Genomic DNA, 227,178 nt, shown 5'->3' with positions numbered 1-227,178 from the left:
CTTTCTTACACAGGTGATAAATTCTTTTTTCTTTCCTGAGTTCAAGCAATAGCTCCCTGTTCAGCCAGGCTTTCCAGATCCAGAGACTTCCTACCCTCAAGCAGATCAACTCTCCTGCCTAATTTTGTCTCATCTGCAAACTGAGTATGCACTTGATCCCCTCATCCAGCTCATTGATAAAGATATTAAAACTGGCCCCAATACTGAGCCCTGGGGAATGCCACTTATGATGGGACACCAACTGGGTTTAACACCATTCACCACAACTCTCTGGGCCTGGCCATCCAGCCAGTTTTATATCCAGTGAAGAGTGCACCCATCCAAGCCATGAGCAACCAGTTTCTCAAGAGAATGCTATGGGAAACAGCGTCAAAGGCTTTACTAAAGAGCAGGCGAACAACATCCACAGACTCCCTCATCTACTAAACAGGTCAGCTTGTCACAGAAGGAGATAGGGTTAGTCAAATGGGACCTGCCCTTCATAAACCAATGTTGACTAGACCTGATTGCCTGGTTGTTCTGTATGTGCCATACGATGGCACTCAAGATCTGCTCCATGAGCTTCCCTAGCACCGAGGTCAGACCGGCAGCCCTGTAGTTCCCTCGTCCTTCTTCCAGCTCTTCTTTCAGATGAGCATCAGGTATACTAACCTCCAGTGTGCTGGGACCTTCCCAGTTAGTCAGGACTTCTAATAAATGATTGAAAGTGGCTCTGTGAGCACATCTGCCAGCTCCCTCAGTACCCTTGGGTGGATCCTATCCAGCCCCATAGACTTGTGTGTGTTTAAGTTGTGTAGCAGGTCACTAACCCCTTCCTATTGGATTATAAGGGTATCATTCTGTTCCCCATCTCTCTCTTCCAGCTCACTGGATGTACTTACAGAAACGTGTTTTACTGGCTTTTACTGCAGTAGCCAAATTTAGTTCTAGTTGGATTTTGGCCCTTCTGTTTTTCTCCCTGTATAACACCAAAACATCTTTGCAGTCCTGCATTATGGAACCCTTCATCCAAAGGTCATAAACTCCCCCTTTTTTTTTTTTTTAATTCTAATTTCTCTCAATTCAACTTTGAGCAAATGGTAGTGGAATCATATCTTGGTTATTTTAAAAATGTGAGACTGAACTGAAATCAAGCAAATTAAGGTCAACAGCTTCTTGATTTGCTTCTTCTGAGTTCTTTTTATTTAATTGTTGCTGCTTCCAGAATATGTAGTACTGACAGCGTTTTCAGAGAGCTAGGATACACGGAACAACCAACACAGCATCAATCACCATCTCAGCTGCAGGACAGAGCCCTACCCCACATTGTTAGATATGCTGCCGGCTGGTCGTGAATTTCTTAGGCACAGGTTTAGTCATTCCTTACCATTCTGCAAAGCCCAAAGCCTTCCTGAAAACACACACTATTCTGGGATCACTAAAGCTGCGAGCTTTTGTGTTATTTCAGCGTGGTGCTACTAATGTGTTGTGCATCCATCCTTCCTTCACGGCTTCCATTTCTTCAATTTATAGCCGTGTGCCACCCAGCGGCTATAGGAAGAAGCTGCTTCATGTGCAAAACGGAGTTTTCCTGCTTTTAAATGAACGCATTAACCAAACCCAGAGGAAGTATAGCAGGAACTATTGTGATTTTTTTTCTTTTTTTTTTAATTGAAGCTTAATGTTAACTTAATGTTCATCATTCGAGCTTTTTCTTGTTACTGAGTTCTAGCATTCTGGTTATTTCAACAAGAGAAACAGGGAAAACAGAAATAGTTTTGCCTGCTTGTGGTCATTTCAGTTTTTCTATTTGGCTTTCCAGTTTCACATCTCCTTTCCTTCCTTTATCTTAATGTCCCATTCCTCCTCCACCAATTGGAATAGCTTAGATCCAAATGTCAAATAATTTGGATTCAGTTTTGGAAAATTAAAAAAATATATAGGGAGAGAGAGATATGTTTTGATGCAAGAATGAAAATGTTGTATTTTAATTTATTTTATCTTCTTTCAGCCCTTTTGGTCTTGATGGGCCAGTCAGACAGTGCAGTCCCCAGGACTGTGGAGGGGCTGACGTGGGTATGGTTGCATGCTCTGCCCAGAACTGCTGACACTCTCTAAGCTGTCATAGGATTGCATGGGAAGCGACACGGGAGACAGAGCTGAACATGAGCCAGCTTGTGCCCAGGCAGCCAAGAAGGCCAGCAGTATCCTGGCCTGTATCAGCAACAGTGTGGCCAGCAGGGCCAGGGCAGTGATCATCCCCCTGTACTGGGCACTGGTGAGGCTGCACCTCGAATCCTGTGTTCAGTTCTGGGCCCCTCACTACAAGAGAGACATTGAGGTGCTGGAGCAGGTCCAGAGAAGGGCAACAGAGCTGGAGAAGGGCCTGGAGCACAAGTGTGATGAGGAACAGCTGAGGGAACTTCGGGGGGGTTTAGTCTGGAGAAGAGAAGGCTCAGGGGGGACCTTATTGCTCTCTACAACTACCTGAAAGGAGGATGGAGCCAGGAGGTGGCTGGTCTCTACTCCCAAGGAACAAGGGATAGGACAAGAGCAAATGGCCTCAAGCTGTGCCAGGGGAGGTTTAGACTGGATATTAGGAACAATTTCTTCCCCAGAAGGGTGTTCAGGCATTGGAACAGGCTGCCCAGGGCAGTGGTGGAATCACCATCCCTGGAAGTGTTCACAAACCATGTAGATGGGCCCTCAGTGAGATGAGTTAGCGGTGGCCTTGGCAGTGCTGGGGAATGGTTGGGCTCGATGATCTTAAAGGTCTTTTCCAACCCAGCTGATTCTGTGATTCTGATTCTATGACTGAAGTTCCCCGGCTTGGCCACGCAGGGGCGGGGCATGAGGAAACTCCTCCAGAAGCGGGCCTCCTCCCACAAGCAGTGATGTTCGTTCCCCTGTTGTCATGTCCTCCTGTCCTGTCCTCCACAGCCCTAAATTCTCATGTTTCCTGCCCCTATGTCTCTATGTGGCACAACTGGGGGCTGTGTAGAGACACGCCCTGGGCAGGGAGTACAGGAGGCGGCAAGGGAGATTTTCCCCCACACCCATTCTAGGTCTCTAGGGCTGACATACTGGGAGATTGACCCTGCTCAGAATCCCTTTGTCCTGGGGACACAGCTCCCCCATGGGGCAGAGTTCAGCAGGGAAATTTGAGGCTTCAGGTTCAGCTAAGTGATAGATGCAGATGATAAAACACCTGCAATACCAGGAAAGCAGACATAACCCTCGGCCATCAGCACAGGTATGACGCAGAGGAGATCCCCATCTCATAAAAGGGGAGGCTGGGAGAGAGGAGCACTAGATCCTGCTGTTCTCCAGGAAGCCCAGCAGATGTCCTGCCGCTCGCTATCCCTGCTTTGTTCTAATTGCTGACTCTCGTCGTTTTCTCAACACTGAAAGAACACAGATGTCTTGGTTTCCTCACCATCTGCTGGACACCCTGCTACTCAATTCCTCAGACATCAAATTCCAAACTCCCACCCCAAGACCCTGCTGCCCCCTAGCACTGCTTTGCTGCCCCACATGATGATTTCATTGATGTGTGGTAGATGTTCAAGGTGACCACCCTGTTCCAGTGCAGCTTGGATTAGTCCATGACAAATGGTAGGACTGTGCTTCCACCTATGGGGCAGTCGGTTCTAGATGTATTGAACAGCCCTTCACATGAAAGCAAGCTGTTGCACTCTGCTGTCAAAGAAATTGAGAAAACCACATTGACAATACCTGTTGTTTCTTCTTGACCCCAGTTTGTACTGGAGTTCTAATACATCAAGTACTCCAATAGACTAGGACAGTTTTATTTTTAAAGTGCATGCCATTGTCATGAAGGCATAGGAGTATGAGAAAACCAGTGACTAAGCTCAGCCAGCAAGACTATCTGCTCAGTCAGCAAGACTATCTACTCTTCAGCAGTGGTAAGCCTCCCAAAGTCCAAAACCATTTCAAATCCAGAATGGATATCGTGTCACCCCTCGGGTGTTGGAGGGAGAGGCCTACATAATCAGTTTGCCACATGAACCAGGGAATTTTAACACCTCTGAGGTTAGCAAAGATTTGGCCTTCCTTGCAAAGCTTTCTGATTTCTGCACATATTTCACATCTGGATATCAAGGCACATGTTTGTCAAGTGGTAAGTGGCCACCCCCTGATATGTGCTTAAGTAAATCACCTGAATCCTAACGATGCATGCAGCCAGTAGGCTAACCAGTTCCATTTAATGGAGTCAGGGTCCACAGCATATTAATTCAAGCTAGCCAGTCAGCTCTGGCACTGTTCGTTCAGCTTCCTTAGTATTAGCTTTTTGCTGGGTGGATACATGTACTACTTGAAGGGAAGAGGATAAAGCTATTTTTTATATTTTTTCCTAATATGGGCATCCTGAAATGTCTCTTTTTCCTACCTTCTCTACTAGTCATGTCATTGCCAGTTTTCCATGTCACTGCATGGCTTTAGCCAACACAGCACAGCAGTCAGTATCAACTGTGTTGGCTCCAGCTTAAATATTGTCACTGCAAATTATACCACCCTTACCCCCCAACACTTGGCCACATATTACAGTAAAAATGAGTCTTTTTATTGTTCTCAACTTGTTATTTTAGTAGGGAAATCATGTTACTATCTAGCTGCTAATTTCTCTAGAATTGCTTGTTGTTTATATTGCTTCCTGTTTGCTTACACGTAACTTGGGTTTCCATGGCAAGGTTTTGGTAATGGCAGGGGCTATACGGGTGGCTTCTATAAGAAGCTGCTAGAAGCTTGCCCTATGTCTGATGGAGCAAATGCCAGCCATGACCAAGACAGACCAAGACAGACCCACCGCTGGCCAAAGCTGAGCCAATCAGCGATGGTGGTAGCACCTCTGTGATAAACAGTTAAGGAAAGATAATAGCTGCTGCACAACAGCAACTAAGAAGGAGAGAAGTGTCTGGGTACCAGAGTAGATAATCCCTGCACTGAAGCCTGCAGTGCAGACCATGGTGAGGCAGGATGTCCCCTGCAGCCGATGAAAGTCCACGATGGAGCACATATCCACCGGAAGCCCGTAGAGGTCAATGGTGGAGCAGATCATAGAATCATAGAATGATAGAATGGTTTGGGTTGGAAAAGATCATAAGATCATCTAGTTTCAAGCCCCCTGCCACAGGCAGTCACCCAAGGCTCTGTCCAATCTGGCCTTGAACACTGACAGGGATGGAGCATTTACCACTTCTTTGGGCAACCTGTTCCAGTGCCTCACCACCCTCACAGTAAAGAACTTCTTCCTTATATCTAACCTGATCTTCACCTGTTTAAGTTTGAACCCATTACCCCTTGTCCTATCACTACAGTCCCTGATGAAGAGTCCCTCCCCGGCATCCTTATAAGCCCCTTTCAGACACTGGAAGGCTGCTATGAGGTCTCCACGCAGCCTTCTCTTCTCCAGGCTGAACAGCCCCAACTTTCTCAGCCTGTCTTCATGTGGAAGGTGCTCCAGCCCCCTGATCATCTGCCTGCAGCCCATGGAGGTCCATGGTGGAGGAGATCTCCACCTGCAGCCCATGGAGGACCCCACACCGGAACAGGGGGATGTGCCTGAAGCAGGCTGTGATGCCCTAGGAAGCCCATGCTGGAGCATGCTCCTGGCAGGATCTGTGGCCCTGTGGAGAGAGGAGCCCACGCTGGAGCAGGTTTGCTGCAGGACTTGTGACCCCATGGGGAACCCATGGGAGACCCATTCTGGAGCAGCCTTTTCCTGAAGGGCTGCACTCTGGAAGGGTCCTACGCTGGAGCAGTTCATGAAGAACAGCAGCCCATGGGAACAGCTTATGTCGAAGAAGTTAATGGGCCCATGGGAGGGAACCCATGCTGGAGCAGGGGAAGAGTGAGGAGTCCTCCCCTGAGGAAGGAGAGGCAGAGGCAACGTGATGAACTGAACCCAGCCCCCATTCCCTGTCTGTAGTCTGACAAACTGCTCCAAGAGTATCTCCAAAGTATCTCTTTTCTATGGCTGGTTATGGAATAACAGTACTACATTACCAAGCAGCCTATTGCTTTTTACAAGTGGGAGGAAGATGCCGATTTAGACTGCAAATAGGTCTGGAAAACGACATGATGGTGGCTCTTATGACATTCAAGGTGAAAGGAGAAAGGTGGAGGAATGTGTGAGAAGTAAGATCATACTCCAGCAGTACATTTTTACTGTCAGTTCCCTTTAATAGCATCAAAAGATCTCTCAAATTTGTTTTCCCTCAAAGTGTGAACCTCTGTGTTCTGTGAAATTGGTGATTCCTGTCAAAATCCTGTTTGGATGGAGAAGCTTTGGTCAGGACAGTAAGTTTACTATATGAACTTCTATTTAATAAGACTGAAGTAAGCCAGAGCGATATAGTCACCTGCAAATAGTCTCATGCAAATAATTTCTCATTGATGTTAACGGATTTTGAAACAGTCCCTAATGGCACATTTAGGGAATGAGGACTACCTTCCATGAAATTCCATGGCAGGCTTATCAAGGCTTGATACACTGAAGGCACCACCAGCTCTTTGTCACTTCTAAACCAGAATCTCTCTAGCAAGACACCTGGGATTCTCTTCAAAAAGTTAGCCTTTACTGCACCACACTCCACTCTGGCATTAAAATCTGAGATTCTGTGTGGTGTTGAATGAATATTAGTCTATCTATCTGGGGGATTCAGGTCAGGCAGAAATGGTTTATTTCTACATCTGTCGGGGAGAACAGAGTGGCAGAAGTTCAGCCTTCTATTAATACTAACTCAGATTTAAGACAATAATACTAGGATTTACATACAGTTATAGCAGATATGAGCTTTATTATGATTACTATTAATGTTAATAATTTATATTTATATATCATTAATATATATAATATTAATATTATATTAGTTTATCTAGGGATAGACTAGATAGACACACTAGGTACCCAGGAAGTAGAGTATCAGACATCTAGAAATAAACTGTCTCAATAAGAAATCCTTTCTAGGTGTCCTGTCCTGGTTTTGCAGCTGAATCACAGACTGAATTGTTATTTCACCAGTCAAGACAGGACCAATTGATCCACAAGCAATTGCATGACTTCTTACAACAATTGAGCTCAGATTCTAAGATATCTGAGATCTTTCATCTAATTGGAGAGCTTTCCAAGTTTGCAAGAAGTCATATAGAAGTAAACCAAGGTGGAAACATTAGTTCTCATAAGATTCACCAATGGAAACACTTCCCACCAAAATGAACTCCAGGGATGTGCAAGAATATCTCTTGGGATGTGGGAAGCAAGAATTTCTATTTATATGTAGTTTATATTGAAAAAGCAAGCAACAGAGATATTAAGCTTTACTGACATTTAACATACAAATTGAGGACAGAGTCCCCAATTGCTGGGGAGCAGCTGGGGTCAGACATCTCACGAAGGGCTCCTGCCCCAAGAGAGGGTGTCCATAGAACAGAAGGGTTCACAGGGGTGCCCACCCTCATCTGTGCTTTCAGCATATTTCCACTGTGACTGACCAACAAACTCCTGCCCCTGGAAGGAGATGGGATAGGGCAATGTGCCCACGAAGCTTAGGGAACATCTAAAGTAACCTGGTCAGAGAATACTGCATTATTGCAGTAATTGGCATCATGGACATGTTAGTCCTGAGGATGAATGTTATCTGTTGTGCTGGTAACATTTCAGCAATTCTGGGATTTCTGAATTAAGGTTCTATTTGCAAAGAAGAGCCTAATAGAGATGACTTGTGCTCTGCGGGAGGGGCAGTGATAAGACCAGCTGCAGATAGTATGACTGCCATTAAAGAGGGTATACATCATTATGAATAGCAACAAAGGTTGGAAAAAGGTGATAAATTTGAAAAAGTGGTATGGGAAAAATCCTGTGTGGAATTTTTCATGGATAGAAAAACACTGCACTGACACCACTGATACTTGGGATGAACCCAAAAAATTGAAATGTTCTCAAAAGTTGAAGAAAGGAAAGGGAAGGGAAAAGCAGGCTTGTATTGACTGTTAGGAAGTTGTTTGCAAGCAGTAGTGGAGAATGTAGAAGGAGACATGTAAGAATAAAACGTGAAAGGGAGAAAAAAACAATTATAAAAGATAAAAAGTTGTATAAAACACAATGTACACAGCTAGAAAATCAGAATAAGCTCTTAGAATCAAAATTGCAGGCCCATACCACAGCCAATGCTCACATTTGTAGAGATCACTTAGTATAGTCTACTGTTGTGGTTTAAACCCAGCCAGTAACTCAGCACCACGCAGCCACTCGCTCACCCTCCCCCTTTCTCCCTTCCCAGGCGGGATGGGGAGGAGAATCAAGGAATGTAAACCCACAGGTTGAGATAAGAACAGTCCAACAACTAAAGTACAATATAATAATAATGATAATAATAATAACAATGATAAGGGAAATAACAAGGGGAGAGAATACAATTGCTCACCACCCACCGACTGATACCCAGCCCGACCCAAGCAGCGATCTGGGCCTACCAGGTAACTCCCCCCCAGTTTATATATAGGGCATGACATACTGTGGTATGGAATACCCCCTTGGCCAGTTTGGGTCAGGTGTCCCATCTTTGCTCCTTGTGCCCCTCCCTCCTCACTGGCAGAGCATGAGAGACTGAACAGCCCTGATTATGGTAAGTGCTACTGAGCAACAACTAAAACATTGGTGTTTTATCAGCATTATTCTCAGATTAAATCCATAACACAGCACTGTGCCAGCTACTAGGAAGAAATTAACTCTTTGCGAGCTGAAACCAGGACATCTACCCAAATAAACCGTGTTAACACCTCTAGAACTGATGGCCTCTATGTGGGAAAAAAGACCAAACCTTATTCTCATCATGAACAAGACTCAAAGTTTAGTATTAGCAACACGGGTACTTGTACACACCCTACAACACAGCGAGGTGACTCTGTGGGGCTGTGCTGTGTGCTGGGACAGGCAGCTCCCCAGCAGCGAGAGGGGTGGAAAAAGTGAAAAAAAGAGGAGGTACAAATTGCCATGCTAAAATCTGCTCTCTCAAACATGCTGGACAGACCAGAGCCTGTAGGTCAGAGTGGGCAATATCAGCCACCAAACATTAACTCTTGGCAAGCCTATGCTTCTAAGGGTGTGTATGTGTCCTGCAGCTGAAGGAGTACCTCCAGTGCAAATGCTGTCTGCTTTACCCTTAGATGAAACATCATGCTCTGAGGCAGAAATTGGGACAATACAGTTAACCATTGTTAACCTAGTCACAATGACAGTCACCCTCAATTCCAATCAGGAAATGCTAAGGGCAAAATTTCTACAGGCAGTGCATTTGAGGAACATAGTCATGTTTGGTAAAAATGTTTAGATAAAGGGCTAACAAGGTAGCATCTGCATGGCTTTCCAACTTCAGTGCTAAAACAATTAGCAGGAGAAAGTGAGGAACAGCTAACAGGACCCACACCAGCTCCCTGCACATATCTGATGTTAGAAAATATCACTCAGCACTTTGAACACAATGATTCAGATCAAGAGGGGAGCTCGGCTGTGTGGGTTGCAGCCACCAAGGCAGAAACAAGAGTCTGGAAACGTTGTCACTGTAAATGATAAGTAGACTGCAATGTTTTTGACCAATACAGGAGATAAATGATTGATGCAGACAGATAAAAATACCTGTGAAGGCAGAGCACCTTTAAAAAAGAACCAGCTTCTGCAGTAGGTGTTAATGGTTGCTATGGCATCATAGGAGATTCCAAGTTCTGATACTCCAGTAAACTGAAACTTCAGCTGAAACAAGCCCCAGATTACCTTTCCAAGGAGTAAGATTTTCATTCATTTGGTACATATGATATGTGATTCAGTTGTAGACATCTTTTTCTTTTCCCTTTGGAAAGTAAAGATTTCCTTGTCCAAAAAGTTCCTTTGACGTTACTTACATATGAGTTATTAATTCATTGTGGAGGACAATAGAGCTATGAGAGTGTCTTTCTCATAGTTAGGTGACCTAAATCAGAAAAATTATTGTAAATGGAATTTCTCAGGTCAGACTTCAGACACGGGGATCAGTGACAAGCTCATAGAAAAGGAAAGAATTTGGTTTGGTCACAATATTCACAAAAAGATAAATTCATATTTCAAATGGGAGGTGTATGCTTTCAAACTTACTGAGTTCGCAGTCTGGCTTGTTCACTGTGACAACTTTCCATCATCGCAAAACAACATAGTAACAGAGGCAACTTGCACGTATAGTGCTGATGTTAGCACACAAGAGAAAATACTAACAGGCTCCTTTACAGTTTAGTCTTGTGGAAGCAGGAAAATGTAGACACTGATGTGATTCCACAAACTTTGGTTAGGACCACCTACACTACAGCCTAGCATCAGGAAATGGTGAGATTCCATGGCCTGCTGAAGACAAAGCAGGTCCTGGCCAGCGCGTCTTTGGGAAACGGGGCATCCATCTGCCATGGGGTCCATGCACTGACACAGAAGCTGGGAACCTCTGCCCCATGCAGAGGCAGTGTCAGTCCAGTTCTCAGAGCACTCTGAAAGCTTTCCTGCGAAGTCACAAACTCCCCACTCCCTGTGAGCGACAGCATCTGCCCCAGCACTGTGAGCAGTGTCTGCTCAGATGTGTTCCTGATGAATGTTGGGCATATGCCTGGTTTTAAACCCATGGTTTCCATGCCTTTATTGCCTCCCACTTACGGAGCACAGTGCAATTGCTGCCAGAAGAAGGTGTTTTGCATCTCCTCCCCTCTACAGAAAGAATATGGTCTAGCAAGGTGCTCCGTCCCTAATGTGAGAACAAAAAATGTCACAATGCTATTCTCTCGAAGCACACAACAGTCATGGGAGACCATTTTAACTGCGAACTTCCAAGTTATTACAGATGGCAGATGGCTCACCCAGGTCTATAATGTCCGTACGGATGCTGCAGCACTCTTTTTAAAAAAGGACTAGACCTTCAGCCATGTCTAGCTGACTGCTGTGCACACATCTAGTGTTAAACAGCGTAACAGCAGTGGGAACATAAGAACAATGGGGATTAGTTCATAAAGATAACTACCAGTTTTACTTCATTTTGCACCCAGAATCTCAGGAGACAGAGAAACATACTGTGCTGGACCTGCATTTTAAGTGAGCTAGAAGTGTTGCTGCATGTCTAATTTGTACATGCACTTGCTGCAATTGTTCTTTTATGCTGAGACATTTTCTGTAAAAATATTGCCATATAGCTATTGGCAGAGAAATATTTTAATATACTTCTGAAGTTCATCAAGTGTTTAAAATCTGAGCCAAAATACCCATTTTTTTACTGAATACTGACTGTAGAACAAATGTAACCATTAATGAAGCAAAGAAGCATTCCAGAATGCTATCTTGTGGCTCATGTTAGGCTCATGTAGAACACTGCTCCAACCAGTAAGCTCTCTTTGCAGCTTGCTGTTGCATCCTGTGGTACTACATCTCATACACAGACCAGCTTTGGCAACATATATTCTAAGAACTGATTTACTGTATAACACTGGCAAATCACAACTATTTGTTGCTCAAGGCAAACCTTCAGCTTACCAAACACACTGTGTTAAACAAGTTTGTGGTTTAGTCCAGACTTTGATGTGCTGATTGGCTGCATTCATCATGAACCACAAGTGGTTGCGAATTGCCATGCACTGAACATCCTTGTTTCTATTACTACAGCACACAGACAAATAATGGTGAGGCTTCAAAAGAGTCATGTAAGGTATAATTCACAGGCTAATGTATTCTATTGATGAAGAAAATGTAGCCATAAAGGGTTAAAATGGTTCAGGTAAAGTCTGACCACAGTAGAGGAAAGTATATGATGGCTTTACATACTCCTAGCTATAGGAGTATGTATATGCTTGATAATATTTCAAATTCAGCCTCCCATTTAGTAACATTTCATTTACTGAACTCTAAACTCCCATGCAAGGAGATGCACAGCTCCACCAAGGCACCCACAATAGTTTTTTGTGTGTTGGGAAGGGGAAGCCCACACAGTGTCCTTGTATAACCACCATCAGGTATTTAAAACATGGCAGACGCCAGAAAAAGAAATAAATGGGGAATGGGATGCACCTAGTGCCAAGGGAAACTCTATCAGTGCAGTCAAAGCTGATCCTTAGTAACGAGTGTGTAGGTGAGGGACAGGGAGTGCAGAATGCTTTGCACAGCTTCCTCAGCCAGTTGAGTAGCTGAATGCCAAAAAGATATCCTGTGTTCACTGAAGTTGTAAAGTATCTGGGCTGGTTAAGAAGATGCAAATATTTTGCACCAAATACTTAATATTTTTAACAAGTGAGATTTTATGTAACTGTGATAAAAACTGACAAACATGCTCTCATAAGCATTTTTAAAAGGGCAGGGGGGGCTGGGGAAACCACTGTTCACAGCCAGAGCAGGTCCATCATGTGAGATGGATAAGGTCTACAGGAGAAAAGCTCATCTGCAATCTCATGATGACAGAGAGTATTGCAATGTACTTCTGTACATTGCCAAAGGAATGTACAGGGTCATTGCACAGTCCAAGGTACTTCTGCGCAGGGCCAGAGGAAAGGTCACTAGTGGGCTGACTGCACTTTTAATGAAAATGCTGAGCTAAAGACCTGTTCCCAAAGTTTAGCACTGTTTATTTTGAAGACTTTTGTTATTAACAGTTTAATCATGCCTTGACATTTCAATTTGTTTAAAAACATTAAATATGTTAATTAACATTATTAGTTCTATTTGTTAGAGTTCATTAAAGCATGATTTAGTGATGGTAAACATTTAACTATATTTTTGCTGAAATGGGTATACAGTTTTTCAAAATACTGAAAACTAATAGATAACTGTGGAAAAGAGGAGTAGGACATTACTTTCCTAGTTTGAAAATGGCATTTCACAAAGTCCTGTGGGGTTCCTAAAGGCCAAATTTTAATGCTGTGCATTCATCTTTTGAAATCCTAGCCAGCACGCCTAACTCCTGCTCAAACCTATGACAGCTTGGCACACATCTACCTCTGAAGATCTGGGCCTTAACTTTTCTGGAACAGAACTTTGGTGCCTGAGTCATGCAGGCATTAAGCATTTCCAGCTAAATCTTTTACTTTTGAACGAATGTAATAAGAGGCTACAAAGACCCCTCAGTCAGTCTTGAGTAGACAGTCCCATTAGGTGCATGAAGCTACTTGTGGAATTTTCTTTAACTCTCATACTGAGCCTCAAGTTCAGCAGATCATTGTGCCACACATGCTAGGCTTCAGGGTCCCCTGCACAGGCAAAGGAATCAAACTAGTAAGACTGGATGAAGCAGATGTCAAATGTGTGTGCCACTCTCCACCAGGAGAAGCAAGGGAAGATGCTGCTTTGGAGTTTGGACCTGTGTTTTTACCCAGGAAAACACCTTTGAAGTTGCTTGAAGAGCCAGGGACCAGTGCTTTGCCAGACCGTCACTGCGGTTCCACAACTGGCAGCAGACAACAGCCACAGTATCTGCTTCGAAATCATAGGGCTGCCTTAAAAGCTAAAATCAGCAACATAAGGAAAAAAGCATATGTCCATGTCTAACAGCTTTTAACTTCTGTTTTATTTGAAAGACACACACACCCACACCCCCAGATACAATGGCCAGAGCTTGCTGTTGGTAGATTGTCATGGGTTAACCCCATCAGGCAGCTAAAACCTACATAGCCCCTTGTTCACTCCCACCCAGAGGGATGTGGGAGAGAATCAGAAGGGTTAAAGTGAGAAAACTCATGGGTTGAGATAAAGACTGTTAAACACGTAAAGGCAAAGCAAAACCCATGCTCAAGAGCAAAGCAAAACAAGGAATTCATTCACCACTTCCCATGGTCAGGCAGGTGTTCAGCCATCCCCAGGAAAGCAGGGCTCCATTACACACAATGGTTACTTGGGAAGACAAACACCATAATTCCAAATGTTCCCTCTTCCTTCTTCCCCCAGCTTTCAGTTCTGAGCATGAAGCTGTATGGTATGGAATATCCCTTTCGTCAGCTGGGGTCATCTATCCCAGTTCTGACCACTCCCAGCTTCTTGCTTGTGCACCCCCAACCTGCTTGCTGGTGGAAAAATGTGAGAAACAGAATAGTGCTGTTTGGTGCTGCTCAGCAGTGGAAGTGCTGCTCAGCAGTTACTAAACCAATTATCAACACCTTTGTTCACAAATATAAAACATAGCAACATACAAGCTGCTATGAAGAAAATCAACTTCATCCCAGCCAAAGCCAGTAACCTGAAGGGTTCCAGATGCAGAGCCAGAGGAAGAGGGAGTATCCACATAGCACCTTCAAGTCAGACAAGGACGGCTTGCAGGCAAGTTGGGATATTCATAATCCTACTATCAATTGCAAAGCATAGGAAGGGCTGAAAAATCAATTTAACTGATGTGCCCACATTCAAAACCTGAGAACTAAATAATCAGACATATTTTGGTGCTCATGCTTGTGACGGAGACTATCCTCCTCTGCCCTCCCACTGAGGGGCACTGAGGGTAAATTCTGTAAGCAAACACTTCAGATTTGGGCTCATCACTATTTATAGGAAATAGCAATGTTCATGTATACAGCTCAGCTATCTTTCTGATAGTAACTGAATTTACCTGTTTCTCTGCATTTTCCTCTTCATTAACTTTGATGATGCCAGGAAGAACTACCATGCAGCCACCCTTTGGCCTGATAATTTTACTCATGCATTTCATTTTCTATTGAGATTTCTACTTGCATATGCTTGTAATTTTATTCTTGTATTCAAAGTTGTTTGCTGTCAAATTTGAAGATAAGCTGTGTCTAGATGATCATTCCATCACAGGGCAAATATTCACCTACCTGGTAACTTAACAAATTAGCAAGATCTGTTTATCTAGATTAAATTTTACTGCATTTTCCTGGAATAAGCACAATTTTTTTATTACTGCCTGTCCTGTGGTGTATTACTTTAGCTGCAGCTATGATGACTTTATAAATGGAACAGCTGTTTGCTAAGCAGGGTTCTAATATCTGTGGACCTTTCTGGAAAGGAACAAGTCAAAACAGAATAAACCACATGAGGTCATTTTGTATTGTTTTAAAAGTATAGCTACTATTTATTTTCCTCCTTTCACTTATTTTACGAGGAAAGTGTAAGTCTGAATTTATATATAGATATATATACACATACATATGTAGTTTATTAAGCACTCTTTGACCTTAATTTTACTTATAGAATACTTACGCTTAATGCATGAAACAAGTTTTCATCTTAGTAAGTGATACTCTGCCTGTGCAATTTCTTCCTTTCCATGGATGACAACCTGATTGACAACAAAAATTTTGTACTATGCCCCTACATTACTGATCACTGTAAATCACTGTGATGCTGTTGGTGCCATTTCTAGTTTGCTGCTGTGAGAATGTCTTTTAAGCTTAATTCAAAAACAAGCACATGCAGCCCACCATCCACTGCACAGAAACTCACAGAAATATTTTAGAGATGAAATGGAGGTGGTTTATAGCATTAGTAACTTAGTTCTAAATCATGTTCTAAATACATTACTCTGAAATCATTATTTTCTAGTGATTATTTGTGACTTTTTAACTCCAACTGCACTTAGACTTTCCTTTGGTTACACAAAGGAGTTTCTTCTGCTCTCAGAAGGGTCAGGAGAGGCTGGGATTTTAATCAGGCTGGGGTTTTAATTGTGCTATCTGTATGTTTTATACAGTAAGTGTTAATGATTGCAAGATTTATTGTAAACTTTTTGCTGGGCTTTAAGTGATGATATGCCATTATATAAATTTAACCTAATTTAAACAAAAGGCAATGTATTTTCATCATCTTTCATCTATAATCATCACGAATGAACAAAACATAAATTAAAACTTTCTTCATAAAGCTTTTCCTATTATTTGGACTTCTTCACTCCTCTAATGTTCTAACAGCTAAAATGCAGTCCTGCTTCTGACACTTGGAATACTTACAGACATGTCACGTGAGGACTGTTGTTCAATGACTTCCAGTTTCTCATTAGTAAATCAGAATCTTATGCTGCTTGGCCTGAATGGAGGAAAGGAGAAGGTGGGGGAGTAAGCAGCCTTCACTGCATGAATCAGCCACATCTTCAAAGCGAAACCTCTAACAGCAGTCACTCACATGATGATTGATGTTCTTCTATGTGCTGAAAGGATGAAAAACATTAGGGTTCTTAGGATTAAGACAGCCAGCAGTGCAGACTTGGAATCTGCATTTTTGCAGGGAATAGTACAAGGCTGCTCAGGCCATCCTTAATGAGGAGCTAGAAAGCAGCAATAAGCAAAGTCGAATTTGTGATCAATTAGCAGTGAATATGACAGCTCATAGTCAAAAGCAGTTTTTAAGGAAAAAGGACTGCCATCTTATTTACAGAGTTTTCAGAGTTCATGAAGTTTCTGTATATCCAGAATTTGTTTTCTCCAAATATGGCCGTGTGTGTATTGGTATGTGCATACATGCATGTGTATGTGCGTAAGTTTATGCATATGTACATGTATACACATAGTGACCATATACCCTATTATTGCCAGGTTTGCTGTGCAGTTCCTCCAAGAAAAGGGACAGGACTGCATATGCTCTTGTGCATAACTCCAGTAAGCTCTACAGGTTTGATCGGAGGAGCAGACATAGAAGTAGAATTTAGTTGGCTTGCTAGGGTCATACAGGAGAGAGATTTGGTCTTTGCAAGAATGCTTGTCAAGTACTACAGTACCATAGGCTCCATCCTGCTCCAAGTCATAAATCATTCTGAACGGCAGGAGAGAGGAGCTGGGGTAGGGGGGGAAGACTGTGACTGGAAACTTCCGGAAACCCAGCACAAAGTCTCATATTTGCCTGACTTTCAGGCCAGCAACACAGCAGGAGCTCTAGGCTGTGGCTTACTCAATCCAGCCCTAGAGGATTTCCTAAAATTTCCCTTCTTGCAGCACTCACTGACTGGATTCATTCTAGGTATTTTCCCAGTATCAAGCTCATTACATTCACACCTTCCCTACACGCAGTCAGGTACACTGAGGCTTGTAGAATGGAAGACATTATCAAGCATACACTAGATGGGACTTAGAGAACTTGGCTCTTCCTTCTACTTTGGCTACATAGTTCTTATATCATCTTGGGCACATCATCCTGACTTTCCAGCCAGTATCCTTCCACATACCCATGGTTGCTGTGAGTTTTGGGGCCTTCCTCTTTCCTGGGTTCAGGCAAGATCTTGCTATTGTATGGCAGACACAAGGAATGAAATGCAGGTGCTGCTGGTCACTTTTAGGCTGATGTTAGGTTTTCACCCAAGTTCCCAAATAGGGAACCGCAGTTGTGATCCTGTCCCACGCAAGTTGTGGCTCAGGAATTCACCAGTCCTTGCGCTTCCCTCTTGCTTGCTAATGCCTTAGTTGAAAGGTTAAACACCAGCTGAGTTCTCCTCCCCCTCTCCAATCCTCACAGACAACTCTCAACCTCTCCTTGTTTTCATCAATGCTCCTTCATCTCTATGAAAAATCTTCCACCCATTGCCATCCTTCTGGACTCTCTTTTGATATCTTATGCATCACTGGAACAGGCAATCTGCCTTCAGACTTCCCAAAGATATATATGCTAACTGATGCTTATTTGTTCCTCGCTGCCTGGATATACTATGCATTCAGACACAAAACCCCTCCCACAATCGCACATCCTCCCCAGTTCTACAGAGCTGTAGTCATAAAGTTATAACAATACCTAGCCCTGCACTATCACTCACCCTAGGCTGGTGCAAACCAAGACTTCCAACAATCATTTGAGCGGTGGGAACTGTTTAATGTCTTTCCACACCAGCGACTATCAAATAATGCTGTTCACAAGAACTGCTGGTAAAATCTCAAATGACATTTTGGTTTACTTACTAACTGAATAGCTGGAGTCCTCCAATGTGTCTCATTCATCTGCCCAGCTGAGTGGCTTTGAAAGGGCTCAGTGGAAAAGCAGACCAATAACTTGGTCAACATGTTGACAGTAATTCCAACTGCCCCAAAGAGGCATTGGTTTAACATAATTCATCCAGAAAATCTACTGTTCTGAGATAGATATAGCAGGGCTGTGCTGGCTAGGAGGGAAACGCACCTCAGTGAAAGAGAAATTACCATACACATTATACCTGAAGCACGGCAGCCAGTGAGGGAATCCCTGATTTAGCATCCTGTCCTACCTTCTTTAATCAAGCTGTAAGAAGTATCTTACTTTGGGGACAATTTTACAAAACAGAAAGGGCTTTTCACAGAGATAACTGCTGAGAAGTTAGGTAAGGCACAGGACACTTAAACTATTGCATACTTGGCTGCATAATGGTCTCCTCATGTTGACAGAATACAGCTGAGGGGTCTTTAGGTCTAATACACCTGGAAGTTATAGCAGACAGCATAGGCTTGTGTTCAAAGTACTGCGCAGGGCATGTTCTGTGAAGTTCCTAAAAGCAATGGGTGCTTAAATTATAATTTCACAATTAGGTTCTTTAGAAGAGATGTAAGACTCACCATAAACACCCTTAATACAGTTAGCCCTACAATCCTCATCTTGAGAGGCAATCAAGCGACACCTATCCCTGCACTGGTTAGCAAGATCTATCCCCCAGGGGGAAGCAATGGTGTGAGCATTGGCACGCTGGACACCCTCGCTCCCCCCCACCCCAAGTCCTCCAGTTTAAAGCCCATCTCACCAAATTGGCCAGCCTGCTGCCAAAGATTCTTCTGCCCCTATGAGATAGATGGATCCCATCTCTCCGTAACAGTCTATAATCACAGAAGCAGGTATTGACATGCTGCCTTCTGCATTTCTCATTCTTCAATGAGGTTCACAATCATAGTATCATAGAATCATAGAATAGTTTGGGTTGGAAGGGACCTTCAAAGGTCACCTAGTCCAACCCCCTTGCAATGCGCAGGGACATCTTCAACTAGATCAGGTTGCCCAGAACCACATCCAGCCTGATCTTGAGTGTCTCCAGGGATGCTGCAACCACCACCCTTCTGGGCAACCCACACCTGCATTTTACCACCCTCACTGTAAAGATGTCCCATCACTTGATGTCCCAGTAGCAGCCTCAACAACAGACTTGCTCTAGTCCCTGCAGATCTGTCCTTAGTCAGATGCTAAGCCAGCGACTCCTACAGCAGAAACTCAGCATCTGGTAGGACTGGCCTCCAACTCACAAATGGCAACTTAGGCTATGCCTGCAGTAAGCAACAGACAGCTGCAGACACGGAAAATGCAGCAGTCGTGACGTTAGTGCCAGTGGAAATACCTCATACTCCACCCGTACTGCACTCAAGAAGGAGGGGTTTATGCACTGTTGATTTCATAGGTGCTTCTCAGCTACTTAAAAAACAGATTATTGTCTGCAGGAAGCTGGATATGTATTTTTTCTGTACAAGAAATCTGCAGTTTATTTGCCTTCTGAAAGACGTATATCTGCTTTCTGATGAGAGAGGCATCTTTTTAAAAAGTCTGACACAACTCCCTCCTGAATTATTTTTTCCAACTAACTGCCATCTCATCAGTCTTGCTTGCAGTAGATCTCTTCTATATGTCCCTCTCATAATCAGGCACTTCAGCAGCACTGAGGGGTACAAAACAAGAGATAATGGAGGATTAAGGGTTAAAATCATCCCATTGCGAAGTCTGGCTTGCAAAACACAAAGCATTAAACACTTCAGCTGCTACCAGCTTTTAAGAGGTGTCTTGGGCACACTGGGAGTTTAACTTACTCTATTTTTAATGGAACAATATACCTAATATCACTGTTTTCAACACTGGACTATGGTAAGAACCAAGAATCTGGTTCTTGTGACTGATTCTTGCAGACCATTTGGAGATATGGAAATCTAGACTCAAACTCTGTGTTGTTTTTTATGCAGAATTAGTTATGAGGTTTGAAGAAACAAGCAGTCCTGGTCTGCAAAAGAGCTTACATCAGTGTCAGATGTTCTTGTAGTGATCATTCTGACTCAAAACAGTGAGGTCTGAATTCACCTGAAAAGAAAAAAGCTCCACAATTCTGAGTGCAGTAGCTTTCCGACCATTGCAGTATTACAAATTCATGAAGTTTAAAACAAAATAGAAGTCACAATAGATAAAAAAGAAAAAACAAGGAAATGAAAAAAAAAAAAAAGAGAGAGAGAAGGGAAGAGAGGAGAGAGAAGAGAAAAAGAAAAGCCCCACTGATTATAACTTTTCCCTGGATCTGTTTCATGTAAACCATCAATGAATTTAAATCTCAACATCCATATGTTTCTGGTTAGGAAAATGAATTAAAATACCAGTTGTTTTAAACCTTAAAAAGAGAAAACCTTGTCTTTAAGTACCTGAAGACTTCAAGCAGACCTGAAGAAGGCTTTCTGTATACGGCCAAAAGCTTGATGGTTTGCCAAAGTGGTAATTACCCTAATAAGGTATTAGGCTAAAGGCATTACCTTTTCTTGTCCTATTAGAATTAAAACATACTTGGATCTAATTCTTGTAATGATATTATCTGGAAAAGGCTTGATTTAAATTTAGAACCAACAGGAAGATGGAACTCCTCAGCTTCAGAAGTAAATGAAGAGCAGTGCACCAGAACTGTCAAGGTAAGTTGTCTGCACAGCTGCAGACAGACAGCCTATAGTATGGAGTGCATGCTGGATCAAGAGTTGAAGTAGCTTCATACTGCAGAAACATATTTTCTTTGCTTATTTCTGGAAGACAATCAAGGTGCAGAAAAATCAAAATGTTGTCTTAGTTGAAGGACTGATGCCATTTTCACACCTTTCCCTGTAGTATAAAATACTCTATGCAAAGTTTTGGATGGTTCACAAAGAAAAGGAAGTCTGTGCCACAGCGCAGTCTCATGTAGTAACTTCAGTACGGGAGTAGTTTTAAAGCAATTTCCCTCCAGGAAGTAAGTGAAAAATGAATCATCACAAAGCAACAGTGACTCTGTTCATCTCTTTCTGCCATCTGTGTATTGCCAGGAGCTTCATGCAGCTGCATGTGCTTGCATGTGCTTACTCTACAGCAGTAATCGAAAAGACCTGCAGATGCGTTGGAAAGGTGATACAGAATACATGACAAGAAAGAACTTCAGACCTTTGTGTTCCACAGGATCATAATAGAATCACAGACTGGTCTGCATTGGAAGCAACCTTTAAAGCTCATCTAGTTTCAACTAGAGCCCCTCTCTAGCTTTCTTGTAGCCCCTTTTAGGCACTGGAAGCTGCCCTAAGGTCTCCCCGGAGCCTTCTCTTCTCCAGGCTGAACCAGCCCAGCTCTCTCAGCCTGTCTCCAGAGCAGAGCTGCTCCAGCCCTCACAGCACCTCCGTGGCCTCCTCTGGACTTGCTCCAACAGCTCCACATCCCTCTTGTGTTGTTGCCCCAGAGCTGGACCAGGACTGCAGGGGGGGTCTCCCCAGAGCGCAGCAGAGGGAGAGAATCCCCTCCCTCTACCTGCTGCTCACGCTCTGGGGGTGCAGCCCAGCACACGGGGGCAGTTCTGGGCTCAAGTGCACACTGTGGCTCATGGGAAGCTTCTGTCACCCAACATCCACGCAACACATTACAAGACAGGAGCTGTTGTAGTTGTTTCCTGGTTTGGGGCTGGAGCCATGAGGGGTTGGCTCTGTGGGCTTTAAGCAAACACATCGAGAAAGGCTTTGAGTGGCCTCATGTAATTGCTGGGACACATGAACCATGTCAGCAGTGAGCCACAAGTCCCCAGGGTGCTGGCCTCTGTGGGGTCATGATCATCTTGTCCCACCGTAGGTGAAAGCCTCCATCAGTGACATGAAGGAGTGAGGGGAAAGGGTGGCACAGCGGGGTAATGCTGGCGAAGGTAGGCTTTGAAGAAACCTTTCCCACTCACAGCGTTGCATAGGAGGTGGTGATGTGCGATACGGAAAGAATTCTCCAAGCGCACATTTCGATCTCGCAGGATTGTTGTTCTATCGATGCCAGCAAGCACATCCCCCCAACTATCAGATCTTGCCAAGCAGCGTTTTTTGTTTGCTGATGCATGTATGGATTTTCCCGCTTTTTGCTCTTCCCGAAAGCCAAACCCCGCCGGCCCAGCTGGGTAAGTGCAGCTTTCATCCCAACAGAGCCGCTAGCTCGCACAGCGGCATTCCCACTGCTTTCGGAGAAACCCTCAGCCGCGTTCCCGGCACCTCCTCACGCCAATGGATTCGCTTGAACGGCGCTTACCTGACACCAACGCCATAAACCGCAATTCCCGTGACAACTTCAGGCGTTTATCGACAGCTCCGACTTTCTGCTCGCACCGGCAGCCGCAGCCTACCCCGCACGGTGACCGGCCTGTCCCAGCGAGCCCGGCGGACACCTCCCGACCTGCCAGGGCCCGTCCCGGTCCCCGCCACTTCCACAGCCCCGGCCCCGCCCCGGTGCAGCCCCTGCAGCCGCCCGCCCGCCCAATCGATCGCGGCCTTTGCCCGCTCCTGCGGGCGGTCAGTCCGTCGGTGCCACCGGAGCACGGCGGCGCTCGGCGCGGTGCGGTGGAGGGGGGGCGGGCGGTGAGGCCCCAGCGGCCGAAGGCCCGCAGCATACCCCGCAGCAGCGCAACGCGAGGATGATTCCGGGCTCGGCGCGCAGGGTCTGGGTCTGCTCGGGGCGGGCTGAGGCGCCCTGGGCCCCGGGGTCTCGGCTGACCGCGGCGTGAGCCCCAGCTGACCTTGTCCCGGTATCGCTGCTTCCGTGCGGCAGCGCTGTGCGGGGGGCGAGCGGCCTCGGGGAGGCTTTGCGCTGAGCGCTCCCGCCCGCCGGGCCCGGGCGGAGGAAGCAGGCGGGGCAGGACTTCCTCCTGGGCGGCAAGCCGGGCGGCTGCGGTCGCGTCTCCCTCCCTGGACGGCTCAGCGCCCGCTCCCACTGCTGGTCCAGGCGCTGTTGATATCTCCCCGCGGGCTGTAACCGGTCCCGCCGTGCCCTGGCGCCGCAGCGGGGAGCAATGCAGGTGGCTGCCCGCCCGGCGCCCCGCAGGGCTCCGTCCGACGCCTGCTGCCTGCCCCCCGCCCGCCGGCGAGATCGCGGCCCCGCTCCGCGCGGCGAGGAGAGCGGCGGCGAGCGGCCGCAGCCCCTCCAGCAGCCCGGTGAGGCGGGCTGGCACCGCCGATGCGCGGCTTCTTCCACCGCCCCCTTCCTGCCTGCCTTCTCCTCCTCCCTGCCGCCGCCCCCCGCCTCCTCCGCCGCCTCCTCCCCTGCTGCTGAGGTCGCTGCCGCCGCCTCCCCCTCGGCCGCCTGCCTCCTCCTGCCGCCCCCCCGGACCCGCGCTCGCTCCGACTTCCACGGGCTCGCCATGAGCGGCGGCTCCGGTCGCTTACAGCCGCCCCCCGCCCTCTGCCCGCCGCCGCTCCCCCACGGGCCGAGCCTGCCAGAGCCGGGAGCGCGCAGCCAGGGCCGGGGCAGCCCCGCCGGACACGGCACACCCCGCGCCGCCCCGGGAGCCAGGGGCCCACCACCAGGTGAGCGCGAAGGGCCCGAGAGGGTGGTTCAACCCCGGGTGTCCGCCGCCGCCGGGCTGAGGGGCCTTCGAGTTGGCCTCGGCAGCGCCCGGAGCCGCGGCCGTGCCGGAGGGTGACCCGTACCCGGGTGGGGTCCGGTAGCGGCGGGACGGAGCTGGGCAGGTCGCAGGGCGGCAGCCCACGGGCCGCGTGTCGCCCGTCAGCCGCGGGGTGCCGAGGCCTCCGGTCGGCCGGGTGCGGCGTTGTGAAGCGCGGGGCTGCGGGTGTCGCCTCAGGTCCCCGCCCCGCCGCCAGCGCTGCCCCACCGCCGGTGCCGCCGCGCCTCGGGCCTGGCCGTGGTGCGCCCTCGGCAGCGCCGGGGCCTGTCCGGCCTCGCCCGGCCTCCTCCTCCTCCTGCAGCGGCCGCCGGCCTGCAGCCAGCCCGCGGGGCCGCGCTCCCGAAAGGGATTCTTCGGGTCCGTGTCCCTGAGGCAGGCGCTGCCCCTCGCTGCGGGCAGCGGTACCTGCGGGAATCCCGTGCACAGCGGCAGGTCACCTCCGGTACCTGCGCGGAACTCCGACGTGCCTTGGAGGTTGGGGTGCCTCCGTGGGAACCCCGGTGGATGCCTTTGGGGCCCACGTGTTCCTGAGTTCCCTATCAGATATAGCCCGCGGCGGGGTCTCCCTGAGCCGGAGTCTGTCTGAACCAGGGTCTTTTTGGTTTTCCTGTCGTGGAGCTTCGATGTTTTAAGGACCGAGGTCCCGATGCCTGGGCTGATGTGCTCGTTGTCAGACACCAGAACTGCTTTGGGACTTCTTGAGAGGTTCCCACATGCTCAAATTTAAACGAGAGCCTTTGGTGTTTCGGGACTGGGGCCTTTAGATGTTTTCCTAAACATCATTTTGTGAATGGCAGCCAGAAGGAAACTGATCATGTGTGTGTGAAGTCAGTAATTACGAAGTGGTGTGGGAGAATGACAGAAAACCAGACATTCTCTGGACCTAGAGGGTGGAGAAATAAGATATCTAATTATTCTTCCCTTAGAACATAATTTTAGTGGTGTTCATGACTTGGGGACTGACTGGGATGATTTACAGGAGTTTGTAGTATTGGTGTTTATACTGATGGAAATCTTGCTCTGAAATTAAGTAGGCTTTATAGACAAGTCCCTCTTGAAATCTGTGGTCGGCAGCATATTAAGGCTCTGATTACCATGTAGGAAGTTGAGGAAGAACTTGAATTTTTACCTTTGAATTGTATTACATGGCTCAAAAATAGCTTTTGCTGTGTGCTGAGACCATGCAGCACATGGAGAATATCAGTCTCACCCATCCTGCTATTTGGGCCTTCTAAGTAAAATATATAGGAGAAAAATATTCTTCCAATATATGTCATCTAGACATGGAGGTTTTACCTGATAAAACTGTATTTCTTTTTTTTTTTTTTTTTTTTTTTTAACCCTTTTTTAATTGCTAGGAGTGTAGGTGAGAACCTTTTCCTAAAGCCTGGTCTCAAAACTTCTCCTAACTGTCCCAGGGTCTTAATTATCTGATAGACAAATTGACCCGGTGTGCTACTGCTGGGAGATAAAACCTTTTGTATCTCCCATGATTTGGAAAATCTTGCTGAAAAAAGGAACTCTTCATATACGGTTATCATACAGTGAATTCACCACAGGCCTAGTATGCAAGGACCTTACTGTTGGATTAGGAAATGCTGAGCTTTTTATTATTCAAAAAGGGAAAGGGTTTCTCCTGAAATTTTGGTATTCTCTAGAACAGATCCCATGCTTAGAAGTTCTGTGCTTTTACCATTAACATTGTAGTGTTAATGGTAAAAGCAGAACCAGTTTGCTCAAAACATGCCTTGCAGATGCCCGAGTTAACTGATGAAGTTGTAGGATACAGTTAAGTCACAGTAGCAGATTTGTAGTAGATTAGTAGTAGTTTGTTGTCAGCCATAATCTCAAGAATACATAAAGTATCTTCAGGAAGTATGATCTCTGATTCTTTTAATTTTGAGAAAATGTCATAATTTACAGACAAATGCAGGAGATTTCTAGATTGGAGATGAGAAATGTATTTGTTTTTCTCCAAAGATGGTTATTCTGATTTTGTGAAAGTCTGCCTGTTTCATTCAAGTATTTGCCACCAGGATAAGAAATGATGCACCGGAGTCTGGCATCAGGGCTGAACTTGGGCGCTTTTGCTGAGCATCCTCTTGGTCGTGCTCTTGAAAGTGGTACTCTCCTATTGGTGGTCCTAATATATTATTTTTTGATACAAATCTGCACTGTGTCTGGTCTTGAAACATATGGGGTTAGTGAAATTACTGTAGTTTATATGCAGAGTTTACTTTTGCATATAGGAGAATGTTTACTACTTTCCTCCCAGCAGAAAAATATTTAGGGATGGCTGGTTTGCCTTTTTTTTTTTTTTCCTTTTTTTGCTGTTACCGTTTCTTTTGCATTTTTCTCTAATGGACTAGAAAGCGCTGGACTGAAGAGCTGTGATTCTTTGTTTCATTCAGGAAATTGATCCTGATCTTAAGAGGCAATTCACCTTCCATAATGTACTTTGCTTTCACTGGGGTATATGCATCTGCTCTGTGAAAAAGAGAAACCCACCTAGAGGCAAGGTTGGCAGCTAGGAAAAGAGAAGTGTGTCCATAGTGGAAACTGTTAGACCTTTTCAGCTTCACCTTTTTGATAAGGTCTGTATTAACATTCTCAGGTTTTGCAGCATTTGGAAAGGGAAGATGGCTTTTGAAAGCTGTGTGTACTCAACAATACTGGTGTGATGCGTATAGCTGATGGGAGCAACTTTTCTCCTATGCGTATCAGCTTTTTGGATGTCGTCCAGTTAACTTTGCTAAATTTAGTCAATACTGCATGCCCTCCTTAGGTGGCAGAATCTTTAGTTGGAGTGACTTGAAAACTAAGATTATTGTGTAAGATGTGCATGAGGCTGAGTCCCATCAGAAAACATTGTGGGGAAGAGTAATGGGAGGTGCTTAGTGAGTCAGATAACTGTAGGCATCTGCTAAGTCGTTCAGTTTGGAGAGGCTGCTGATGAAAAGGGTCACTGCCAGTTTTCAAGCATGCACAACTGCAAACTGTGAGGGGATGGACTTTCTTGTGAAGACAGTACAAGTGTGTTGATTAAGCGCAGTAAAAACCTGTTTGAATCCATAGTGATGCTGCCTAATACTGTATAGGCTAAGCAACTGAAATAAAGTAGTAAAACTCCCTGTATGCTCGTATGAGCAGGTGTAAGCTTTTGTGCCTTTAGCAGCTGTGCATAGTTATACCACCTATGCATGGTATGTCTGGTTTGTTCTCAAACTGGAAAGCACGTACCATAGCTTTACAGTGAGTGTCATACTTAATTCTGGCATGCCTGGAGGTAGATGCAAGGTCTCTGATTTATGTCATGGTGATGCCTTCACAGCTTTATAACCATGTAAAATAAAGCAAGGTGGAAAGATAACTTCTTAGTCAGAACAAGTGAAGCACATGCAGCATGTGGATGATTTTTAAGAGTTGCACTTGGTTTTGATACAAGAAAAACAAACAAACAAAAATAACCCAAAATGGAAACTAGTTGTAGCACCTTGATTTGAATTGGTTAAAGTACAATATTCCTAAGTAAAGAAGTGGCTTGGTGGTACTTTTTGGTTAGAGTTACCACAGTATTTTAAACCTGTTACTGTGTGTGTTTGTTGGGTAGAACTAATCCGTCTCGGAAGACTGTAACTACCTTTAGTATCTCAGAATCATTTGCTATGTTAGTGTGCTGGTTTTGCTAGTGTTGAATTATAAAGGAAGATAGAAGGCTTAGTTTCCTACCTAAATTAGTTGTAGTCTGAATAGATTGTAGTAATGGAATTAATGTTAGCACACATATGTTCAAGAAGTTAGTTAGAAAAGATATGAGTTGCATGTTTATGGGATTAATTTGGGAAATACATGCAAATGTGCTTCCATAACAATTACTTTCAGATAAGGTACATTCACTTTAAGTCATTCTCAGTGACTAATCTATCACAGTTTTCTTTTATTTCACTTTGACTTTTTTTTCTAAATTAACTTGTGCTTATATGAACTGGAAACAATAGTAGTATGGCCTGAAATTGTTCTATGCCATAAATGTACTGTATGAAGTTACTTTGGAAGTATCCTTTTGGGGTGCGACCACCAACTGTCTGAAGTGAATACTAGCAAACGTTGGTATTTCCCCACACTGACGGAAATGTTTATAGGTAATGTGAGGCTGAGATAAATGTATTTTTAGGAAAATTCATAAAATGAAACTGATACGCAGATCTTTTAATTGTAGTTCTTTCAGCGTGAGCAACTTTGTCCTTGCATATACTGGCATATTTCAAATGTAGAATGTGTCAGAGCACAGGAATGAAAAAGTCTAAATTGTCTCTACAGTACAAATTTCAGTTTAATAATAGGAAAAAGAGCAGAGATAAGCATATACTTTTGAAACATATGCTCTGCTTTGCAACATTTGCTTTTGAAATAATCTAAACTATCCTTTTGGTCTTTATCCATCAAGACACTGAGTATTGTCAGTATCTGTTGATTCAAAGTGGATAACCTGCGGGAACTGACCCTTCAGCTGTCAGAAGGACTCTGAGTTTGTGGGGGGGCTACACAGAAGAACATAATACAGAGCTGTAACATAGCTGGCAATTGATTTGGTTGGAAAACTCACACATCCTTTGTTAGCTACTGCCTTGCTCAAAGTTGTTAATTGCCTAGAAAGTGGGATAGAGATTAATTTTCATTAAGAGGAAAGGCGTTAGACGTGAGTGTGTGTTGACATTTTTCTACCGGTGTCACTCCATAGGCATTGCAGCTGAAAAGCAATTTTGGTCTGACATCTGGTACGGTTTTTGGTTAGAGTTTGTCTGGTTTTGAAACTGATGGTCTCAGTTAAAGTAACTAGTAACAGGTGATTGGTGATTCAATATGCAGTACAGCCTCAGTTCAAAGAAAAGGAATGTCACATAAAATTACAGGAATACATCTATATGTGTATGCGTGTGTAATTAGCTTTGTTCATGTCCTAACAGTTTCCTCTTACGCCTGCATGATTTTCTGTGTTTGATGGCAGTGCTACAACATTTGCATTTTCATATCCATCCGAAGTTGGCATCTCAGCCACGTGTGCTATTTGAGCCTTAAGGTATTTCTGTCCAAGATGAAATTACTACAGGAAAAAGTTAGGCAGCACAGCAGATTTTATGCTCTTGCTGTTTCACCTGTGCTTTCAGGTGGGTGTAGAAACTGAAGTGTCAACACCCTTCTCAATACATTTTGAGAAGTATGTTTGCAAAAAGGTTAAAATGAGAAATTGCTTTAAAGAATACTAGTAAATATGGTTGTAAATATTGCAAATTCCTGGGAAAAGCTGTACTCAATTAGAAAAAAAAGTGGTTTTTGTTACTTCACTTTTTACATTCAGTTTTGCTGCTTATACAGTGGGGTTTTTTCACCCCCAAATTATCTTGGCAAAATGAAACCTGCAGGTGCACAGGATCTCTTTGACCTGTGGGTTTTTTTCCTGAGAAAGATTGGCTTTGAATCTTTTCCAGCCAATAGCATTGCAGCTTTTTTGCTTAGTCCTTGCACCTCAGGTATTCTGAGTGGTCTCTCACATGGCATCAGCTGCATAGCTGAAGTTCAGATGGAGATGTGTCATCTAAACATCAGAGTTGTCCATGTTAATGTGATGCAAGATGTGGGTGGGTTAACAAGAAGGTAGAGTACCAAAATGTCATAGAGCATGGCGTGAAGTTTGCAGTGGGAGCTCCCTTTGCGTGAGTATTCTAGTACGATGGTGCTGCTTTCTCCCACCTTTGTTTTTCTGGGGTTTGTTTGGTTTATTGTGGGAGTTTTTTGGTGCTGTTTGTGGTTTTTAACACCTGGTTGCATTCGTGTATACTTGTTCTAAGCTGTTTTTTTCTTTGTGTATGCGAAGTACAGTAAATGCTCAGTGGTTGGAATTCTCCATTCTTGAGGGGAAAAATGCTGCTGTTCTCTGATGATTTAAAGCTTCCTTCTGGAAGTTACTTGATGTGTAATGTAGAGTGGAGAATACATACTTTGCTTTATTTAGGGAAAGATGCAGGAAGTAGTTTTTTAAATAGTAAGTCATTAGTGTTTTCAGAAGTGTTTAAAGGAAGGACAGTGTACAAGGTTTTTGTTTCCTGAGTTTCTCAATTGCACACATGTGCTTCAAATGTTCGTTCTTAAAACACTCTTCCCTAGTGCTTTCTCAGTTGGGAGCCTGGCATCCCAGCTCTCAGCTCCAGGGGTTGCTTTTCCCATTATCCCTGACATCGTGTTTAGGTTGAGCCTCTACGTGCGCCCTCTCATGCCAAGCCCTTTGCAGCCATGCTATATGAAAAACTAACATCTGTAATCAGTCTGTTGGTGGTAAAGTGTGTCAAAATCTTTCTGTCGTTTCTGTTGTAATGACCAGGGTTCTGCATCCACACCGATACTCTGTTGCTTGCTGCATTGTTGAGCAGCTGGTGTGGTTTTCTTGGGCGTGGGCTGTCAAAATAACCAGCCTTCAATGAAACACTGTAGAATTTCAGAGCTCAAAGCTCTTGCCACTCGGGCTTGGTCACCAGCTTCTGGGAAAATCATAAATGGCAAATGGTAGTCTAAAAAGGAGACATACTGCATCACTTTAATTGAAAAACAACAACAAAACCAAAAAACCCGCAACCAAACACACCCCCCTTCCTCTCCCCAAAACCCCAAACCCTTAAAAATCAACCGACCAGAAAAACTTACCAGAAAAAGTCGTTCACTGAATTGTTGTTCTTCTGTATAATGTACACAAGTGTAGCACCAGGGTATGCAGCCAGTATCAAAAGAACATTACTTACACTGTTAAAGGATTTTTATGATTGTTTTCTCTGTCCCTTATGAATGAGGGAATTGGGCTTTTCCCCGCAATGGTACTGATTTGTGCTCCAGGGCACATTTTTTTGGAAGGAGAGCAGGAGGAATGTTGTTAGTTATCTGATATGTTTTCTGCCAGTCTGTATGTTGAGGAGTAAAGTATGAATTCTGTGGATCTTATTAAAATGCTTTGTAATCTGCATACCTGGAAAGCTGCCTGTTAGGAGGACTACCCTGAAATCGTTTACAAATTGCTAAAAGCCATACACAGTGTTTGTTTGCATGGCTTCTATTTGTATGAGAGCCTGAGGAGTGGCAATTAAACCACAAAGGATGGCTGGTATATAGAACAGTTGGGTCTGTTGGAGAATAGGTGGAACAGTGCTGTATGATTGAACCTGCACTAAGAAACTGCAGCATAACAGTTTGGAAACATTTGCTGCATGTTTTTTTCAGCACAGCTCTTCATCTTTCTCTGCTTTGCACCTGGTGTTTGTTCAGGTTCCAAAGTAAAAACACTAGAGATTTATATTCATTATCTGCTCGGGCCCTCGCTCTGCAAAGATTTGGTTTTTAGGCATAGATACTTCTGCTTTCATTAGGCATGTGTGCCAGTGTCTGTAGGATCTGAACTGTGGTGGGCTTTTCTTCCCTGCCTACAGGTTGCCATTTTAAAGTGATGTTTTCATTCCCCTTAAAAACATGCTATATGCCTATTTTTAGTATGTGCAGACTTTCTGTACGAATCTTCTGCACAGCATCACTTTTTCCCTGTTTGTAAGTTGACATGGCACCAGGAGCAAGCAACAACTTTTAGAGAGAATTTTTGTGCAGAAGTAGTATTTATTGAGCGTTTTGGCTCAGAAACCCTGGGAGACTGTGATCCTTCTGGTTTGTGTGCATTTTTGAGCAGGATCGCTGCTTGTGTGATACAATCTGAAAACTGTGTTTGTGATATGATCTGAAAACTGCTTTTGCAATTGATTTAGGAGGTTGGATGCAGGTTAGACTTGTGAGCAGTTTCAGACATCCCTTATGATTTTTGGAGACTTGGGAGAGAAATGTGTTCAAACTACAGAAATCTGTGATCGTGCTTGTGAAGAAGGGAAGCAGCAAACGGTGGTATGTGCTGCAGCAGCCTATTTCAAGAAAGTGGAATCCAAGATACATTTGATGTTGTTCTTCATAGCTGTGTGTTGAGCTGGACTGAAAAAATTGAGGGAGACACACCCAGAATTCTTTTATTTTATTTTATTTTCTTTTTTCCCCCCCATTAAAACTAAAATTCATTTTTAAAACTCTGTCAGTCTCCTGTGCCTGTAGCATCTTCCGCTTGCTGGCTGTAACTAATTGGCCACCCATGATGCTAAGCCATAGAAGTTGTGTCTATAAATCCTTCTTTAAACCAATAATCTGCAGCAGTTTTGGGTTGATGAAATATTAAATGGATTTATTTTTCTCTTCATAATTTGAAATCAGTGTAAGGGTGGGAAAACTTGGTCATCCTGAGTGAGAATGGTTGAGTGGTCAAGTCAGTTACATCCTGAAACCTGCACTGGAGTTCTCAGGAGAAAATGTTTATCCAGTCTGTAAATTCATAATATGCTGGTTAACTCCTAGTCTGGAAAAATGGGTATTCTCTTTGGTGGGGGGGGAGAACAGAGGGGGTAGGATTTAAATCTTATTGATCCTGCTTTTGTGCTGTGAGGTACAGAAAGTACCAATACTAAAAAATTTGAATATTGAGGAAAAACAACTTCAATGATTTGTTGCATTTTGGCTGCTTCTTTAAAAAGGACATAGTGAACATGAAGAACTGGGGAAGAGCTGTGAAAGTGGTAAAAATGGTGTGATGATGGTGGCTGGGATGGTGTCACCAGCAAAACCCCCTCCTGTTACTGAACATGTCTCTCTGGTGGAATAGTGATCCTCCAGTTAGTTTGCGGGTACCATTGTGCTGTGGGCACTAGTTGGTGTGCTGGGTGCAGCTCTACTGTTAGAGCGACCTTGACAGCCCAGAGAACTGGGGACCTGATGGCATCCGACCCAGGCAGATTTGTGCTGGGGCAGGATGACTGAGTGTGGAAGGTCAGGCTGGGGAGTGGATGGGTGGGTGCAGCACTGCTGGAAAGGCAGGTACCGAGTGGACTGAGCTCCCTTGAGGACACCAGAAAGATGTGGGGGCTGGAGCACATCACCTGTGAGAAGAAGTGAAGGGAACTGGGGTTGCAGAGCCTGGTGAAGAGAGGGCTCAGGAGGGATCTCAGTAGTCTCTACCCTTCTCTTGTGGAAGGATGCAGAAAACATAGAGCTGGACTCCTGTGTGCAGTTACAGCAAGAGGCTGGGAATATGGCTCAGGCTGGAACGCATGAGGAAGAAGTTTTTTTCACTCTTGAGGTGGTCAAGCACTGAAGCAGAAAACTGGAGACAATATGGAATCTATAGCTTTGGAAAGACTCAAATCTTAGCCAGTCAAGGTGCTGTATATTGGCCTGGTCTGAGCAGGGAGATTGGATTACCTAGCTCCAGCAGTCTCTCTCCACCTGAATAGTTCTCTATGACGCTGTCATGGGCACATTACCCTTGGGGTTGCCTGCTGCAGGCAGGGTAAATGGAGAAGTAACAGTAATTTGGGACTGTGTTAGTTGTAGATGGTCAAAAGTGGTGATAAGAACTCAGTTTGCTTAGGCATACCAGTGTCAGTGTGTCTTGGGAGATTTTTTTTTTCCAATCTTGATTTTTTAACATGATCATCTTAACATGCTTCCTCCCCACATATCCAGAAAAACTTTTTGTGATGGGTGTTTTGTGTATAGATGCTTTTGGGTAAAGCATCAATAGCTATATTTAAAGGTGTGCTGAATGCAAAGCCACATTTTTGCCTCTCAGTCTTTTTTCCTAGTTTATTTGCTTGCTGGTTGATGTGCAAGCTGTCTGTTTTCTTCTGGCAGACAAAAGCATGCATTTCAATTTTAATTTTTATTTTTTCATTCTTAGAGGTGTAGGGGGTGTTGAGTCTTGTCTTTGCTGTCATACTTGGTACACTTTCTCAGAAGGTGCCAGATAAATTAATTGAGAGATGCAATGTTCAGTCATGGGCGGGTTTTTTCTAGGCTTGTAGGGTATGTGAGTAAAATATGTACAAATAAAAAAATACAAAAGAGATTCACTGATGTATTTTGTCCTGGGTTCAGTTACCCGGAAGTACCTGGGAGGTACCCGGGAGGCCCAGATCGCTGCTCGGGCTAGGCTGGGTACCGGTCGGCAGGTGGTGAGCAATTGTATCCTCTCCCCTTGTTATTTCCCTTATCATCATTATTATTGGTGGTAGCAGTAGTGGTTTTGTATCGTACCTTAGTTACGGGACTGCTCTTATCTCAACCCGTGGGAGTTACATTCTTCCGATTCTCCTCCCCATCCTGCTGGGAGTAGGGGGAGGAAGAAGGGGGGGAGTGAGCGAGCGGCTGCGTGGTTCTGAGTTACCGGCTGGGCTCAAACCATGACAGTCCTTTGTGGTGCCCAATGTGGGGCACGAAGGGTTGAGATAACGACAGATCTGACCAGAGTGTGTCTAATCATATTTGTGATAAGCATTCATTGTTTCGGATTAATAGTCACTCGTTACAATGTTGATTTATTTTCTCTGGGAGTTGTTGCGCTTGATCTCAGAGTATCAGCATGTTTGCTGTTTTAATGTTTATCGGCTGGGGGGCCTGGGCTAAGGTTATTGTTTCGCTGTGCTTCATGATAATGACTTGTAATACAATAGACTCATTGATCATGAAACTGGGCTGGTATGCATCCTCACTGTGGTCATCACCTCTATGTAACGGGAATTTTTAACAATTACACATCTTTCTTTTTCCTTCCCTCGGAGGGTCAACCTATGGAGGAGATATTTCCTCACACCCTCTGCTCCCCCACCAGGCCATTTACAGTAGCAGTAGATTTTGGAAAATTTAAAGATCTTGAGTATCCTTTCAATGCCCTTGAAAGCATCCTGCTCCTTTTGCTGGGAACCAGCTTGTTGCTGCATATGCTTTCTATGTTTTGCCTACGGCGTGACCACCCTGAGAATGCCCGATCATGTCCAATCTTGGAAGCTAAGCAGGCTCCAGCTCGGGTCTTGTCTAGGATTAGAGGACGATATAGGAGGACCACCAAGAGATTTTCCCCGAGGCTGGACAGTCATGAGTGGCAGGGTGTGTGGGATAGTATGGGCAAGTATCTAGGTCAGTGAGCCCCTCCAGTGCTTTGGAAGCGTCGGAGATGGAAGGCAGCTGTATGGAGTCCCCTATGACAAGTTGCAGAAACTGCTGAAGGAGAGGGTGAATCGAGTCAGTTTGCAGAGGTGAAAGCCATCCAGCTGGCCTTGGACATTGCTGAACGAGAAAAATGGCCAGTACTTTATCTCTATACTGACTCATGGATGGTGGCAAATGCCCTGTGGGGGTGGTTGCAGCAATGGAAGCAGAGCAACTGGCAAGGCAGAAGTAAACCCATCTGGGCTGCTGCATTGTGGCAAGATATCGCTGCTCGGGTGCAGAACCTGGTGGTGAAGGTACGCCACGTAGATGCTCATGTACCCAAGAGTCGGGCCACTGAGGAACACCAGAACAACCAGCAAGTGGATAAAGCTGCTAAGATTGAAGGGGCTCAGATGGACTTAGATTGGCAACATAAGGGTGAATTATTTTTAGCCCGGTGGGCCCATGACACCTCAGGCCATTAAGGCAGAGATGCAACATATAGATGGGCTCATGATTGAGGGGTGGACTTAACAATGGGCACTATTGCCCGGGTTATTCAAAAATGTGAAACATGTGCTGCAGTTAAACAAGCCAAGAGGTTAAAGCCTCTCTGGTATGGAGGACGATGGCTGAAGTACAAGTATGGGGAGGCCTGGCAGATTGACTATATCACACTCCCACCAACCCGCCAAGGCAAGCGCTATGTGCTTACCATGGTGGAAGCAACCACTGGCTGGCTGGAAACATACGCTGTGCCCCACGCCACTGCCCGGAACACTATCCTGGGCCTTGAGAAACAAGTCTTGTGGAGACACAGCACCCCAGAGAGAATTGAGTCAGACAATGGGACTCATTTCCGGAACAACCTCATAGACACTTGGGCCAAAGAGCATGGCATTGAGTGGGTATATCACATCCCCTACCATGCACCAGCCTCTGGGAAAATCGAACGGTACAATGGGCTGTTAAAAACTACACTGAGAGCAATGGGTGGTGGGACTTTCAAACACTGGGATACACATTTACCAAAAGCCACCTGGTTGGTCAACACCAGGGGATCTGCCAACAGGGCTGGCCCAGCCCAATCAGAACTTTTACGTACTGGAGAGGGGGATAAAGTTCCTGTGGTGCACATAAAGAATTTGTTGGGGAAGACAGTCTGGGTTATTCCTGCTTCGGGTAAAGGCAAACGCACTTGTGGGGTTGCTTTTGCTCAGGGACCTGGATATACTTGGTGGGCAATGCGGAAAGATGGGGAAGTCCGATGTGTACCTCAAGGGGATTTGATTTTGGGGGAAAACAGCCAATGAACTCAATTGTATGCTGTTGCCTGCTATGTAACACTTGTAGCTAGATCAGCTAGATGCCCATCTCCACCACTTTGGGCTTTGAAAAGAAGATATGTGCTGTCATGATCATCAATGGAGAATAAAGTCATGGGAAAAGCCAGCAGCAGCAGCAGAACTGTCCTCAGGTCACCATCGACTGACCCTGACTTTCCTCCAATCATCACCGCAACAAAGAATGAACTTTGATGAAACCAGACAAGCTCAGCAGTGACCACACCAGTGCAGTGGTGTCATCAGCAGGCAACAATCCAACACTACACACCGTCCCTCCAGCTCTGAAAGACTGTTACAAGAGATGCAGCCCAACATCATGGACTGAATGAGTTCAGCAACTTTATAGGGATCGGTCTATGGACTAAGGAATGATATCTCTCTTTTTGTGTGTGTGTGTATATGTATGTGTGTATATGTATTCACACATATATGAGACAAAAACCAATAGTGTATTTTAAAATATGGGATCTGAGCATGATGTGAATGGTATGGAATACCATTCCATACCATCGTTCCAGGGGTGGATACTGTCCTGATTTCAGGTGTAGCAGTCATTTTTCTCCTTCTTAGTAGCTGGTGCAGTGCTCTGTTTTTGACTTTCAGCCTGGGAACAACACTGATAACACATCAGGTTTTTTTTAGCTTTTGCTAAGTAATGTTTACTCCAATCAAGGGCTGATCAGTCTCTCACGCTCTGCCAGTGAGGAGGGGCACAAGAAGCTGGGAGGAAGCAGAGACAGGACACCTGACCCAAACTAGCCAAAGGGGTATTCCATACCACAGCACGTCATGCCCAGTATAGAAACTGGGAGGAGTTACCCGGAAGGCCCGGATCGCTGCTCGGGTCGGGCTGGGTATCAGTCGGTGGGTGGTGAGCAATTGTATCCTCTCCCCTTGTTATTTCCCTTATCATTATTACTATTGGTGGTAGCAGTAGTGGTTTTGTATTATACCTTAGTTGCGGGACTGCTCTTACCTCAACCCATGGGAGTCACATTCTTTTGATTCTCCTCCCCATCTCTCCGGGAGCAGGGGGAGGAAGAAGGGGGGGAGTGAGCGAGCAGCTGCGTGGTTCTGAGTTACTGGGTGGGCTTAAACCGCGACATGTTTTCATCTTTTTCTGTTCATCTCTGCCTAACTAGTATTTATGATGTGATGAGTCTACTAGAGCGTAAATCTTCTATAGTATTTTTGAGGGAAAAGGGTACAACTAAGTATCCAGTCAGTAACATAGAATTTAAGCATAGCAGAAAGTAGGCAAAGCGCGAATGCCTGTGGTGTATGACCTCCTCAAGTCATACAGTTCTCACCCAAATGTGAAGTTGGCATTCTGTGTAAAGCTGTCATGCTTGTACTTCTAGCCGTGTTTCTGTGTAAATAGCTTCTGACTGGCAGAAGGTTTTTTAATTTCTTAAGGAGAATCGTAAGAAATTGGTGGTTAAGTAGCAGATAAATTAGCCTGCCCCTGAGCAGACACTGTGAAGGGAGCTGATGCTGTTCTGTTAGTAATCTATTTTTGTAGTCTTTAAGGGGCTGTTAGGCCAAACAGGTTAAATCTCAGGCAGACCCGCACAGTAAACAAGTGCTTTGTAGAAGTAAATAAACAGTGATGGCATTGATTTATTTATATTTTTGGCTGTTTAAAAAACCAAACATGTGGAGATAATGATAAAGAGAGCATCAACAATGAAGGAATACGTACCTGAGAAAGTGGAAGGGGGAGAAAAGGAGAAATGATTTAGTATTTCAGGAATAAAAGGTTTTATTTTCTGTTGCGTGCAGCTCTACAGTGATGCAAAGTGAATGAAAAAATGCCCAGCTGCAGTGGCTTCAATGTGCAGATACTTCTTTGAACTTTACTTTCATTTATGTGATTTGGTTTGTTCATGAATCAAAGAACAGCTTCATTTCCGTACCTGCACTTTTGATAGTCATCACTGATCAGGAGACTGAAGCGAGAGGCCTCTCTCTGTGAGGGAGGTGATCCTCCCTGCCTAATCCTTTCGTCTTGTGCTTACAGTTTTAGTAACTTGTTTGGTGCTTTTTGCCTTGTGTTTGATAAGAAACAGGCAAATATAATAGGAGCAGTATTCGAGGCACACGATGAACACGAGGTAGCTTCTCTTTCTTATCAAGTAAAAAGCAGAAAAGCTGAATTACCCAAAGGCATATTATCATTTCACAGAATTGTGTTAACCCTCTCCTACAGAACTAAACATCTGACCATTCTTTTGCTTTGTTTCCCCAACTGGACTGTTCATTAAAAACATTTTACCATTGCAGTTATTTTTGACTTAAAAGTTCATTCTCATAAGCTTTCTAGTACGATTGCCAGTATCGGAGAGAAACAATTTCCTGTAAAAACCGGGAGAGTTTCCCATCATAAGATGCTGCATTGGTTAAGAAAATAATGTAGAAAACACTGGCAGCTAGACAAGTGAGGATCTGTGTCTAGAAATCCAGAGCATAGCCTAGTCATTTGGCTCTCAGAGAACTAACGTTAAATGGCTTTTTGAAGCAGGCTGCTGATAGTACTTGAGTTATAAAATCCGGATTGTGCTTTTCTCTCTCAACGTAGCTCTTGAAAGGAGGCCTAGGCATAGGACTATTAGGAGCATGAAGCAGGGTCTTCCAGTCTTTGATGGCTTCTGAGAGACTGCCTGCACTGAGAACACTTACTTTAGTTGCTGCTTTGTGTTGGGTCCTTGTTAAAGGATGCTTTGAACTCCTAAGATCTCAATATTAGCAGAAGTGGGAATCTTTATGAATATTAGACAGTCCCCAAATTGAGCTTGTGACTGGGAGGTGTTCTCTCCAGTTCCTTTTCTCCTAATGTTTAGTCTCAGATGTACATACCCTTGTTTCTTACCTTGGTATTCAGATCCGAACTGCTAATAATCATCACCTGCATTCCAACTTGTCTTACCATTCATCACCTCTGGGTATCTTGAGGAAGAAGAGAAACAAAGATAACATTTCCAGGGGATGTATACAATATTTTATTTGCTATTTTCTTCTCTCCGAACTTCTCCAGGCCTAACCTTACATTATGTTCCTTCCTGTAGTTTAAGTTTCCAGGTACCGGAGCACAGAATGGTCCATCATCTGCTAAGTGTTAAGCAATCTAAAGAAGGGTCAGACTCTCCTCAGTCCTCCTATCCTGCAGAAATGAACAAGTGACCCTTGGTCATGTTCATAGGCTTAGTACCTGGCTTCTGAACTGGCAAGTAACGTGCCATGCTTTATGGGGCAGAATCTTTTTACTTGCATTGCTGTTGTGCTTGGGGAGGCTGTATTTTGCAAGTGCTGCAAGTGGATAGTACAAAATGAAAACTGATAATGAAGCAGACTGCTTTCAGCTTGGGGGGAAAGTATCATACAGATCATATGTCATATAGTTATAGAAAGTATCCAACCTCGTGCCAGGATGTTTCTTTTGCCCCGTTCAGGCACTTGCCAGTTTGTGATAGAACTGCTAGGGCTATGGGAGACTACTTGGGCCCAGTGAGACACGCAAGGACTGTTGATGGGTTTCTTACACTGAGAGAGGGTCTGCTGTTCGTCCTGCAGGTGATGTCCTGTTCGGCCTTGCAGCTTACTGAGGCCACACAAAAGTACTGAAGTGCTTTCCAAAACCTAGTCTAATACAGCTGGACTTAAAAGCCTGGAGGGATGTTTGTGGAAGCTGAAGGGCGATCTTTGGGACAAACTGTTCTCGTATTGTTAGACATAGGTGAGTCCTAGGTCAGTCTAGATTGTACCCATTGCTCCTCTTGAATGGGGTTTGAGTGGGACACAAATCAAGTAATTCTTCCCATTGTATTACCTAGGCTTCAGGAAGTCATGGTCAGGGAGTTTCTGAGCTGGAAGCTGTATCAGGCACATGGTGTTTAGTGGACTGGACTTTTTTTGAGGCACAGTGAGTAATGTTTCTTTGTGCACCTTCTCTGTGGCACTCATGATATTCACTCAGTCACTTAATTTCCACGCTGAAGAGTCCAGGTCTATATATTGTCTGCCCCTGCCCCTGCTCTGCTTTATCACAGTTCTGTGACTCTACAGGCTCTTAAGATTGCAGTTTTAAGGTACTAGCAAACCCCGAGTGTATGGAGTTTTCAGTCTCGTTCTATAGCCCTTTTCTGCTAATTCTGTCACAAGATTTACAGAGACCATTTCCATTTAAAGGTGGGGAAGCAAGAGGAAGCTCTTGGTCCACAAGCATAGCTGGGATTATTTTTCTCCTTGTCTGGGATCTTTTGTAGTTACTGGCACTGACTTTCACCTCTCACTTTATTTGCCACTCACTTGCTGTTGTTAAACATGTCATAATTCTGTTTTATTTATCTTTCATTCGACCCCAGGTCATGTCTTTTGCTGATCTAAAATTACGATTTCTTTGTCTAATTCTGCAGAGCTGTGCTAGACAGATGAGGATGAACACTCCTTAGTCGAACACTTCTGCCTACACTTCGTCCAGCACGTTGCACATCTCCACGGAGCTAGCTGGGTCATGTCTCCCTCATTTGCTCTGCTGGCAGTATGCTGCATCTCCCGGAGATGTTCCAGGCATGCCCTGGCGAGGGGGACAGAGGTCTGCAGCAGAGGGAGCTCCCTCTGACTTCACTCATGATTCTCTCTTCTTGCTCCCCTTTTTATCTCCTTGAAGGTATACTTTGTCCCTCTTCCTGCTTTTATTTATAGAATCACAGAATCAAGTCAGGTTGGAAAAGACCTTCATGATCATCAGTCCAACCATTCCCCAGTGCTGTCAAGGCCACCACTAAACCATGTCACTAAGGGCTCATCTACAGGGTTTGTGAGCACTTCCGGGGATGGTGTTTCCACCACTGCCCTGGGCAGCCTGTTCCAATGCCCGACCACCCTTTCAGGGAAGAAATTGTTCCTAATATCCAGACTGAACCTCCCCTAGCGCAGCTTGAGGCCATTTCCTCTTGTCCTGTCCCTTGTTCCTTGGGAGCAGAGACCAGCCACCTCCTGGCTCCATCCTCCTTTCAGGTAGTTGTAGAGAGCGATAAGGTCCCCCCGAGCCTTCTCTTCTCCAGACTGAACCCCCCAGTTCCCTCAGCCGTTCCTCATCACACTTGTGCCCCAGGCCCTTCTGCAGCTCCGTTGCCCTTCTCTGGACCCTTATGAAATTACTTAAACCATTTTCCCTCTTTAAAATGGTAATTAATTTCTTGTCAATAGCCTGGATTTTAATTGCTGTGAATAATTAGGAAGCTTTTATAGTAACGCTCTCTGCTTCTTCAGGATGACTTATGAATCTACTGATCCCTCCTTCCCCTGCTTTCTGGGAATGTCTGCTCCGTTCCGCTGCTGGGATCATCTCTTGTCCATATCATTCTTGGAGAGATCCTAGTAGATAATCTTGTTTTCAAGGCAGAGTGTACAAAGCTGTAATTCACTAGAGTTGGAAGGAGATGAAAAGATCTTAAACTGCCTGCATAAACCTATTGTTCTGCTGAAAGGAGTGCTTCCAGCTGTTTGCTGTATTCCTGTTTTAGCTTGTGTTCTTGCATGTGCTTGACAAGTTTGGGTTCTGGCCACTAACTAAATCAACTTGCTGCTTCCTTGAAATTAGCAATACCAAAAAGTATGTCTCACATCTGTTTTGTTTGTCTTTTAAACAGAGAACAAAAGAATCCTCTCCATGCCTTAATTATCGTGAGAGCTGTGCACATTTCTTGGATAAGGTTTAAACAGTGCTATTGAGGAAAATCACCTGAATGCAACTGAAGGTGGTAGTGGCACACTGTGGTCAGTGTCCCTGCTCCAAGAACTTTGTTTTTCAGTGGCAGAGTAAACCATGCTCTTCTGACAATGTTCCTCTGAATATAGTGGCTTCTCGCTGGGGCAGTCTCATAGAAGAACGTTGATGGGCTGAGCCCTTGTGAGCTTTTGCAGTAGTGAAAGTGCTGGAGACCAGAATTCATATCTTGCGTTTGCAGTTGAGCTGGTGGGAAGAGCAAAGGCAAAAGGATGGACCCCGGGGCGTTGCTGTACTTAAATCAGTGTGGTAACCACGTTCCCGTTTCCCAAATAAGCTTTCACTGGAGTTCCAAGCTTCTGATACATGGCACCTGCTTGTTGTCCAACCCAAGAAATGAGTGTTTGCATCTTCTGCTTGATGAGGTAGCTGAAGTGTCCTGACTGGACAGCATTAATATTTTCTAGTGAGACAAAGTTTTCAGTGAGATGTAGATTACCGTTACTGTGCTTGTTGGCCTAGATTAGTGGCTGGATGTTTAACTTCGTGTTATTGATCTTGTATTATTTGGCCATATGCCTCTGGTAGTCAGTAGTCCTCAAGCTGAAAGGAGGATGAGTGAAAGAAATAATTTTAAAAGCACTGCAGTGAGAGAAATGGACGTTTTGCTACTTTTTTGAGGTGGGATAGCAGATCTAGTCGTAGTAGCAAAGAATTCTGGCACATTTGGAGTTAAGAAAGGAAACTGAACAGCTAAAGCAGTATGTGTGGTGTGGAGGCACTGCATGTTCAAAGGGCAAGCTTCCAGGAATGCTCCAGAAACTGTGGTGTGGTTTAATTTTTGCTATAGCCATACAGACACTGGACAGCTTTTCTGTTGCTTGTTTCTGGGTAAGAAAAGACTCTTTAATGAACACTCCTCAGTGTTAAGGCAGTTACCTGACCTTTTCTGCTGTTTTTCTCCTGTGAGCAACACCAGCGGCTGCTTGTCCCTGTAAAGGCTTAACTTTCAAACCACCTTGTATAACTTAGGAAATTGCAGGTTAAATACCATGGTGTGTGATTATCCCATAAATTGTTATAATTTGTTACAATTTTTGTTAATAATAGAATTGTCATCATCTTTATTTCATGGCAGATACGCTGTGATTTTTCCAATGCCTCTGTATCAGTGATGCTCCTCCTGGGTAATTTCTTTTAGAACTTCTGCAAAGTTGCCTTCCTTAACTTATGTTATGGCCCTCAACCTTTTGCTTTTTCTGCTCATTTGTCTTCCCTAAATCTTCAGAGACGTTGTTCCCTGTCTAATCACTGACTTTCAAACTGTTGTCTAAACTTACTACTCTGCGACGTTTCCATCATAAATTTCTGCAGCAGACTAAATTGATTTATGTCTCTGCCTTTCATGTAACTAAACTCTGTCCTGATTTTTGAGTCTTCAAATTTTCTGTTTGAAACTTCTCTATTCCTCCTGTCCAAGGGGCATATAGGATGTCATACAAGGTACAAGTGAAGTCAGCATTGTTAGTATTTGTACAGACCACAAACCTTCCATGCAGTTAGGTTATTTGTGCTGCCTCTTGCGTTAATGCTATTCAAAACCACCTTAAAAACTAGAAAAGCTTTAACTGCTGTCTTGGTTTCAGTTTTAGTGTAGTACTTTGGTAACGGCAGCTCATGTGTGTGTGAATTCTTGTTTCAGTACTGGAGTATAACACTATGACAAGTGCTCGGTATTAAAAACTTGATTGCAAGGTTGTCTTTTAAGGAGTGTGAGCAGAAATGTGACAGCAGAGGGAAACCTTGGAGGGGCTGGGGGCAGTGGTGGGGGGGAGGCGCAGAGGTGGTCTCCTTAGATTGGCAGCACTTCCCACTGCCTTCCTAGAGCCTTTGAGAGGTGCTGAGTGATTAACCTGTCCTTGCACAGGAGTGGATGAGGCAAAAACCTGTGCCTGGCTGCTTGTCTGTCAGAGCTGCCAGGCTGTGGCTGGCGACGTGTCAGCTGTGACTGCAGAGCCTGCCTGGCAGTGATGTTGGGATGATGATTTAGGGGTGGTGAGTGACATGGTAGCACCACTACAGCTGGCACCCTGTGCTGCAAGAATGGAGCTAGTCCTCAGTATACAGGCTCCTTGACCCTTTTTGTGTGGCTTAGCTGACTGTGGTGTGCATCTTTATAGGTATTGCTGACTTCAAAGTGCCCAGCTTGGGGGGGGGAGGGGGGAAGGGTCCACTTGTAATTCTTAATTTCAAACCATGTTTCTGCTGTCTCAGGGAAGCATCGTAAATCAATGCCAGGGGTGTAGTTAAACCCCTGTTATACATCCATAGAAAATTAACTGGAAGTACCTACTGTAGTTTTATTTTAATTTCATAATTGCCACTTAAAGAAATAGGCAAATGCCTTATTATTTCTGTTTTTCCTTAAAATATTGCTGTTATTTTTCTATATTGTCCATACAAGTAGGTCTTTATCATATGCCAGTTTTTCTGTCTTCTGTGAACGTTGCTTAAGAATTTATTTTAATTGTTTATCTTTTAATTATTCACCATTGAAGGGAAACTACAAAAACTGCAGCTGTCTAGGTAGTCAGTCTTTTCTTTCACCCACAGGTGCAGGTATGCTTGTGAGGTCCTGTATTAACTTTTTTACTGCTGACTAGCAGTAGAGTGAGGACTGCAGGAGCAAATGTTGACTGTTGACAGTCACCTGAGTTGTTACCTTCCAAGTGGAAGTTGGATGATTGTGAATTTGCTCTCCTTTGCCCATACAGACTGTGCTGCTGACTTGCCTGCTGGCCATGGGGCATGCAGTCCATACAGCTTGTAAACTTGACTGGATAAGAAAAAGTGAAGCAGCATTAATTGTTTTAATTTACTGGGTTGAAGGAGATCTTTCATTCATACTGTCTGGCCCTTCAGGGCATTATGGTCAGAAAGATGCTCAGGTTTTGGCAGAAAGACAAGACCTTGCAATAGCCAGTAGGTACAATTCTCTTGCCAAAGTTGGGGTTAGGAACACAATTAGCTGCCTAGCAGGTACTCATGAAGGTTTTACTCTTCTGCTCTATTAGCTGGTCGTTGCAGATCCTGGCTGTCTCCGAGATCAATGGAAACAGCACTGTCCAAGCTGGGAAGCAAACAGCTTGCACAGAGTGTAACATCAGGTTGTGCTTTGAAACGTGAAACACAAATTATCCTTCTGTGTGCAGAGTGTCCTGTGTGACAGTTAGGAGCGCAGGAGAAAACGTGAATGCCATAATATACAGAGAAGTTGAAATTAATGTTGTGCACACTATAGTAATTCAACCATTTATTGAAGTTCAGTTCTCGTTTGTAATGTGGTTCTGTTTTAGAGCCATTTAAGATTTGAAACTTTGAAATTTCAAAGCATTTACAGTATTTTCAAAAATTTCCGCTTACTCTCAGCTGAGATACATTTTCATCCCCGTTAAAGGTGAAACCAGTAAGATCATGCTGTAGACAGCTGTTTAAAGTGTATTGCTGACTTCAGTTGGACATAGAATTGTCTATATTTGATTTTTCTTATTGTGTCCCGATGAATACCATGCTCTTCCCCCTTTTTGTTCTTGTCAAACAAGGAGGTTCTGTTCTGACACATTGGTTGTGTTCAGTGAGGCTGTTAGAGTCAGGTTGAACAGGATCCTTTCTAGGGCTTCTGATTTATCAAATCTCTGTCCCTGGCAGACCTCTCGAGCTGGAATGTGTATGTGTGAGGATGACCTCTGAATGAAGTGAAGCACTAGAAGCTTTCAGGTGTTATTCAGAAGTTCATGTGTTTAAAATTGTATCCCCTTGGGAATGGACAAACCAGAAAATCTAGCAAGACCCTTGCTAGAAAATAGAGTTTGATTTGTCAGTCTTCTGTACACACACACACACACACACACACACACACACACACACACGCTTCGGCATAGATGCGCTTGGTTCCCGTCCTTGCCCTAGAGGAGTCGGTGTCACACAGGTTTGTCATTTGGCCTCAACTTGCTTATCCAAGCTTTTAAATCAGTTTGCAAATTAGCAGGTCTGAAAAATGTTCAGAAAACATGGAATTTCCCACGTGCCTGTTAAATGTGCAGTGTAGAGGGATATAGGCTGTTGCAAATAGTTCCCCGCAGCTACGAAGCAGAGCTGTTCCGGAAGTAACACACCTCACAGTCGCTTTGTTCACTGGAGTCCAGGCAGAGGACCAGGCTTTGCTGTGCACAGAAACATCTTTGAATGCTCTTAACTAAATTTCTGCGTTACTTTGTGCTTCCAAAACAAGGTAGTCCAAAAACTCCAGCCTTCTACATAAAGCTGATTAAATGACCAAGCATCTGAATACTTGTGCTGTAACAACAAGCAGGAACAAAGAAATCCTGATGCAACTGATCTCATTTCTCAGTCTTCATGCTGGCAAACAGATGATGTGAGTTAAAAAGTGATTTAACTGGAAAAAAAAAAGTTATTGCTTTTGGTGGTGTTACTGTGCAAAGAGACAAGTGGAAAGCATGATACCCTGCATCCATTCACGCTAGCTACCTTCTGCCTTTTGCATCCACTGATACCTCCCTTCCCAAAATTTTGCTATGTTGTTTTAGTTTTTTGGGTTGGTTTGTTGTTTTTGGTGTTTAGAGGTGGGGTTTTTTTGACTGTTCAAGAAAAGGAGGAGAGGAAAAATGTTTAGTTACTAAACTCAAAATGGAATTAATAGTTTCATGAAACCCGTTTAAAGCTGTTCCCATTACTAGCACTATAGTTAAAAATTTCTGCTTCCACTATAACCTGATCCATGGCAGAATTTATTACTTTGTGGTGAAAATACACTGCAGGCAATAGATTTTGGCATTCCTGGCCAGAGTCCAGGAAAATATTACTGTTTGGTTTCTTTGTTTCTGTTTTAATTTAAAAACATGATTTCATTTTGATGTGAACGAGCCCAGGTAGTGGAGGTTGTGTGGATTTGGCTAGTGTTTGTGGTTCCTACAGGTATGTTTTTGTTTGTATAATAACTGCTGGGTTATTAATTCAGTAATGTGATCTAATTTGTTTCCATTGTATGTACACAGCATTAAAGTTCTACTTGCATGCTTACTGTTAACTGACAGGGGAACTGACGTCAAGAGAGTATCTTGGGAATTTACTTTATACCCATTTTAATACACTTTAACGCTTCCCTATAAACACGCAGACACAGAGCATGCACACAGAGCTCGTCATAGCTGGAAAAGATGGAGCTGTAGCTTTGGCAGCTCCCTCTGCAGACACTGCACAATGACCCTAGTGATCCAGGCAGGTGATTGACAGGAAGTCCCTATTTGTTATTTACTTTGGAACAGGGTATTTTGGAGAGAGGCCCATTCAGCAGGCATTTACTAGGCAATTGTAGGTGGCTCTGTGTCTAATTCTGGTTTTGCTTCCTGGCTTCTGCAGTTTCATAGCAGTGCAGGTGGACCTCGTGTGAAGCTTATAGTCAAGGTTGTGGACAAATAGCTGGAGCAGGACTATCAACAAGACCTTTCTGTAGGGAGTTGTAGGGGTGTTCTCTGACAGAGTGTAGCTAGTGTAAACTCACTGGTGGGACCAGGAAAAGAAGTCCTCAGCACTGAGTCAATTTATGTTGGCAAAAGTATGTTCTGCCAGTAAAACGCCTTCAGTCTCATATATAAAAGTTATCTTTAACCCAGATTTGCTTTTGAAACAAAGTATTGTGTATGATTTTTTTTTTTTTTTTTAAAGATGCTTATGTTTATATACATTGTCTTGTCCTTTCAAAGCTGATGGTAAAGTAATAGAGTTATAATTAGTGTCACACTGTGCTTTGTGCCCAGGTGGGTCCCTAGGTTTTACAAACTATCAGACAGGTGGGTATAGTTACACACAAATGTTTAAAAAGAGAAAAAAAGTGATCTTGCTGTGGTACAATTAGGATTTTAGTTCAGTTGTTTGGTAGCAGCCTAATGTGTAATAAATCTGTCCAGTATAAACCTTAATAATCCTAATTTTACTACACGTTTTGGTTGGTTTGTAGTGCCAAGGGGAACAGCCCTTGGACTGTTCACAGACAAACCCTGTGCTACACGTGTTTTGTGAAGCATTTGCACCTGCTTCATTTTCTGTCCGTTTGGTTTTTTTCCTAAGAATAATGAAGTGGCAAGACTGTTTTAATTATATCAAGGGACAGTTTAGCATTGGGAGACCTATGTTAGTCAATTCCTCTGTTACAGAGTTTAAATCAAAGTGGATGTAGTCTGTAGGACAGAGATAAAAATCTGCCTTATACCAAATGTATTTTGGGTTTAAAAAATAAACAATATTTTAAGTTGTTATTCTCATAATACATCTCTGTATAGTAGGTTGCTTGGGGTGGTGTGGGAGAATGCACTTTTGCCCATACCAGAGAGTTTTCTCATCTGGAACAACTTTGACCAATCTCATTTACAGCTGAGCTGGACAGTGTTAAGCCAGCTTTTGAGGTGATGTCCCTGTTGGTCAGCTTGCAACTGCTGAGCACAGAGTTAAACCATGTCTGGGAAGACCGTGGATGCTCAGGGAGTGATACTTCTGCTGTAGCAAGAGGAAAGCTACCAGGGATGGGTCAACCACAGCTTCTCTGGGCAACCTGTGCCGGGGCCTCACCACCCTCACAGGGAAGAACTTCTGCCTAAGAGCTCATCTCAATCTCCCCTCTGTCAGGTTAAAGCCATTCCCCTTGTCCTGTCAATACAGGCCCTTGTCAAAAGCCCCTCTCCAGCTTTCTTGTCAGCCCCTTTAGGCACTGGAGCTGCTCTAAGGTGTCCCCTTAAGGAGCCTGCTCTTCTCCAGGCTGAAGCAGCCCAGCTCTCTCAGCCTGTCTCCAGAGCAGAGCTGCTCCAGCCCTCGCAGCATCTCCGTGGCCTCCTCTGGACTCGCTCCAGCAGCTCCATGTCCCTCTTGTGTTGGAGGCAATGATTTCCTAGAGATGGCTTGATCGTACGCCTTTAACCATGCTTTCAGAATTGATCCTGTTTCAAATAGGCATCTGCAGGGTTAGTTCCATAGACAGTGCCCCATGGTTACCTTTTGCTTTACGGCTAGATTGAACATGCAGTGAAAATAAAAAATAAAATAAAATTGAGGTGTATTTAAAATTCTGGTTCCAAGATTTCACTGTTTCTTGATAAAAGTACAAAAGTGGAAAAAGTTGATAATTAGTGATTGTTGTTTCCTATCCGTGTTAAAGGCTGCGTGAGTCAGACAGCACCAGCAGCATTTTTACCACTGAAGCTTTCTCTTTTCCAGGCTGGGCTGTGTGGGAGCTTTAATGCTTTTATTTAAAACAAACAAAAAAAGTCTTTGTGCAAATTAGTGCTGGGTTTGGTGGTTTGGTGGGTGATGCTATACAGGAACAGGGGGCAGTCAGCAAGCCATGGTTTAAAGTTTAACATTTTAAAGTTGTGCTTCTGTGCCTGTTTTTTGTTGTAATGATGACAAGTTTGTATTGTAATGGTGACGGTCAATTTAAGCCATTGCATCCAAAAAGAAGTCTCTAGACAGTTTGCATAAGCCATCATTTGTTTTTCAGAGTCTGAATATGATTCTCAGGAGAAGATGAATTTCAAGAAAAATCAGTTTGGTAGTCTGGTTTCTAATAAAAACAAATGGCTTGAAATTTCAGGTAGCTTTTGAAAGATAACTTACATTCAGGAGGCTCAGAAACTCAAGACAGCCAAGTCTTCAAAACCATTACTACAAAGTCCAGTAAGGATGGAAACAGAGCAGCATTAAGGGTATCTGTGAACTCTGATCTGCTCATACCTGGATTTTGATGTAGTTGTCCTGGGTATTTGTCTGCATCTCTTGCTTCAGCTCGCAGAGAGCTGATGATAAAAACTGAATTCTATTAAGATTGAAAGATTAAAAAAAAAAAAAAAATGCTTTGTGGCTTGCCAGTTTTATTTTTTTCTAGGATTGAAGAATAGATTTTTCTAGGCAAAAGTCAGCCTTGAGTTATTGAAATGCTTTTCTTTGCTCCTATAACTATTTGCATATGCTATTAAGTAACTGTATTTGGGTATCTTTTGGGCTTATGGTTTTGCTGTTACCCTCCTTTTGTAAGATGACAAGAACAGGAAAAAAGTTTCCTTCTTTCTAGTAGATACTGAACTTCCTGGAGGAGACTGTGCAGCTGACCCCAAGCAGAGCTGCCGCCAGAGCCAGACACCATGAACTGGAGATGCTCTTCAGAGTGTGTTTGCAGTAATGTCAGTCTCTTGCAGTTTTAATGCAAAAAATTAGGATCCTGTTAGTTTGTTAATATATTATTAATTCCTTTTGATACATATCAGAGATAATTCCAGTAGGACTCTGAATCTTACTGCATGGCACAGGAGAGGAGAACAGAAAATAAAACATTTCTCTTTAATCTGCGTCTTACAGTATCAACCTTTGTCTCTGTGTAGCTGAGTCTCGTAAGATTCCTGTAGTACAGCAAAGAGGAAGAAAGGTTTTGTTGTCTAGCAGCAGAGGTAGCATGTTTCAAGCAGCAATTTAAGTTGATGTCAATTCTTCAGAAAATAACCTCAGAATGATTTTGTTATGAGAGAAGATCTCAGGAGAATGACTGCTCAGACAGGAGGAACTGATTCTTGTTCTGTTCATTTGGTTCAAGTACCTAACTGCCAAGACCGGTGGGAATCAGCTCTCCTGAATCTGTTGAGCTTGTCCCCAGCAACATTGAAGTTGTCTGCAAAGTGTAGGAAGCTATATCGGATCATATGGAAGACAGGAAGGTGATTAGAGACAGCCAGCATGGCTTCACCGAGGGCAAATCGTGCCTGACTAATCTTGTGGCCTTCTACAATGGAGCGGTTCTGTTGATGGATAAGGGAGGAGCAACTGATGTCATTTGTCTTGACTGTAAGGCCTTTGATATGGTCCCACAGAACATCCTGGCCTCTAAATTGGAGACATATGGGCTTGATGACTATTCAATGGATAAGGAGTTGGCTGAATGGCCACATCCAAAGAGTTGCAGTCAATGGCTTGATGTCCAAACAGAGATCACACAACATAGGGTCCCACAAAACATTCTTGCTTCTAAATTGGTGAGATGCAGATATGGTGGATAGCCTGTTAGATGGATAAGGAGTTGGCTGGGTGGCCATGTCGAAAGAGGTCAATGCCCACATGGAAACCAATAAAGAGTGGTGTCCCTCCAGGGTCCATACTGGGACCAATATTATTTAATATCTTCATCAGTGACATAGGAGGATTGAGTGCACCCTGAGCAAGTTTGTGGATGACACCTAGCTGAGTGGTGCAGTTGATTGATAAGCTTGTGGGAATGGATGCCATTACAGAGGGACCTTAACAGGGGTGTTGGGTGAGGAGAAGCTCCCCATGACCCACAGTGTGCACTTGAGCCCAGAACCCTGCCGTGTGCTGGGGTGCACCCCCAGAGCGTGAGCAGCAGGTCGAGGGAGGGGATTCTCCCCCTCTGCTGTGCTCTGTGGAGACCCCCCCTGCAGTCCTGATCCAGCTCTGGGGCAACAACACAAGAGGGACGTGAAGCTGTTGGAGTGAGTCCAGAGGAGGCCACGGAGATGCTGCGAGGGCTGGAGCAGCTCTGCTCTGGAGACAGGCTGAGAGAGCTGGGCTGCTTCAGCCGGGAGAAGAGAAGGCTCCAGGAGACGTTGTGCTCTTTCAATACTCAGAGGGGGTTTTTAAGACAGACCAAGAGAGGCTCTTTACCAAGGCCTGTAATGACAGGACAAGAGGCAATGGTTTAAACTGAAACAGGGTAGATTTAGGAATATAAGGAAGAAAATTTTTAAGATGAGGGTGGAGAACACTGGAACAAGTTGCTCTGTTGTGGATGTTGTGGAGAAGCTGTGGCTGCCCCATCCCTGGCAGTGCTCAAGGCCAGGTTGGACAAGGCTCGGAGCAACCTGGTCTAGTGGAAGATGTCCCTGCCCATGGCAGGGGGTTGGAACTGGGTGAGCTTTAATATCCCTTCCAACCCCAACCAGTTTGGGATTCTCTGAAATCGGCTTCTGTCCTATTGAATGTAAACCACATGAATTTCCCTGGGGACTGTTTGAGCAGTCTTCCGACACAGGGCTTGTAGTTGCAAAATTCCTAAATGGTCTCTAGTGTCTCTTTACTGGTTGTCTTCCATGTTTCACACTTACATGAGATACCCAGGAACAGTGTGATTTTTATGAACTCAGTTCATCAGAGGCAGAAGGACATGAAAATAACAGAGGGGAAATATTCTAGCTCTATCCTTTAATCAAACCTATCTTTGAACAACTTCTAAACAGTGTATCTTGATGTATATTAATTAGTGTATATTAATGTGTATTAAACACTTAATGATAGAAGATTTACTCTGGAGTGGCAAAGTGAGCGGGAATGATGTTATAAACAGTGTCATATTGTATCCAAATTGAAGAAATGGCTTTTAAATTTCTCTTTTAAAGTAGGCCTTGATTGAAATCTAAGATGCTGTGGTGGGAAACGGGATAGTAAATACCTGTTACTGCATGCATCATTATGGCAGCATTTTCTTAGAATGGCCTTATAATAACAGATTAGAACTTCTATTTGGTATCGCTTCAGGAAGATAGCTGCTTAGTCTCACATCATAGTGGTTGTCCTCAGGATAAAAAGTGACTTCTCCATGATTAAATATTTGGCACAGTGTTTTTTACCTTACTGCTTTATGTAGTTGGTTTTTCTCTGATTGTGTCTTACTACTATGAACCAGACTTCACAACCTGCTAGCAGATTTTGCTGTGCAGTCACATCGGTGACTCTTCATCTCTTTAACATTTTGAATGCTGGGAGTTCCAGTAAAACAATGGTACTGTGTTTATCGGTGTAATAGCATTTCTGTGTTAATCTGATGTCTTGACAGTTTATTGCTACTGTAAAGTTTTTGCCTGGATTACTTCTTGCTGAACTGCTCCTTGAATGAGCAGGAGAAACTGATCCCCTGTGAGCGAAGCACACAGCTGTCAGTAAGCTTATGGAAAACATCCCTTACTTTTATATGTGCACTGTAAAGATACGAAAATACAAACTTTAAAATACTAGTTTTGCACTTGCGTGGAATCCGAAATAGAATCTGAGTGATGTTTGAGATGAAAAGAGCTAATAGTAATGACTGACTTCTGGTGTGTTTCAATATTATTTTTTTAAAGCAGCAAAGTTTAATGTTGAAGAATGTTCCAAAAGTGTTTCTCATGCAGTGATTTTTTACACAGCATATAGACAGAACTTGTGAAAGCCAACATGAATTCTGTAACACCTTTAATTTCAAGAATTCTTTAAATGTTGGAAGGGATGTTCATTTTATTTGAAGTCTGACCGAATTTGATTATTTGCCCTAGGCGTGCTGGTTAGTATAGCTTATGCATATCAATCTTGGCATGGAAATTATATAATAATTTGGCAATAAAACTTCATAAGTTCATTGAAAGCCTTTGCTTATCCAGTAATAGTGCATTGTTAGTTGAGGAAAAAACTCCAGAAATTTTACTTGATTCCTGACTTTAGCTGCAAATCTGGGGTATATGGGAAAGAATGTTGCTGATGGACATTCAGATGGATCCATCAGCACTTCAGTGTTGGACATGACTCAGATATCCACACAGATAAATGCTTGACTTAAAAATTTGGAAACCCTGTCAGAATCTGGACCTTGCAGGGTGAAGCTGGTTAACCAAATTTTTATGCACTCCCTACAGTCAGGGCAGTGTAAATTGGCTTATAGTTCTACTTCCTTTCAGTCTTCCAGCATCGTTTTCCTGGTAAACCACAGTTGAAAACTGGTGATTGAATCTCTGGTTTGAATCTTTGGGATTCTCTCTGTTGATCTTCCTTGCAGGTGGGTGAAAGGTGATTTACCTTTCTTCATGTTTGTCTCAGTGTAACCTGTTTGTAAAGGAAATGCTTTAAAAACATGGTAACTCAATTACTGAAAAGTGCACTTTTAAAAAATAAAATAAAATTTAAAAACTCAGGTAAATGCTACAAGATTTCATGGCTGCACAGCTCAGTGTTGCAGATTGCACCGCTGTGGAGCAGAGCCTTTAGCTGGTAATAGTCTGTGTCGGTGTCCCCGGATCTCATACCTCTGCTGGCCCCATTCAAGGGCTATCTTTGAAAGAAACCCTTTTCCAAGACTGCTTTTGGTGAGGTTGCTGGTGAGGTCAGCCAGGCAACTGCTTCAGGGTAGTCAGGATGTGTGTAGTAAAATCTTTATTTTTGACAGTTAAAGGATTATGTCTTATATCTTGCCATTGTGCTGTAGGGTATTAGTAAGTAGCTGACCAGAAGTTAAATGAAAATGGTGCGAAGACCATGCAAGACCCCGTTTAAAAAGATAAATCAAATCAAAAGAAAGTATTGAGATATCTTCTGCTAACTGCATTTGATTGTCTGTGGCTCTGTTTATATAACAGTCAAGTATGATTGAAACATGCAGATAAAATCCAAGCTATATTTTTCTCTTGGTAATGTGGATATTGTTGGAATTGAAGCTATGGCAACATGAAACCTCATGGTTTGCCCAGGGGCCCTACTTTGTGTTTATGAACTGAAAGGTGTACTATTGCAGCTGGGTATTCATTATAGCTAGATCAAAGCCAACTTATCATTGTGATTGTGTGTGTGATTGCTGTTCTTGAAAAGCCTGTCTGTAGAGCCTACGATGTAGCCTGTAATATAAGTTCCACATTCATGGTTTAATTTGGTGGAGGAAAATGTTTTAGGTAATGTTGGGGTTAGGTATAGGTTCTGTACCACCTCTGGAAATTTCTTTTGTTGTCTAAATACACAGATGCCCTGAACAAGTTTATATTAATTTGTTGTAATTTGGCAGAATTTTATTATTTTCATTATTTGCTGTCTATCTTTTTTATCTTGGACTAATCCAAGAGGTCATATTTTAGAGTAGTGCTGCCTCTGGAGTAATGGGCAGGAAGCTGTCAAGCCTTAACCTTAACATTGTGTTCTCTTTGGGTTTTTTTAGCTTGCCTTGAGTTTGAATCGATTCCAAATTTCCAGAAAGCACATGGAGTGTTCGTGTTCCGAGTGAAAACACTTGTGTTTTGCATAAGTCTAAATTAAATGGGAAGGGAACTTTGCATGTTTTGAACAATTTTAAACTGGTCCTTTTTTTCCTTTTCGTCTTCAAACTTTTCAACTTGAAACTCCAACTGTGTAGTGATTACCTCTTTGCTCTCCCTTCCTACAAAAATACACAGTACAAGAAGTTCTGCTGCTGTTCAAGCCAATAGAGCCACAGTCAGTGACTCATGTCAATTTTTTTTTCTGTAGGGGTAAGTCAGAATCAAATTTATGGAGCACATTTCAAAATTGTGACAGAAGGACCACAAGAAACTGTGGAGAGAAGTTCTAGGCAGATCTTCTGTAAGGAAAATCATGAAATGGTGTAGCTTTACAAATGAGAGTCGTCTTTTCGCCTTGCTTTTTAAAAGTTGTTTTGCTTGGTATTTGCAAGAAGAAGTCATCTTAGGGAAGCACAAATTCAACCATAGCAGTTATCCCACTCCTATACTTCAAGCAAGGAAACAGCATATCAAAACTTTACAGTAGGAGTGAGAATTCTGTAAATGTGTTTGGGAATCTGCATGGATACTATCAAACTTTAGTTGGTCTTCCTCCTTCGACACAAGTCTCAAGCCTTTGTAGAAGTGTGCTCTTTTTTTTTCCCTGGGCAAAAAAAAAACAAAACCCCAAAACTGTGGAAAGGCCTTAAGCAGGCAGAAATTATACTACAGACAAACCAGATATAATTAAAACTTCTATGCATTGGCCTTGGATTTTTCCACTCACTCTTAACGTATCACTGGAAAGAGACTGTTGTTTTGTGGCTACCCAGGGCTACAGGGATCTGGTACAGGACTATACCACCTAAACATGATGTGTGCAGTTTCTCCTTTTTTATATGTATGCATATGTACTTCACTGCATATATTTGTTTTGGATTGATGAACTGGTTCTAATTTTATTCTGTTTAAATGTTTAGAAAAAATACATGTGAAAACATTGGCACACTGTGCAACATGTCTCTCTGATCTTAGTCTGTTACCCGAATACAACGCATGACTTGTCAGGCATAGCTGTTTGGCAACTAAATCTCTCTTCTGTGTGGGGAAAAAACAGAATGTTTGCCAAATTGGTCTGTATTTTTTTGTGTGTTCACGGGAATTGGGGTTATTTTAATGATATTTTTTTTTTTTTTCCCCTCCCCCCCTCTTTTGTAGGTAGCATTGGTACATCGTTTCAGTGCCACTCAATCCATCAAGATCACATTTGTAATGATGACAGTGACAAGGTGAGGATTACATGTATGTTTCCTTCACAAGATGCATATCCATTAGGGGTTTTTTATGTATTGCTTTTACTATACAAAGACTGTTTTGTAGATGTAGCAGTCAGTTTTCAGAGTTACCATTTGAACTGTCTCTAACCTATTAAGAAATATATTTTACCCAGGACAGTCTTGCAGTCAGCTAAGGAGACATTTTTCTTCTAGTACTGTATTGTTCTTTCTGCTTGTATTCTTTGCTGTTCTAAACATTGTGATGTGCCATATTGACACCCTTAGTTAATAAAGAACAGTCTTTTTTTTTTTTTTTTTTTTTTGCTAATTTTTAAGTAAGGCAGGGATGTCTTGTGGCTTCTGGCTTCAGAGATAGAGGCTAGCTAAGTGTTCAAAGCCTCTTTGCAGTAGCTGTATTTTCCTGTTTCAGAGTTGGGAACGCAAGGTTTTACAGCGAGGAAGCTTCTGTTCAGTGCTGCAGCCCTAAAACACCAACCTGTGTAGTGGTGTGCAAGTGTTCTCGTAACCTTTTCTTTGACACGTTCTCAGACTAGCTTGCGTTGGGTCAGTAGAGTGCTGGATAGTGAATGTTCAGTGATACTTAGATCAGTGGCGTTAAGTGTGGCATACAGAAAGGAAAAGGTTTGATGCTGAACTGCGTGAGAGACATGCTGTCATGTTCCTGTTATTGTTGATGGTTTTACCTTAAGCTTTACTGTCCATAAATAATGCAAATTGATTAACGTTAATTCAACATGTATTACATTGTTACAAGTATGACACTTTTTGGCTTGACATGCTTGGAAAAAGGCATGTATGAGTCAAATTTTAAATGACCTTTCTTGGGAGCACAACCTGCATGGCAGCACCTTGATAAATGCACAAATCCTTGTGTTTTGAAATTCTGGAGTAAGTTAGTTTTATAGTTGTTCCAGTCTATCCTAGAGCTAGATTTGTTTTCAGTGCAAGTTTCTTTTACTGCTTTATTGCTTTATGTTCTTTGTCCCCTCACACTCTTTTTTACCCCCCCCCCTTATTTTTTTTTTTTTTTAAATTTTTATTTTTATTTTTAGGTGCCATGCTAGATTTGAGGCCTAGTTTAACCTACAGATATTGGTCAAACAGGCTGTATAGAACATGTCAAAACTATTTTAAGTTTCCAGCTGATTAACTGGTTAACAATTTTCAATGGTATTCACCACTTTGGTTTTTGCTCCTTGTGCACTCTGTTCCTGGAATATTCTTGGGTGAGGAGCAGGTGGGGGAAATTCCCTTTCAGAGCCGTCCTGTGCACCAGCTTTGCACTGGCACTCCCTTGTGATGCTCTTCCTCTCCTGTCGTTACATGGAAGGTCACCTCTGTGTTAGGTTGATCATATTCCTTTAGCTTTATTTCATATCAGGGCAATTAAAACTGTTTTAACTTTGGAAATTCTGGTTTTTTAGGTGCTTCATAGGTTTGGGGGGAGGGATTAAGAAGAGGTGGCTTAAATTACTTGACTTAAATTTCAGAAGAGAAAACAATTTTTCTGATTGGTATTGCTGATTTTGGTAGGAATATCACTTAAAATGCAGGATTTAATTTATGTTAAAATTCTTATTAAGTGGACTTTTTTGTATTCATTCTAGAAACATATGAAAAGCATGCCTTCTGAATAGTTTGACACATCTTTGATTGGTAAATGCGCATGTTTCAGTGAAATAATTCTGTGCTTGAACATGTGTAACCAGTTCTTGCATTACAGAGAAATGTAAAGGATAATAATTTCTACATCCTAGAAAAACGATAGTATTTGACTGGCAATCTGCATGTATTTTACAGTAATCTCTCCACAAGCCCAGTCTTCATTTCCTGGGCAGCAGCACAAGAAGTTCTACGTCACACATGCTAAAGGAATGCTGCAATCTGAATGAAAACAATTCCCAGGCTTCCTCCTCAATTACTTGATTTTGTTGACTTGGCACATGAGAATCTTGAATTCATGTCCAGTGACACCAGCAGGAAATGAAATTGTAAGGTTTTTCATGTGCAGCCTCACTGCAATAAGAAACGTGTGTCATTGTTGAGAGCTACGTTGGTACTACTAAGAACCTGTTTCATTTCGTAGCACCAAAACCAGTGCTTTGCCTCTTGTTTCATAGGAAGATCTAGTTTAGCACAGATGCAGGGTACATTTCCCATTTTACTCTCTGTTGCAAAGTGACTGTAACTGACATACATCTTTAAATAACTGTTGCTTTGGAGGTGGCAACCTTTAAGCCTCAGTGCATTACTCTGGGGACCCTTTTTTTCACATTTGCAATTTTTTTGATTTTTCTTTAAAGTATGAACATGTATATGTTTAATACCTACAATTTTTAAATTAATTAAATACTTAAAGCTGGAATTGTCATTCTTAAAATATTAAATAACTGAATAAATTTCTTTATGGAGCACAGCATTTAGGAGAAAGGTATTTGTAACAAGGAAGTATCACTCCTTGGAATATTACTTTGCTTTAATGCCTGAGCGGTGGTTTCGTACTAATCTTAAATAGAGAAATAGGTACAGGTATATTACGCTGCAGAGCCTTTCAATCTTACTTGGTTTATTTAGCTTTAAAAATGTTTTTTGTCCTCTGGATGATCGTTTCACCAGTGTTGTACTTCCATTAAAGGACGCTAGCTCAATTTGAAAAGAAACTCCAAAGGTGCAACTCCTAACTAGTCTTGGGACATCTCTTTTCAGAGGTCTCATCAAGCTATCTATTGCTTAGTTCTCACGCAGTTAAAAAACAGTTTGATAACCCAGCAGTAATGAAAAAATAAAAGCATCATGGAAGCAATCCACTGGATTTTTTTTGTTGTAATTATTACTATTATTTCCAAATAATTGTCTTGCTTTACTCCTTTTCAACTTATTTTCATTCATGTGACTTTTCTAGTATTACTCCTATTAGATTCACTTTCTCATAATATGTAGGGATTTTCATTTTACTTGCTACTTAAGACCCGGATACAGAACTACATGTTTTGATTCACTGTTTCTAACCTTTAAGTTTCCCAGTCATCTTCCATCTCTTCAGTAACATCTTTGTTTTAAGCTTATGTTCTTCTCCCTGTCTGGATGGACATCCAGTCTTCAGTCTATAATGCAGAGGGCTGCCAACCTTTAAAAAGATCGTCAGGGGTTTTTTTGGCTTTTTTGTGGGTTTTTTTTTTTTTCACAAGAGCGGAAATATTTTACAAGTTTAATCCTAAAAAGAAAAAAAAAAAAAGAAGAAATCCACTTTGTTTTCCTGTTCGGATGGTGCAGGGTCAGGTGGGATAAGTCTAGCAGACTCACCCACAGCTGAACTCAAAATGATTCAGGAATTCAGGTATTTTAAGGTCCATTGTACTTATTTGTGTGTGAAGACTAAAGGAACCTTGTATGATACACACCACATTGAAAAATTGGAATATTAGTAGTTTATTTTTCCCCCTCCAGTTTCAAAACTGGAAAAAAAATCTTCCTGTCCAATTAGGACAGCACTAATTCCTCTTGGTATGCCTCATCTTCCCACCCCTTAGTTTCAGTTAATTCTGCCCATTCTTTCAGAGCAGCTTTATATATGCTTTTTTCATTTTCATTTCACAGCTGGCAGATACAAGGATATATTTTAGTGATTTTACACTACTTTCATGCCTGGTGAATTGTCTCTTTTAGAGCACAAATTCTTTCTATCATGGAATCACAGACTGGTTTGGGTTTAAGGGACCTTAAAGCTCATCCAGTTCCAGTGCCCTGCCACGGGCAGGGACACCTTCCACTAGACGAGGTTGCTCCAAGCCCTGTCCAGCCCGCATGACCACTGATCAACAGCAGGTGGTTTATTTTGTTTTCCTGGATCAGATTTGGGGAACATTAATTAGACTGAAGGAATGGGGATGGGTTCAAAAGATGAAAATAGTTGGGGCGGTGATACCTCCAGTGCACTGCATGGCACTGGTGAGGCTGCACCTCGAATCCTGTGTTCAGTTCTGGGCCCCTCACTACAAGAGAGACATTGAGGTGCTGGAGTGGGTCCAGAGAAGGGCAATGGAGCTGGTGAAGGGCCTGGAGCACAAGTGTGATGAGGAACGGCTGAGGGAACTGCTGGGAACGCTTGGAAAAGAGAAGGCTCAAGGGCGACCTTATCGCTCTCTACAACTACCTGAAAGGAGGATGGAGCCAGGAGGTGGCTGGTCTCTGCTCCTAAGGAACAAGTGATAGGACAAGAGGAAACGGCCTCAAGCTGTGCCAGGGGAGGTTTAGACTGGATATTAGGGACAATTTCTTCCCCAAAAGGGTGTTCAGGCATTGGAACAGGCTGCCCAGGGCAGTGATGGAATCACTGTCCCTGGATGTGTTCACACACCGTGTGGATGGGCCTTTAGTGACACGGCTCAGTGGTGACCTTGGCAGTGCTGCAGAACGGTTGCACTGATGATCTTGAAGGTCTTTTCCAACTCGGTTGATTCTGTGATTCTGTCTTATTTAAGGAGTAGCTCGAGCGAACCGGTTCCGTGGTATCTCCCGTGTTCGCTGAGCTCCTCCGTCGCCAGCCTCCCGGTGGCACTCGCAGCAGGGGCCCGTCACGTTTCGCCGCTGGACGCTGCTCCTGTGGGTTCAGCTGATCGTTTCTTGTCGTTGTCGCCTCTTGTGCTCCTTGTCAGGAGCGCCCGGAGCCGGGACGCGGCCGCTGTTGGTTCGCTTCGGGTCCCCTCCTCCACCCGCACTACCCCCTGCTGAGACGAGGCCACCCCGCGGACCGTGTGTGTGCTGCGGACCGTGTGTGTGCTGCGCCCCGCGGCCTGCCGCCATTCGCTCCGCTCCGCCTGGCGCTGGCGGAACCCGCCCGGCGCCCGACACAGCAAACCGAAACCAAAAGAGGGCCGGACCCACGCCTGCGCAGTGGCCGTCGACGCGGCGGCGCACGGCTTCCGGAAACTTGACGTTTCCGGGTCGCCCCGCCGCGGCGGGTTGGCCGCCTCGCCCCGCTTCCGGGCGTCGCGATGACGTAGGCGGGCTGTAGCTCCCCCCCCCCCTTCTGATGCGAGCAAAGGCCACGCCGCGCCGTGGGGAGGGCGGGGCTGGGCCAGCGGGGGGTGACGTCAGCGCGGCCCCGGTACGTTCGGCACGTGCGGGGCCGCCACCGCCCCCCTCGTGGGACGGGACATGGCGGGCGGCGGCGGCGCGCGGGTAGCGCGCAATGTGATTGGCCGCCGCGGCGGTGCTTCCGGCAGCGGTCGGGGGCGGGGCAGGCCCGGCCCGGGCGGCAGCGGCGGGGCCCGGCCCGCTCGGCGGGGCCGTAGCGGGGACTGCGGGGACAGCGGAGGAGGCGGCGGGAGCGCGGCCCCCCCTGCACTCCGCGGCCGCAGGTACCGGCGGGGGGAGGCGGGCGGCTGGACCTTCGCGCTGGGCTTCCCGCCGTAAGCGGCTCTGCCGGGCCGCCATTGGTGAAGCTGGGGGGCGAGAGGACCGTGCGCCCGGGGGCGGCCTGGTGGGGGGTGAGGCCCAGAGGACGGGAGCGTTCGGTCCTGTGAAAATCGGTTAATGGGTTTTGGGCAGAGGTAGACCTGAAGCCTGAAGCAGACTGTAGTGATCGGACAAGGGGTGGTGGGTTCAAACTGAAACAGGTTTGGTTTAAGGAAGTTCTTCCCTGTGAGGGTGGTGAGGCCCTGGCACAGGTTGCCCAGAGAAGCTGTGGCTGCCCCATCCCTGGCAGTGCTCAAGGCCAGGTTGGACGGGGCTTGGAGCAACCTGGTCTAGTGGAAGGTGTCCCTGCCCATGGCAGGGGGTTGGATCTGGATGAGCTTTAAGGTCCCTTCCAGCCAAAACCAGTCTGTTATGCTGTTCTACGAAACAAGCTTGTGTTCAGGGTAGTCTGTTAGTGTGTTTCACTATATATGAGTTAGTTCCTATTCCTGTATAACTATTCCAATTCCTGGGTACTGATGCGTAAGGGAAACGAGGGTGCAATTGTTAAAGAATTGGGTATGAGACAGGAGAACAAATAGGTACCATGACAGATTTAATGACTAGTGAGGATTGATAATGTTACTGATCTTCCTTAAATACCAGATCTCTAGGGGAAAAAAATCCTATGCATACATAGAATAGCAATGCGAGGAAGATTTCCAGGGAATTGCTGGCAGGAGAGAGTCCATGTTGAGTCGCAATTGCAAGACGTGGTATATAAATAAAAAGGGCTTATAAACTGGGGATCTCAAAATCCTCCTGCGTGAAACTTACTTTGTCATCACCCTGAATTGCAGAGCAGGTTAAAAGTTATTTGATTTGCATCTGGTTCACAAATGAAAATATGATAAATGCTAAATTAATGTTGCAGGTTGATCAGCCCTTGGTTTGCACCGCAAGTCACACTGTGTAATTGTCTTTTTCTGAAAACACAGTTTTGGCTTGGAAGCTGGCATCAGTGGCAGTGACATCAGTGCTGTTGTAGTTTGTGATGTGTGTGCATCAAGTTAACTAAATATAGAATCACAGAATCACAGACTGGTTTGGGTTGGAAAGGACCTTAAAGCTCATCTAGTTCCAACCCCCCTGCCATGGGCAGGGACACCTCACACTAAACCATGTCACTCAAGACTCTGTCCAACCTGGCCTTGAACACCGCCAGGGATGGAGCATCCACAACCTCCCTGGGCAACCTATTCCAGCGCCTCACCACCCTCACTGTAAAGAACTTCTTCCTTATATCTAATCTAAACTTCCCCTGTTTAAGTTTGAACCCATTACCCCTTGTCCTGTCGCTACAGTCACTGATCCCCAGCATCCTTGTAGGCCCCCTTCAGATACTGGAAGGCTGCTATGAGGTCTCCACGCAGCCTTCTCTTCTCCAGGCTGAACAGCCCCAACTCTCTCAGCCTGTCTTCATATGGGAAGTGTTCAAAAATACTTTTTTTCAATGTGGTTTGTTGACAAGAGGAGTTATGATTTGAAGTGATATTTTTGATGAAGTCAAACTATTTTTGAACTGTTTAGTAAGAATGTCTGTAAGAATTACATGATTTCCATGCAAATTCTTATTAGAATATAAAAAAAATGGTGCAGTTAGGAAGACAGGTTGGTTCTTCAGGGCTTCTGTTGAGTTGAAACTTAAATATTCCTGTTGAATTTTCAAGCTGTTGTACTTGTTTGTCTGTGGAAGCTTACATGGGTTAAGTTGTTGTGAATCTAATGAGAATTTGTACAGAGCGAGTCTTAGACTTCTGAAGGTTTTCTTACTTCATCTTTGTACGTGGCTTCACCACCCCATGCCCCAGAGGGGTTTGGAAGGTGGTAATAAGGCTGCAAATAGGATGTGAAATTTCTTTCTTCCTATTTTTAGTCAGAGAGATTTTTGACTGTGGAGGTTTGATTATTGAGACTTCTGGAAAGATACACATTTGACTTAACCATTTCAAATGGAGATACGGCTCTTGGATTTCTTTTCTATGTATCAGCTATATCAAGTTAAATAATCTAATACAGCATATTTAAATTCTCTTGTGGGCAAAGCCTGTCTAGATCTTTGATTTGACAGGGTAGCTTTCATGGGTTTTACTCTTTAGCTACACTTGAGTGAAGTGTGCAGGCTCCTCGTTTACTCAGCTCTCGAAAGATCAAGGAAACTTCCTTTCCTTTTTGGTGCTGTCTACTGGTTTCTGTTTGTTAAAATATTTAAAGTCAGGGCTGTTTTGTCATTAGCAGCAGTAAAATGCTAACAGCAGCAGCTCTATAAAAACATTGGAAAGGGAAAAGATGAAAAGGAAACCTTTTTGCACCATGAGTATTTTGCCAGTTGCTGACCCACCAGCTTGATTGCAGTGGAGCTGTTCCTCACCTGGTAGAAAAATAGTTAAACAGCATAAAGCTGCCTCACCTAGTGTCGTCTGTAGGCACTCCAACTATAAATGACTTGTGTCTTTGTTCTTCCCCTCTCAGGAAAATAGAGTATTTCTTTCTTTAATGTCCGTGGTTCCTGGTTCTCTGTAAGTACATTTCAAATTTGCAGTCCTAGAACTCCTTACCTCCTGGTTCATTTGCAGTAACATTACTCTGTGTAATTCCCACAACCTCAGAAGTGTCGTGCTTCGTGTGAATGGCACTACATACGCTGTCTGTTGCTTGCTTTCTGTTTAGGAAGCCTTTTCATCAGTCTTGCAATTTTGTTTCTACTTCCAAAATCTGTGAAATCCTCTCTCCTGGGCAAATTCAGCAACTGCATGAACTCAACCCTATTCTCTCTGCAGGGTCTCTGCAGGGCCTCTTACCTTTGCCTTGTGCTCTGCTCTCGCCAGGTCTGTTGGTTCCTGACAGAAGTGGCCAAATTGTTATTTCACATTGCAGTAAGAGTTAAATCATTGTGTGAGCCAGGATGAGAGCATGCGTGGTATATCTTAGGGTGCTTTTGAGCAGATGTTCTGTCTGGCAGTTTTTGTAGGAGCTTTAGGAGGTGGCTTTCTCTCAGAAGTTTCTTTAGGAGATGAACTTTCCTTCCTTATTTAGGGTATTGTTCTAGATTATCGGGGGAGGGGGGGGTGTTTTAAAAAGTTGTGATGTGCTGAATGTTTCTGGTGAACTACATTTTCAAAATCTTGTTCTTAGAAATCAGTCTTTTGAGAAGATATTTAAAACTATTTTGTTGTTAAGTACTGAGGGCAAAGTGGTTTTGTTCTCATGTCCTTGTATGTGTAAGTCTGTTGGGAAAACACTGGAACTGAATATAGAACAAGAGAGGAAATGAAAAGAAAGGGGACATAGCAGAGTAGGAACAAGTATTCACTTTAAGTAAGCGGAAAGAACTGGTGAAGACAAATAGTAAAGTTCCAAGGGATGAGCGTGAATTTGGGAAAAATGTTCAGAGATGAACACAAAGAGCCTGGCAAGACCAAAATGCATTTGGTCACTTTGCATGTGAGTCTCTACTAAGCATAGATTACAGATCATATGTGAAGCTTTCTTCCTCTTTATTCTCAGGTTCCTTACTGTATTAGAGAGCAGCCAGAACATTCTTCCTCAAATTCAAATACAGAGATCCAGAATACTGTATGTATTTGCTGGGTCTGCTTTCAATATGTGGATGTTTACATATATCTGTGGTTGAAATGTGACTTAAAAGTGCATAGCTGTGATGGTGACTTTGTTCCGGATAGGCCACAGCTTGAGACATATTAAACCAGTGCCCAACTGACTGAATTTCTCGCATGCTTTAAATTCTCATATCTTTTTTCTCCTTAGTAAAAATGTGGGATGAGGTTTGAGAAGTAACTCAGCAAAACTATTCTTTTTTGAGTGCATCTGGGGGAGTGAGGGTTTTTTCCCTTTCATGTATGATCTGATGTATATCATGTGGTTTGGTTTCGAGTTTCGTTGGGATTTTTTTAACAAAATTTACTCTGATCTTGTGCGAGAATAATCCTATTTTGTGAAGTAAATGAAAATACTGTGCATACATAAGCTGTTTCCTGAAGCTGAGGGCCTGTAGTGTTTTCTCCTATTCCTCTTTTAAGTTAACTTAGCAGAAAATACCAGGTTTTTTCTTGGTTTTGTTGTCTCCCATAATCTGTCGCTTACATTAAGAGGACTGAGTTCTCAACTCATTACATCCCATTATAAATATTACATATATGTCTACATGATCTCTGTTAGATAACATCCTCTCAGTATGTGTATTTGGTAGGGGCAGAGAAACCAGATACTGTTGCAGCAGTTAACATGTTCACAGGGCCTGTGGTGAATCTGACACATACGAAAGTTCTGCAAGCTACTGGGGGCAAAAGGTGTGTTCAAATACCAACTGATAGAGAACAGTTCTTTTTTTCCAAAGCTTTTAAAAACAACTCTTAACTTCATATGAGCTGTTAGTAAAAATGAAATGGCCCACATAGATTTAAAACAATTACTCTGCAATATGTAGTGCATAGTCTAAATATAATGAGCTTTAAAAAGAAATCTTTTAGGTTGGAAAAGACCATTAAAATCATGGAGTCCAACCATTACCCCAGCACTGCCAAGGCCACCACTAAACCATGACACTAAGGACCTTGTCTGCACAGTTTGTGAATACTTGCAGGGATGGTGATCCCACCACTGCCCTGGGCAGCCTGTTCCAATGCCTGACCACCCTTTTGGAGAAGAAATTGTCCCTAACATCCGGTCTAAACCTCCCTTGGCACAGCTTGAGGCCATTTCTTCTTGTCCTACCCCTTGTTCCTTAGGAGCAGAGACCAGCCACCTCCTGTCTCCATCCTCCTCTCAGGTAGCTGTAGAGAGCGATAAGGTCCTCCCCTGAGCCTTCTCTTCTCCAGACTAAACCCCCAGTTCCCTCAGCTGTTCCTCATCACACTTGTGCTCCAGGCCCTTCACCAGCTCCGTTGCCCATCTCTGGACCCGCTCCAGCACCTCAATGTCTCTCTTGTAGTGAGGGGCCCAGAACTGAACACAGGATTCGAGGTGCAGCCTCACCAGTGCCCAGGACAGGGGGATGATCACTGCCCTGGCCCTGCTGGCCACACTGTTGCTGATACAGGCCAGGATGCTGTTGGCCTTCTTAGCTGCCTGGGCACAAGCTGGCTCATGTTCAGCTCCATCAATCAGCACCCCCAGGTCATTTTCCACTGAGCAGCTTTCCAGCCACTCTGCCCTAAGCCTGTGTACATGCTTGTATACATACATATATAGTTTAATATGGGGAAAAAATTCTTTAAGTGGAGTGTGATTTGTTTTATAATTGTCTTAATTACCCTGTCTGTGTCAATGTACCTATATTTTAGTTTCACATACCTAAAGGAAAAAATCAATAGTGGATACAAACTGTACATTGAAACTATACATAGAGAATACTTTGGCATGAAGACAGCTTTGGGCTGGACTTTTCTTGAGACTCCTTGCCCATCAGCTAAAAGAACAAAATTGAAAACTTGATTTCTTTGAAGTCTGGATTTATGTGAATACCTTGTCTTGATGTCACCTGTTTCCTCTTGCCCTGGCATCATTTTAAGTATGTCAGTATTTCAGTATATTTTATGACATTTGAGGTAATTTCTTCATAGTGATGAACATATTTTGATGGTACACATGCAAAGTTCAGTGTGTTTGAGCCTTGTATATAGGGCAATTAGCCCCCTTTCTATAGATAGAAAAGCATGATTTTAATTTAAAACTTAAGCTTCGGTTTTATTTACATACTAAAATAGGAATTCAGGACTCTATATGCTAAGAAGTTGCTGTTGGCACCATAACCTGAAATGGTGCTTTCTGTATTGTGTTAGGGGGTGTCGGTGTCAAAACCCGGACACTTAAACTCAGATCTTGGTAGGCAACTTGAAGTGGTAGAAAATGATAAACTGAGAATAGAAAAAAAAAAAAAAAATCTTACTGGATACTAGTACTATTTGTTGCATAACTTTTAACCTTTCCTGTTTTAAGTAAGAAGGGTTAAAAATCCACTAAATATACATGACAGGTTTTGCTTACTGCCATAGTACATGTTAACTGCAGGAAACAGCTGCAGGAGCAGCACTATTTCCGTTTACTATCACCCACACCATAAGCAAAGTTCAGTTCAAAATTGAGTCCATAAATTGGGATTTTAAAGTAAAATTGATAGTTTTACAGCAACTTTGTTCTTTAACAGAGAGGAAGGTATAGCGGAGGGGTTTTTCCCTTATTGAAGTTTGTCTGGTGTTTGGATTATGAGAGGTAATGATCCCTATCTGGAAAAAACACCTGGATGTGGTATAAAAATAAATACTTTTTTTTTTTTTTTTTTTAATAATTCAGCAGCATTGAAATGGCTTTGATTCATTTTTATGAAAAATTATTTTAAAATCTTTTCACATTTCAATGGGTTCTTGTTTGCATGCAGCAAATGCTGCAAGCAGTAACAAGTAGTGCTCAAATTCCATTTGAAGAACTTTAAGGTGGCAGGGTGTTTCCTTGATTCTTAAACTCACTTCAGTTTTGGGAAGGGAGATGCTTCAGATGTGATATATGCACTGTGGCTTGCACCGTCCTTTTTGCATGGGCAGTAGAACTTGAGGATAAGGAAGGTGTAGTCCTACTAAACGCAGTTTGCTTGTCTTCTTTTTGCTGCTGAGAGTGCTGCAATGTGCCAGATAGGATGCTGAGATTTTTACACCTTTTTGATGTCCTTCTGTGTTTTAAATTCACGTGCAGCAAAGGAATATTCCAACATTTGTTGTGAGAAATTGTTGCCTAAGAATCATTCTTGAGATTCTGGAAAATACTTACTGTGGGAAACTTGAACAGTTTAGGTTTAGCTATCTCTTAATGTTGTTTCTTGCGTATCCTAAACACCAGATTAAATGAGAGTTGCGTGTCAGAGAAGGAACTAACACAGAGAAAACCCTGGGAATGGCTTGTCAGCCTGATGTCAAATAAATAGCAAATTCAATATTCAGGTTATTAGTGTGTTCTGATAATAAATAAAATGAAGAGGTGCTTTTGGTGGTGTATGGCCTATGCTATTGGTATGCAATTTACAATCACATGCCCCAAGTCTTTTGCAAAAACATGTTGTCTGGAAGATTCATTGTCAGTTCTGGTTGCTGAAGAACAACGTTGTCCATTGTGCTTGCCATCAGTAAATAATGAATTAATTCCATTAAATGTTAGCGAATTAGGGATGGCTCAGAAAGGGTACTCGTGAGTGGGTTTGGTACAGTAGTTAGAAGCAGTCTAATTGATACATACCATTATATCTCTGAAACACAAAAAATTAAAGGGACTTGCATCCTCTTTATGCCATGGGTAGTGCTGTTCTTATTTTACAAATTGTGTTCCTTTTACCAAATTCTGTGTAAATTTTCTCTCTTTCATAGAGTTATTTAGGTTAGAAGAGACCCTTGAGGTCATCAAGTCCAACCATTAACCACTACTAAGTTTTATGTAGAGGACTTTAACAGGAGCATTCATGTACACTAAGTGTGGAAATACCCTGCTGCCAGTCTTGCAGCAGAAATAAAACGTGTTTGGAAACCAGGCTTCAGTGTTCTCTGCAGCTTGACTGTGCTCCCATTTCTCTGATAACAGATTACAGTAGAGACCAGAGCTCTGTCTGGGATAGCCATCCTGCATTAATGTATAATTGCATGTGCATTTTTGTCACTGCTCAGTGAGGGTGTGTTTATTACAGTGTATAACAGTGGAGGTTTGTGTTCGTTTTCCTCAGTGGGAATAACTGCTTCTCTCTTCCTCTGTTAGCAGACACTTTTTTCTCATAAATGGTGTCAGAATAGATTTTTTTTTTTTTTTTTTTTTTTTTACATTGACTGATTTCTGTTGGAGCTAGTTGATGGGTTCTTGAGGTTTTGCGAGGGACAGACTGGTGAAGAGATAACATCTTTCATACTTCTTCGTTGTCAAGAGTAATGACAGGTTAGGTGGATGGTTGGACGTTGGAAGAACCACATTGCCCAGGACACGCTGTGATGTGGAGACACCTCATGACAGAGAATCTCAATTACACTGCAGTTCCAGGAGCAACAGGTCAGTTAAATGCAGGTCTGCAGTGAACTAGCCTGTAAACTCTACCTTGTAATGCCAGACCTAAGTTACACTTCTGCCTCTGCTGCTTTCTCGTATGAGGTGGAATAAGACTTAGAAGGCGCTCTGGGCCTTGATAACACCATCCAGTCACATAGTGACTTCTGTCTTGGTTCTAGTGTCCTGGGGCACAGCTCTTCCAGACCTTACTAGGCCTGAGCTATATTATGTACTTTAACTGAGCTTAGTCCTGGCCTGTGAATAAGCCACTGCATTTGGACGCAACAGACGCTGTTCAGCCCAAGAATGTGCTATTATTGTAGGTATGATCAGAGATTTAATGGAGTGGAATTCAGATAGCTGTTGTTGGAACTGCATAGATCGTTTGCAGGTGGGATGCACAAAACGCTCTATTTACTAGTCCATTAGATACCTACAGTAACATTTTAAAATGCTTATTAATTTCATGTTTACCAGTTCATATCATGGGAAAAATCATTGCCTTTTCATGCAGTTATATGCATTCATGAAGAGGAAACATGCAGCTGCAGATTTCCAGTCACTGTGGCAGGGTTATATGAGGTATACCCATCAGACTGTACTTACTGTGTAAAAACATCTAAAGAAAAGGCTATGCTTGAAAATTCTCTTTGAGTATGAGTTTACTTATATTATAAAGGTCTTTGTGGACTGCGGGTAGATGTAGTTTGTTCCCTACATTTGAGAATGAGGGTATGTTCTGGGTTCAGCTGTAACAGTTATTTTTCTCCTTCCTAGTAGTTGGTGCAGTGCTGTGTTACGGATTTAGTCTGAGAACAGTGCTCATAACACACCGATGGTTTAGTTCTTGCTCAGTAGCGCTTACCCTGATCAAGGACTCTTCAGTCTCTCATGCTCTGCCAGCGAGGAGGGGCACGAGATGCTGGTAGGAAGCAGAGACAGGACGCCTGACCCCAACTAGCCAAAGGGGTATTCCCTACCACAGCACGTCATGCCCAGTACATAAACTGGGGGGAGTCAACCAGAAGGCCCAGATCGCTGCTCGGGTCGGGCTGGGTATCAGTCAGCAGGTGGTGAGCAATTGTATTCTGCAGCACTCGTGTTTATTGTTGGTTTTTCCTCTCCCTTTTTAGTTTTATATTCTCTCCCCTTGCTATTTCCTTCATTAGTAGTAGTAGTTTTGTATTATACTTTAGTTATTGGACTGTTCTCATTTCAACCTGTGGGGTTCACATTCTTCCAGTTCTCCTCTTTATCCCGGCCTGGGGAGCGGGTAGAAGAAGCTGAGCAAGCAGCTGCATGGTGCTGAGCTACCGGCTGCCCTTAGACCATGACAGGGTATGGAGCAGTTTCTTCTTGTACTTCCCAGGACAATTAAATGAGAATATGCAGAGGGTTGGAGAGAAGAGTGATTTTCAAATACGGCCAGCAATTGTTTTGGTAATAATTCCCTTCTGTGATGGTTGATCATCTCTGTGTGTGTGTGTGTATGCAATCTTTGTAATTTGACTGGAAAAAGAGAATGGAAAAGAAACACCTCAAAGGGTGTTGTGTTAGTGAAAATATTTAGTCTTTCCCAAATGAAGTGGAACAGCATTTAGATAAAACATACAAGAATCTACTGCAAGAATCATATACAGAAGTATAGCAAACCATTTTCTAATTATTTCTTTTATTAGTATGTTTCCTGTAAAGGGTATTTTACAAGTAGGCGTATACTGTTTAATCACCTTTGTTACCATCACACTGTGAGAGTTTATAGGGCACACAGATGAAAACGGGGCAGAATACGGGGGATGCATGGGGCATGATGACTTTTTTGGGATGAAATTACAGATTTTAGTATCCTGGTGTAAGTTGCTTCTTTTACTAGTAGCAATCCGATACCTTTGTTCTGACATAGTTGCCTTTAAAGATAAGTGATCTATGTTTCTGCTCATCATGCTGGTTTTGTTGAATTAATACCTAAAATAAGGCAGTGCTTTTACCTTATTCATTAAAAGCCCCATACAATATTTTTGATAGCTGCCAGACATTCTACTCTTGTTGCCTGCAGAGCAGGAGAAAAATACATAGCACAATAGCTGTAATAAGCAGCAGTGATCCCAGAGTATGTTTTGAATATTAGCAAGATGCAAATAGAGTGGTTTGGGGATTTGTGGAGCTGCTGTCATTGCTGGAAGTATCATACTCCACAAATAAACTATTGAACTTAATGACCAATATAATGTAGATTGCAAAATGATACTGGCAATACTAGATACTCCACATGCTTGTTGAAAACGGCATGAAAACAAATCTTAAATTCTAAAGGATGTGTCTGTCATTAGCTCCCTCTGCTTTCCCACATGCTAGTATTACCTTGCTACAATCATCCTCATGAGAATTGGTTTCTTAACAAAAACTAAGATAAAACACCAAATCTTACTTGAGTTCAGGTTTGTGTTGGGTTTTTTTCACATTTTTTGCAGATAAATCTGGCTTAGTTTCAGGTTACTTCTTTTTCAGTACAAAAAAAGACATAATTACATTTTAAATCTATACTTACATGCATTTCCAAAATCTATTTTATCTTTATTTGCTTTCTAATGGGAAACAATTTTGGGCAAAACTGGTGTTGCTTACTGCAGAGGGCAGTTACCACTTATTACGGGGTTTGCAATAGCTGTGTGTGTGAGGGATTTGGAGTGATGATGTAGGCTAACTGCTTAGCAGTTTGCATCTCCACTGTCTTTGAAGTGGTGCGCTCCCTGAACAAAATGAAAAATCATTCAAGAACTGCTTCTCCAAAGTAGACTGCTTTCTGCGGGGCAGGGTGTATTAGGGCAGGGAGGGAAAGGTGCCAGATTTAAATTGGGGCAGTAGCAGTGGAAGATCCCCAGTCCAAGACAAGTATGGAATGTGGCAGGACAGCAGTGGTCCTTTTATTATTTTGGTGTTTCATTTAATGCCAGCTTCACTAAACCTGGTATTTCCTTTCTCTGACATTTCTTTTTGCAGTTCCAAGACCCCAGCATGCCTTATTTAGCTGTGGGTTTATGACTTGTGTTTCTCTTTGAATGGACTTAAATCATCAGGATATAAAAACTCCCATCCTGAAAGCTCCAACTTGTGCCACAAATCATCCTTCTCTCTGACTTGTTCTGTCACAACAGTGAAACAGATTAAATAAGCAGCTCTGAATGGCAGAACAAATATAGCACAGTTTCCTTATGATTTGTCCATTGGTGACATTCTCTGAAATCTCACAAACTTACTTTCACAGTAGTTTTGCTCTCAAGGCACCTGTCAGAGATCTCTTCCAGTTTTGTGGTGTTGAGCACCTGAGGGAAAAGTCACCCTTTGCCTGGATATGTGCTTTGCTGAACCATTGTGTGTACACATTTGTTTTGAACTATTTTTCTCTAAAAAGTTTGAGTGCAATTGGTCAAGGAGTTCAAAAGAGGTTGAGCCACAAGCAGATGCATCCACTGTCAGCCTCTTTCCTTAAAACTATGCTGATATTTCTACATCTAAGAGATGTAGAATTAAAAATGGACACCCCTGTTTACTTTATTTTTATGCTTTTGTTGGGATTGTTTCTTCTTTTTTGACCCTTTTCTGTTCCATACTTATATTATAAAGGTCTTTGTGGGCTTCAGGGTAGATGTAACAGTTATTTTTCTCCTTCCTAGTAGCTGGTGCAGTGCTGCATTATGGATTTAGTCTGAGAACAGAGCTGATAACACACCGATGGTTTAATTGTTGCTAAGTAATGCTTACCCTGATCAAGGACTGTTCAGTCTTTCATGCTCTGCCAGTGAGGAGGTGCACAGGAAGTCGGGGGGAAGCTTTGCTAGTGATTGCTTGAGATCAGGTATAGTAGGGGGAAACTACAGTTTGTGTTAAAGTATTTGGAAAGGACTGGAATTTAGTTAAAATGGCCACAGGTCAAAAGAGAGGAAAAGTACCCTTTTCTCTTAAACACCTGGACAAAACTTTCAGGTGGTAAAGAAGAGCGTGCTTGCACTGGGAAGAACCTTGACAATTATATGTATGTCAGTGGTAACCTATCAAGAAGCAACTGAGAGTGTTCAGAAGACGATCAGCCCCTGTAGAGCCAACAACCAGAAGATGTCCCTAGACTGGTCTACAAGTAAATCTGAAATGAGATCTCTAGCATCCTGTGGGTTACCAGGCTCTGAGGGGTCTGGTTAGGAATATAAAGCCATTGCAGACAAGTTCAGTTTTCTCTGCTTCAGCTATCCGGGGTCATTTTGGTTAATTGAAATAATGCTGTGGTGGGATGAAATGGAAGTGGTGGGTTGAGTGGACATGTTGGAGGGCAGGAGAATACCACAATTTGTCTTGCAGAGGGAGTGTTTTGTCAGAGAAGTCTGTGTGATGTTTGGACTCGAGGATGGATCCACTGTGGAAGTTCCTGTGTTGCTTTTAGTTCTTGTGTGTTCAGTTGGTGAGCTCCTGGGTAGAACTTGTGTTTTTCTGTATTTTCATTTATGCTTGTTAACAGCATGGTATGTGATAATTTTGTCAGAATAGTGGGTTGAAGGGCAGAGACATTTATTCCATTTGCTGCTGGATTCAGAGACATCTTTGGGATCTTTTGAGACGAATGACAGCTCTATTTGATGATTCAGTAGTGAAAGGGAGAGGTGGTTGTGTTCAGAACCAACTGTGAGAATATGACATGGAGGAGAATGGTCTTCATATTACTAGCACTGGAAACTTCAGACACTGTGCAGTGCCTGCAGAATTCTAGTGAGGTACACATACTTAGGTCATTATTAGATCATTATTTTATTTTCAGGTTATGTGTGAGTACTTTTAATGAATAAGTGGAAGCATGAAACACCGCTGTACTGAGGTAGCAGAGTTAAAATAGGCTGCAGTACAGAGCAAATGTCTGATGAACTCTCTGAGTACAGACTTGAAAGGAGAGGGAAGCGATACAGAGTGCAAGATCTGCATGACATCCGCTCACTGACAAGTATGGATTACACTGTTTTGAAGTTTTTTTTGTGTATTTTTTTCATGCTTCTGTAGCCTATAAATGCAATGTCAGAAGGGGATGTAAAATAGGGTATGCCTTATTTTCTTCACATTACTCTCTTCTCTTACATAGTTTTGCATGGATGTTAGAATTTTTATCTTTTAATGCTGCTAAAATATGGTTTAGTAGTAATCCTTTTAGAGGTTGGGGAGCCATCACCGATTTGTGTTACAAAGATAATACATAGGCAACTACTTGTGAGTGTTTAATTTCATCGTGGTTTAGTGCAGTCTTCAGTAAGTCACTCCTAATGCTAGCTGCAAAGCAGTACTGAAGTGTGGACTGTAATTCACTCATCCAGAGGTGGGTTTTGGTTTTGTTTTGTTTGTTTTTAACCGGCATAGAGTGAAGACAGTCCTAGTCCCAAGCGACAACGCCTTTCCCATTCAGTCTTTGACTATTCAGCAGCATCACCAGCTCCATCACCACCAATGCGACCATGGGAGATGACACCAAACAGGCAGCCTCCTTTGGCTCGGCCCAGCCAACACCACTTCTCAGGGGAACGATGCAACACACCGGCACGAAACAGGAGGAGGTAAGCAAGCTGTGTAGATCGGGGAACAATTTCTTACTCTTCCTCATTTCAGCTCAAGGGAGGTGTATTTCAGGCAGCACTGACTAAATCACACATGGTAAACACATTAACACTTCCTTTGAGCTGTAAGTTGTTAGTTGTAGCTGAAAAGTTACTGGGAGTGTGATTGGTGTGAATAGTCAACTCCAGGAAGGGAGTGGTCATTAACATTTTTAATCATGAGCCTGATTCACTCTGCATTTTAGAAAAGTGCAAGAAAAAAACCTTTCTAATCATGTACTTCTAAAGATATTCAGAGTTGTTGATGCAGTACCATGATTTTCACTGCACTCACAATTGTTTCCATACATATGAACAATCTAAACAAAAATGAGGGATGCTGGCTGGGGAGGGTGGGGAGGTTAACGTGTCGTTTCTGAGGTAGGTGATTCACATATATATAATAGGAGTTAGATTTTCATGTTAGTTTTAGCTTGTGGCTCTCAATAACCTCTCAAAGCAGAGGTTATCGAAGAAGTTCTGGTGGTCATGGAAGAGTAGGGATGTGGATGACTAGGTTGAACTGGTGCCTGGATGGCTGATAGTATAGGAAAGCTTAAAACAACAGACTTCTTTATTATTTTAGTTAAACTAGTAATCCAAAACACAAGCTTTCATTGTCTCACATTCTGCCTCAAAAATGCTGGGTCATCTAATCAAGGTTAAAAAACACCATCCCTCTGTTTTGCTTCTGAGAAATGTTGTAGCTTGGTTTGTATAAAATTGAAGTGTCTGTGCTGCTTCATGAATATGAAATATTAGACCTAAGAAATATATAACTGGTTTTCTTCTGATTCTCCAAATCAGATTTGTCAACCATGATCAGTCAGGGATAGTTTTGAGGCAGGAGACCTTAAAACTTGCTGTTTTTTTATCTTTGCTTCAAGTCCATGAATCTGAAAGCTTTCAGTGAATGACATTCAAAATACACAGCTCTTGAAGCAGCTTGTCAGACATTAGAAAGAGGTTAAATTGTGAACTTGCAGGGTTATTGTGAAGACAGCAGATCAGACCTTCTGTACGATTTAGTATAGGGATGCTCTGCAGGGGCATTTGATCCACAGTGGTTTTTACCTAAAAATGGTTTGAACTGAGATGCCTAGAACATGCTGTGTTTGGCCTTTTTTGATTTCCAGCCAGCCTACATAAATTTCTTTGCAATGTTCATTAATGTCTCCTGCAGAGTAAATAGAGTGCGTAACAAGCTGAATGCCAAACAGCTGAATATAGACAGTTTGGATGTACTGTGGGATGGAGGAGAAGAATGAGGTGTGTAGGAGATAAGTGTTCCTCTGTGCTTTATCAGGGTGTGTTTTAGCTTGGTTGCACTATTGCATCTGAGTTGGCTCTAGGTCAATTCCAGGTTAGTACCACAACCATTCTCCTCTTCTGGAACAGGATTGATAGGGAAAACAGCATATACATGTCTCTTGTTTTCCAGGAGTCTTTTTGATTCTTAGAATACTCTGGGGCCATATAAGAACTAATAACCATTCTCATGGAGCAAAGCTTGTTTCCTTGAGATCATTGTGAGTGCATCTGTTGTTAATGCTTTAGATGAAGTTATGCAGGTGCTTTCGAAGCCAGTTTCCCCTTTTCCCTGCTTTGTTTTCTCTCCTTCCATCACAGACTGGTCTTAGAGTTAGAGTTTCTCAGCTGAAGATAAGATGAAAGGTGCACTCCAGTTGTAAATGGTCGTTCGGCTCAAGGGAACAGACTAGGGCAAGTGCAAAATAAAACTCTGCAGTGTATGTGGTGTGGACATCACTCTGACCCACTATCACCAGCATTACCTCTTGTCCTACCAGTTCACTCCTGTTGGTCATCACAGGCTGTGCTGGTTTTTATCATCTGGATTTTTTTCATTGTCTGAGTTACTACTTGGACATTATCTCTTTGTATTAGGGGTTTTGTACTGTGTCTGGCACAAGAGTGCACAAATTCATTGTGGTTTTTTTTCAGATTCGTTGTAAGCAAATAAATACTGCATTTAGAAAAGTAGGCTTCTGGTATGAATTTGCAGAAATACTGTTATTTTTGTCCAACTACTTATGATACAGATAAATTCTGAATGTAAAAGCATAATGCATGCCTGTATGAAACAGAGGAGGCCCTTCCCACTTACCTTTGTTAGTCACTGTGAAATGGGGAGATCTGTGCCATTGCTGTGCCTCACCTTTTATCTGTGCTTCCGTTCCTCCTTGTCTTGACTGTAATTCTGAACTAGCAGAGTTTTAAAACTGTGTTGCTGCAAAGAAATGACCCTTGTTAGGAAATACTAAGATCTGCAAACACCAACTCTGCAGTTCTGGGTACCTTTAGATGGCTCTTCCTACCTCAGGGTAGGAATGCCTGCAGTTTTCCACCTCTTCCATCCTGTCTCTTTGTTTTAACTGAGCATTTACCATGTTTGTACTGTGCATGTAAAATCAGAGGCTAAGTTTTTTGTGGGTATTAAGGACTTCGAGCACAAGTTCATTACTGATGTTAAGTAATATTTTAGACCCATGTCTTGACAATTTTTCTGGAATAGTTTCCAATAATTCAGGAAGCATGTAGAGCTATGTATCTGGGTGCTCTGAATTTTGCTGAATTAAAAGTATAGTTTCTTTGTAATTCTGCACAGGGGAAGAAAAAAAAAAAAAAGAACCAAAACAAATACTCTTGCTTTTTTTGAGAAGATACTTCTCACTTTTCTCACTCCAGAAGTAGTCCCAGGTTTTGCTGGCTGCTTCCTCATCGTTCTGGGTTCATAGAAAAGTAAAGCCAGACTTTGTAGGAAAGACAGCGGTAGGAATAGTTTTATGAGAAGCTACGTGGTCTAAGTGCTGGGGGCAGTTAGAGAACTTCTGTTCTCCTCCTTACAAAGGATTGGATCTGTTTTTTGTAACTTCCCTCTATCCCTGCAGCTTTTCCAAACAAAAGTCCTTGCATAGACATTTTATGTTACAGTATTCAGAGCATTTCTGTTTCATAGCAGGAAATAGCAACTTTAAAGCAACCTTAATACTCAAAAAAAGTAGAACATCTTTTTTCATTAATAGCTGTATGGTTAGAAATCTTAAATACCAGTTTCATCTAATGAGAATGTAGCAGGTGTATCATACTAGTAGTATAGACATGGATAGCATAACAAAAAGCGTGGGAAAGGAGACTGGGATTAAAACAAATATATTAGTAAGATTAAATTTGTCTTCTTGGTGCTTAGAAGAAAGCACAGCTTGTATGCTCATGGTAATTCATAAAGACAAAAAGGCTATGCATTTGTTGTTTTTTTATTTTAAGAATGGTCTGTGTCAATCGGGTGTTATGCTTTCTGTCTGACCTGCTGTGAATGAGCATTTGTGTCAGTTCTCAGAAAGGCAATAATGCATAACATACCTGTGAAATAGGGCAGAAGAACAGTGGCTTGAGACATCTTATCATATAGTCAGAGTATCATCTGAATAGCTGGTAACATGCTCCTCCTTCCACAGAGTGTATCTGTTCCATGCAGCATGAAAGTTGGACTTGAGTTGAGGAATGTCTGGAATTTGCCAGCAGGTTTCAGGGGTTTGTTTTGTTCTGTTTTTTGCAACAGCAGTGGGAATAGTGAGAGTGAAAACTGTTGATTTCTCTTTCACGTACTGTTGAAGAAGACAAGATCACATCCCCAAAGACCTCTCCTCCTTCCTTGTTTCTTCTTCCTCCCTCCTTCTTTCTTCTGTGCAGTGTGGTTCCTTCAGCCTGTTACACAAGTGGAAAACCATTTGTCTCGTGTAGCTTTCTTTAATTGGCTCCTGCCTCTGGGACTTGTATTTTATGTGTTGTGGAGATGGGAAGGCATGTATTGAAAGTAATGGGAGATGGGTTTTGTGCTTTCAGTTCTTCCCCTTTCCAGATAACTGAGAAGTGACTTGATCAGACCTTTTCATAGTGAGTTTGATACTTTTGTGTGCATCATTATTCTGAGTGTTGAACCTGAGCTGCTGGTTGACAGGAGTCTCAGTTCAAGATAGCAGCAGCTCTGCTCAGAAGAGACACACAATTATATACATCATTCTATATTCTATTCTATTGAATATATAATTAAATCCTATGCCTGTAGATCAGTTGCTCAGGAGAGGTGGATGCTCTGGTCTAAATCCATCTATGTGACTGTTCTCCACTCTGAAAAAGAAAGATTACTACAGTCACAATTTCCCGGGATCTTCTGGAGAGAATTGTATGAGGCACTCAATTGTGTAGTGACCAGTGAGAGGTGTAAAATGTATTTGTTTCTTCAATCTGCTGCTTTGTCTGCCATCACTAAATGAGCAACCATTCTGTGCCCTACGTGGAGCAAAGACCCTCTGGAATTCTGTGATTATGTAATGAAGGCTTTTCACCTAGAATGAAAGCACAGAAATGTCTTGAAATTTTGTTGTCTTGACTTTTGAGCACATGTTTTGGCAATCCAAGTGCCTTTTTTTTTTTTAACAGGTTAATATTTGCATAAAAGTTCTCCTGCTAGTTTCATTTACAGCATTAAGCTATGCTCCATTAAGCACTTTTATGCTAAAAAAAGTGTCATCTCTAAGGCTTTTAGTAGTTTTGTCATTAAGAATTTTTATTCCAATCTAATAAACCTGTTTAGTAAAATCTTTCAGTGTAAAAAAAAAAAAAAAAGTCTTTATTCTCTTGTGGTTTTAGTTATTAAGAAGGATTTGTGTCACTTATATAATCTCTAATTTTTTTAATGCATTTCCAGTCCTCCTGTTCGACGTCAGAGAACAAGGAGAGATCGTTTATCTAGACATAATTCCATTAGCCAGGATGAAAACTATCACCATCTCTCCTATGGACAGCAGCAAGCAATAGAAGAGCCTCGAGCCTTTCGCCCACCGAATGTATCTCCTCGTCTGTTGCACCCAGCGGCTCATCCACCACAGCAGAATGCAGTGATGGTTGACATTCATGATCAGGTGAGAGTTTCAGAGTACAAACAAAGGGTTTTGATGTTAAGTTAATGCAATGAAGATGCGATATGATAATTAAGAATATATTCTGTTTCACGTGAAATACCTTTCCTTAGCTTAGTAGTGTTTAAATAGCTAAAATACAATATTTAGAAGTAAAATTTATGATGCCTGTAGTGGGTTGCCTACACAATAGCAAAGCTCATGATACTATTGTTGCGTAACTAAATTAGCCATCCAAGCCTAATCAACTCCTTCTTAAATGCCAAGAAAAATGAGATATGTGATTGGTCCAGAACATAATTAATCCCTCTCAGCAACAGCAGTTGGCATAGAATTCTGTAATGGAGAACCTGTAATAGAAGTTTTGGGCCCCTTACTACAAGAGGTGGTGGAGCGGGTCCAGAGAAGGGCAGTGGAGCTGGTGAAGGGCCTGGAGCACAAGTCTAATGAGGAACAGCTGAGGGAACTGGGGGGTTTAGTCTGGAGAAGAGAAAGCTCAGGGGGAACCTTATCGCTCTCTACAACTACCTGGAGGGAGGATGGAGCCAGAAGGTGGCTGGTGTCTTCTCCCAGGGAACAAGTGACAGGACAAGAGGAAATGGCCTCAAGCTGTGCCAGGGGAGGTTTAGACTGGATATTAGGAAGATGTTAGTGATTTCTTCATTTTCCTTACTGAAGGGCTGTCAACCGTTGGAGCGGGCTGCCTCGGAAGTGGTGGAATCATCATCCCTGGAGGAATTTCAGACGTGTAGATGTGGCGCTAGTGTCATGATTTAGCGGTGGACTTGGCAGTGTTAGGTTAGTGGTTGGACTCGGTGATCTTAAAGGTCTTTTCCAACCTAGTTCATTCCATGAGTCTGTTGAGGTAACCTTTGTTGTTTGTTAAATCATCAGCAGCAAAAGTACGTTAATTGCTACACAGTCATGGTCTGGGAACTAGAACTGGTTATCTGGACATCCACTTCCCAAACTGTGCATGCTTGGAATGTGACTTCAACAGCCCTGCCTAAAAGCTGGTTTGCGTTCACTGCAGGTGTGTTTGATTATGTATGCAGAGCATATCTCAGTAGGGAAGCATTTGTGTTTGGGACCAAGTGCAAGGGTGGAAGCTGACGCCATCTCACAGCCTTACATGTTGATGAACGATTTTACTGGTGCAGCATCTCAAAAATTCAAATTGTGTTCTTCCTTTATGCAGCAAGAGCACATCATGATCAGCCTGGATAAACTGTTATTCCGTCCCACCTCCTCTAACTTCCAAGCACCATCCATGATCAGATAGTGTTTCCAGACTAACTGAGGTCTTCCATAGTGATGTTTTATACCTCAGGGACAGAACCATTTTGAGAGGTCATTTTTTATTACTACGTTTCAGAATGACACCCCGCACTGCACTGTATGCCCAACTTTAGTACTTGAGCCAGAACTGGGTCAAATTCACTGTATCTCCTTGAGACTGGTTTCTCTCATTAGTGATACACAGGTTGAGATTTTAAGCTCTTGTTCAGTCATCCCTGTTCTGCTCTCTGTGTCTGACTATGCACTACCAGTTCCATAGATTAGTTGTCCTTACTCATTCTCACTTCTTAATGAGATGTCCTTGTTCAGCTTCAAGCAAGCTGGTTGCATTTTAGCAGATCATGAAGGAAGGAAAGTTTCCTTGAAATAATTACTTTTTTATTAATCCGTGCGCTCTGACACTTCAGCCTCTTCAGCTTTGTTAGAGTGTCATAAATATGTTTAATGTTCAAACAAAAAACCCAAACAAAACAAAATCAACCAACAAAACAAAGCCATCACAAGTGATTTGTATGTCCAGAATATCTTTTTATCTTAGTTTGATGATTCATTGTAGGTAATATCATTAGCTAGAAAATGAGGTTACATGGGTCTGTTTCCTTATATAAATATGGATACTTGGGGTCTGCTGCCTCATAGTCATGTTTACTTTACATTTTCAGCTTTCTGGTTACCTGATCTCTTATGTTTAGGCTAGGAGACTCGGCTTAGTCTGAGAGTGAGTCAAGAGCTTGGGCTCTTTAGAAGAAAGAAAATCTGCACAATTTTCTTGGTCTTTAAGGATACAATTTTCTGAATTATTGTTGAATCAGTGCCTTCAGAGTTGAGAAGATTCTTCAGCTACTTTTAGGTTAGCTTTTATGGAGGAGTTACTGCTGCCTTATTTTTTAAGAACTAAGTGTAGTAGTGGGGGGCAGGCTTAATAGAGTCCAAGATGCCTCTGAACGACTCTAAGATGCCTTTGACGTTTAAATATTTTAAACTGAGATATCCTGCTGGGCCTTGCCCAGCAACTGCTTATCAGTAAGAATTGTTCCATTGAAAAGAATATTTTCATGAACAGGAATTACAAGCATATGCCTCCTTTTACACCTGTTGTGAGTATTTATTGTTCTGATATGTAGATGAAAGCTTACTCATCATGCTGTACAACACTGTTAAGAGTTTACAGTAAGTGATTAAACACTTTCTCTCCTGTTGCTGCAGATCCATCAGGGCACAGTTCCTGTCTCGTATACGGTGACCACAGTGGCTCCACATGGGATACCGCTTTGCACAGGCCAGCACATCCCAGCCTGCAGCGCGCAGCAGGTCCCAGGCTGCTCAGTGGTTTTCAGTGGGCAGCACCTTCCAGTTTGCAGTGTGCCTCCCCCAGTAAGTGGGTCTCTGTAATTACCTTTAATCCTAGACCTTTGTGTGGCTTTAATTGTGTTGGAAATAGCCATTTTGTCCCCCTGTGGTAAATTGCAGTGGCCTTAGAGCTGGGAAGCATATGGTACTTGCCCACTGTCTTTATACATGATGCCTGTTTATAGGATACAGTTCTGAGGTTTTTAATTCAAACTAAATGCTAGTTTATAAAATCACTTCGTAGCAGCAGCTATTCTGCATGCTTTCAAATAGTAAGAGGAAGGATTCTAAGGCTTATATTAGGCAGCTTACCTAGAAAAATAATCTTACCTCAGAGACGTTGTTCAGGAATTGGTTATGTACAGAAAGGTCTGATATTCGAAAGTCAGTTTTCTCCTGAGAAGTAGTAAGATCCTGAAAGATCTGACTTAAAAGCTGAGAAGGGCTCTTATGTTACTCAAAATGCTCCCATAAAATGAATTAAAATTAATATGTTCTTTAATAATGATGTCTCTCTCTGCTTCTCTGGGAATAAAATGAAGTGCCTTAACTGGCCAACTTGCCAGCTTTAAATTTGAGATAATTTGAAGTGTTTTCTTGGATTTTTTATGTGTCAGCTCGGAGATAACCAATTTCCAGGTCATAGCATTCTGATGCTACCATTCTGTGGAAATGTCATCATTAAGTATTAACAGGCACAGAGCTGAAGAACGTAGCTTGAGAAGTTTCAGCAGTACAAATGAAGGTTGCAGAACCTGCTGGAAGACTTGCTTCCCTTCTCCCCCTCCTTTTTCTAACATAAATCTGTAATATGATACATAAATACTATATATAGTGTCCAGTCACTGTTTACAGTGTTGGTATAAACTCTCATCTCTGCCAGCTGTGCATTTGCCAGCAGTGTGTAACTGAACTTTTCCTGTTGTATGTTTTGTGACCTGAGGGCATGGACAAGCCTGTGACGTTGACACAAAACTATTGATGGGACCACCTATTTCTGTAAGCTCCTCATTGAAGAGTGAGTGTAATGTGCATTCATCTTGACTGGGTGGCATTTATCCCTGTGAGAGACAACAATGTCTGCAGCATACTGCCGGCCAGTCTGGAGTATTTGTGGGTAATATTTCCCCTTACTTTTCAATTTGGAGAGAATCTCTTATATGAGTCAGCGTGTACCCCTGAGGCAGAATGAGAGACAACAGTTTTCTTCTGTTCAGTGATGATCTTAGTGGAGCAAAGCAATCTCAGACTGGGTACACAGAGATTAGAACGGTACTTGCATAGTAAATTCAGAAAGGCAAGAAAGCCACATGTTTTAAAAAACAACAGCAGAGAAAAAGCTAAAATTATTCTGGGGCTTAGAGAAATCCCAACAACAGACACTTACTCCTTGCTTTGGACAGGTATATTACCTGTGTGATTCATAAAATGCTTTATAATTCAACAATGCAGCTGTCCTTTAAATATATACGTAGGAGTAAAGCTCTAACCAGGTTGTTTGGACTGAATGTACAACAGTTAATCAAGTGTGTTGAGAGAATGGATATAATATGTAAATAAAATATTGTGAATATAAAGAATTAAGGTTGAGTATGTGTAAGATCAGCAGGCAGAATCTATGCTTTCTTCTATTATGTCACAGAATTGATGAATAATGTAAGTTAGGAAGGGCTCTGAAGGTCACCTGTTGAGGGCAGAACCAATTTCCAAGGATGGAGGATTCACAACTCCTCTAAAGCCTCATCTCCAGTGTTGAAGATTTTCTTTTGTGTATCTGATTGAATTTTCTTTGCTGCAACTTAGTTGCACTGGTCCTTGTTCCCCCCTCTGAGGAAGAGTCAGTTTATGCCTGTCTGCTCCCATGAAGTAGCTGAAGGCAATGGTAAGGTCGTTGCTTATTTTTCTTTTTCTAAGGCAGAACAAATGTGTGCTGCAGCCTCTTCTTTTATGCAGTGTGCTCCAAGTTCGTGGTCATCATGCTTCTATTTCAGTGGGCTTATTTCAGTATGTCAGTGTCTTTCTTTGACACTGAGGAGGCCAAAACTGAACTCAGGACTTAAGATACGGTTTCACAAGGTCTCAGTGGAGGGGTGGAATCACTTCACTGGACCCACCAGTTGCTGGTAATGCCCCCCAGCATGCAGCAGGCCTGCAGGAGTACACTGTGGCTCTTGTGTTCTCGTGCTGACATGTCCACCAGAACTCAATCTTTATTCCTGCAAATCTGCTCACCAACCAGTCTCAAAACCAGTTTCTCCAGCCTGTAGAAGTCCATCTGAAAGGCAGCCCTGTCCTCCAGCATGTCAGCTTCATCTGTGAACTTCCCAGTATCTGTTTGTTACTTCAGCAATATTTGTCTCTCTCACTGCGTATATAACTGTAAAATAAACAAATGTCTTTCATGATATACCTTCATCAGTTTTAACACTTCTTGGAAGCCTGTGTTCAAACAGCACAAGTTTTACAAAAGCCTGAATGAATAAATAAGGAGTTTTCATCTTTTTACACTTCAAAGATAACGTAGTCTCATTTGCTCGAACTTAAAAAGTGCCATGGGCATGGCATAGATCATTCCAAACATACATTTGAGCTATGGTGGTGATCTTCACCATGCAGAATCGTGGGATGCAACGTATTTTAATATGTTCCTCAAAGTGCCTCCTGTTTTAAAGAATGCTATGTGGAGTTCTACCTGCAACTTTATCCTCAACTGTTTCAGAGAAAAGTTTTCAGTTTAGTAAAATACAATAAAAAATGTATTTTAATAACAGAAACACTTGCCTGTTGTGTTTCTTTTTTAGAAAAATGACTTAGTAGCTGAGGGTGAAGAACAGTCAGTATCTAAGAAACAACAGTAGTCAGATCAAATTAATCTGCAACTGTTTCAGTGCATGTATGGATTTATATTTGATCACAGTCACAGTAAATTGAGGTGATAGTTCCACCTCCACTACTTTAATCTGATTTTAAACTATATCTCTACCATTCTATGCCATTATAGTCAGTATGCACAGTATATTTTGTGTGACATGACTAAAAACAAAAAATGACAGATCAGAGCTGGGTCCTCTTTCTTCATAAGATTTGATAACAGGTGTCTTATTAATTGCTCTTTTAATTGTCAGAAATGTAACATAAATGCCAGACATGCTGATGGTGGATCAAAAAGCAAGAAAAAGAGAATGCTGGTTTTCTTGCTCCTCCATATCTAGAGTTGGAAGTAAGACCAAACACTTCCACAAGGCACAATTCTGCTCCCCTGCAGTGCCTTCATCACTTTAGTGTTCAGACTTCAGTGCCCAAAGTTGCTTTTGTGTGAGGAATGTCAAAGAGGAGAGGAAAAGGGCTATTTCCTACAGTAGCTGTCACTTAGGGAGCTGCCTTCAGGTCATGGGGCTCACCTCAGAGTGCAGAACTGGGCAGATCTCAGGAATTATTCTTAGGGTATGAGGCAACAGTGCTTTCAAAGCACAGTCTTGGCAGCTGGGAGCCTCAGCTCTATAAAGAGCTTAACATGGTTGCAAGGCCATTGCTTTGGCGTGTCATCTTGAAGGTAATACATGGGGAAAATAAAATTAGGTAGGACAAATGTATCTGCTCATCACTTACAAGTCTCTTTAATCTTGGAGTATTGAAAACCTTAACTCCCACCGTACCTTGTGAGAAGGGACGGCTACTTTGCACCTAGCAGGTGTCACACTCTGGTATTTCCAGAGTCTATTCTGCACTAGTCACTGGGTATTTGAATGAGTTACTACGTGAGTGTGCTGTGGAGGCTTTTCGAAGGAGGCAAGAGAACTGCTTTGTTTTAATGATGTCTTTCCAGAATAGAGAATGGTCTATAGGGGATATTTGTGCTAGAGACAAAAATATGTTGTTTTCGTTTTATTTCAGATGCTTCAGGCGTGCTCAGTCCAGCACCTACCTGTACCATACGCAGCATTTCCACCCCTCATTTCTAGCGACCCATTCCTTTTGCATCCTCCTCACATCTCTCCGCACCACCCTCCTCACTTGCCTCCTCCAGGACAGTTTGTTCCTTTCCAAGCACAACAGTCACGGTCGGTAAGTAAAGCTTTTTACCCACCTCTCTGTACAACTGGTAGGACTGGTTGGGCAAATAATGCCAATACCTGGTCAAGGAAACACAATTTTGTTTAAAGTAATGGGGTTTTGTACTTACGCATCCTTAGGAAGTCTGTAACCACTTGGTGTGAAGATGGAAAAACAGTTTTAAACTTCACGGTGTTTCTGTCCAAATTTCATCAGCTGTTTCTCCATAGGCCTTTACTTCTACTAAAAGGATGTATATTTGTTTCACCAACTATTCCTTTGAGTATTTCTTTCCCAGGAAGCAGAAGAGAGCCTGGAGGAGGTCATGTAGTGCAGTAGTGGTCTCGGAGAAAAGCTTAGCAGAGAGAGAGAAGAAAGCACAGAATGTTGCTTTCATTACATGCTTTTTCTGTATTCTCAGTTAATTTTTAAATGATCAATGCTTTTCCTAGGACATGATGACCTTAGGTTGTCCAGACATTAAAAAGCCTCCAGTATCCCTTTCCCTTTCTGGTTTGTTTTTTGGGGTTTTTTTCCCCTCTTTTTCCACTTACAAGAGTTAGTGACGCCTTTGCTTAAGCAGACTTGGCTTAGTGATAAAGACTATATACAAACATGGAAAATGTGGCTATGTTTTGGATTTGGGGGTGATTAGACTTTCAGTTCTGGCCTACAGCTCTTGCTGTGAGGTTGTCTGTATACTCATGTCTATTTGTTTGCTCCTCTTGAGTAGAAGATGCCAGTATTTCACTAAGGCAGAAATAGAAAATAGCTTCTTTGTCATTTACAAACACTGCTAAGACTTCTCCATGCCATGTCTCAGGTGTGGTTAGGGTGGTAATCACTGTGTTGTGATGATGGGAGAACAGCTGGAAAAATATGGTTTTCAGTGGTAATCTTTATAAGACTTTCCTTTAGAAAAAGCGTGGGGTTTAGCTCAGGTTTTTAGCTCGGGTTGCTTACTTAGGTTACTGACTAGGCTTGCCTATCAACTTTCAGCTCTGGCAAAAAACTTGTGTCTTAATGGTTTAAGAGTACCTTGTGTTTAAAGCTTGCTTTGCATAGCAGGGAAACAGAATATTCCTTTGGTTTGGCTTTCTTAGCTGAATTTCTTGAAATGGTGGAATTCAGTGTCGAGAACAGAAAGGTGTATTAATGAAACATGGACAATTCCTGGTTATTTCTTGAGCACTTTTCGGCCTGACTGATGTACTATAGTTGACTAGATTACAATACTGAACTGGAATCTCACACTTCTGAAACCTCGGGACTGCATGTTCTTGGTAGGACTGCTTGCATGACCCTTCTAGGAAAGCCTTTGCTTGATTGCTCAATATCATTAGCAGTTTTATCCACTGGACCTGCCATGTTTCCTCTCCACTTTTCAGATTCTGTGGCACATTTTCAGTTCTTGTCTATGGTTGTTTATTTTTTTCTCTCGCATAGTTGTACAGTGAGAGCAGCCTGGCAAGAAGGAGAGCAAATATTTGTCCTGAAAAATGCAAGACACAGGAAATTACAGCCACTCCTATATTTGCTAGCTCGCATAAATTCCTGATCTATAAGCATGGCTAGCTCGAAAAGGTGAATTTATATCAAATGTGTAGTGTTGTCTTTGCTTTTTGGTAGTGTTAATGACACAGGAATTGTTCACAGAGTTACTATGTGAAACTGAGTACAATTATACCTGTAAATTTTTTTTATTTATTTATTTATTACCTTGTAATGTTGACCGCAGCAGCTCAGAATATACATCTAGGACTGCAGTTTTTTACTGGGGAAAATACATCTCTCTTATTGCAAGAAAGCCTCTCTCTGTTTTTTTTTTCCTTTTAGCCACTTCAAAGGATAGAAAATGAAGTAGAGCTGCTTGGAGAACATCTTCCTGTGGGAGGTTTTACATACCCTCCTTCAGCCCATCCACCAACATTGCCTCCTTCAGCTCCTCTCCAATTCCTAACCCATGATCCCTTACACCAGGAGGTGTCATTTGGTGTTGTAAGTATTGTTTTCTGTGTTGTATTATCATTGATGTTTCATTGACATGCTTGATCTTTATTCTATGGTACATTTTGTTCAAAAGTGGTGCTTCTTGCAGTGGATTCCATTATTGGCTATAGCTGCAGAACATGGTATTTACTTTAAGCTGTTTTAATCAAGTAAAGGGTAACTTAATGACACCAGCACTGATTACTGGCAATATTATCTGCAGAGTGTCATAGCAGTTACTTAGAAAACATTCCATGTTGCCACACAGATTGGGAATTCTACTGCAGAAACTAATTAGTACAGTTTAGAAAGGCTGCTGTCACTTCTACCTTATTCTTCATTGCATGTTGAGTTTCCACAAGTCAGGGAAGCTAGAATGCTTTAGAAATAGTTCTTCTTCAGAGTGTATGGTACAAAGCGCTTCCATAATGTAGACTGCATTAAGTTGACCAGTGCATGAAGTTGACACAAGGTTTTACAGCATATTGTGATTTAAAATTTTAAGTGAGAATGAATTTTTGGGCCCCGCGGCTACAGGATATACAGATAGTTTCTCTTTATTTGAGTGTTTTTGAAATCACTCAACCTGTTTAAATGCTTGCTGCAGTCCTCATAAAGTTTCAAATAAGTCTCCACCATTAAATACTTAGCTCACTGTTAAATTGAAGGTGTACAGATTTTCAGTGAAGTTTTCAGTCATTGTGAGCCGCTCTGGAGACAAAAGCACTTAAGAACTTTCATAAACTGCTTGTATTTTATTCAACATTTTTTCTGGATGAATTACAGTCTAATCACAAACGTTTTGGTTGGTGTGAGGCTTTCTTGATTTCCAAGTTCAGTCTTTAAAGTAGATAAATAACACAATACCATTTTTTGCAGATTATATAGCATTTGTCCTCCCTGATGCTTCAGTTGTGGTTTGTATATCACTAGGGAGTAGAATAGAGGTGTATTACAAGTAATCATATGGTCCTTTATTAAGCAATCCTGAATCTTTATGAAATTGTATTTTTTAAAAAATTATGATAGGATGGCTGCATTTCTGATTCCTTTTCACTCAGTGAACACAACAGGTTCTATTTTTGGATTGCAGAATCCATAAAAGTGGTAAAATTGATACTTGCTATGTCTAGTTTGAGATCTTGCTTTCAAGAAGACAACCTGTGCTTTTTTGCAGTGCATTTATAGTCATATGTAAATTTTATGTATGACATGGGCTACCTATTACTAATATTTCCATTATAATGTTAAGGGGAAGGTTAGGCTAGTCATTGGTGGTGTTGGGCTTTTGCATTTTCTTAACTTTCAAATGTGGAAGAAGAAGAGCATGTTAGTAAAGACTTTTAGTGTCCTTTATTTCAAAAAAGTCTGAAAGCCTTCAAATATGAGTTCAATATGAGCGGTACATGAATTTCAGTTTTAAAAATTATTACAAAAAAATTAGTACTTTGGATATTCCTGGGGAAATACAGTAAAATTTAAGTGTAAATTTTTTAACCATGCGTGTCCCCATGTTAGTAAGTAAGGAATTTTGAACACTTGTAATGAAAACTTCAATATACAAGTAAAGAGCTTAGCATGCAAATAAAAAAAAGGTATGACAAAAGAGCATTGATTTATCCATAGAAGTAATACATTGAAGCTTTAGGCTTGACTGTCTCTTTAGGTGTTGTCCAGCTGCAGAAATTGTCCTGATTGAACTCTTGTTGTATACTTGAAAGGCTTCAGTCCTTCCTTAACAAAAACGTAAATATACACCACTGCATAACAGTTCAGGGGTTTGTTTGGGTTTTTTTAAGAGGTTTTTTGAAAATCTTTGTAAAAGGCTTATTTACTCAGCCACTCATGCGTAAGTCTGCGGAACAGCACCAGATCTAAAACCTGGGCTTTTATATTTACAAGGGAGTCAGCAGTTCAAGCCCTGTTTCCCAAACCAGCCTGCATGTGGACTATCACACAAGAGCTTACAAAGATTTGTGAATTACCTCTTTTTCATATGGAATGGCATGATTGTGTGTTACTGATGGGCATTGTTTCAAACTGAGGCTGAGGTTCTTTTCTATTTGAGCAGAGGCTGGATCTTTTTAATAATGCTTTATTGAAAGTGGGTTTCAATATTCAGGTTTCATTCATGATTAAGAAAACAAAGTGTTGAAGCACAGACTCAAAGACTGGATGAGGTTGGAAGGGACCTCTGGAGGTCGTCTGGTCCAACCTCCCTGCTCAAGCAGGGTCACATAAAGCTGATTGCCCAAGACCATGTCCAGGCAGCTTTTGAAGGTCTCCAAGGAAGGAGACTCCACCACCTCTGTGGGCAACAAGTGTTTCCTGATGTTCAGACTGAGCCTCCTGTGTTTCAGTTTGTGCCCATTGCCTCTGGTCTTGCCACTGGGCACCACTGAAAAGAGCCTGGCTCCGTCTTCTTTGCACCCTCCCTTCAGGTATTCATACACATTGATGAGGTCCCCTTGAACCTTGTCTTCTCCAGCCTGAACAGTCCCAGCTCTCATACATGAGGTGCTCCGGTCCCATCTTAGTCACCCTTTGTTGGACTCTCCCTTGTATGTCCATGTCTGTTGTGTGCTGGGGAGCCCAGAACTGGACACAAGTTCCAGTTGAAGCTTATTGTCTTCTTTCTTACAGCCTTACCCACCGTTCATGCCTCGAAGACTCACAGGACGCAGCAGATACCGGTCACAGCAGCCGCTACCACCACACCCTTACCATCCCAGCCTATTACCTTACGTGCTGTAAGTTCAAAGTATATTTGCTTCCATGGAGGCTATTAAGAAGTCACTTGACTTTCAGCAAGTCTTGGCATGTTATATGGTTGGACTCTACCAGAAGCAGGCAAAGTTCAGTTGTCCCAGAGGGGAGGAGAACTTCTGTTTCTGTGTAGTTCTTCAGTCTGTTTCAAATAACATACACCCTTTTTTGAGGCACAGGAGCCTCTTTGTTTCTGAACTCTTTGTAGAATCTTCAGCACATTTCAAAACTTCGTTCTTCAATACTCCAACAGAGGCGTGTTTACGCTGTAGGATAAAGTCCTAGGAGCCTTCACTTATGAAATAAATCTTTTTCGTTTGGTTCTGAATTATGAAATACAAGGCTGAGAGCTTTCTGTGATGTGTTACTTTTAATTGTCTAAACTGCTGATCTTTTAGAGCTATTGAATTTCTGCTCTGCCTCTGATTAGCTGTTCCTGGAAAAATTGCAGGACAATTAACATTTAAGAATTAATCGTAGTGTGTTATGGTAGACTCTCGGGGGGGGAGGGGGCAGGAGGGATTTGGGTATATAGCATATTTATTACTCTGTTCTGTTTTGGAAATAAGTATGAAATGTTGTGGCACAGTAATTCCTGATGAGTTCAGTGGGATTTTAGTGATTTATGTGTTTGTGCATGAAATTTTGACCCACAGTACTATCTTGAGCGGTAGAAATGCTTGTTGAATGAAAATAAGATTAAAATAAAATAACACAGGAAAACATCTCTCTAGCCTCTCTCTCTGAAGAAATTCTGCTTTAACCAGAAGTATGTGAGAATGTGAATTTGTGCTTGCCTTCAGTATGGAAGTTGGTCCAGTAGTGTATCCTGTTTATCTTCATTGTGTGTTTTCAGGCTTACGGAAGTTTCAGGGCTTTTGTATTGGAGAGCTAAGTCAACTTAGAGATCCTTTTCTTTGTTGGTATTTTATCCACTTAAAGAAATAAAATGTATTTAAAGCCAGAATGTCAATTAATTGTCAGTTTTAGCTCTCCGTAATGTGTTATAATCAAGAGATTAGTGTTCTGTAATAATTCTGAGCCTGATTGGAAGTACCAGCTGAAACATGTATGCAATTAAAAAGGCAGCACTCCCAGTCTCAATGAGTGGCAGAATTAGGTTTTTCCTTCGGCTCTCGCTTGTCTATTTTTGACTTCAAACTTAATATTTTTACCAGTTCTAAGAACTTGCTGATTTGAGAGGGATCAGTAAGGTAACTTTACCTCTGCCAAATGTTTCTGTGCTTTCCTTCAGCAAGATGCTGAATCTTTTCATTGTTTGCTCTCATCGTAGATCAATGCTTCCAGTGCCACCTGCAGTTGGACCAGCTTTCAGCTTTGAGTTGGATGTGGAAGATGGAGAGGTAGAAAACTATGAGGTTGGTGTCCGAACTACAACTACCTTTAATGAAACAATATCAACTCAAGCAATAAATAAAATTGTATTATATTTTGCTTTTAATCCTGCTTTTGTCTATCAAATAAGTACAGTGACAGTGAAGACAGAATCAAAAAACCATCCTTTCAGGGTTTTTTTTTTGCAATACTGGGTATTAGAAGTGCTTAGCTATATTTTTTGCCTATTGCTCTTTCCCAGAATTTACCCTTCCAGGCTAGCAATCCTCAAATTGTTCAGCTTTTATGTACTACATGCTACTCTTCTCCTTTTAAGTCTTAGTTGATTTTAAATACCAAATAGAAGTGAAGCACTTTCAGAAGAACAGGGTAAGTTACCAGTTTCAAGTGTGTAACTTTGCAGAATAGTATTAATACAGAATGGTGTTGATGTCATGGATTAATTAATCTAAATGCAATGTTTACGAAACTGCCTTAATGCCTTTCTTTCATGTCCCTCAAAAGGGTATACTAATTCACATCTATAGACGTAGAACCCTCTTTAGTATCCTCCACAATTATGGGGCAGTCGCAGCTGTTGTGTCTTTGCTGGTTCTGAGGCTGTTGGGTTCCATTCGATTTCTCTTCAAACAGTTATCACCAACCCTTACTTTTGCATCTCTTTGTTCCCCCTAAGAGCTCTCTGTAGTTGCACATTTTCAGTTTAATGATGAGCACTTCTGTAACAACTTCTATGCTAGCTCAGAAGAAGCAGCATCTTATTTCTAAGGATTGGGACCTTACGTTTGTCAGTATTAGAAATTTCTTTATGATCACTACCATCTACAGTTTTCACCAAATCTTTTGACTTTTCTATGCCTTGTTCTCCATCACATTGATAATGATATTTTTCCTAGGTCCCTTGTGAAGCAGCGCAAGTTACATACATGACAGAGTGCAAATTATTTACACGAGAGGCTTTTGGTAGCAATGATTGGCTTGTAGACAATGAACATAAAGTTAAGTAAAAAAAATTGCTTAAAGTTTGATGGTATGTATCTCTTTTCCAGATTCAGGATAAAATCTCCCTCTTTCATTTCATCCCAAGAGACAAAGTGGGAATCAGAACCTGTCCCATTAAATTCTTGGTTTCTCTCACAAGACCAGGCTCACATATTCTTAGGAAGAAAGTGTGCTCATTTTTTCTGGTTATCAGCACTATGAATTTCATAGCAGGGTGAGGGGTCCTTCAGAACCAAAGCATTTCCCAAGCTGTGCTTGCAGCCACAGGGTTAATTGGAATTTGGGTCCTGGAGGTTTTGAAATCCCAAAGAGAACATCTTACATAGTTTAGATGGCTCAAAGACTTTCCATGGGGCTTGTGTTGTAGGGGAGAAGTAAGGTTCTAAACACTTCTTGATAGAAGGCTGTTCTTTGCTACCAGCTGAGGTCGTGATGCAGCCCCGGCTGGAGTGGAACCAGAGCCTGTCTGAGCAGCAGATGTTTAAATGTCCACTTTGTGTGTTTTGCAGGCACTGCTGAATTTGGCAGAACGTCTGGGAGAAGCCAAACCACGGGGATTGACAAAGGCAGATATTGAACAGCTTCCATCCTACAGATTCAATCCAAACAACCACCAGTCAGAACAGACGTTGTAAGTACATTTGTCTCTTTCAAAGGTCCCTAATTCAGGTAACTATGTTTTCTTTAATTTGCAGCCTCAGCTAAGCCAGAAGGGCTTTAAAAGCAGCCTTCCTGTATCTGAAGGGGCCCTACAGGGATGCTGGAGAGGGCCTCTTCATCAGGAACTGTAGTGGTAGGACAAGGGGTAATGGGTTCAAACTTAAGGGAAGTTCAGGTTAGGTATAAGGAAGAAGTTCTTCCCTGTGAGGGTGGTGAGGCACTGGCACAGGTTGCCCAGGGAAGCTGTGGCTGCCCCATCCCTGGCAGTGTTCAAGGCCAGGTTAGACGGGGCTTGGAGCAACCTGCTCTAGTGGAAGGTGTCCCTGCCTGTGGCAAGGGGTTGGAACTGGGTGATCTTAAGATCCTTTCCAGCCCAAACCAGTCTGTGATTCTATGATTCTGTGTTAGTAAGCAGTTTTTGTGGTGGTGGTTTTTTTTTTGTTGGATTGTTTTCCAGATCAAATACTATTTATCCTTACTTTAAAACCTCTATATAGTCTCACATCATTAGCTGTGTTTCAATTTAGTTCCTTGGGATTTAAAATAAAATACAAGTGTTTTAGTTTCTGTTCAGCATACTAGACATTAAAGTGATACTGTCACGTAGGAATTAGCCTATGTTAAAATAGAATCATAGAATTGTTTAGGTTGGAAAAGACCATTAAAGTCATGGAGTCCAACCATTACCCCAGCACTGCCAAGGCCACCACTGAGCCATGTCACTGAGGGCCCATCTATGCAGTTTGTGAACACTTCCAGGGACGGTGATTCCACCCCTGCCCTGGGCAGCCTATTCCAATGCCTGAGTGCCCTTCTGGGAAAGAAATTGTTCCTAATAGCCAGTCTAAACCTCCCTTGGCACTGCTTGAGGCCATTTCTTCTTGTCCTACCCCTTGTTCCTAAGGAGCAGAGACCAGCCGCCTCCTGGCTCCATCCTCCTTCCAGGTAGCTGTAGAGAGCGATAAGGTCCCCCCTGAGCCTTCTCTTCTCCAGACTGAACCCCCCAGTTCCCTCAACCGTTCCTCATCACACTTGTGCTCCAGGCCCTTCACCAGCTCCATTGCCCTTCTCTCGACCCGCTTCAGCACCTCAATGTCTCTCTTGTAGTGAGGGGCCCAGAACTGAACAGTTTGAGTTTCCAGTTTCAGTGACTCTCAGTGTGACTTATTAGTATCAGTAGGGAGTGAACTTTATACATCATTATCTCTGCCATTTGAATTTTGATTACATGTCTGTTCTGTTGGTTGTTGTGAGCTCTTAGGAGCAGGAGTATTTGATTTCTGATTCGAAAGTACAGGGGAAGGAAGGGAAATATAATAAAGCAATTCTCAGTTTACATTGTCACTACACATCTTTAACCACAGATGTAGGTAACTAGCTACCCATGTTGCAGTACCTGTAAGATTTTGTGGAGCATGTATTTGTTGTTCTCATAAGATACATTTGAACTTTATTGTCTTTTTTAGGTGTGTGGTGTGCATGTGTGATTTTGAGTCAAGGCAGCTACTTCGAGTCTTACCCTGTAACCATGAATTCCATGCCAAGTGTGTTGATAAATGGCTAAAGGTAAGGAAAAAATAAATAAATAAATACCTATTGGACCGGAATTTTATGTTCGAGGGAGGATATTTTGCTGTTACACTTTATCTTGATTCATTTTTCTAATGCTTAGGCTAGAAATGCCAACAGAGTGGAAGCACTGTATGCTTATGATTTTTTTAATAACAATTGATGAAGAATGATTCTTTATAATCTTTGACTCAAGGAAGAATGAATATGAAGAGAATTATTTTCTTTGATCTGTTTTCTATTTGCGCAAAGCAGTAACTGAATTCAAGTAATATTTGAAATTAAGGAAGACTTGAAAACAGAACAGTAACATAGTACAGGAATTATGAATTAGAGCCACCATCATCACAGAAACTGTTTTACGTGTTCTGCATAGCAAGAAGCATAAAATGAACACTTAATACCTTCCTCCTCCATATTGTTATTAATGTTACGTTGTGGGGCAAATGTGTTATGTGTGTATGTATATATGTTATGCATATATACATATATATAGAAATGTAATTTATGCAAATAGAAATTACAGTATTACAAAACTATGGCATAACCTTCCAAGAGAATTTGAGTGGAAAAGATCTAGAACCAGGACAGCCAAGCAGGAGGAGAGAGAAAATAGCAGCAGCCCAGAAGGTGCGAAGAACAGGAAATACAAATAAGTTCATGGTGATAGATGGACATCTCTACAAGCTGCATTAGCCAGATCTACTCTCAGCAAGGTATTGATTCCCATCTTGCATCAGCTTTTTTAGGTATTTTGCCCTGTTCAGCTTTAGTTTAATCTGTGTGTAGTCTGTTGTGTAGAACATTTGAAACTGCAATGACCTTATGTTAATACAGGATACAGTCCCTAGAGAATGACAAATGGTGTCTGTTGTTTTAGAAAAACCCTTGCCTTTATGGCTTCATAAAAGCCAGAAAACACATATCTTGGGCATACACTAAAATGTGCAGGGAATGAAAAAAAAACAAGTTGGTATTGACAGCATTCTTTTGACTAACAAGATACCTAGAAAAATTAGAAGGATTTTGAAGACTGGGATATGAAATGGAAGAGAAGCCCAAGAAAGTGGGTCAGTATTCAAGAACCACCTCCTCCAAGCTCAGGAGCAATGTGTCCTGACAAAGAGGAAGTCAGGCAAGAACACTAGGAGGCCTGTGTGGAGGAACAAGGCGCTCCTGAAGAAAATGCAGTTTTATACTTCTTACAGTATAAAAAAAGAGGCCTACAGAGGACAGAAGGAAGTTCAACAAGGTCAAGTGAAAGGTCCTGCCCCTGGGTCAGGGCAGTCCCAAGCACAAACGCAGACTGGATGGAGCAGCCCTGAGGAGGAGGATTTGGGGGTGTTGGGTGACAAGAAGCTCCCCATGACCTGGGCTCAGTGTGCACTTGAGCCCAGAACCACCCCCGTGTGCTGGGCTGCACCCCCAGAGCGTGAGCAGCAGGTCGAGGGAGGGGATTCTCCCCCTCTGCTGTGCTCTGGGGAGACCCCCGCTGCAGTCCTGATCCAGCTCTGGGGCAACAACGCAAGAGGGACGTCGAGCTGTTGGAGCAAGTCCAGAGGAGGCCACGGAGATGCTGCGAGGGCTGGAGCAGCTCTGCTCTGGAGACAGGCTGAGAGAGCTGGGCTGCTTCAGCCTGGAGAAGAGAAAGCTCCAGGGACACCTTAGAGCTGCTGCCAGTGCCTAAAGAGGCCAGAAGTAAAGCTGGAGAGGGGCTTTTGACAAGGGCCTGTAGGGACAGGACAAGGGGCAATGGCTGTAACCTGACAGAGGGGAGACTGAGATGAGCTCTTAGGCAGAAGTTCTTCCCTGTGAGGGTGGTGAGGCCCTGGCACAGGGTGCCCAGAGAAGCTGTGGCTGCCCCATCCCTGGCAGTGCTCAAGGCCAGGTTGGACGGGGCTTGGAGCAACCTGCTCTAGTGGAAGGTGTCCCTGCCCATGGCCAGGGGCTGGAACTGGATGAGCTTTAAGGTTCCTTCCAGCCCAAACCAGTCTGTGATTCTATGACAAACTGTTAGTATTAGAGTGTCAGCTAGGTGAAGCAATGAATTGAACAATGCACAATCTAAACCTAAAGGGGTGCAGTTATACCCATCTAAAACTGCCTGTCTTGGCAACATGTGTACCAGAGCTGGATGCAAGGTAAGCTAGACAAGGTTGAAGCATTGTAGTGTAGGATTGCTGAAGCAATATATTTAAAATATGTGGTTTAGGTACATTGGTACGAAGATGGTGTATAGAAATAAATATTATTTTGCTTTGCAGACTATAACAAATTACTTGTAACACCAGCCTATTTTAGTTACAGCCTCTGTCTAAACTTGCTTACAGTTAAGCAAGTACGTGGCTTGTTGATGCATGAAAGGTTTGATTTGCCCTATGAACCACCTTCTTAGGTAATGTGAGCAAGTGAAAGGAGGTGTTCTTTCACAATGCATTAGGTTTGCTCACTTTAATTTATGCTTTCCTAAAGCAAGGCTAAAGACTTGTGAGAGAAGATGTAATACAGTGGAGGAAACAGAATGAACAAGAGAGAGGTTGTCCTTTTGCCTTTCATAGTACCGTCAGCTGTTAAATTTCACAGCCTTTGGTTATTTGTTAATATCCTAGATCCTTTAATTAACTGTAAATACACCAGAAATCTGTTCTTTTGTAAAGTAAGGGTTAGTCATCATTTCAAAGGACAGCTTAGTAACTTGACCTGTCGTCACCCTGAGGGTTTAAAACCAGAGAACAAGACAACTTGCCTTTGTATTTCACATTCTTAAGGAAATGCTGTACATAATATATGGGAAAAAGACGCTAACACCAAAATAGAGCAATGGTTTTTAGAGCATTCTAGTAGCCCTACAGATTCATTATTCTAAATGTGGTTCACTTTAGTCATGTTTCCATAATTAATTGGGTTAATTCATTGTGCAGCTCTCTTCTTACAGTATAAAATGTAAGTTGCCTGACAGAGTGGCTAGTTAGAATATAACTAGTCAATGTAATAGTCAATATAACAGTATTATGTCCATCTTACTCCTCTTTTTGCACCAAAGAGTCATGTTAAATGCCAGGAAGGAGCAATAAATTCCATGAAAGGCACCAGAATGCAACTGTATTTAAAACTGGTGTTCATGTAGGATCTTGAGTAGTTACTCAAAAGGCAGTGCTGCAGTGTCTATAGTTTTATCCTGACACAGTGGATTAATTTCTATCAGTTCTTGTCAAGAAATTACTCCCACTGAATGCTCTGTTTCATGCTACAAGTGGTAGATACTTCATTATTTATCTAAGCAAATACCTCTTGATTCATTATTCTATTGAATTTTGAAGAACATGCCTTTCTATTTGAAAAATTATATTAGCTGCATTATATAGGGGATAATGTGAACACAAAGTAGTGACCAAGTAATGGCATCATCCTGAAGTAATTTCAGAACTGCTAGTGAAAGAGCCAGAAAAGAATTTTGAATTGATTCTCCAGTTCATGCTTTACAGAAAATATGAAGTAATAACTACAATATAAACTATACAACAATAACAGTAGTAACTGACAGCAAAAATACACCCTCATTTTAACTTGCATCACTAAATAATGGTTTTCAGTAATAACATGTTACTTTTATTGGAATTTATTGTTTGGGTTTGAGGTTTGTGGCAGTGGTTTCTGAAGTCTGGCCTGCAGAGCCATATTTCTGATGCTCTCACTTGTATCTTCTTTGAAAACTTTGGCCACGTTAGAAAAAACTGGAGTTGACAGTGGTTAGTCCTGCAGTTCCGGGGACTGTAAAAATACGGGATTTGGGGCAGGGAACAGTTCTCTTCTCTCAGCCCTCCATTAAGGAAATGTTTTATCAAAGGTGTTACATATTTGTTTGGGTCTTTTTCTCACCATTTGGTAAAATGAAATTAGCCTGTATTTGAAAAGGGAGATGAAAAGGCAGAAATACTTTCCCTGTAGCTTAAGGAATGCTACTTCTCATCTGCCTTATCTTTTTAAGGAAGCTATAAAAGTAAAGGGGTCACAGGACATATTTTCAGTGAGTGCTTTGCTCAGTTTAGCCCTGATGGTGTGTGTCACCAGAATACCTGTTCCGTCAGGTCGTCTTCTCCCTCCTCCTCCTTCCCCTGCCCTTTCTCTTCACCAAAACCTTTTCACTTTTCCCCTGGTCTGCTTTCAGCTTTGACCAAGTCTATATGGTAAGTTTCTGTGAGAATAACTGAGTGAGCAGGGTACAAAGAGACGTGATCTTTGATCAGTAGAGCTTGTGACAGCGTGACACCCTCATATAGGACATTGATTTGCACCCCACATCTGGTTTTGGTGGGTTTCTCTGCAGCACATAGTAATCTTCTAAGTTGCATCCACCTGATTGCAATATACTGTAGCTATGAATCTGCATTAATATACCCACCATCACTTACGTGAAGCCTCATTTGCTCTTTTGCTTTAACTTTAAAGATAAAAGGCATCTTTTTTTTGTATACAGAATTTTGAATTGGCAAACTTAATCATACCTTAATCATGTTTTTGTTTTGAGTACTCTTGAGTAGCTTTTCAGTGCTCACAGATGTCAGTGTCATGTATAGATCACCTCAACAGTGTGTGCCACTGCAGTAAACCCTCTTCTGTTTCTGCATTCACAGGCAAATCGGACCTGCCCAATTTGTAGAGCTGATGCTTCGGAAGTGCACCGTGATTCAGAATGACCGATCTAAGAGCACAAACCTGGTTTGGGTGTTTCTGTCACGTGTATATACGAACTATCTATTGAACTTACCCATATGGCTTCCAGCCTACCCTTTACATGAAAGGGTCAATGGACCTTACTTTGCACTGTGTGACTTAATCAATTATAAAGCTTATAACTAGTCTTCACAGTTATGGGATTGTTATACTAACAGAGTGAGTGGAACTCCAAAGATTTTTATTTTTGGGTTGGTTTGGTTGGTTGGGTTTTTTTAGCTTAATTTTGTGTGTGCACTAACATTCCCTGGTTTTTGTGTGATCATTCCGAGTGTTGCTGCGAGATTACTGTGGACGTGATCTTTTAGCATGTGCTTTTATACAAAAAAAAAAAGAACAAAAAAAAAAAAGTGGTAGCTCCAGACCATATAGCAATCTACCTTATATAGAGCCTTCAGATACTGTGAGTGGGAATGGATGGTGTGAGTGTGCATTTGCTTATGAGAGGGTCTGCGGTGCGTGCTTGTGACTGAGTGTGCACGTGTGTCTGAGAACCTATATACCAGCATGTACTGAGAACGTATGTGTGTAGTAATAATTATGCTGCAATGTATAATCTTGTGTGTTATTTAAACAGTACTAGTACTGTACACTGGTTCCTTTCCTTGTGTTTGCAGTTGCACACTGAATGCAATGGGTGCAGCAATTACAGACATTTAGTATTTCCTCTCCAATGTACTTACAGGTATAAAGACCTTTCTACCTACTACTCCAACAGCTGTTATGCTTCCCCTTCATTGGAGGCTTTAAATGTGTACCACTAAAGAGCGCAGTGATTGTTCATACATGAGTGACCTTGGGGTTATTAGCGTACGTTTAAAAGTCTGGATTTTTAAACGGCTGATTTACAAGTTATTTTATCAATATAAAGTTGCAATATCGCACAAATCATTTAGCAATATTAATATTTTCAGTTGCTAATATGACTATCAATGCTTTTATCTTCTCCTTTTAAATTTTTCCAGCTGGGTTGCCAGTTATGTGCTTCCTTCATGAAAGGAAGCAGAAAGGACTGAGGGTCTTACGCAACAGCTCTTCACTTTTGGCCATTGTACTTGCTAAGAACGTAATCTTTTAGCTTATAAACATTGGCTTTAATCACATACATTCTTTGTCATTTACAAGGGAGTTTGTATATGACTAAAATAACTTGTAAAAGGTTACAGTTTTATTTCTGCAACTTTGTGAATAAAATAAAACTTTTTTAGCATTTTCTCAGAGAAGTAGAAATTCTTATTTCCTTCATTGTACCACAGGAGAAGGTGGGTTTTGGTCACTAACTGCAGAATTCAGTTGCTATGATGCTGCTTCTTGCTCTTCCTTATTTCATGATGAGTGTACTGTGAAGAGGGAACTCCCTTAGTTTTTGCAATGAAGTTTCCAAAGCACTCCACTGTAGGAGAAAATTGGAACAGCACCTTCTAGGACAGTGCTGTGAAACAGGAGGTGATAACTTCTGTTCGGGTGCTCTGAATGATCTTTCATTTGGGGTATTGCAAAAAAATATAATAGCTTCCTTTATAACATTCAGACTGTGAACATCATCAGTATGTTCTAGCAAAATATTTAGGTCTGCCTATACCATAGTTACTCAAAGGATGCACTTTTTGTGACAAAATTCCTAAATACAGTGTCATTGCTTGGGTTGCAGCACTACAAGTGGCACAGTCAGCAATATTGCTGCATCTTGCTGCCAGACTCAGCTTTATGTCCATTCTTGATAATTTCTGATGCTTTTTTATGCTGCTATGCTTTAGTATTAGGTATAATTCAAACAGCATTGGATTTTCTCCATGCTGATTTCCCTCTTTGAAGATTCTACAGACCAGCCACAGCTCTTGGTGCAGATAAAGTGAAAGCACAATTTTGCCCTATTTCAGATGCTCTTCCTTCTGTTTAGTTATGCAGGTAGTTCTCAGATCCGGTGAGTCTTTCCATACCTGTCCATACTTAAAAACACTAAATAAATAAAAACACTGTTACTTCAGAGTATTACAATTTCTCCCATATTCCAGTGGTGTTAAAGAACAGGCTTTTCACAGTAACACCTAGCAGGTTAAATTACATGTAATAGAATTTATTTTTTTAACAAATATAAAATCATGTTGTTTAAGAAGCATAAGCCACATGTCTTACAAAACTCGGGCTCTTTTATAGTACTGCAAAAGAGAAAGTTCCGTGTGTATAACATACACACATAACAGCATAACACGACTGTGCTCGGTAGTCAGTTCAAAGCATGGAAAGAGGCCACTTGTTCTAAGCTAAATACAGGTGAACAAGACACATTTTTCTGAGGCCAAGGGAAAGTGGTCCTCTCTCTGGAATTGGAGAAATCCTGATGTGTGATGTCCCTTGTTCCCCAGTAAAACCCTGTGAGGTGGTGGGAGATGGAGGGTCCAAGCTGGTAAAGCCCTGAAATAAATCATTGCACTCTCATGGCTCATCTCTCCTGGAAGGGTCCTGTGGTTTGTGTGGGACTCCTGCAGGTGCTCGTGGACTTGGTTCCTGTGGCTGGTGTGTGCGAGCGGCAGCACGTGGGGATGTTCAGGACAGCGCAGGAAGTGACGGCCGCGTCCTCCTGCTGCGGAGGGAGGGGGGTGCGCGTCCAGCTGCTGCGCGCATCTGTGTGCGGTGCCGCAGCCTGACACCGTGCCTGGCAGCCCCCAAACTCAGCAACGCTGTTCTGGTGTTTGTTGCCTTTCTGCCATCAGCTGGCTCCTTCTTCCCAATGAAAACAAGAAAAACTGTAACATGTTTGCTTTATCATATTGTCACTGCTGTGGAGTTGTTTTTGTTTCATAAACTGTCAGTTTGACATTCTGGTGGATATCAAGGCCTACAGATAATTCCAATGTCTCATTTTGTGGCTTTACAAAAAAAAAAAAAAAAGCCTTTTTGTTGTATGCCATTTTGTACAGGCTCCTGAATGTGATTTCACAGCTGTTATTACATTATGTAATGCTTGGGATGAGATTTACCAACTTTTTTATTGTAGACAACACATTTTTGACTGAGTTATCTTTGGGCCTTTGTAAAAGCTGTGTTGTTTTCCTTTGGTACATCGTTACCTCATTTTCCTACGTGTGTTTCAGATTTGCTAATGATTATGATCGCTTATGGGTTTTGTTGGAATTGTATTTTGTCAAGTGTTTTCTTTAAATCATATGCTATTGTATCATTTAACATGTAGTATTAAATGTATTATAAATATCTGTAACCAAATCATTTGAAGGCTTGATAAATTTTTAACAAAATTTGTACATTTTTTATGAGAGTTACTAGTAATGCTTTACTAGGTAGTGCAATGAATTTTTATTTTTAATCCCTGTGCCCAATTTTGGAGTTGAGAGAGTTGTTCAGTAATAAATGTATGATGTACACTTACACAGCTCTGTCCTGTTCTTTCTCTTAGGAAGAGCTGCACTCTCATGGTGCAGTGAGAGGTGTTTCCTCTCGTTGCTCTCATTGTCTGTGCATGATCAGACAACTCTAGGTATTGGCCACAGACACATGTGGCAGGGAGAAGTTTTGCCACCTTAACCATAGTGCACGACAGATCTTTTTAATCCTCTTTGGGAGATCATAAGAAAACTATATGAAACATTGTGTCATATTGTTGAAAGTGTGAAATAACTAATTCATAGAACTCAAAGCCTTGCCTAAAACATCAGCTTTCTGAAGATGTTACAAGTCAAAAGTAAACGTGCAGGAACAGAGGCACTCCTTAGACTTACTGTTTGCACTGTCTCTCTGCTGAAGATGCGTGTGTTACACTTTGCAATGCCCTAACGATGGTGAAAAAGGCATCCTGAGTAGAGGATGAAGCTGAATTCTAAATGAAATTGAGTTTCATTAGCCAGGGCCACACGAATCTGGTGGTGAAACAACAAGTTGGTTGGTTTTGGTTTTAATGAGATAATGTAAATTATGTTGTCGAAGTAGTTATTTAAAAGGTTTTCATTTGCACAGCTTCCTCAATAGCTGGTGTTGGTGGTGCTCAGACCCATTTTAAGACCCATTGGTGTTGGTGATGCTTGTAGAGCCTCAGTGACAATGGTGGAACATGACAGTCCCGGTGACTGGTTAGAGCCGATGCCAGCAAGGCCCTGAGAGCAGAGCAGGGCTTCCTCGTGAATAGCTTACAATAGCTCAAGTTGGAAGTGGCCTGTAAGGTTCATTGAGTCCTACTCCCTGCTCCTCTCAGGACTACCTAAAACTAAACTATAAGGCTAAGAATCTTGCTCAGATGCTCCTTGAACTCTGAAGGGCTTGGTGCTGGGACCACTTCCCTGGGGAGCCTGTTCCAGTGACAAACCTGTTCTCAGTGAAGAACCTTTTCCTTATGCCCAGTCTGAACTTCCCCTGATGCAGCTTCATTCCATTTCCTTGTGTCCTGTCGCTGGTCACCAGAGAGAGCAGATCAGCACCTCCTCCTCTGCTGCCCCTCTTGAGAAAGCTGTAGACTGTCATGAGGTGACCCCTCAACCTTCCCTTCTCTAAGCTGAACAGACCAAGTGACCTCAGCTGCTTCTTGGAAGTCTTGCCCTTGGTATCGTTCACCATCAGGGTCGCCCTCCTCTGGACACTAATAGTTTGATGTCCTTATATTGAGGCACGCAGAACTGCACCCAGGACTTGAGACGAGGCCACGCCAGTGCCATGCAGGGTGGCCAGTCACCTCCGTCAACCAGCTAGCTGTGCTGTGCTTGATGCAGCCCAGGGTACAGCTGCCCTTTTGGCTGCCAGGGCACACTGCTGGCTCACATTCAACTTGCCATCAACCCAAACCCCAGATCTCTTTCCACGGAGCTGCTTCCCAGGCTCACACTTCCCAGTTTCTGTGTATAACCAGGATTACTCCATCCCAGGGGGAGAACTGGGCACTTTCTCTCACTAAATTGCCTATGGTTAGCGATTGCCCAGCTCTCTGGTCTACCCAGGTCAATTTGTAAGGCCTCTCTACCCACGAGGGATACCACAGCTCTTGGTTAGCAGAGAACTTAATGTGTATTCGACATATCCTGGTGATTCTTACAGGGTAAACATGACAAGGTGAAAACAAATTAAACATGCAAATAGACTGAATATTGATGATCTGCAGATGTCTCATAAATTCTATGTCTATTTTCTGTGTATTTTCATGGTCTGTTAGTCATGGTATGTATTCAATATTACACGTATAGTTCGGGCCATCTGCAGCCAAGTAATGTAAATTGAAACTGGGAGGAAGCTTGTGTGATATGAGCAGTAGGGAACCTAACATACATGTAGCCAAAGCTACAACCTTGTTCTTCAGTTCAACAGAATAAATACTGACAGAGAAAAGTAATTATGTATTAATTATTGATACTGAACACTAGAGAGGGAGAAGTGCTGTAGGCTAAGGAACAGTGTCTGTCCAAAAGCTAATGGATGCAAGTTATGTGCCTGTGTGTGTATGTTTTGGAGACAAATTAGAAAGAAGTGTCCCAAACAGCTTTCCAACTACACTAGTGAGATTAAGAAACTCTTTTAATAACTTAAATTTATGAAAGGGTTTATGTGACATTGTTTCTTGTGATTACAAAGAGTTGACCTTAGTGAGGTCTCAGGAAAATGATGTTCAGATTTTGGAACAATAATAAAGTCTTCAAAGAAGTCCTCCTCCTCTTTCCCCTGAACAGAGCAGTGGAATTTTATATTGAGAGCTGCTTTCTGTAATGATGTCAGATATGGGCAGTCAAAATACAGTGCTGCCAATTTTCAGGAAATGCAAGTAGGAATAAGATACTTAGACTGCTGAAAAGGGCTGGCTTTTCATGTTACTATTTTCTCCACCACAACAACCCATCCATTGGACCAGATGCGCTGCATCTGAGGGTGCCTAGAGAGCTGGCCTTTATGAAACTGCTCTCTATCAAATTAGAAATCTCACAGGCTGGGAGAGGTCCCAAGCAACTGGAGAATGTCAAACCTTCCACCAGCCTTCAGAAAACACTGGATTGATGCTCAAAGAAACTACAGGTCGGTCACGCTCACTTTGATTTTTGGGAATGTTATAGAGCAACTCCTCTCAAGGCATATTACTTTGCACATCAAAGAGGAGGTGGTGGCTGGGAGCTGTTGGCGTGGATTTACCAAATGTAAATCACGCAGATCATGTCTGCCTCTACCATGCTTTTTGTGATAAAGCAGCTGGATTTGTGCCTGAAGGGAGAGTGGAGATGCCCTTTTTCCGGACTGTGGCAAGGCTTTCAGCACTGTTTGCTACAGTATTACATCCAGGTCGTGTGGGTGGAGAATAAGATGGATAGAAAACTGGTTGGATGGTCTCTTCTCCCAAGTAATAATGGCTAGGAGAAGAGGAAACGGCCTCAAGCTGTGCCAGGGGAGGTTTAGGCTGGATATTAGGGACAATTTCTTCCCCAGAAGGGTGTTCAGGCATTGGAACAGGCTGCCCAGGGCAGTGGTGGAATCACCGTCCCTGGAAGCCTTCACAAACTGCATAGATGGGCCCTTAGAGACATGGGCTAGTGGTGGCCTTGGTAGTGCTGCAGAATGGTTGGACTTGATGATCTTAAAGGTCTTTTCCAACCTGATTGATTCTGTGATTCTATGACTCTTGCATCCAGATAATATATACAAACATTAAAGAGGACCGGCTATAAAACTGAGCCCTGTAGAACTAGTGACAAGATGAACGCAAGCAAAGCTGACATCAGCTTAGCTGCTGCCTCTGTACCAGGATTTTGTCCCTTTCCCTCTGAATGCTATTCCCTGGCAGCTCCAGCAAATGTGTATATGCTGCAAACAACTTCTGAGGTGCAACACTGGCCTGTGCGAGATTCTGGGCACCAGGTTAATCACAGGCAGCAGCCAAATCCAATTCCTGTGAGCTCTGCTGGGTTAGGCAGTGTTCCCAGCAACAGAAAACTGATCTTTCTGGCAACAGGATTCATCTAAACTGGCCATGTACTGTGCATACAAACTACACGGTTTGTACTGTGTAAGGAGCATGTTTTGTGGTCTGCCACAGTGTTTATCGCCTGTCTTCATACGGGAGGAGCTCTAGCCTCTGGTCATCCTCTTGGTCTCCTCTTGACTTTCTCAAACAGCTCCATGTTCTTCTTACATTGGGGACACCAGAACTGCACACAGTGCTCATTCTGGGGCAGCAGGCAGAAGTTATTTTTGCAAGAACTCCATGCCTGAAGCAAGACATATTATCTGTCCTAACCCGTTAAGAAAAGAACTCATGATATGCTTTGGTAAATGTTTCCCAGGGTATCAGAAACCTGGAGCACACACAGGATTTGCTAAAGCTGATTAAGGAGGATATTTCTTGGGAATCCATGTGTACCAAAGCCTGCCTTCCTGGAGATTGCCTCAGAAGTGGGTTTTGGCAGTTAATCTCTCCAAAGTGAGCACATAACTTTGCTTCTGATGGGTTTTGCATCCCTCTTAATGACAACGGGAATCTCAGCAAGAGCTTCAGAAACACAGCTGGGTCTGTTGCTGACGTATGACAGCTTGGTTGCTTGAATTTCTGCTCTCAGTTCATGGACTGTTAAGTAGGTGGCTCTATAGAAAGGAGAAATGGGAAGATATGGAAAGGAGAAATGGAAAGATATCAAAACGGAAAGAAACATTTTGATCTTGTTTTAGGACCACAGCACAAAATCTTCAGCAGCACAGTAAGTTCTACATACCCCTGTCCCTTCTCCCCTTTGCCTTCCCCCATCCCAGCACAGTGCTGCTCCTTAGCAGTGGCAGAGTCACTGGTTATTGCTGAGCTGAACCAGTTTCCTGGCAGTTGTGGCAATGAGAGCACAGCACAGACACAGCTAAGGACAGTGCTGCTGCCAAGTTATCTCCTTGTGACTCTACAGCGTGCAGACAGCTCTGCCTTTCTGCCACATGGTTCACCTCGTCCAACTCTCTGACCAATTCAGGGCTGACCAAAAGTTAAAGCATGTTGTTAAGGCCATTGTCCAAATGCCTCTTCAACACTGACAGGTTTGGGGCATCCACCACCTCTCTAGGGAGCCTGTTCCAGTGTTTGACAATCCTCTCTGTAAAGAAATGTTTCCTAATGTTTCCTGAATCTCCTCTGATGCAGTTTGAACCATTCCCACAATTTAGACTTGTGTCCGGTGCTCCTCTGTCCTCTGGTGCAGAATCCAGAATTTGGACCTGTTAAATTTCATCCCATTCATTCATTCCCAAATGCTCCAACTTATCTAGATTCCCCCTCAAGGCCTCTTATACCTTGAGAGAGTCAACAGCATCTCTGTTCAGTATCATCAGCAAACTTGCTAATGGTGCATTCAACTCCAGGCTGTTGATTCAAACACTGGACAGCCCTGGCCCTAGAACTGAGCCCTGAGGAACACCACTGGTGACTAGTGGCCAGCCAAATGTAGCCCCATTTACTACAACCCTTTGAGTCCTGCCCTTCAGCCAGTCCACCACCCAGTGCACCATGAATCTGCTGATCTCACAGTTGGACAACTTGTCCAGGATGCTCTGAGGGACGGTATCAAAAGCCTTACTGAAATCTAGAACAACTACATCCACCACCTTCCCTTCATCCCCTACATGGCTGACCTTATCCTAGAGGGATATCAAATTAATTAAGAAGGACTTTCCCTTTGTGAGCCCATGCTGACTGTGCCTGGGGATTGCATTGTCCTTTAAATGCCAGTATAACCTCTTCCATAATTTTTCCAAGTACTGAGGTCAGACTAACAGGTCTGTTGTTTTCTATGCCTTTCTTCACACCCTTGCTGTAAATTGGAATAACACTGGCCAGCTTCAAGTCAGCAGAGACCTCCCCAGACTCCCAAGACCTCTGGCGGATGATGGAGAAGGGTTCTGCTGTAACATCCACCAGTTCCTTCAGTGCTCTGGGATGAATCCCATCAGGCCACATGGACTTGCGAACGTTCAACTGATATAAACTGGTTCTGTGCAGCGTCCACAAATGGAAAGTCACTGTTCCTGCAGTCATGGTCCTCCAGCTCAGAGGACTGGGCAGCCCAAGGTCTATCATCAGTATTAAAGACTGTGGCACAAAAAGAATGGATTGCCTTTGCCTTTCTTCATCTCTATTTGTCAGAGATACTTTGCTTTTCAGTGTTTTAAAACATGTGTGTTGAAGGAGTTTGCCAGTACACAACCAACTCAAAAACACTACAAGAAAAGATAAAGTTTTCATAATGTCCTAATTCTGAGACTTTTTTAATGCATGCTATCTTTCCACAATGTTGCAGAAAGCGTAGTTTGAAAAGTATATGTTTGAGAGTATACCTTGCTAAAGATTAGCAAGAAATGTATGCATCAATACATTTCTGATAGCCTAGAATGATTTCCCATATTTTTAGATGAAATAGTGAGCAATTAAGCCACAGAAGAATTCCTGCTTTCATTTACTCAATGAAAACACTAGAACACAAAGTATATCCACTGCCAGCACAATGAGGACCATCAAAATGATATTGTTTTTCAGGAAAATAAAACTTGAACATGAAAACTGAACTGATGTAGCAGTAGTAAGACATTTTTCTAATCTACAGTAAAAACAGATTACTGGAAATATGCGGACACATACAAAAGATTCCTGAAAGTTTGCTTGACTCAGCATAATGTAGGGCTTCCCTGCATGATCCCTCTGCAAAGGGTTAATGCTGATTGCTTAGGCGGGCTGCTGACGCAGGGGAGCAGATTCTGCTGACTTGTCTCTGTGCCAAAATCGGAAGCGAGCAGGGTTTAGTAACCTGGGTCCGCTTTGACACTGTCTGTAAAAGATCTGCTGACATCTGCTGGCTTAGTGCTGCAGAGATTTCAGCACAAGCTACCAAAAGTAGTTGTAGCCCAAGAGGTGATATTTTGACTAGTGATTCTGTTTGCTGTGAGCAGTTACTCTGTGTCGCCCTTGTGACGTGACATCAACCAGGCAGTATGTGAGAATCTTCCTTGGTGCTTTCAGCAAATCCTAGCTGTGGATGCTAAAGGAGATGAGAACCGTTGGGCAAGGTCCATCAGCCTGTTCATGCCTGGATCCAAGAGTGTGCAAAATCAACTGGAAGGACACCCCCTGTGCTCCTGAATGCAGGACATGGGGTCAGCATGCTGTGCACTGGGTATGCGTCCTGTGAGCCTGATTGGAGCTAGGAGTCTCATCTCTTACAGATCCTTGCCTTTACAGCATTTTTGCTTGAGGGAGTTGGGGCATGCAGGCAATCCCTAAGGGCATGTTTTAAGAGTTGGTTCCTCAGGGTGAATGACATGGGTGACTTGACAGTGCTGCAGACACAGTGTCTCCACTGCTCGGAAGCAGCTCTTTCATTTACCTGTGTAAGGAAAGTAATGCTTAGCCAGAAATGCTTGGGATTGGCGTAAGTATTTGCATATGATCAGTGTCATGAGGGAGTGAGTGCTTGACATGAGGTGTTTTACAAGCAAAGAAGAAAGATTTGGTTTTGCTTTGTGGTCTTGCCAGTCTTTGCTGCAGTAAGCTGGTACCTGTGTGAGCAGATGCTCTGGACTGGTTCCCAGCTACAGATCTGGACACTGGTAACAGCTACAGCTCTGGAGCTGGCTTGTCTGGTATTCACCGAGAGGCTCTGTTGCAACACTAATGCACGGAGAGCACGGTGCAGCATTGCCTGGGTCTTTGACCGTACTAATGACAAAAATGCATCCCCAAGTGCACCAGGACTGTTCAAGCTGCTGGACAGAGGACAGCCCATTTCAGAGGGCTGTGAGGGAGAAGCTGTGGGGCTACACACAGCAGAACATTAACTGTGCTGCTCAGTGCATCTCAGTGCACACGACAAGTATCACAGGTAATGTGCTTACCAGCCAAGCCGACAGTGTTTGTTGTTGCAGGCATTCAGACTACAGCATCACTGTGGTGACGGTGAGGTATTTCTGACTGGTCTCTTGTACAGTGGGAAGCATCCTGAACATCCACTGGGTTTTGACTCTAGGCAGAGCCTCCCACTGGTTCTCTGAATAAAACTACTTGGTTAGCTGCCCTTCAGCTGCTCAGTCCATGAGTATGTAGTCTTGAAGTGCACAGTGCCACACATTTAAGGATGAAAATGCTGTTTTCACAATAGGGTTCTCTGTTCCTTATGAAGGTGGTACTAATATGCACAGCTTTCCAAATCTTATCAGTTTAACCACCAGGAGCAGGTGAAGTGTGAAAATCCTTGTGTTCATCACTACTGACCTTAATAATCCTCATAAACTGAACGTTTCAGTGACATACTTCTTTGTATGGAAAGCCAGATGGACACTGATGTCTGTTTTTTACAGATGTTGTCATGAAAGTGCTTTATTTTGTTTCGTTGCTGTGCAGGAGCTCATGACATTGCGCTTGGAGGATCTAAAGGAGACAATAGAGAAGCTGGTAACAGAAGGAGCATAGAACAGGCTGATGTGAAGGTGAACTGTGGTTTGCTTCTCCACTGGATGGTCATTTTCCAAGGAGGCACATTTTGCTTTCTCTGTAGCTATTCAAAGACCCAGGGAGCTACTGCTTCTCAGGAAAAGAGTGTATTCCCTTTATCCATCACAACATATTGCTATCAAAAGGAGAGAAGACGGAAAGAGTCTCCAAAGGCCTGGCTCTCACTCCCTGATCAGCCAAACACCTCTGGAAGAACAATGTTGGAATTTTTTGTGCAGATGAATAGTAAATAGCCCCAGCTACAGATGTTGTTACAGCTTCTCTGATGTAAGCTGCATTGCACTGAACTGCATTAGTGAATAGTCTGACTTCAGAGTTGAGTAAACACAACAGCTCTGTTGGTTCTGTCTCAAGAACAGGAATGTATGCTAAGCTCCACCTCATTTATAGATCATGAAATGGCTTTTGCTTTAAGCAGGATCTCTAAGTACATCTGTTACAGAAAATCAGTAAGAACTGGTGGGAACTCTGTAGAAGTTTGGGACATTGTGGTTTGATGTCCTCTTGTTTTGGAGGTTTTCTTTTCCTAGCCCCTCCCTGTAAATAGCTTGCTTTAAAAGAAGGCAAATTGTTGCTACTGAAGGACCAGGCCTGCTGCTTTTAGCAGTTAGTACCTGACCCTGTCACATTCTGGCTGAAAACAGCATTTTCTGCATAACTAAGAGTCTTGGAACCTGCCCTCAAGCTTTTCCATCCAGGACATCAGCAGGTAAAACCTGGATGCACTCCCTTAAAGGGCAAGCACCTGTTTCTCAAGAGATCCTTCAAATCAGTAAAATTCAACCAAAACATGACCTTGAAAGCCTGGGAGATAAATGCCTGAAATGCTTATAGTCTGTTGAGTATGGGGGGGTGCTCTTCTGCTTCATCTATAGGCACATGCCATTATGAGCAAAAGGCAGCTGTCAGTAACTGAGCTCCAGTTACTTCTTCGGAAAGAAGGGAGTCTGGCACAAAACTTCATTGATGGAAAGACTCAGCAAGCCCTGGAAGCACATGACCAGTAGCTGGATGCCTGTCGAGAGAAGCTTGCAGCCCTGGAGGCCTTCTCACGTCAGACCAGACAAATACAGCAGCACACTGATCCTGTTCAGTTGCTGGAGGTGGTATTGTATGGTCTCTTTCTACCTCTTACCCTCACAGTACCTGGGAAATTGCTGTAGTCTGTAGATCCTTCTGCATGTAAGTAGCATCTTTCTCACTGCTTTTTAATCTTCTTTCTGTTGGTATTTTGGTGAACCAGTTTGGTTCCTGATTTTTGAGCTGTTAGGTGTTCCTGCTGTGGCATTGATTTCAGGTCTGTATGAAATTCATAATAATTTTAAACATATATGGAAGATAGTTATATGAGTCTCTTAATCTTGAAGACAAATGCTGTATTAGGTCTTCCTTTGTGCAGTGTAATATGAAGGTCTGGGGAAGGGCAGTCCTCTTGGAAGCCTTAGGAGGAAGCTTAAATTGTCTCATTTCTTTAATAGAAAGAGATCCTGATCAGCCTGAGCAATAGCCATGATTTTACTGGAGGGGGCAGTGCTTTTCTTTTTGCCTACAGATAAATTTCATTTTCTCTTTCCTAATGACATTGACCTCTTTGGGAAGGTCATGTGCTTATGCCCTGACAGAAGCCAAAGGATTCCATTCTTCATGTGAAGGCCTGTGGTGCGTTTTTACATCCTCGCACTGTAGCAGACTTGGGAGTTTCCATTGTTGTGAGTGGCCTTGGCATTCCGCTGTGTGTGCTAGCAACATATCTCCATACAGGAAACAGCTCTTCGTGGTTTTGGAGAGATTTTGTGTGTGGGAGGTTGGATTTTATTCTTTAGATTGCTTTTAAAACATAGTGATTTAATTTTTCCACTGTTGTGATTTCTCACAAAGGGTCCTAGTCAAGGGGTTAAACTCATTTCCGTCCTGGAGGGCCCTGCTCTAACCACAACTACTGGGTTCTTGTCTGCCACAGCCCCTGCTCTGCCGGCAGGAGGAGCTAACGGGCAGGCTCACGAGCTAATCGGCCGACTGGACACAGCGAGACTTTTCTGTTGCGGTCTTTACCTAGTGGTGGAGCTGTCCTTGCTCTGTGGGGTGTGGGATCTGGGCGAGATCCTCTCTGTCCTGCCCTGTGTATTTCACCTACGAGAAAAAACAGATGTGCCTATTAAACCTATGTCCTTTAGGTACCCGACACTGGTTTCGTCAGGCTTGACAGAAAGAGTGAAGGAGGTTGTTTAAGGATGCCAGATCGTATTTTCAAAGGGAGCATTGGGGTTATTTCTAGAAAATGAAAACAGAAAGCACACACCATCACAGTAAATTATTGAGGTATAGGAAAGGAAAACCTTTGTGAAACATGTAGCAATTCAATATTGAAGTTGTAGGACAGTGTTTTCAGAGAAAAATCTCCTCTTCAAAGTCCTGTAGCTTTTTGACCTGCCCTGTGTGACTATGTCATTTCAAACTTGTTCAGTTTCATGAGAGATTTCTTTTTCTCCTGGCTTTGTGCAGCTCTCACTGCTCATTTCTTACCCAGCTGTACTCCTCTTCTCATTTGTGCACCACGCAGTGCTGACATACATTTTTGTCTTTTACTGGCCTGCTTTAAAGCATATGAACTTCAAAGCATTGGTGCACACAAATAGTGCAGTGCTTTCTAATAAAAATGTCAGGTTTTCCCTCGCAAAATTGCAGGTTCCAAGACACTGCAGGCTGTGGGGTCGTTTGCAGGTTTTTTTATACCTTGGACTTCTTTCAACAATCATGGTAAATGTAGTGAGTGTGTCTGGTTTTTGACTGCAGATGCAGGATCACCAACCTGGGAGTATGACAGCCTTCACCTGAGGCTGAAACTGTCTGATGACTGACTCGCAGTAAGCTGTAGGAGGATGTTCTACGCTTGTGGTCCCCAGAGATTCAATAAGTTACGGCAAGTGCTAAGGAGGGATGCCTTCCTCTCTGGGAGCCATTACTGGGAAGTGGAACTGCTCCACACTGGAGCAGGATGGTGGGTTGTTGCAGCCTACCCTTCCACCAGCAGGAAAGGAGACTCCGAAACCTGCCAATGGGGCTGGACAGAGCATCCTGGTGCTTTAACAAGTTTGAGTTCAAATACTGGGCATTTCACCAGGGAGAGAGAATTCCCATCCCCATAGAAGATGATCCCAATCACATTGGCGTTTTTCTGGATTATGAAGCAGGAATCCTTTCATTCTCCATCAGCGATGGCATGGCTCACCTGAACACCTTCCACTGCAGGTTCATGGAACTCGTGTATCCAGCCCTGAGGCTCTGAGAAGGATCCATCAGGATATGCAAACTAATGTAAGGAACCCAGCAAAGTAATGCCTACTGTTACATGCTGCTTCTATGAAAGCCACTTCAGCGGTGATGGGCATGGACAGATCTCTGACATATGAAAGTCCTGTGATGCAGTTAAGTTCAAAACCAACTAATTTTTAATATATATGCATTTTTCAATGGGGGAAGGTGATCCAGCTTTATAAATTATGCCAATGTACCACCTAAAGTGCCATATACAGTATGTTTTATATGTTTTTAAACTTGCAAAATGGAAAAGTCTGGTTGAAAGAAGCAAATTACAACTCGGATTTGAACATAGAATCATAGAATCATAGAATCGTAAGGGTTGGAAAGGACCTTAAGATCATCTAGTTCCAACCCCCCTGCCATGGGCAGGGACACCTTGCCCTAAACCACATGGTCCAAGGCTCTGTCCAACCTGGCCTTGAACACTGCCAGGGATGGAGCATCCACAACCTCCCTGGGCAACCCATTCCAGTGCTTCACCACCCTCACTGTAAAGAACTTCTTCCTTATATCTAGTCTAAACTTCCCGTTTAAGTTTGAAGCCATTACCCCTTGTCCTACCACTACAGTCCCTAAGGAAGAGTCCTTCCTCAGCATCCTTATAGACCCCCTTCAGATACTGGAAGGCTGCTATGAGGTCTCCAAGCAGCTTCTGTTCTTCAGGCTGAACAGCCCCTACTCTCTCAGCCTGCCTTCATACGGGAGGTGCTCCAGCCCTCTTATCATCCTCGTGGCCCTCCTCTGGACTCGCCCCAACAGCTCCATGTCCTTTTTACGTTGAGGACACCAGAACTGCACACAGTACTCTAAGTGAGGTCTCAAAAGAGCAGAGTAGAGGGGCAGGATCACCTCCTTCGACCTGCTGGTCACGGTTCTTTTGATGCAGCTCAGGATACGTTTGGCTTTCTGGGCTGTGAGCGCACACTGAAGCCGGGTCATGTTAAGTTTCTCATCGACCAACACCCCCAAGTCCTTCTCCGCAGGGCTGCTCTGAATCTCTTCTCCACCCAACCTGTAGCAGTGCCTGGGGTTGCCCCGACCCAGGTGTAGGACCTTGCACTTGGCTTGGTTAAACTTCATAACATTGGCATCGGCCCACCTTACAAGCGTGTCAAGGTCCCTCTGGATGGCATCCCTTCCCTCCAGCGTGTCAACCGAACCACACAGCTTGGTGTCATCGGCAATCTTGCTGAGGGCGCACTCAATCCCACTGTCCATGTCGCTGACAAAGATGTTGAACAGGACCGGTCCCAACACCAATCCCTGAGGGACACCACTCGTTACAGGTTTCCAACTGGACATCGAGCCATTTACCACAACTCTTTGCATGTGGCCATCGAGCCAGTTCTTTATCCACCAAGTGGTCCATCCATCAAATTGGTATCTCTCCAATTTAGAGACAAGGATGTCATGCGGGACAGTGTCGAACACTTTGCACAAGTCCAGGTAGATGACATCAACTGCTCTGCCCCTGTCCATCAGTTCTGTAGCCCCATCATAGAAGGCCACCAAATTGGTCAGGCAGGATTTCCCCTTAGTGAAGCCATGTTGGCTGTCACCAACCACCTCGTTGTTTTTCATGTGCCTTAGCATGCTTTCCAGGAGAACCTGCTCCAAGATTTTGCCAGGCACAGAGGTGAGGCTGACTGGTCTGTAGTTCTCCGGGTCTTCCACCTTCCCCTTCTTGAAAATGGGGGTTATATTACCCTTCTTCCAGTCATCGGGAACTTCACCTGACTGCCAGGATTTTTCGATACATGGGACATGGGTATTGCCATCTTTTTTTATGAAATCTCCCCACCCCATCTGCCCAGAGAGGCTGCAATTAGGTCGGCTCACGCTTCGAGTTCATATATAGTAAAATACTGCATATGTAATATAACAATATATTGCATATTGTTATAGTTGACAAGGTCAGATTTGGATAATAAGTGCACTGAGCGAATTAGCTCATAATTAAGTATCATCTTGAAAAATCAAAGACTGGCACCAATTGTTGGAATGGTCCCTTCACGTAAAGCTGAAGTGGGACCTTCTGCAGCCCCACTCAGTACCCATTAGCTGGTCTTGTGACAGAGACCCTGAACTGGGCTTCTGGGTAGCCCTGAGCTTCCTGCACAGAGCAGAAGCATGAGGAAATCATGTACCACACCCAAGAGATGAGATGGCTGGAGGACCCACAGGGGCAATAAAAACACTAGGTCAGTGATTCATTTATTTGCACGTCCTATTTGCAAAGGCTCTTTACCTGCAACTGCACAAGGTTATGCTCACATAAAAAGAGACAGCTCCAATTTTCTGTACAGGGGTAGTTTATTTTTTTCCCAATACGCTGTTAAAGTTCCTGGACATTTCTGTCTTTGTTTACAGCAGGCTCTAGGACCAGCCCTGCTGGAGTGAAGAACCACTGCTGCTTGAAGCAGGCCAGGTAATCCTGATAGTATTCAAACATTAAAGGCCTTGGAACTATGGCACTGGTGCTCGCAAAGGCAAGGTCTGACCATAGGCTGAAATGCAGAAACACTACCTTTTTTTATAAGCTAAATTTATTTCTCAAATTTGAAACAAACAAAAAAATCATTCAACAATTGAGCAGTTTTCTTAATGTAAGGCAAGCATACTGCGTCAAAGCTCACATATGGCCAAGCACATGACTCAAAAGGATCTCTGCTTCCCAGTTTAAAGACAAACACAGCTTCCTCAGAATTGCAGAAGGGTAAACATCTTGAAAGCCAACAGCTTACAGGCACAGAAACACCACCACCAAACTCAAGACACTTCATCAACTCATGACCAAGAGGTAGCAAGTTCCAAATAACCAACACTAGGTAAATGATTCCACTACAAAAAAATGGAGATGAATTATACCAAAGAAGCTCTGTACTAACCGTGCTGAGAGATTCAACTGCTGCCACAGGGCTCCTTCCTGGACAAAGAGGAGAGCAGCAAGCTGACAGGAGTAGGATTGCACTTCATACTTGAGAAGTGAGCAGCTCTGCTGCAGGCACAGAGAACACAAGAGCAGCACTGAGCACGGGCTGAAGCTCAGTTATGTGATCTGGTCAAGCATCCAGCTTCAGCTGCCTCCAACTGTCAGGCTCAGGGGAAAGAACCCAACCAAGGTATTGGCTTAGTCGAGGAAGGAGCTGCTGAATCTTCACCAGCCTTTGGCTTCCTACAAGAGAAGCTGCCCCGACATCATATCCCCAGAGGTATCCAAAATTCAAGGCTTCACTCAGTTCACAACAGATGCTTCTGACATGTTTCTGAAGCATAGGTTATTTCCACTGATCCATCTTGGATCTATGTTTCCCTCCTTAATCTGCCTGCTTGCCCTCATGCCTTTTAGTTCATGAAAAGTATAAAAAGGCTCTTTCCTTGCCCCTTAATTTCAACCTTTCTACATATCCTATTTGCCTCCTTTCTGGGTACTGTCTCCTATGAACACACCTCTCTCAAGGAGCTCATTGTCCCTAGTGTGCAGTTTCCTGCAACCCACTACTTTATCTCAAGACTTTTTTATCTTAAGGCTTTCAACTTAAGAAAAATCCATCAGGCTGCACTGTCCCAGCATATGTAAACTTTCATTTATCTCCATTCAACTCCAACTGGCATGCTGTTATCACAGGGTGAGGAAGAAAAAGAGAGGAACACCAAAAGGTACAGAGTTAGAACAATTCAAACTGTAGACAAAATTACCATGATTTACTGTGTTCTTACCAGAAAGGGGAGCTAGAAAGTAGCAGACTATGGTCTTACATGTGGCAAACCTCCAAATTAACCTAGGTTAAGAGGAATGGAGAAAGGAAGAGCACAGAATTTTCTAGATGCAATGCTATACGATTTCTAATAAAATTGCTCTTCATAATTTATCTCCACTTGCTTCAGAAACTCCTGCTAATGAGAACCTGAAAATTCTAACCTGCTTGGATCCTCATAATTACACCCTTTCCTTCTAATCTACCATGCTGCTATACTTAAATATATATGATGAAATACAGAATAGAGTGCTCTGATTTAGCACTTTACTTTTTTGACGTGATTTTCCACTGCTTGCTCAGTGATGGTTTCGTCTTCTTCGATATCTCTTTCTACCTTCTGGCCCACCAGATCAAAGATTGCTTCTGGGGGAAATCCCTTGGGCTCTCCCACCTTCACTGTCAGCATGTCAAGTGTCAGTACTGCACCTTCAGGAATTGCTACTTTCGCCACAACAGATTTTCCCAGCTACAGGGGAGGAAAACAGAAAATTCAAAAATAAGTAAAACACATCCCCAGGCTTAGTACAGCAAAAAAGGCTAAGGAATATTCAGCAGTTACTTGGGAAAAGGTTGCGAAGAACTGCCCTCCTCATTAATTCTTATCTGAAATGAAGGTTGAGTGGAAACCTCACTGTAACTAGGCTCTCTTTCTGAAATCAGATAATGGATCACTGGAATTTTTCAGAATCAGAGTGGAGGGAATCTCATTAGATTAACCAGTATTCTAGCTTAGCGTAACAGCAGCTCATATACAGTCACAGAGACCTAATATTACTATTACCAAGTACTTTGTACTGGGTACTGGTGTGGGTGCACCTCGAACCCTGTGTACAGTTCTGGGCCCCTCACTACAGAGAGACATTGAGGTGCTGGAGCGGGTCCAGAGAAGGGCAATGGAGCTGGTGAAGGGCCTGGAGCACAAGTGTGATGAGGAACGGCTGAGGGAACTTCGGGGGGGTTTAGTCTGGAGAAGAGAAGGCTCAGGGGGGACCTTATCGCTCTGTACAACTACCTGAAAGGAGGATGGAGCTAGGAGGTGGCTCGTCTCTGCTCCCAAGGAACAAGTGATAGGACAAGAGGAAACGGCCTCAAGCTGCACCAGGGGTGCTTTATACTGGATATTAGGACCAATTTCTTCCCTGAAGGGGTGGTCAGGCATTGGAACAGGCTGCCCAGGGCAGTGGTGGGATCATCATCCCTGGAGGTATTTAGAAGATGTAAAGATGAGGCCCTTAGTGACATGGTTTAGTAGTGGTCTTAGCAGTGCTGGGGCAATGGTTGGACTCAATGATCTTAAAGGTCTCTTCCAGCCTAAATGACTCCATTATTCTACTTAACTTAGTTAACCACTGGATGATAGTCACAGAACTCCATTACACTGAAAACTGACAACATTATGCTTTGATTAAAATAGTTCCTGAGTGCCAGAAATAGGAACTCATTAGAAAATGACAGCTCTGCACCAACTTCAGTGGCTCAATGTAAGCACTGTGCATGCTGCTGCTGCAGAGCAGAGATTTCCGATTGCAGAGGCAGAAACACTGCTGCAATAAACAATTAGCAAGCTGCTTTTCTGAATACAGACTTATTAACTGTAGGTCTAAGTAAGTTCCAGCTATACATGAATCAAATCAAAACTTACCTTTTCATTGCAAGCCATTTCACAGGGCAGTAGCTGTTTGACTGGAGATCCCATTGCTTTTTCCACAGTACGGATGGCTTTCACCAGCTCTGCCAGTTCGTTTGGCTCCAAGGATGCCTGGTGGTCACTTCCTTTCCATGTTTTGTCCAGAGTCACATGGCGTTCCACCACTTTAGCTCCTAATGCCACCGCTGCCACCGAAATGGCGATGCCAGTTTCATGCCCCGAGTAGCCAATGGGGATATCAGGAAAAGCTGACTGATAGGCCTTGAATCATGACAGAGTTGATCTGAATTACGAAGGTAGCAATTTCAAAGACAAAGCAAATTTAACAGTGATGACTGCAATAAAAACCATAGGAAATTACTGTGCCACAAAACAAGCAGTTGATTATGCTTTAAATTGATCTTTCTTGCATTCAACATGTCACACTGCATTACTGACCATCATGTTCTAAGAATTTCACTAAGAATTCAGTGCTGACGAGGAAAAGGTGGTACGTTTTGTTCTACAACTTCTCTTATGTTTTTCCTTTTAATTCAGTTGTACTCCTCAAGGTCCTGAAAGGCTCAAAATGGAACTTACATCACTGTCAGCTACACTGACAAAGTAGTGCTCTATCTTCATCCACAAACCCAATGGACTGGTTAAACTTAACCTGTAGCCAAAGCAGACTCCACCAACCACATTTTTAAAATCTGAAGCAATCCTTTCACCCATCCATAGGGGACAGTCACTCAATCATAAAGTCAATTAAATGCAGCCATGTCATGTTCTACTAAAAATTCTACTAAAAAATAAGAGACTACATGTGCATAAAGCTAGGCAAGTGCTTGAACACTGGGCAATTTGGGAAAATTTCCTTGCATTTTTACTGGGCATATCCAAGTAATATTTTCAGACAAGGAAGCTACACAGGGGCCTAATCCATTTTCTTCATTACTCTGATACTCACATGAAGCATTTTTAACACAGTTTTCTAGTCTAGCCCCCTGTTTAAAATTATGTTCTCAATTCCATACACCTTCTTAATGGTAACAGTCTACGTAATTTTTCTTTGCACTAGCAGTTGTTGACCTATCATATTTATATGATATAACCATATGTCATATTTTCCTGTTTAGTTGTGAATACTCGAGTAATACCCTTTATAATGTTCCTCAAAGCTGAGTTCTGCTTAAAAAGGATCCAGTGGGTATCTTTACTTCAGCACTTGCGTGAATTACAAGAACATGACACATCTTTCTAACTTCTCAGAGGCAAATTCCAGGATGCCTAAGATCTGGATCTCAGTAAAAGTGGTACCCTAAACAGGGCACACTCTGGGTTACTCACTGACCGATATAACGCGGAGGTTGACATCCTCTGGCTGAAGCGGGTATGCACTGGTGCACTGCAGGAAGCAGAAGTTTGGATTGAGGGGCTTCACAATCTGATAAACCTGGTGCATTGTGTCCATTGACTGCATCCCGCTGGAAATCACCATGGGGCGACCTACCCATTAGAAAATACATACATGATTTGTCCTAGGTCTGTCAGAAAGCTACACAAGATTAAATTAAATTTTTGGAGTAAAATAATTCAGTTAGACTAGAAAAGGAAGCTGGGTGAACCTTCCCCCCCACACCCCGAGTATGAGGGTGATTTTCTTCTAGAGGTGATTTTTTCCCCAAATCAGCTGGAGGAAGGATCTAATAACAGATCTACTGGGGCAGCTCAAGAAAAAATGCATACCTTTCTTTGCAGTCTTCTCCAAATAGGGAAAATTGTTTGTATCTCCTGATCCTACTTTGAAAAATGGAACATTCAGTTCATGTAAAAATTCCACGGCCATCTGCAAGGAAAAAACATCACTACTTTTCAACTCACCACTTCAGCTGGATCAAAGACAAAGAACTACCATGCTGGGATACAAACAACCCTTCAAAACAGCAAAACCAAACTTAGTTTTGACCAAATTTATACGACCAAATTGAGTAGGATATATATATATATTGTGTGTATATATATATACACACATATATATCCCAAAAAGCTCCTGAAATAATATTTACTATTCCAAGGAGATTAGTTTCTCACTTCCCTCCAGGTGAAGTATTTCTGAAGTGCTTTCCTTTATACCTCTACTCAAAAAGCAGATGTCGCACAGGTTTTTGACTAGGATCCCTGCCTCCAGGCAGGCTCTTTGGTCTCCCAACTATAGCTGGTCAAGCTGCAGATACAGCTGCTTAGTGCAGGTGAGCTCCATTGCTCCTCTAGCTTCAAAATGAGCTTGTGGGCCACAGCATTTTCTTTCTGTCACTACCAGAGACAGCAACTACCTGCACAGGGGAGCTTTCCTGCTCAATAAAAAACATACTGCAGGCACACAAGCAGTCTTCTTGCCACGTACTTCCTGCAGAACAGAATTACTATACCACAAACAGAAGTCTTCCTGAATAGTTCTGTCACTCTGAAAAATTGTGTGAGTATACTGAATAAGCACCTGGAAAAAAATGCCCCAAAAAGAGAAATCCAAAATTATTTGCTTTTAGGAGACGTACTAGAAAATAAAAATAAAATATGTCCAAGAAAAGACTACAAAACAGTTTATTCAAATGTTAATTATAGTCTGCCTTCTTCCAAGAATGCATGTGCTATATTGAAGACAATTCATGAATCAGTGGAGGTTCCCTGAAAGTCAGTATTGTATCATTTAGTGGCCTTTTAAAAATTGGTACTTTTAAGGAAGAAAATCCCAAACCTACCAATCACAGGCAAGATACAAAAATCCTCTATTCACATCTAGGGGAAAGAATGTAATAGTCACCTAACTTTGTCCCCCTTCAACAACCCACAAACATTTTTAATTTCCTCATTGTGGCAGCCAAATTTACTTGGTGCCAGAGAAAGAGTGGCAATGTCCAGAAGAGAATCACATCTTCTTCAGCCTGATTTTTCCATCACCGCTATGATGCAGATTCAACTTCTTGTACCCAGGATGCATAACATCAATTCAGTTTATTCACTAAGACGCATTGTGCGTGAAGACAATGAATTCACTCTATTAAAAAGCCGCAGATATAATCTGATGAAGACCGCACAAAATGAAGCATAACTGACAGACCTCCTATCAAAAGTCACTTCATTAGGTAAACATCTCTTGAAAATTGGCAGCTTTTCTGCAAGAGATTCAAGGATCCGGAAGTAATCTCAAACAAGGACATTAAAGGGAGTGGTTCAACAGGATCCTATTCTGTCTCCAGTACACACAGAACAGGGTAGATAAAGGAGTTACTCATAGCCTTTATATTTACTTCACACATCACTTCACCGATTTGCTCATATAGTTAAACACACAATTTAACCTCTTCAACATAGCTCGAGTTCTAGAGATTATGTTCAATTTACAGAAGTCAATGTATTCTCAGGGACTCATTACATCAATTTGTGCGACGTCTAACGTAAGTTCCAAGCTCATGTCTTGCAGAACTGCCACCACAAAAAAGAGAAGGCACAAACATGTATCAGTACTGTTAATTAGCTGATGAGGCCACACACAAAGGAGCACAGCATCTTGAAAAAAAAGAGGGATCCCAAAGGTGGAAAGTGATCTTAGCTGTTGCACATAAAAGGTGTTCTGCACTGCACAATAGCCTTTATAAGGTGGAGGCTTTAACATCAAGGAGAGTGATTTTCCCCCTGCTAAAGGCATATGGGTGTTTAAGGTTCCAGATACAGAAGTCCAAGACTCTTGGACTTAACTACTCTTTTCTTAAAGGAGTATGTGTTGTTCAGCAGGTCCTCTGGACATGAAGAGTACAACAAAAGAAGCATCACAACACCCCCTTTTCACAGATCTGTTTCTCAGCCCATGGCATCAGGCTATGGCAATTCATGCAAAACATCACTTTGTCTGTCAGACCTCTGAAGTAATTTTTTTATGGTGTTTGGTGCTCCTATCATCTCAGTTGGGGCACAGCAATTCAGTGATTTTTGTCAACAGACAGTAAGTTGATAGAAGCAGTGAGAATGGCCAGAGGACTAGAAAAGACAGCATAAAAAGGCTGAAAGAATTGAAGTTGCTTAGTCCAGAAAAAAAATACAAAACAAAAAGAAGAGATGTGACAATGGTGTTCAAATACACAGGGAAGAGGTACAAGGTAAGAAAGATCTTTTATGTCAGTCATGAGAAAGGAGCTTGAGCTGATACATCAGGGAGGAGAAAGAGACACTGAATAGATCACCTTAAAACATTAAATAAATCCCACCATGAATAAGGCTACTTGCAGAAAGACAGGGACATTGCTGTGCCCGCCTGATGCAAGAGCGGCTAGCCTACTTCTTTCTTTGGTTGGTTCTCTGTATTTTCTAGGCCACAAAGAAAAGTAAACCAATCTGTAACTTCTGATCTATACTGAGGTTTAACTGCTCCTGATCTTTCCAGTTTACACATTTCAATTGTGCACTGCATTTCTGGCAGTATGATGTAAAATTAGTTGCAAAACAATGTAACTAACATAATTCTGAGACAGGCAACGTGCAAGAATTGAAGTGTTCATCCCCTAAGGGTGAAGAGCTCCATGGACTTCACAAGCTGGTGACTGACTGTTCAGTGGCCCACTGACAAAAAGCAGTAAATGCTTCAGGAGTTACAGGGCAAAGTGGAGACGCTCCCCGTGAGATAAGTAAAAGAAAAGGAATAGAAGCATTTCTGCTGCTTAGAAATACCAACTGGGGCCCAGCAGACAGCAGAAAGGGAAAAGAAAAAGGAAAAAAAAAAAAAAAGGAGGGAAATAATAGGGGTTATGTTGAGAATAACTTGAGAAAGGAATCTGATCTAAATACAGAGGGGGTTTGAAATGCTTGAAGCCAATATACCAGCCAGCACTGGAGAGCAGTCAGGTTGCAGTCTTGAGCTAAACTCTCAAAGCTTTTGATTGTTTATGAACTTCAACAGAGGCCTTTTTGCTAATATAATTTACTGTGCATAAACATCTCAGCATATATGGCACATCTTCCAAGATGTTCAGTCATCTACTCAGTAGATACAAGTGACCTGGCAGAAGTACAATTACTCTGTTTTCCTGATTTATAAATTCAACGTATTTTATATTCCTTTTATGTAAGAATACCTAACAACCAACAGGACACAACAACTGGACTCTGCCTGTCATTCCGGCACAGCTTACGTACCTCATCCATGCCAGACGCCGTGAAGAAAATGCCAACCTCCTCTGCGTATTTCTGTAGCTCTCTGTACTGGTCGTGGCTAAACTCCAGGTGGCGCTTGTGCTCCCCGTAGGTCTTTCCCCAGGAGTGTTTAGACGTGTAGGGCCTTTCTAAGGCTTTCTTGTTGAACTTGTGCTCCAGTTCGCTCTTCTGGAACTTGGCACAGTCTGCTCCACAGTCCTGCAAAACAAGCGGGTACACACTGAGCACTCACCCCGAGCCTGAGCACAAGGACCGTGCAGCTGATGTGCTCATGTGCAGTGGAGTTTTCACACAGAATCAACCAGGTTGGAAAAGACCTTTAAGATAAGTCCAACATCATCATCACATCAATCACAGAAATGGTACGAACAGGAATGAGTGACGGACAACCCGCCAACACGTAAGCCTTTCTATTTCAAAATGCACCATATGTAGCAGTCTAGAAAGAAAACACACCAAGACTACAAAACTGAACTGCCTCTTTCTATGCATGCCCCTTATTTCAAGTGGACTTCTTTGGCACTGGTTCCAAGCACAGCTGCCACAAGGTAACTTTACATGAAAACAAGCAACAGGATTCTGCAAAGAGAAGTGTGAACCTGAAATTTGTCTGAAGCAACACAAATGGTGCAGGTAAACTCTCACAACATTATTTTGTACATATACCCCAGTCACAAGTCTGAATGCATCGTGCCTTGACTTCTTCCGTGATGACATGCTGTTTTCTAACAGAGGTATATCTAACAGTTACAATAGCAGACTTCAAAGCAGCTTGGCTGTCTTACAGGCTGACATGGCCTAAAAGAACCCTAATGCAACTGAATCAAACTGGAGGCTCATCAGAGACAGTTACTTGATTCTTCCAATGTTCACAGTTACCTTGTGACACAACTGAAAGGCTGCTGGTAGCCTCTCAAAGGCTGTGTAATCTACCCGTGTGTGCAGAGGTATATGTATTGTGAATGAGGTGGGGGCTTCCTGAGAAGGGCCACAGGCTGCAAGATACAGACCAAGAGCTACAAAGTCATCACCCACTCTGCTGCCCCTCACCACCACCACCTCCTATCAGCCACTGTGTTTTACAAATTCCTCCTGTAAATCACTGAGTCACAGACTGGTTTGGGTTCGAAGGGACCTCAAAGCTCATCCAGTTCCAAACCCCTGCCATGGGCAGGGACGCCTTCCACTAGACCAGGTTGCTCCAAGCCCCGTCCAACCTGGCCTTGAGCAACTGCCAGGGATGGGGCAGCCACAGCTTCTCTGGGAAACCTGTGCCAGGGCCTCACCACCCTCACAGGGAAGAACTTCTGCCTAAGAGCTCATCTCAGTCTCCCCTCTGTCAGGTTAAAGCCATTCCCCTTGTCCCGTCCCTACAGGCCCTTGTCCAAAGCCCCTCTCCAGCTTTCTTGTAGCCCCTTTAGGCACTGGAGCTGCTCTAAGGTGTCCCCTTAAAGGAGCCTTCTCTTCTGCAGGCTGAAGCAGCCCAGCTCTCTCAGCCTGTCTCCAGAGCAGAGCTGCTCCAGCCCTCACAGCATCTCCGTGGCCTCCTCTGGGCTCGCTCCAACATCTCCACATCCCTCTTGTGTTGTTGCCCCAGAGCTGGATCAGGACTGCAGGAGGGGTCTCACAGAGCGCAGCAGAGGGGCAGAACTCGCCCCCCCTCCCAGCTATCCCATCCCACCGACCCCAGAGGACACTTCCCGCCCTCCCCCGGCTTCCCCGCCCGTCGACGGTGCCACAGCGCTCCCGCTGCCCCGCACCTCTGCCTCAGCACCCGGCGGGGAAGGCAGCGTCGAGGTCCGCGGGGCAGCCCCGCGCCCGCCCGCCCGCCCGGCGGCGGCAGAGCAGCGCTGCGCACCTTGGCCATGCGGATCATGCGCTTGGCGATGTCCAGATCGCCCTGGTGGTTCTGCCCGATCTCGGCGATGATGAAGCATGGGTGATCGCCGCCGACGCGCCGCCCGGGGCACAGCTCGAACTCCCGCGACATGATGGCGACCGCCCGCGCTCCCGTCGCCCGCTGCCGCCAGCGCCACGGCCGCGGCCTGCGGCGGGACAGCCAATCCGCGCGGCGCAAGGCGGGGACGGGCGGCACCACCGCCCTTCCCATTGGCCAACTCCCGGGAGGAGGGCGGGGGCTGCCGGGGATCATGCGGGCGGGGCCGCCAGGCGGCGGTGTGCTGGCGGGAAGCGGTGAGGGAGTGGCACGGGGCGGGACGCGGCTGGCGGAGTCTGGCCGTCGCGGCGGGGCCCCGGGTCGCAGGGCCCGGGGGTGGCGGAGGTGTCCAGCGCCGCGCCAGTGGCACGTAGCGGGTCGGCCACGTACCCGCCCCGGGCAGCGCCTGCAGCGGTCGGTCCGAAGCCCCTGCACGGACAGCTCCAGCCTCGTCAAAGACGCGTTTTGTGTGGTGGCAGAACACCGGCTTCCCAGAAAACACGCACTGAGAGACCCGTTGTGGTGGTTGATAAAGAGAGTTTGCAGGAAGGGCTTGTTTTAGCTAAAGCTGCCAGTGATACACCAAAATAAGTCAAAGACACGGTGGCGAACCTTACACATAGTCTTGCAAAGCCCCTCTCAACTCAGCATGTACATAGCATCATGGAATTGTTTAGGTTGGAAGAGAAGTTTAAGATCCTTGAGTCCAACTGTTAACCCAGCACTGAAAGGCATTTAGACCTACAACCGATAAGTCTGTATTCAGAAAAGCAGCTTGCTGATCGTTTATTGCAGCAGTGTTTCTGCTCTGCAGCAGCAGCATGCACAGTGCTTATGCTGAGCCATTAATGTTGGTGCAGACCTGTCATTTTCTAATAAGTTGTTATTTCTGGCAGTCAGGAACTATTTTAATCAAAGCATAATGTCGTCACTTTTCAGTGTAATGGAGTTCTATGTATATCACCCAGTGGTTAACTAAGTTGAGTAGAATCACAGAATCTGCTGGGTTGGGAAAGACCTTTAAGATCATCAAGTCCAGCTGTTCCCCAGCTCTGCCAAGGCCACCACTAACCCGTGTCACCGAGGGCCTTGTCTACACGGTTTGTGAACACTTCCAGGGACGGTGATTCCACCACTGCCCTGGGCAGCCTGTTCCTTCTCTTTTCCAGACTAAACACCCACAGTTCCCTCAGCCGTTCCTCATCAGACTTGTGCTCCAGACCCTTCACCAGCCAGGAAAGTTTCATGATAACTGTATCCCTATTATCAATATTCACTGGTTAATTACACTGACTACAGTCATGGTGGATACAAATGCAGGAAAAGCTTATTTAAGAATGCTAGACCACAGCCACAGAAAGAGGTCTGAGTGAAATACAGTACCTACAAAAATTACTACCTTTTGTGTGATGGGTACATACACGCTTTATATGTTCATGAACAGTTTCTAGAGAGAGCATAAAAAGTTTAAAGTACGTTGCAGGTATTACTAATATACCCCATAATTGGTCATCATAGTAATAATATAATTTCAGGAATTATATAGGGTTGAAAGCCACACCATAGTCTGTTGGATGTTAAGACTGTAAACATAAACCAACCATTTATTAAAACACCCGTGCTTATTATTGTCCGTGCAGAACAACTTGTGAGTGTAACCTTAATGCAGAATGCACATAAATGCTGAGGAAAAAATATGAAGAAGTGTCTCATGAAAAGGTAGCTGGTTGAAAGAGCTGTTCATTAAGAAAATATTTCTTAATTGCAATATTTGAAGCAAGTCTCTAATGTGCTATGTCTCACTGACTTTTAGCTTACACTCTACTACAGTACACTTGCTATGAGACCTTCCTCTAACCAAACAATATGGCTTGCAGCCCCAAGCCCCAGCTTGCTCCTCAAGTTCATTGGTTTCTTCCCACGCAAAGCTTACCACCGGCCCCACAGAACAGAAACACCCTTCTTTCTTGGGCAAGTCCCTTGTTCAACCATCAGGTAAAGCAGCAGGAAAAAGATGCCTCCAGAACACACATAATTAACTTCTCGAATGGTTTTACAATGGCAGAGTACCATTTTGCTTATCACAAGCTAAAATAACAGAAGATTGAGCCCCTGTGCTTTTCTTTATCCTATATTGAAGCAGTAGAATTGGAGGTAAAAGGTTATGCAGCTATATATACATACACACATATATAATTCTAATGTAAAGCATGAAAGCACCAAAATTGTATTCTGTGAAACTCTGTGATATCTAAACCCCTGGTTCCGTTGGAGATTTGTCTTCTATTTCAGTGGGAGAGCCATCCCACACTGAAGATTTTATGGATGTATTTGTGCACAATAGTAAGTATACTAAGAATAAAATAAAATAGAATAGAACAGAACAGAGCAGAACAGTTCCAGTTGTAAGGGACCTAGAAGAATCATCTAAAGTCCAACTGCCTGACCACTTCAGAGTGATAGTTGTCACACTGACAGTTATCACACTAGCCAAACAGAATTTACATGCTTTAGTCATGAATTGGAAAGCTTGAGACAAGTACATGTAGTTTATGCACTCAGACACAAACAGACTTTTATACAGCCCTGGAGCTTGGCTGGTGTGATAAAAAACCTATGAAGAGTCGTGGTCCTTGAAGCACGTAATGTACTTGCAGCAGTTTATAGGAAATTAATTCCGTGATGATCCAGCGATGATGACCATTTGCCAGCTGCAATCTCTTTCAACTACCACGATCTAGTGCATTTATAAAGTGCTTTGAGTTTCTCAGTGGATTTTAAGTCTTTGCCTCCTTTTCCTTGGACTATATACTGTACAATGCTGGTGGGAGTTAACTTCCCCTGGCCACACCATTTGCCTTATCCTATTTTTTGACTGGTTTGTCTTCTTGTTATAGCTACAGCAGCGTTCCCAGCTCTTGAAGTTATAATTCTTCAATAAACAGAAGCTGACTGCCCTTGAGATGTTTACAGTCTTGTGGCCTCTGTTTTCAGCCTGTGCGCATATCTTCAAGGTCTCTGGTATTATCCCACACTTAAACTCCACATTATAACAAAAGACATCTGGTACCAAGCTTAAGTTTGCACTGCAAATTCTCACAGGCTGCAAACAAGCCTGAAAAAACACCAGTTCTGTGTCCTCACAAGGGGTGGCTTCAAATTTCTGAGTAGCAATGGCAGCATCATTTGCACTGCGCCACCCAGGCAACAGGCACAGGCAGAATACTGTCATCTCTGCCTTCAGCTAAGTGTGAGAAGACGCATTTCATAGAAGAGAAACAACATATTACATCAATATGGAGGATCTGCTGAAGATGGGAATGTAGCACAATGTGATTCCCTGAATACTCACAGCTCTGGTTTCATCATCAGGTCCCTTGCGGAGAAAAATTGCCTGTTCTACATGCTTATAGCCTGCGTGTGTGAGCTTGACCAAGTGCCTGTGCGCTCTGGAGAGGCCTTTGTCAAGTGCCTGTAGGGACAGGACAAGGGGCAATGGCTTTAGCCTGACAGAGAGGAGATCTGAGGGAGAAGTTCTTCCCTGTGAGGGTGGTGAGGCCCTGGCACAGGTTGCCCAGAGAAGCTGTGGCTGCCCCATCCCTGGCAGTGCTCAAGGCCAGGTTGGACGGGGCTTGGAGCAAACATCTTTTTAAACTCCTTTTAAAACAGATCTCAGTACATTTAGAAATTGGATTTACATGTCACCCTCTTTTAAAGAATGGAGAGAAACAGACCCATCCTGAAACGCTTTTGTAGTCTGATTGCCTTTTTGTTGTTCCATGAAGATTTTATTCATGTAATACTCCTGCAATACACTCTTCACCTCAGTGTGACACATCAACAAACCACTGTGGGTGAATGACAAGGGTACTACTCTGATGTTCTGTAATGGTCTCTAAGCAGTGACACCTGCCTTTAGAGGTGGTACCTTCAGTCCTTTTGCAGGGTGAGAAAGCAGGAAAAAAAAAGGCTTTAGTAGTGCAAAAGTATTTGATGGTGTATCCGAGTTATAGATAGCATACAGTTTTTGGAATTCATCATTAAAACAGATCTAATGAATCAGTGTATTTTATCTTTGCATCTAAAGCTAGTAACATTAAGTTTCCCATTCTGATGGAACACGGGTAGCGCTTTTCCTGGGCCATCTGCAAACTTGTAATATTGCTTATATTTCACATGCCTTCCTCCCTCTTCTGCAAGCTTACGAGAAGCAAGTAACCAGATTTGCTTTTCATTTAAAATCATAATATTCCATTTGTGTTTGTGGCACTAAGTGATCAGAAGTCCCCCATGGGGCTTGAGAGCCATTGGGAGGGCAGAAGAAGAGGTTGTTATCCAAAATCCAATGTTCACGGTTAGAGGGAAGCTGTGAGATACTCCAACTTTGTTTAGATATGAGAACAGAAGAGTGAGTTTGTTAGACGAGGTGATGGGACAAGGCCAGCGGGTTTCTGTGAGTGTGACACATGCCTTGTGATGGTGTTTCGTGTTTCCTGTTGTTAGTTACAGATCGGGCCCTTCTGCTGCTACTGCTCTTACTCTGAATCCTTCGTTTTTCCTGTGCTGTGAGAGATCACTTAATATAAATGACCTTACTACGCTCCTCCTGGAAGGCAAACCTGAGGGAAACCCGCCCTCCTGCCTGCCAGAAAACGAGCCGGGCCGAGCCGCTCCCCGCGCCCAACGGAGCTGCTGGCGCTGATTGGCTCGAGCCCAAGGCATAGACCGGAGAGTACCGTTATCCCCGCCTCCGCCGCTCGCTGATTGGCTGTGCCTCCGGCGGTGCTCGGCTCTGATAGGCGATGGGCGGGACGCCCGCCCCTTCCGCGCTGGTTTGTGGCGCCGCAGGGGTGCGGGAGATGACGTTCTTGCCCAGTGTCGCCGCCATGGCCGACCTGGAGCTCCTGGGCAGCCAGCAGCAGCCCGCGGCCGCCGGTAACGGGATGCTGGAAGGCATCGAGGAGGATCCTGCCGCCGCCTTCCTGGCGCAGCAGGAGAACGAGATCGCGGGCATCGAGAACGACGAGGGCTACAACATCCTGGAGAACGGCGAGGTGCCTGCGGAGCTGCAGATCCCAGAAGGCCTGGACCCGGGTACGGCGGGCGGCTGGGAGGGGAGCGGTGCCAGCCGTGGCACCACAGCTCCGCAGCGCCTCTGCTCCCGCGGACGCGCCGTGGCCGGCGGGGCCCTCGCCCCGAGCCCACGCCGCAGGCGGGCGGGGGATGCCCCGGGGTTGGGCTGGACCGTGCAGGGGTGTGCTATGCCCCGGGTAGGTCATCTCCCAGCGTCCGCGGGTGGGGGGATCACGGCTTCTAACAGGCGCTTCTGAAAGATCTTAAAAGAGCGCCCCAGGGCGCAGGCTCGCCCAAGAACGGAGAGCGCTGCTGGATAACTGATCCACGGGTGCCTGAAACGAAGCAGGATAAGCCGCTGATGTTGTGTTCTGCCACTTATGTTTCTGTCTTCAAAGGCAGTGATCTTAGTCTTAAAGTATGCTAGCAGTGGAGGTAATGTTTGATTTTACTAAGCCTCTAGCCTTTGTTCCTGGGTAACCTTTGTACTGCGTGTGAGAAGACTGACACTGTTGCATTCGGAGGAGGGTATGTTTGGAGCTGGAGGCTAGTCTAGCAGACTAGGTACAGTATCCCTGTCTGAATGCTTGTGATTACAAAGGGTTTAGTGTTTTTAACTGAAGTAGAAAAGAACTGTGAATGTAGGATGGTGCTGCACTTAACTGATATTTCAACACTCTTGGAAGACTGCTTGGTCACTGGGTCCATAAGAATGTATCTGCTCTTGTGACATTCCTTTGTCACTTTGGAAAGATGCCACTCTTCTTCAGACTAAGTTGATTAGCTTTGCTTCCCAGCTCACCGTTGGAACATCTTTGGAATTAAGTCTTCATTATGCAACCTGATTTCTGATATTACTCTCATATCTTTATGTATGAGGGTGCTGGTTCATAGTATCTCTTGGAATAAAGCCCAACTAGATAAACTGACAAACTGCTGCTTCCAGTGCTTATTCAGTGGTAGCACAGCCCTTAGTCAGCTCCTTCATGGAGTTCAAATATACAGAGTACATGCTTACCGTAAAAAGGGTGTTTGCAGGGGAGTAACTTGGTCATGCACTGGAACATGAGGACAATTGTTATCAGAACACATCCTGATTTGGCATCAGACATGACTTCTGTATTCTGTGTATACTGCAGAAACAGGCACAGTGGACGCTTCCCCTCCTACTTTCAGAGGTGTCAGACAAACATTATGCATTGGATAGTCTTTAGATTCTAAACAGACTCTGGAATATTAAAGCAGCTGCTTGAGGACTAATTTCTTTGGGGAAGGTTCTGTCATTGGCGTTTTTTACAAGTTGCTAGAACCAACTAGGTCCATCTCTTCTCTATGTGCATGCAACGTGGCTGTTGCAGAATGATTCCTTGTAAAAAAAAAAAAAAAAAAAAAAAACCCCAAAAAAAAAACAAACCAACAAAAAACCACCAACCAAAAAACAAACAAAAACCAACAACAACAACAAAAAAACCACCCCGTTGTTAGATTCTTCTAGATCGTCTTAATATGTAGAAGTAGTTCTTAAGCTGCTTCTCCAGATCTTTTACTCAAGTCACATAAGTTCAGTTGTCATGGAGTGCAAACCTGTTATTGGAGAACTTTCTAGAGAAAGAGGGCCATAAAACCATATAATATGATCTCAGGATCTGGGAAGTCAAAATGTGATCTATATGTCATCTTGCTTTCTTGTATGCAGTGGGCTTGCATTTATGCTCTGGGCTGTTCCATAGTGTCCTGGGTTCAGCTATAGCAGTCATTTTTCTCCTTCTTAGTAGCTGATGCAGTGCTGTGTTTTTTAACTTTCAGCCTGGGAACAACGCTGATAACACTGATGTTTTTAGTTGTTGCTAAGTAATGTTTACTCCGACGAAGGACTTTCTCAGTCTTATGCTCTGCCAGGGAGGAGGGGAAGCTGGGAGGAAGCAGAGACAGGACACCTGACCCAAACTGGCCAAAGGGGTATTCCATACCACAGCATGTCATGCCCAATATATAAACCGGGGGGAGTTACCCAGAAGGCCCAGATCACTGCTCGGGTCGGGCTGGGTATCGGTCGGCGGGTGGTGAGCAACTGTATCCTCTCCCCTTGTTATTTCCCTTATCGTTATTATCACTGGTGGTAGCAGTAGTGGTTTTGTATTATACCTTAGTTGCGGGACTTCTCTTATCTCAACCCGCAGGAGTTACATTCTTCTGATTCTCCTCCCCATCCCTCCGGGAGCGGGGGGAGGAAGAAGTGGGGGAGTGAGCGAGCGGCTGTGTGGTTCCAAGTTACCGGCTGGGCTCAAACCATGACAGTTCTTTGTGGCGCCCAACGTGGGGCTCGAAGGGTTGATATAACGACAGATCTGACCAGAGTGTGTCTAATCATATTTGTGATAAGCATTCATTGTTACTACTTGTCACAATGGTGATTATTTGGCTCTCATACTGGTTGTGCTTGATCTCAGAGTTTCAGCATGTTGTACCTTACTTACAGACAGTATTTGCTGTTTTAGTGTTTATCGGCTGGGGGGCCTGGGCTAAGGTTCTTGTTTCACTGTACGTCATGGTAATGACTTGTAATACAATAGACTCACTGATCATGAAACTGCTTCGGTTTGTGCTTCCAGCGTGGCCATCACCTCTGTACTTTGGGAGGTAGATAATGAAATATTTTAGCAATTGCATATCTTTTTTTTTCTCCTCGGGGGGTCAACTTATGAAGGAGGCATTCTCTTTCAGCCCCCGTTCCCCCACCAGCCTATCTGCAACAGCAGTTGAGAGTTCTGAAGGTTTTAGATGGCCTTTGAATACCCTTGAAACCTGCCTGCTGATTGTGCTGGGGATCAGCATGTTGGCAAACATACGGAGTGTGTTTTACCCACGGCCATCCCGCCCTGGAAACACGCTATTTCGTCTGATCTCGAAAGTTAAGCAGTATCGGGTTCAAATCTGGTCTAGGGTTAGACGACGATATAGGAGGACCACCAAGAGATTTTCCCTGAGGCTGGACAGTCATGAGTGGCAGGGTGTGAGGGATAGTACGGGCAAGTATCTAGGCCAGTGGGCCCCTCCAGTGCTTTGGAACTTCACCACTGAACAAGTGCAACATCCAGAAAAACTAGTAAAACACTTAAACGAGGTGTGCTGTCGTCCTGGTTATACCAGAGAGGGACAAATCATGGCAACGTGCTGGGGCTTGGCCTACGTCTACAGAGCCCTGCTCAACACTATCCAGCACCTTCAAAGGGAAAAAAATGTCTCTGGATCTGATGGCAAAGCAACAGACAATGCAGCTATGCCAACTGCAAGCACAGCAGCTACTCAGACCCTGACCACAACAGACAACGCAGCTATACCAACTACAAGCACAGCAGCTACATCAACCCCAGTGACAAGCACAACAGCTACTCAAACTCTGACCACAACAGACAACGCAACTACTACAACTTCAAATACAGCAGCTACACCAACCCCAGTGACAAGCACAACAGCTACTCAAACCCCGACAGCAACAGACAATGCAGCTGTTGGTGTTACTCAACTCCCAAGCACAACAGCTGCACCAACCCCAGCAATAGACATTGCAACCACTCCAATCCTAGTGGCAGACACTGCAGCCACTCCAACCACCGTGACAAACACTGCAGCTAAACCAAATGTCCAGTTTGTGACAATGTCTGTTGCCCCTGTAAGCAAAAGCAAACGAGAGGCACAAAGAGCAACCTGTGAAGCGAAGAAAGATGAAGACCCAATGCCATTACTACACGGAACAGCATCTGAACAAGAGTTACTACTACGTGGATCAGAGGAAGAGGAAGAAGAAGAAGAGGTCACTTCTCGACCTCGGACCTCAACCGAGCTGCAGAGTATGCGAAAAGATTTCAGCCGTCTTCCAAGGGAGCACATTGTCACCTGGTTGCTCCGATGCTGGGACAATGGGGCCGATGGTCACGAACTAGAAGGTAGGGAAGCCAAGCAGCTGGGATCACTTGCTAGGGAAGGAGGAATTGGCAAAGCGATTGCAAGAGAGAAGCGAGCCCTCAGCCTTTGGAGGCGGCTCCTGGCAGCTGTGAAGGAAAGGTTTCCCTGCAAAGACGATATTACGAGTCGCTCAGCCAACTGGACCACGATAGAGAAAGGCATCCAGTCCCTGAGGGAATCAGCCATTCTAGAGATGATCTATCGTAGGCCGGATGCCAGGAACACATCCGTAGATCCAGATGAAGTCGAATGTACACGACCCATGTGGCGGAAACTTACACAGAGTGCGCCATCATCATATGCCCACACATTGGCGTCAATGACCTGGAATGACGGAATATCACCAACAGTGGATTGCCTGATTCGTCAACTCCGAGAGTTCGAAGACAATCTCATCCCTTCCATCATTTCAGCTGTGGAAAAGCTGTCCCAGGAGTTCAAACAATTGAGAGACGATTTATCCGATCTATCCAGCTCCCCACACGTACCAACCCATGTCTCAGCTATTAACAGAAGGCGCCCTACTGCTCGAGAAAGAAAATATAGGAGGTACACGCCACGGGCCACCCTATGGTTTTACCTGCGGGATCATGGAGAAGACATGAGAAAGTGGGATGGAAAACCTACTTCAGCTCTGGAGCAACGGGTGCGTGAACTGAAGAGGAGAACAATGGTCAAGGATGATCCTCCCAGGAAAGCCGCTGCTCCAGTCTCTGGTGAGCAGTTTCCCAGATGGAGCGGAAGAGCTGATTTTACTCCAGCTCCTGTGATAAGGAATACTAATCCCTTTCTACAAGACAGAAGTGGAGAATTTTGTGATCACTATTAGAGGGGCCCTGCCTCCAGCCAGGTGGAGGAGAGGGATAATCGGGTTTACTGGACTGTGTGGATCAGATGGCCTGGCACATCAGCCCCACAGAAGTATAAGGCTCTAGTAGATACCGGTGCACAGTGTACTCTGATGCCATCAAGGTATCAAGGGCTGGAACCCATTTATATTTCTGGAGTGACAGGAGGATCCCAAGCATTAACTGTACTGGAAGCTGAAATCAGCCTGACTGGGAGGAAGTGGCAAAAGCACCCCATTGTGACTGGTCCAGGGGCTCCATGCATCCTTGGCATAGACTATCTCAGGAGAGGGTACTTCAGAGACCCAAAAGGGTATAGATGGGCTTTTGGTATCGCTGCCTTGGAGACAGAGGAAATTAAGCAGCTGTCCACCTTACCCGGTCTCTCAGAGGATCCTTCTGTTGTGGGGTTGCTGAAGGTCGAAGAACAAGTGCCAATTGCAACCACAACAGTGCACCGGCGGCAATATCGCACCAACCGAGACTCCTTGATTCCCATCCATAAGCTGATCCGCAGACTGGAGAGCCAAGGAGTGATCAGCAGGACCCGCTCACCCTTTAATAGCCCCCTATGGCCAGTGCAAAAGTCTAATGGAGAGTGGAGACTAACAGTAGACTATCGTGGCCTGAACGAAGTCACACCACCATTGAGTGCTGCTGTACCGGACATGCTAGAACTTCAATGTGAACTGGAGTCAAAGGCAGCCAAGTGGTATGCCACAATTGACATTGCCAATGCATTTTTCTCAATCCCTTTGGCAGCAGAATGCAGGCCACAGTTTGCTTTCACTTGGAGGGGCATCCAGTACACTTGGAACCAACTGCCCCAGGGGTGGAAACACAGCCCTACCATCTGCCATGGATTGATCCAGACTGCACTGGAACAGGGGCAAGCTCCAGAACACCTGCAATACATTGATGACATCATCGTGTGGGGTGATACAGCGGAAGAAGTTTTTGAGAAAGGGAGGAAGATAATCCAAATCCTGCTGAAGGCCGGTTTTGCCATAAAACGGAATAAGGTCGAGGGACCTGCACAGGAGATTCAGTTTTTGGGAATAAAATGGCAAGATGGACGCTGCCAGATCCCCACAGACGTGATCAACAAGATGACAGCAATGTCTCCACCAACTAACAAGAAAGAAACACAAGCTTTCTTAGGTGTTGTGGGGTTCTGGAGAATGCACATCCCAAATTACAGTCTGATTGTAAGCCCTCTCTACCACGTGACCCGGAAGAAGAATGATTTCAAATGGGGCCCTGAGCAACAACAAGCCTTTGAACAAATTAAACGAGAAATAGTTCATGCAGTAGCCCTTGGACCAGTCCGGGCCGGGCCAGATGTGAAAAATGTGCTCTATACCGCAGCCGGGGAGAATGGTCCTACCTGGAGCCTCTGGCAGAAAGCTCCAGGGGAGACTCGAGGTCGACCCCTCGGCTTTTGGAGTCAGGGATATAAAGGATCCAAGGCCAGCTACACTCCCACTGAAAAAGAGATACTGGCAGCCTATGAAGTGGTTCGAGCTGCCTCAGAAGTGATTGGAACTGAAGCGCAGCTCCTCCTGGCACCCCGGTTGCCTGTGCTGGGCTGGATGTTCAAAGGCAGGGTCTCCTCTACACATCATGCAACCAATGCTACATGGAGTAAGTGGGCCGCACTAATTACACAACGAGCTCGAATAGGAAATCCCAGTTTTCCAGGAATTCTAGAAGTCACCATGGACTGGCCAGAGGGCAAAGATTTTGGGATGTCACCAGAAGAGGAGGTGATGCGTGCTGAAGAGGCCCCACCATATAATGAGCTGTCAGAGAGTGAAAAGCAATATGCCTTGTTTACTGATGGGTCCTGCCGTATTGTGGGAAAGCATCGGAGATGGAAGGCAGCTGTGTGGAGTCCTCTAAGACAAGTTGCAGAAACTGCTGAAGGAGAGGGTGAATCGAGTCAGTTTGCAGAGGTGAAAGCCATCCAGCTGGCCTTGGACATTGCTGAACGAGAAAAATGGCCAGTACTTTATACTGACTCATGGATGGCGGCAAATGCCCTGTGGGGGTGGTTGCAGCAGTGGAAGCAGAGCAACTGGCAAGGCAGAAGTAAACCCATCTGGGCTGCTGCATTGTGGCAAGATATCGCTGCTCGGGTGCAGAACCTGGTGGTGAAGGTACGCCACGTAGATGCTCATGTACCCAAGAGTCCGGCCACTGAGGAACACCAGAACAACCAGCAAGCGGATAAAGCTGCTAAGATTGAAGGGGCTCAGATGGACTTAGATTGGCAACATAAGGGTGAATTATTTTTAGCCCGGTGGGCCCATGACACCTCAGGCCATCAAGGCAGAGATGCAACACATAGATGGGCTCGTGATCGAGGGGTGGACTTAACAATGGACACTATTGCCCAGGTTATTCACGAATGTGAAATGTGCTGCAGTTAAGCAAGATAAACGATTAAAGCCTCTCTGGTATGGAGGACGATGGCTGAAGTACAAATATGGGGAGGCCTGGCAGATTGACTATATCACACCCCCACTGACCCGCCAAGGCAAGCGCTATGTGCTTACCATGGTGGAAGCAACCACCGGCTGGCTGGAAACATACGCTGTGTCCCACGCCACTGCCCAGAACACTATCCTGGGCCTTGAGAAACAAGTCTTGTGGCGACACGGCACCCCAGAGAGAATTGAGTCAGACAATGGGACACATTTCCAGAACAACCTTATAGACACTTGGGCCAAAGAGCATGGCGTTGAGTGGGTATATCACATCCCCTACCATGCACCAGCCTCTGGGAAAATCGAACGGTACAATGGGCTGTTAAAAACTACACTGAGAGCAATGGGTGGTGGGACTTTCAAACACTGGGATACACATTTGCCAAAAGCCACCTGGTTGGTCAACAGTAGGGGATCTGCCAACAGGGCTGGCCCAGCCCAATCAGAACTTTTACGTACTGGAGAGGGGGATAAAGTTCCTGTGGTGCACAGAAAGAATTTGTTGGGGAAGACAGTCTGGGTTATTCCTGCTTCGGGTAAAGGCAAACCCACTCGTGGGGTTGCTTTTGCTCAGGGACCTGGATATACTTGGTGGGTAATGTGGGAAGATGGGGAAGTCCGATGTGTACCTCAAGGGGATTTGATTTTGGGGGAAAACAGCCAATGAACTCAATTGTACGCTGTTGCCTGCTCTATAACACTTTTATAGCCCACTAGCTAGATATCTTCAGGTTGCCAGCAATTGACCCTGACTTCCCTCCGATCACCACCTCAACAAAGAATGAATTTTGAGGAAACCAGACGAGCTCAGCAGTGACCAGACAAGTTTGGCAGTACCATCAGCAGGCAACAACCCAACACTACATACCGTCCCTCCTGCCCTGGAAGACTATTACAAGAGCTGGAGCCTGACATCATGGACTGGATGAGTTCAGCAATTTTACAGGGATTGGTCCATGGACTAGGGAATGATATCCTTCTCTGTGTGTGGGTGTGGGTATATATATGTGTATATATGGGACAGGGGCGATGGTGTGTTGAGAGATGTGGGATCTGAGCATGACGTGAATGGTATGGAATAAGGGGTGGATACTGTCCTGGGTTCAGCTATAGCAGTCATTTTTCTCCTTCTTAGTAGCTGGTGCAGTGCTGTGTTTTTTAACTTTCAGCCTGGGAACAACGCTGATAACACCGATGTTTTTAGTTGTTGCTAAGTAATGTTTATTCCGACGAAGGACTTTCTCAGTCTCATGCTTTGCCAGGGAGGAGGGGAAGCCGGGCGGAAACAGAGACAGGACACCTGACGCAAACTAGCCAAAGGGGTATTCCATAGCATGGCACGTCATGCCCAGTATATAAACCGGGGGGAGTTACCCGGAAGGCCCAGATCACTGCTCGGGTCGGGCTGGGTATCGGTCGGCGGGTGGTGAGCAATTGTATCCTCTCCCCTTGTTATTTCCCTTATCATTATTGTTATTGGTGGTAGCAGTAGTGGTTTTGTATTATACCTTAGTTGCGGGACTGCTCTTATCCCAACCCGTGGGAGTTAAATTCTTCCGATTCTCCTCCCCATCCCTCCGGGAGCAGGGGGAGGAAGAAGGGGGGGGAGTGAGCGAGCGGCTGCGTGGTTCCGAGTTACCGGCTGGGCTCAAACCACGACACATAGGCATAGCAGATTGTGCCGGGGGTTTTGATGGTCCCATTTGTTGACAGAACAACCACTTGTTGACTGTTGGAGCCTGTTCTCGCGCCCTCCTTGTTAGTGTGGACTGCAGCAGTGCAAAATGTACTGGTTCAGGCATGGTGACATGATCTAAAGACTTCTGTTGTCATTTGTGTTTGAGATTTCTTATCATCTGATCAACATCTGAACAAACAGCCCAGACAGCTCTAGTGTCTAGTGCATATTAGTTTGTTAAACTGTACTGTAATTGCGTTAATCTTTAAGCATCATGATCAGGGATTTGTGGATTTACTTTTTTTAACCGTAACCTTTTTTAACTCCTTATTCACAGGTCTGTTGGATGAATACTTTCTTTCTAAATACTAGCCCAGAAGTCCTAACTCAGGCAACTCTTAACTGAAGTTTGAAAATCTTAACTTCAAATATTGTGAGAAGCAGTCACGAACTTCCTGAAATACACTTGTAAGAAACATGGTGCCTCATACAATGCATGGTTTTTAAATTGCAGCCTCTTAAAGAATAGACATGTACATGGACAGTAGTGAACTCTATGAACTGTTGATATCAATATCAGGAAACTGATGTATATTTCTGTTAATGGCAGTAGTGGTGGACACTGGGTGAGTGTGGGGTGAATGGTAGAATATTGCCATGCTCATGTGTCTCGCCATCACTTCATACCGCTGTGGTCAGGATTGGAATACTGGCCTGAACAAGTTGGCCATTTATGATAATGTAAATAGCCATCCTGTTCACGTGAAAACTAATCTAATTTCCTTTGAAAGATGAACCAGAATCACTGCTTCAGAAAAGAGGAAGTACTATATAAATCAAGTAATACAGTACTGTTGCCTACTGATTAGTAACTTGGTCTTTTATGAGGTTTCTTTTTTGGTGATAAATCAATGCATGCATTTATTTACAGTGAAATTCCTCAAGTCTCCCAGTCTGACAGTACTACATCTTCATGTTATAGCAGTTCACTTGCTGTGTCCTCTGAGCAGGAGAGAATGAGTTCAGGTTGAAGTGTGTTGCTTCTAGAACCAGTATGTCAATACAAAAACCTTGTGACAGCTTGTCAGGTAGCATCGTAAGGAGAATAACATTCAAAGACAAGCAGTTTTATGTGTTAACAGTCGTGGAAGTACACACAACTTTAATCTAGGCAGCCTAGTCTCAAACATTGCCTTCACAGTTTGAAGCTCTGTAATTTTTATATGAATATGAATGAATGATGTTTGCTCATCTTCTGAAGAGGTTCATGAGTCTCTGTAGCAAATAAGGAACTTAATTGCATTCAGTGGTTTATCCATAAACCACATGTAATAGCATTTCCAGGACTGAGTATCAGTTTACTTGAAAATGGTTTAGGAAATAACTGTTTCCTCTGTCTCTCTAGTTAGCACTATAGTCAGGAAGTTACTTGCTGGTGACTATTGGTATTTTTTTCTTATTTATTTGAGCAGCCGTTGTTTTAAGTTTTGCTATGCAGTCCGTATCTCGAGGCTTCAGAGCACCATGAGGTAGCACTGAGAAAGTTATAATGAAGGAAAGGTGTCTGTTTAATTCTATTTGCTGTCTTGTGGAGATACTGCATTATTATGAAGCTCCTGGCAGAAAACCTTGGTTTTCTGTTTACAAGAGAATACAACATCTGTTGGGAAATTGCAGAAGCTCTTACGGCACAGCATTATAGCAGGAGAGGAAGATGTGGTTAGGTACTAGTCTGTGGATTATATTGGAAATGAGGGAACTCTAGTGGGTTATGGTATCACGGCATGTTAGAACTAAAACGGAAGAAGCATTCTTCCTGACCTGCTTGGCTGCATTTTGCACAAAGGCATGAGAATGAATTAGAATGGCTAGAAAAACTATTTCTTCCTCAGTTTCTTGCATGACTATCTAAACAAAATCTTTGGGTAAGATTCTTCTTTCTCATCCTCTTATAGATGAGAGGTAGGTGAAGGGGAAGAATGTGCCCAAAAGAAAGAGGATAGCAAACTAGGCTTTGAGTGGTGAAGTTACTCAACCTTATGCTGGAATATATGAAACTTGGTTATGTTGTTCTGTTGTTTCTATTACAGCTACTAGTTCACTCAAAGTAGCAATGAAGGAGTACTTATTGTTTAAAAGAAATACTGGAAGTAGCTCATAAAAATACTTTTATTTTAAAATAACATAAGAAAAATGTGTCAATCCTCTAGCTATGAGGACTTGTGGTCATACTGAAGCTCATTTCTCCTGCATAAGGATATTGTCCAAAGTACAACTGGATAGGAAGACCTCAGGAGGATCTAATCTATGTGTTAGGAAGTGGCTGGAGTCATGTTAGAAGAGCTACCTTTACAAAGTCTTGCCTCTGTTCTGATAGCTGTCACTTGCATTAGGAGTAAGGCTTCAGAGGGTCTAGTGAACAAGGTTAAGCAAAAGTCCTTTTATGCCAAGTAGTACCGACTCAGGTATTAATGCAAGTAGTTGCCTTCAGAGCAGTTGATCATTGTTGTGATAAGCCTCTGAAGCCATACATCGATTTGTAGTACTGAAGTGACCAAACTCTTATATTTCTTCAGCCTACCCAGCCCTTCCTTTGGTAAGCTATGGTATGTGTGGAGGGCAGTGACTCTCCCTGTCTGTTTCTGACAAGCTGTGCTGTTGTTTCTCTGCTGTGAATGCAAGGTCGCTGATACAGTTTATCCTCGCCAAACCTTTCCAGACTCTAAACTAGCTGGGTCGCTGTGTGGAAGTTCGTTATTATCCTATTGTCAGCATGTGTTACAGAGCTGTAGATGTTTGGACATGTTCTTTGAATCAGTAACCTTAGAAATAAAGCTTTATCTTAAGTTCAGAAGTGAACACCAAGGAACATGGATCATTACTAACTGCAGTGTCCAATGTTAACTTCAGGAGCGTCAAGGTGCAATGCTGTGGTAAACTGGGATGGACTCTGAAGCCAGTGGAGAGTGCACATTATTTATGGCTGATGAAAATATGAGGATAGCAGCAACAGTATTAGGCTTTTTTTTGGGGGAGGTCAGATGTGAAATGACATATTTCTTTGGACAAAGAAATTTGACATGCACCCAGCATTGAAGGCTGGGAAGCAGATAGATTTTCTAGACTTCATCCTGAATTATACAAGCACTGAGACTGGAGAGCTGAAATGAGAGAAGGTGTGGCTGTTGGTCTTGTTCTAGTTAGCATGCTTGTGACTCCATTTCCTCTTCTGCTGGTGTTACGCTCAGTCAACATGCTGACTCTGCGTCTTAATCACTAGTTCTAGGGAGCTCAGAACACATGGGAAGCGTGTTTTAATAATCATTTTAATGCTCCTAACCCAGGTGCTCTCTGGAAACACTTTGTGCCACTTAGCAGCTGTTTCTATGCAAAAGAAAAGCACCCCCAAGGCAAACACGTGTTTTATCTCAGTTACAGTCCTCAGCAGACAACCAGCCAGAGTGCTGAGACCTTAATGCATGGGTTTTGGTGTAACAAGAAAATTTGATTATATTCTCACAGGTATTAGAAGAATCTTCAACGCTTATCGCTCTCACCTATCTGGTGAGTCAGTGCTTATGAAGGAGTCCGTCTCATGAAACAACTGCCTTCCCTCTGGAGATGAGAACTCGATGTATTTAAAAGCTAGCATCTGTTGGGAGTTGTAGCAGTGATTTCATGTTGTCCAGTCTGATGGTCTGAACGTGTGAACTGCTTTCTGCTCTTCCAAGGCAGGCAGAGTGGGCAGCTGGCTTATCCAAGCTGTTAATGTCAGTCTGAGTTACAGACCCTGGCTTAGCTTTTAATTGCAACCCTGTCAAGACAAGGTGAACAGCCACAGTGTGCATCTGTAGTGCAGATGGGATTAAATTGAAGGACAGTGAAGTGTGAGCATGTTTTCTCTGTGGGTTTTAGACTTCATAAGCCTGTTCGGCAGAACTGTAACTGCCCAGGTCAGAGTTTGTGCGGTGATCTCTACAAACCTGCTTTGAGAGAGCCTACATACCAACATGAAGTGATGCTCAGGATGGCTGCTGTGAAGCAGACAGATGCTGTTAGCTTTGTGTGCTTCTCAAGCCAGTTCTTGCTGGCTCCTGCAACTTGCAGAGGAGGAGCAATCAAACAAAGCAGCTACCCCCTTTTGGATATAGGAGTCCAGTTAGAAGTGGACTCCACTTATGTAAGTCCAGTTTCAGATATAGGAGTCCAGGTTATCATAACTGAACAGTTTGGTGGGGGTTTTTTTGGTTTTTTTTTTCCTTTTTGTGTTACCTGGAGTCTTCCCCTACTGAAGTTAGTAACTATGCTCTTGGAGGCTAGTGTCTTCCAACTTAGCTGCCATGTTTGAACTGATGACTTTACAGTCCTCTACCAAATACAGTTAATGACTGCTATCCAGGGCTCAGGGATAAGGACTTCATAATACCTGCCTAGTTCCCTTATAAATGAGCATGAAAAGCTTCCAGTGTGCCATTAACACTACTAATGTGAAACTAGGGCATACATAGCCACAGAGAAATAAAGAATACAGCAGCATAATGCTGTTAGGTAAATTAGCTGTCTTATTTAAGATGGTGGAGCAAAATAACTTGATTTTCTGTTTACTATTGGGTGACTTTGGTGCTATCTCTTCTTTTACTGAAGAGTGTATTAACAGGGCAGAGACACTTCTGTGTGGTAAGTTTATCTATGGTGGCTTTATGGGTGAGACAAATGTAGTAACAGACTTGTATCATGCAGGCAGATGTTGGGTAGCACTGTTCCAGAGAGATGCTTTGCTGAGATTTAGCAGTTCTTGAAAATCTTGGTGTGTTTTGCATAGTCTGGAGATCTAAATAGTTTCACAAACTCAAATGTTTGTCTCATAACTGAGATGTGTTCCCTATGGCTGTGTTTTAATAACACAAGATTTTAGGGTTCTGTGGCAAGGATTCCTAGCTGCTGCTGTTCATGAGGCTCTGCTGCTAGTGTCACTTCAGAGGGAATAATGCTGCAGCAGGAAGCTATCAAACATGTCATCACAGAAAGTGACTTTGCTAGGAGTGATATCTTTTGAGCTGATTACGAATTAGGAGGTAACCAGACTAGGATGAAAATTAGCAGGTGTTGGCTGCAGGATTGTTAATCTTCCAGGTGGAGACTAAAGCAGTGAGTTGCACTTATTGCGTCCTGAACACTTGTCTAGGAGTCAGCTTCTGAGACAGGGAGGAGAAGGTGGGAGTAACAGTATGCTGTCCTTGGCAGCTTCTCAGCAGTATCAACGGTGCTGTTTTTATGTAGTCTGAAGCATGATCTCATGATGAAGAAATGACATTGTGTTACTGGTTCTGCAGAATAATGGCTCACTTGGTTTCTTGTGCCAGAAAAGTGCAGAGATAAGGAAGTGTCCCTGCAGGGTATCAAGTAACACCCATTTGCAAACTCCCATGTTAGATACTTCAGTAAAGCTTTCCATACAAGTTACTGAAATCAGTAAATCTGGCTGTTCTGTCTTTTCTCAAATGGCTAAACTACAGTAACTTCTTTACAGGTGCTGTTGATAGAGTGGTTAATGGAGAAGTCTATCAGGTAAGATAGAAGTATTATCTGCTGTTCTACTCTGAGAACTTTACCTTAATCTAGACTAATACTTCCAATTTCTTGTCTCTATTGTAGTTTTATCTCATGTCTGAAGAGGAACTTCTGTCCTGATAGCTCATTTCTTAAAGCTGTTAACATGCCTCTCCTCTGAACTTAGAAGCAACTTAAAGCAGCAGTCCATTTTTAATTATGGTTTAATAGGACGTAGCCATAAGCAGACTGACAGGCTCTGCAGTATGACTTAACACTGACTTGCCACTGGCTAGTAAGCTGAGAGCATGCTCTGACTTCCTAGTTTAAAGCAGAGTTTTCTCAATTACTTGTTCTTTAAAGATAATTCATTTGTCAAGATTGGTATTATAAGGAGCTGACTGAAAACATTGTACACTTCTTAGTGACATGAAGTTTCATGACATTAAGCTGCTGGCTAAATAGCTCAACCATAGTATGTTAGTCAGCCACACTAATGACAAAGGGAGGAGGTCATGGAATCATAGAATGGTTAGGGTTGGAAGGGATGCAATCCAAATTATGTCATGTCTTTAAAGGACATGAATGTCTCTGAAGCAGACAAATAAGTTAAAGGGAACATTTTAAACTCCTATGTACAAAACAGTAGCAAAATAAAAAACTACTTTCACAGCAAATATTTAAGGTGAAACAAACTGGGAGGTCTCTAGGCGCTGCATGGCACAGTGTGGTGCTCGGCGTTGTCTTCTGCTTTCTTCAGATGTAGAGCACTGGCACAGTTTGGCTTCCCTGTCAGCTTGAACTTGTGTTTGATCCCTGATTGCTAGAGGCTGTCTGGTATTAACTTGGTTCAGTCCTGCTGTAATCTGGTCAGACCTTTTTCATCTTAGTGGTGAAAATGTGGTATCACATCAGATGCACATGTTATGTGCTCAGTTTAAGTAGAGTCCTGTTTTATGTAGCTTCCAGGCAGGTATCTGAAATATTCAGTTGTCATGTATTAATGACATTGCTATTCCTTCTCTTTAAGGAGAGTAACGGTACAAATGACTCCTGTGCTGCCACGTGCCAGGTAGATCGACTGCAGTCAGAGCCAGAGAGTATTCGTAAGTGGAGAGATGAGCAAAAGGAGCGCCTGGAGCAACTTGGTAAGGAGGGAGTTTGTTGCAGTAGCATTCTTGCTTGTGAATAACTTAATGGCAGCTTTTTCAGCAGCAGAATTCTCAACCATGTCTTCCAGCTCTTGGGAGCCTAACACAGTTCTTGAGGTTGAGCAGCAGGTCTGGATAAGTCTTCTAGGGAGCAGACTTAGTACTAGTGTAGGAGTCAGCAAGCAAGTGGCTCCCTGAACCTTAAGAGTGTTCTTGTGGCCTGCCCTTTACTTAGAAATAAGCTGACAAAAAATGAACAGCTTTTATCAGCAGAAGAGAGTGAATAAATACTGCAGCCACTTTTTTCCAAATGATGAAGATTGCTCATTTTGTAATACTGAGGCTGTCACTTGTCACACAGATCTTAATCTAACAGCTAAGCAATGGACTGCTAACTAAACAGCTGTCAAATGCAGTGATACCTGCCTGTTGGCAGCTTCTAAGAGCCTACAAACTGGTATGCTTTCCACTTAGATTAGCGAGGAGGCAGTGTGATTCTGTACAGAGCTGACCCTGTTGCTCCTCTTCTGAGCTAGTTATGGCAGAAGAGCTTGTCCTGACCTATGGGCTGGGTGCAAGAGCATGCTGAGTGCTAGGCTCATTTGCTTTGTTTAAGCATAGAGTCTTTACCAAGCTTTGTCCTAGCACTAGCATAGCGAGGTGACTGTTTCTGGTTATGAATGGTTTGCAGGCCAATAGATCCACTGGACCTGAATTAGTCTATAAATGCATATCCTAAACTGAAGTGGACTGTCCCGGTTAAGCAGTGCAGGCATTCTGTTTAGCTAATTCTCTGAATTCATGGTATTTGGAGTCCTCATGGCCTGCATCAGGGCTTACATCAGGAAATCTCCTAACCCTTATCTGTGTAGATCAAGCAACTGTCTGTGCTAGAGTGCATGGTGAGCCATCAGCTGAGATGTTAGCAAGACACAGTGGGAACAAACAGGACTGACGAAGTAATTCTTAAACTTTCAGATGCAAACTCACGAAAGCAGGAAGCCGAATGGAAAGAGAAAGCAATAAAGGAGTTGGAGGAGTGGTATGCAAGACAAGATGAAAAGCTCCAGAAAACAAAAGCCAGCAACAGGTAAGATTGCTTCAGTCATCTGAAGAATTATGGTACTGGGCATGAGAGCAGTGGGTGGTGAGAATAGTTCTAGTATGTCCCATGGCACTAGTCCTTCAGACCATTACAGTAACCTCTCCTACTAAGAAATGGGTCTCCAGTGGTAGACCATCTTTTTAGGTTTTCTTATCTAGATTACATGTCCCAAGAATACCAAGAGAAAGCATTAAGATAATGAACCAGAATTACTGAAGATTCTTTAAGACACGAAGTTTGAATGTGGCCAGAAAAAGTTTTAATCTACCCACTTGTTTGCACGCTTCTAGCTGCACAGTGACTGTAATTACCTGTCTTGAGACTAGCAATCTTACTTGCTGTCTGTAGAATACATGGAAGTGGCCTTCTAGTTAGTCTTTGGTACAAATTATTTCATTAGATGTCTTAAAACCTTTGGCTGCTCCTTTTGGAAACATTTGAGAAATAACCTGGCTCACTTCTGCTAGTGAAGAACTAAATGCTGACTCTGCCTAGGTTGGGTTTGAATTGTGCAATTATGGGCCCTGGGGCAGAAACTAATGGCTGCTCGTGTGGTAAGCACTTCTACTTTCTTAGAAGGTTCCCTGTGGAATTTAGACTTCAAGCTATATAAAGGTAAATGTGATGGTACTGACTTAATACCATTTAAGTCTCTACTTCTGAGCTACGGTTACTAGTGTCACTCTATCCAGATAGTCATCAGGGCTGCTTTATACTTCGGGAACCCACAGACTTCAAGATTAACTGTTTTATCGAACCGCTATTTTTATTATCAAAATGAACAGCAGGTAAGTAGAGCCCTGAGTGGACTCTGCTTCCAGAGTCTGGATTTGGCACATCCACTCGCTGAGGTGCAGTCTGTTGGCTGGGCCAAGAAAGGGAACAGGATTGGCACTCCTCTGGCTGGTGGCCTGAGCTTATGATGCCCCCATGGCTTTATTATGGCCGGTATTTGAGTGCAGATATGCCTTCTGGAGCAGGGTCCACAAGTGTCACACAGGAATGTTTGGCATTCACATCTCTCTCATAATGTAGGTTCCATCCACTGGAAGCAGCCTAACGCTGACCCTGGGACTCTAGTCCTAAACTAGCTGGTCCCAACTTGCAGGATGTAGCAGAGCTTTTGTGTGCCCCTCTGAGCCAGGGGCTTAATGGAGACATTCCCTGTAGTAGCTGCTTTCTTGTAGTAAGTCTTGGTGAAACAAGGTTAAAGTGATTGTTAAAACTGACTTCAGCTCTGTTCTTTGCTTCTCATCCTTATCTCTTTTCTCCTGCCTGCTTGCCTGCCTGTTGGACTACTTGCTACCTAGGGTGGCAGATGAAGCTTTCTACAAACAACCCTTCGCTGACGTGATTGGTTATGTGTATGTTGCTTAACTACTAATTCTGTTTTGCTTGTCAACTAGGCAGTGAGGATGATCGGAAATATGCTGACTGTCTGGGGGTGACTGCTGTATGCTTCAGGGCAGTATAAGCCATTAAAGTAAACAGCCTTTGCTTTTTGCACTGACTCTGATCTGCAGTTTTCCTGTCTATGCACTGCACAGCACTTTCAGATCAAGTCATGTAGTGTACATACTACTGGAATTTTGGTGATGACTTCAGTAGTCTTCAGGTGTAGGGGTTTACAGTTGTTTACAGGCCAGTGAACACTGCTTACAAGATGCTTTGCTGGGTGTGTGGGTTAGCGTCTACAGTCTCCCACAGGTTCTTTGTTTAGCCCTAGTAACTTCCACGAAGAAACACAATGTTTAATTGTATTCTTTGTAAGAGCCACTGAGCTCCATCTGTGCTCATTTGCCTACATAATCAGGAAAACATTCAAGCCATGCTTGCACATAAAGCTCCACAAGCCAAGGAAGGTAGAAAGGAATCACCTGCCATAAATCAGAGTAAAAGAGGTATGCGCATATAGGAATAGGATGCTGTGAGAGAGCAGATGAAAAGTACAAGCAGGTGCTGTTTGAAAATCAGCGTTAGGTGCTAGGAAAATGTTTAGGAGCAGCTCTGTAGGCATTTTGCCAGCCTAATGTATCAATGGGAATGCAGCTGTGACTGTGCTAGGTTCTGTGAGATGGAAGGATAGCAGTGTTCATTGGCTTGTTTTAATTTCTTCTCTCAGTTTATAGACTTGAATTAAAAGATAGCCATGTCACAGATTCTAAGGTGGCACCTTTAAAAGGTGTATTGGCGAACCATGGTGTGGCTTTGAATGCACCAATATTGATGGTTCAGTGTGGAATTCATTACCTAACTGTTGCTGGATGTAAACCAAGACTTGTGAAATGATGGATTTACAGGTGGTGTTTGACTTTTCTGAATTCTCCTGGAGTTGATTTTGATAGATGTTTTTCCCAATAAACCCCTTATTTTCATATATCCAATGCAATTGTGCAGTGAGAGTGCTGCATAATAAATCAGGCAGCCTGTTTCCTGAATGTAGGCTAAGCTACTGGTGCATGTTCAGCCAGCTGATCATCTGCATTAAACTCATTCTCATTTTCTATATCTGACTTAAACTTTCTCTCGTTTCTTTTCTTCTCTTCACCTTTAAGCACAAACATAAATCATCCTTGCTACAGCCTAGAACAGTTAAGTAAAAAAAATCTTCGCTGCCCCCTAAAAGTGTCATGTCACATAAAATAGCAGTGTCGTAGTGACCCTTGTCTTCAGTGGTGTTTGTAACCTCCTCATCCCTGTCAATAGTGCTCATGGGAGCGTCATCTTCACTGCTTTCTCTGTACTGCTTGTTGGAGTAGATGGATTTGGTTTGATCTCTTAATGCTTTACTGCTCTTGCACTTAGACAACTGACAGGGCCCTGGAGTTCATGTGAACTCGATGCTGGAGTGATATCCCTGCATTGAAGCAATGCTGTTGGCAGCATAGGAATGACAAAAGGTTACAGCTGGGAAGCCACTGGCACTAACCTGGATGTAATGTACAAAGCCTCCTTAGAGTCTCCTTAGGGTGAGAACTCCTGTGGGCTGACCTCAACGAGTCATGCCCTTTGCTAAGATATGCATTAGTCTATAGCATCCACAAGCATGGGACTTAATTCATAAGTTCCTTTTAATTAATGCTGCTTTGCTACAGTACTGGGAGTCATCAGCAGATAGTTTTATGATAGCCTGTAGGTCTTGGGGCTGATGTAAACCCTCAGATGGAATCTATTTTTGCTTGCAGGGAGTTGTAAATGTCCATTTGACAAGTGTCCAATGTAAGCTGTCAGATGGCAAAGGCTTAACTAGCTAAGACTTGGGTGTTGCTCCATAAATAAAATGCCTACGTAAGGGTACCTTACTGCCTGGCAGATTGCGTGGTGACTCAGTAACGATTCTTAGAACCAAACACCTGTATTCCAACATTTTACACAGCAATCTCTGCTTGTGCATAGCACACTACTGCAGCATACTTTCATCTCCAGGGTTGGGGCAGTGGGAGCTTAAGTGGCCATAATGTCCACCAGCAGCTGCCAGGTCACATTTCTTATGAAACATGCTGAAAGAAACTGCATCCTGTAAGAGAGAAGGAGTGCCTTCTGTGCTGGGCATTAACACAAGGTGCATTGCATTGCTTTTAGGGCAGCTGAAGAAGCCTTTGTGAATGATGCAGAAGACATTTTTCCAGGCACTGAGTGGGAACGTGTGGCTCAGCTCTGTGACTTTAATCCCAAGTCTAGTAAGCAGGCAAAAGATGTGTCCCGCATGCGTTCAGTCCTCATCTCACTCAAGCAGGCTCCGCTGGTTCGCTGAAGGAGAGCGTGGTGGAAACACTACAAATGCAATATCCTAACCCTACTCAGAGAAGCTATGTTTGCAGTAATTGGATTAATTGTTTCAATTTTTTATTTTTTTTTCTTTTTTGGACCAAACATCATGATGTATCTAGAGCTGATCATTGTTTGATTGCATGTTCTTCCTCGTGTTTCCTTTCTGTGTCTGAAATAGGAGAATCTCCAAAACTCTAGTCTCTGTGCTGTTGTGCACAGAGATGTCATTTCCCACATTACTGATATTAAAGATCTGTTAAACATCAAAATGTGTCGACTTTGGATGAATTAAGATCTGCTCCCTTTTGATGGGGTGTTTGAATTGAGCGTGTGTAGACATTTCTTTCAGTTGGTGCTGATTTCACCTTGCTGCTGACTGTCCAGCCAGCGACGTTCCTCGTCTCTGGGAGGCTGTCCTGCTTGTCTCGATAAGCTTTCCTAAAGCTCTTGAGAGCTTTAGTTTAAAAACTGCTTCTCCATCCAATTTATCACCTAAGATGTAAGCTGTAAGAAACTGGAGCAGCAGGCTGGTTAAGGACCTTATCTCACTTGTAGTGGAACTGAGGATACTGTCTTCTTGAGGTAAGCAGTCCTGTGTAGTTTCCTGCTGTCATTCCAGCTGCACATCTTAAGTTGGAAATACAGTACAGGGCACTGAGCAGTGAAAGCCTTTGACATTCTACTGCATGTTCTGTTCTGTCATGTGCCCAGTGCTGGCTTCGTACGCAAAGTCCCGCCGTGCAGAGGCTGTCTGGGTGTTTCTGAACTGTGTCCTTGTCCTTACTGACTCTTGCAGACACTTTCTCCCACTAAGGTGGTGGACTGGAGATTTGGAGAGTGAGAGAAGGGAAGACTTGACCTTACTACTCCTCATCTACTAGCTTGGAGCTCTGCCTGCCAAGGTGGTTAAATTTTGAAACAAACTGATCCAGAAAATCTGTTCTGCTGCTTCCTTGGCTCTCTGATATCACCCAGCATTCACAGGGGCTCTCTTCTAGCCTTGCTCTGGTAAGACTTGCCTTAGCTGCTTATCTTGTAAGATTGGTGTGTTCAGTCTCGTACATTGTATTAGTGGTGGCAAACGGCATGACATCTAGTCACCGACCGGTAACTAGTGGTGTCCCTCAGGGCTCAGTACTGGGGCCGGTGTTGTTCAGTACCTTCACTGATGGTCTGGATGAGGAGATCGAGTGCACCCTTGGTATATTTGCGGATGACACCAAATTGTGCAGGAGTGTTGATCAGCTGGAGCATAGGAAGGCTCTGCAGAGGGATCTGGACAGGCTGGATCACACAAAGATGTGAGGTTCAACAAGGCAAAGTGCCAGGTTCTGCATTTGGTCCACAACAACCCTAAGCAATGCCCCAGTGTTGGGACAGAGTGGCTGAAAAGCTGCTCTGCAGAAAAGGCCCTGGGGGTGCTGATTAATGGAGCTGAACATGAGCCAGCTTGTGCCCAGGCAGCCAAGAAGGCCAACAGCATCCTGGCCTGTATCAGCAACAGCGTGGCCAGCAGGGCCAGGGCAGTGATCATCCCCCTGTCCTGGGCACTGGTGAGGCTGCACCTCGAATCCTGTGCTCAGTTCTGGGCCCCTCACTACAGAGAGACATTGAGGTGCTGGAGCGGGTCCAGAGAAGGGCAGCAGAGCTGGTGAAGGGCCTGGAGCAGAAGTGTGATGAGGAACAGCTGAGGGAACTGGCGGTGTTTAGTCTTGAGAAGAGAAGGCTCAGGGGGACCTTATCGCTCTGTACAACTACCTGAAAGGAGGATGGAGCCAGGAGGTGGCTGGTCTCTGCTCCCAAGGAACAAGTGATAGGACAAGAGGAAATGGCCTCAAGCTGCGCCAGGGGAGGTTTAGACTGGATATTAGGGACAATTTCTTCCCTGAAAGGGTGGTCGGGCATTGGAACAGGCTGCCCAGGGCAGTGGTGGAATCACTGTCCCTGCAGGTATTTAGAAGATGTGTAGACATGATGCTCAGTGGCATGTTTTAATGGACTTGGCAGTGTTAGATTCATGGTTGGACTTGATCTTAAAGGTCTTTTCCAACCTGAGTGATTCTATGATTATTTCACCATTTTAATCAAAGACATGGTAGCTTCACTGGTGTGTAACAGAATTGCTGTAATACGCTTTGTGAAGGTTAGTCCAGGCAGTCTGAAGAGGGCTGCAGATGCAGATTAAAACTTGCAAACATTCAGGGAGGTGCCACACAGCAGCCCTGTCCCATTGGTGAGTAAGATGATACTGAATAAATGTTTGCCACTTGGGCTTCAATGGTGAAGTTGTGCCTTGCTGTTGTTCATGCCTATGAGTGACGAGCTTGTGTTTGCATGTGTATTCACAACCTATTGATGAGTGGTGATGAAAATGACAGTAGACCACAGGCCTGGAAGCTGAATTCCGTGGAAGATTAAAGGAGGAAATTTTTTTCTGAACTTCACAGGGATACCACAGGTAAGTTTAACAGGACTGAAGCACAGAGCAAGTAGGTGGAATACTGGTACTTGCTGCTAGCCTTCAGCTGGACTGAAAACGTCCTTTTTTCTGCTCACCCCAAAATTCTGCAAAGGCTTCCAAAATGAATTGGTGATTAAATAAAGTCCACTGCATTACACATACAGTGTTTAAACTGTTAATTTGAGTTTACTGGAATTTGAAAGATCACCACTTGAGTGGTTCCTGCACACTGAGTTGTGGAACTTATAATTACCACACTGTCCTATCTCAAGGACATTTTATCTTGCCGAAGGCACGGTTTTGAGCCACAATACAGGAGAATGGGCAGGCTCTCAAGCTTGAGGGCAAAGCAATGTTACAGAAGTTAAAGTAGCTGGGTTTGCAGGAGCTAACTTTGCAAGTTGTTTTGTGTACACCATCTAGCTGGAACACTTCACAAGCAGCTCTGTGGGTTTTGGTTACCTCCTCTAGCTCTTGTGCTGAGATTTTGTAGATTTTCTCTTCTGCCTTAATTTTATATTCATGTGTGCTAGCTCACTGTCTTCTTACCTCCTGTATTGGTGCTGTTGCATAATCACAGACAAGCTGAGGTTGGAAGGGCCTTGTGGGTCATCTGGTCCAACCCCTTCTGCTCAAGCAGGGCCACCACCTAGAGCTGTGTTACCAGGACCATGTCCAGGCAGCTTTTGAAGGTCTCTGAGGGGGGAGACTCCACCACCTCTGTGGGCAACCTGTGCCAGTGCTCAGTCACCCTCACACTGTGAAGAAGTGTTTGCTCATGTTGAAGTGGAGCCTCCTGTGTTTCAGTCTGTGCCCATTGCCTCTGGTGCTGTCACTTGGCACCACTGAAGAGAGTCCAGCTCTGTCCTTCAAAGAAACCCCTGCTGCACGTGCACCATGATCTCATGCAACACTTGAGAGAGAAGCTGTGACTCCTGAATACGTCCTGGTATAGAACTCGCTTTGTTTAGCTTGTGATGGGATGGCAGCCAGCAGCAAGCCAGTATGAAGTCATAATGTAGAGAACAGGGGTGATGAGAAGGTCATGGAGCCTGAAGATGGTCGTGCTGCATCTTCATCCTCTGAGCCTGAGGAACATGGGCAATGCTTTTAAGTATCCATAACACAGCATGCTACGGCTTGCCCGTTTCTTGCTGATGCTTTTTTCTGAGCAGCTGGTACAGAGGGAAATGTACAGTTCGCTTGCTTGTATTTTAGAATGGAGCGAGTGGGTGTCTGCTGCCTTTGACAAGAGGATTCCTCCGTTAGTCACTGACCTGTGGACGAGCCTGTTCTGTACAGGAGGGTTGTGCTGCAGCAGCACACTGTGGCACTGGCTGGCACCGCGCCTGGGGCTGCGGGATCCTCACATGTTGCTGACATCCCAGCCCCTAGTGGTATGACTGGTAGGGAATGGTCCGTTTGAATGCTTGGCATGTTGTACGAGAAAGGAAGTTGTACACTCAGCACTGTTCAAAAGGAGCGCTGCTTTGGACCTTGCATCAGTAATGCAAGTTTCACTGACAGTGACGGGCGATTCCTGTGCTGCAATGGCTTTCGCTGCAGTTACAAGCACACATTTAACCTCTTGATTCATGTGGCTCTCTACTGGCCACAGCCTGTCACCACGTGCAGAAAATTTACCTGGCTTGAGCTGTGAGCTATGGATGAGGTAAAATCTTACCAGCTTTTTAAAAAGTGCTGTATCCATATTTATCACGGGGCTGTGAAATTCAAATTAAAAATATAGGGACTTTTGGTAAAAAAAAAAAAAAAAAAAAATCAGGATATTTCTTCAAAAATTTATCTTAAATGCAGTCTATGCACACTTCTTAATTAATTTGTCACTTACTGCAGAAATTTTAAATGTACATTCTGTGCTTCATGGAAGAGAAATCTGGAAGGCCCAGTATTCAGAACACTTACAGGTACAGATTTAACAGCAGTAGTGGTCTAATACTAACAGCAAGACAAAAATGGTGCAGAAACAAGCTACCTCTTTTTAGACTTAACACAGAAAAATGTGTGCTTTCCAGTATGCAAAGCTTTGTTCAGTGAGTGACAACAGCCTAACAGTGGTTTGTGATTAGTTAAGGGTTCAACTGATACCTGTGTGAACCCAAAAGCTTCCCTCAGTTACGAGAGCAGCAGAAAGAACTGTTGGTATTACTTGTCTCATTGCCTTGCTCACTCTGAAACAGCAGGCACCTTCATCTGATTTTGTACCAAACTGCAGTATATGAGCAGCGGTTGCTTTTGGCACTGCAGCTAAGTACATGATTTGATCCTGTGTTGTGTGAATTTGCCAAATGAACCAGCCCAGAAATGCTGCAATTATATGTGCAAACTTCAGCAAGGCTTAAGAAAAAACTTAAGCAAGGCCTAAGAAAAACTTTTTTGTATATTCTTCAGAATCTCATGAGCATGTTTAGTTGTTACTGAACACGATGTGCCCACAGTGCAAAGCATCTGCTTTCAGGTTATGAAGCTAACATAGTTTGGTGCCTGAGTAAACTAACTGTGCTAAAGAACTGACTCCAGCATGTCAGCTGCCAAAGCACTAGTTCTGATGTGCTTCCGAGAAACCATTTTCCAAACAGCTATCTGGAATACTCTGAGGGGTGTACATACAGTCCAGGTGGCTGACCTTTACTAATGCCTGTGAGCTCTCCACAGCATTTCAGAGGGACACAGTGACTAGATTTCACTGATGCAGATTGGAGCATAAACTCCATCTTTACCTTACTTGTGTGATGTGTTTTTGTGATACAAACTTGACGTTGCCTCCATTGGTAATATGTCTGCGTTTGATACACTCAAATGGAGGAAGGGCAGTGCTTTACGACCACCAGAAGGCTGGTGGCATTTGTTAATTCTGCATGTCTAGATGGCAGATCTGAGACCCAGAATATTGAATAACTAATCTTGCTGCTCAGACCAAAAAGATGATGGGGTACTGATTTGCTATGTGGCTTGCAAAGCATCAGCAATGATCTGTAAAAAGACAACTAACAAAATTCAAGTGGGCTCCTTACGGTCCCAAGTCCATGCTGTTTGCGTTTCTGTGCTTGGGCAGAGCTGTCTTGAGTAGAGCAGTTGCGTTCCACCAGATACAAGGATAAGGAGCAATCAGGTCTATACCGGTTACTTGGATTACAAGCTACAGCACAATTTCAAGTCCCTTTGTAACCTTTTGGCACTCTGCTGGTGCTTGCTCATGCAATGCCGATTAACATGCATGTCCATGAGAAGACTCCCTCTGCCCAAGCTCTTGAGTGTCCTACACAATTCTGTTTTAAGGGCTGGACAGTGGCACTCTCACCAAGGCTTCACCAGTTAGGATACTGCCTGCAAAAACTAACATTCTCCTACAACAGATGATAGGATCAGCAGATGCTGCCAAGGCAGGTAATGAGAACACACTGCAGCCTTAGGCTCTGAAATGCTGGTAACAGCTGGGAAAGAGATTTTGGCTGTTGTCTTCTGTTTTTACTCCCCTTCTTCCCTCCTAGAAATAGATGTAAAGATTTGTCCTCACTGGAGTCATGACTTCCATGGTATGGGCTGTTCCTAAGGAGACAGTGCCAGCAACAAGTGAACAGAGATCACACAGTGCTACAGATGTTCTGTGAGCATCTGATGTTCACTCCCCCTGGGGTTGGATGGATACTGTTAGGACCTCATGTCCCTAAAACCTCTGGTCCACAATAAATCCCCTGAAGTGTAGAGGAGGTTTCTGAACAAGGAAGGAAGGAAAACCAAGTAAAAGCACTATTATGCTATTAAATATGATTTTTTAATTATTTCTGATTTTATAAACTCAGAAACTTCTCAGGGAAAACTGCAAGGACTTCTGCACCACGTGCACTTATGCAGCAGCTTCTTGTCCAGTTGACAAACCCCAACATTTTCAAATGCATTTGAAGAATCATTTTCTTAACAACACAAAACATTAAAGGTGTTTACAGAAAAACTTTTCCAATGTGTTTTAGTCTCTTTGTGCCTGCACCCTCCCTTCAGCTTCTAAGGAAAAACGTATCTGAAGTCGAGATACCAAAAATAAAGAATTTCAGGAGGTCTGGAAAGCAAAAGCCTTGTCCCACTTTTATTCAGGATTACTTGTGATGCTAGATACTATTTCTCCTTGACCCACTTGAGGAGCTACCACTCTGGTACTGAAGTCAGTGGGAATCACCAAGTAAACCAAGACAGAGAGGGAAAGGAAGTAAGAACCCCTGGTGGCACAAAGCCTACTACAACTTTGCAAATGGTTAAGAGCCAGTATATGCTGATTCTGAGAAGAACTATGGTATAGAGGCTGCACTGTTATTCCTGGAAACATCAAGGAGATCTGGTGGTTCTAAAATCTGCTGTGAAGATGTGAGTTCTCAGTAAGCATTCCTTGTGTAAGAGAGGATGAAATGAAGGCAACTTGTGTAGACTATATCCCAGAATTAGCAAGTGGAGTCGTCTACTACACTAACAGCTATTCAGGCCAAGATTATTGTGCAGAGGGCAACAGTTACAGAAAACTGGTTCATTATGGTTGAAGTAGTCGTCTGAGTGTGGAAATAGCCCCTTCTAATTCCCCTAAAGTACTAGTACTAGCTTCTGAGAGTATTGTTGGTGGCTGAGTCCGATGTCAAAACAGGCCATTAAATGCAGGACAGAGGATGGTCTTGTGACTGTTCCTCCACAGGTACCTTCTTTCTGGGATGGCTGATTAGCTAGATGGGTCTGTTTTTCAATTTCTCCTTGTGTCGATTATTATTTATTACTACAGTATCTTAGAAGTGTGCTGAGAAGCAGCTGAATAAAGACAGCCATGTATCAAGAGGGACTGTGGTTTACCTAGGCAAACCTTCATTGGCATTTCAGAAACTTTGCTCCCAGGCTTCCCAGTGTCTTGAAGGTGAGGATGAGGCTCAGATTTGACTTTCCATCCTGTGAGCTGATGGTGAATGCAGGACAAGAACGGTGTACCTGCAGTCACTGGGGCTGCTGAGGAGAGGCACTGTGTAACTCTGCAGTGGAACAGTTTTCTTGAAAGATAGAGTCTTTATGGACAGATGTGCGACATAGCTGAAATCCAGCTAACAGGCTGCCAAAGAGTAAAATGTACCCTCTCTGCTTATTCGGCAAAGTAGTAGACTGAGTCCCTTGAGGAAATCCTAAACAATAAAATTCAAGGAATTTACTGCTGGCCATAGCCAGAGGACAAAGATGCTCACTGCTACACTGGTCAGTGTGGTTGGACTGCTCTGCAGGCTGTAAGCTCACTAGACCACGATCTTCTTCCTTCATGTGCAAAGCCTCCAAAACAGGACTCAGCCCTCTAAAAACGATGTAATAAAAATAAATAACTGCCTCCACCAAGTCCTTAATGACCCACAATTTCTGGATGCAGCTTTTCTGATTGTAGAGGAAGCTTTCCTTCTTTCCACCCGCTGCTGAAATTATTACCTGCTATTGGTTATTACAATGTGTTTACTTTGTGGGTGGAAACCTGGAAACTAAAAAGCTAGTCACATTGTAGACTTCTCATTTCACATAGGTGGAAAATGAGATATGGATCCCCAAGTGTCAGCTACAGTTAGACACACCATACCGACATTCCCCACCATACATCAAGATACTCTCATAAATAATTCAGCTACACTTAAAAGCAACATAAGGGCTTACCCCCAGAGAGGGTTTAAGATTAAAAACAACAGAATTGCACCAGTTCCTATGAAGTCAGATAAACTTTAGGCAAAATACAAAAAGGTAATACCTTAAATAGGAAATGCTGAAGTGGTCACTAACTATTCAGAACACTACTCTGAGTCAGTAGCTGCTCTCGTCAAAGGAAAAATTGGGGCAAAGTATTCCCTCCACCCATTAGGAATCTGAATAGACCATTTCTATCATTCTTCCAGGTACCTAGTATATTCTACGTGTAGTATAATCCAGTACCAGGCTAGCAGCTCCAAGAAGAGCAGGATCTGCTAGATTTGAGACCACCACATCCACAGTTTTGACAGAGGACAGAGCCTGTTGATTTATCACGTCTTTGACAGCATTAACATAGTGGCTAGCCAGAACTCCAGAAAGGATCACAAGAGATGGGTTCATGGTGTGCAGAATGTTCACAACTCCAAGGCCTAATGCTGTCCCAGCTGAAAAGATGAAAATAAAAGAGAAATTGAGTAGAATACTCAAAGCAGTCCAGGCATCAGTAGTTGAAACAGGTCTGTTAGCACCAAATGACACTGTCAGGGAAGCGTTCTATTTCATATGGCAGTTAGTTTTGAGCTTACATTATCAGGCAATATGAGTTTGTCATTAATTTTTCTTTCAAAACTAAAAGATAAAGAAGGCAATCTTATTGGACAATAATGCATTATCCAATGATATGGATGTGAAAGGCAAAGCAAATCATTACCACACTTGTAAGCTAAGAGAAAAAAGGAAAGCATTACCATCTTAGTGCAATCAGCTATGTATGACAAAGAGGCTTGTGTTTAAACCTAGTAAAACACTAAACTATCCCATGCAAAGTAGTATGTAAATTGCCTTTGCTTGCTCAGACTAGCCATTCACTTCCCTACAAAGAAATGTCCTCAGATTTTCCAGTGAGTATGTTGATCTTTGCAGAAACTTTTCATCTTCTATTTGAACAGAGACTTTTAATACACACTTCTGCTCACAATTTCTTCAATATTTATATTTAACATTTCACTGCCATTAGTAATTTTTACATAGCAAGGTCCTCAACATGTAGAGTTGTGTTTTTAGTGTTACAGTTCATTACCATTTCCATATTCCTGAAAATTCAGTCATGAGAAGGTTCCACCCTTTGGGCTGTGTTCTCACCTGTTCTGAGAATGCTGTCTGCTTTTGAGTTCCCCAGTTTAGCTGCTTGAATGAGATGTGCAGCACTAACAACCTCCTCCTTCTTCATTGACATTCCTTCTACTAAAAGCAGATCCTCTGTTTGAAGAGAAGAGAAAGCCAAGAGCAAAACATGGTGATGTGTTAAGTCAAGCAGTGGAGGGTGACAAACAAGCACTTAAGATCTTTACATCTCTTTTACTTGCATACTGAAGTCTGAATCCCCACCAATCTGTCCAACTCTGAGTTTAGCTGAAGTGGTCATAGCCGTATTAGTCAAGGAACTACTTGCAGAAGCAGGGCATCAAACTCAAACAGTTACAGTATGGTATTTCGCTAGTCCTGTCATCCCCAAAACTTAATAAAATAAAATATAAATGTTCTCAAACTTAAAGACTGAGAAGCCATTGCTGAACGACAATCACTGTGAAACCAAACCTCACAGAACGCCTGTCAGATTACCTTACAGCATGCTTAAAAAGGAGAGACTAAAGTCTACTACTTGCTTCTGTTAACTTTGAGACAGTGGTTCTAAATGTGGCTTGCCTGGGTATTGCCATCACTGAAAAAGAACTGCATTGTGCTATGCAGGTTGTGGTGGCTCCTGAGTGGCGATACAGAGGAACCCTGTCTGGTTGACTGTACTCCTCCTAGAAAAAGATGGCAAGTCTTTTTTCTTAATCTTTACAAATGTCTTCCTATGCTGAAATTTAGCAATCATGTTTTCAAAAATAAAGTACATAGATACCATCGTGCAGTTTCTTAGCTTCTCTCTGTAATGCTATTCCAGAGGCATATGCTTCTATACATCCTTGGCTACCACACAGGCACTCTGGTCCATCTAAAGATACAACAATATGCCCAAGCTCAGCAGCACAGAAAGAACTGCCATGGATCAATTCGTGTTGATGAATGATTCCACCTCCAATTCCTGCAAAGATTATGAAAAAAAAACAAAAACCCAAACAAAAAAAAATACAAAAATCAAACAGGTTTTAAAGTTCCCAATTCTGCAATACATTGACATTTGCTTATTCTAATACAAGACAAGATAAAATATGTGTGCATCAGTGGTCTTCTGCACTGGAAACTGAAAATTATGGTTATTGAAGAACTCTTCTCTGTTTGACACATCTAATAACCATGCTCACAGCTCCCTCCTATTCACATGGATATCAGAATGGTTATATAAAGCTGCTCCTTTCTTAAGAAACATATGGATGGTACTGACAGCTCTTTTAAGGTTACGAGTCGTGCTTTTTATGCACAAAACTAACCTTTCAAGTGGCCTTACAATTTTGCATTTCAGAAGAGATGTTTTAATGCTGTATTTAGACAGCTAAACCTGTGTGCTTAAAAGCCAGGACACTTAAATCTCCAATTCTGTACTGCCCCTTCCCAAACCGTGTGTGGGGATTCATATGCTTAACAAATAAGAAAAGTTACCCCACATTTGCATTTGAGCTATAATAAGCACATCTCATATTCAGTTCCTCATCTTCTAGATATACATCCTGAGCTGGCTTTTGTACCTGCAGCTGGAAGAGAACTAAGCTATAAAGCTGAAAAAAAGCAAAGTTATTCCAGCTAAAGTTGCTCAGATTTCCCTGAGTTTGAAAAAATGGTTAGCCTGCATAGCTGTATCAGCAGAACTTCTTTTATCAAGAAGCTTATACTATGCAAAAGGTTTCACTTGCCTGAATCTATTAAAAAGTAGCCTAAAAGAAACAAATAGATATAGTGGCAAAAGGATTTTTGGTTTAAGAACCTAATATTAACAACCTAATATTTTCCTGGCACAGTGGTGGTGGTTGTGCTTTTAAGATCAGCTGAGCCTCTGAGTGACTATAATAACATACCCACCTGTACCAGTAATGAGTGTTACAAAATTTTCTATTCCTTTTCCATGACCAAATTTCCTCTCTGCTAGAGCAGCACAGTTTCCATCATTGTCCACCCAGACTGGCAGGTGCAGAGCATCAGATATTGGAGTTCTGAGATCCACAGAGCTCCACTCCTGAATGAGTTTTGTAGAGTGGAGCACAATTCCTTCTCGGGGGTTTACCCGTCCACCTGTGGAAATACCTAAGTCCCAGAAATACCAGATACAAAAATTAAGTCTGTTAGACTTAAATAAGTATTTGTTTTTCTCTTTGCAATGACAATTATTTGTTTTTCTAATACTTGGCTTTGAAGCAGATTGTGAAAATAAAGATTTCTAAGTCAGTGCAATATCTGACACATAATTTGTAGAACTCCATTGCTCTAATCACAACGCACCCATTATCTTAAGACTAACTAGATGGGTAATGGTTAGTGTTAGTCAGAGAGTTAATGTTCCTACTTCAGGCGAGATTGCAGGAAATCACTTAATATTTGTGTTTCTTTTTAGTCATGTATGAAAGACATACAAAAACAAACTACAAAATAAATTGTTCAAACCCTGGAACAGTAGAGTTGTCCTGAAATTTCCTGTAAATCTCAAGATTTAGAATGACTAAAAATAATCGCTGGACTTGGAGTAGTGATTTCTGCTTAAAAAATACACTGCTTTCCAGTACTGTACTGAACAGAATAATGGTTAATAATAGGCATTATTAGCCAAACCAACTATCTCTAGCTGGAGATGCTTCCAAAGTTAATGTACTCTGTCAGGACTTTTGAAAAAGCCACTCTATTACAGAGGTATTTAGCTCTGGACAACAAAGTTTGAACATTTTATGTATTATTCTTGTACAGAGATTATATAATTGTGTCCCTTATCTAAAGATGTTCAGAAAAAAAGAGTCCCAGGGTTAATACTGTAATAGAAAGCAGCCACAAAAGCAACAGGACAAGCAGCTGAACTGAGTATTAAAGCTTTGGGGGGGGGGTCTTACCCTCCCAAAAAATCTCACTTCGTAAAGAACAAACCATCTGAGAACCTGTCAGCAAGTACCTAAAAGAAATGACATTCCCAATATCAATCTGTGAAGGTCTCCCTAGGATCTTAAGAACCAAATGTTTATTACACCACCACATTTAATACTTAGTTGCTAACTCAGCAATAGCTTAGTAGAACATGTCTAAATGCCATGATTCTGTAATTGATGTAAACAATTGATGTAAACAGCTATAGGAATTAGCAGAAGTTCTCTCTTCATCCTCTTTTCTCTACTGTCACCTCCAGAAAGCTAACTTAAATACTGCCTAATATAGCAGATATAGCTATATTAGACATATATAAAGATATAGCTCTCCTAAGTACTTGTATCATTTGTGTATACATCTGGGTCTCCTTTGGTTTATAAAAGTAAAAAAAAAAAAAAAAAACAAAAACAAAAAACAAAAAAAACCCCAAAATATCAGTAACAGCTGCTAGTTTCTTTCACCTGATAGTCTTTAATTTCCCCCCATTTTCGGAAAGCTGTTTTTAATATACATGATTTGAATGGAAAAAAAACCAACCCAACAAATAAAACAAAATTAGAACTAACTGCAGAGCTGTCACAATCTAAACTTATTTGATGATGATGACAAAAAGATGTTGAAAATTAAGTTTTTTCCAGAGTCCTACTTCTTAATCACTCTGCAAACCTGTTTTGTATTAGTGGGAGTTCTTCAATCAAAGTTATGCTCATGTAGACAGTATTTTGAGTGCAGACAGCAGTTTATAGGACTAAAAGGAGGAAAACACTTTTTTTTTTCATTGCTTTCTGCTAGTAGCTCTTCCTCCTTATTCATTCCCGGTGGTTATTACTTCTACCCTTACCTATGACAGCTGGAAGAAATCCAGTGTTACTGATAAAGTCCATGATTAAGCCCAGCCCTTCTGCTCGGTCTTGCAAAAATTTCTCCAAAGTTAAAGGAACTCTCCTTTCTATGATTATTAACCTTAAGGAAATGACTAGAATCTAATATATTAATTATTCCCATAGGAATTATATGTCATTCTTTACAGAGAACTTTCAAATTCAGCTAGTATTCTAGTTCAAACTATGAGTCTGAATGTGGCAAAGAACAGCTAATAGAAATAGTCAGGTAAGAAATTTCTTATTCTGTGGCACAACTTTTCCCCTCATAACTCAGTAATTGAACTGTAAGCAATGAGTTGCAGACGGAAGGGCACTGCAGAATAAACAGGACTGTAATTTCTGTAAAATGACAAACAAAAGGCAAGTTTTTTTCCCAACATATAAACCTCTGTAAACCAGTTTACTGTTTCATTACCCTAGTAAGTGTAGCTGATTGATTGTAAAATTTTCTTTGGTATCTCCAATAGCAGAGCACTGCAGAGATCATCATCCTTTCCACAGGGACTGTGAGGTTTTAGATTTAGCAGTAGGACACAACAAAATAATCAGGGTGGTTAAGTCATGTGTATAACCCACTGGGTAACCTGGAGGATTTGATTTGAAGGGCTGACATATTTCTTCTTATGGCTTTGTGTACTTAACATTGTTTTGAAAAAATACTTTTAATAGAAGTTCAAATTAACCTTTCTTTATACTGTGTGATTCAGGCAAGTTTTTGTCTGGAGCAAACTACTCTTCTTTTGGAGCATTCCTTAGCTAAAATGAGGCTTTTATGTCCTTTTTAAAAATCATGGTCACATTAATACACTGTAGTATCTATATCTAAGACCAAAGCTCCCATCATCATTAAACTGAGGAATTCCTGCCTGGTATAAAAACACAGTTTAACTTGGAACTCTACTACAGTGTAAGAAAACCTGAAATCAACAGAAAACCTGCTTTTGTCTTTATTAGCTGCAGATTTAATCTAAGGTTTCAGCCTTTTTAGTCTGCCCTCGTGCAACTGAGACTTCTGCTGCAGCTGATCCTGGCCGTGAGGAAAGGCTCACAGACAGAGGATTCAGCTGCAATTGTTTCAATAGCTTTTCAATATACACTAAATCTCTGATTCACAATTCTGAGACTGCAGGGAAAATCTACAAGAAGTCTATACATCACATCACACATTTTAGATATAGTTTAGATACAACTTAGCAGATTGCTTTCATGGCTGTTACAGACTGGAACAACTTCAGTCTTCGCAGTCAGCCTCTCATTTTCACAGACATTTAAAAAAGTTTTTGTGTGAAGAATATAATTCAAGAGCTTAAAATAGATAAAATCTCTTTCAGAAAGGTGTTTTAAATTAATCAGTAGCAATTTCGTGTTGAAAAACTTGGATGAAAAGATAAAGTTAGTGTTTGTTAACTTACCTACTCCCAGAATTCTGCAGTTTACATTTACTGCCTCTGACGCAGCCTCCACACACATCTTTAGAATCAATTCTAGTCTGTCTTCATAAGTTTTAGGGTTGAGCTGAGTATACTTCTTAACTATTTCACCCTAGAAATTAAAAACAACAAAACGTACCCCACAGAAACACACTTCATGATGAAATTTCACTTTAAACTAGAGGTCAACTTGAAAATGAAGAGTCGTAACTTGTCTCTTTGAAAAAATAATACAGCTGCATGCCTTAGATCTTGGTCTTACAGGCTGTTCTGTGCAAGATTCCTGACAACTCTGGCAGCCAAGTTTGCAAGATCAAGCATTACATTCCGCTACTGACCCCCCTGTCTGAAATAAAATAGGTATTGGAAGTAACCCATGGATTGTGTAAGGAAACACATTACAGGAGCTACCGAAACTGTTGTTAGGAGTAAACCATGATACAGCAATGCAATTAAGATCAACATTAAAGTGTTTAAAAAAAAGAGAGTAGCAATTGCTAAGAAGGACAGAAATCCCATAGTGCTTGAAAAATAAAATGTTTCCGATCTGACTACGTGAAGCTTTTGCATGTGTCACAGACACTGGTATTTTACCAGCAGGAGAGAGTCAGACGGACGGAAATGCTAGACATTTCAATGCAACATTTCCTATCTGTTCAGAAATAACTTTTCTTCCCAGCAATTACACTTCTGAGTCACTTGAAGTATTTCTGGAGTTGCCTCTCCTGTGATGTATGTTGTATGGGGGAGGGAGGGTCCAGGAGGAAAGGATTATTTTCAATCTCTGGAGTCATGCAGTGGTAATGAAAGCATTCATTATGATGCCTGAATACATGGGTAGTAAGGAACTTATCTTTACATAATGTGAACGTTACAGGATTAGGCCAGGTAACTGCAGAAAACATGCTGCTTAGCAGTGATATTCTCCCTATTATATCCCTTGTACTTTACAATAGATCTAAGTGAATAGCAGTGTATTAATACAACTAAGCAAAAAGGAGTAACAAAGACAGTTTATGTGCAACATGGCTGAGTCATTGTTGACAAAACAACACAGAAAATTCCAAGATGTCAATGGTTTGAGAATTAGATCCCACCATCTCAGCATCATAACAGCTAATGGTTTGGATTGGGTACTTTTATGTTTAGTTTCCTCTTCACTTTTATTTTGGAGGGTGAGAGGAATCAGAGGAAGTTATTCTGGAAGACAAGGCTGCAGCAAACATTATCAGAAGACAACAGGAGGAGAAAACTAATTTTTTTAATAAAATAAGAATAATAAAAGGAGAAACTAATTTTTTTCTTCATGAAAAGAAATACACCTTCAACTTTGCCATTTCCTGTTAAATGCTTACATCTGTTGTGTGAATTTTTTATGAAAGTCTGACCCTTCTCACTTGATTTGCTAACCTTTCAACTTTCATAAACGCCACCTCAAGCTACACTCTGCAAAATGAACACGAATTTTTCACGTTAATTTTTTTTTTTCTGGGCTGTGTTGCCAAAACAAGTGGTGTCAGTTTTACTTCTAAAGAAATCACACTTTAAAAAGTAGTCATTAAGACCTTAATGATCTGCCAGACATTTCCTGTTAAACGAATGCAAGAATTCTGGGCCATGTCAGGTCAATTTACATAGCACTTCACCTTTCTGCAGGCAACTTGTTTTCTTTCTGATAACTGTGACTGACTGATCTACTTATCTGGAAGTATGCAGTGTAATGGTAGGAGTAACTGTCCAATACTACTGAGAATAAAAGCCAAAGACTTCTCAACATGAGTTTTATTCACACCTTCGAAGTGCTGCAGAGTTCAGCATTTTAATGGGGTTTTTTATGTCTGTCAAACACCTGTAATATGTTGTCTATGACTGGCAGAGCTATGCAAGCAAAGCACACTTTAATGTTAATGCAATGACATAGGCAAAAGAAAGCTTCCTTATGGTGCCATCACCAGAGAAATGGGTTGAGGAGCTTTTATGCATGAAGACCATTAAATCATACACTATACCTAAACCTGAACATACAGCCTTCACAAGGCTGTAACTTCAAGCCTATTTCAAATGGGTTATTTTTACAGGAAGAGAAGCACTTCAGACTCAAAACTCAGTCTTTAAAGTCTCTATGAATTCTGGTGTATGTATCAAATCCTACTTACTCTGACAATGGTATTAAACCATAAAGCACCTTTTTTTTAAAGAACACAAGTCAACACAACTTAAAAAAAAACAACCAACCAACCCTGATAGGATTTTTAGAAGAGCCTCAAACAGCTCAAATCCACCACCCTTTTCCAATGCAAGATCAAGAAACTAAAATTCAGCTGGTTTTAAGAGACCTTTTACATTTAGTTTTCTTACCATTTCAGCAATGAGAACATCATACCCTTCCAGACTATCTGCTCCCGCCTTTTCTTGCATTGACAGGTAGGCTGGATAGCAAGAAAAACTTTAAAATAATTTTTCATTCCACTGTTTTTATACTTTACTGCTTGTTCATGCACATGTGAATCTGATTTTTCTCTTAATGGAAGAGGCTTTTAAATTCTGAAGGGTATTTTTTTTTCCCTGTCAGTTTTCTCTGAACAATTCTAGTTTCTTCAACTTCTCCCTGTTTTCCATGTCTGTAATAATTATTGCTGGTTTTCCTCCTTATTCTCTCTCCAAGTGATCCTACCTCTCTGTGGTGTAGTGCATTATAGTGACCACTGTTCAGCTGAGGCTGTGTACTGTTACTATGTTTCTATGCAGGAACATAGTGAGAATTTTTGACCTCTGGGTGTTCTTCTCTTGGCAGAAGAGAGGCAAAGCTCTGATAATCCTGAACCCACCCACTTTCCCTCAGCTTTGCTAAATGCTGGCTGTTGCTCAGATTGGTTCTGTGTGCCCATTACATAGCTATGTAAAGCAATGGGGAAGTAAAAAGACTGCTCTTGGAGCCCTTCCCTTTTTCACTTGACATATAAAAAGGTACAAGGTGACTAAGTCACCTTTTATGGGGAACCAACATATGTGAAAGTGGCCCTATCCTTCAAGGTCTATATGACTCCCAGCAGAGGGAGAGCTTTGTTATTTTAACAGCAGTCTTACAAGAGTAAACCAGCAGGCAACTTGTATTGAGACTGTACGAAAGGTGCAACCAATCACACAGCAGAGGGGAAAATCCACATTATCCTTCAACAGCAAAAGCCAATAGGGCTGCTTTGTTTTGGAGCTCTTTTGCATCGTAAACCTGTATACCCACTGCAGGACAGAACACAAAGAGTTTGCAGAATGTCTAAAAGCACAACAGAACATTTACCTTCATACTGACAATTGCTACTCGAAGATTTGTTCCACCTAGATCCACAGCCAAAGCACTCTGTGTCTCTAGAATATGGTCAATATCTTGAGAGATATTATCTTTGACAGGAGGAAAACAGAATTTCTTTTGCAATGGCTCTTTGAGATTGATAGATTTAAGGAACTTCAAAATCCTTGGAACAGCATTACCATCTCCATATATTTTTGAGCTATAAGAAGAAAAAAAATCAATTAAATTTGAATTAACACTGCAATTTATAAAGTTCTTGATCTGACAGAAGGCTGCAACACTGTATCATTACAAAAGTATGATATGGCTACTATAACAATAGTGCAGTTCACACTACTTGTGTCTGCCATGGAATATGGTAGACAGTGTCAGTTTGAATATCATACGACAGATAGTGCAAATTTGGCATTAGCTCCATTTTGGAATACAACACATAGAATGTAGAAAACTGGAAAGTTAATGATGCTAAAAGAATAATATTGAGAGTTTAATTAAAGGACCCATATAGTAAAGCTCTAAAATTACAGGAAGTTTACATTTGAGCTACAAGTCCAAACAAGAGGTACTTATGACACAGGTGATAACTACATAATAATACACTGTACAGTCATGTCAGTTTTCAACATGTAAGTCTGGTTTTAACATATCATACATGGTGTCAAACATTTGGTATTACAGAATTGAGTTTTATCACTCTACCGAGATTCTTAAGAAATATACTTTTTGAATCTTGTCCTTAACTAGACCAATATTATGTCCTGAAGTTTATATGCACTTCTGTGCTAAAGAACTGAGGGTCAGTATTGTATGGCTGAAGAATAGTGGAAAGCATCTTGCTACAATCCTACAGCTCCCCTGGAAGCTTGCACTCAGGACTCTCTATGTAGCATGCCTGAGGTCAACCCAGCTATAAAGCCATGTGTCCCTCAGGCACAAGACACAGGTAGGCAGACAAGATGTTCTCCCTGTGCTTCTCCGATGGAATGAGGTCTCTTAACCATCCTAGTCTAAGCTAACACATGAATTTTGTTCTCTTTTCTGTTGGATGTTAAATTACTAGTTTTATCAAAACATTACTAGTTATATTTTGCTCTACAAATACTAATCTGTATACCAGAAATTGCATTGTGATTCTGAATGAGGCATGTGAAATGAAAAATTATAAGATCAGATTAGTGCATTAAAGCACTCTGACCAAATACAATGAACCACCTCAGGACTAAACGCCTTCTACCCTCCTGCTTTAACATGCCCTCCAATGAAGCAAGATGAATGTACTTACCATGGGTACTGTTTACCAAACTGGAGCTGCAGAGCATGCAGAATCTTATCCTGTGTGTCAGCGTCACGAACATGAAGAACATTTTCACCTAGGTGACAAAAGTAGACATAATAGGACAGATCAGATCCTCAAAATACAGTATGGGATAAGGACCACTTTAGAAATTAAGAACTATTTTTATTTCTGCTGAGCAGGGAAGACTGCAGCTAGATCAACATGGCTCTTCATCAGTTACATGCCTCCCCTAGCTCCCAGTGAAGCAATGGTGACATCTAAGACACAACACACTAGAATATTAGCCTTCAACAGAATTCTATTATTAAATTAAAAAATACGCAAATAAAAGCAGGGTAAATGGCTATTTGTGTCATATCTCTGAAATACCACAATACACAGTTATTTCCTGAAGTGGTGAAGAATTGCTATTTTAATACACGTCACACATCAAACTAGCTGTAAGGCAAAACAATTAGTTGCCTATTCTGCTAAATGGAATCCAATGCAGATGGGTATGTATTTTAACTTGTCTGTAGATAAAAGCCTCATTATCTTAGGTAAAACACACAAGCAGCACTAACATACAGGAATAGCCAGTGGAGTTTTAAAATAGGTCAAAAATTATGCTGCACTGACACTGCAAGATGGCCTCTGTCAAGCATTCACTTGACTTTATCCTGTGAAAAGAAAAAACCTCAGAACCATGAGGAAATTAAAGTCATCAAGCAAACAGGTACCTGTTTCTCTCCCTGTCTGACGTGTCCCCAAGTTGATGACAGGTGTACCAAACGCTCCCACCTCTCTGACACCACAGCTGCTGTTACCAATCATACAACCAGCGTGAGCAACCAGCTGAATGAACTGGTCAAATGGGACATGCTTCACTGCCCGAAAATTGGGATGATGTTCAATCCCCTTCTTCCTCATCACGCGAACCATCTCTTTGCTTCCTACAGAAGAACAACAGGTAGAATGAACGATTCAAGTTCTACCTTTCACTGAAAGTCTAAATGTGCAAAGGAGCTCACAGCAGTTCATGGAGTTACCAGCTCTTATTTGGTTTTGTTCTCTTTTTATCCTCACAGTGTAAGTTGCAGAGTTGGGCATGTAAGCCCAGGTTTGATCCCAAAATACACTGCAAAAATCTTTTTGTAGTTTTTAGTTAAGAGGCACTAATATTGCTCCTACGTGGTTCCCGTTCATCTTCTTACCCACACTGAAAAGGTGCAACATGCTCCAGCAATGTGAAGATGGAGTTGCAGCAGATGCATACGTGATGCTGAGACCATCAGCTATTTCCATCTGGCTGGAAATTCTGGGATAAAGGCACTCCATAAGAACCAACGCGTGCTTTAAAGACAGTCTGTTATGTGTCCCTCTGTCATGAAGGTGTTTTACTCACCCGCATCCACATTAGGGAATAGAATAAGAGTTCTCTTGTTGAAGGAGATGAGTGCATCTAGTGTCAGCTCAAACATCTTTAAGGAATGTTTAATATCGGTGGTTACAGGATGTTGCAGAGCAACTATATAATCTCTGGTTTTGACATCTTCACCTGTCCAAATGGAGCCCAAGAAAAGTTTAATTGGCACAGAATAGTAACAGGAACTGAGGACATACTTTTGAAACTACTGCTGTGAAAGCTTGATCAGTCAAGGCACTGAACAGAATATCTAGCAAAAACTTCAATCCTACAGTAAAACTCAACAGGGTAACGAGAGGATCTAGCTTGGTATTTGCCTCTCTAAGCAAGTCTCATAACGTCAGAGACCACTACCTGAACCCCAACAAACTGTTAACTTGCAGGCTGACATCTAAAGCTCTGCAAGACTATAACAGGATCAACAGCCTGTTCTCACACCAGTGAAAACCCGCAATAACATGAAAGCCCTGAAGCTGCTCTGTTTTCTGTCTGTTGTCCATCCTCAATCAAAGACTCCATCTCCATCGCTTTAAAAAAGTCAGTCATACTTGATTTAGTACATTTGATAAAAAAGTTTATTTGAAAAATCTTCACCTACAGATCGAAGAACATTCCAGCTTCCAACTACACAGGTTAATGTGCCATATAGGCGACTGCTTTGTTAAAGATAAAACAAAACACAAAACCCCGCTGTCCACTGTAATTATTTAAAGTCAATGAATATGAAGCATGAAAAGCCTTTGGCACGTGTTGCCCTGTTGCACTGCATTCCTCAAAAGAATCCTCATAATATAAATTCCCCTTCATTTTTTTTTTAATTAGCCCTTAACAGCTTTGATTCTACTTAAATACATCCTTACATCAAAATAACGGTTCATACAAGACTATTCTGGTTTTAAATTGTTTGGCTCAGAGAAATAACCCATTTAAGGAATTTTTTTTTTGATGTGGCAGAAAGACCAGATGCATTTACTAGGACAGATTTGTAGCTTTCCAGGCATCAGGTTGGTGTTTGATACTCAACTCCAACTAAGTGAACTGAAATTTCCTAGCAAGAGGTCTGTTTCTTTTTTCCTGTACTTTTCTTAGAGCCACTGGTCAACAAGCTCATAACCTCATTACTGAGTTTGTCTAGTGTTGAAAGTCATATGAAAAACATTAGAAGTGGTATGCTCACCTAGCCACATGCGTATAACACTCATGTAGTCCTTGTTTTTGGCAGAGAGAAGCTTATCATACGAGGGACAGCCTGCTAAAAGGATGCGGTCATGGTCTTCACACATGGCTATCAAATGCTGCTCTGCACTCCTTGTGCAGCACACGTGGTAGTGGGCCAGTTTGGTTATAGCATGTCTGATCGAGTCATCAATAGTCCCACTGACTTCCCCACCTTCAATGTGAAGAATGCGAATATTCATCAGGGCTGCAGATGTGGCCAGGGCCAGAGCATCAAATCTGTCCCCATGAACGATCATGATGTCAGGCTTCAGGCGGTTCAGGACATCTGGTAACTTGACTAACGCAAGCCCCACTGACTCTACCATAGCTGCCTCGTCCTCCCCTCTCACAATGGTGTGCAGTCTTGTATGGATATCGAAGTCATCTTGTTCAATCATACGATAGGTATTACTGAAGGGAAGAGGAAAAAGGTTAGAGTAAATACAATTTGGTTTTACAGCAACAAAGCTTGACAAAGTAAGTGTGTATTATAGTCGTACTGGGTTTGAACAAGGGTCCACTTATCACGTCTCCTTCACTGAGGAAACTGTTTTTTAAGATTTTAACAGAATGTTAAAATATGAACATGTATGAGAACGGTCCCATATGTTCCAATCATCAGGTTTTTCTAGATACCCTTAAGGAGGAGCTTTGATGAATGTGTTCATAAATCAAACTCTTTGTTCATGTGTTTGCAGAGCCTTTCAGATAACAGATATGGCATGATTTCATCTTCAGTTAAAGACATGCTTTCGACTTTCCAATGAGAAATTTTGGCACTTCATAAGATTTCCTTTTGAGAAAGGAGTGTTTACTCCTCGCCAATATATCGACTTTGCTGGACAAACGTATAAATCTCAAGAGATACGATGCAAAGCTGAGGCCTGTATGTTCGAGGAAGACATCCTGCAGCAAGGATCCATTTTGCAGATTCTGTATTTGAGATATATGAAGACTTGTATACTCATAGACTTAAGCAATCACTGCACAGAGGCCTTAAGTTCAAAGGAAACAGACTTTAACACGAAAGGAAAAAGATTTTCCACACATACTACCAGCTTCATTCCATAAGGAGAAATACTACCCTTTCCTTCCTCCACAATACTGGAAGTAAGAACTAAAAGTATCCCCCTGGGATATGGAATATGTAAGTACTTTCTCTAATGCAAAGAAGAAGAGCTGCAACTTAAAATGACTGAAGGTTATCTTTTCCCTGTGAAAATTAAGAACTGTAGCACATTGTCATTTGATAATCACCAGATTCTCAGGGATATCTGCGTAAGCAGCGTTTCTCACTTCAAATAGTCTGTGATCCTGTTGAAGATCTCAATTACAGCATTTACACAAAACTTTCTAAAATACCAAGATTGGCTAAAAAAACCCCAAACCATAAATATGGTATCTCAGAAGGAGCTGCAAAATGAAATAAAATCGGGGTGGAGGAATTAATTTTGCTATTGCTGACACCCCAGAAACAGATTGGCAGAGATACAAAAATGCACCTTACCCATAATCATCAATCAGGTGGGAACCAAGCACCACAACATCGAGCTCAAAGAACTGTGGTTCTGCCTTAATACCAAACATAATGGGAGCCAACTTGGAATAATCTGCACGGTTGCAAGTTGCAACACAAACACGAAGTTTGTGGTTGTTTCCATTCTTCTCCATGACTTCCTTTTGTTTCTGCTTTGAAAGGTTCTTGAAGTACACTTCCTGAAATGATAGGGACAAAAAACCAACAAACAAACAGAAAACAAGAATTAATAATAATCCTTATAGTAAGTAAATGGTGTACTTCAGGAACAGCATACACAAGTGCAGACAAGAATTGTGGGCACACACTAACTCATTCACTGATAATAGGCAGCTGATACCTTATAGCACCTACCATTAGAAGATTTTAGAAAAGGACAGATTTATTTATTTTAATTGAAACTCACTTAATTTGAACACCTCTCTTTCTATAAATAATATATAAAAATTTTATACAAACCATACTTAAGTATTGTGAAAGTTCAACTGCAATTAAACAGTAAAATGACTTTTCCCTGTCCAGATGGAAACTTCTATATAAATGGAAAAATTCTTGATACCTTAGTAAATGAAAGAAAAAAAAGAAAAATCTAATATTCCAAAACCACAGAATACGACAAACTGCTAAAAGAGACATCCACTGACAGGCTGTGTGAATAGAAAGCTTTTTCCTGAGTCAGTTTATGTTAAACACACTTTGGTGACGTGAAGCGAGTTAAACATTGACTTCTGAATCCTTCCATACTGTTTTGGAGGCTGAAGTATGTCAAGATATTCAGTAACACAGTAACAGGTCACATTAAGGAAATGACTTTTGCAGACAAGTAGACAAAGATGATGATTAGCATCAGGCAATTTGGAGGCTACTAAACAAAACCAAAAAGGCTTCTGACAATTGAAATGCCACACAAACTCAGCATTTTCACAAGCAACACCAACAGGTACTGTAACAAGGTATTTTCTCAAATACAATTTTACAACTTGCTTAGTATCTGATCAAACTATGTAATGATTTTAAATGCTTACCTATCCTCCATTTACAATTTTGCCTTGTTCTTATTGTATGGGTTTTTTTTTTTTTTTTTGTTTGTTTTCATTTATCAATTGGAAAAAAAAACACAGAGAAAAAGAAAAGCCTATTTAAAAAGGATACAGCAATTAACTCCCCAAAATAACAGGAATTTCCCTGCAAAATAGAAACTACTGAGGTGGTAGCAGAGGTTGCCAATCCAACTACTTATAAGGTGTTTGCTGTTCTCCTTCTGAAAATAACTGTATTTTAAGTAAGCACCATCCTTTCAGTATGAAATCTAACGTTACATCAGATTTTTACTCCAGATCAATGCACAAGGATTGCTCATCTCTGACTCAGAGCAGTATCACTCTCTGTGCTGATTTTGACTGCTAAGGGAGCTCCTTCTGAGCAGCTGCTGCACAGGTGTGACAACACTGACATCCAATTTCATGCTCTTTTTACATTACATTTATTTTTTTTCCTTTTTTTTTTTTTTAGAAAGGCTATTGTGACACTCCATTCTTAACGAAACTTATAAAATCCAACAACTTTTCAAAGATTTCCCTATTTTTAACACACATTAGTTTAGGTTTTATCACACATAACTAAACAATGTTTTGGTAGAAAGTAATGCTAGGGTGGTCAGGAATCTATGCCAACTTGTCAGAGGTTTGCTTCTGATTCTGGCCAGCTCATACACCTGTGAAGCATCTCCACGTCTACCTCCAAAATTGCCACTAGCAGCAGTAATTAGACGCGATCTGTGCGGCCAGGAAGATGTGTGATCCAGCAGTTCAGTTCTGGTAGATCTCTAGTTGTGGTGAACCATGGTTTTTTTTTTGTTTTGTTTTGTTTGTTTTTTGTTTTGTTTTTTTTTTTTTTTTTTTTTTTTTTGTTTTGCTTTGTTTTGTTTTTTTATTTTATTTTAACCTACTATTTTAGGAGATGGTGTTTTTTCTGGATTTGGAATGAAGGGTTCTAGATAGGTAGACACTGCTTGAAGATCAAGGAGGACAGAAAACTTGTGCTTCGTAAAAACCTGCTTTGCATGAATTAAAAGGTAACTGCTTTGTCAGACGAGAAGTGATGGTTCTAGCTCAGGCAAGTAACTTGGAGTGAGCAGACTCTGGGTAAGTTCACTTTGCCACTTCCTTATCCTGTGCCCAACTGGCAGTTGCGTGCCAGTTTCTATGTGTTTGATGACACACTGAGTTTGATCTACACAGCCTTCTCTCGTTTGGGATCATCCTGTTCCCAGGTCTACCTCTTCACCTTGCTGGGACTGGTACTCTTCAGCAGAAAGGAGAAGAAATAAGACAGGTCTCCACAAAGGACTACTTGAGATAATTAATCTCTACTTGTTTTGGTCTAGTGCTCTTGCATATTCCATCTTTAGGCTTTTAGACTACTAGAGGTTTAAGGACGTTTTAAGGCTGGGGAATTATGAAGACAGGCTGAGAGAGCTGGGGCTGTTCAGCCTGGAGAAGAGAAGGCTGCGTGGAGACCTCATAGCAGCCTTCCAGTATCTGAAGGGGGTCTATAAGGATGCTGGGGAAGGACTCTTCCTTAGGGACTGTAGTGGTAGGACAAGGGGTAATGAGTTCAAACTTAAACAGGGGAAGTTTAGATTAGATATAAGGAAGAAGTTCTTTACAGTGAGGGTGGTGAAGCACTGGAATGGGTTGCCCAGGGAGGTTGTGGATGCTCCATCCCTGGCAGTGTTCAAGGCCAGGTTGGACAGAGCCTTGGACCATGTGGTTTAGGGCAAGGTGTCCCTGCCCATGGCAGGGGGGGTTGGAACTAGCTGATCTTAAGGTCCTTTCCAACCCTTGCTATTCTATGATTCTATGAATTCTGCATCAGATTTTACAGCAACCAAGTAGCTACTATTTTTACTGGCAGTCTCAAATGCATGGAACACCTCTTCATCAGTGTTTCACCAACAAAGGATACCACCTGTGTATTCCATGCTGACATTTCCAAAGTGCTGATTTTCAAAACCAAAGAGCCTGGAATACTCCTCTTTTACAGTCTGTACACTCTGCACATGCCTGTTCGTCTGTGGTGTCATTCGAGCTTATCATATGCTTTGCTGTGTGGTTTGCATGTAGATGATTCTGCCTAAAACTCTTCCCACATCAGTACTAAGGGGAACTACTAGTGTATGTATTCATGCCACCCTTGGAGCCATTGCTTCTGTACCATCTTTGTGCACACACATTGGGGCCTGTTCCGGCAAGTGACCATATACGTGACCATATACAAAACCAAGTCTTTCAACACGTCTGTATAAGCGCAAAAAGGACTCCCACCATCACCCTGTATAGCTGTTTCTGTATCACCCTGTGCACGTTACTCAGTGCACGTATGATCCCATGCTGAGGCAAGAAACCCTTCCCACCATTTCCCCTCAGGAACAGGATCAGACTCTTCACTGCCCATTCCTCATGTGGTATGTGGGATCACCCCTTCTATATAGAGACGTTTACTACCCAAGTGTAGCATCTGGGTAGTTCACCTTGTGAACCTCCTTTCTCACACAACTGCAACATACCATTCCTGCTCCACGCCCACAATACATACTAGAGACACCTCTGCATGGAAAACACTCCCATCACACACACAACATACCTCTGTGTGTCTGTATCCATGTGCAGAGTCATTTCCTGTACAGGCCTCTTAAATCACAGGATCACAGAGTGGTTTGTGTTGGAAGGAACCTTAAAGCTCATCCAGTTCCAACCCCCTGCCACGGGCAGGGACACCTTCCACTGGACCAGGTTGCTCCAAGCCCCGTCCAACCTGGCCTTGAGCACTGCCAGGGATGGGGCAGCCACAGCTTCTCTGGGCACCCTGTGCCAGGGCCTCACCACCCTCACAGGGAAGAACTTCTGCCTAAGAGCTCATCTCAGTCTCCCCTCTGTCAGGTTAAAGTCATTCCCCTTGTCCTGTCAATACAGGCCCTTGCCAAAAGCCCCTCTCCAGGTTTGCTGTAGCCCCTTTAGGCACTGGAGCTGCTCTAAGGTGTCTCCTTAAGGAGCCTTCTCTTCTGCAGGCTGAAGCAGCCCAGCTCTCTCAGCCTGTCTCCAGAGCAGAGCTGCTCCAGCCCTCGCAGCATCTCCGTGGCCTCCTCTGAACTCGCTCCAACAGCTCCACATCCCTCTTATGTTGTTGCCCCAGAGCTGGATCAGGACTGCCGGGGGGGTCTCTCTGGGCTTCTGGGCTCAAGTGCACACTGTGGGTCACGGGGAGCTTCTTGTCACCCAACACCCCCAAGTCCTTCTCCCCAGGGCTGCTCCATCCAGTCTCTCCACCAGCCTGTGTTTGTGCTTGGGACTGCTCCGGCCCAGGGGCAGGACCTTGCACTTGGCCTTGTTGAACTCCATGGAGCTTGCATGGTCCCACCTCTCCACCTGCGCAGGTCCCTCTGGCTCCCATCCCTCGGCCTGCCCAGGCCGGTCTGAATGCCACATGTGCTTATGTGGCACCGCACACAGCCCACGCACGAAAACCCTGTCCCTCAGCGGATTTGCCAGGCGCAGAGCAGCAGGGCGCCGGGCCGCGGACACGCTTCCGTCCCCCGCCCTGCCCTCACCACCCCCCAGCACGACGCGGCCCCTCAGCTGCGCACTCTCGCCGCGCTCCCCTCACCCCTCGGCGCCGCCGCTCCCCGGCTCAGGCCCACCCCACCACAGCGCCGCTGCCGGCGCATGCGCCCCTCCTGCCCGCTCCCCCTCTCCTCCTCCTGCCCCCCCCCGGCTTTCCGCTCGGAGACGCGGCACCGGTGGCTCCGGAGCGCTCCTGCCCCGCCCCGGGCCGTTACCCTCTGGCCGCCCGCAAGCCCCGTGCGGCCCGGTCCGCTCCGGTCCGGTCCCGCTCCGCGGCCGCCGGCCCCTGCGCTGAGTCCCAGCGGCGGTGCTGGGTCCTGGCGCATCAAAGGGCGAGCTGGCGCGCAGGCCCCGTCCCGCCCCCCCGCCGCCGAGGGCCGGGCGAACCGCGGGCCTGCGGGCGGCCCCGAGCTTTAGAGCGGGGAAGCGCATCTCAGAGTCGGGACAGGCTATCGGTGCCGGCTTAAATATGGAATAATCATAATGCCCCTGTACTGGGCACTGGTGAGGCTGCACCTCACTACAAGAGAGACATTGAGGTGCTGGAGCGGGTCCAGAGAAGGGCAACGGAGCTGGTGAAGGGCCTGGAGCACAAGTGTGATGAGGAACAGCTGAGGGAACTGGGGGGTTCAGTCTGGAGAAGAGAAGGCTCAGGGGGTACCTTATCGCTCTCTACAGCAACCTGAGAGGAGGATGGAGCCAAGAGGTGGCTGGCCTCTTCCGAGGAACAAGGGATAGGACAAGAGGAAATGGCCTCAAGCTGCACCAGGGGAGGTTTAGACTGGATATTAGGGACAATTTCTTCCCCAGAAGGGTGGTCAGGCATTGGAACAGGCTGCCCAGGGTAGTGGTGGGATCACCATCCCTGGAAGCGTTCACAAACCATGTAGATGGGTCCTCAGTGACATGGTTTAGTAGTGGCCTTGGCAGTGCTGGCATAACTGGATTTGATGATCTTGAAGGTCTTTTCCAACCTAGCTGATTCTGTGATTCAATACCATACCCAAGGCACCGTGTGTAACAACAGCAACCCATGCCCACTATATTTTGCTAGGGAAGCACCTAAATAAAGGTGGCTGGTGCACACAATCCCAGCAAAATTATATCTATTCACCCGTTTTCCACCCTCTCGTTGATCTCATCTTTGTGCGGCTGAAACCTGACAGTCCAATGTGTAGGGCCATCTGTCCGATCAAGCCTGCACCACATTCAGATGTTTGGTACCTGACATAGCTTTTCAGTCCAAATCGTATCTTTGTTCATCCATAAAACAATGAGGTGTCTCAAATCCCTTCTGCTTTCACCCTCTACTCTTCAGAAAACATTAACCTGAATAGTGACTCCTGTGCCTGACATACCTAGAAGAAAATAGATGTAAGGAATGTGCATGATGCACGGAATGGGTCCCATCTCAGTACCCATATAGTACTGAATCATGGAAGGGTTACAAGGAGGCTCGGGGGTGCAGTGAAGTCTGAACAGATAGGGATTTAAAATCCCTATTTTCACAATTTGTGTGGAAGTCCAGGAGAATGAGTGGTGGAAACCCCTTGCAACCTTTGGGATTGGACTAGATGATCATTAAAGGTCCCTTCCAACCCAAACCATTCTGTGAACTACGAATGGTTGCATTCCTGGCCTTTACTGGGGAGAAAAACTTCATTTTTCTAGCAGTTACGAATATTTGTTCAGAAAGCCTTTGAGGAATAAATACCATTAAAAATCTAAATTAATAGGAATTACGGCAATGTAATTTTAAAAGTAAATTAAAAAAAAAAAAAAAAAGTCCCAAAAAACCCCAAACTCCAACCCTTTAAGACCTGCCCTTGGGAGTTTAAAATTCTGCATTGACTGTTTCCCAAGCGAGACAGAAAGAACATCTTATGGTGACGTCTGGAAAGTCCTTGGACAGCTGTGGTCCAGTGAGTCAGGTCCTCAAAGCCTCAAGGGTTTTGAGAACATAGCAGCACACCCACTTCTCCTGTTACCAGGGATCTTCACTTGAAACACTTACCAGTGTAGTAATAGCTACCTGGAGGCACCTTAGGTTCAATTCTTGTTCCACTCATTGTTCTCTTCATCACTAGATTTTCTTTATGTATATTGCACATTGCTTAAAAACCTGTGTGCATTCTGGAAATGTCACTGTAAGTAAGTTTGCACTATCTCCTGTAAATGCTTTTGGTTTATGATAAGCTCAGCAGTTAATCTACAGCTGCTTTCACTGAAACAAAATGCTGAGGAAGAGCCTGAATCATGTTTGTGCATGCGTGCATGAAAGTGTGTACATATTCACAAATTCTGAATTATACTAGTACTTATGCAGTTATGACATTGAGAGTTAATTACTCTTACAAAACCATCACTGCATCTCTTGATATGTTTTCTCCACAAATGTTCTAATGGTGTTTTGCAACACAAGCTGCAGAACAAGGGTGAAAGTTTATGCTCCTTTTGGGTTATTTCTCCCCCACAGACCTCACATACTACATAAATAGGATGAAATTTATCTTGTCTTACTGAGCTGGGCCCTAAGTCATCTCTCCAGCAGAGAGACAAATGCTATCCAGAAAGATGAAATGAGAAGAGAAGCCTCATCCATAATGTAGTGACAAGAAGCTTTAAACTGACAGAGGGGAGACTGAGATGAGATCTTAGGAAGAAGTTCTTCCCTGTGAGGGTGCTGAGGCCCTGGCACAGGTTGCCCACAGAAGCTGTGGCTGCCCCATCCCTGGCAGTGCTCAAGGCCAGGCTGGACGGGGCTTGGAGCAACCTGGTCTAGTGGAAGGTGTCCCTGCCTGTGGCAGGAGGCTGGAAGTGGATGAGCTTTAAGGTCCCTTCCAACCCAAACCAGTCTGTGATTCTGTGATTCTATGATAATCTGCCTGCTCCAGGCAGCCTTGCCCTTTGCTGCTCAAAATGTCAAATGACACTGTGAAGATTGGCACTGCGAAGATCGAATTGTTAACGGTTGGACTTGATGATCTTGAAGGTCAGCCAAGTTCATTTTTAACCTAGTTGATTCTATGATTCTATGACTGATTCTGAGATGATCTGCCATGCTTGCCAAGCCCTGAGGCAGTACTGGGGCTCGTTAGAGAAGGGTCTTAGTATTCACTTTAATTCATTAGTGACATGATTTAGTGACATGGTTTAGTGGTGGACGTGGCAGTCCCGGGATAAAGGTCAGACTTGATGATCTTAAAGGTTTTTTCCAACCTAGTTGATTCTATGATTCTATGGTTGGCCTTCTCGTCATCAAAAGCTATGCAGAAATGGTAACAGCCCTTCAGGGACTAAATGGAGATTAACACAGAAGGTGTTGGAAATGCTGGAGCTGAGGAGCTTACTTCTTTTTAGAGAGGTCATGCTGCTTCAGACTCTTTGGAAACCTATGCTGAAAGAGGAGAAAGGTGCTAACCTGTGGTCTGATGGGGATTTGTCAGTGCATGACTTAAGTCCAGAGTCGGATAGTGTGGACAGAGTCAGTAGGACTGTGATGTTCTGCTCTGAGGCTAAGCACCATGCTACTTCTTCCCTCCTGAAAGCAAATGGATATGTCTTTTTAAATCAACATCTACATGAGGCTGAGCTCTAATTACTTCTTTCCTTAACTCTTCATTTACATCTATTTTATTTATAAAAAAATAAATAGTTGCTGAGTGTAAGAAAGTGAAAACTTAAGCTAAGATTTTCAAAATCATAGAAGCAGATGTCCATGTCAACTCTGTACTGTCCAGCCTAAAACACTTGAAAGAAACTTGAATTTTCAGGGTAAGGGACACAGCCAAACTAACTTCTGGCGGTTATGGCACAGCAGTGCTGAGCTGCTGTGAATGCACTCCATTATGAAAATCCCTTACAGGAAAACACCAAGTAACACGTACTACATGATATAGGAGAACATAAACATGCACACAGTAGGGAAAGCATAACAAGGTATTACCTTCCTGCATTTTCCTGTTTGTTCTTCCTGGTTAAGACTACCAGGTGAGCTGCACAGTTAATAGTAACTGTAAGCAACCACAGCAGTGTGTTAGTAAGGCCAGTATCACAACATGGGCTTGTAGTCTTCATCTGACATCTCAGAGGAAGGGAAGAGATCGAAGATAAGACAATGACATACATGCTAAGCAAAGGGAAATTTTTGGGTTTTTTCTCTCCTCACCACAACGTAGGTCTCACATCTCTAGAGCTGTCAACATTCTGCAACATGAACAGCCTCTTTCTTATTCGAAAAATTGCATATGCTGATGTCTGGTGTATTACAAAGTAATTTGATTTGTCTGTATCCTGTAAAATCTGAATCAAGTTTCCAGTGATAGGATAGAATAGAGGCACTGTATGAAAAGCAACCTCCATTCAAGGCATTTCTTGGTCGAGGGTAGGGGGTGTGAGGTAAGTGTCCACCTGAAACCCATGCAAAGCACTGGAAAGAGTGGTAGCTACTTCAATAGATTTATTCAATCTCTAACAACTTGAGCCTTGATCTTCTTTTCATCTGAAACCAAAACTTTCCTTTCCCACTCCCTCTCTCTAAAAATAAAATAATGGAACTGACCCACTTTTTCTGTCTTCATGTGATTCCCTCTGCTGTGTGATCTGTTTAATCCTTCAGAAGGGTCTGCTTTTTTTACTTGGATTAAAAGCCCTTAAGTTCATGGTTTGTCTGTTACTTCTGAAGCTCTACTCCTTGTTCAGTCCCACTGGAATAAATGTGATTGCTAGTGCTGATCTTTGACTCACATCAAACATCCATGGGGAATAGTACCCAAGTTGTCTTCAAACCAGTTGGTCTTAGACAATGATGGGGAGAATCTTGTGGTGGAATTTTTCCTCTTGCTATGCTGGTACCTGTGTTGTGCACCTAAACCCCTTGATCAGCAGACAACATGGTTACTTGGAACAACTTGGGGTATGTTCAAACAGGCATGAATAGAGCTGCTGTATGTACTCAGAGTATTCGGACAAAAGCCAGCAAGGAACTAGTTTGATTGGAAGCTGCCATCGCTAGGTAAGACAATAGGTCAGTTTGCCAAATACGAGAGTCCAGTTTCCACTTCAGCTACAGGTGGGAGAGTTATTTGTTACGCATATCTGGTCAAGGAAACCATGCAGAAGAAACAGCCAAGCTACCTGTTTGCAAATGCTCTCATGTGTGAAAGACCAGAAAGCAAGTTCTGCTAAGCTTTCTCAGTTCTGCTCACTTTGGGCTTTTGTCACAGTCAGAAGTTGTGTATATTTCTTTAAAGAGGCAGGTTTGCAAGGCTGAGCTTAATTCTCTATCCAGCTTTCAGTGGAAGCTAAACCCTATGTTGTTTCTGCTTCGTTCTACCATGTTATTATAGTTTTAAGGATGGAAGATACCAAAATTACCACCTTCCAGCAGTGCTGTGGTTCTAACCTTGTGTTCTGCTCTGCACCATGTAGTCCTCCACCCTTGCTCCAAGACTCCTTTCAATGAGTGCAAAGAGACTGAGGGTAGATTGTGTTATCTGTCCAGAGAGGAGCTGCTGTGTTTGTGGGTGTGGGGAGCCCTGCAAGCTTTAACAAAGGTGCAAGAGCTGTCCTTTTAGCAGGAAGTCCAACAGGTCAGAAGCTGGAAGAAAGGAGGAGAGGAGCCAGAAATTATCATCTAATGGTAAGACTGCCTATTTTTTCCATTTGACATATAGTGTTGAAAAGAAAGCTGTATGGCTGGCAGTAAGAAGGAATACTGCATCAAACTTCCGCCTCTTAATAAATACCTCCTGTGCTGCAAACAGATACAGAGGTTCCTATTTGCTCTTCTTGTCCAACTGGTATCTCTTTTTTTTACATCTTTCTTATCCCTTCTGAGGCTCTGTGGCATCCTGCTTGCATGTGGCTGTGTTTCCAATGTGACTGTCAGCTGACAAATACTGCAAATATTATGTCTTCACTGGTAATTCCTAATTTTAAGGGGTACTAATGCTACTACATGATTACAAAAAAAAAAAACCCCAAACCCAGCCAACCCTGTGAAGCAGAGATCTAATGACAGGACTAAAGAATGATACTAGCAAACATGTATTTCCACCTTTTTTCCGTATGATGTGTTTTGTGTGTAGTCTGTGGAGTTTGGATGTTACATGCACAAAGACAAAAAAAGTGTGGTGGAAGAAGAAATATATTCTAAAGATAGTTACAGCACAAAGCATATAATCAGTTTACAGTTTCAAAGACAGATGAGGAAATTTTGAGAGGCAGAATATAAAATAGGCAAGGAAGTGTAGCTGTAGCGTAGCTGTTCAATAAAACAAAAGGTAAATCCTCCTCTCTTGGGAGCTTGTGACGCACTAGGTATCATTACCTGAGTTACTCAAATGTCTTCTTTACTCATGTGACTTTCAGAGTACTCTTAAATCCTAAACTATTACATGACTCTTATAATTTCCTGGAACAGCTTCAGATTTTTTATCTCAAATGCCAGTCAAGAGCACAGTGTTTTTGGTATCAGGCATTACACAAAAGTACATCTTTGCTTTTAATTCTGGGTCAGGAATAAAATGTCCTCATTTTTTGTTTAGGGTAACTGTAGCCCTTATTTTCACTACCAGCAATCTCCAGAAACTTTTTTTGGTTTTGTTTTCGTTTTTTCCCAAATAAGAAACAGAAGTGAAGGAAAAGTAAAAACAACCATGTAACTTTAAATTTGGTACTGTCTCTAAAGAACGCACAGAAAGCCTTCAACCACAAACCTTCTGTAAATGAGCAGGAAGCCAGGACCGTGTGAATGATGAAGAGCAAATCTTTGGGGTGTAGGATGACACTTGGGAAAGAAAAAAAACCAAACCAAACATGTTAAATGGCCCCTTACTTCTTTCCTTCCTTCTTTTTGATACTTATCTAGAAGAAACCACTCATGTGAAGAGTGTCAGAGTCAGCTGTTATTATGACTTAACTTTCAATAGTCTAATTTTCTCAGCTGGATTTGCTATCATACACTTTTATTAAAGCTTTGATTTTAATGAAAGATAGTCCAGAATTACATAGAAACAAAAGCAACTGCTAAAATATTCCCTGATTTTGCCGGAAGGGCAACTCTCCCTACAGATGTTCTAACTTTGGCACACGTGTAGGCTATGCTGTGTCCCTCTGGAAGGACCATGCGCCACTGAGAGACCAGGAGTCTCTTTTCCCAAGACCATCTATGTGCAGGGGTGTGGGAGGTCACTCAAAATCATGTGGTTACAGATCACAGTTTCTGACTCACCTGGCTGCTGAGGTAGTATTTCAGAATCCCAGACTGGTTTGGGCTGGAAGGGACCTTAAAGCTCATCCAGTTCCAACCCCCTGCCATGGGCAGGGACACCTTCCACTAGACCAGGTTGCTCCAAGCCCCGTCCAGCCTGGCCTTGAGCACTGCCAGGGATGGGGCAGCCACAGCTTCTCTGGGCAACCTGTGCCAGGGCCTCAGCACCCTCACAGGGAAGAACTTCTGCCTAAGAGCTCATCTCAGTCTCCCCTCTGTCAGGTTACAGCCATTCCCCTTGTCCTGTCAATACAGGTGCTTGTGTAAAGCCCCTCTCCAGGTTTCTTGTCAGCCCCTTTAGGCACTGGAGCTGTTCTAAGGCGTCCCCTTAAGGAGCCTTCTCTTCTCCAGGCTGAAGCAGCCCAGCTCTCTCAGCCTTTCTCCAGAGCAGAGCTGCTCCAGCCCTCGCAGCATCTCTGTGGCCTCCTCTGGACTGGCTCCAACAGCTCCACATCCCTCTTGTGCTCTTGCCCCAGAGCTGGATCAGGACTGCGGGGGGGGTCTCCCCAGAGCACAGCAGAGGGGGAGAATTCCCTCCCTCGACCTGCTGCGTATACTCTGGGGATGCAGCTCAGCACACGGCGGGGTTCTGGGCTCAAGCACACATTAATAGACCCTGGCAAGACCACCCTCCAGTTAGCAGCCCAACAGGTCCAAACCCAGTTTCTCATTTCCCAAATACAGACAAGGAAGTCACAGTGTCAAGGAACAAAGTGCATGCTTTGGGGAGGCTACCAGTTCCCCATAGCTCGCTATGGACTGAATAACGAGGACCCAGAGGGAACGGCCAATCCCTCAGCTCCGTTCTCCAGAGAACGTCCCGATGCCCGGCACATCCTCCAGCACGGCTGCAGTCCCGTGTGCCGGCTGACAAACGGGGGCACGGAGCCTCCCGCATGCCCGGCGTGGCGGCTCGCCCGCGGCTGGTCCCGTTCCGCTCCCCCGTGACCGGTGACTTACGTGCGGGCCGCGGGGAAGCGGCTCCCGCCGTGGCGGCGCGTTGGTTCCCATGGCGAGCGGCGCGGCCCCGACACCCACCCGCTTCCCCGGCGGCTCCTCCGCGGGCAGGCGGCAGCGGCACCGTGAGCGGGACCTGGGACACGGCGGGAGAGCCTGCCCCGCCCCGCGCCGCACGCACCGCCCCCGCTGCCAGCGCGGGGAAGGGGAGCGGAGGGCTCTGGGTTCGAGCCTGACCTGAGCTGGGTGAGACCGAGCGGGGCCGTGTGGGGACCGAGGGGTAAGACCGCGATAACGAAGGCCGTGACGGTGTCGTAGAACCATCGAATCACAGAATCAACCGGGTTGGAAAAGACCTTCAAGATCATCGAGTCCAACCGTTCTGCAGCACTGCCAAGGCCACCGCTAACCCATGTGACTAAGGACCCATCTACACAGTTTGTGAACACGTCCAGGGACGGTGACTCCACCACTGCCCTGGGCAGCCTGTTCCAATGCCCGACCACCCTTCTGGAGAAGAAATCGTTCCTAATATCCAGTCTACAACCTCCCCTGGTGCAGCTTGAGGCCATTTCCTCTTGTCCTATCACTTGTTCCTTGGGAGCAGAGACCAGCCACCTCCTGGCTCCATCCTCCTTCCAGGTAGTTGTACAGAGCGATAAGGTACCCCCTGAGCCTTCTCTTCTCCAGACTAAACACCCCCAGTTCCCTCAGCTGTTCCTCATCACACTTGTGCTCCAGGCCCTTCACCAGCTCCATTGCCCTTCTCTGGACCCGCTCCAGCACCTCAATGTCTCTCTTGTAGTGAGGGGCCCAGAACTGAACACAGGATTCGAGGTGCAGCCTCACCAGTGCCCAATACAGGGGCATTATGGTTATTTGAGATGCCTCCAGCACAAGAGGGACGTGGAGCTGTTGGAGCAAGTCCAGAGGAGGCCACGGAGATGCTGCGAGGGCTGGAGCAGCTCTGCTCTGGAGACAGGCTGAGAGAGCTGGGCTGGTTCAGCCTGGAGAAGAGAAGGCTCCTTAAGGGGACACCTTAGAGCAGCTCCAGTGCCTAAAGGGGCTACAGCAAACCTGGAGAGGGGCTTTTGGCAAGGGCCTGTATTGACAGGACAAGGGGAATGGCTTTAACCTGACAGAGGGGAGACTGAGATGAGCTCTTAGGCAGAAGTTCTTCCCTGTGAGGGTGGTGAGGCACTGGCACAGGTTGCCCAGAGAAGCTGTGGCTGCCCCATCCCTGGCAGTGCTCAAGGCCAGGTTGGACGGGGCTTGGAGCAACCTGGTCTAGTGGAAGGTGTCCCTGCCCATGGCAGGGGGCTGGAACTGGATGAGCTTTGAGGTCCCTTCGAACCCAAACCAGTCTGTGATTCCATGAAGAGGAACCAGCAGCTTGTCTCAAGGCAAGGATCTGGGGAGGCATGTATGGAACCGGCATCAAACAAGCGCAGGTGTGGAGGACAGCATCAGCCAGGCCTTTAGAAATCTCATTCCAGTTTCTTCCTGCCTTCACACACACGATTTCAAGGCCGTGTCTTGCTGTGGCTTGTTTGCCACTCCGGTACCTTTCATGTCCTGTGGCCTGCGTGTTTGCCCTGTCCCAAAGCAGCCCTGTAATTGCCCTTCTCAAACAAGTCCTAACTAGAGATCAGGGTGCTCTGCTGATATCTGTATTAATTCATTCCTCTGTACCCATGGCATTTTATAATTCTTTGTGTTCTCCTAGCACAGGGTGTTTCTAACTGCTCATTTTATCCTATTATGTATCTACAAGGCAGGCTGCTAAAGAAAGCATCAGAAGAAAAGGCAGAACAATAAAGCAAGAACAAAAGAATTCACAAGAGTGGGCACTCGTAGGATCAGAGAACAAGGAGTTACTTCATTAGTTTGCTGTGATCTGTATGTTGCATTTTTTTCCCCTGTTTTCCACATACTTACGTATCTCTGTGATTCTTCTTTCACAAAGCATTTTGACTGTGATTTCTTTTGCTGTTCTCTGTCTCAAAAAAAATCTTATTTTAGTTGTTTGCAGTCTAATCGGAAGCCTGCCAGTGTTACACTCTTTGTCTGAAGTTGCATCCTCCACACATGCTCATGGCTGTCAGTGATTCACAGCATTGGAACATTCATTTAAGTTCTGCCGTTAACATTTTCTTCTCTTGGGGCTGCATTATGCATGTTGATATGTGTATGCATACACATAAATATATAAGCACGTATCTTGTGGGAGATTTCAGAAAACAAGCTGTATTCAAATTTCACTATATCAGATACTTGGCTTCTAAAATTTCTCCACTGTTGACAAAAAAGGACATTAGATTTGGTACTTGAGGCTCCATTTTTTTTCCTGGGACAATACTACATAGAAAGAAAAGCCCAAATTCCCTTGGCCTTCCTCAAGCCCAATTCCCTTCTTACTATACTTTTCCACATTAGCATTTGTCATCCTGCTTCTCCAAATCTCACTCATCATTTGTCTGGCACGGGGTATTTACTTCCTACTCTCCTGATGATTAATCCACTTCCAGAACGACAGGCTTTTGTTTTGGATTGACACTAATGTAAAGTCATTTATTTAACTCAATTGTTCCTTAGTGCTGTGTTAGGTATTGGTGTGGAAAATTTAAGCCTGCCAGGAACTGTGTCTGCTGGGCCATTTCCATGTTACCTTTACCTCCCAGCAGAAGGTCTCCGTCCTTTGGTTTTCCTGAAGCTTTGCAAAAGCAGGAGCTCCAGAACATGGGATGTTGGCCTGCGGCATTCTTGGGTCCGCCCTGAAAACCAAGCTAACACCTTCAGACAAATGACAATGCTCACGTGCTTGTAGGGGCAGTCAAGTGTTCTTGTCCTGGTCCTTTATGCCATGTAAGTTGCACTGATCTTTTCCCCAGTGGGCAGGAAAACATGACCACAGGCCTCAGAGGTGCAGTAAAGTGCCCCCAGGGTGTCTGAGGCTCTGCACCGAATTAGTATGTACCTTTGTCTTGGCTTCCCTAGCTGGAAGGGCACTGTTACTCTCAGGCAGGCTCTGCACACATACCTGTAGAGGCATGGTAACACCTAAATGCAGCCCTGAGGAGAAGGACTTTGGGGTGTTGGGTGACAAGAAGCTCCCCATGACCCAGTTGTTTGCACTTGAAGCCCAGAACCCCCCATGTGCTGGGCTGCGCCCCCAGAGCGTGAGCAGCAGGTCGAGGGAGGGGATTCTCCCCCTCTGCTGCACTCTGGGGAGACCCCCCCTGCAGTCCTGATCCAGCTCTGGGGCAACAACACAAGAGGGATGTGGAGATGTTGGAGATCTCAGGCAGAAGTTCTTCCCTGTGAGGGTGGTGAGGCGCTGGCACAGGTTGCCCAGAGAAGCTGTGGCTGCCCCATCCCTGGCAGTGCTCAAGGCCAGGTTGGACGGGGCTTGGAGCAACCTGGTCTAGTGGAAGGTGTCCCTGCCTGTGGCAGGAGGCTGGAAGTGGATGAGCTTTTAAGGTCCCTTCCAAGCCAAACCAGTCTGTGACTCTGTGATTCTATAAAGTGTAAGGCTTTATGCAGGAGGGTTGTCTGGGGGATGCATAAAGTGAACCTTTGACACTCCCTCACTGCCCCTCAGCTCAGAGTAGCAACAGATCATTTCTGTAGTATGTCCATCACTCTTTCTCTGCACAAACGACAAACTCCTCCTATGTTGTTGTATTCTCCCTAATCTCGACTGAGCTTGTGAGTCCCCTAAGGATGTACACTCTCTTTGGGCTTGACTGAGTGCCTATCTTCTCACACAAACCCAGCTTCAGATGCCATATCTGGCCTTGTCTTCTGGCTGCTCTTTTAGGGAACAAGACTTGGTAAAATGTTGTTGCCCAGTGTCCACTCAGTCCACAGATTAAAAATTCATTACATTTTTAATAACATTTTGATATTTTTTCATTAAGTTGGCAGAAGTTTGAATTCCTTCCACTGTTCACTCCATTCAACCAGACCAGTGGCTGAGGGGAAAACTGAAATGTGGACCTGGAAGTTTTGCAGGAGGAATTTTCTGCTCCTGTGTGGGAATTCAGAGCCCCTGAGCTGGTGATGCAGGAAGTTAAGAGTAAATGTTGGCTCCTCTGACACCTTCTGGGGTATACTTACTTCCCTCTTCCTTGGGGCAAGGAGGGATAGAAGACCCTTTTCAAGCAATGTCTGATTAAACAATTAACCTTGCTATACTAGCTTTTCCTGTTCTACCCTCCTCTTTGTCCCTTCATCTGCCTCCAGGCTGTTCCTGTGAAAATGGCACATGGACAAAAACCACTCAGAAAAGAGCAGGTACTCTTAAATAGTTCATGGGGGCTCAGTTACAACACTGCAGTAATCCAGTTTAACAATTAGGGCGGTCGAGTTACCGCAGGAGAAAGGAAAGGTCTGAGCTTCTAGAATGACAGAACAAGAGGTGGTTTCTACCAAGCACTGTGGTGAAGGACTCCTCAGGCCATCTGGGGCCTTCCACTGGTTCTTTGCATCTCCCATGTAAGAGCCTGGACACACTGACAGGAGTGGCAAGGGGATCCTGGGGGACTCAGTTGAGAGGGCAGTGAAGGGGAACTCTGTGTAGAAAACCCATAGGCTTATAGGGTTAATAACCAAGTAGCTTGCTCAGATTCAAACAGATGATGAGTATTAGCTCACTTACATGTTAAAAAAGGTCTAAGATCCATCCAGAAGTTAATGTTGTTAACATGGCAAAGGCTCCCAGGCCTTTTCTGTCTTGATACTTGAGGCCACACATTTCACATTGTCCCTTGGCACCATAAAAGCTGAACACATGCCTAATACTACAAGAATCCAAACCACCAAACTGTAGAATCAAAACCTCACCAAGAAAAACAAACCATGGAAAAAACAACTGTAAATAGTTCATGCTTGGGAAAAAAACCTCCAGGAACTTCCTCAGAGTGTCATTTGGCACACCAAACAAGCCAACACCTCCAAGTCAAATATCTTCTTCCTCTTCAACAGGATTCACATCCTGGCCCTGCCCTTCCACAGATGCAACAGTGACTGGAACAGGTTTGCTCTGTGGTGAAGTTACTGGCAAGACACACTCAAGGAGTAATTCAGGCGTTTAAACACAAGTGTCTGATATAATTGTAGAGACCTTTGAAAAGGTCCAACATCCATCATGACCTTCAGCTGCATGTAGTATCTTTTGCATGTCTTCAATACTTTACAACATCTGTCACAGAATCACAGACTGGCTGAAGTTGGAGGGGACCTCTGGAGGTCATCAGGTCCAACCCCTCTGCTCAAGCAGGGCCACATAGAGACATGTGCCCAGGGCCATGTCGAGGCAGCTTTTGAAAGTCTGCAAGGGGCAGACTCCACCACCTCTGTGGGCAACCTGTGCCAGTGCTCAGTCACCCTCACAGTAAAAAAATGTTTCCTGTTGTTCAGAGGGAACTTCCAGTGCTACAGTTTGTGTCCACTGCCTGTCACAGGGCGCCATTGAAAAGAGCCTGGCTTCCTCTTCTTTACACCCTCCCTTCATATATTTGTACACATTGCTGAGATCCCTGAGCTTTCTCTGAGAGAGTACCAGGTCCTCAGACTTTCTTAATATGAAAGATGCTCCAAGCCCTTCATCATCTTTGTGGCCTTTTGCTGGACTCTCTCTAGTAGCTCCATATCTCTCTTGTACTGGGAACCCAGAACTTGATGCAGTACTCCACATGGGACCTTACCAATGCTGAAAAGAGAATGATAACTCTCTCAGCCTTCTGGCAACGCTCCTCCTAATGTAGTTTAGGATAACATCCACCTACTTTTCCACAAAACAGAAGTGTTCTCTTCTCTTGAAAATTTTTAATAATTTTGAAAATGTTTTATTCTGTGTATTTCAATTACCCCAACATAGCCAAATCAAAATACTTCATAGAGGAGGAATATGTGTCACCTTTGAGAGAATAGATGAGAACATTTTAGTCTGAAAAAGATTTTGTTCGAGCAAGTTTTTTGTTTTGAGCATCAGGGACTGCAGTGATTGGACAAAGGGTAATGGGTTCAAACTTAGACAGGGGAGATTGAGATGAGCTCTTAGGCAGAAGTTCTTCCCTGTGAGGGTGCTGAGGCACTGGCACAGGTTGCCCAGAGAAGCTTGGCTGCCCCATCCCTGGCAGTGCTCAAGGCCAGGCTGGACGGGGCTTGGAGCAACCTGGTCTAGTGGAAGGTGTCCCTGCCGATGGCAGGGGGTTGGGTTCCTTCCAACCCAAACCATTCAATGATTCTATGTTTCTATTAAGTTATGCAAAACAAAAGAAAGTCAGAGGTGCTGAAACACACAGTAGGCTTACCTGACTTCTTCTCAGCCTAGTTTTGAAAGCCATTTTAATAGCTAGGTATTGCCAGATTTTACCTGAGGGAGGTCAACTTTTTAAAGCTACTTTGGCACTTAAAATGTAGCAACACACCACTGGGATTTTTGGAAGTGCACTGGAAGGTACTGAGATTCAGAACTTCCCTTCCCTCTAGTACCTAGCCAGTTGGGATCGAACTCAACCATGATCTTTCTCCATCCATAGGGACTGTAGTGTATTTGAGAAGCTGACAGTGTGATGCCCTGCTTTGTCCTGAAGCAGAGTGCTCTGAGGCTGTTGAGAAACTGAGAATGCAGTCATTCTGGACTTCAGCCCCAGCTGAAGGTGGGGAAAGTATTAATAAACCTGCATGAGTGCTGAGACTTGGCACCACTTGTATGGGCTGCCACCTCTTCCTCTGTCAGAGGACTTTCAGGGGTGGCATGTCATGGGACAGGGCACGGTAAGCAGGACTCCTTCTGCTTCCTTCTTCCCTTTAGATCATGGAGTTGTTTTAACATGGACGTACAGTTCTCACACCAAACCCCAACTCCACGTTCTTGGTGATGCAGTCCACTGTGCTTAGCAAACTGCTGCTGTATTTTGCAACCAGTCTTAACAGCCTAGAGAAAAAGGGCTATGTGTGTGTGCTTTTACTCCTTGCAGATGACTGGCTTTTCTGTTTGAGCTGCAAAACTCAAGGACACATAGTTCAGTGAACGAGCAGCAAAAGATAATCGCAGCTTTGCTGTATGGCAAAAACCTGCAGTCAGGGAGAGAAAGCTGTAATACTTGTGTGAGAATGGCATGCCCAGCACATGACAAGATTGATAGTATTTGGTTAAAATCTGATAGCTGACACACCAATCCTTCCCTTTTTGAAAGATGCAGGTGAGAGCAAGTCAAAACCACCTCTCAGAACTGCCGCAAGCATTCTGGAGGGAGCAGGTCAAAAGACAGGGCTGTGGTCAGATGTCCTGCTCTGGCTGCTGGTGATCAGGCAACTTCCAGCCACTTTTCCATCAGATCTGGGATGTCCACCAACACTTCACAGGTGACTGTTCTTCGTCATAGCCAAGCCATATGACCTAGTTTAGACTTCTACTAACCTAACCCTAGGTCTCTGACACCCATTTGCATTTGCATGTGTGTGTTTTACTGGCCAGACTGAATGCGTAGAAGTATTTTGAGTTTAATTACTGGAATTTAAACATGTGCTTATGCCCTCTTGAAATCAGTATGGAGGAAACCCACACCTTGCTATTTTGCTGACTGTTGTTGCTCACTTACCTTCATTCTAGTTGTACTTTTGGGCCTCTCTTCTCTGAGAGAACTTTGAACCTTACCACTTCAATTCTACATATGTCTCTCAGTCCTTAGGGGTTCTCCTCCTAAGACTATTTGATGGCTGTAGGGTGTGGCTTTTGAAACCTACAGATGAGAAGTGCATATGTTATGTGCATAACATTCCGTTATTCATGCAATTTTATCAGTGTGCTCACAGGGAAGAATGTATTGGTAGGCGGTATCATTCATATCAAAATTAATAGCAGTATTTCCTACCTATAGGCACTTCCAGAAACACAGAACATTTAATATCTAAGTCCAAGATGCTCGGTTGTTGAAAGCAACGGGAGAACTGTTGAATAAAACTCCCAGAGAACTCAACACAAGGAACTGTTCCCCACACTTCTGCAGGAGATGCTGTACTCTCGTCCCCTCCACCCGAGCCCTGATAGTCCCTATCCATTTCAGATGGAAAAATAATTCACCCCGAGCCCAAATTTGGTGAGGTAATTAGTCATGACCTTGTGAGCAGCGTATACTAGCTTTTTGTCAGAGAGAAATAAATGCTGCTTGTTTAAGATGAGTGTAAAGGAATGATTTCATTCCCTTTCACCACTGACACTAGAGACTTCCTTTTATTCATATTGTATTTACTTAATCTCCAGGGACTTAAGTTTTATTTGCCCCAAGGAGGTCAGCAGAAAATGACTCACTTTTCCTTTTCAGCAGACACCCAGCTGATCTGTACCTGAATGTTTGTTGTTAGTCAATCAGTACTTTAATCAAGGTGTGTTGTGTTTGTTCTTTAACCTGTGTCTCTTTCAGTACATCTTTCAGAAGGAGTCAGGAGAGTGTTACATTCTCTAAGAGAAACCAGAAGAGATTTGCTCTTTAGAAAGTAAGAAAATATAAAATACATGGCATCAAAATCCTCCATTGTCTCTTTTTGGGAATAAGACAATAAAAAGAAAGTATCTGGGATTTGCTCCACTATCTCATACTCTCAGATAATTTTATCCCAATTTCTTTTTGGGAGGAGAAACACAAATACATTTCCTTAGACTGCAAGGACCCTATGATCCAAGGAGAGTATCAGAGAAAATTTGTGCTGTATCCTGAAAGTCTGCATACCTACAGGTGAAAGTATAAGGGAGTCTTTCACTGATTCCTTCATAAACTAAGCTTAGGGACAGATAGGTAGGCCATCAACATGTGTTTTATTCAGGTCTTGCCAAATAGACTGTGCCAGGATGTCTCAAGTGAAAGTGGAGCTGAGGAGCGCAAAGACTGAGCAGAGCTGTAAACAAGTGTCCAGGATTCATCTGCAGCAGCAAGGAAGGGACCAAGATGAAGTGACTTTAAGTAGAGAAAGCCAAGTCCCCTTTAAATTGGCTGACTCTGGCACTGCTACCTCTTCATTGACCTGGCTGAGAGTTCTCCACAGCTCTTTATCTCACTACTATGGCTACAGCAGTGGAAGCCAGCATGGATATCATGACACATCAAGGTAAACACAGCCTCCCCAGAAGGTGAAAGGACAAGTTATGGACAGTAAGACCAAGTTTCAAGGCAAGCTGGAGGCAGGTTCTCCTAAATCAAGCTAAGCCTTTCACATTGGGGAAATTTGTGTTTGGCAAGAGGCTGCTTCTAAGGACAGTCACCAAGAAGCAGAGCGTTACCAGTGCTAGCAGTCTAAGCGCCAGCCTCATAGGTTTTGATGTCTGAATTTGCACTTTAAAGACGCAGTAAAAATCTCATACCCGAGCTTTTGGGACTGGGGTATGAGAAATGTTCACTGAAGGTAAGGGGAAAGGTGAGATCTAGAGGACTTATCATCATCATCGTCATCATCATCATCATCATCATCATCATAATTGTATCATAGTAATAAAAATCTGTGTGGGATTGGCATTCCTGTGGTCCTATTCTGTTTGTGTTCCTGTCTGATTAATCCTCATTTCCTACCTGTATGTTCCAGGCCTGCATGAATCAAATGTTAACCATCAAGATAAGAATCCACATGCTAGACCTTTGGACCTCTGACATATATACTGTTGATATGGCAAAAGCATCCTGCAGTCCAGGTGGACAACAGCTCTGATCACTGGCAGAATGGTGGGGCCTAGCATGCTGTGAGGAGGAGCTTGTTATGGGGCTCACATATTGGCTGGACCAACTCAAGCATATTCTAGTGCTGCTCCTTTGATCTGCCAGCCCAAGGTTTTGTTCCAGCTCCAGTTGCAAGCACTGCACAACAGGAGAGCTGCAGCAATGCTGGTTCAGGGCTCGAAGGACACATGGCATAATGTGTGCTTGGAGCTGATGCGCTCTAAGGCATAGGGTTCTTTTCCCTAGCACCTTTTTACTGTTTCCAGGACAGTTAATGAGCAAAGAGGTGATGGAACTCTGGACACGTGAAAAATTCAGCTCTCCTGGGTGACTTGGACTGGCAAACAGGAACTGTCACTTTATCTTCAAGCAAAACAATGCTTCATGCAAAAAACTGAGCCTGTGGAGGCATTTCCTTGCTTCACATGTGCTAAAAACTGTAATAAATGGAGGCAATAAATGTTTTCCTCCTCCACAGGATTTATTTTCTTTGATGTTTTTCAGATGTTTCCTTGCCATTTCTTTTTTTTTTTTTCTTTTTGCATTCATTAGTCAGTCCCACTTGTAGAGCTACATTTGTTTTCCATTCTGGGTTTTGCTGGTCTCATATTTCTGAAGGTGATGAAGGTGCAGGGTACAGGTAGCAAATGCAGGGCACAGCTCCTACCTTAGACAGCAGACAGACTCAGTATCAAAGCTGCTGTCACATGGATAGGCCAGGAGAGTGAAATAATATATGGACCTTGGAAGGAGAAGTCTTGGCTCTTCTGCAGGAGGCAATGTGGACAATGACTAGTTGTCTAGAAATAGTGTGGAAGGGACACAAAATGCCACATTTTGTGTAGTTCATTCCCACCTCCGAGCAATGTTTAGCTGTTACAAAGATGATCTAGGTCAGAGTCAAGCTCTCTGCTGAGAAGGTGCCACAGGACTTGCTATTCTCACCTGGCCATGCTGCTCCATGCTCTGAGGCATTTAATAAATTGTTCTGATTGCTAATGTTAGTGAAGGGAATCTTTCCACTCTTCTCAACACCAGCTCAGAGCAGCCCATTATTGAACCCTGTGAGCTAAAACCAAACACAGTGCAGTAGTTGTGAGAATACCGTCTGTTTTACATAAGGTAACTAAAAGGTGTTTCTCAAATGGAGGGCAGTCATGCAGGCAAATTTTCCATGAAAGCCAGTTGTAACTAGTCTCTTTAAAGGTCATTATTTCTCTGCAAATGTTTGTTTAAAAGTTCAAGTGTGATTTATGGTTCTGAGCTTGGCTCTTTGACAGCTTTTTCCTGGCTGTGCAGAGAGGTGAGGTGGTGTTCAGGATGTTGTTGGGTAGGCAGCAGAACCTCAGCTCCCAGCCTGCCATTAAAGCTCCAGGCCATGTATTTTCCCTTTTCATCTATTTCATGTCTTCCTATAAGGCTGGTTTGCCATTTGATGAGATTTTTTGTTATTTGGACAGTCTTCAGTTCACACTTGGATCCTCACTGCAGTTACTCCAGCTCCTTCGAGGTCCCCATAGTAAGTTAGCAGAACAGAGTCCTAATTCCTGAACAAATAACTTATTTTTAGCTTGTAGACCTGTATACGACCAAATATAGTGGGCCTGGGATTGGTGCACATTACTAGAAACTGAGTATTTCATGGCAAAATGGCTAAAAAAATCAACAGAGATTTTAATTTTAATATGCCAGCCAAGATGAAAAATGGTTTCATTTTAGGTTGACAAAAAGCTCACCAACCAAATAATAATTCCTGTCTTGCTGACCACCTGAAGCCCTTAATAGTTTTGATAAGGGACAAAAAGTTGCAGTCAAAAGCAAAACGTCTCTCATTTTTGTTTGTTTAAGATTCAGCCAAACCAAAGAAATTAATTCTTGTTACAGACTGAAAATGTAAACTTTTCTTTTGTTTATTTGTTTTTGTTTTGTTTTTGTTTTGTTTTGGTTTGGTTTGGTTTGGTTTGGTTTGGTTTTTTTAAACATGAATATCTGACATTTTGGGAGAAACCCAAACCATTTCCTTTTTGCTGACCAGATAGATTTGCATTCGAGCAAATAAATTTGTTTCACTGAAATCTTTCCCTTTCTCAGCAAAACAAAAATGTCATTGAATCTTTTTGTTCCGCTCTCAGATGGGGCTTAAGAAAACATTCATGAGCTCCTTCTGGGAACAGCTGCCAAAATCCTGCCTGGCATGGCAAATCCAGCTTGTTTTGCTGTGTTCTGGTTTCTGTAACTCAGGGAGGGTGGTGTCATATAAAAAGCTCCCTCTCAAAAGCGAAAAGAACCGTGTGTAATTAACCAAACCAAACCTACGTGGTTCTCTCATAGCATTTGCTGACCAGGAGATGAAACTACAAAGGTCAGAGAAAATTCCAGTGGCTGAGGCTGTTTGGAAAAATGATAGAGGGTTGGAAGATCCCCCCATGGGTTTTTCCTTTCTCCTGCTATAGTCACATTTTGGCTGAACACTTGTTATGCTTTCATATCTAGCAAGGAGAAATTGTTGAGGAGAAGCAAACGTGTGAAACATTGTGCTTTTTAACACCAAATGCTGGGAAGTTTAACTGGTGAAACAGGTTAACTTGGCTCTTTGTGATTGCTCCAGTCCTGGAGTGGTCCTGGGGTAGTAGCTTTGCTGGTGCATCAAAGGAACAGGCAATACGACAAGGGGAATAGTGCCCAGAGTCTCACAGGAGCTGTTAACAAGCTCCACCATCATTCCTGGATCTGGGAAGAGGTGCAACAAGCACCCTTGTATTCTTTCAAGAAGCGGTCCATGCTCCTGCAGTGGAAATCCCGCAGGAGGTTTGCAGCCTTCCTGCAATCTCAGAAGCCAACCATTGTCCTGCAAGTGCTGGCAAAGAAGCACGCTGTTGTGACCTCAAGCACTATATCAGTAACACCATTCTCCATGTTCTCATTTCTCCAACTCCAGTAGAAAGCCTGTCTTCATGCTTCTTACCTTCTGATGGAACAGGGAATAATATAACTCAGGATTTTTAGTGTAGTTTATGCTTCTTTAGTGTTAGGATTGTTTTGCACATCAGATGCTCCAAGAACATCCATTCCTGATAATTAACCCAAAGAGCATATGCCACAAAATAATGTGTTGGTCAGAGCTTGTGCAGGGGTTGTAATCTGTCATTCAGGAAAGGAAAGACTTTTCAAGCATTCTGAAAAGGGCATCCAAACTGTGCTTCATTCTTGTGTTCCATTCAAAAGGGTATTGCTAAATTCAGCTTAGAAACCATTATCTATAAACTGAGAGTCTATTTACAAAGTTTCCTGGTGGAACTTAACATTCAGATCCTAGTAAGAAGAAATTGGGCAAAACTGGGCACGTCTAATTCCCAAGAGTTCAGAAAACTTCAGTTATTTTGCAAAGTAATTTTCAACTATTTGCGTTGAAAAGCATTTTCAGTCCTCTGCATTCAAATAATACTTATATTTACTTAAAATTGTAAATCAATGTATTTTGCCTTCTTCCTGTCTTTGTCTCTTTTTTTCCAAGGTTTTTTCTGCAACTGTGAAGGTCAGAACCTTAATTTTCTGTTAGAAAGGAGCAAATCAGATGATGTGACTTCAGGAGCTGGGACTTTAGGCAAAACCACAGTACTTGCCAGTAGTTAGTTGAATCTTCTGTGTTCAAACAGTACGAACTCTGTTTTGAGGCTCCACATCAGTCTCCTGGAATGGCCTTAGTTATCTGCTCAGTGGGCAATGTGCTTCAGAGGTTGGTTGTGTAAACCACAAATCAAGTGACTATGCACAAAGCATTCCTTTTTATATATAGGGCAGAAATTCCTGTTTGACTGTAGTGAAAAACAACCAAACCCTGCCACATTCCAAGCATTCACTGGACAGAAAGCTGAGCTGACCCTGCGGTTAGTCTGTAGGGAAACTGGAGAATAATGCCAGCTTTCCCTTGCACATTTTCACAGCGGATGAGAAAGGTATCCACACCTCCAAGTTGAGCTGCATTCCTACAACTGCACTGTTATCATCCCCTGGGTGCTATGTTGTTGCAGATACAGCCTAGGGATGGTGGGCAGAGGCTAGTGGTGTGTTCAAGAAAGACTAGACTCTTTGGCCTTGGGCTCCTGTCCTCCATTCCTCCTACATTCTTCACTGACAACCCCATTCATATTTTCCATCTAGAAATAGTGGGAAAGGGGGTTTCCCAGGAAGATAAGAGGGGCTCCTTCCAAAATATTCTCCAGTGTGCGTGTGGGAAATTTTAGGTCTCTCTGTCCCAGGTTAAGACCATTGTAGGTCTAAGTCAGTATAGTAGGGTACCCTGAAAATCCACCTGCCTTTCTAGGGACAAAGGTCCAGTGAAACGCTTCATCGTAGAACCACAGAATCACAGAACCACAGACTGGTTTGGGCTGGAAGGGACCTTAAAGCTCATCCAGTTCCAATTCCTGCCACAGGCAGAGACACCTTCCGCTAGACCAGGTTGCTCCAAGCCCCGTCCAACCTGGCCTTGAACACTGGCAGGGATGGGGCAGCCACAGCTTCTCTGGGCACCCTGTGCCAGGGCCTCACCACCCTCACAGGGAAGAACTTCCTTATATCTAACCTTAGCCTCCCCTGTGTAAATTTGAACCCATTAACCCTTGTCCTATCACTACTTCCAACCCAAACAACACTATGATTCTATGATACTCTGGTGAATGGCAGTGTTTATTTTCCTCTTTTCCCAAGGGAAAACCGTGTTGTAATCTGTCTAATCAAGTTGCAAGGGGAAACGTTTGGTCATCTGGAATGAAGAATAACTAACCTTTGAAGGCAGAAAACCAGTGTTTATCCAGACCTGTGAGAAGAACAGACAAGGCTGGTTTCACCTTTTGACAGAGAAACTGAAATCTGCCTCATCTTGTCTCTTGCCAGTTTCAGCCTACTCAGTGGGTACCACCTTTTGTCTTTTAAGGGGTGCTAAGAGAGCTAGGTATCTACATTTTCATTGGATTTTCTCCCATTCCTCTTTTTAAGCGGAGTAGTGGTGTTCTTTCTAAACATTTGCTCTTGTTGGCATGCTAACTGTTTTTGTTGTAAACTGGATTCTGCCACCAAAAAACCCACATTTTTAAAAATGTTGTAAAAGTTGGGTAATGATTTTATCTTTGTCTTGTTTTCGGTGGTACTTTGTTCCTCCTTCATCTCTTTTTGCAGTTTGTTTCTCTTACTATGTCAGCAGACAACTGTGTTTGCTGAGATAGATTTGCACGATAAATGTGGCTGAAACTTGGGGTTTTTTTTAGGCCAGAGGTGGTATGAAGTTGTACTCAGCACTGCAGAAAGTGCCTCAAGTAATTCATGCATACCTTAACACAGATAAAAGCATAAAGGTGTGTGCAGAGTATATGACAGTTATCACATATGCTTTTGCTGTCATTGCAATTAAACTGGCTTAACTGGTCTGTGATAGCCTGGTGTAAGTTTTGGATGTTATTGATACCATAAACCCTCTCCTAATCTAATCAAAATAAGACAATAACCAAAGACTTCAAAAGTTGTGGAGAGTTCACTGTGGTATTGTCCTGAGAAATGCTAGACCTATGGCGAGACACAATCAACAAACCTCTGTACTGTAAACTAGTGGAAGAGGGAGCATTTCCAGAGGTTTCTTAGCTCCCTTCTCTAAGAAGATTGTTTAAATGTGCATAAATTGAATTTAAAATAATTTTAAGGAGTAATTCTAGCTCAGGCTTTCAAAAAAACCACAAGGAGTACTCAAAAAAGGCATTCAGCTCACATGATTCTTATCCCTCAGAAGCTTACTGTCCATTGGCAGCTGTGAGAAATCTTGTCCTTCTTAAAATTATTATTATATTTTTATTAATATAATAATTTATTATTATTATTTTTGTTGTGTTAGGGGACCAGGCAGGGTGTGTCCCCCACTGTACCACAGACTAGCTTCCTGTGCTGGAACATCTTATAAACTGCCATCTCTGGCCAATGCAAGGAGCAGAAGACCTTCACCACCCATCTCCTGTTATTTCTGCAGCCTTTTCTTTTCTGGTGCACCAGGGTCATGCTGGTCTGGTCCGCATGCAGCCAGGCTGGTGCATACCGCTCCTGTTGCAACAGAGCCAAGGGGAGGGTGGAGCACATATCTTGGCATTCGCCTTGCAGGAGCCAAGCATTCCTGTAGCCCTTATAGAGCTGTACCTCTCAGCACTGCCTAGATGAGGGTCTTGTCTATTCCTTGTGCTTCCAGGAGACACCTCCCAAAAGGAGAGAAAACAGAAAGGAAAAGCCTTATGCCCTATTTTTGGGAGTGAGTGAGATGATTAATGGTAAAGTGCCAGTCCTTTTTGAAGCATAGAGAAGTCCTCCCTTAGTGGAAACACTGAAGAAGAACCACATGTGCTCAGAACTTCCCACCACAGCTACAACATGTCAAAGAGAGAAGAAAGGAAAGCACAGGTCAGCCCAAGTGGAGATGTGTGTTTCAGTTCTGCACGTGGGAAAGGTGGTTCCAATCCTCTGTTCCCTCCAAGTGTTGGCTACATTGAACTACATTGAGTACATTGAACAACTTGGGGGTTGCGGAGCCAGGGTGGGGACCAATGGGAAATGTCTGGAGATGAACTTGTAAATGGTAGAAAAGAGACTCCTGGACAGGGCAGAGCACCACACGGGTCACTGGGAGAGGTGTTGGGTGTTATGATAGGCAAAGAAAAATAAAGAGTCACTGTGTTCCTGCCAGCTGGGAGCCTCCCTTGGCACATTGGGCCTGGGGATGGCTCATTTGGAGGAGCAAGCAAGCAGTTCTCATCTCTGCAGCTGAGAGGAATGGGAAGGTTCAGCTCACACTGAGTATGGGGAAGTGCAATGAGACAGTGCACCAGGCTGAAGCAGGTACAGAAACCAGGCGGCTCAGCTTGTTGGAGAGCCCCTTCCCTTCCCAGGCTGCCTGCTGTGGTGGGAGAGATGGAGGAAAGAGGGAGTCTTGGTCATTAGAAGCAATCATCCTGTCCTGTATGTTACTTGGAACATGGCTCTTGGCAAGCCACGTAATGGCTGGACCTCATGACCTCTGGTCCCACCCTTGTCTGATGGCCTCACACTCCCTGATGCAGTCAGAAAACTGGAACAAAATCAGCATTCACCCCAGACAGGAACACTTTCCCACCCATGGCCCTGGCAGTGATTTCTGGTAAAGGCAGAGCTGTGCAGAGTCCTGACTTGGGGGAAAAACAAGAATCTGAGAGATTATGGTTTAAGTGCTGGCTGAGGTGGGGGATTTAGGTTAACACTCCCATTTTTCAACTCCTCTTGTCATCTAGGATTGGTATAATGTCGTGCCTCCCTTGGAAATGGTATATCACAGAGTTACCTTCCTTCTTATGTCCTTTCTTTTCCTAATGAAAATACTTGACAAGACCTCAGGTTTTAGCTAGCCACTCCAGTCAGAGAAGACAAACAGGTACTGACAAAGGCTGTACAGAAATAAAACCCAAGAGATGCTGGAGTTAAAGCTAGTAACCCAAACTAGTGAAACTGAAGTTAAGCTGGCTCTTACAGAGTGACAATAGGGCTCTATGTGTTCCATCAAGAATTTCAGCCTTACATTTTTGGTTCTTCTTCCTCCTTATGCTTTGTTATTTAGTACAGTAGCGACCTCTGATACCAAGATCTTCCATAGCCTTGGTCCTCCAAAAATATTTACAGATGTGGAGCTAAACTGTTGTTGGGAAAAGAGCTTCTACTGTACATGCCTGTGTCAGCTGCCTTGGGCTCCTCAGAGTAGAGATTCCAGAGGCAGCGCTCAGGCTGGAGTTCATTCACCACCGAGGCAAATTCCACCCTCTCACTGTATCCAAACACTATTCTGAGAGTTGCTTTGGTACAACTAAGAAATTAGTTGTACTACAGTCCTGCATCCCATTACGCTTAATTTGTCAGTGTCACACTCTCATCTGAGTGATGGGAACCTCTAGACTGTTGTAACCCCTTGGTTGTCAAGAACAGGGTCCTGGGCAACCATGGTGTTATGCTTGGCACAAGGAGGGAATGTTTTGCAGTTGAGGAAGGATATATTGAAAGAAGGTGGCAGATCATGGGCAAAGAATGGGGAAGTGGCAGTGCAAGGAAGCATCTTGTGAGGCCTTCAGTAGCAATCGCTTGAATGGCAAGACCCTGGGCAGCAAACTGGACCATCTGCTCCACAGCTGAGGTAGGGTGGTACTGTAGATAAAGCTGGGCCTGAAGAGACCCAGGCTGATCCCGCTGATACTCCAGCCAACCGGAACAATAGCATGGCCGCAGCCTGTACAGCTGGGAGCCTGCAAAGCCTGTGCTGCCATGGGATGTGCAAGCACAAACACCACCCCACTAACAGCAAGGCTATGGTCTCCTAAATTGCATGTCTTTCCTGGATTGCCCTTCTTTACACAAAAGAGAGCAGCTTTTCTGCTGATGACCTGCTTGAAACCCCCAAGAAGGTTCACATTTACCCCACCTCGAACTCCAGTGCTCTCTGAGAATTATCCCACCCCATTTCTACTTCCTCTCCTGGGAAACCCTTACTCCTTTCCGACTCACCCTCACCCCCCATCAAGCCGTTACAGTGCTTTTACAGACGATTTCTGCTCTGAACGGCTGCAGGATGCCCTGAACAGCGTGGTTCTTTGCTACTGACAAGAGCAGAATTTCCACGCCGAGATTACCGGCACCACTCGTTCCGCACGCATCATCTCTTGTGGAGTAGCAGTGACACCCAGTGGCCATTAAGTAAATTCGAAAAATCGGTGAATTTCCCCTTCCTGCCCGCTCTTCGTCCATTTGCAGGAACATTAAACAGAGGGTGCAGTGACAGGACACTCACAAGCTCTGCAGACAGCCTCGTTCAGGTCCTTCACACCTCGCTCAGCCACCCAAACCAAAACGTGAGCAACAGATTTCCTTGGCCTCCTGGGAACTGTGGAATCAAATGCCACCACACAAGAATAAAACATCTCTGGGACATGAAAGATCAGATCTTAGGAACAGAGTGTGTGAAAAGGAAATGACTCCCCTAAATTAGCTGTACCCAGTTTATAATCCCTAGCAAGTAGGAGAAAGTCAAAATTATGGGGGTTTGTAACAACATACCACAGAGCTGCCCAGAAACCTTCAGAAGGACAGGAGTTAGATGTGCTGTACATAGGCCAGTTTATCCTTGCAGTAGGAGGCAAGTACTTGACCTTAGTTAGTCTGATTGCCAGTAGATTTAAGCCCTTTTCCTTTTGAGAAAATTGGGAAGTATGTGCTGCAAGCAGAACACATTTCTATTAAAATTGTAGTCAAAGCTGGCAGACTCTGTGCAGCCTCCCTAGCCTAGGGCTGTCCACAGATATGTTGAGGCTGGCAGACACCGCTTGAGATCATCCAGTCCAACTCCTCTGCCCACCAGGGTCAGCTAAAGCAAGTTGTGTCCAGTCAGATTTTGAAAAGCTCCAGGAGTTGAGGCTCCACAACCTCTCTGGGCAATCCATCCCAGTGTATGACCCATCCTCACAGTAAAAAAGTCCGTTCTTCTGTACAAATGTAATGTCACGTATTTTGATTTGTGTCCATTGCCTCTTGTCGTGTCGCTTAGCACCACTGAAAAAAGCCTGGCTCTGCCTTCTGTCCTCCCCTCATGAGATATTGGTATACATTTACAAGATCCCCAATCCTTCTCCAGGATGAACAGTCCCAGTTCACTTAGCCTGTCCTCACGTGTCAAATGCCCCAGTCCCTTCATCAGCTTAATGGCCCTTTATTGTCCTCTCTCCAGTACATCCATGTCTCTCTTGTACTGAGGAGCCCAGAACAGGACACAGTGCTTGAAGCATGGCCTCACCAGTGCTGAGCAGAGGGAAAGAATCTTCTTGCTCAACCTGCCCGTGTGTCTGGGGTTATGCTTCCTCAGATGTAGAAGTTCATGTTTCCCTGTGTTGAACTTCATGAGATGGTTGTTGTCCCATTTCCCGCCTATCATGTCCTTCTGAATAGCAGCATTAGCTATCTAGTGCATTAGCTACTGTTCCCACTTCTGTGACTGCTGCAAACTTGCTGCAGGTGCACTGCACCTGATTGTCCAGAGCATTAATGAAGATACTGAATATTGGCCCTGGTACAGACCCCAGCGGGTACATCACTGATGACCACCCTCCAGCTGGACTTGGTGCCACTGTTCACAACCTCTGGCCCAGCCATTTGGCCAGTTTGCAAAGCACATCAGTGCCCACTTACATAATATGTGTTTTTTTGCCAGTTTCTCTTTTAAGAAATTATGGAACACAGTATTAAAATCCAACATAAGTCAAGGTAAGCAATGTTCCTTGCTCTTCCCTTGTTCACCAAGTTAGTAAACTTGTTGGAGAAGGCTATCAAATTAGTTAAACATGACTTCCTGTTTGTAAATCCATGCTGACTACTCCTGAGCACCTTCTTGTCCTTCATGTGTCTAGAAATAGTTTCCAGGATTAGTTGTTCCATCACCTTAAAGGGATTAAAGAGAGCTGGATTGGCCTGTGCTTCCCTGACTCTTCTTGCCCTTCTTGAAGATAGGGTTGACATTTGTTCTCTTCCAATCCTCAGAACCTCTCCCAGTTACCTGTCAAAGATAATGAAAAGTGGCCTCCCAATGTCATCCACTAACTTCCTTCAGCACTTGTGAGTTCAAGATGTCAGGTCGTACCCAACACTGTACATGCATGGTACTCTGAAACCCCAGATGCTGGCATTGGCTACCTAAAAATGTTTTGTGGCTTCTCCCAGGCTGTTTCCTGCTTCATGCTTGAACATGAAGCTCTTTAGGGCTGGGATGGCATGTTTTCTGTTTTGCATGACAACTAGAATAGAGTTCAAGGAGGAGCAGCCATACAAACCAGGTAGGATGAGCTGCATTGGTAACACTAAATAGTTTTTTGCTTATGGATGCAGAGAAAAAATGTGCAAATTTGCTCCTTTGTTCATGTTTTCACTGGAGTCATAAGGAAAGCAGCATTTGTTCATCTGTGTTTCTGCCATAGAACCACAGTCATCAGCCAGGTCTTAAATGCAGTGAATAGCAGGCAGATGAGCAGGAAGGCATGAGATGCTGAGGTGTGCTTTTGGCAAAAGGCTTCCCTGGAAGCAATTCTCTTCTGTTCTCCAGATAGGCATGGTCCAGTGGGATTCCATGTGGTTCCCTGGTGTGCTTCAAGTCCAACACTTCTTGCTAGAGAGGGAAACTGCAGACTTTACAAAGAAACCAGATGGAAAATTTTCCCAAAACTCCTGCTAGAAGGTGCACTCTGTAACCACTCAAGAGCATCGCAAGAACTGTGCTCTTAAAGGATCCAAAGATATCCTGTGGAGACAGTTTTCCAAATGGAAAAACAAACTCCCTGCAATATTTACTGGAAAAGTTTGGAGAGAGCTGTCTTACCTATGGTTGCACTATGGTTGTGATGTGCTCAAGATAGCCAGATTTTTTTGTCACAGTAATAGATGGATACTTTTCCTCTGCATTAAAAAAAGCCAGATGGGTCATTGCTACTCTGAGTGACATATGCTCCCATCCAGTGATTTTATGAATTACTGTGTAGCCCAAACCCCAATTCACCTCACTCAACTCCAACAGAATTATATCTAGCAAACATAGAAGGATCAATCCAGAATCCAGCTAATGAAGGCTGCTGAGAAAGGTCATTGCTTATGTGAACCCAATTTAGCAAATAATTTCATTTAGGCCAACTCTAACTGCTTATATCAGATTTGTATTAGTCATTTTTATGAACTATAGTCTTCTCAAGCTTTTTTATTATATTTGGTACTCACTAAACTGCTGATGAGACTGGAGTTTCAAGTTCATCACTTGTAACTGAAATGCATTTTAATGTCATGTGTAAAATTTGGCTCTGCTGGATTGTGACCACACATTGGTGTGTGGTGACGCTGCTGGCTGATCATGATTCTATGAACAGCATGGCTTGTAGCCTTTCTTGAGAGCCAAAGTTAGGCTGAAAGGACATATATTTCTAAATCAGGCATGTGAAGTAAAAAGATGCTTTTTTTAAGCAGATGCCCTCAAGGAGGGCAACCCTGTGGCTCACTCTGAATAGCTCTGGCAGTTTGATTGCCTTAGATGTAGTTGACCTGGCCCTTATTCAGTTCTTACGCCTGCTTCTTTCTCTTCTCCGTGCTAAAATCTAATGCTGGTGTGCAAAAGATGAGCAAACCTTACCACAGGTTTGGTAAGAAGATTGAATGGAAGGAATATTTCCTGAGGGCTGGGCTAATCAATACTGATCCTAAATACCAGTGTGAGTCTAGCCAAAATATTTTGGTTTTTTAGTAAGGGAAACTCAGCTCAGACCTCAATTGCAAGACTTTCGTGCATCTGTTTTAACGGCCAATCTGAAATCAGACTCATAGAGAATAACTTAGGTTGGCAGGGACCTCCAGAGGTCGTGTAGTCCAGCTGCCTGTTCAAAGCAGCTCTAAACAGATTGGGATGTTTGGAGCTGTGTCCAGCTGAATTGGAAGTACCTTTAAGGATGGAAATGCCCAAAATTCTGTGGGCAATGTCATCTGATATTTGACCACCCTTATCATAGAATCACAGAATCACAGAGTGGTTTGGGCTGGAAGGGACCTCAAAGCTCATCCAGTTCCAGCCCCCTGACACAGGCAGGGACACCTTCCACTAGAGCAGGTTGCTCCAAGGCCCATCCAGCCTGGCCTTGACCACTTCCAGGGATGGAGCATCATCTTTACTAGTGCTTCATAGCCTCATAAGACATTTATGTCTCTCCACCAGCCTGTGTTTGTGCTTGGGACTGCTCTAACCCGGGGGCAGGACCTTGCACCTGGGCTTGTTGAACTACATGAGGTTCACATCCTCTCCAGCCTGTCAGGGTCCCTCTGGATCCCATGCCTTCCCTCCAGTGTGTCAACTGTACCACACAGCTTGATCTCACCAGAAACTTGCTGAGGGTATTGATCCCACTGTCTGTGTCACCAAAAAGAAAGGTTTGTGTAAGAAAATGGGCAGCAAAAGAAAGACTAAGGAGAGTGTGGGCTTAGGGCAGGAGATCTAATGAAAAGGGACATGGGAAGGGCTTACATATTCAGTGCCATTTTGCCTCAGTTTTGCATGGTAAGGCTTGTCCTCAGGCCTCTCAGCTCCCTAAGCTTCCCTAAGGGAATGAAGTTGTATCTACAGAAAACAAGATAGGGCTAGGAATGTGTCACCTAGACATACACAAGTCCATGGGACCATATGGAATGCATCCAGTAGGATGCAAACGTCGTTGCAAGACAGCTCTCTACCCACCTTTATTCCCCTTAGAAGAAAGATATTAATTCTGGAGGCAGTCCAGTACAGGTTATTAAGATGGTCAGGGAACTGAATGATAGCATGTCAGGAGACAATAAAGGAACTGGGTCTGGTTAGCCTACAGAAGCGAAGGATGAGCTTTGGCTTTCCTGATCCCATAACTGTGTTAGCAGGCAGTGTCTCTGTAGTCCTTCCAGGTAGCCTGCCTTTGCTTCTACATGCTGTGTACTTCCTTGCTATGTTTGAGCTCAGCCAGAATCTCTGTGTTTATCCATACTAGCACTCTGACATGCTTGCTTGACTTCCTGTGTATTGGGCTGACTGTGGAGATCAAACAGTTCTCCCAGGTCCCTTTAACCTCCAGGGCAATTTCCCTTGGGATTCTTTCAAGCAGGTCCCTGAACGATTCAAATTCTGTTTGTCTGATGTCCAGGGTTGTAATTCTGCTCTTTGTCTTGTTCATTCCTCTCAGCATCTTGTACTCCACAGTCCTATGTTTGCTGCAGAAAGAATATATGGTGCTGCCTTGCCACTGATACCAAATTAAATTGGTATTTCACTGTACAATTTACATCAAATGAAATTAGTATTTCTGAATATGGAGACTTAGACATAGACAGAGCTACAAGGATTCTTAAACTAGAATTTTACTGTGTATAGAGGCTATAGAGATAGAGATTGCGTGTAGAGGATATAGAGATAAGGAAGGCATGCAACAAGAGAACCAGATATCTTCTCTCAAACCAATGTAGGCCTTCCTCCTGTTGGTGGGGCCTAACAAATAGGTAAACGGCTGCAAAAGAAAACAGCTCAAGGAGCCTCTCAGGGTCATAAATTAGCCCAAAAAAGAACATGTAGTTAGTTGGAAACACTAAACACATTCCAGTGTCCTTAACTAATGGGTTTCCATAGAAGGGTGAACCGAGTGGGGGTATTTCTCCCCAGGCAACCCCCAGAGAGCACTCCTCAAGCTCACAGTGCCTGCGCCACAGCCTTATCTGCCCAAATTATCATATGTGTAAGTAACGGGAGTTGGGACGGCATTTCATAGAATTATAACAAATGTGTATGTAATGAAGATACATGAGCTGTGAACTGCCTTTTTGATGTGTGTGACAGGCGGATCAATCCCCCATGCACCCGGTACCATAATAAAGCCATGTTGGTTTCTAACTTGTCATTCTGGCTGAAGAGTTTATTTCCCAGAGTTCAGTGATGCTACCAGATGTATTGCTGTTCCAGGTGGTTAAAGTAATCCGTAAGTATCAAGTCCTGTGATGGTGAAGCTTCCTCCAGCTGTTTAAATAAGGTTTCATCTACCTCCTTTTCCTGCTTAGGTAGCAGACACCTACTGAAACATCACATGCTGGTTTGTCCTCTCATCCTTATCCACAAGCTCTATACGTCCTTACCACAAGGTAAACATTAGTTTACCTGTCCAAAGGCAAACTAATATGCATTCAAGCTACTCCTTCATGTCTGGTGCAATCCCTTCTCCTCATATTCCCACCTTATCTTTCCTGAAAAGCCTATATCGCTCCATTGCAGCACCCCACCATTGCAGCTTACCTCAATGAATCCAATTCTGCTTGAGCTTTTTGCCTTTACTGGTGGGATTCAGGAAACACCCCCTGCCCACCCATCCCCTTTACCTTCATCCTTGCCCCAGAGGTCATGCTTGACATGGTTCAGGTTACCCTGGCAGACTAGCATATTTCTCAAAAATAAGGTTTTGCAGTCTAAGGTATTTCTCAAAAGTTTTGTTTTTTGTTTCGTTTTGTTTTTTTTAATAAACCCCCTCCTCTGTTTTCAGTGGAAAAGGATAAAGAAGAAGAATACCAGGTCTAAAAAGTCCTCTATATTTTTGGGCTAGATGGGCAGAATCTGACTTAAAATAATTAACTATAGGATGTTCAAGGCAATTTGCAAATAGAAAAAAAAGTTCATGGTCTATAATATTTACCCTGAATTATTTGCTGAGCTCTACAGAGGGAGCTGATCTTCCTTCTGAAGCTCTTTAAAATCTGCCTGTTGTTTCTCTTTGACAGACTTGTATCACCTAGATATCAGTAAATAATGATTCACAGTGTAAAATTTGTAAAGTACCCTCTAGTAAAAATTTGTAAAGAACCCCTCTAGTTCATGAACTGTCAGTGAAGTAATAAAAAAATACTTCTTATTTTGCCAAGTGTTTCTGAATTTTCTATAGCTAATCTTGATTCATTGTAAATATTCACAGCCCTCTCTGATCAGTCCATAAGGCCCTATAGGATTATTTGAGTTTCTTCCTTGGGTGACTGAAATAACGAATAGGGTTTGTGAGAATTTCAAATTACATGCTTGATTTCTGAAAAGAAGGCGGCGCTAAAAATAGATACAAGTAAAATTAAAAATTAAACTCCTTAAATGAAGTTTGAGGGCTGAACAGGAATATTTATGGAGAAAGAGGTTGAAGTTTAATAAGTTTACGCTAGATTTATTGTAGAAGAATGCTGAAATACAGAGAAATAATTCGAATAGGAAATAAATTTTCAGGCATTTGTGATAAAATGTGGCCAAACTTTAGACATGATGCTACTTGATAAAAAGGGGACACCAAAGTACTTGCTGTGGCAGACTAATGTTCTGTCTTGCTGTCTGTCTGTGGACCTTTCTCTGCTGCCTGCCTTTCTCTCTATCCCTCTCCTGCAGCATGTCTTGTCTTTCTCCCTCCACTCTTTCTAACTCTGTGTTTCTCTGTTCCTTCTGTCAATCTTTCAGACTTTTTGTTTTTCCTTCTCCCTCCTTTCTCCTCCCCCCTACCCCTTCCTGTCTCTGTCACTGTCTCTAAAAGACTGTCCAAATATGAAGAAGGACTCTTTCTCCCCCAGACTACCCTGTTTTCCCTGTGCTATTGGGTGGTCTAACTAAAGATACTTTCTCATTACATACTACTTGGCCAAGTGCAGTGTAATGCAATCACATAGTTATTGATATTTTAAACCTACAGGAAAGCAAGAAACAACTATTTAATTCAAACTAATTAAAGACATAATCCCGAGCAGGAAATGGATACTCAGGCACAAGATGCTGCAGCTTAATTGAATCGTAGAATCATAGAATCAACCAGGTTGGAAAAGACCTTCAAGATCATCGAATCCAACCATTGCCCCAGCACTGCCAAGTCCACCACTAAACCATGTCACTAAGGGCTCATCTACACAGTTTGTGAACACTTCCAGGGACGGTGATTCCATCACTGCCCTGGGCAGCCTGTTCCAATGCCTGAACACCCTTTCAGGGAAGAACTTGTCCCTAATATCATGTCTAAACCTCCTCTGGAGCAGTGTGAGGCCATTTCCTCTTGTCCTGTCACTTGTTCGTTAGGAGCAGAGACCAGCCACCTCCTGGCTCCATCCTCCTTTCAGGTAGTTGTACAGAGCGATAAGGTCCCCCTGAGCCTTCTATTCTCCACACTAAACTCCCCAGTTCCCTCAGCCATTCCTCATCACACTTGTGCTCCAGGCCCTTCACCAGCTCCATTGCCCTTCTCTGGACCCGCTCTAGCACCTCAATGTCTCTCTTGTAGTGAGAGGCCCAGAACTGAACACAGGATTCGAGGTGCAGCCTCACCAGTGCCCAATACAGGGGGACGATCATAGCATGTTTGATGAAAACTGACAAGGTCAAAATGGACTTTGAGAAGCAGAAGATCTCTTTCTGCCAGTACAGAATATCTGATAAAGCCAAGAAGCAGTCTACTGAAAAGTGATATAATTAACTCACATAAGGCTAACACATCTGTAGATGCTAGGCTGCATGGATGGAACTGCTGCATGCAGTTTACATGACTGAAAAGTTCCCAGGTAAATGGAGAGAGGGTTTGTAACAACCTGTGCTGATTGTCTTTTGTTCCCACTTCTCATGTGAAGGTAGGGTTTGAATAACCTAAACGCTGCACATCAGGAATCTAGGCCCAGATCTCAGCCCCTCTTTAGAGGGCATTTGTTGTCTTTGCAATGGCCTGCTCAGACGTTAGCTTCATCACACAGCTTTGAAGCAGGAGTTGTCTGAAATTGGCACCTGAATTTGTCAGAGTGAATTGGTTTCTTTTTTTTTTTTTAAAAAGCCACCTATTACAGAGACTTCAATTCTGTAATTTTTTCCCTGTCTTTCAACATGTTCTTACAGACTTTTCTTGTATTAGATAAAACCATAAGGCTTTATTTCACAAACACATTGAAGTAGTATAGACTGGGACTGTAAGCTGAAGTCTTGGTTGTCCAAGACACAAACTCAGACCACCCTCCTAATTCTTGTTCTCCATATGCTTGAAAGCATGTTCTTTTCAGATATAACAGAGGAGACTGTTAGTAGGTGGTAGGGAGGAAGAAGAAAGTGGGTGGTTTCTTTTGATACACGACCTCATGATCAGTTTTCATTCCAGCCTCTAATCTGATTTTGACCATGATGAAGACCTTCAACCAAGCTTATCTGTTCTTACTGCAATATCTTGTGACAATTGCTTTGTCAGTACTTAGATACTGTCATCATGGCTGAGAAAATAGTGAAAGAGACCAAAAGACTCATCTCCCTTCTATGGATTTACAGAAGGGATTCAGTAGTGTATTTGTCTGTGATAGAGTCTAGTCTGTGGATCTGTCGGTAGAATCTGTTGAATACTGGGTCGTTGTTGAATTCCTACTGTATTAGAAGATGAGCTTTTAAACAAGGCTTTCCTAACTGTTATTTCATCTGTGGGGTCTTGCTTCCTTCTCCTCTATCTTCTACTTTATCCCCAATTTTTGTTTTTGGTAAGGCAGCCACCTGTCTGAGAAACTGTTCTAGGTGATTCTCTCCACATGCCCATGCCTACACATGGGATGCAGCGTTTTTCCAGCTTATATTTCCCTGGTATTTCTCAGACAATTTCTGTCTTCCACCTTCTGTTTTTTGTCACTCTTTGGCTTGTAATTTCTTGGGCTGTTATTCGCTTTTGTTCTTTCTGTTCCAAAATCATTGCTTCCTGACCTTGTCTTAATTTTTTTCCTCAAGGATACATCAGGCTTAGTTCAGTAGAAAATGGCCACAAGCCCACTTAGTTGGGTTACAACGGCCACAAGACTACCTTGGCAATGTGAGTAATTACAGGGCTGTGGAGAAGGGGTCTATGTGGCAGGTTGGTTTGATAGGTGAAACACTACTGTTAGTTGTCGTGGAGCCAGAGAGAAGGTATTGTTTGGTCTTTGGGCAGCTGTCTTGTACAGTGTTTCCTCAAATCTCCCACACTGGCTGTTCAACTATTATACAACTCTTTCCCCTCCTGTTTTCTGCAGTGGGGGTACTGTGATCTCTGCCTGAGACTTTCCTGGTGAGCCTGTGTCCCCACTCCTTCTTACTTCTACAGATACTAGCCAGAGCAAAGTGCTGGACCTGGCAAATTACTCCTCAGTGTCAGTTAATGCTGACACTGATTTGTGACCCAGCGATAGGTGCAACAGTCAGGGCTCTGAGCTGTCTCCCAGAACAGGATGTCGGTGTGGAAACTGCAGGGTGATCTCATTTCTGTCTATCTGAGTATCTGTTGCTGGTGTGAGACAAATAAACATATGGGAGGGCGATTCCTTTAGCTTAGCTTTCCCTTTGCAACAGGATGGGTATTGGGATAATCCCACCTTCCTGCAAGGAGCCTGAAGAATCTCCCTGGATGCATGCATCTTGACAAGTCAAGTGCCAAGGCAACTCAAAAGCAAATGCTTCTATCTGGGGATATTTTGCGAAGCATTTGCTCACACACAGGCTGCATGTGGTTCTAGCAACCTGGTTGAGTTGAAGATGTCCCTGCTTATTGCAGGGAGGTTGGACTAGGTGGCCTTTGAAAGTGCATTCCAATCCAAACTATTCTATGATTCTATGATTCTATGTTGACAACCCGTTGTACGTCCCTGAGCACCTCTCTGCCGGGAAAGGACATGAGTATTGAAGATGACTTCAGGAACAGCAACTCTGTGAAGGACTGAGCTTGTCTCTCCTTTCATCTCTGCACTCATCACCCAGCACGGGGTGATAAAGCACAACAAGGTGAGGCTCTTCTTTACTCACTCATCACATCTTTGACATAAGAATGTTGAAGATTATGGGGTGTGCAGGGGCTCCATGTGTTGGGGGTGTTTGCTAGAGGAAGCAAGTCCTGCTCAGAGGAGCACCACAGCAGAGAACATAAAGTACTAGCTTGCCACTGACCTGCAAATAATGACCCAAGTTCCTACATCTAATGGGAGACTTTTGTGTGTGGTTGGGTTACTGATAGCGGCACCCTGCTGCAGGACAAGGCAATGTGGATGGATCACATCTTCACCCATGTTGGCAAAAGTCAGAGAAACAGGCAGCTGCTGTGGTTACGGCTACACATATTCGCATTTAGCAGGAGCCTCTTCATGCATGCAGCTTATCACATTAGCTCTGGTCGTCCTTCAGTGGCCGGTCAGGAAGCAAAGTCGCAACCTGGGAAGGTAACACAGGAGGTTATGTGTCTTCAATGAAATTGTTTAGAGGGCATCTAAAATATTTGTGAATTTTGCAAGGAGATGCGTCATCACAAAAGTCTGGATGGGTGGCAAGGTCACCCTTATAGTACAGTTATCAGTTACAATTTATTCCTGTATCATTGTAGATGAATCCCATCTTTCCTCTGAAAGGAAGTGGTAATTTGTCCTCAGGGTCCTTATTACCTTTCCAAGTTAAAAACTCTTGATGATCCTTTCAGAATAAACTGTTATTTGTTATTCCTTATTGTTCTTCAAGAGAACTATGCTTAAAGGTTTTATGTCATGCTCAAGGAGTATTAGAAATATCTGAAGTCTTTCTTCAGGGTAAAATTCCTGAAAGCTCCTAGACTGAAGAAGCTGAGATCTATGGGCAGAATTATAAAGAAGAGATTTTCTTCTTTACAAATAAGGGATTCAAGTACATTCAGTCTATTTTTATTTTTATTTTTTAAAGCTGTCATGGTAAATCAGAAGAGACAATTTGAAAAAAGGAAATGTATTTAACACAAAGAGCAGCTCTTAAAAATACCTCCTTCTGAAACAGCACCTTGCATTTCAACTTCTGAATCATTATTCTCAAGTATTTGCAAATGCCCAGTGTGATGGAAATTCACCATGACAACCACCACACCTTATTGTATTTTTATATCCAGGGCATTAACATCCTTCGGCTGATATGCGGAATTCCTTTGGATACAACCCACTGCACTCACGGGCTCTGTGAAGCTGCCTGTGTGAGAACTAAAAGCTGCCTTCCTCACAGGACACCGTTTATTGCCAGAGAACAAAGATATAAACCAAGAGGCACTCATGTAATTTGTTATTTCAGTTACACAGATATCCCTTCTGAAAATGGATTTTGAAATACTCAATTCTCTGTCTATTATAGTTATGTTCTTTGTCTAAAAAAGCAAAGAGGAGATTGGGACCTTAGCAGCTTCGGACCTATACTCCTGCTTCGTGTATCTCAGTAGAGAAATCCAAATAGGGATTGGTGGTAGGGGAGAGAGATGATCTAAAGACGCAAAGAGCAATATGCGTAGGAGAGATGGCACCTTAACCTCAGGGCACATTCAAGTGCTGTGGTGAGCCTGGCATAGTAGTCCTGCTTGAAATTCAGGTCTTTGTTAGAGAAAGAAGGACTTTGTGTATCCTGCCTGCAAATATCTGCAGATGAGCAGTGAAATATGGACCCTGGCTATGCCTGCTGAGCTGTTGCTGCCTGTTGGGAGCACTCTGTCATTAAAGTGCACATGGGTTAAACACACTCAAAAACCTGTGTGCAGCTTCTGGCGCTGCTTAGATATAAAACCGGCAGCAGAAGAACTCCAAACAGGTTCTTTTTCCACCACTTGCTTGACATGGGAAAATGACACGGTTACCCAGGACATGGAGTATGGCTTTTTTGCCTCACTCTTCACCGGCAAGAGCTCCAGCTGTACTGCTGAAGTTGCAGAAGGCAAAGGCAGGGACTGGGAGAATGAAGAACTGCCACTGCAGGAGAAAATTGAGTTTGAGATCATCTAAGGAACCTGAAGGGACATCATGGGACCTGATGAGATGCATCTGTGGGTCCTGAAGGAGCTGGCAGATGAAGTTGCTAAGCTGTTATCCGCCATGTTTGAGAAATCATGGCAGATTTTGTTGAACATTGGTGGAAGCCCTGACACACAGTTTTGGAGGCTGGCAAAATACTCCAAGGAGGGATTTCTCTTTGTTTCCCCTGTTTTCGAACTGTCCTGAAGATATCCACTTCTGGCCATACTGTGAGATAAGACCCTGGGCCAGATGGCCTTCTGATCAAGAGGTCTATGTGGGTATTATGTAGTACTTTGTAGCCTTGTGATGAAGTATAGCCATTGCTAATAACAGGCAAGGTTACCTTTGTAACCTTGGTAGTAAGTTACTATTGGGCTTGTTTTACCTGCACTTCATGAGATGTGCCTGCAGCTCGTTTCACCTGATTTAGCTGCAACAGCAATTTTTCTGACTGACAAGGTGCTAATTTGTTTTACTTTTGATTGGCTTTGTATGGTTTTATCACTCTAACATAATGATGTAGTGTAGAGAAATATAGGTTTGGTATGACAGCAGAGGCCTTGAGAGGTGGAGACAGAGGATGTCCTGTTCCTGTCTATGGCAGGGGGGGTTGGAACTAGATGAGCTTTAAGGTCCCTTCCAACCCAAACCATTCTGTGATTCTATTATTCATTCTATGATTCTCAGTTTTGTAATGAATTACAGGAATGGGATGATAAAAGACAGGGTACAGGCTTGACAACGGAGATACCACAACAGTGTGCTCTGCCCCTGAGGTCCATACTGGAGGCCCCAGAGGCAACAAAAACACTGCGTAGAGAACCCTGAGAGTGTCTGGCTTGATACTGGCAGTGCCAGTCAAAGAGCAGTAGCCTAATAGTGCCACCAGATGAGGCTGTGTCAGAGCATTATTTTTTAGCCTGGTCTACTGTGAAAGCATTTAGCTTGTGTGTACATAGCAAAGGCTGATGGCTGCTGAGATGTCATAAGATGACATCCCAGAGAGAAATACAGCTCCTACAACCCTGTTATAGCCTCAGGGCAACTGCATTGTTACCTACCCTTTTTCTGAACCCGTTTCTTGTAATGATGTAGTCAAGGCCACTTACAAGTACTTTAGAATCCTTATTTGGCAAAGCCAGTCCCTTTGAGGCTTGAGCTAGGCTCTTGAGCTGTCTTGTTTCTGCTCTTGTTTAGTAAAGCACATGTTTCTCTAGGCTACTGTTCGAAGGAAGAAAAAGGTCAGCAAGAAATAGGCTTATAAACACTGAGGCCTCTGTATGCAGAAGTTTGCCTACTGTTCTGATGCTCTGCTCCTGCTAGAGAAAGCGGCTTGGAGAAAGTGCTCAGTAGAAAGATGTTCCCAAATGCCATTGCCTGACAATGCCTCAAGGTCCATTGCCATATGACAACAACTCCAACACTGTGTTGTCAGTGGCAAACTGCACCATTGTGGATCAGCTTCCTTGACCCTGGTGTTGGAAGGACATGGATACATCCTTACTGATAATTACCTCCAGCCCTGCTTTCAGCACAGTATGTCAAGATCTTCCTCCTCTTCTGCTCCAGAGGGTTTCTGATCTTCTTCCACTCCTTTAATGAGGTGCTGTATCCTGGACCTAATATTCGTGGTGGGTCTCCTGACTGGAGAGCGCATAAGGGACTGAAAATTCTCTGCATCCCTAGTGAAGCATAAAGGCAGCTAGCAAAGAGCTTGGTGATAACCATGGATTTATATTGCTGAAGTATCCCTCCTGTCCCTTTCCAATTGGCTTCCTGAGTTCTACAGGAAGGAAAAGGCAATGTACAACACTGGGATACCACCTTAAATAAAGTTTCTAAATGCCATTTGGAGATGGTGAAGCTGTTGGGTATCTAAGCCTAGCCCCTCTCCAGATTTGGATGGCATTGCCTAGGCAACAGTGAGCTCTGTACGGGTGCCCTAAAAGAGCAGCATGTGGGGGAAAAAGTACAAGCGGTTTTACGAAGTAGGGGTCATGGTACACCCATGTCCTGGGTTCAGCTGTAAGAGTCATTTTTCTCTTTCCCAGTAGCTGGTGCAGGGCTGTGTTTCGGCTTTAGTCCAAGAACAATGCTGATAACACACCGATGGTTTAATTGTTGCTAAGTAATTCTTACCCTGATTAAAGACTGTTCAGTCTCTCATGCTCTGCCAGTGAGGAGGGGCACAAGAAGCCGGGAGGAAGCAGAGACAGGACACCTGACCCAAACTAGCCAAAGTAGTATTCCATACCACAGCATGTCATGCCCCATATATAAACTGGGGGGAGTTACCCAGAAGGGGCAGATCACTGCTCGAGTCGGGGGATGGTGAGCAGTTGTACTCTGCAGCACTTGTGTTTATTGTTTTCTTTTCCTTTTCTCCTTTTAGTTTTATATTCTCTCTCCTTGTTATTTCCCTTATCATTATTATTATTGGTGGCAGCAGTGGTGGTTTTGTATTGTACCTTAGTTACTGGACTGCTCTTATCTCAGCCCATGGGATTTACATTCTTTTGATTCTCCTCCCCACCCCTCTGGGAACGGGGAGGGAAGAAGGAGGGGCGTGAACAAGCGGCTGCGTAGTGCTGAATTATTGGCTGGGCTTAAACCATGACAACTCAGCTCACCCCTTCTGACTACACAAGGATTGCCTCAAAGTGTAAGCATCAACGTAATTCTGTGCCTTCAATGCATAAGTGATCAGCAGGCTTCCTGGGGTACAGATGGTACTGTTCAGAAGGGTTTTGGGGTACACTAAGGGGAAGGAAGAAGATTTACTTTCATGCTGATGAGAAATACTTGAGTAGAGACGTCTTGTGCAAGGGTGGTTGTGAGCTGAATGGCTCTGACAAAATCTTTTTCCTATTTTTTTTTTCAAAAGCAGTTGGGACTGGGGGGAGCTACAAAAACATCTTTCCTCTGAAAATTTATCTCAGTAGTATGTGCCGGTAACTCAGAAGGGCATCTGAACAGCCATCTCCAAAATCTTATGCTCTTGCCTCTTTTCAGTTGCATGTGCATGTGTGTATGTGTGTATAGGCATATTACACACACACGAACAAGCACACATGCGTATGTGCTGGTTCCTGAAAAGATAAATTTGGAAAGTGAGGTCATTCAGCTAGCTGATACAGAATCAATCACAGAATCATAGAATCATAGAATCAAGCGGGTTGGAAAAGACCTTCAGGATCATCAGGTCCATCCATTCCCCAAGCACTGCCAAGGCCACCTGTAAACCATGTCACTGAGGGCCTCGTCTGCGATGTTTGTGAACACTGCCAGGGACAGTGATTCCACCACTGCCCTGGGCAGCCCGTTCCAATGCCTGAACACCCTTTCAGGGAAGAAATTGTTCTTAATATCCGGTCTAAACCCTCCCTGGCACAGCTTGAGGCTGTTTTGTCTTGTCCTATCACTTGTTTTTGGTATGGAAATTGCTTCTTTACTCCTCTGTCCTCTATGTGCAAGTAAATTTGCAAAGTAAGTAAACAAGAGCCATCCATTAGAAAGCTGTTCTCCAAGTCTCAGTGAGTGTCATGCCTGGGTCTGCATCAGAGAGAGGATCTCTATACTGTCTAATGCAATAAGCAGCAAGAGTTAGTTTGCTAACTGCAAAGTCCTGCAGTTTGGGAATGCTGTGGTCAATTTTCTTACTTTTCCCACAGTGACATAGAAATTGCTACTGTGATTTCGTTTACTCCTATACTAATTTTTTGAGAATGTTCATGCTGTTGCCATAGCAGAGTCCGTCTGCTGGGCATCCTACAGGGTAACAGGTTTTAAACTCCTAGACCTTCAAATTCTGCTTTGTGCTCTTGCTACCCAACTGTGAATCATTTGATCTCGCTTTGTGTTTTCTTCCTCCAGGGATCTAATCCTGATGGTGTTTGACTGCAATTGAAGTCACTGTGCCAGGCAAAGCTAGGCTGGGTGATGTGTCTTTTCCAATACTGTCTGGAGTCAGAAAAGCAGAAAAGATTTTGGGGATGGGGATAAGGGAGGGTAGGTAGGCAAGGAGATGTCATCCTGGGATCTGTTTCCTAGCTTGACTTTCAAGTGACCTTGAGGAGGCACCAGAAATGAAAATGTTGCACAACAGGATGAAGCTGGGCTCAGGGCTGAGGAGGAACCTTTGTGCTCCTCCACCACAGTGAGCTCAGACAGAAAAAGGTACAGTAAACCTGTCTTCCTATCCTTGGACAGCTGCAGATCTTGAGAAATGCCAGCACCAGGTATTTTAATCATAACAAGAGGGGCTCTGAGGCACACTTCATATATTTCTGGGTCAAGTGTCAAGGGTTGAGGGATGAGCTGAGCCGCTAGTGATGTTATGTCTGCACTGTAATTGCCTGGGGAAGCTGGATTTATGATTGCCTCTGGCCTGTTCTTCCTCTCTGCACATGGTCATTGCCTTCCAAGACGGAATATTTAGACTCTGTTCTGCTGGCATTTAAAGTGAGTGAAGAAGGCAGTTGGGCTGCTGACAAAAAGGAGGCAGAGGAAGACACTGGCTCTCCATATGCTTGAGCAAGTCCAGAGGAGGCCATGAAGATGCTGCGAGGGCTGGAGCAGCTCTGCTCTGGAGACAGGCTGAGAGAGCTGGGCTTGTTCAGCCTGGAGGAGAGAATGATTCTGTGATTCCGTATGCTCATCACTCTCAGGGCTGTGCCACTGGGAAGGCGCAGTGAATTCTCTGCAGGCTGTCTGCTATGCTCAGTCACTCAGCTGGAAGATGGTACCTTGTCCAGAATCAGCAGTCTCTCAGGAATTCCTGGTGGATGATCTGTCATAATGTTCCACCTGCTGCTTAGAAGAGGCCTGATGAACCCACACGGGAGCATGTCAACTAGTTTCGTCATCACTGTGTTGCTCCACAAGCTGTTGTGAGTGAGATATGCTAGAAATAAAGCTCAGTTCTGGAAATGGGATATTACCTGACAGTTGAAGGCTGGATTCTTATTCCTTTGAAGCTGTATATTGCTTTTAAATCCAGATGCTTATTAGATGCACCTAATATGCATCACACACACAATGCACTCTATGCATCACAGAGGGGGATTTAGGAGCCTTGGTCCTATATCAGGCCTGCAATGGCCTGTTCAGTTTGCCAGTGATGAGGGAGAACCAGTGGCAGGCACATATCCTCTCTTCTACTCTGTGGTTGGCGCTTTTACAGGTTTTTCAGTTTAACATGAATTACTCTTTTCCTAGGAGGGACAACGGGATATTCAGGTAACAATTTATGTAATTTAAGCACGACTAATACCTTGGTTTCATTTGCATACTTTATAATTCTCATAGGGAAGCTGAAATACAAGCACTCTGATCACAGTTGCTAAGCTGTGGTTGCCATCTGCTGAGGCATGGGTGCAAGCCATTAGAAATGGTCAGAATTTTTCCACTGAAATTCTGCTTTAGCTCAAAAAGAAGTTTTGTTCTTTTTTTGACTGTAACTGAGTGAGTTTTGCTAGATATGTCTCTACCTTCTGCAGACCAATTCAATTTCTCAGATGCAAATCTAAGCATAACAATATAGGAAGAGATGTGTATTACTGCTCCCTGAGATGAAGGCCCCCCTAGCTGAGCAGCCTATCTATAATCATGTGTAAAGCATATGCTGAGAGAAGAATGAGAATGGAGCATGTATAAATGACACTTCCCTTGAGGATTCCCCAGTATCCTGCTTTTTTTAGCTCGCGAAAATCCATGAACATGATGTGGGTTTTCTATTTAGTAAGTCTTATGTGAATACCTACCTATTTTTCCTTTAAATATGTGCCAACTTTTTGCATGCACAGCATCCCTCAGCAATGAATTCCACTAATACCCAAATCCCGCTTTCAGCTGTAAATGTGAAAGCAGCATTTTCTATATTCCTATGTATGTTAAGGTTTTCTAACATGAATAAATTTTCTTTAGTGTAATCACAAAAAGACTAGTGTGCTTTGTGGAAATACTGTGAAAACCAAGGGGGCTGAAGTCAGGAGCGTGCGAGACACATTTCCAGGTTTCCTAAGTCACTGAAGTTGATTGGTGGAAAGAAACTATTAGATTAGGAG

The 227,178-nt window shown here is 43.4% G+C and overlaps 6 protein-coding genes across 15 annotated transcripts; 3 read left to right on the top strand and 3 right to left on the bottom strand.

Annotated features, from left to right (window-relative positions):
• Positions 1 to 12,798: 12,798 nt before the first annotated feature.
• Positions 12,799 to 23,311, bottom strand: LOC115619848 (transcription initiation factor TFIID subunit 4-like). The gene is made up of 4 exons (XM_030512756.1): positions 23,266 to 23,311; positions 22,205 to 23,113; positions 16,121 to 16,145; positions 12,799 to 16,024 (listed from the first exon to the last, which is right to left on the bottom strand). The coding sequence occupies exons 1-4, from the start codon at positions 23,309 to 23,311 to the stop codon at positions 16,003 to 16,005; spliced, it is 1,002 nt and encodes a 333-aa protein (XP_030368616.1). The 3' UTR covers positions 12,799 to 16,002.
• Positions 23,203 to 104,293, top strand: RNF38 (ring finger protein 38). Of its 5 annotated transcripts, XM_030470856.2 has the most exons (12): positions 23,203 to 23,475; positions 55,988 to 56,058; positions 74,956 to 75,149; positions 79,918 to 80,131; positions 82,634 to 82,801; positions 86,672 to 86,842; positions 88,667 to 88,828; positions 91,463 to 91,569; positions 92,880 to 92,964; positions 94,453 to 94,574; positions 96,070 to 96,169; positions 100,807 to 104,293. In XM_030470856.2, exons 1-12 carry the CDS (start codon positions 23,310 to 23,312, stop codon positions 100,867 to 100,869), a joined length of 1,623 nt encoding a protein of 540 aa, XP_030326716.1. In that variant the 5' UTR covers positions 23,203 to 23,309; the 3' UTR covers positions 100,870 to 104,293. The 5 variants fall into 5 exon arrangements, with proteins under 5 accessions (XP_030326716.1, XP_030326717.1, XP_030326719.1 ...); XM_030470857.1 differs by lacking the exons at positions 23,203 to 23,475; positions 55,988 to 56,058 and adding an exon at positions 61,336 to 61,427; XM_030470859.1 differs by lacking the exons at positions 23,203 to 23,475; positions 55,988 to 56,058 and adding an exon at positions 61,390 to 61,437 and having other exon boundaries at positions 74,954 to 75,149.
• Positions 103,345 to 115,869, top strand: TRIM14 (tripartite motif containing 14). Its single transcript, XM_030512754.1, is given in 5 exon segments — positions 103,345 to 103,540; positions 112,254 to 112,339; positions 113,240 to 113,480; positions 115,050 to 115,427; positions 115,430 to 115,869. Coding segments are annotated over 5 exon segments (1,155 nt in total). The 3' UTR covers positions 115,684 to 115,869.
• A 2,110-nt stretch (positions 115,870 to 117,979) lies between these two features.
• On the bottom strand, positions 117,980 to 128,341 carry NANS (N-acetylneuraminate synthase). The gene is made up of 6 exons (XM_030470855.1): positions 128,140 to 128,341; positions 126,264 to 126,479; positions 122,823 to 122,922; positions 122,428 to 122,582; positions 121,089 to 121,355; positions 117,980 to 119,912 (listed from the first exon to the last, which is right to left on the bottom strand). Exons 1-6 carry the CDS (start codon positions 128,269 to 128,271, stop codon positions 119,703 to 119,705), a joined length of 1,080 nt encoding a protein of 359 aa, XP_030326715.1. The 5' UTR covers positions 128,272 to 128,341; the 3' UTR covers positions 117,980 to 119,702.
• Positions 128,342 to 133,036: 4,695 nt separating this feature from the next.
• CLTA (clathrin light chain A) lies at positions 133,037 to 154,117 on the top strand. Of its 3 annotated transcripts, XM_030470852.1 has the most exons (7): positions 133,041 to 133,311; positions 147,802 to 147,839; positions 148,852 to 148,969; positions 149,951 to 150,062; positions 151,388 to 151,441; positions 152,633 to 152,668; positions 153,660 to 154,117. In XM_030470852.1, the coding sequence occupies exons 1-7, from the start codon at positions 133,077 to 133,079 to the stop codon at positions 153,829 to 153,831; spliced, it is 765 nt and encodes a 254-aa protein (XP_030326712.1). In that variant the 5' UTR covers positions 133,041 to 133,076; the 3' UTR covers positions 153,832 to 154,117. The 3 variants fall into 3 exon arrangements, with proteins under 3 accessions (XP_030326713.1, XP_030326712.1, XP_030326714.1); XM_030470853.1 differs by lacking the exon at positions 152,633 to 152,668 and having other exon boundaries at positions 133,037 to 133,311; XM_030470854.1 differs by lacking the exons at positions 151,388 to 151,441; positions 152,633 to 152,668.
• A 5,966-nt stretch (positions 154,118 to 160,083) lies between these two features.
• GNE (glucosamine (UDP-N-acetyl)-2-epimerase/N-acetylmannosamine kinase) lies at positions 160,084 to 190,102 on the bottom strand. Of its 4 annotated transcripts, none has more exons than XM_030470848.1 (12): positions 182,011 to 182,124; positions 177,144 to 177,352; positions 175,596 to 176,047; positions 174,398 to 174,550; positions 173,733 to 173,945; positions 172,999 to 173,086; positions 171,705 to 171,915; positions 168,389 to 168,518; positions 165,046 to 165,267; positions 163,931 to 164,113; positions 163,165 to 163,281; positions 160,084 to 162,467 (listed from the first exon to the last, which is right to left on the bottom strand). In XM_030470848.1, exons 1-12 carry the CDS (start codon positions 182,119 to 182,121, stop codon positions 162,232 to 162,234), a joined length of 2,325 nt encoding a protein of 774 aa, XP_030326708.1. In that variant the 5' UTR covers positions 182,122 to 182,124; the 3' UTR covers positions 160,084 to 162,231. The 4 variants fall into 4 exon arrangements, with proteins under 4 accessions (XP_030326708.1, XP_030326710.1, XP_030326709.1 ...); XM_030470850.1 differs by having other exon boundaries at positions 163,931 to 164,023; XM_030470849.1 differs by lacking the exon at positions 182,011 to 182,124 and adding an exon at positions 190,029 to 190,102 and having other exon boundaries at positions 162,039 to 162,467.
• Between the last annotated feature and the right edge of the window lie 37,076 nt (positions 190,103 to 227,178).

This window comes from Strigops habroptila, chromosome Z, assembly GCF_004027225.2.
Source record: "Strigops habroptila isolate Jane chromosome Z, bStrHab1.2.pri, whole genome shotgun sequence".
Classification (NCBI taxonomy): Eukaryota; Metazoa; Chordata; class Aves; order Psittaciformes; family Psittacidae; genus Strigops; species Strigops habroptila.
This window is presented reverse-complemented; position numbering and strand designations above follow the sequence as displayed.

What these genes read in the sequence shown, in the direction of transcription:
- RNF38 (XM_030470856.2), top strand. Translation starts at nt 23,310, where the DNA reads ATGAGCGGCGGCTCCGGTCGCTTACAGCCGCCCCCCGCCCTCTGCCCG. An exon ending in TGGTTGACATTCATGATCAG is followed by an intron (nt 80,132 to 82,633) that starts GTGAGAGTTTCA and finishes CTGTTGCTGCAG; the next exon opens with ATCCATCAGGGCACAGTTCC. An exon ending in AAGCACAACAGTCACGGTCG is followed by an intron (nt 86,843 to 88,666) that starts GTAAGTAAAGCT and finishes TTTTCCTTTTAG; the next exon opens with CCACTTCAAAGGATAGAAAA.
- LOC115619848 (XM_030512756.1), bottom strand. Translation starts at nt 23,311, where the DNA reads ATGGCGAGCCCGTGGAAGTCGGAGCGAGCGCGGGTCCGGGGGGGCG. An exon ending in AGCGCGGGTCCGGGGGGGCG is followed by an intron (nt 23,114 to 23,265) that starts GCAGGAGGAGGC and finishes CGGCGGTGCCAG; the next exon opens with CCCGCCTCACCGGGCTGCTG. An exon ending in GTTTATGGCGTTGGTGTCAG is followed by an intron (nt 16,146 to 22,204) that starts GTAAGCGCCGTT and finishes TCATCCTTTCAG; the next exon opens with CACATAGAAGAACATCAATC.
- NANS (XM_030470855.1), bottom strand. Translation starts at nt 128,271, where the DNA reads ATGTCGCGGGAGTTCGAGCTGTGCCCCGGGCGGCGCGTCGGCGGCGAT. An exon ending in GCATGATCCGCATGGCCAAG is followed by an intron (nt 126,480 to 128,139) that starts GTGCGCAGCGCT and finishes CTTGTTTTGCAG; the next exon opens with GACTGTGGAGCAGACTGTGC. An exon ending in GGAGAAGACTGCAAAGAAAG is followed by an intron (nt 122,583 to 122,822) that starts GTATGCATTTTT and finishes TCTAATGGGTAG; the next exon opens with GTCGCCCCATGGTGATTTCC.
- CLTA (XM_030470852.1), top strand. Translation starts at nt 133,077, where the DNA reads ATGACGTTCTTGCCCAGTGTCGCCGCCATGGCCGACCTGGAGCTCCTG. An exon ending in GGAGCGCCTGGAGCAACTTG is followed by an intron (nt 148,970 to 149,950) that starts GTAAGGAGGGAG and finishes TTAAACTTTCAG; the next exon opens with ATGCAAACTCACGAAAGCAG. An exon ending in GCTGACGTGATTGGTTATGT is followed by an intron (nt 151,442 to 152,632) that starts GTATGTTGCTTA and finishes TTCACCTTTAAG; the next exon opens with CACAAACATAAATCATCCTT.
- GNE (XM_030470848.1), bottom strand. Translation starts at nt 182,121, where the DNA reads ATGCGCCAGGACCCAGCACCGCCGCTGGGACTCAGCGCAGGGGCCGGC. An exon ending in TAGCAATTGTCAGTATGAAG is followed by an intron (nt 168,519 to 171,704) that starts GTAAATGTTCTG and finishes TTTAATTTCTAG; the next exon opens with GGTGAAATAGTTAAGAAGTA. An exon ending in CTGCAGAATTCTGGGAGTAG is followed by an intron (nt 165,268 to 168,388) that starts GTAAGTTAACAA and finishes TCTGGGACTTAG; the next exon opens with GTATTTCCACAGGTGGACGG.